Raw genomic sequence first — 257,875 nt, forward strand, 5'->3', positions numbered from 1 at the left:
TATAAACGCTTTCTGAGAAATAATCTGCCTCTCTCTGACCTGAGATTGGTAGAATGGTCGGCCTATAAATTCTTTAAGGAAGCCAAGCAAAAATAAATTAATGAGCCATATGGTCTCTGTAGTAGATTTTCATCTTTTTGTTTTTGGAAAATTGGAAAAAAAAATTGTATTTTGTCACGTCACGCCGATTAATGTATATTCAAAGTGACAATAAAGTTATTCTCAGAGAGAGAGAGAGAGAGAGAGAGAAATAATGAAAACAGCCTTGCACCTACAATCTCTGCTTGTTTTGTGCACGAATCACAGTGTCACAATGTAAGAAACAGCATCTGCTGAATTAAGTGCAGTTTTGCAATTAATTTTATCAAATTTTGCAAGATGTCAATAGACTGATAACCCCAACAATCTTCCATAGCTGCCCATTCCTCTCCCACTGACTCAAACTGCTTATTCCATGCGGTGCTCTTTTCCACACCTCACTTAGAACATCCCAGAGGTGGGATTCAGCATGTTCTGACCAGTTCTGGAGAACGTGAAATGGAAATGTTGAGTAGTTCGGAGAATGGGTAAATACCACCTCTGACTGGCCCCGCCCCCATCTAGTCTCTGCCTCCCGAGTCCCAGCTGATTGGGCGGGAATGGGGATTCTGCAGTAACCTTCCCCTGGAGTGAAGTGGGAATGGGGATTTTACAGTATCCTTCCCCTGTCACACCCACCAAGCCATGCCATGCCCACCAAGCCACAGAATCCGCAGTCAAAAATTTTGAATCCCACCTGGAACACCCTAACCTATGACACACATGCCAGAGGTGGCACGCAGAGCCTTCTTTGTCGGCACATGTGCCATCGCCAGCTGCTCTTTTGATTTCCGGCTCATGCGTGCCTGCCAGCTAGCTGACCTTTGCATGCGCTGAAGGGCTGGAAACCTGACGATCAGCTGGCCGGTGTTCATGCACTCCAGCCGGTTGGTCTTCAGGTTTCAGTTTGGGCAAAAAAAGTTCACCATCACTGTCCTAACCTGTGTTTATCAATAGTTATTACAAGGTTAATTTGCATGTGTGTGTGAAATTCATAGTATTGGTTCTAAGCCTTTTTTTTAAAGCATCTTGGTAGATTAACTCCTAGCCCAAACAAACTTCACCCCCCCCTCCTACTCTTAGTTTGTTTGTCCTAAACCCCAGAAGATCTTCATGAAGGAAAATTGCAAATTTGCAAAGCCTTGCACTGCAAACTCAGGAAAGGATTCCACCCATGGCTGGGCTGCTGCTGAATGGGAATTCTCCCTGAGCTCTGGATTACCTGGAAATTAAGTATCCATCCCAAATAAGCATCCATCCCTTCTTCTGGATAATGTTTTATTTTTCTAAACTGGGAGATTTTTTTGCATAATCAGTGTTGTGCTTAAAAACTTGAGAATATTTAAACTCCAAATTGATCACCCTGGGTTATCCATGGGCAAAGTTGCTTGGTCAGTAGAATCTGTGATTGGCAGAAGGAAGAGCTCAGACAAATTTAGTTATAAATGAAGCTTTCTCACGCTATGCGAATGTGTGCCTTTTTCCAGTGGCTGCCACAGATGCCTACGCTGGTTTAAGTCCAAATATCCTATTTTAGGTGAATACCTGCTTTGTTTAACAAGGGCTGTCAAATGTGGTCTGCAACAATACAGGGGACCATCAGAGGGCAGCAAAGTGACATTAGAAAAGTGAAATATTGTGCCCTCTAATGGTGGTCCAGATTTTTTCAGCTTAGAACAGCCCACTCTAGTTTGACATAACAATATGGCGAGTTTGACAAAACCTTCCAAAACCTGACAGTTTAACAATTGTTTGCTACACAATTTAAAACAATTTAACAACTGAACCAAGAGTGATGAAGATGCCCAGCACATTATTATATAAAAGCCACAACTCAGTTTTCTTTTTACTGAAAAAAGACATTTTAGCTAAGGAAATGAATACATGGGTGACTATGATTGGGTGTGTAAATATGCATGTAATGAAATTATCTATAATGGATTAATTCAAATCATTGATGGAAGACATACTCTGTTATGAAGATCAAGCTTGCAGATTTCTTTGAGGAATTGCAAACCCCATCTTTCTTTCTTGCCGTCCAGCAAAGGAGAGAAAACTTATTCATGTGAAGTATTAGTACTGCTTTACAAAGACTTAGTAAGACCACTCCAGCATCCAATTTTGGTCACCACATTACAAAAACGATGTTGAGACTTTGAAAAAAGTACAGAGAAGAGCAACTAAGATGATTAAGGGTTTGGTGACACAAACATATGAAGAATGGTTGCCAAATTTGGATATGGCTAATCTAGAGAAAAGAAGGACTAACAATATTCCAGTATTCCAGAAGAGAATAGTAAACCTATTCTCCAAAGCACCAGAAGACAAGAAACAATGGATGGAAACAGATCAAGGAGAGAAGCAATCTGGAATGAAGGAGAAACTTCCTAACAGTGAGGACAATCAACCGGTGGAACAGAAGTTGTCTTCAGAAGTTGTTTGAAGAAGAGACTGGACAGCCACTTGTCTGATATGGTATAGGGCAGTGTTGGGACCGCTCTCCAGAAAAGCTGAACTTCTGGATTCTGGCATTCATGCGCACCCAACATTCAGCTGGCCAGTGCACATATGCACACAGGTTTTCTGCACTGCCGCGCACATGAAGGACAGCAAATCACCACGCGCGCATGCACGCCAGAAACCCGGAAGACAAACAGGCAAGGCCGTGTGTGCCAGGCGACATGGCTTCGTGTGCCACTTTGGGTACACCACAGGTACATGACCACAAAGTACATCATAGGTATAGGGTCTCCTGCCTATCTCCTTGATAGTCCCTTCCAGCTCTACTCTGATTGATCAATAGTTATTGGACAAATTCCCCCTTGAAGGATTACAAAAACAACTGGAATCAATTGGAACAGGCACCCCCAGCTGTCTTATTTTCAAATTTGTGTTTGAAATCCAGCAGTAAGTAAAAACAGCAGTTTTTAAGAAACACCACGACTTGTCTCTATGAGGACTGACGGAAGGTAACCTTGGTATGTGTATAAATGTTAACTGTCAGTGCAATAAAATGTCACTGTGGAAGGTCTGTGTTCAGAAAAATAAACAGTTGCCTGTTCCCTTTTCAGGAGCCTGAAGGATTTCAAACCCTTGGAGTTCAGTTTCCCACCCCAATGGTTTTTTTTTTTTTTTAATTTAAATTGTGTTTATATTTCTGCAAATCTCAAGTTTCTCTGAACGTTCCTGTGGTCTGGTGCAGGGGTGCTATTCACTTACCTTCACTACTGGTTCGCAAATATGAGGGTGCTTGCATTCACAGGGTGTCAAAAATGGGATGTGGTGACGTCCGGGCGGGTGGGCGGAGCCTCCCACCACCGCTACTGCTACCGGTCCCCCCGAACCTGATAGAACTGGCTGAATAGCAACACTGGTCTGGTGGGATTTGAAACGAACTTGTTGCAGCCTTCAGACCAGTGGTGAAATGGATTGTTTTTACTACCGGTTCTGTGGGCGTGGCTTGGTGGGCATGGCTTGGTGGGTGTGGCTTGGTGGAGAATATTTTAAAATCTCCATTCCTATCCCACTCTGGGGCCAGCCGGTTCTCTGAACTACTCAAAATTTCCTTCCACTACCGGTTCTCCAGAACCTGTCAGAACCTGCTGGATTTCACCCCTGCTTCAGACGCTCTGAATATCAGCATCCACAGATCAACTCAGCTGACCTCCCATTCAGCAACGATTTGCATCGGAAGCTTTTTTTTTCAAATTACCCAGGTGGTCCTTGACTTATGACCACAAACTAGCCCCAAAATTTCTGTGGCTAAATGAGTCCGTTGTTAACTGAATGTTGCCCCTTTTATGACCTTTCTTCCCATCATTTTTAATTGAGTCCCGGTGCTTGTTAAGTAACACGGTTGTTAAGTGTTGAATCTGGCTTCCTCATTGACTTTGCTTGTCAGAAGGTTGCAAAAAAGTGATCCCGTAACCCGGGAATAAGGCAACGGTCATAAGTATGAGCCAGTTGCCAAGCGTCTGAATTTGGATTGTGACCACAAGGCTGCTGCTATGGTTGTAAGTGTGAAAAACAGTCGTAAGTCACTCTTTTTCAGTGCTGTTGTAAGTGAACTATTCGAGGATTACCTGTGTAAGATACACTTTTGGTAAAGCAATATTAAGTGCGAGAAAATGGAGAAAATGGACTGCCGTTTGTCAGAATGGTATAGAGTCTCCTGTTTGAGGAGGGGGTTGGACTAGATGACCTATAAGGTCCCTTCCAACTCTGTTAATCTGTTATGTGCTAAAATCATCAGAAATCCTAGGGACATTTTATATTCACTTTATTGGATTTAGTTAGTGCAAAACACAGTGGATTCTGCTACGTTAACTAAACATTTTCCTTGGTTCTAAACCATGAATGACCAATTCTGCTTCTTTCCGTCCCTTGCTTGAGTGCTGGGAAATAAGGATGATAAAACCCCAAAAAATCAATTTTTGCAATGTCTATTTTAAAAAAAATCAGCGCAACGTAGTTTCGGAAATCACAAAGCAATTCAACACTTTAAACAATGGTTGCTGTTGCATGCAAAGCCACAGGAAACCGAGCTGGGCTTCTCTTGCAATTAATTGCTTCCGCTGTATATAAAATTGAAAGTATTGGATATTCTGGCCCGGAAAAAGGATATCCTCAAAACTTGTTCCCACTTCCTGAGCAAACTCTATTGCAGAAACTTTCACCCTGAATACATTTATAATAAATTATCCGGTGATGACAAAGAAGGCAGCGAAGCAAAACCTGAGCTTACTGGAGTTTGTGTAATTCTTTCTTGTCGTGTGTGGATTGTTTACGTATTTTGACCTTGCTACTAGAAAATTTAACATTTAATTCTCTGCAGACTTCTGAACTGTCCCTGCCAGCATGAATCTCTTGTAATATGTAAAGCTTCTGAAGATATGAAGTGCTCGGGCCAACAATCTCAAGAAATCACTTTATGGAAGGTAGGTAAATTGTAATTTGCCCGTATTATAATATGGTTTTGCTTTCATCCGTGCAATTACAGGTAGTCCTCAATTTATAACTAATGTCGCTTGGCTTTCAAAGTTGGTGGTTCCTTGATTAGGCTGTTGCTTATTGTTTGTTGGTTTGCCTGAGTTGGTAGTTCCTTGATTTGAGGTGTTGTTTACAACTTGGTTCTAGGTCTAATGCAAGGGTGTCAAACTCGATTTCCTTGAGACAGTGGTGGGATTCAAAGATTTTAACTGCCAGTTCTGTGGGCATGGCTTGGTGTACGTGGTGTGGCTTGGTGGGCGTGGTAGGGGAAGGATACTGCCAATCCCTCCCCACTCCTGGGGGAAGGTTACTGCAAAATCCCCATTCCCTCCCAACCCCACTAACCTGCTTTCCAGCTCCGTTCTCCTGTTCAGGGCAACAAAAGAAGATCAGCTGGGAGGCAGTGGGGGCAGGGCCAGCCTATTTGCTGGTTCTCCAAACTACTCAAAATTTCCGCTACTGGTTCTTCAGAACCTGTCAGAATACCATCTCTGCATTGATGGCCGCATCAGGATTGTGTTTGACCTCGGGGGTGGGGTGGGGATGGCCAAAGTGGACGTGGCCAGCTTGACGTCACTCATGTTGCGGTTGCCTGGGAGGGCCCTCTTGAGCTCCATTTTCACTAGCAGAGGGTTGCAGGAGACTGTAATAGCCGAAAACGGAGATTGGGAGCCCGTTTTCGCTGGCAGAAGCACCGCAGTCCAGTCTTTTGCTATTTCCAAGTCGGCCCCACTGGCCAGATCTAAGCACCCCATGGGCCAGCTCCGGCCCCCGGGCCTTGAGTTTGACACCCCTGGTCTAGTATTATCCCTGATGTTAATCTCTGCTTAGGAACCACCAAGACCCCTCCCACCTCCCACCAACACTGACAGAGCAAGCTCACTACCTTCTAGCACTGATGATGTTACCTAGTTGGTAACATCATCATGAAATGTCTGCAAGAAAACCACCAAGATCAGAGAGCGCTAAAGTCCCCACAGGTCTCCTCCCCCTCCCCCTCCTCCCCTTCTTCCTCTCAATAGACCCCACTCCCTTCTGCATTTCATTCTAAGATCACCATAGAATTAGATTTCAAACATAGCTTTCCTTCCTTGTACGAAATTCCACACATTTGTTCACACACACACACACACACACCCTCCCTGCAAGCATTGGTAATAGAACAAGATCAGAGAGAAGACCTAATCGACCTGAAAAACATCAGACAAGAAAGGACTACTTCAGAAAGGGTACAAATTCGACTTTTGATGGCTCAGTTTCCAAAGAAGATGTTTATTCGGCAAAAGCATTTCTGGTTGTTGAACATTCCTTCTTCTCTCACATAAATTCATGAGAGAAAAAAAAAGGTCATACTTTTAAAAAATACTTTATTAGTGTCAGCACCGATAATCCATGCAAGATATATCAAGTCACACTTCATGAATCAACACACTGTATGCTGAGCAATTGGAAAAAAATACCCCAGGATGATCTGCTTCCCAACCTTATTTCAAAGTAAGGTCACTTGTGGTATCGTATCAATATTTCCGTACAGGTTTTTTAAAAAAAAGAATCAAACAAAAGCTTCACGTGACTGCAGTAGGAAGCAAATCACTCAAGCACAGAGGTTAATAACTTCATTTAAAAAAATAGCATCTATTAGAGGGACATCGTATCTCACCTGAGTCCCAGCATAATTTTTATTTTGTGTTTTAGCACTGAATACAAAGAAAGCTTTAAATAGAGTGTATTACCCAAGCTACTGACTCATGAAGGACCAAAGGAATTTCATGGATGGATAGAGAGATGATAGGTAAATGACAGATAGGTAGGTAGGTAGGTAGGTAGGTAGGTAGGTAGGTAGGTAGATAGATAGATAGATAGATAGATAGATAGATAGATAGATAGATAGATAGATAGATAGATAGATAGATAGATCAGTGATTAATTGGTTGTGGTAGACTTCCTTTCAGAATTAGGATTTAAGCAAAATGCATTGTTCTAAGACTAAATGGAAGATGGAAGGCCAGCCACAAATTAATCAGAGTTTTCTCACAAAATTCAACAGAATCTGAATTATGCCCCCAAAATTTCAAATCGTTTTCTGCCCATTTCACCTAGAGCGAAAATATTAGCTGCAAAAAAAAGTAGGATCATGCTTCAGTAGTTCTGTTAGAATAAAACTCTCTTGATTTCAATGGATTTGCTTCTTCTTAAGGTGATTAAAAATCTAATCATCTTTGAATCGGATGTTACTGATATAACCTATCAAGTCTTCTGAATAGGTTAATAGGCAAATTGTATTATTTGGTCATTCACAGGTACAGTATTAGGAAGAACAAGGCAAAAGGCAGAGAAAAAAAAGTGGAACCAAAGGATAACAAGTTTAGTTTAGCATAAACAATGGTAATTGTTATATCTGTCATAAAGATAAATTTGGTATGTCGTCCCCCAGTGTTTCTCCTGCTGTAGACCAGTGAATTTACGACTTGTCTAGGACTACTGTTCTATACAATTTTTTAAAAAAGTTTGTTAAGGATAGATGGATGTGATTCTACTCAAATAAAATTTGATCATAAGGAAATATACTAAGCAGCCCCATGTTAAATATCAACAGCCTTCCTGAATGGAGTAGAGACCTAATCTGGAGCAATTAGTTTGCTGTAACAACTTCTCTTTACGTATAAGTTGGTTTGACAAAATCAGAAATGAGGAAGTGATAAGCCTCCTGGGAAAGTCAAGGGAAATCATCAAAACTTTTAAAAAGCGACAGAATATTTTGGATATGTGATGCGACACCCAGAAAAATACAGCATACTTCACTTAATCGTCCAAGGAAAGATTGAAGGCAAACAAGGTCCAGTCAGAAGAAGAACATCATGGCTTCAAAATCTAAGGGACTGGTTTGGACAAAACTGAGCAGCACTTTTTCATGCGGCTGTTGACAAAAATAGGATTGCCAACCTGATTATGAACATTCGATGATGGATATGGCACAAGAAGAAGAAGAAGCAACTTCTTTCATTTTGAGAATAAGAATGCACTTTTTGAAAATACACTGGCAGGGAAAATATATCAGATAAAATCTTTAAATCATGGATTCCTTTCTTTAGAATGGTGCTTCAAAACGGTCCAAAGTAATAGAATACCATTTTGGGGTGCTTGCTCCTTAAAGAGGGTTGAACGACTACCCAGTTCCATATCTACTTTCTCTTCTTGCAGGTTGAATGGTATTAGCAATAGGTCTATCCCAAAGGAGATAATAAACATACCCTATGTACAGCATCAGAATCCCTAAAAATCCCTAAAATTTGTTGATGGACTGATCCAATGCTGTGCTATGCCCATTGCTCTTTAACTATGGCTTAGCGAATAAATCAGAATGGAATAACCACAATGAGTTAGGCTCCCACCATGAGATGTATTAAACTAAAGCAAATCCCTTTTATGGCTTAATGCCATGCATGAATGTTTTCAATGAATAATGTTGTGCTATCTTTGTGCACGAAGCTCACCATCCACAGCGAAATCTGATCATCCTTCTACTAAGATGCCATAAATGGAATTCCCTCTTGGAGTTAGGTGGACTTAACCAGCTGAAGATAAATTGAATTAGAATCTATCTCTGTACTTTGTTGACTCCTCGGATTATACTGGTTATTGCATTTTGTACTAAGTTACTAGTTTGGAAATGTAAGAAAACGAAAGCGTGTCTTTCAGAAAAATAAGTTTGACCAAAATACTGCAGATTCTTTTAAGAATAATTCTGAATGAGATGTTGGTGCCTTCCTTGTTATATGGGCAAGATATGCAAGAATTAAAGTGCTACAGATGTGGGTAAACAAGACTTAAAATTTGCTCAACTATCCAAGGCAAAAATGTTACATACAGAAAAAGAAATATTGTACGGTGTGTTCCATTCTTTGCAGAAGACAAGAGATGAGGGACCGGACTCAGTCCTGGTTAAGCATTTTAAAATCCAATTAAGCCAGTTCCTCGACAAAGCATCTTTTATTCTTCCACAGGATCCAAAAGGGATCTTAAAATAAAGCATAGGATTTTGAGAAGAAGAAGCCATTGGTTATAATGCAGCTTTTATTTTAGCTTTTAGCCTGATTGAGGTCGGGATTCCAGTCAGACAGCAAACATTATGAAAATCAAACTGCATTCTTTTTCCCTCTTGTTTTTTTTCCCCAAACGAATAATAAATATTGTACATTGTTTTAAATAAGAAATCATAAGCTTCCATGCTGGAACATGTTCTACTGGAGTACATGGCTTTTATCTTTATGACAGTGTTGCCCATTCAAATCAGCGTCTAACAATGTTGACATAGAACGAGTCCTTCTGTGTCTAAATTTAGAATGCTTATCTGAGCAGATATAAGCCAGTGGCTTCACTGTATATAAACAATTACCTGATGCTAAAGAATGAAATACCCAAATGCTATCCAGAATGAATACAGTCTGCCCAACACAAGGGGACAAAAGCTTCAAAAAGTAAATAATGGCAGAAATCCTAAATAGCATTTGTTCAAAAACTTTTTTAACAAGGGAAAGGAAAACTACTCAAGGTTCTGCAGGCTTCTTTTTCTTGTAGCAGCAAACACAACCACACTTTAGAGACAACCGTCTCTCGTTCAAGGTCTGTCCGGTGAATGGCACCGGCTTTAACCAAACAAAATGTCACATTCTTGAAAACAAAGAAATTAAAAAATAATAATAATAATAATCTGGATATCCCCCTGTCTCTATATCTTTTTGTACGTAGCTGCAATTATAATGTAGCTTTTCCTAACCATCAACAAAAAAGAAATGACCGCCTTCCTCATTACTGCTATTACGAGTAAGAGTTTTCAAGAACTCAGTGTTCTTGACCAAGCCAAATGCTCGTCCATCAGTTGGCAAAGTGTCTCAACTGGAAAACAAAGTGTTGACTTCCAGCTATCCAAAGACTACAGCTTCTACTACCCATTGCAAGTAATCTCAACCAAGTTGGGAAATTTCTTATGTAAGTGTTATCCCCATGGTCAGTTAGCTTGATAGTGACAATGGCATGGTGAACATACAATCCAACACTTTCTCCTTCCTTCCCCAATGGCAGATGGAAGACAACTGGTCCTCTAAGTTAACTCTTCTCTCTTCCATGCAACCCTTCTCATCATTTTGCTCAACTTTCCTACCAATGATCAGAAGCTCAAGGTCTCCAAACACATACAGAGTCCTTTGAAAATCATTTTCTAACAGTTCTACTCCAGGGAGATATATTCCAATATAGGAATGAGACTTAGGAAGAGCCATTCACAATTACTGGGGGTCGGATATTATCCCCAAAGTTTACCAGCTTGGAAAAAGCACATTTTTAAAAAAAATCCAGGAAAACCACACCTATATACAAGAAAACCTGGTAATCAAGGAGAATTACCAGAGGGTTTTTTAGTTGTGTTTGGATTCAAGCTTTGATTGGGTCAGTTCATGGCATGTTTTTTTGTTAATTCTATCTGGCCTCCCATTTTTCTTTAACCTCAAAGTTATGCCACATCTAAGTAGTGTGAAGAAGAGTCGCGGCATAGAACAATGGAATATCTCTCCGTTGGCTTGGTAAGGAATACTTAATTGACTCATCATCACAATGGACTATGACTTTAAGTTACTTTGTGTAATATGGCACTTTTGAGCTGTATTATAATACTAAGAAAGGATTATATTTAAATTTTTTTAACAGTAACGGGTTCTACTAGGGTAAGCCTATCCTAAATATGCTTCCATAGAAACTGCCCCCTTATTTTGTTCATTTTGCTCAAGCAATTGCAGCCCAAGTTGGCTGCCAAACTATGACTATTCATTCCCTCTTTTGTGCACCAGAAACAGATCTGCACACACAAAAGCATAATTCAAAGTGTCCGTAATTTGTGACCTCCCCTTCCCCTCCCCTATCCTCAGAAATCCATAGTGATCTATATTTAATCTGTTGAATCAACCTCCACCCTTTTTTTGCTTCGTTATTCCTTTCCGGATCTTCCTTTAGACGTTGATGGCATGGGCGTGTTTCTTGCACAAAGGCTTGTCTTTCTTCGAATAAAACGGTTGACCTTCCAAATTGACATGGCAGACCTGCGAACGAGAGATACAGGAAGTTGGAATTGCATCGAAGCCGATGCGATTTTGAGTCCCTCCATTTCAGTCAGGGGTGTCCAAACTTGGGAACTTTAAGACCTGTGGACTTCAAGTCCCAGAATTCTGGGAGTTGAAGTCCACAAGTCTTTAAGTTCCCAAGTTTGGACACCCCTGATTTCAGTCCATTCTGCAAAACCAGCCAAGTTAGAGCAAGCTAAGCATAAGATGTGCTGAGCCCCAATTCCTGAGTCAAACAATGAGAAAAAGGGAAAGATTGGTGGTGCCCATGGTTGATAGGCAGGGGGTTGGACTAGAAGACCTCCAAGGTCCCTTCCAACTCTACTATTGTATTGTATTGATATGATTCATTCATTCACTTCCTTTAGAAAAGCACTGACTTGCCTCCAGAAACATCCTTGAATGCGTTGACATTGCAGTCAACCATTTCTTTCCAAAAATGATCTACCAAACTGAGCACAGATGAAGATGATCCAGATCTACCTCCAAGAAGAACCAGAATATGGTTTCTTCTCAGGGGGTGCTCAGTGGTGAAATCTAATTTTTTTTTACTACCGGTTCTGTGGGCATGGCTTGGTGGGGCGTGGCTTGGTGGGGCCATGTGTCTGGGTGGGCGTGGTTATGTAGTCATGTAACTGGGGGATCAAAAGACAGAAACTCACTTTAACAATGTCGTGCTGGAGCAGGGTTGGACTAGATGACCTCCAGGTCCCTTCCAGCCCTGGATTATCCTCTGAAACTATTAGTGCCAGATTTGTAGTCCTTCCTTCCCCTCCTTTTTCCCTCCCTCCCTCCTTCCTTCCTTCCTTCCTTCCTTCCTTCCTTCCTTCCTTCCTTCCTTTCTCAGCACCCACAGCCCCCATTTTTGGCCTAGCAGGCTTCAGGGAAGCCTGATGGGAACAAAAACAGACCCCTCCACCCCCGTGTTTCTGGAAAACCTGTAGTAAAAAAAATCTTTTAAAAGTTTTTTTTAAAAAGTTCCAAATATCAGCTGTGTAACATGCGATCGTTGGAACTTTTCTTAAAAAACTTTTTTTTAGTATTTTTTATTGCCGGTTCTGCAAACCAGTAGCATTTTTTTTACTACCGGTAGCAGTTCACCCCTGGGTGGGCTTCAAAAATTTCAGCCACGGGTCCTCAGCTAGGTTGCTGGGTGGGCGTGGCCATGGTGGGAGTGGCCTAGTCGGTTTCCTACACCACGGCAGGGGGGTGGGTTTCACCTTCCCCAGGCTCCGGAGGCTTTCCTCAAGTCTCTGGGAGGGTGAAAACTGCCTCCCCCGGGCTCCGGAGGCCCTCAGGAGATCAGAAACGGGCACGTTTCCGGCCTTCTGGAACTTCCGGGAGACCCATTTTTCCCCCCTCCCCAAGCCTCCGCCCTGTACTTACCTTGCATGCGAAACGAGCCCTGTGGAGAAAACATGTAGGAGAAACAGGGATGGGATTTGGAGGTTTTCTGAACCGGCCATAACGTTAGATATGGGTTCTCCCAAGCCCGGGAAAATGTGTAGCAGTCCACCCCTGTTTCTCCTACATGTTTTGAAGAACATATCATATGAACTTTTATCCTGAGCAGGTTGGCTATACCTACAAGGTGTTTGTTTCATTGTGAAGCATTTAGAAGACTCCTGGACCCTCTCTTGGGTATCTATGTTTGTGTGTTACGTGTTGTGACCCACCCACCAGTCTTGGGGAGATACCTACAGCACAAATGAAGCATGTATCATGCCAGGTGTGACCAAGGGCTTCGATGAATTTGTCTCCAGCCTCAACAGGGAAGTCGCATCCGTGACATTTGGTGCTGAATAAGGCAACATAGTCTAGAAGAATACATATCAAAGAGAAAAAATGAGGTTTACAACATAAAGAGTACCACAATAAATATATTAAAGTCTTCTCTTGATTTACAGTGATGTCATAGACACGCCTATGTAGTGTTGGGACAAAAAGACAGCAGTGGATTTTTAATGCCTTCTTTGATGCAAAACTGTGGGTTTATTTTTGCTTGCCTTCCTCCTCAACTTTGCGGAAGTTCCTGGAACGGTGTTTGAAATGGGTTGACTACTTGCCTGGTGTGGCACAATATTTGGAGCGTTAGACTAGGAGCAGGAAGAACTAGTTTCGAATCCTGATTTGTTACAGACGAAAAGGGGGAGGGAGGGAGATCAGCCAGCTGATCTCTCTCTTAGCCTGACCAGCGTTAGAGCATTTCGCAGTTGTGAAAGCAAATAAGGATGCATGGGGAACTCGTGGGAAGGAAGGCAAGACTAAACATGATCGGTGAGGCATTCCGACATGAAGCAATGCCAGAGCCCAGACTGCAAATGCAACCATTTATAGAATGAATATTGTGCATTATAAGCTTCTTCCTCTGCACCAAATATTAGTGATGCTAGAGCAATAATTACCTTTTTTAAATCTCTAGATTTGGGACACTTTAATTTTTTACTGAAGGACCTTTTTTCCTTACCTAAATGTGTGCTTTTTTTTTAAAAAAAAAATCTCTTTATCCCTTTAGGAATGCTCAATCAGATGGAAGCCATTCGGCTGTTTGCAAAAACGAATCATTTGCAAATGAATGTTTGCAAAAATGAAAAACAAATGAACAAAAAAAAAAACCCCAAACAAGATTGAGTCTTGAAGGAAATGTCAAGACTAAATCTACAGAAGTTGGAAAAAAATTGCAGGAGTAAGAGAGTGACATATTGCTGTCAAGAAAATGGTACGACCTTGTCAAAATAGTTCCTGGGAATCAAATTTTCCTCAACTTCACACTGTTCCTTGAAAGTAACTGAATAAGGACTGTGAAGTCAAATAGCAGTTGCTTTTCAAAGTCACTGCGAACAAAAGTAAAAGTAAAGGTTCCCCTCGCACATATGTGCTAGTCGTTCCTGACTCTAGGGGGCGGAGCTCATCTCTGTTTCAAAGCCGAAGAGCCAGTGCTGTCCGAAGACGTCTCCATGGTCATGTGGCCGGCATGACTAAACGCCGAAGGTGCACGGAGCGCTGTTCCCTTCCCACCAAAGGTGGTTCCTATTTTTCTACTTGCATTTTTTTTTACATGCTTTCGAACTGCTAGGTTGGCAGAGGCTGGACAAGTAATGGGAGCTCACTCTGTTATGCAGCACTAGGGATTCAAACTGCCGAACTGCCGACCTTTCTGATTGACAAGCTTAGCATCTGAGCCACCATATCCCACCTGCGAACAAAAGAGGACCTCAAAAAGTCCAATGTCTGCAAATTTGGGAAAGGGGAAAAGCAAAAGAAGGAAAATAGGAGATTAAAGCATGATGCAGATTTGCATTTTAGGAGTCATCCCTAAGAGAACATGGCTGAACATGAAGACCGTCTGGCAAAGAGTTGCAAGAAGCAAGCATGAAAGAAAGCGGTAGAGAAGAAGGGGATTTCGAAGCTGAGGGTGTTTTCTTTGGAAAGATCCAAGATTATCAACTGATTGAGGAACTCTGTAGCACCTTTCTCGCAGTAGGGTTCTCCATCCTCCATGTGGAAGAGGCTGTTTCCAAATGGCTTCCGACAGGCGGCACAAACAAAGCAAGTGGTGTGCCAGGTTTGCCTCAAAGCATGCATCACTTCCTGGAAGAGAAAAGAGAAGTGGTTTTCCAGAAGTGTCCTCCTTTTGGGGGGAAAGGAACATGGGGAAGGCCAGCTCTTATCTTATCTTAATTAGGGCATCTTTCGGAAACCTGACGAACTAACTAATTCAGTGATCAACGATTAATTCCGCTCGTCCAGGAGAAATAATGTCCGAGCAACTCATGTGGAATTCCTGTAGATCAGGGGTGTCCAAACTTGGCAACTTTAAGACTTGTGGACTTAGCAGAGCTGGCTGGGGAATTCTGGGAGTTGAAGTCCACAAGTCTTAAAGTTCCCAAGTTTGGACACCCCTGCTGTAGATCATGGTGGGGTATCACAAGATGTTCTTCAGATGCAGGGGTGGGATTAAACTGGTTGGACCGGTTCATGTGAACCAGTAGTTCTGGCAATTAGTTGGCTCTGCCCACTCGCCCTTGCGCGACCTGCGCTAATCTGCCCTATATTTCTTTTGCTTGAAGCCCAGCTGATAGGCGTGGCAGAGCGGATTGCTGTGCCTCAGCTGTTTTACTCACCGGGGTGCAGAGCAAAGCGTACACTCAGCAAGCTGGTTGTTACACCGGTTGAATCCCACCACTGTTCAGACGTGGTGGTGCACCTCAACTTTGTTGCGAAGCGAGACAATTGTTAAGTGACCTTTCTTGCCACACTTATTAAGTGAATTTCTGCTTTTGTTAAGTTAGTGACAAGGTTGTTAAGTGAACCTGGCTTCCCCGTTGACTTTGTTGGTCAGAAGGTCACAAAAGGGCACCACATGACCCCGGGATACTGCAACCATCATAAATATGAACCAGTTGCCAAGCATTTGAATTTTGATCACATGATCATGGGGATACCGCAATGGTCATAAATATGAAAAACAGTTACTTTTTTTTCAGTGCCATTGTCATGCCGCAGCATATAACTTTTATATACTGCTGTTGCTCTCTAGCCCCATCTAGTGTCATGCCCCAGCATATAACTTTTATATACTGGTGTTGCTCTCTAGCCCCATCTAGTGTCATGCCCCAGCATATAACTTTTATATACTGCTGTTGCTCTCTAGCCCCATCTAGTGTCATGCCCCAGCATATAACTTTTATATACTGGTGTTGCTCTCTAGCCCCATCTAGTGTCATGCCCCAGCATATAACTTTCATGTACTGGTGTTGCTCTCTAGCCCCATCTAGTGTCATGCCCCAGCATATAACTTTTATGTACTGGTGTTGCTCTCTAGCCCCATCTAGTGTCATGCCCCAGCATATAACTTTTATATACTGGTGTTGGTCTCTAGCCCCATCTAGTGTCATGCCCCAGCATATAACTTTTATGTACTGGTGTTGCTCTCTAGCCCCATCTAGTGTCATGCCCCAGCATATAACTTTTATGTACTGGTGTTGCTCTCTAGCCCCATCTAGTGTCATGCCCCAGCATATAACTTTTATATACTGGTGTTGGTCTCTAGCCCCATCTAGTGTCATGCCCCAGCATATACCTTTTATATACTGGTGTTGCTTTCTAGTCCCATCTAGTGTCATGCCCCAGCATATAACTTTTATGTACTGGTGTTGCTCTCTAGCCCCATCTAGTGTCATGCCCCAGCATATAACTTTTATATACTGGTGTTGGTCTCTAGCCCCATCTAGTGTCATGCCCCAGCATATACCTTTTATATACTGGTGTTGCTTTCTAGCCCCATCTAGTGTCATGCCCCGGCATATAACTTTTATATACTGGTGTTGCTCCCTAGCCCCATCTAGTGTCATGCCCCAGCATATAACTTTTATATACTGCTGTTGCTCTCTAGCCCCATCTAGTGTCATGCCCCAGCATATAACTTTTATATACTGGTGTTGCTCCCTAGCCCCATCTAGTGTCATGCCCCAGCATATAACTTTTATATACTGGTGTTGCTCCCTAGCCCCATCTAGTGTCATGCCCCAGCATATAATTTTTATATACTGGTGTTGCTCCCTAGCCCCATCTAGTGTCATGCCCCAGCATATAACTTTTATATACTGCTGTTGCTCTCTAGCCCCATCTAGTGTCATGCCCCAGCATATAACTTTTATATACTGGTGTTGCTCCCTAGCCCCATCTAGTGTCATGCCCCAGCATATAATTTTTATATACTGGTGTTGCTTTCTAGCCCCATCGAGTGTCTGGACAGACAAATATGCCCCAACATGCAATCTTTATTATACTGTTGTTGCTCATCAAGTGGCCAGAGCGACAAATACCAGGTGTATTGTGTGAAGCTGACCCCACCCCTTTACCCATCAGCCTGCATTCTCAAAACAAGTGCACTCTGGGAAGCAAGACTCAATTTCCTTCAGCGTTTGGAGAAGGCAGAAGCACAAAAAAGTTTTCTTTGTCTCTTTAGTGCTCCCCGAGGGTCATTCAAATTCTTGCAGCCCATATCTGGTAGCTAGACACTCCCCCTAGGCATGATTTGGCCAGGATTCCTCCCAGCTGGCTTGTGGACTTACCCCCATGATCTTGGTATGGCATCTGGCACAGGTCGGGGCAAAGAACTGTTCATAGCAATGCTCACAGTAGACACTGTTTTGTTCTTCCACAAAGCCCACATCAGCCAGAGAAGCCTTGCAATAAGCACAGTAGAATTCCTCAGGGTGCCAAGAGCGACCCATGGCTACCAAGAAGGGCCCTCTGTAAGAATGAATCAAACACATTCAAAAATATATTGCTTTTCTATCCCTTGCACATATGGGTCTGCTCCAACGACTCCTAGGAATTAGCTTAATAAAGCCCAGAAAAACTTCCTTAAAGACTAACCAATTGAAAGTTTATTGAGTTAAATTCCACGATCAAAAGTATAAAATACCACTTCATTTATACTAATGTGTATAGGGGGAGAGCAGGCAGAGCTGGGAAAGGGGAGTTAAATGTGTCATCAGCTTAGAGTCATTACGTTCCCACAAACGTCCAAGTCCAACCACTCCTGAATCCCATTCTTATCTGGCACCAATTTAATGTTGAATTTTAGCTGTTTAGATTCTTATGTATAGGCTTAAATAGCTCTTCTGGGCTGCAACCTAACGGATAGTCCCAATTCTTAGCACATGACATAGAGGAGAAGCAATTCAGTTTGCATTTGGGGTGAAAAGAAGGGGTCAAAAGTAGAGAGTGGGTCAGCCAAATTGAGCCAGCTGGACACAATAAATTTATTAATCACTATTGTTTTGAATGGCCATTGCAGGGTTTCAGAAGGAGGATTCTAGCACAATCAATCACAAGTGTTCCTTAACAAATTTTATTTTATTTTTTCAGGAAAAAAAAACCCTGATATGTAGTGGGAAAAAATAGTGGAGTACAAAAGATAAAGGAAAGGTTCCCCTTGCACATACACTATATTGCCAAAAGTATTCGCTCACCTGCCTTTACTCGCATATGAACTTACTGTAAGTGACATCCCATTCCTAATCCATAGGGTTCAATATGACGTCGGTCCACCCTTTGCAGCTATAGCAGCTTCAACTCTTCTGGGAAGGCTGTCCACAAGGTTCAGGAGTGTGTTTATGGGAATTTTTGACCATTCTTCCAGAAGCGCATTTGTGAGGTCACACACTGATGTTGGACAGGTTTACGTGGCCTATCACTTCGTGGCTGAGTTGCTGTCATTCCCAAACACTTCCACGTTCTTATAATACAGCTGACAATTGACTGTGGAATATTTAGGAGCGAGGAAATTTCACGACTGGATTTGTTGCACAGGTGGCATCCTATCACAGTTCCACACTGGAATTCACTGAGCTCCTGAGAGGGACCCATTCTTTCACAAATGTCTGTAAAAACAGTCTGCATGCCTAGGTACTTGATTTTATACACCTGTGGCCATGGAAGTGATTGGAACATCTGATTCTGATTATTTGGATGGGTGAGCGAATACTTTTGGCAATATAATGTATGTGCTAGTCACTCCCGATTCTAAGGGGTGGAGCTCCAGAGGTGGGTTACTGCTGGTTTGGACTGGTTCGGCTGAATAGGTAATAACTTGGCTGGACAAGTGACCGTATCATGTATGCACAAAATTTTTTGGGCACCAAACTGGTAGTAATGTCGGCAGGAACCCACCCCTGCGGTGCTCATCTCCGTTTCAAAGGGGAAGAGCCAGCGATGTCCAAAGACCTCTCTGTGGTCATGTAGCCGGCATGACTCAATGCCAAAGGCGGACGGAACACTGTTACCTTCCCACCAAAAGTGGTTCCTATTTTTCTACTTGCATTTTTACATGCTTTCGAACGGCTAGGATGGCAGAAGCTGGCACAAGTAATGGGAACTCACTCCGTTACGTGGCACTAGGGATTCAAACCGCCAAACCGCCAACCTTTCTGACTGACAAGCTCAGCATCTTAGCCACTGAGCCACTGCATCTCTATAGTATAAAAGGAGATAATATCAAATAATTCCTTTATAAAATTAATAAGGTGGAGGCACTGCATAAGAAAAGCCCTCTCTGGAACTACCCACTGGGTTTATTTTACATCTATACATAGATATGTTGTCTCTATTTTAGCATAGCTGTCCCCATTTACAATTGTCCCCTTTACAGATCTCATGCCTTCGGGAACAGGTGTCTAATCCATACATGCTTCTGATGGATTCGCTTCTCTAAAATAGCTCAGGGAAAAGCACTCTCATGAACCATGGTTTCTTGAAAGAGAAAAGGTGCCTTTTAAATTAGCGATCGAGGGGTATCGACACACTGATGTGCTGACCTTGAGTTCTTGTGCACGAAAGTTAGATCCAAGCTCCATTAAAGAGGCTGACCATCTATCAGGCTAACCAACTCAGGAGAAATTACGCCACGAAGAGACGAAAGTCCTTCCCAACATATATTTTAACGAGTCATTGATTCCATTAGGACTTAAGCAGAGAGATATCCTCAAATATTTACCAGCCTCAAAGTGTGGAGAAAAAGCAGACACTCCTATAGGGACTTTAATACTTTGTCCGGAATCAAACACGTCTGTTTTGGAGATTGTGTTGCAACTATGCTGCAAAATGTGCGATGGCAGGAAACATGGCTGCATTAAGGAGTATCCAGAGGAGCTATTCAGCCGGTCCGGATAGGTTTGCTCAAACTGGTAGCGGAAATCACTGTCCTATTTAGGCACATTTTTTTAGGCTGGTTGCATGTATGGAAGATGCGAGAGAGAGCAAAGCGCATGCGTATAAGGCTGGGTGCATGCTCAGCGAACTAGTGATAGCAAAATGTGAAACCCACTGCTGGGATACCCAGAGGGATCATCTGATCTGTTCTGAAACTTCCTTTTGTTTTGGATGCAAACTGTGACATGCTTCTCCCAAATGGCAAAGAGGCAGCCAAGGGGATTGTACAAGAAGTTGCCTGTGATGCTTGGTTCTTAGACTGATGCAGATCCAGGAGATGGTTCTGCAGACAGCCAGGAGATGATGAAAACACCCACCGCCTCCCCACCTCAGGAGTCTGTTAGGAAGAGATTTAGAAAATACACATGGGGATATATTGGTTGCAAACAGGAAATAGTTCAGTGGCTGAAATTCTTGGAATTCCACCCATTTCTTCTCAACAAATCTTGCTAAAAGGAACTCTATGAGAAGGGAATCTGGAAGAAAAATCTTGGTTTTAAGTCTCAGTCAAGGGAGAGGAGACAAGACGAGACAAGGAAGAGAACAGAGGAGAGGAGAGGAGAAGAGGAAAAGAAGAGTGGAGAAGAGGCAGAGAAGAGAAGGGAAGGGAAGAGAGCGGAAGAGAGGAGGGAAAAGAGAGGAGGGAAAGGAGAGAAGGAAGATAGGAGGGGAGGGGAGGGAAGAAGAGAAGAGAGAATAGGATAGGATATGATACGATAGGATAGGATAAGAGAGGATAGGATAGGATAAGATAAGTAGAGAATAGGATAGGATAAGAGAGGATAGGATAAGAAAGGATAGGATAGGATAAGAGAAGAAGAGAGAATGTAAAACCAATAAAAAACTTTTTTTCAAAAAAAAAGAGAAGAAGAGAGAATAGGATAGGATAAGAGAATAGAGAATATGATAGGATAGGAGAAGAGAAGAGAGGATAGGAGAAAAGAGAATAGGATAGAATAAGAGAAGAGAGGATAGGATAGGATAGGAGAAGAGAAGAAAAAAGAGAATAGGATAGGCTACGAGAAGAGAAGAAGAGAAGAAAAACCAGATGCTAACAATTAGGATGGAGTTTAGTAGTTTTTATATGGTATAGATTTAATAAGTTTTAACAACTGAATTAACTATTTTGATGTCATATAGATCCTTTTTTCATTTTCCCTTACTTTTCTCCCCTTTATGTTTTATTTATTTCAGTTGCTATATAGTTTCTGTTTCTCCAAACTGGATCCCACCAGCTGTGTTGCATGTCATTAGCCCTACTGGTTGGAGATAATGGAATTTGTAGGCCAGCATCTTAGGAGCGATCAGATTTGGAAAAAAATGTGTTAGCCATTTTCAGTATCTATATGCATTTGGATATGATCTGAATGGAATTTCTGCTTTCCAAGGGCTGAATGGTGAAGATAGACATAACAGGCAAGATTTTCTTTTGGGAAGCTAATGTCAGGTGGAAAAAAAATCAGGGTCATAGGTTAAGACGCAGTGCAGAAAGTTTTATTGCTCAAGCCTATACACAAGACAACTAATGGTCACCACTAAAATTGGTCCCAATGGAATTCAAGGAACATGTTTTGACTTAAGCTTCCTGAGACAGTAAAAAACACGTGCTTAGTCCCAAAAACCCTCTTTTTATTTCAATGGCTGTGATTATGTTCATTCACAGCCCATAATGAGCCAGAAATAGTTTGTAAAGAGTCCGACAGAAGTCTGCCACAGTCCTTCGGGATAAGGCTGATAAGCACCCACCTTTATCTCCCTTGAAACACTGCCAAAGACCTAATTGGCAATTAGCTTTGCAAGGCCGCACAAAGGACAGAGTTAAAACAGAGCTTCAGAATTTAAACTGACCAGAACAAACAAAGTTGCTTCCTGCAAAGGTTCACATGCCTTTGCTCCTCCTTTATGTCTTAAGGGAGGGGCTAATCATCTCCAAGTCTTACTCCCAAGTTGTCCCTTTTGCCTTAACTGTTTTTGCCTTCTGGCAGCTCTGTGCATGAGCACACTTGGAACAGGCTCCCCCTGTTCCTCTGCCTCACTGATGTCTGACTCTGGAGGCAGCACATAATTCCCAGATGACCCTGGCCCCCTCTCTGCCTCCAACACAGAGCCCTCGTCCGAGCCTTCCCCAGACTCCAGGACTGGCCCATGTTTTTCTCCAACCACCTCACTGTTTGACTCTGCTGCCAGCTCTGCAGGCCACTGGCAGACTACAACAGAAACTGGACTTTGATCTCTTGTGGCAACACAAGGACTCTAAACTGATGATGCACTTAACTCTACCCTCCCAACTCTGCCTGCTTTTCTCCTTCAGATGGTGCACCATCTTAAGTCTCTGGCATAAATGTAACTGGACCCTACTAGGATTTCTTCCATGGAAGGATGCAATGGACATACCTGATAATGCTGTTACAATGTCCACAGAGCGGAGTTCGGCTACTAGCGGGGAAGCGTTCTGCTCTTTGGATTGTCCCCCGTGCGATAGCAGGAGCCTGGATGGATGCAGGAATTGGGGGAGTTGCGGCAGAAGATGGAGTCACCGGAGCACCCTTGGGCAGAATGTGCTTGGTGACAGTAGTTGTACTTTTCCCAGGAGCAAACTTTTGGGAGAAGGAGTCATCTGTCACCCAGGGGGGACGACTTGAAGGCTCAACTTGGCTTGGAATATAGGCATGTGTGGACACCGATGGTGGGGCAGGTGCTGGAGCTGCTGTAAATGAGAAATTTGCATTTAATAATCCTGTTTCTGCAAACCATAATATTTATTTATTTATTTATTTTATTTTATTTTATTTTATTTTATTTAGTTTGTCAAACATGTACGAGATAACAGGTATAAGTATAAACATGGACATGAACACAGGAAATGGGTACGAATAAATGGGGACAGTAGGATAGGGACGGTAGGTATGCTGGTGCGCTTATGTACGACCCCTTACAGACCTCTTAAGAAAGGGTGAGGTCCACGGTAGACAGTCTAAGGTTAAAGTTATGGGGGTTTGAGGATGTAACAACAGAGTCAGGTAGAACATTCCAGACATCGACCACTCTGTTGCTGTAGTTGTATTTTCTACAATCGAGTTTGGAGTGGTTCACCTTGAGTTTGTATTGATTGTTTGCCTGTGTATTATTGCAGTTGAAGCTGAAGTAGTCATTAAGAAGTAGGACGTTGTAGCAGACAATTTTGTGTACTATGCATAGGTCAGGCTGTAAGCGGCATAGTTCTAAGTTGTCTAAGCCCAAAATTTCAAGTCTGGTGGCATAAGGGATTCTATTGTGAGCAGAAGAGTGGAGGACTCTTCTCGTCAAAACATCTCTGGACTCTCTCAATTGTATTATTATCCAATATACAGTGCGGATTCCAGGCAGACAAGCTGTATTTGAGAATTGGTCTGGCAAAGGTTTTGGATGCCCTAGTTAGCAGTACAATACTACCAGAGAAGAAGCTTCACAAAATTAGGTTAACAATTCTTAATGCCTTTTTGGCAATGCTGTTTCAGTGAGCTCTGGGGTTTAGATCATTTGAGATGAGTACTCCAAGGTCCTTGACAGAGTGAGGGTCATCTACATACATCATTTATCAGGATGTTGTCCTTCGTACCAGAGCAGCCTCAGATAATTTTTTTAAAATATATTTTTATTATTTTTACATTTAAAACAATGCAATACCGCGGAGTCGGAGTAACCATACATTCACATTATGTACAGCTAGTTTCAACCATTAACAATTAATCTACTTAATACATTGTCTATCCTTCTGTCCAATCACAATATATACATTTGTTCCAGTCTTGTCATCTTGTCTTATACCAATCATAAAATCTGTTCCATACTTCAAAATATTCTGATTCTCCTTTATTTTTAAGTTTAAGAGTGAGCCTATCTGCTTCTGCACAGGCCAACACTTTTCTGATTATATCAAGCTCTGATGGTGTATTTTCTTATTTCCAATACTGTGCATAGGTTATGCGCGCTGCAGTTAGTATATGTATAATTAGATAAAGTGTGTCTTTCTTAAACCCCTCCGGTATTATGCCTAGGAGAAAAGTTTCTGGTTTAAACATAATTTGTTCTCCCACCATTTCTTCTAACCATGATTGAATCATTTTCCAATATTTTTTTGCCTCATTGCACGTCCACCACATATGATAGAAAGTGCCTGGTGTTTTTTTACACTTCCAACAGTTTGGGGCCATATTTTTGAACATTTTGGAAAGCCGTGCTGTGGGGAGATGCCATCTGTAGAACATCTTATAAAGATTTTCTTTATATGCCGTAGCCAATGTTAGTTTCTGATTGGGAACTCTATTATACTGCGGCCATACTAACATGGCTAAGGGAATGGATAATGCTGAGAAATAAAAGATTACTCAAATTGGAAGGCCATGACCTCCAAGCAGGCTGGCATGCCTTCCTCTGGTATGAAAAAGGATCTGCACACAAATATTTTAGTAGACATTACATCAGACAATCTCTGTTACTAATATGGAACAAAATTAAACATGACCACTATACCAAAATACCTATTTGGCTATCTACGATGGAAGCATACATACACCCAAATTTAATCAACATGGAAAATATAGTCACATATAAAGAGTTATTGAACAGGCAGGGGGAGATCAAAACCAGATCAGAACTGACATCACAAGGAGTACAAGTAGAATGGTGGTCTTATTTACAGATACAATCAAGGACAGGATAGGAAGAACGAAGGTATTGCCAAAGACTACACAATATTAGATAAACTTTTGATACAGACAGAAAACAGACTGATCAAAGTGCTGTACAGATTCTTGTTGGAATATAAACTAGAGAAGGAACATGTCAAAGAAACTATGGTCGCCTGGGCGAAAAATTTCGGTTACAATGTGGAATTGGCTAAGGAAAGGGAAAAACTTTGGATACAGCCTCAGATAATCTTAACGCTAATGCTTAGTCTGCTTTCAAAATCCGATGCTGCAGCAGACCTCAGATGTTGGATAATCCTCTATCTTTAGAGACAAATAAATTGCAAGAATCATTATTTAGTTTGTTTTGGCTTCTTCAAGCAGGTTATCTAGCTCAACTCTGCAGTCCAGGATAAAATAACCATCAACAATTGCATAATATTAGCAATCCTTTCCTTCCGTGGCTCCCTTCATTGTTGTTGTTGTTCACTTCTAGTTTGCACATCTTTCACTCTATTTTTGCCACTAATTTCAGTGTTTAACATTGCACTTTTGTTTACCCTGAGAGAATGCAGTCCACAACTTACAACAGTTTGTTTAGTGATTGTTTGAAGCTACGACGGTACCAGTGGTGGGTTACGACCAGTACATCCCGGTACGGGTTTACCGGTGCCTGCCGGAAGCACTAGGTGTTGTTCCGGTACGGTGCTCCAGAGGGCTCACCCATCTGCCCGTGCTCCGTACCAGTATTTGAGGTTTTTGGGGCTTCCGTGCATATGCATGGAGCATACGGTGCCTGCGCAATGCTCTGCCGAGCAGCTGGAGCATTGCGGAGGCATCACAGAGCATCGCGGACTGTAAGTACGCCTGCGTGCGCTGCGTGTGTGTGCACGTGCACTGCACACGTTCATGTGGTGGATGCCCAGCCCCATTGCACCGTAAAGAACCCACCACTGAGTTGACTGAAAAAAGTGACTTGGAACCGTTTTTCACACTTAAGATCACTGCAGCATCCCCACGGTCATGTGATCCAATTCAGATGCTTGGCCACCGATTCATATTTATGACGGTCACAGTGTCCCAGGGTTATGTGATCACCTTTTGTGACCTCCCAACAAGCATAATCAATGGGGAAACTAGATTCACTTAACAACTGTGGCAAGAAAGGTCATAAAGGGGGCAAACCCCACTTAACAAATATCTCACTTAGCAGCAAAAAAGTTGAGCTCAGTTGTGGTCGTAAGTCAAGGACTACCTGTATGCAAAAAAGGTGCCCTAATGTAATGGGCAAAATAAATAATCTCAAGGTACAGGGGGAAGAACCACAACAAAGACAACAGATAATTTGAGTTTGGCCTGGAACCAGTAGTGGGATTCATAATTTTTACTACTGGTTCTGTGGGTGTGGCTTGGTGGGTGTGGCACAGAAAGGATACCGTAAAATCCCCATTCCCTCCTGATCAGCTGTGACTGAGAATAGATGGGGGCGAGGCCAGCCAGAGGTGGTATTTACCGGTTCTCCAAATTACTCAAACTTTCCGCTACCACTTCTCCAGAACTGGTCAGAACCACCTCTGGAATGCCACCTCTGGAATTCTGTTATTAGCGGAAAGTTGGATATAACATAGCCTCTGAACATGGTGGCTCCATTTGACTGGTGGTTAAGGGGACCAGAGGTTTCTTACCAGTTGGGACTGGTTTGGCCAAGTAGGTAGTAACTTGGCCGGACACATGCCCAAACCAGTTCTATCCTCGGCGGTGCCATCTTGATTTTTGGTTCTGCGCATGCGCAGAACAATCTTCATTGCAAAAATGTATTTTTTTCCCTTTTCTAACTTTGTGCACATGCGCAGACCTTTTTAGGTACAAATGCGCACGCATGCAGAACGTGTGCCTGGCATGTGTGCATGCAAAGCAAGGACGGTCGCACGCAAAAAAAATTGCACACCAAACTGGCAGTAATTCCGACAGCCACCCACACCTGAAGGGCACCCATGTTTTATGAAAGTGTCTAATTTTGTAGGTCCCAGAATTCAGTGGACTTCCTTTCACCGATGGCATCAAGTAGAGAATGCATAGCAAATTCAGTACTCAAGAAGCTGAACTTGAAAATCTTCTAAGATGTTTTTCAGGCTTAACTTTCAAGACTTCATCAGCTTCAAAAGATAGAGAATTTGCAAATTAATCCTGGACTGCATGTTATAGCTTTCAGTTATAAATTTCGGAACATTGTCTTTTTCTATTCCTCCTTCTGTTCCATGTTTAAGAGAAAGCTTTATTTTAATTTCCTGTTTAGCTTTGTTTCATTCCTTCATACCAGCTCCATTGGTTCATTCCATTCCCACCTTAGCCCAAGGCCTCATTCCTTCATACAAATATATTTTTAAAAAACCTTAAAAATCTATCAACGGAGGCCTTTTCTTGCTCCCAAGCTCCTGATGTCTTTATGATATTAAGTCACTTAAATTTTTGAAGGCAAATGTCGCTTAACCAGAACTCTGGCGTAAATGTTCAGATTGCTTTGGTATCATTTTTTTAGCACAATCAATCACAGCTATTCCTTAACAAATTTTGTTTTATTTTTTTCAGGGAAAAAACCCTGCTACGTAGCGGGAAAAAATAGGGGAGTACAAAAGATAAAGGTTCTCCTCGCACATATGTGCTAGTGGTTCCCGACTCTAGGTGGCAGTGCTCATCCCCGTTTCAAAACTGAAGAGCCAGTGCTGTCCGAAGACGTCTCTGTGGTCATGTGGCCAGCATGACTAAATGCTGAAGGCGCATGGAACGCTGTTACCTTCCCACCAAAGGTGGTTCCTATTTTTCTACTTGCATTTTTACATGCTTTTGAACTGCTATATTGGCAGAAGCTGGGGCAAGTAACAGGAGCTCACTCCATTACACGGCGCTAGGGATTCGAACTACTGAACCATCAACCTTTCTGATTGACAAACTTAGCGTCTTAGCCACTGAGCCACCGTGTCCCTCGAAAAATATATAGAAATAACTAATCTTGAGCATCTCAAGAAGAAAGATTGCAGATGGATCTGTTCTTTGCTGGGCGAGTTGCTGAATTTCAGACAAGGGGAAAACAATGAAGAACTAAAAGAATACTGTATTCAAAAAAGTAACTGTCGAATCCTTAAGTGAAGCTCATCCCACTGTATCTGGATTCTGCTGTTTTATTCTGGTGAGGACTTCGATAAAACATGGAAAGGCTTAATTCTTTTTCTGGGATGCTACCCTAATGAAAGGAATGTACCACACAGATGCCTGTAGACATCTGAATTGCTAGGAGCAGAAGAAGCATATTCTCAAGACGCAGAGGTGATCATGCAGTTGAAACCTAGAATGTCATGCCATCTGCTGACAATTTTGGGGAACTGGCACCCTGCGAACAAGGACTATACTTCTGGATGCTGAAGTTCATCTCCAGAAAAAGGAGGATGTTGAAGTTGTTTTCAGCAACTGCTAAGCAGCGTCCTTATGTCAACGGCGGAATGCAGAATTTCCCTAACCTTGTTTATACATCAAGGCAGCTGGATAGATGAATGAGAAATGAACGAATGCCTGTGGCTTTTGTTTTATAAAGCCCTATGATCTTCAGAGGTGAAGAGTCCTTCCGTGGTGGCCAGGAAATGCTGGCAAACAGAACTGTGTGCTTGTCACATTCTCCCTCATTCCAGAGCAGGAGTGTCAGGCCTGGGGGCCAGATCCAGCCCACAGGGTGCTTAGATCTGGTCCGCAGGGCTGCCCTGGAAACAGTGAAAGACCATCCCGTGGTGCCTCTGCCAGCGAAAATGGGCTCCCAATGGGCTCCGTTTTTGGCTGCGATGGCCTCCTGCAGCCCTCCGCCAGTTAAAGCAGAGCTTGGTTTGAGGTGGAATTGTGTAGGACAGGGGTCTCAAACTCAAGGCCTGGAGGCCAGTTCTGGTGCATGGGGTGCTTAGATCTGGCCCGCAGGGCTGTCCTGGCAACAGCAAAGAACCAGCCCTCAGTGCCTCTGCCAACAAAAATGGAGGGGCTGCAGACAGCCTTTCTAAACTCCGTTTTTGCTGGCAGAGGGTTGCAGGAGGCTGTCACAGCCAAAAACGGAACTCAGGGGCCCGTTTTCGCTGGCAGAGTGCTCGGGCCACCACAGACGCCCACAACACGAATGATGTAGAGCTAGCTACACCCACCCCAGCCACACCCACCCCAGCCCCCCAAGGTCAAACACAACCTTGATGCAATCGAGTTTGACACCCCTGTTCCAGAGCAAGGTTGCACCCAATTCCAGAATCTTTTTCTGCTTGGTACCCCAGCTGAATTTTAGTGATAAATCAGGTGGAGGTTGATCTTGGCTGACTGAAGAAAAAGCTAGCATGCTACCACCAGAAAAAACGAGATATGTATGCCTGACTGGGATGTTAAAAAGACTTTCTAGATGAAGGCAATAGCAAAAATTCCTGCATTGTTCCCATGGAAACTACAAGCACGTTTACGAAGTTATCAGAAGTGGATCTTAACTCCAAGGAAACGTTAACTTTATAATATGCATAAATGTATATCTGAAAATACCCTTTCTGTGGTTTATTCAAAAAACAATGAAAAGATCCACCATCCATTCAACAAGAGGGGGACAAATTAACTACAGATAGACCCGGATTTACAACTACAATAAGTACTGGAAAATTCATTGCTAAGTAGCCCAGTTGTTAAGTGAGTCACCATATGACCGCACCCAATTTTATGACCCATTTGCAGGGGTGGGTTGCTGGGGTTCGGGCGATCCTCTAGCGAAGATTCTTATGGTTTGGTGAACCCCCCAAATCCCATTCCTGGCTGGCCCTGCTCACCCTGCCCCTCCCAGGAGTCTCCACATGGCCCGTTCATCATGTTAGGTAAGTGCAGGGCCTATGCAGAGGCTCGTGGAGGGGGAAAAGGGTCTACCAGAGGTTCCGGAAGTCCAGAAAGGGGCCTGTTTCCGGCCTCCAGAGGACCCTGGGAGAAGCCTTTTCCACTCTCCTGAGGCTCGCTGAAAGCCTCCGGAGCCCAGGGAGGGTGAAAAATGCTGCCCTGCCCCCATGGTGCAGGAAGCTGACTAGGCCACACCCACCAGGGCCACGCCCACCAAGCAACCAGGCAGAGAACCCATTGCTGCAATTTTTGAAGCCCACCCCAGCCCATTTGTCATGGTTCTTACGTGAGTCTCTTGCTGTTACTTAGCGAGAGATCACATGATGCTAACTTGCAACTTTCTAATGGCTTTCCAATTGACCTTGCTTGTCAGAAGCTGGCTGGGAAGGTGGCAGATGCTCCAAGCATCATAACTGAGCAATGGTTGCCAATGATTGCATGGCAGGGAGATGTTGCAACGGTTGTAAATTCAAGGACTGTTCAGAAGTCACTGTTAAGCAAGTACTACCTGTGGTTTCTTCTTCCTACAGTTTGTGTTGTTGCTAATGAACATTACTGGATGCAGTCAAGGATACCTTCAAAATCCCCTTACCTGGCTGATAGACCGAGGGCTTTATGCTTGCAGTGGTCACAACTCTTGGTTTCGGAGCAGGCACTGGGGCTTCACTGTAGCATGCGTAAGGAGCTGGTCCATGGGGAGCTGGTCCATGGGGAGCTGGTCCATGGGGAGCTGGTCCATGGGGAGCCGGTCCATGAGGAGCCAGTCCATGGGGAGCTGGGCCATAGGGAGCTGGGCCATGGGGAGCTGGGGCAGAAGTGTAGCCTTGGCCTCTAAAAACAAAGCAGATCATGTGTTCGTCAGAAGGTACAGCAAACAGCTGGAGAATGATGGTCCCCTACAAGGTAACAACTCTTCCTTGGAAGCTCCAGAAGAAAGCAAGAAGATGCTGCCACCTAGAAGCCTCACACAGTTAATACACACTTTCCATATTTATATCGGAAAGAAGAGAGAAACCTTTCATAAAAGGAGGACTCAAATGCTTAGGGCACTGTTAGCACATTCGTAGCATGTACATCCGAAAGCCAGCTCCATGGTTATTTGGTTAAGATGGCGAGATGTTGAAGATACCAGAGAAGACAACCCTGGTTGTCTTTCTTTCCTTGCAAGAAAGGGAACAAGAACTTTGAGGAGCAGAACTAAAACAGGAAGGGCAGATTAGAATTTTTCACAGTGAAAAAGCTGGAGCTCCTGAAAGAGAGAAAACAAGCGTAGTCCTTCATTAATAAAAGATCTGAGCCGAGCTGTAAAAAGAGATCCGTCTAAATTTCCACGGGAGAAAAAGGAAAGTTTTGGAAGGAGCTGACGGTGGTTTGCCAGGACAGCTTGGAAAGACTACACAAGCCAGGCAACGTGTCTGCGGGGCAAGCAAGAATTAAGTTTGGAAACTATTAGTTGCCAGAGAAATGAAGCCGCTGCAGATAAGGAGTGCATTAATGCTGTACTAATGATCAGCTGTCAAATGAAAAGCGAGAAGCTTTGAGTGGGATACCTCTTTTGGGACTGGTAAGAGATGGAAGTCGAAGCTTGATGGTGGAAGCTAAAAAAAAAAAAGACAGGTTTTTTTAAATGCAGAAAAATAAAATCAGTGCGATGGAGACATAGCATTTCCAATGAAAAACAAACTTTGTGAAGAGGGGAAGATGCACAGAAGAGGTGAAATCCATTATTTTTATTACACCATGGGACATGTAACATGTGCTCCATAAAACATAAGAGTTAGTAAAAGAATTAGAAAGGATCTTGGATGTCATCTAGTTCAACCCCTTGCTCAAGCAGGAGACTATTTCAGACAAGCAACTCTCCAGTCTCTTCTTAAAGACCTCCAATGATGAAGCACCCACAACTTCTGAAGGCAAGCTGTTCCACTGGTTAATTGTTCTCACTGTTAAGAAGTTTCTCCTTAGTTCTAGGTTGCTTCTCTCCTTGATGAGTTTCCATCCTTTGTATCTTGTCTTGCCTGCTGGTTCTTCGATAAATAAGTTGGCTCCTTCTTCTTTGTGGCAGCCCTTGAAGTATTGGAAGACTGCTATCATGTCACCCCTGGTCCTTCTTTTCACCAGGCTAGAAATACCCAGTTCCTGCAATGCTTATACCTCCTAATCATCTTTGCTGCTCTTCTCTGAACTCTTTCCAATATATCAACATCTTTTTTTTTTGTATTGGATAACCAAAACTGGATGCACTATTCCAAGTGGGGTCTTATCAAGGCTTTATAAAGTGGTGCTATTACTTCACGTGACCTTGATTCTATCCATCTGTTAATGCAATCTAGGATTGCATCGGCTTTTTATTTTACTGCTGCCATGCACTGTTGGCTCATGTTTAGAGGTTGGCACTAAAACTCCAAGATCCCTCTCCTAGTCCTCGACTTACAACAATGGGGACCGGCATTTTCATGGCTAAGCAAGATGGTTGTTCAGTGGCTTGCACCTGATTTTACAACCTTTTAAAGCCACTTGCCATGTGCACACGGCCATTAAGCAACTCCAACTTCTCCTGTTGACTTTGCTTGTTAGAAACTACTGGAAAGAGATCACCAAAGGTGATCTCACAATCCCAGGATGCTGCAACTCTTCTAAATATGTATCACTTGCCAAGCACCCCAAATTTGATCAGGTGACTGCAGGGATGCTGAAACAGTCATAAATGCGAGTAGTCTCACAAGTCTCTTTTTTTCAGTGCCATTGTCATTTCCAACAGTAGTTAAATGAATAGTTGCTAAGATGAGGATTACCTGTACGTTCTTAAAGGATGGAACAGAATAACAGAATCAGAAAAGACCTTAGAGGTCTTCTAGTCCAGTCCCTGCTTAGGCAGGAAACCCTACACCACTTCAGACAAATGATTATGCAGCATCTTCTTAAAAACTTCCAGCATTGGAGCATTCACAACTTCTGGAGGCAAGCTGTTCCACTGATTGATTGTTCTAACTGTCAGGAAATTTCTCCTTAGTTCTAAGTTGCTTTTCTCCTTGATTAGTTTCCACCCATTGCTTCTTGTCCTACCCTCAGATGCTTTGGAGAATAGTTTGACTCCCTCTTCTTTGTGGCAGCCCCTGAGATATCGGAACACTGCTATCATGTCTCCCCTAGTCCTTCTTTTCATCAAACTAGTTCCTGCAACTGTTCTTCATATGTTTTAGTCTCCAGTCCCCTAATCATCTTTGTTGCTCTTCTCTGCACTCTTTCTATAGTCTCCACATCCTTTTTTACATCATGGTGACCAAAACTGAATGCAGTATTCCAAGTGTGGCCTTACCAAGGCATTATAAAGTGGTATTAACACTTCACGTGATCTTGATTCTATCCCTCTGTTGATGCAGCCTAGAACTGTGTTGGCTTTTTTGGCAGCTGCTGCACACTGCACACTGTTGTCCTAAGAACAGGGTTCTTAGCTCTGGGCTTGCCAAAAACTCTTGAGAGTGACATGTTGAGGCTACAAAATCTGATTTAATAAATAATTAAACCACACAGCTTTGTAACCCATGAACATGATGGATGACAGACATACTACAATTAAGACAATGGCCCTTTGTTGCCTTCCACGATTCAAATTCATTCGTTCATTCGTTCATTCATTCGTTCATTCATTCATTCATTCATTCATTCATTCATTCATTCATGACATTTATATAGTCATGCATCTTATAGCCATCTCTGGGTGGGTATAGAAATAAATTTCAGATAAAATACAGGAAAGGAATTATTCCAAATTCTCATGGCTGTGTTGAAGGAGAAGACAAAGAAGGGATAGAAATGCTCATTTTAGGTTATAATTTAAAAATATATATAACAACATCTTCATGATTGTAACCGTGGCTGAACAGGTGATAAGGAATTAAGAGCTGCAACTTAACCATTAGATGTAGGATGGATGTGAGACAGCAGGAAGTCTCCAGACCAAATCTGTGTTTCCTTGTGATGCTCTTAAGTGGTTTCACAAAACTTTTTATAGCTCAAAATATGAGATCAGCTCCGTGCTTGTAGGTTAGAAGGAGAATTCATATTTTAAAAAGTTAAAGTCAAACAGCTATTTACAAAGTCATCGACACAGCATCAGAAACAACATAAGAACAACAACAACAAAATTAAAAACCACACAAACAAGGAAAAAAACATAATTTGGAGAATAACTTGTATTAATGAAATTATGAACTTTAGGAGAGATTAAAAAATGTTAAATATCCCGATGCAACGTTTTCAGCTGGCATGCATTTGGATAGATAGACCAAAGCACTATAATGACAGTTTTTCTGTTGAAAAACTTTTTCATTTAGTACAGGCTAAATGGGGTCCTGAAGTATCCACAATGGAAGAATGGCTGGTGAAGATGACAGAGCTAGCAGAAATAGCAAATTAACCTGTTTGATTAGAGAAAGATTAACAGCTACATTTATTAGTGAGTGGAAACACCTTACAGACTTTTTGCTGAAAAAGAAAAAGAGAAAACGAACTTGTGAATTATGATGTTTGAAGATTAGAAAAGATCATTTATGAAACATTGTGACTTTAGACAGCAAAATATAAATGAACAGCAGTTCTTTATGATTTCTCTCTCTTTTTCCTATTTCTATTTTCTTTTTGCCCTATTTTCTATTCTTCTTTGTTAACCTTATTTCCTCTTACTGCTTTTACTTTTTTAAAAAAATTCCTTAATAAATAATTATGTGTGTGTGTGTGTGTGTTTGTGTGTGTGTAAAACGATACTCTAAGCTACTTTGCTTTTTGCATTAAATTTTTGAACTGATGTGGTTTCCCATTCTTTTATAAATAACACTGATTTTTAAAAGCCGCACTCTAGTTTTTTGACACTCTGGCGCAATAAATCTGGCAGCTAACAAATGAATTAATTTCTCCCGGTGCGCCGTTTTATATCTCCTTGGGAACAATCAAGCCACACTAGTGTTATTTATGAAGGACTATTGTGCAATCTTTCTAATTTCCCGAAAAGATTCCATCAAAGGGAGTAGCTTAAATGGCACTGCTCCAGAGATGGTAATATATATATCAGTACGAGTACAAACATGGTCTAGACATGGGAGGGTTAAAGTTACCATGTTTGGGAAGCAACGAGCCTGAGAGAAGGCTGCCATCAAAATAGATGGTCACCAAGTATAAACAGGGGAATGAGACCTAGATCTATCTAGACCTAACGAAGGGTTGAGTTATGTGAAGTTACACTAGGTAGCTTTCTTCCTGAACTAGAACAGTGTTTCCCAACCTTGGCGACTTTAAGTCCTGTGGACTTCAACTCCACAGTTGAAGTCCACAGGACTTAAAGTCGCCAAGGTTGGGAAACACTGAACTAGAAGACCGCTGAGGTTCCTTCCAGCCAGAGGTGGGTTTCACGTAATTTTACCACCGGTTCACCGCACACCAAAACTGTGAGCATGCACACCCTCCACACATGTGCTTTGCTAGCATGTGTGGCTTAGAAAATGTGGCTAAATAGGATGACATAGGCAGGTGAGCCAACCACTACCAGTTTGCCCGAACCAATCTGAACTGGCTGAATACCACTACTGCTTCCAGCCCATAGGTGGTATTCAGCAGGTTCTGACCAGTTCTCAGAACCGGTAGTGGAAATTTTAAGTAGTTCAGAGAATCGTTCATACTGCCTCTGACTAGCCCCGCCCCTATCTATTTTATTCCTCCCAAGTCCCAGCTGATCGGGAGGAAATGGGGATTTTGCAGTATCCTTCCCCTTCAGTGGTGGGTTCCGGATTGTACTGCAACCTGTACAGTTGCAACGGGGCCCAGCGTCCACTACATTAATGCGTGCAGCACGTGCATGCGTTCTTACTTCTTGCGACGCTACCGCAAGCCTTTGTGATGCTCCAGCTGCTTGGCGGAGCGTCGCAGAGGCACCATGTGCTCTGTGTGCAGGAGCACCAAAGAGCTCAAATACAGGTAAGGAGCTTAGGCGGGCGGGCGGGCGGGTCCTCCAGAGCACCATACCGGAACGGTACCTGGTGCTCCGGGCAGGCACCGGTACGCCTGTACCAGGGCGTACCTCTTGCAACCCACCACTGTTCCCCTTCCCTGCCCACTAAGCCACACCCACAGAACCAGTAGTAATTCTTTTTTTGAATCCTACCACTGTTCCAGCCCTACGATTCTATATTCTTTATGAGTAGGTCTTCTTAGATCTGCCATAAAAGCAGCTAACCTATCCATATCCAAGTCATGTCATTGTCTCTTTGCTGCTCGCTCCCAGCATGAGGGAGCTTTTAGAGAAAGATGTATTGCTGAACATTGGGTGAAGCTTACAGAAGAGAGAGTTGGATGTCACCATTGTCTCTTTCAGGAGAAATCACTTCTGATCCTACTTGAATGACAATAGGCCATTCCACTCTTGAAATGTGCCAGCAGGGGAAAAAATTATTTTGCACACTTCTAATTCCTAGATGATTTGTTGAACCCAGTTTTAAAAGCAAACAGATACCACCAGAAGTTGTAAGTTGGCTTTAAGAAAATATTGGAATGTGCAGAAATAGATTAACACTTGCAATTAACGGAAAGGAAGAATCTGATTATTATAATATATGGGAGTTATTTCATCAATGGTTAGAGAATAAATATGAAAGTAATGTATTATAAAGTTAAGTAAGTTAAGAAGAGAAATGTATCAGCCTTAAGTAGCAGTATTAAAATAAGAATAGACATAATTAAGGAATATGGTGGTTAAAAATTGTACCCAGATGACACACTGTTTAATAAACAATGAAATGTTTGTATTAAAAGAAAATTTTAAAAATTGAAAGAAAAAGAAGTTGTAAGTTGGATAATCAAATTCCAACCTCTAGTCCTTTTCCTGTTGTTCTTAAAGATTATGAATAGACCCTTTGCATATAACATAAAAGTTTATGTAGTACCACAGAGACATCTTTGATTTTAAATTATGTGCATAACTAGTATTCTGATGTGCTCTTTCTGTCTCTGATATGAGTAGCTGATACTGAGAATCACTGTTAATTGCTGAATCCAAGAACTAGAATAACATCACAGATACAATAATAGGCTTAATAGCAGTGACTGTGAGAAGGATCCTGGAATCTTAGTAGACAGCCAGCTAAATATGAGCCAGAAGTGGGCAGCGTCAGCCAAAAAATCCAATGCAGTCCTAAATTGCATTAACATAGGGATACAATCAACATCAAGTGAGGTACTAATGCTACTCTATAAAGCTCCAGTGAGACCACACCTAGAGCACTGCATCCAGTTTTGGTCACCACACTATATAAAGATGTTGAGACTCTAGAAAGAGTGTAGAGAAGAGTAACCAGGATGATGAGGGTATTAAAGGCTAATGCATATGAAGAACGGTTACAGGAACTGGGCATGGCTAGTCTAGTGAAGAGAAGGACCAGGGAAGACATGATAGCAGCCTTCCAATATTTGAGGGGCTGCCACAGAGAGGAGGGGGTCAAGCTATTTTCCAAGGCACCCGAAGGCCAGACAAGGAATAATGGATGGAAACTGACCAAGGAGAGATTCACCCTAGAAATAAGGAGGAACTTTCTGACAGTGAAGAACAATCAACCCATGGAACAGAAGTTGCCTTCAGAAATTGTGTGAGCTTCATCACTTGAGACTTTCAAGAAGAGATTGGACTGCCATTTGTCAGAAATGGTGTAGGGTCTCCTGCTTGAGCAGGGGGTTGGATTAGATGACCTATAAGGTCCCTTCCAACTCTGTTAATCTGTTAATCTGAGAAACTCAAGAGTCTGAGAGACTTGGAAAGATGAACATGCTACCAACTTTCCTGATTCTCCACGATTTGGAAAGAGCTGAAACAGGAGCACATTTTGTTATCTCTGAAGTAGATGCCATTAAAAAAATCTGACTTCAACTGCAGTATTTTGAAGGTTAGAATTCTATGTGGTCTGAGCACCTGTTTTTGATTGTCTCTGAATTCCTGGGACTCATTCAGCTTTAGATTTTGGGAATGTTTCCAAACTCCTTTTGTGCCAAATGTCTGAATTTAAGACTTTTCAAGTTCTTTGGTCCGACTAACAATTCCTGACTCAAGCTACCACTCTCTCTTCCTCATTTCAAGCAGCACGACTTCTGGCCCAAAGCCAGGTTTCGTAATTAATTTCTGAACATCTCCGAGTGAAAGTCTTGCCATTCTAATTTGAAACCAAGTTGGAACTTGTGACTCATTTTCTGCAGAATATATTCGGAGGGGAAAAAAAAACATTTTCCCATTGATTAATAAATCTCTAATTGAATAAAGTGCTCTCTCTTCCCACTCCCGGAAAAGTTCTTATTTATTTGGGTGCATCACACATGCCTGATAATGAAATTGAAGATGATGTAAAGGAACAAGACTAGAATTTATGTTCACTTTGTGCACATATCAATGTTGAATTTTAAGTATGGATTGATTGTAGTTAGATCTCTCTCTGAGTTACTGTTTTCACTTGCCTGTTCAAAAGGTCAACAAAGCTGTTAGAAAAAGGCTTTCCTGTCCAATTAGATACATCTACCACTCTAGGGGATGTGGTGCTCAGTGGTTAATATGCTGTGCTTCTCGATGAGAAGGTCGGCAGTTCAGCGATTCGAATCCCTAGCGCCGTGTAACGAGGTGATCTCCCGTTACTTGTCCCAACTTCTGCCAACTTAGCAGTTCAAAAGCATGTAAAAAATGCAAGTAGAAAAATAGGAACCACCTTTGGTGGGAAGGTAACAGCATTCCATGCGCATTCAGCTTTTAGGCATGCTGGCCACATGACTATAGAGACAACCTCAGACAGTGCTGGCTCTTCGGCTTAGAAACAGAGATGAGCACCACCCCCTAGAGCGAGAAACAACTCGCTCGCATGGGCGGGGGAACTTTTACCTTTACCTTTTACCACTCTCCGTCTCTAGTAGGTTGCAACTGAGTCCTGATTAATATTGCAAAAAAGAACTATTGGCGAGTAACCAAAGTAGAAAGCTGGTGCATATCCACAAAGTTTGTGATAAAATGGTATGCCATGAACACCTGTTGTACAGACTGCAACTGCTTATATCTGCCAGTTCCTTGGGACAATCAAGGTTCCTTTTCAAGTTCTATGAAATGCAAACTCCTGCAAATGCACAGCACATCTTTTGATAAGAAGGAATGGAAAGGTCTAACCACGTTCATCATGTGGTTGCTCAACACAGGGGTGCCTGTTGAGACTCTATGTTCTTTATGTGCATGACTGCATTCCAACTCACGCTAGTAATACTATCACTAAATTTGCAGATGATACAACAGTGGTGGGACTCATCTCTGGTGGGGCGGGGATGAGTCTGCCTATCGAGATGGACCGGTTGCTTTCATGGTGTGGAGACAATAATTTGGCCCTTAACACCAATAAGACCAAGGAGCTTATAGTGGACTACAGAAGGAATAGATCAGGCATCCAGCCCTTGCTTATCAATGGAGACCGAGTGGAGCAAGTGGCCAGTTTTCTGGATGTTGTCATAAAAGAGGACCTGACCTGGGGCAACTCACATTGCAGCACTGGTCAAAAGGATCCAGCAGAGATGATACTACCTGAGACTTCTTAGGAAACAACAACTGAATGACCTTCTACTGCTGCACCATAGAGAATATTTTAACTCACTGCACCTGTGTATGGTTTGCCAATTGCTCAGGGGCAGATAGGAGAGCACTCCAGAGGGTCAACATCATTGCCAGAGGGTCATTGGTTGCCCTCTCCCCTCTTGGAAGAGCTTTATAGCTCCCATTGCCTTGAGAAAGTTCAAAATGTTCTTAAAGATCCATCTCATCCTGGGCACCCTTTTTTGAACTATTACCATCTGGCAGACGGTACAGGATAACAAAAACAGGGACAAATGGATTGAATAACAGTTTCAATCCCAGGGCAGTAACAATATTGAATTCAACTGTATAATGAAATATTAGTGCAATATCAGGGGTTTTCAATTCAATTGCATAGAATGTGAAGGATGTGTGTTTTATTTTTATAATTATAATGTACACTGAAGATGGCATTTGATTTCATTGTATGAGGTACAATCACAATAAAGTAAAGTAAACTAAACATTCCCACAAGACCTCAGAAAAGCATTTGGACGTTTAGTCCATGGTTTAACTCAAGTGAGATTTTAAAATATAGATTGGCTTTTGAATTATGTGACCAGCAAATGCCTGTTTGAAAACAAGTTTTTGTCTTCCTCTCTCTTCTCTCCTCCCCTTTCATCTCTTTCTTTCAGATGAGCCTGTCCTTTTCCGGATCTCAAATGAATCGGATGCGGGGATCGCAAGTATCACAAAAGTTGCTTACAAAGCAATGGCTACTACAGCTATTTCATGGCCCAAGAATGAAGTTTTGCTTTGCTGGGAAAAACTCCATAATAAATAATAATAATAAATTTGAATTTATTAGCCGCTCCCTTTCCAGACAGGACTCGGGGCGGCGTACAGTAGAGCATAAAAAACATAAAACATATGTACAGACACATAAACATACACATATACAAAGACATACATGCACGGAGGAGGTAACAAATTACATCACATTTAGACAATTAAAAATCACCATTAAAATATCCCATTTACAATAACACAATTTAAACATTTAAAAATTTAAAACAACTGTCAGGAGGAATAAGGAAAAAATTTACGGTTGAGCCAGGCCAGATAATTGAAAGAGGTGGGTCTTCAGCTGTACACGGAAGGAGCGGAGATCGGAAATAATCCTGATGTCACGGGGGAGGTCATTCCACAGGGCTGGGCCCATCACAGAGAAGGCTCTGCTCCTGGGTGCCGCCCCCCGACACTGTTTAGCGGACGGCACCCGAAGAAGTCCTTCTCTGTGTGAGCGGATTGGTCGTAGGGATGTATGGGGCAGGATGCGATCCTGCATGTAACTAGGTCCTGTGCCATGAAGCGCTTTAAAGATCATAATCAAAACCTTGAAACGCACTCGGTAGAGCACAGGAAGCCAGTGCAGCTCGCGCAGGAGAGGTGTTACAGGGGAGTATCTAGTCCTCCCCATAATCACCCGCGCGGCCGCGTTCTGGACCAACTGCAGTCTCCGAGTGCATCTCAAGGGAAGCCCCATGTAGAGAGCATTGCAGTAGTCCAGGCGAGACGTCACTAGCGCATGGGTGACTGTGCGTAGGGCATCCCAGTCCAATAAGGGGCGCAATTGGCGCATCAGGTGAACCTGATGGAACGCCCCCCTTGCCACGGCTGTTACATGGTCATCCATGGACAGCCAGGCATCCAGGAGGACGCCCAAATTGCGCACCTGTTCCATGGGGGCCAGTTGCACGCCCCCAATGGCCAGAGATGGAAGCCACTGGTTGAACCGGGAGGCCGGAAGCCACAGCCACTCCGTCTTGGAAGGGTTGAGTTTTAGTCGGTTGCCATCCATCCAGACCCGTACAGCCTCCAAACACCGGGACATCATTTCAACGGCCTCATTGGGGTGGTTTGGGGTGGAAATGTATAGCTGAGTATCATCAGCATACAGATGATATCCCACCCCAAAACCACGGATGATCTCGCCCAGCGGTTTCATGTATGTGTTGAACAGGAGAGGCGAGAGCACCGACCCCTGTGGCACCCCACATGTGAGGGGGCTCCGGGTCGATCTCTGCTCCCCTGCCAACACACGTTGCGTCTGGCCAGAGAGGTAGGAGCCAAACCACCGTAAAACAGTGCCCCTGACTCCCAGCCCCTCTAGCCGGTGCAACAGGATACCATGGTCGATGGTATTGAACGCCGCCGAGAGATCTAATAGGACCAGGATAGAGGAACAACCCCTATCTCTGGCCCTCCAGAGATCATCAACCAACGCGACCAAGGCCGTCTCCGTGCTGTGCCCGGGTCAGAAGCCGGACTGGCGCGGGTCTAGATAATCATTCTCCTCCAGGTGACGTGGAAACTGTTGTGCCACCACACTCTCTACAACCTTCGCTAAAAAAGGAAGGTTGGAGACTGGACGATAATTGACTAGATCCGTTGGGTCCAGGGAAGGCTTCTTGAGCAGGGGCCTCACAACCGCCTCTTTCAAGGCGGCCGGCAGAAACCCCTCACCCAACGAAGCGTTCACTAGGCCCAGGAGCCAGTCGCGCGTAACCTCCCAGGATGCCAGTACAAGCCAGGAGGGACACGGGTCCAATAAACATGTGGTGGGTCGCAGACGTCCACGCAACCTGTCCAAATCCTCGATGGCAACCGAGTCAAACTCCTCCCAAAGCGGTCCCTCAAGACTCGCCACGGGCGTCTCAACTGGACCACTGAAAGGGGCCCATCCCATCCGGATTTGAGCGACTTTGTCCTGTAGATATTTCCCAAACTCCTCTGCTCTGCCCTGTAAAGGGGCTTCCCGCGGTCTCTCAAACAAGAGGGAGCGAGTCACCCGAAACAGGGCGGCAGGGCGGTTATCTGCGGATGCAATAAGAACGGCGCAATATTGACGTTTGGCCGCTCTTAATGCCACAAGGTACGTCCTCAAATAGGCTCGTGCCTGTGCTCGGTCAAATTCGGAACGGGAGGATCTCCAACGACTCTCTAGGCGTCTCTTGTGGCGTTTCATCACCCTTAGCTCCTCGGTAAACCAAGGGGCCAGGGTGGTTCGTCGCCGCAGGAGAGGCCGCAAAGGTGCCACTCGGTCTAGGGCCCCGGTAGTCGCACTATTCCATGCGTCTACCAGGTCCTCCACTCGGTGGCGGGTCAGGTCCACAGGAGGTGGCCCAAGCTCCGTCTGGAACCTATCTGGTTCCATCAGGCGCTTGGGGCGGAACCATCTAATACCTTCCGGTTCCGCCTCCCCGCAGCGGGGAGTAGCACCGGGGAAGTCAAGCCGGAGAAGTGAGTGATCTGACCATGACAGGGGAATAATAGTTGGATCCCCTATTCCCAGATCACTCGTCCACTGGCCAGAGACAAAGACAAGGTCCGGCATGTGGCCTCCCTCGTGAGTAGGGCCCTGAATTAATTGGGTCAGGTCCATGGCTGTCATGGAAGCCATGAACTCCCGAACCCCCTCAGACGCTTCTCCCATCGACGGCAGATTAAAATCCCCCATCACTAAGAGTTTGGGGGTTTCAACCGCCACCGATGAGATCAGCTCGAGGAGTTCAGGCAGGGCCGCTGATGTATAGCGAGGAGCCAGGTATACTATCAGCAGGCCCAACTGCCTCCCTGGGCCCCATCTCACGACATAAAGGTGAGTCAACATTGAACCACTCCGTTATCAGAGTTCTGCCAACTATTTTTTTGGCAGCCTATCTCAAGCCAACAATAATAAAAAAAAATGCTTGACTTTTAAGTAATGATTTACACACACGATTTCTAGAGTTTAAACCGCAGGTCGCCAGGCTACCCTGCAGGCGAAAACAGGGGAAAGAGCAGTTTGCCTAAGGCTACCTGCAGCGGAGGGATTTAAATAATTTAACAACTGGTTCTCTGGCTGGGTAGGCGTGGCTGTGTGGTCATGTGAGTGGGTGGGTGTGGCCAACTCAATGTCACTCATCACACCCAGCCCCACCTCCTGGCCACTACCTTCAAAGGCAGAGGTGGAATTCAGCAATTTTGACCAGTTCGGACTAATCCCACCAATGGCTAGCCCTGCCATTTTTGGCACATTTTTGGCCATTTTCTAGGCTGTTTTCAGGCCCCTTTTCAGTCCTTTTTTGGTCTGTTATTCAGCCACTTTTTGGGCTGTTTTCCAGGCCATATTTGTGGCCATTTTGGGACCAAAAACAGCTTGAAAACAGCCCAAAACGCCCCCAAATGTCCCAAAACTGGGTGGGGGTGGGGCCAGCCAGTGGTGGGATTAGCCAGTTCGACAAACTGGGCAGAATTTTAACAACCCGTTCACCCGAAGTGATCTGGACCGGCTGAATTATACCTCTGGCTACCTGGAGAATTTCTGGACTGAGATGAGATTGAGATCACAGATACTCAGCACATGGCTAACAGAATTCTTTATTAATATTTATTAATATTTCATGTAGTAACAAAGTACTACCAAACTCTCTGGAATATTCCAGGAACCTGGTTTTTTTTTTTAATTAATTCATTACATAACAATTTCAAGTATTTTTCTGGGAAAAAATCCAGCTGTCATAAGAGGGGATTTGGTGTACCTTGAAAGAATGAAAGAACATAGGTGCATTTTTCTGGCTTTCTGTGCTCTAATAATGAAGCTTTGATTTGCACTGGCAACAGATCACACTGGCACCTTCCCAAGGAAATACGATCCATTGGAATTCATTGTCCTAGTTTAGATTATTATTCCGGTGAAGTTTTATAAATTATGAGCAGAAAAAAAAAACCCTCTGGACTTGTGCAAAGATGGGGCCTGATACGAGATGATCCGAGTGATAATATTAACCATAAAAGGTAAATGTAAAGGTTCCCATCGCACATATGTGCTAGTCGTTCCTGACTCTAGGGGGTGGTACTCATTTCCATTTCAAAGCCGAAGAGCTAGCACTGTCCGAAGATATCTCCGTGGTCATGTGGCCAGCATAACTAAACGCAGGAGGCACATGGAATGCTGTTACTTGCATTTTGAGCTCACTCAATTATGCAGCGCTAGTGATTCAAACCGCTGAACTGCCGACCTTTCTGATCAACAGGCTCAGCATCTTAGCCACTGAGCCAACACATCCCTCGAATATTAACCATACAGTGATGCAATTTTGCAGCTGTTTTATGAGTGGTGAGTTTGCAGACTTGCCTTCTCCAATCTGAGCTCTTCTGAAAACAGAAATCAATTCTCCGGGAAGCATAGTTTCAGTTGCCAAACTAAGACAATCACCCAGAAGAAGACAATACAATGGCAGAGGTTTTAAAACAGCCCCAACAAAAGTGGATTTATTACCCTGATTTTCTTTTTCTTTTTACAGAAGTTTGCATTCCTGGTTATTGCCTGCATGTTTTCAAGGGCTCCCTAGAAGATGTCTAAGCTTGTGGAGAACAACTTATTGTACGGTACTAAAGCTTCCAAGATATGTGGAAGCTCCCCCCACCTTCCCACATCCCCTTGAATTGAATTAATCCATTGTCCTAGTGGAGGGCTCACATCAAAGCAACTGGATGGAGCAAACAAGCACAACATTTTACCTTTGGCAGGAGGACGAGATGGAGTCATAAGCCCCAGATGAAGCGGAAGCTGGCAGCATCATCATCCGATGGACACCACCATGAGAAGCAGTAGCAACAGCAGCAGACGACGGACTGGCCGAAGCAGCAGGCATAGCAGAGGGAGTGCAGCTGATAGACACAGGCTCATGCTCAACAGGGGTACTAATTAAAGTTAAATTGGATAAAAGAAGATATATTTTTAAATGCCAGACCTTGACAGTTCCACCAAGGGGATGGACCAACAAAGATACACACAAAGAGACAGGTGAACTTGCTTCAGAGTTTTGGAAGCACAGCTCAAAAGGACAATGGAGACCAGGGGTTATTGGTTAGGGCTTTGGCACATTGGGTGGAGGGGGGCGGGAAGAGACTAAGAGAGTCCCCTCACCAACTCTCTGCATCCCAACTGTGGGAAGATGCATCAGTTGGTCAATCCAGGCAGGAGATATGAGATAGGATCTAGATCAGGGGTGTCAAACCCACGTCGTCACATCATTGTCACATCACGTATCCAGAGGTGACTTGCTCCCGGTTTGGCCCAGTTCGGCTGAACCGGTAGTTGTATTTTTGCCTTGGTTGCAGAATTGGCAGCGTCCCAGGCTTGCCACGCCCCTGAACCGGTTCCCTCACCGCCCTCATGTCGTTTTCTAGTGACTGCGCGTGTGAAGTTCACTGTAAATTGTTCTGCACATGTGGGAAGAACAATTTACATTGTACTGTGCACACGTTTGCTTCGCTCGAGAAGCGAACTGGTAGTAAAGCTGGCAGAAACCCACCACTGGACATATCATGACTTTTCCCCCCCTTTGCTAAACTGGGCGTGGCCAGCGCATGACATATCTGGCCTGCGTGCCCCAAGTTTGACACCCCTGATCTAGGTCATACATGTGGGGAAAGGATTGCTCCCCCCTTTTTTTGCTGTTGGATCCACAAATTTTCAGCCTTCTCTGAGCTGTTGCTTTAAAAAAATGCAAAAGTTGCATGTGATAATAAACAGAGTGGCAAATGGGAAGTGGAAGGAAGGAATGATAATATTTGGAGGCCTCTTGATACTGACAATGAGTTATGGCAGAGAATATTCATAGACTGGAATAGGGAACAAGATCAGCCAATGAAAAGACATGGCAACTGAGTCAACCAATGAGGACTGTTTGGAAACTGAAACAGTATTTGCTGGAGACAGCTAGGAGCCTGGGCATGGCTTAGGTTAACTTCTGTACTATATCTCTGAGTCTGTGCGGAGAACTAAAACTAGTCTGAGCTCTGAACTAAACTGGGAACCAATCTCTTCTCTCTAACACGTTGGAAGAACCACTCTTGGAATTGCATATATGTCTTAGTAGTAGCTTGCCAATTTTTTTACTACTGGTTCGGGCACGCACACCTGCAATGCTTCTGTGCATATGCAGAAGCATCTGGGCAGGTGGGTGGAGTCTCCCGCCACCGCTACTACCGGTTTGCCTGATGTGGGCCAAACTGGGAGCAACCCTCCTCTGATATGTCTCCTGTGCTATATTATATATAAAAAGAAGTTAATGAACCCTGCTGAATCAGTTACCTGTGTGTGCTTTCTGGATTTGATTGCTGCAACAAACTCCGACAAGTTAGTGCTTGAGCATATTCCTTAGCATTTTCTTACTTTACCCAACTTGGTTGCTGTTAGAGCCCCTCCCCTATCTCTCTCTTGCATATGCTAAGTTGAAGGGCGGTCCTGTCAATTTTTGACTCAGTCATCAGTTCTCAGATTGTTGCAGGTTTAATTCATGCCTCACCTCGTTCACCCTCTTCTTTCTCTACTGATTTCTGTATAATTCCTTCGGGGAAAGTATTTCTGGGATCCAGCCTGGGTGAAAGGAACCTGAAGGCCTCATCTCAACTTTATCATCTGAACATGTTGTCTTTTAGGGGCTAAACTTCCTCAAAACAGGGGTGAAATGCTACAGTTCGGGCCAGTTTCCCCAAATTGATAGTATTAAAAAAATGCTAAAAAAGGTTTTAAAAAGTTCCGACCATCGCTTGGCACAGCTGATTGTCACACAGCTAACCATCAGAACTTTTAAAAAAACTTCTTAAAGCATTTTTTTACTGGTGGTTTGGGCAGATAGGTAGTAAAAATGCTTTTAAAAAGTTTTTAAAAAGTTATGATATGTGTTTGGTGCGCATGTGCACGCAAAGCAAACCAACAGCAGACTTCAGAGCATTTCACAGGTGAAAAAGGGGAAAGAGTGATTTGCCTAAGGCTACCTGCAGCGGTGGGATTTAAATAATTTAACAGCCGGTTCTCTGGCTGGGTAGGCGTGGTTGTGTGGTCATGTGAGTGGGTGGGTGTGGCCAACTCAATGTCACTCATCACACCCAGCCCCACCTCCTGGCCACTACCTTCAAAGGCAGAGGTGGAATTCAGCAATTCTGACCGGTTCGGACTAATCCCACCACTGGCTAGCCCTGCCTCTGCCCATTTTTCGGCCCATTTTTCAGCCATTTTCCAGGCTGTTTTCAGACCGCCTTGGGCCCTTTTTTCAGGCTGTTTTTCAGCCACTTTTTGGGCCAAGTTTTAAAAAAGGTTCTGATATGCGTTTGGCACGCATGGACGTGCAAAGCAAACCAGTAGCAGACTTCAGAGCATTTCACCCCTGCCTCAAAACCAAATGCTTGCACATCTTATTTCTACAACCGTAGGGAACATTTCATCTCTTTGGGGGTCCTTTTCTGATGGGAACAAAGCCATGAAGGTGAAATTTAGTTATGTGGAAGACCATTCAAATGTGGTCTACTTGTTAGTTGTGCTACTCAAAACGGTTGGCCTAGGCAATTTTCATGATCATCCACATTAGTTCTTGGAGCCCATGATATCATGCTACATCTACTGCATCGAAGCCTATAACTAGAACCCCTGGGCCTTGTCAAGCACATGACACCATCTACAACATGGCATAGCAAATCGATTATGAGACTCATCAAGAGCAAGCCAACACTTCCCTGGCCTTCAGGAGAAAATTAGAGGAACGGAAGACTCAAGAAATGGCAGTCAGCATCCTACAGCAGGGATCTCCAACCTTGGTAAATTTAAGACTTCTAGACTTCAAGTCCCAGAATTCCCCCGCTAGCCATGCTATGGAATTCTGGGAGTTGAAGTCTAGAAGTCTTAAATTTACCAAGGTTGGAGTCCACAAGTGTTAAAGTTGCCAAGATTGGAGACCTGTGTCCTACAGCATGAAGTTATTCTCCAGCACCATCCCAAGGACACACTCAAGACATCATTAATGACTGGAGCAAAACACAGGTAGCCACATCTAACTTGACCTTATGGTTTCTTCAGGAGTATTTTAAGTGTACAGCATGACTTAGCTGCCAAGAATTGTAAGTGAGATCCTTCAAACACCATTTCCATCATTTATATGAGCACCAGACATTCAGCAGAACTCCTTGATCTAATTTAATATCTCAGTGGATTTGGCCTTTATTAACTATTACCTCAGTGACAGTACTATCTGGTTTCCCAGTTACCAGTTCAAGGGAAGAGAGAGTGGCAAGTGGAGAGTGGAATTGGACAGTGACATGAATTGGACAGTGACAGGAAGTGGATCATTGCCAGATTCTTTCGCTGGTCCATTACTATAAAATCCTTAACAAGATTTTGCCTTCCGGCAAAAATTGAAGACCCACCTGTTCTGATTAGCAGGCCTGGCATAATCACAACTGTCCCTCCTGGCAAATGTATTATATCTGGTTATTTTAGGGGTTTTTTAATTTACTGTGTTTATTTTAGGGGTTTAAAACTTATATTTATATTAGCTTTGTACAGTTCTTTTAATTGCATTTTAACCTCCTCCATGCCAACTGTACATATTTAACTTTTTTATTGTATTTTGTTATATTCTGTATGGACTGTACACCGCCCCGAGTCCCTTTTGGGAGAGGGGGCGGTCTAGAAGCATCAAATATAAATAAAATAAATAAATTTGATATCCTGCAGAGTTGATCTGTTATTTTCTAACTGTTATTTATGAGTTATCCTAATACAGAGGTTGGTTCCTACCTGTATGGTAGAGTTCAGCCAAATAGGTAGTAACTCCAGCAGACACATGACCGTACCGGTTCTATCCTTAGCGCTGCCATCTTTATTTTATTTTTCTTCATTGAAAAAATGTCATTTCCCCCCCCCACCTTTTTAAAAATGGTGTGCACATGCCAGTCCCAGAAAGGTCCCAGAGATGGGCCATTTTTCGAAAAAACAGAGACGTTTTTGCCTTCCCCCAGACTCCAGAAGCACTCTGCAGGCTTCAGCAGGGCTGGGGGAAGGGAAAAATGCCTCCATTTATTTTGCAAAAAATGACCAGTTTTCCTCTCATTTTTTGCAAAAACAGGGGCATTTTTCCCTTCCTCCAGCCCTGTTGAAGTCTGCAGAGTGTTCCTGGGGGCTGGGGAGGACAAAACCTTTTTTCTTACTGGTTAGTTTGCAGGTGCTCCCTTAGCTCTTGCGAGGCTGGAGACCACCAACCCCGGTCAAAACTTTTCGCCACCGTTTCGGTGGGCATGGCTTGGTGAGGGGGTCATGTGACTGAGTATGTATGAGTGATGTCAATTTGGCCATGCCCATTCAGTTACATGCCCCCCCCCATCTAGCCACGTCTACCAAGCCGGCAGTAAAAAATGTTGAAACCCATCCCTGCCCTAAATAGGTGTTAAAATCTAGAGCCCAGCTGCTTCAGGCAAGCTTTTTCCACAGACGTTTTTCTTCACAGACCCAACCATAGCATATCCTGTTGATATGGCAGGGAGTATTTAGGGTGTGTTTGGGTTCAACTCTGAGGTTCTTTTGGGGCTGATAATTTGGATTGGTTGATCTCAGAGCTGGATCTGGTTTCAGATGTAATTTTATAAGAGTTTGTGCTTTACGATGGAGTGCAAGATCAGTGATACTGGGAAAGCTGCCTTTCAGGTTCTCTTCTCTGACTATTTTAGCTCTTGAAAATTATGTTATTACACATTCTGTGACAAAAAAAAATATATATCTCTTGATCTGAATCATCAGAATGTGCTCAGGTCTCTTTCCAAATATTTCAAGTCTGTAGCTAGTTATTCCACTAAAAGAACAACATGTTTAAAGTTCAATGTATCTTATTTTTAAATGTTCCAATATCCCCCAGAAAAAATGTAAAAGGTAATGTTTGATCATTCTTTTGCACACAAAACCGCCCCCTCCCCAATGTTCTACAGATGGGTCTTGAGCAATTAAAAAAAAAAGATTGCAATTCCCTTTTTGAAAGATCAGGGAAGGTGGAAGTGCTTTATCTGGACAAGCTCAGGTTTGTTACTATCAACTACTACTCTACCTGCCCTGTTTCCCTAAAAATAGGATCCAACCAGAAAATAAGCCCTAGCACAGAAGTGGGTTCCTACTGGTTTGGCCTGGTTTGACCGAATAGGTAGTAACTTGGTGGCCTGGGTCGCTGGAACTGGCAGCGATCCGGGTCTGTCATGCCCCCAAACTGGTTCTCATCTTGTTTTTTGCTTCTGCACATGCGCAGAAGCTTTTTTTTAGTACTGTGCATGTGTGCGCAGTGTACATCAAGCAAGTGCGCAGGGCGCATCCCTGAGCAAACCAGCAGTAGCAGCAGCCGGAACCCACCCCCTGCACTGGCATGATTTGCCAGGGTGCTCATAATATAAGCTGTATCCAAAAAATAAGCTCAAGTTAAGATCATCATGCAGATGGATGCATTTAGTACTGCGTTTTCCTGAAAATAAGACCTAAGCAAAAAATATGCCCTCGTGCGTATTTTGGAGCAAAAATTAATATAAGAACTGGTCTTATTTTGGGGGAAACACTGCACTTCGTTCATGTCCCCTGTGGACAACTGTGATCCTCAAAAGTCTGAGAATCTCTAATGTAGTACAGTTTCATACAAAGCATTAAATACCCCACAGTCATCCATTATGTATATTTTCCTTTTTCCCCCTTCCCTGGATTTTGTTCAAGTCCCCTGTGGACAACTGCCATCCTGCAAAATTTGAGAATCTGTAACGTTGCATAGTTACATACAAAAAAAATATCTTTAAGTACAGTACAGTCATCCATTACGTATAATTTCCTTTTTTCCTATTTTATACTCAGTTTTCTGAAACTCTCTGTAGGAGTCCCAAACAGCTTCAAGCTTGTGGAAATCAAAAGAAGGCCAACAATGATTTATAACAGCAAGTCATAAATAGTTGTATGCTAATAACAATGTGACAGCAACTGAGATGAGTATCAAACAGTTAATAAAAATCAGGAACGAAATCAGAAAAAATGAAGCGGAGAAAAAAGAAAAAAACGAATGGGAAAAGAACAAAAAATTTAAAAGTATCGAGGTAATAGTCTAAGCTAGGGGTGTCCAAACTTGGGAACTTTAAGACTTGTGGACTTCAATTCCCAGAATTCCCCAGCCAGCACTGGGGAACCTTTTTTCACACTTATGACCATTGCAGCATCCTTATAGTTGAATAATGAAAATTAAGACACTTGGCAACTCATATTTATGAGGGTTGGAGTGTCCTGGGGTCGTGTGATCCCTTTTTGCGACCTTCTGACAAGCAAAGTCAATGGGGAATTCACCTAACCACCATGTTACTAACTTAACAACTGCAGTGATTCACTCATTAACTTTGGCAAGAAAGGTCATAAAATGGGGCAAAATTCACTTAACAACTGGCTCGTTTAGCAGCAGAAATTTTGGGCTCAGTTGCAGTTGTAAGTTGAGGAATACCTGTGTTCCTTACTTGCAAGGAACCCTCCACAGGTAACAAAAGTTATATATAGGCTCAAATTATATATTCACTAAGGCTGCACTACTGTTACTATTAGTCTTCTCATCCTTCCTCTCACCCATCTCCTCCTACTTATGACTGCAGGATTGTAACTTTATTGCTTGTATCCTTATGATCTATATTAATTGTTTCCTGATTGCTTGTTTGTACCCTATGACTATCATTCAGTTGTGGAGAAATCATCTGATAAAGGGTCTACATGATCTTTAAGAGTCAACACCAACTTGATGCCATATAATGAAGTCAATTGATCAATCAACAAAAGTTACCCTGTTTACAGTCAGGTGGCATAGCTGTCTTCTAAATAAAGTACCCATAGAAATGTTTTTGAAAAGAGGAATTCTAACTCTGTAATTTGGAGTGCATTGGTGTCAGCTTTAATCAGCGTTAAGATGTAGGACGCAACTGCCTCAGCTCGATATAAATGAGATAAGCTTCTCAATGATGTGTGCATTAAGAATTCACACAAGGCATTATAGGCACCATATAAGTTTTTGGGGCAGTGTTTCTCAACCATAACAGCTTGAAGATGTGTGGACTTCAACTCCCAGAATTCCCTGTGCTGGCTGGAGAATTCTGGGAATTGAAGTCCACCCATCTTCAATTTGTTAAGGTTGAGAAACACTGCTCTATGGAATAATTTATGTGAGAGCTAGACATTTGTAACTCTCCTTCAACAGGTTTGTTGTAGGAATTGGCATTTGCATCTTTAGACTTTTTAGAATAGAAAAGAGCTGGAAGGGACTTTGGAGGCCTTCTAGTCCAGCCCTCTGCTCAAGCAGGAGAAACTACATTATTTCAGATAAGTAACCATCTAGTCTTTTCTTAAGAGCCTCCAGTGATGGGAGCACCCATGATTTCTGAAGACAAGCTGTTCCACTGGTTAATTGTCCTTTTGGTAGGCCATATATAGTACACAGAGACCAATCCAATACTTTGGACAATTGTCCTCATTGATGGATTGAATTTTGTATTGATTAGGGAAATGACAACTTTTTAAAACCTGCGAAGCAGATGAGATATTACAGACATATACTCTCTATGGCACTTTCTCACCAGAGACTTTCTCATAATTTTAACACAGTGTTAAAATTGCAGGAAAGCTCCACAACCACACAACAGCTTTTTGACAACGATGAGTAAGAGAGCACCTGGCTCAGGTGAAAGAAAACAAATTCCTTATCATGACAAGACTACAGGACGTGGCACAAGGCTCCTACTATTGGCGCTGGCTCTTTAAGAAAAAGTCTGAGATATGCTGATTGGTAGCTAACGTGAAAACATGTTTGATCTTTATGGCTCAATTTTATTACGGTTTGCTTGGAACTTTTAGTTCCTCCCCCTCCCCCCCAGTTTTTTTGAAATTGGGGAAGTAGAATGAATGAGCAAAATGATTGCCTTACGTCTTGTAGGGATTCGCGACATCCGAAGAACACTTTGAATGTCTCCCTTAAATAGTCTATATTTAAATTCATTCTGGGAGATTTCTTCCCCTTCACACTCTTCCCCTAGTGAAGAAAAAGGGGGTCTAAACATGTCACCCTGTGACATTGCAACATTTACCCTTTCAGCCCCCCAAACTATCCACAGGATGTTTAAAACAAAACCTACACCTGAACATCAGCAAGACCGAGAAGATGGTGTTGGACTTCTGGAGGAAGAGAGAGGAATCTGCCCCACTCTACATCGAGGGGGGCTGTGTAGAGAGAGTCTCCTCCTTTAAATTCCTGGGAGTCCATCTCAGCGAAGACCTCACCTGGAAAAACAACACGATCCAGGTGGCCAGGAAGGCCCAACAGAGACTCAATTTTCTTAGGGTCTTGTGTAAAAACAACAACAACTGATGACTTCCTTTTACCGGTCCACAATAGAAAGCGTCCTCACTTATGGCATCACTGTATGGTATGCTGGTCTGACAGCCGCGGATAGAAAAACATTACAGAGGGTGATGAGCATAGCACAAAACATTGTGGGCTGTTCCCTGATACCAGTAGATGAGATTGCAAGGGCTCGCTGCCTTAGAAGAGTGAGGGAAATCCTCAGGGACCACTCACTCCCTGGACAGCACTTCTTTACCCTCCTACCATCAGGAAGGAGATATAGAAGCATAGCCAGCTGCACAAACAGGCTGAAGAACAGTTTCTATCCGTGGGCTGTCAGACTCCTGAATGCAAAATAACATCATAACTACGTAGTACGATGGACTTGCAGGCCAGGGCAACATGTAACATGTTCACACTGGTGCAATAGGACTGGGTCAGGGGTGAAATCCAGCAGGTTCTGGAGAACCGGTAGTGGAAATTTTGAGTAGTTTGGAAAACCGGCAAATGCCACCTCTGGCTGGCCCCAGAGTGGGGTGGGAATGGAGATTTTGCAATATCCTTCCCCTGCCATGCCCACCAAGCCACACCATGACAACCAAGCCACAGCCACAGAACCGGTAGTAAAAAAAAATGAATTTCACCACTGGATTGGGTGTTTGTTAACATGACTTATTGGGTTCGGGACTTTTTGTCTTCACTATGAGTTGTATTGTGTTGGGGGGGGGGAGTGCACTGAGGGAGCTCAACCAATCTCATTGTACATATGTTGTGCATTGACACATAAAGTATTATTATCATGCAAAGAAGATCCAGTAAGCCCAATCCCCAGTGCGAAAGAGCCCCTCCTTGAGGTCATAAGTGCTCAAAACTTCTATTATTTTTTTTAAAAAAATGTACACACCATATTCTTCGGAGTATAAGACACACCTTTTTCCCTGAAAAAAGAGGGTGAAAATCTGGGTGCGTCTTATACACTGAATACAGCTTTTTTTGCATCCCGAAACCCCACCCACTTTGCAAAAATGGCCGTGCAGAGCCTTTAGGAGGCATTCAGAGAGCTCCTGGGGGCTGGGAGGACAGAAATGAGCACTCTATAAGCCTCCTAAAGGGCCATTTTGGGGAGGTTCTGCAGAGTGCAAACACTTTTTTTTTAATTTGCCTCTTCAAAATATTGGTGCGTTTTATACTTCGGTCTGTCTTATACTCCAAAAAATACGGTACTTAAAATTGGAAAGGTGTACTATATCTCAAGCAGAACTCAAGCTGGTTTATATTCAAAATTTAATACCCACCTTGACTGAAATGGAACTCAATCTCAAAAGAAGGTTTCATGGCTGCACGCGCACGCACACACTTACAAATATAAAATGAAGTATCAAGTGAATTAAAGAAATCTTATAGCTGAAATGCATAGTCTACCCAAGGACCTCATTGACCCAATAGCCACAAATCCAGGATGAGGTTAGGAGGGTTTAAAAGCCTACTATTAGTGAGGTGCATGTAAAAGTCCATTACGCACTGGATCTGGGAGGAAGCAAGGCAACAAACAGAAATGCACATTACCTGTTTTCAGTCGCCACAGCAACATGTTTCTTGCCACTGTGGAAGGAGGGGAATAGTATGAATAAATGTAGTGGACAAAACCCCAGTGAGGTAGGAGGGTGTTAATTGAAAGGAGGCAGAAAGCGTTTCCAGCTTGCTTGGTTACAGCCAGCCAGTAGGAAAGTCACTTGAATATTAAGGGAAGCAAGTTGATCACAATGGTTGACACAAAAAGACAGTTTCAGTTCTTGTTGGGATATGATATACCTCTTTCTGTGCATCTGAAGCATGGCCCTATATCTCCCCTTTCCATCCATCCCTCCATCCCTCTGTCCCATCCCATCCATCCATTCATCCATCCATCCATCCATCCATCCATCCATCCATCCATCCATCCATCCAATCAGCTTGCCCAGATGTCCCCCTAATTTCTACATTTCTAGCCTGGAGAATTATTTTCCATAACAAAAGATAAGAGCATACAATTCAATGCATACATTTAGAAAGTTAGCTTGCCTGCTTGACATCTAGGTTTATAACATGGAGAGTTTAAAGTCCTTTACTTAGTACAAAAAGGCAATTAGACCTCACAGTTCCTGTCCAGAACCTTGAGTGAGGATACTGGAGAACAATTATGTATTATTTCAGTGCACTCACTTCCTTGACAATTGAAAGAACTCATGGATATTCTCTAGCCAGAACTCATAAATGTCGTGAAACAGAGTTGCAGATGCAATCCTATGACTCTTGGCTGAAAAGACCTTGTGTTTAACACAGCTTCCTCCCAGAAGATATATATGAACCTGGAATCCCAACAAATGATTATATTGGAAATTACATAATATTGGAAATTGCACCTAACGAGCCCTTAAACCAGTTGAGCAAAGGGCAAGAATAGATAAGAGGAAAGTTCTTCAAATTTTGCCACTATATATTTCTTTCCCCTGGCCAATATTTCCCTCCCTCCCTCCTCCCTCTCCCCTCCCTCTCCTTTCCTTGACAAATTGTGAGACCACCCATCAAACACACAGAGCAACTCTGGGCAGTATATAATTAAAAGCATAAAATCATATAAATAGCATATTTGAACTGGAGGCAGATTAAAAAAATGGAATGGAATAATTAAACTTTTTTTTCTTTAACAACTTTGTGTTTATGAGACAAGGGGACTTCATTTTCCTCTATCTTGTTACTCTTCCTTCAAGATATAAACTAGGCAGAAATGACAGCTTTCCCCCCAAAAATAGCTCAATTAATTACGATATTTTTCTTTAACACAGCTTATTTGGGATGAATATAACATCATTGCAATACAAATGACTAATACCTTTTGAGAGAGAACTTAAACAAAACAAATCCCTGAAGTTTCTGACATACATATGTATCATCCAAACACAACCCAGCTTTTCCCTTTCAGTTCAACCATTTCATTTATATGCAAAGAGATTTTAATTGAGGAATCGTAGGAACGTTAACTGATGAATGATGGCAATTTCTGAAATCTGGAGACAGCTGCAGTAAGAATATCTCAGTGATCCATACAGAGTTATATTTCCCCCTAGCAGATGTGTAAGGACTGAACGAACCATCCAGCATCAACGCTAATCTGTCAATTAATAAAACGTTGGATCACAAAGAGCACAAGGGCACTTTTATCTCTTGTTGATCATCTGCTTCTGTTCTTGTCAAAGAGAAGCATCTGTTATTAGGCCCTTCCCTTAGCATATGGCTTATTCTCTGCTCTGTCTCTCAATTAAACCCTTAGTTTCAACACGTGTGTTTTTGAATCAGTAGAATCAAAGAATTCATTTCTTTTTTCACAAACTCTAGGCCAGCGTTTCTTAATCTTGGCAGCTTGAAGATGTAAGGGCTTCAACTTTCGGAATAATGGAATAACAGAGTTGGAAGGGACTGTGGGGGGGGGGGGTCTTCCAGTCCAGCCCCCTGGTCTGGCATGAAACACTATGCTATTTTAGACAAATGCTTGTCCAATCTCTTATTAAAAACTTCCAGGGATGGAGGAGCACCCACAACTTCTGAAGGCAAATCATTTCCCTGATCAATTGTTCTAACTATGAGGAAAATTCTCCTTAGTTCTAGGTTGCTTCTCTCCTTGATTTGTTTCCATCCATGGCTTCTTGACCTGCCTTCAGGTGCTTTGGAAAGCAGGTTGAACCTCTCTTTTGTGGCAGCCCCTCAAATATTGGAAAACTGCTATCATGTCTCCCCTAGTCCTTCTTTTCATTAAAATAGACATACCCAGGTCCAGGAATCGTTCTTTATATGTTTTAGCCTCCAGTCCCCTAATTGCTCTTCCCCAGAATTCCCCACCCTGCAAGGAAAGCATCTAGGTGTTCTCAAACATGCTCCCTCCCCCAAAAGGCAACTGAACTTACTTTTTTTTTCTTTGAAGAAGTTTTGCTTCCCATCCAAGAACTTCTTCGATCAACTGAAGGACTGAAGAAGCTTCTTGGATGAGACCCAAATGCCTTCAAGGCAAAACAAAGAAAGCCCAGTTGCCTTTTGAAAAAAAAGCACCTTTGGGTCAACCATAACTTGGATGACTGACAATCTCCATAGACCAGGGATCAGCAACCTGTGGCTCTAGAGCCGCATGTGGCTCTTTCATCCCTCTGTTGCAGTTCCCTGTTGCTGGTCAATAAAAGGGAAAAGGATGCTGCGCTAGGAGGAGACTCTATGGTGGGGGAACTGGACTTCCGGTCAGCTTCAGAATTGAACAGGGGGGCTTCCGGTTAGGACCTTTGTGGCTCTTTGAGTGTTTAAGGTTGCCGACCCCTACCTTAGACATTCACATTGACTGGTTGACGAACATGGCTTACAAAGCGCAGGTTATAGTTGACCCAAAGGTGCTTTTTGGAGGGCAAATAAATGGGAAATAGTTCAGTTGCCAGGTTTCTTGTGATGCTTTGCCTTTGATTTTAACAAATCTTGCTAAAGAAGGCTCTGCTTAAGGCACGCTGGGTAAAAGTCACTGGGCAGAGGTCCAGCTGCTTGACAACCATGCTCGACTGAATTCTCTTCAGCAAAGTGAAATAATTAAGCAGATCAGCAGATTACCAATTGCAATTAACTCAAGGGTGAAATCCAGCAGATTCTGACAGGTTCTGGCGAACCGGTAGTGAAATTTTGAGTAGTTTGGAGAACCGGCAAATACCATCTCTGGCTGGCCCCAGAGTGGGGAGGGAATGGGGATTTTGCAGTATCCTTCCCCTGCCATGCCCATCAAGCCACGCCCACAGAACCAATAGTAAAAAAAAAATTGAATTTCACCACTGAATTAACTGTTTTGCTGTACTCTTCTATCAGTTTGCACCTGGCACAAAAGGCTACACAAATCTTACCTATTTTATATTTTATTTGAACACTTATATCGAAAGAACTACTCTGCAGTGGTGGCAGGGGCATTGTGAAATAAAGAGATGAAATAGGATGATATGAAAGGATGAATAAGATAGTTTCCTTGTAGCAGAAAGGAAGCCAATTCAAAGGAAATAGAAAACACAAATCTCAACAAGCACGACTTTGTTTTAAATTGGTTAATACTTTGGATGTCAGCTGTTAAGATTCAAATAATTCTTCTTACTGCCCCAAAAAGCTACACTGTATAGTATAATAGCTGATGTAGAAGAATCACACTAGTGATTACTCTCCGTTTTTGCACCAAAATCGAATGCAATTCTGAGGTACATGCCTCAGGCCAATTCCCACATGCCTGTTTATCATCTGATGATTTAAATATCAAGCAAAAACTTGTGTGAGCAAGCAAACCATGAGTACACAAGGCCAAGCTTCTGCAGGAGCAACTCCATTCAAGGGAATTGACTCTGAAATGAAGCAGGGAGAGACTTTCGATGATCTGCAATAAAAAAAATATGTGTGTGTAAGGGTGAACTTCCACGTCTTTTGGGGGTGCTGTATTTAACTGTTGATGTGCTAATAATTGCTTTTCTCTTTTACTCCACATTGACTGTGCTTTTTCAAAAGGCAACTGAACTTTGGTTTTCCTAGGAAAGACAAAGTCCAGTTGCCCTTTGAAAGAGCACCTGTGTTGCGGCCTGCCAGTGGCCAGCAGAGCTGGCACAGAGTCGGACAATGAGGAGGTTGGGGATACACTTGGGCCAGTCCTGGAGGCTGGGGAAGGCTCGGACGAGAGATGGGGCCGAGGTTGTCTGGCAGTGATCAGGTGCCTACGGAGCTAGACAGCAGTGAGGCAGAGGAACAGCTGGAGCTTGTTCCCAGTGTGCACATGCACAGAGCTGCCAGAAGAAAAGAACAGCTCAGAAATCAGGGTCGACTTGGGAGTAAAGTCACAGGTGGAAGGTGATTGGCCCCTCCCATAGGAAATAAAAGAGGAGTGAAAGGGGAAAGGGCTTTTGCAGGAAACAAGTCATTCATTCATTCGTTTGTTCGTTTCAGGAATGTGAAGATCTGTCCATGAATCTCAGGGACTCTGTGTCAAGTCTTTCCTTGCACAGCCCTGCGTTTGGAAAATATTTACATGGCAGTTTTCCAAGCTAGATAAGGTCTGTGGTCATAAATTCACCTTTGAAAGACTGTTTACCAGGTCATTGCGGAATGTGAATGAGAGGAATCCACGTTCATTTAATAAAAGGGGTTTTGTTGTGACCAGGAATCTGCTTCATACTTTTTGGGGAAGCCTAAGTCAGAACAACCTTTGGGACAACCATGACCTGATGACTGACAATCTCCATAGACATCCACATTGACTGGTTGACCAACATTGCTTACAAAGCCAAGACAAAGTGGCTGCAGAAACTCCCTTTCAACGTCCCACAGAATCGGTCATTACGCTCAGCCACCCTTCCTGACATTAGCAAGTCCTAGATTGTGTGCCTTGCAGTCTCTGGAGGGATGATGAGGGGACAACCACCCTGCCAGAGGGGAGGACCTAAAGCCACCCTCTGGCTGCCTCAGCTGGGGGGAGATGATGAAAAACAGATGTCCGTGGGGACAGGTCTTCTGGAATCAATTAAGGAGACCTTCTCTCACACCAGGGCGAAAAGATGGTGCAGATTTATCCGCAGGACAAAGGGTGCTGGGAGCGGAACACTTTTTAGTGCAAAAACTAATGTGAGAGATGGCCAGGACAAAACGCAATGCAGAGTCTTGCATGTTTAACTTCAGTGTAAGCAGTAAAGAGTTTAGGTTGTGCCAACCAGTTATTTGAATAGGGAAAAAAAGAGAGATCCTGTATAAAACTATTTAATAACTTGGATTCTGCCCCTTCCTGATTTAAGCAGGACACACCTAATTTGTGTGTGCATTCCCTCAAACATTGAAGGCCACAAATGTGAACAAATGGACGTTAGTTTGCATAAACCAGGGGTGTCCAAACTTGAGAACTTTAAGACTTGTGGACTTCAATTCCCAGAATTCCCCAGCCAGGCTGGCTGGGGAATTCTGGGAATTGAAGTCCACAAGTCTTAAAGTTCTCAAGTTTGGACACCCCTGGCATAAACCCACAATGCTTTAGCTGCAACTGAGAATAAATCTCTCTGTTTAAACTGAGTATTAACCCAAGTATTTTCTGCCTGTCCTGATTTCTCTTGCATTCAAATTTTTCAGTTCACAGTGTGCAATTTAAAGAAGCAGCAGATTTTTCCATTGCAAATCAAAGAGAACAATAAATTAAGGGACTTAAGGTAAAAAGGCAAATACGATAATCTGTTTTGAGATTCTTTATTTCAGATAAAACCACGCTGCTATATACAAGAAAAGTAACTTTCAAAGCAACTGCAATACACAAAAAGCAAATGTCATCTAAATGTTACACCATGCTGTCAACAACTCAGTGTATAAATTATCTTATATATATTTCTTTCTGGCCAACTTGCCTTTTGCTTCTGAACTTCCAACGCTGTTACTCACAGTGATGTTATAACGTAATAAACCCTGCCTCTTCAACATACCCAACACACAAGGGGGAAAAATGTGAATTAACCCAGAATACAGGTAGTCCTCAACTTACAACAGTTCATTTAGTGACCATTCAAAGTTACAACGGCAATGAAAAAAGTATCTTATGATTGTTTTTCACACTTACGGCCGTTGAGGCGTCCTCATGGTCACGTAATCAACATTCAGACATTTGGCGAATTGACTCATATTTGTGACGGTTGCAGTGTCCTAGGGTCAAGTGATCACCTGTTGCTATTTTCTGACAAGCAAAGTCAATGGGGAAGCCAGATTCACTTAACAACCGGATTACTACCTTAACAACTGCAGTGATTGATGTAACCACTGTGGCAAGAAAGGTTGTGAAATGAGCCAAAACTCACTTAGCAAATGTCTCCCTTAGCAACGTTAAATTCTGGGTTCAATTGTGGTCGTAAGTTGAGGACTATCTGTACCAAGTGACTTTATCAATATGACCTAAATGAACTCTGCCAACTATGAGACCTGGAGTGTTGATCCCAAGTCCTAGATACGGTACATTTCTCTTCCAACTTCTGAATTCCAATGTTCTTTCATCTATATTCTATAGCAGTGATGGCGAACCTTTTCGGCATCGAGTGCCCAAATTGGAACATGTATGCATGTGCACGCATGTATGTGCGATGGAGCGTCTAAAACCCAAAGACCAGTTGGCGGCATGCACCTGCCTGTTTTTTGGCCATTTTCAAGCCATTTCTTGGGCCAAACACAGCCTGAAAATGGCCTGAAAAACACCCTGAAAATGGCTGAAAAACATGCCCCCAAATGGCCTCAAAATAGCCCAGAAAATGGCCTGTTTTCTGGTCGTTTTTTGGGTGCATTATCAGGCCGTTTTGAGGGCCATTTTGGGGCCATTTTTCAGACTAAAAACAGTCTGGAAACGGCCCAGAAACCAGTCCAAAAATGGTGCAAAAACTGATCATTTTCCAGGTTGTTTTTCAGCACTCTGGAACCTGCAGATCTGCATGCCGGAAACCGGAAGAGCAGCTGGCGACGGTGCATGTGCTCACAGAGAAGGTTCTGTGTGCCACCTCTGTCACGCATGCCATAGGTTCGCCATCATGGTTCTATAGCAATAGAGATTTAATCTGGCTATAAATATATATACCCACTTCCCCATTCAATATACATCGGTTAAAAGCCAGAAATCGTAACAGCCCACTCACATTGTCTCTTAATGACTCAGGATCTACGAATTGGCCAACCAAATCAAGCCACTTTACAATTGAGAGAACTTACAGGCTGGATGAAAGAAACCATAATAACAAAGGCAAGCACTTAAGAGGAAAAAATGAAATAATTCGGAAAACAAATAACAGTTATGTTTTTAGCTTCTCAAGGTTTGTGGAGGCTGCTCTTATGCTAAACTCAGGAAAGGTGTTTATATTATATTCCTCTTCCAGCTGGGCACTTTAGCCACAGGACAGTTAACCCTTGACATTAAGGATTTGCGCAGAGAGGCCGTGATGCCAGTTGCGCAGTTTGGCAAAACGTGGGCCGTTACGCTCCGTTTCAAACCTCTCCCTGTGGCATGGAAAGACAAAGGGGTGGGGAAGAGGGAGGGAGGGAGAGAAAGAGAGAGAGAGAGAGACAGAAAGAGAGTGGGAGAGAGAGATAAAGGATGGAGAGATAGGGTTTAAGTTGCCTCCAAATGCTGTGTTAAAATAAAATAAAATAAAAAGGACAAAGCGAAATCTTTTTGTGGGGGAAGGGGGCAACAATCAGAATTGCTCTAAAATTTGGAAGCACCCAATTCTCCTTTCTTGGCCACATTTGGCTGGGCTTGACAGGGCTGCTTTTGCTAGAAATCCATCCTATGGCCAGCAAATTTCCATTTGCTCCAGCAAACAAAAGTTTAACAGCGCACACAAACAAATGCGAAGGCTTTCTGCATCTAGGTTAGCTTCTCATTCTACAGCAAGTAGTGATTTGAGTAGCAGTAGAGAGGTTATCTTTCTGTTATTATGGAATAATGCAGTTGTGGGATTCACATTTTTTTACTACCGTTTCTGTGGGTGTGTCTTGGTGGGCGTGGCAGGGGAAGGTTACTGCAAAATCCCCATTCCCTCCCAATCAGCTGGGACTCGAGAGGCAGAGAATAGATAAGGGTGAGGCCAGTCAGAGGTGGTATTTACCGGTTCTCCAAACTACTCAAAATTTCCGCTACAGGTTCTCCAGAACTGGTCAGAACCTGCTGAATGCCACCTCTGGAACAATGGATACTCCCTGGAAGTGATGTCATAGATTAGGGCATAAATAATGCCCATCTATTTGGGGTTTTGAATGACAAAATTTGAGTGGCGTCAGTGTTGTGGTAAGAAAGAGGGTACTCCCTTAAGTAACTATACGACACCTGCAATTCATTCAAATTAATTGAATTTGGGTCAACAGAAGTCTATTCTTTTTTTAAAAAAAGACTTTTGAGTGGGTAAAAAAAATAAAAGGTTTGTTGAAAAAAAACTGATTCTGTTTGGAGGGTTTGTTAGGCTAGTAAACTCCCCCCTCCACTCTTTTTAAGCACACGACTTCAAAAATTTAAATTTGTTTAGATGCCGTTCTAGAGAATGAATCAAATCAGATGGAAAAGAAAGTATTGCATTCTCATCCACAGATTCTGTTTTCCTCCAACTCGATTTCACTGAGGGCCACATCAGGGCTGTGTTTGACCTTGAGGGGGGAGCAGGGGGGGCATGGCCAGCTAAACATCACTCATGTCAGGGGTGACTGCGGCGGCCCAAGCACTCTGCCAGGGAAAAGAGAGTCCCAAGCTCCATTTTTGTCTGCAACGGCCTCATGCAACCCTCTGCCAGCGAAAATGGAGGACTGTATGCAGCCTTCCCCAGCTCCATTTTGTTGTCAGAGGCACCAAAGGCCAGTTTTTTGCTGTTTCCAGGGCGGCCCTGTAGGTCAGATTTAAGCACCGTGGGCCAGATCCGGCCCCCGGGCCTTGAGTTTGACACCCCTGTCCTCCACAATTCCATCTCAAACTGATTTGTGAAATTCATTTGGAGATGGGTTTTCTTTCCTCTGAAAATGTCTACAGGAAGTCTGATCACCTTGACTAAGTCCCACGGTCAACACTCAGTGGTGCACGGAAGCAAGAGGCTGTACCACTGAGAAGGGAGTGAATGACTCCTATTTTTCTAAAAAAAAACAACAACCTCAGATCAAATCAGACCTCTGGTTGGAGTTTCCAAAACAGTTCGCATGCATGCTTGTAAAAACAAGAGGGTGAACTTTCTAAATTACTGTAGCGACCCAAAGAATTCAGGAAGATGGTCTGATATCTATGCTGGACGCTCTACTGCAGGGGTGTCAAACTCAATTTCATTGAGGGCCGCATCAGGGTTGTGTTTGACCTTGAGGGGCCAAGATGGGCGCGGCCAGCTTGACATCACTCGTGTCAGGGGTGCCTGTGGTCGCCTGAGTGCCTTGACAGCAAAAACTGGCTTCCAATCTCCATTTTCAGCTGGGCTGGCATCCTGCAACCCTCTGCAAGTGACAACAGAGCTCAGGAGGGCCATGTGTGCCCCTCCCAAGCTCCGGTTTTTGCTGGCAGAGGGTTGCAGGAGGCCATCCCAGCCAAAAAATGAGTTTGGGAGTCTGTTTTCACTGGCAGAGGCACTGCGGGCTGATCCTTTGCTGTTTCCTGGGTGGCCCTGCGGGCCAGATCTAAGCACCCCATAGCCTTGATGCGGCCCACAGGCCTTGAGTTTGACACCCCTGCTCTACTGTATTAGTTGCATTGATAAAAATTAGAAGCAGAAGCAGCTCCAGGGATGGAGACAGAGAGTCAAATTCTCCTTCCCTAAAAGATCATTTCAGCCCAGCAGGAGAAGGAACCGAAGGACTTTCTTCCTGCTGTCTGCAGTTCCAGTTCTCCTTGGAACTGTTTTTAGCTGCAAATTGCATTTTTTAAAAAGCGGGTCTTAATTTAAATCACATCGTCAGTGAAGTCTCATTAATTTGGCCTTCACCCTGTTTTCTCAGAACTTTTGTTAGCCTAATTACTTCAAGAACATCTCTACTGCTTCCCAAACATGACTGGGGTTGAGAGAAAGATAAATTAGATTACAGACAGAAGCTTTTCCAGGGCATGCTACTTTTTGCGTTACAGGTATACTTGCCTTTGATTTAATATGGCTTCCTTCCTTCCTTCCCTCCTTCATCCTACCTTCCTTCCCCCACCTTCCTCCCTCCCTCCCTTCTCTTTCCCCCCTCCCTTTTTTCCTTCCTTCCCCTCACTTTCCTTCTTCCCTTCTCCTTTCCTTCCTTTTTTCTTCCTTCCCCTTCTCCTTCCTTCCTTCCTCCCTTCCCTCCTCAACCCAGCTTGCTATCATGTACCTAGTAACCAAGCAACAGTAGGGCAGCAGAGGCTATGGATTCTACCACATTTGTTAGCAAGTGAAATCCAACAATCTTATGAATTACAACTTGTTCACTCATTCTTTCTTTCATTTACTCATTCATAGATACCCTTAATTACCATCAAAAGAAGAGAAGCACATTCGGCATACAGTTAAAGCAGTTGTGCTTCCTTTTTCTGGTTATTTGGCTATAAATTTTCATAGAATAGAGATAATTGAACAAACTTTGTTGCATCAAATGCTTGATTAAATGATCTTTCCGTATATATGCTCCAATATCCCAAAAGGTTTCCAGAATTTTGGCCACCACTGTAGGTCAGCTTGATAGGTTATAAAAGAAAGTCAGTTTGTCTGATGGTCAAAGCATTAGGCTAGAATCTGGAAGACTGTGACTTTTAGCCCTATCTTAGGCACAAAATCAGCTGGGTGACATTGGGCTGGTCACAATCAGCCCTGAGAAGAAGAGGAAGACAAGGGCAAACCACTTCAAAAATGTTGCTTAGAAAATTGCAGGGGTCAGTTAGCAACTCTAACTCAAAGTCATCACAAACACACACACACACACACACACACACACACACCAATCTTCCGTGAAGGCCCCTAAATACAGTCCCACCCTGGTTCCCCAAAAGCCTAAAGCTATCTCTGTTCCTTGAATAGCATCCAATTCCTTCGGGTTTCACTAAAGAGAAATGTTTATATCCATTGCTGGCTCTTGGAGCCACCCAAATACTGTTGGTAGCCAACTCTACCATCAGCAGTGATAGCATTTCTAAGGCAGAGATATGAAAAGAAAATATCTATGGTTGGTTCTTCCAGCTGCTATAATTACCCAGATGTTTCTCATCACCCAGAAGCTTAATTTAAATCTCAAAACAGAATTTGAGTAATCGCAGCTATTACCGAACTCTGTCAAATCTCTGAGAGATGGGTACATTTTCCCGAGATGGTTCAGTACATATACGGCAGGTGTACATGCAACTAAAATTTCACTCAGGACAACTGAGATGCTGAGACTGCATCACAATTCTTACACAGAAATGTCTTCCATGTACAAATTTGGCAACCTATGCAATTTAGATCTCTGTTCCATAAAAATTCTGCTACATGCAGTGAAGATCTTGGTCTGTAGATCTTCTAAGGCCAAAGAGAGAAGGACAATTCCAACTAGGTCAACAACTGTCATCCCTCACGGAAAGCAGCTAAATTTAGTTGCAAATATACTTCAACAATTACAGACAACGGGGAGCATGGGCACCAAAATCTCAGGGTTCAAAACTCAACAAAAGCCAACCTGGGTTAGCACAATGGGAACTTTGGCAGGACAAATAAGCCAGATCAAAAAACCAAAGGCCCTGTTTCTAAGAAGGCATTGAGGAAGGCAGGGATATGACAACAAGAGAAGAGGTTTATCTTCTCCAGACCATCACAACTAAACTAGAGGAAAACAAAAGGGAAGCCGGTAGCCAATTCCAAGAACACAATTGCAACCGCCTTAAGATAGGTTAAAAAAAAAACCCTGAGCTTCTAAATATTTGCAAATGGACAAACATTTCACTCTAGTAGCAAAAGCAGTCCTGTGTGCTCACACTGCAGTATTTTGAGAAGATTGATCCAAATAAATTTATTGGGAATGGATTAAACTTCCCACTTTGATTTAGTTTCTGCAAAGACACTCTTTGGTAGTCTTGTTCATAACATTGGAATAACAACATTTGTGCACCTCCATTGAAACAAATGCTAATCCCAGCATCATCCCAATAAATGCTTGTTAAAACTGCAATCCAAGAGTAGGGCAAAGCACATGCAGGCTGGTTCGCTGAGTCTTTCTGGCAAAGTTAGCCCATCACAACCCTTGGGAGATCCTTCTACCAAAACTTCTCATCAAGTGCTCCCTGGAATTACAGTAAGTTCTGATCTGGTCTGCTTTGGATGTCTGGTTAAACCAAAAGCATGGTTGTATTTTAGTGATTTGAGTAGAAGTAGTAGGTTTTTTTTTAAGGGTGAAAAATATCTAATGGGCATAAAAAATTCAATTAATGCTAGTTCTTGTTATCAGTAAACAGAAGGCCAGAAGGTAGGTAATTGCCTACCTTGATCTTCTCAAGGCATCCTCATCTGGATCTTGCACTGCAGATGAAAAATTGGTAACGTTAGAAGGAGAAGCATCAGGCAAGACGTTTGAATGGAGAATGAAACCTTACTACAGTTTGTGGGGAAGAACTACATCTTACTCTCACCAGAAAAGGTCATCTCTAAAGAGGAAATCTACTAGAATCTCTCAACATCAGTTATTTTATCTAGAAAGTATCCATACCTTCCAGTTTAGATCATCGTCATATTTCCCAATGGTACTTATTTGAAGAATGGGGGACAAGGTAGGTGTCCAATTCATTCTGTAGCTAAGGGCATTGCATCCCAGTTTCCAAAGTTTTGAAACTTTGAAAACTGGGATACGAGAAGTTTTAATTTGAATCCTCTCTGAAATGCCTGTCTGCTTTCTCAATCTCAAAAGTCTCCCCCAAATAAGCTTTTAGGAAAATGGATTTATGCTGGCATTATTGACAGATTACCTGATATTTGATCTAGCCAATCCCAAAGCAGGGAGTGTTTAATAATTGTGAAAAGAATAAAGTGAATGTCAGAAGGGTTGTTTGGCTTTTCGTTAATGCGGGTTGGAGATAGATTCATTCTTTACAAACAGATGGTTGATTGACAACACTGTTCATCTGGTATGCAAAACAATGTTTAATCCAGATAGCCCTATGGGAGGTGGATTACTTGGGGGGCTTGGCTGTGAGATTTCAGACCAGAGTCTGGCATGGATATTGCATTGGTCTTAAAAATGTCTGCAACTTATTGTAACCACTGCTAATATCATGACTTAGTTTGAAATTTGGAATCTTCTTGTTGTAGAAGAACATGCTTCAGTCTGTATGAACTGCTATTGTTTTGATTTGAAGACTTTCTTTCTGATCTAGTTTCAGCATAGAGTTTTACCCCCTGCACAGTATAGACACAAAGGTCAAAATGACGCTGCCTAGCTCTTCTTAGTTCGGCTGAGAAGCTGCCTTCAGCCAGTTCTCCTGAATTCTTCAGAACATTAGGCCATGACTTTCTGAAATGTTATGTATCTGGCCCAGCAGGAACTATAAAGCTTTCAGTCATTTTTCAATAGACTTCAGTGTTAGAAGAAGGCAGAGGGACCAGTTATCTACGCTTCTGAAAATGATGTCATCAAATACGGGTAAAACCAAACTATATCCTGAAATTTTAAGAAGCTCAAAAAGGAGATCTTTCTATCCTTTCTGGTCTTCACCCACTCCCAAGCTTTTTCCAAGAGTCAGGTGACTTATTGACCAAGGAGAATCACACCAAATCTGGTAGATCACTTCTTAGTTTGAGGCAATTCCCTTATCTTACAAGACTTTTCTATATCTGGGCCAGGAATCTACAATGGTTTACGGGGACTATTCAAGTGAAAACACAGAATGTTGTAGAAAAGAGGCAGAATGAGAAACACAACTATTGCAAAGTTCCTTCACATATGCCTTAATTTAGGAGGCTGGGCTAAATAATCAATTCAGATGCTTTGGCTCTGCTGATGTAGAAGCAAACTTCTCAATGTCTATGGATTAAGGTGGTGGACTTCCTTCTGACTAGAGGTAGTCCTTGACTTAGGACCACAATTGAGCCCAATATTTATGTTGCCAAGTGAGAATTTTTTAAACTGAGTTTTGCCCCATTTTATGACATTTTTTGGCCATATTTGTTAAGTGAATCGCTGCAGTTGTTAAATTAGAAACACGGTTGTTAAGTGCATCTGGCTTCCCCATTGATTTTTCTTGTCAGAAGTTCTTAAAGGCTTCCCCATTGATTTTGCTCATCAGTGACCCCAGGACACTGCAACCGTCATAAATATGAAGCAGTTGCCAAGCATCTGAATTTTGATCACACGACCATGGGGATGCTTCAATGGTCATAAGTGTGAAAATGGTCGTAAGTCACTTTTTGAAGTGCCGTTGTAATGGTCACTAAATGAACTGTTGCAAGTCAAGAATTACCTGTGATGTATCAACCCTAATCACTGTTTTTAGAAACTATACCTGAGTTAAACAGATCAGAAGGTTATTGAGGTAGGTCAAAAGTGACCTCGATGGGAATTCATTGTGATCAGGTAGACAAGGAATTGATTGAAGGAACTGATTGCTGAGAATCAATACAGTTGTTTTCACATGAGACTAGAGCCTCATTTTAAATCTTGTTTTGCCGTGTTTGTTTACAAGGAGGTTGGCATGATCTATAGAGCAGATCAAGTCAAGTCAAATCATATCAAAGGTTTAATATGGTCATAGACCAGCACAGTTCTATTGATAGGTTTTTCTGCCCAAATTGTGGTATGTAGTTGTGTACCATCTTGCAGAACATAGATTTTCCTCTTCCGATGATCACTATTATAAACTCTAGGCTGGATATTGTGATATTTTCAAGGACCTGCATTTGAAACTGATTATCAGAATGCCACAAAATGGAATGCAAAAATGCTTTAAAACAAAGATAGCAAAACCTTGGGTTTACAGTTCCCCACTTAAATGCAGCAACTAATTTTTAATTAGGGCTTTATCCTCAAATAACAACATGGATTGTATCCAATGCAGTCTGGACAATTGACTTAATTTACATCGTTTTCCTCAGTCGAGGCAAATGATATAAATTAATGCAAATAACATAATTGCATCAATTATGTCACTCCATGGTGACAATGTACCTCAATTATGCAAATGCTGTAAATTACACCGAGTTGCCTTTGGAAAGAAAATCAATGTATCTCAGAAACATTCTATCTCTACCTCCTAAAAATCTGCCTATTTCAATCTACCCTCCATTCTCATCTCTTCATGAATGTATGGCATTTTCATGGCCATAAACTACGTTCTTACAAAATATGTCTAGCATTCCACTGCTAACTTAATCAAAACTCCTTGGTAGTTTTGTTGCAATCACAATAATTGTTTCTAAGTTGTCTTTGGGCATTAAAGATCACTGCCTCCTTTCTCCGTGGGTCGAGATGACCCCAACAGACTTCGGACTGAAGTCACTTAGTGTCCGAAGGTGTGTTCTCCACCTGCAATTTCTCTAACAGAAGATCTTCTCCATCTCTTTTCTTGGAGGAATAGATAGGCAAGATGGATTTTGATGGTATTTTCACAACAGAGTTTATGATGGTTGTAGTCTGGACAAAACTGGGACATTTGTGATTCTAACCTTCTGGGAGGATTAAGTGATTAGATCAATGCTACTTTTGATGTTTTCACAATATTCTCATGTTCCATTGACCCAATTAAGTATATTGTGTGAACAGGACAACTATCTGCAATTTCACCAAGACTTGGAAGTATTACAGAGAAAGTAAGATGGTGGGATGGGGTTCTTTGAGCTTGGTTGTTTTCTTGCAGATGTTTCATTACCAGACTGGGTAATATCATCAGTGCTAGAAAGGTGTTAACACTGAAGATGTTACCTATGCTGATAATGAAATGACTGCAAGGAATGAACCAAACTCGGAGAGTACCAAGGATCCCACAGTTCAATCCTGAGCTACACATTTTGTCTTCTGTAATAGGGGTCTCCAACCTTGGCAACTTTAAGGCTTGTGGACTTCAACTTCCAGAATTCCTCAGCCAGCTGGCTGAGGAACTCTGGAAGTTGAAGTCCACAAGTCTTAAAGTTGCCAAGGTTGGAGACCCCTGTTCCCTAAGGTGGTTTTTAATCCAACAGTTCTTGCTTCCCCTCAACCTGGCACCACTACTTCTTCTCTACCTTCTTGCGTTGACTTCTGCCTGCCTTTGCTTCTCTACCTGAGCCTGGCATTGGTCTTCTGTGGGAGGGCTGATGTTGGTTGATGGTGCCAATGAAAAACAACCCCAAACAATGCCCTTTCAAATCTGGTAGTGGTTTTCAGTGAATTACAAACAAAGGTTCCTTTAAAAAAAACATATTTTAGCTTTTCTTGGAAACTGAGGATTTGCCTGCTTCCTCCTTTTCTTTATGGTAAGAAACCCTTCCCCCTTCCCACCCCTCCCCCAAGTGGGGCTCCAATAGCACTTCTGACTGACATCTTCAGGAACTTCTTGAAATGTTGTATTGTCTTCATATTCTGTGATAGTGGTCCATTTCTCTTATGAAATCCCTAAATAAATTCCTGGTTGTGAGACAAGATATAAATATTACAGAGGACAGCCTGAAAAAGTATAATAAATTGGAGGGACAAAAAGGCTCCCCTAAGATTATTGCCCCTTAGAGTTAAGGATTCAGCCAAAGGATTTTTTACTTTATAACAGAGACCTGGAGGCCTACCCTAAAGAAGACATCTGTCTGTATGCCTGTCTATCTCTCTATCTCTCATCTATCTCTCTATTTCTCTCTCTCTCTCTCTCTGTATCATCTGTCTATCCCTCTATCCCTCTACCCCTCTATCCATTCATATCTCTCTCTCTCTCATCTATCTATCCTGTCTATCATCTGTCTATCCCTCCATTCCTATCTATCTATCTATCTATCTATCTATCTATCTATCTATCTATCTATCTATCTATCATCTATCTATCATCTATCTCTCATCTGTATCATCTGTCTATCCCTATCCCTCTATCTATCATCTCTCATCTGCCTATCCCTCCATCCCTCTATCATCCATCCATCCATCCATCCATCCATCCATCCATCCATCTATCTATCTATCTATCTATCTATCTATCATTTATCTATCCTGACTATCATGTCTATCCCTTCATCCCTCCATATCTATCATCTATCTATCTATCTATCTATCTATCTATCTATCTATCTATCTATCTATCTATCTATCTATCTATCATTTATCTATCCTGACTATCATGTCTATCCCTTCATCCCTCCATATCTATCATCTATCTATCTATCTATCTATCTATCTATCTATCTATCTATCTATCTATCATCTATCTATCTATCTATCTATCTATCTATCTATCATCTATCTATCTATCTATCTATCTATCTATCTATATCTCTCTCTTTGTGTTTATCTATTTGTCTGTCCATCTGTCTATCTTTCTCTCTGTGTGTGTGTGTGTGTGTGTGTGTGTAAGCAAGCACCAACTGATACCCAACAGAGTGAGGAGAAAGGAGGTTTTCCATGAAAGAGGTGAACTGGGCATCCCAGCTGGACTTACTGTACTCAGTTCCTGTCATCTGAGCAAGGACTCGGAAGGACTTTGACTGCAAGTTTGAAGATCGGCGGCTCCAATCATCCAGCTCATCTTCAGACTTGTTTTGGGTTTTAAGCACAGCCTGATAGACTGGAGAGGCACTGTCTACATGAGGGTCTTTAACAGGAAGGTTACTGCAATGCAGAAAGTAACAGGCACTGTAACATGGCTTATGAGATCTGGCCCACCCTTCCCCAACATCCTTGCTGACATTTAGCCTCAGCTCCACAATTGCTGCTTCTTAGCCACAGAAATGAAGGAGTTACTTGTGAAACAAGCAGATATACAAGGAAGCCATGATGCAAAGTTGCCTTTCTCTTCACAGGAAGCAGGGAGAATATTGTTTTCTAGAACACACGTCACACAAAGAGAAGTAATCTGACATTTTCTTCATCACATCAGACAAGTAAAATTTACCAGTTTATTCGTTTGCCTGGCTTGCAACTTTCTGAAATATCTCAACCACCATAGCAGTTCAGAGAATGGCATAGGATTACTCATAATTCCAGGAAGCTGCTGACCTGTTTCCACTACTTAGAACAAGGACAGAGTTAAACATTGAACCTTTGGGAATACGGAATCCACACTTACATTTTCCAGGAAAAAAAACAGATCTTCCCCAATCCTTTTCACCAAGAGAATGCTGCCAAGACTGTACAACCTCATCAGTTCCCTCCTCATTGGCATGGTTTGAAGTAGGAAGTGTGATTTGAATATTGCATCTGATTGGCATTTGGGAGGCCTTGACAATGAGTTCTCTAATGAAAAGGCTTTCTTCTCTTCTACTCTACTACCCTTCTCTTCTTCTGATTGGTTTGTGAAGTCCCCATAACATGCTTGCCCCATCATTGATCCAATTAGGTGTGTTGTGTGGTTCGGACTTACATGTGACTGTTTATGATGTTGCAGGATTTGCAGACCAGCAGAGATCACAGTGGGAAGCCACATCTATGTGAAACTATCACTAGCACTGGGTCCTAAGAAGCTGAATGAAATTATATTGAATGGACTTTCTAGGGCTACGTCTTTGTGGTGGTTTCATGGGCTGGGTATGGAGATTCAATGCCACATATCATTTCTTAATTCCCACTGTCCTTCATGATTTTTGTTCTCCAGGGACAGTTACTGTCAGCCTCTAGCTTGCTTGCTTGCTATCGGCTGCCATAGTAATGGGGAGGGAGGGGGCGCATGGTATTTGGGAGGGGAAGCACGCTGATAGAGACATCTTGAAAAAGGGAGTTTTGTTCTCACCATCTTCTACACATGCTGAAGGTCCGTGTTTGGGTTTGGTCAAGGCCAACCATCTCTGCATACCAGCTGAATGAGGCCACCCGAAAATGCACCCCACATGACACCCTTGGGGGTTGGAGATTGGACATTGGGCCGGGGTAATTGGGGGGACAGATTTGAGTAATTTTTGATATATACAAATTCACACCTTTTTGCCTCAGATCTTGCTTCACGTTCATTGTTTTCATTTCATATCTAGTAAAAATACCTTTTCTCTAACTAATTGGAGTTGGGGGTTTCCTTTCTTGGATGTTGAATGAAGCATGCTTGACAGTTATACTCTTCTTCTGCCACCTCCTCAATATATAGTAGTCTACCATTACAACTGAACAACCGATCAGATGTACCCCAACACTCAGTCAGCTACTTCTGACATTCATAACAAAAGCCAAAGGAGGCTGGCCAATATGGATGTTGGCTAGAGATCATAGCAGCTTAAATGTAACTCTTAGAAATCACAGAGGTAGGGGAACAATTGATCAATTTGAAAAACTGTTCTCATCAAAACAGTGCAATGTTCACAAGAAAAAGTTTAGTTGAATGAAAAAAAAATGTCATCAAGCACATCCGGTGGAATAAAGAAAGTTGGGGAAGCCTACAGATGTTGGTGAAACCCAATCAACTGCAGTCAAATTAGTTGACGGGAATCATAGTTCATAGTTCAACACCATCCAGAAAGCCAGAGGTCCTTTCATCACATGCCTTGCTGGAGCTATCGTACATGTCTCATCTAGCATTCTGTTTATAACAATGACAAAGCCAAACGCCTGTTGAAGCTCCCGAGCAGATAATGATTATGACAGAATTTGCCGTATCATTTGTCAGCATCACAAAGTCTTGTGAAATATTGGCTCTGAACAATGATCATTCTTTGCTCCATGCATTTATCTAATCTGCCTTTAAACATCTCATCCCCTTGTGTTAACAAATATCTCAATTGTGTTCTCCCCAAGAGAACTTTGCTTTGTTTATTGTTGGCTTTTATTTTCTTAAAAGGATAATATCCAACAATAGATGTCAGATAGTTCCCCATATTAACTATATCTTTGACAGTTATTACTTAAACAAGAGAGTTAGTAATATCAGATGTTACATAAGTCCATATACTTGATCCAAATAATAGAATACATTTTAGAATTCTGGTCTGAGTATTGACTTTGTGCAGAAAATAATTCAACTTACTCCATTAAAGCAAAAAACTATTAAGATTGACAGAAAATGACAAAAGCCTGAATGGAATTGGAATCAACTGAATCAACTGGAATCAATCTGTTTATATCAGGGGTGTCCAAACTTGGGAACTTTAAGACTTGTAGACTTCAACTCCCAGAATTCCCCAGCCAGCATAGCTGGCTGGGGAATTCTGGGAGTTGAAGTCCACAAGTCTTAAAGTTCCCAAGTTTGGACACCCCTGGTTTATATCAATCTTTCATGAGATATAGACACTACATTGCCCAAACAGGCCTGCAAGGGAAACTCTGAATTTAGAAGGGAAAAAGGAAAAAAAAGGGGATTTCTTGCGAAGCACAAACGAAAGGAGAATGCTAATAAAAACAAAAAAACACCCAGCTCACCAAATAAAAAAAAAAGCACACAAAAGAAAAGCAAACTGTGTCAAAGGCTGGGATGGAGGACACAATAAGTTTAGTAATATCCATGAAAATTCACACAAATGTTGTATTTGCCCAGAGAGAGATCTTTGGTGAAATACTTGGGAAACTCATGGGACAAAAAAGTAATTCTTGAATACAATCCAAGGTGCGAGAAAACACAATGAATGTGTGTGTATCTCTAAGAACTGACTGTGCTATAAAAATGCCTCCTAAACACAAATAAGATTTGGTCCAGAGATGTCCTTAAGGAAGTCTGATGTGGGAATTGCCCTTGGAATTGTGGATTTTTACTTTTCCATTCTCCATTAACTCCCTTTCGTTTCTTTTGATCAGGATTAAATGCAGACCTCAATCGTATTTAAAATAGATCCACCGAAATTAGAGGGGAACAAGGGGATTCATCAGTACATTTAAGATTTGTGGACTTCAGAGAATCTTTTCTGAAGCAGATCTGATTCTACTACATGGATGTTACTTCCGTTACTAATATGTCATCCTACACGGATCTCCAAAATGCATTTATTGACTTACTCCAATTTATATGCCATGCCAGTCCAAAGACTAGGAATAGCTTTCGACCACATGCAAAATATGGAGAAATACGGTAAGAACCAAGTACAGAAATAATTTAAAGCATAATGTTATGTAACTGCAAGACTAATTTCCAGGATCTACAGTATATATCATGTCTGGCCACCAAGGGAGAATCAATTGGCTAACGCTATCTAAGAGGACAATTTTTGAACGCCAGGACCCCAAATCTTTCTGGCAAGAGAGGAACTTATTGAACACCAAAACATTTTGGTCTACAGTCTACACATCAGGTCTAAGGAGAAATTTCTCAAAAAGTTGCTCTATATGATTCTACTAGTAATGCAAATCAGAGGTGGCTTCCAACAACCACGTGCAGATAAATCCTATAATAATGAGGTAAAGGTTCCTCCGCATATATGTGTTAGTGGTTCCCAACTCTAGGGGGCGATGCTCATCTCCGTTTCAAAGCCAAAGAGCCAGCGCTGTCCAAAGACGTCTCTGTGGTCATGTGGCTGGCATGACTAGACGCCGAAGGGGCACGGAACACTGTTACCTTCCAACCAAAGGTGGTCCCTATTTTTCTACTTGCATTTTTACATGCTTTCGAACTGCTAGGTTGGCAGAAGCTGGGACAAGTAACAGGAGTTCATCCCATTATGCAGCTCTAGGGATTCGAACTGGCAAACTGCCGACCATCTGATCGACAAGCTCAGTGTCTTAGCCACTGAGCCACTGCATCCCATAATACACAAAGCTTAAACCAGCGAACCAACTCTCTATGCCCGTTGGGTGGAATTTCACTGAAGCTACTGGAGTTTTGTGAAATATGTTTTCTTTTTTGGAATCCATTATCCCAGTGGACCGATATTTTAATCTAGTGTGATTAGCTCTCTGAGAAATCACTCTGAAGCATTGCTGCCAAATATGGGCCCATTCAGATTTATGTAAGTGACTGAAGACTGTTACAACAACCTCAGAAAAGGTGCTTTATCACTTGTAAAGCACTTGCAGGCATCATAAAATATCTCTGTCTGTCTGTCTCTCTCTCTCTCACACACACACAGAAGCACTTGCAGGCATTGTAAAATCTCTCTCACTCACTCACACACACACAGAGGGGTGTGTGTGAGAGAAAGGCGGGAGGAGGGAGGGGAGAGAGAGAAAGATAGACAGACACATTCATATCATTGCATGGTAGGCACTTGACAATCAGCTCACATTTACAACTGGTTGCAGCATCCTTTGGTCATGTGACCATGATTTGCATCTTTTTAGCTAGTTTCCAATAGTTTGGTTTTTTTTTTTTTTTGCCAATTTCTGGGGGAAAAATATATCCATTCTGGAGAAAGGATTTGGATTTACAACCTTGTAATTTACTTAATGATCACTGTAAAAAATGGTCCTGAAATTGGATCCAGACATGTGACTATCTCAACTTATAACTGTTATGACTCAGACTGAAATTCTGGTCCCAACTGCAGTTCAAAATTGAGGATTATTTGTAGTCCCTCTTCTCCCCAGGGTAGAGTGGATTAACTCAGAATGTACAGATGCTAAATTTATATAATACTTTCCCCACCATAGATGGAAAATGGGCTGGTTGGACTTTGTTACAGTATTACTGGAATTTAATGCAAGGGGGAGGGGGCAGTTGCGGTCTTATCCAAACAGTGAAGGAGTAAGACTATTTCCTCAAACCCAAAGTGACAAAAATAGGATGTGGTGTTGTTTTAAACTCTGATGAAATTATTTTGAACATTTAGCCTAGTGTTGGGAGTTTGCATGCTTAATAATCCTCTAAAATAAACAAGCATTGAGAGAAGTGGGTGATAAACAACGAGAGGAGAAATAATCTTGAGTGTTTCAGTTGTTTTTCTCATTTTTACAGAGGTGGGAAAATGCATCTATTTATGCCAGTGAAAATTCAGGGTGACTCATGTGTTCCAAAACTCAGGAGAAAAGAAAATGAGTGATTGGGATCTATAATTACATGATGTTGGGAGAAGCAATACGAATTAGTATGAGAAATCAGTGAAAACCCAAAGGAATGTGTCAGAAAGGAGAAAAAAGAAGACATGGTGCTGTTGTGGTGCAGTGGTTAAAGTGTAGTACTGCAGGCTACTTCTGCTGATCACCAGCTGCCAGCAGTTTGCCAGATCGAATCTCACCAGGCTCAAGGTTGACTCAGCCTTCCATCCTTCCGAGGTGGGTAAAATGAGGACCCAGATTGTTGGGGGCAAGAGGCTGCCTCTGTAAACTGCTTAGAGAGGGTTGTAAAGCACTATGAAGTGGTATATAAGCCTAAATTCTATTGCTATTTCTATTATCAGTAAAAAGAAGAATAAGGGAGTAAATTAACACTTTGAAATAAGCTGGCTAGACATATTATTATAGGTACAAGAGCCACATTGACTCTGGAGTCTCATTTTTTTTAAATTTATGCATAAAATAAAGACAAGAGAGGTTGTGTATGCAAAAATAATATACATTAGGAGGCTTTTTTTTTCAAAAGGCAACTGGAGTTTGCTTTTCCTTGAAAACATTTTGCTTCTCATCCAAGAAGTTTCTTCAATTCTCTATTTCAGCAGAACTGAAAAAACCTCTTGGATGAGAAGCGAAATGTCTTCAAGGAAAACCAAAGTCCAATTGCCTTTTGGAAAAGTACCTTTGGATCAACCATGACATGGATGACTTTGAGAGTCCCCATAGACATTTATGCCAATTAGGACTTTATAGTATAGCCTTTATTGTCATTGTATAATCATGTATACAACGAAATTGGTTTTAGCCTCACTGGTGCAATCCATGACAAAAAAAATTACAAACAACATAAAGAATATAAAGAATAATCACTATGCAAGTAATTAGGGAATTTTTTTTTTGCTTTCGGTACCAGAATTATACAATTAAGAACAATAAACCCAACCCATTCAAAGAACATTTCAATTTCTTTTGCAGAAACACCAATGATGTCACATATTAACCCAGGATTAATTGATATTAGCAATATTAATATTGATATTAACAATATCGTGGATAGGAAGCCATGAATGCTTCATGAGGCACTGCCATCCAAGTTTGGTCCTCATGATTTGCCTTGGATTGCACTCCAGTTCTGAGATACAAATGGTCCCATCCCTGATTTGAATAATTTTGCTATCTAGGACAACAGCAAATCTGCCGATAGCTGTTTGCACACAAATGCTGCTCCTGAGGAATACATGGCAGGAATGGAACACAGTTCCATCGCTCAGAAAGATGTTCCTTTTCCATGCAAGTTAAGAGATAGATTATCTTTGTACTACAGAGGAGGAGCCCTGGAGAATAAGCTTCTAAATTCATGCACAGTCAATGTGCATTTCCATCTATATATACAGGCAGATATCTTTCTTTGACTCCAGTGTCGTGAAATCTTGAGCAAAACTAATTACAATGTTCTGCTTGGAATAAAGCTCTAAATATATACATATCCTTTCTCCCAAATTACAGCGATTGCTACAGTTCCCCCACTCCCCCCAAACTCTCACTTGGAGAAATATTCATGCTTCTGATTGTCCTTGAAATAAAAATGTTCACAGAAGCAACATTAGCATTTGGTAATAAAATCGTTTCCCCAGGGCTGCATAATATCAACATTTTTGCTAAAACAGGACAAAAGGAAATAGAGGCTAGGAAGTTTCTCGGCCTCAAAGGCACCAGAGGCAATTCTTCGTATTCCACATTGGTTGCAAGATGCACACATGTTTAAAATTGAAAGGAATAGTAAAGTTATACCATTGCGTATTTGTTGGTACTGGTTATCCTCCTTTCTCCGTGTCAAAAGTGAGGAGGAGGAGGACACAAGAAAGGGAAGCTACAAAAGGGAAACCGCTCAAAAATACATAAAGTAGCTGCGGAGAAGAATGGATGTGTGTGTGTGTGTGTGTATGGATGGATGGATGGATGGATGGGTGGGTGGGTGGATGGATGAATGGATAGAAGGAAGAATAGAAGAATGGGTGGGAGGATGAATGGATGGAAGAATGAATGGGAGGATGAAAGGATGTATGGATGAAAGGATGGGTGGATGGGTGGATGGATGGATGGATGGATGGAAGGATAGATGGATAAATGGATAGATGAATGGATGGATAAATGAAAGTTTGGATGAATTGATGGAGACAAATGGTGGCAATTTCCTTTCCATGGGTACTAGACGGAAAGGTATTAGATAACCATCCCAAATAGAAAATAAATCTCAAGATAAGCTGCTAAGAAAGCTACCAAAGACAGCACATGTACATAATGGGTCCAAAATGTAAAATAAGCAGATCTCTTCATTTCATCGGAATACCACAAAAACATTCTTTGCTTTCCCATAAAACTTAACTGTCAATAATGTTAGGTTTTCTCTAGCTTTAAACATTAGATGCACACAAGCGTTGGTTTAAATGAATGAGATTGTTAATAGACTGAGAAAATAAAGAAACGGATATGATAGCCTTGGCAGTTACAGCCTACAAAAGGAATGGTTTTTTTTTAAAGCTTTTAGTATAACGATTGTATTAGAACATTAGAGGAGATTTTATGGTTGGTTCTTGGCTGTTTTACTCTTACTTTACTTATGGGGACATTTTTATGGCTTCATATTTTAGGTTGTATAGCAGATGTTTAGTTTACATTACCCTGGGGAAATTTTAATTGTTCCCACAATGCCACTGTATGTCTGCTCAGATTTGGCTGCGTACAAATCCAGTAAACGAAAAAAACATGTTATCAGAAAATGGGAGGGAGGAGCAATTTGTAACACGGGAAGACAAAGGAAGTAGAACATCATTTTTATGTCGTAGCTCAGTCCCATCTTTTTAACTATTTCTCCAACTTTATTGAACATATAATATTATATTATGGGTGGGAGAGTCCTTGGAAATCATCTAGTTCAGCCCCTTCCCATGGCAGGAAACCCTATGCCAATGATGGCGAACCTTTTCAGCACTGAGTGCCCAAACTGGAATGAGTGTGCATGCATGCGTGTGTGCGCACGCCCGAGTCCTGTAAACTCAAAGACCAGCTGGCTGGTGTGCATGCACACTCTGGTCACCTGGTCTTCTGGTTTCCAGCACGCGCATACATGCCGGACAGCTGGTCTTTGCTACCCCAGAGTTCTAGAAATCTGAAGACCAGCTGGCCGGTGTGCATGTACGGGCCGGAAACCAGAAGAGCAGCAAGTGTGCCACAGGTTCACCATCACGGCCCTAAATCATTCTGGACAAATGGTTTCCACATCTCTTCTTGAAAACCTCCATTGAGGGAATACCTTCATCTTCTGAAGGCAAACCATTCCACTGGTTAATTGTTCTTCCTATTAGAAAATCCCTCCTTAGTTCTAGGTTGCTTCTCTCTTTGATAGGTTGGAAGCCTATCCATCTGTTACTTCTCGCCCAGTCCTCAAGGACTTTGCAGAATAGACCGATCCACCCTCTTCTCGGTGACAGCCCTTCAAATAGTGTAAAACTGTTCTCGGGTCACCCTTGATCCTTCTCTGTTGCATAGCTTTAGAAACACTGAGTGAACACTACCAACATTGCCCCGTTGGTGTGGCTTTGGCAGAATATTTCAGAAGGTTAGAGAAAGGAATGAAACTAGTAGAGTATCTTGCAAAATATCTGGCGATGCTTTCAAAGAATTTTCTGCCCCATGATGGTAGTAGCCAACTTGCTCCATCAAATTATACCACCTCTGTTGCTTGGGATAAGAGGAGGGAAGAGTTGTAACACACACAGCAGGTACATACAGAAAAAAAAGGGATCTTACCCAGCAAGTTCACCACCCTGGGCCTGAGCTTGGCCTGCAATGGCATCCATGATAGCATCTTGAGAATACATGCTGATGGGGGTGTTATATTGGGCATGAATGATGGTGGCTTTTCCCCCCGGGCCTTTCACCTCAATGGGTTTGTGCGTGGACAGGGCAGAATCCTTCAGGACGTTGGGGTTGAAACGTTCCACATACTCCGTGCTGGGATGGAGGAAGTGAGGAATCAGGAAGTGCAGAGGGGAAAAAAAAGAAGGAACCATGAAAAGATTAAGGAGGGGGAAGGAAAAGATTTAGGAGCACAATGGAATGTTTTCACACACACACACACACACAGACAGACACACTCTTTGCATTTGATCACAGGTCAGCAGAGTAGAATTCAACAAGCAGCAAAGAGCAAGAAGGCAACTTTTCTCAGAGATGCGTCTGATGGTCTTCTAACCGAAGCATAAAAAAATAATGAGTAACCGATGTAGCCAGTAAGCAGCTTTGTGAATGATCTGCCTTAATTTAATTCAGGGGTGAAATGCTCTGAAGTCTCCTACCGGTTTGCTTCGCGTGCACATGTGCGCTTCATGCTCATGTGCGCCAAACATGCACTTCATGCACACCACAGGTGCTAAGAAGCCTTTTCTGAGTCTTCAAAGGTAAGTAGAACAGCGAGGCGGGGGGAGGACAGCTGTGCCCCATGATTTAGATTCGCTAGAAAGCAGGATTTCCTGGTTGAAATCATGTGGTACAGCTGATTGTTGCACAGCTGACTGGTAGCATTTGTTTACAACCGGTTTGGACGAACCAGCCCGAACCGGTAGCATTTCACCCCGATTTAATTCATGTTAGAAGGCGAGTCTCTGCTGGCTCAGGAATAGCTAGATGCTTCTTCTGTCCTCAAAGGTAGACTTGGGCATCTCTAGTTTTGACGGCTGAAGTTCAGCCCTGGATAGTAGTGTCAGCCCCTTGACTCAGGAAACAAACACCGCAAACAATGCTAGAATCTACTTTATGGATCTGGGCTACAAGAAAATCTTGTGAGTTTTTCTTTTCTTCACTCTTAGGCCAAAGAGAGCTGAGTGAGTCAATTTGGAATTCCTTCTACAAGCTTTTCTTGGATGTAGTGGATATTTTTGGAGCACCTTCTTATTTTCTTCAAAGGTATCTCAAGACTCCGGCGCAAGCAGTAAAGTCAGTGTGCGGTCATTAAATGGCCCTCTATATAATGTATCTGGCCTGAGATTCAGTAGATGGCAGCAGAGAGAAGCAGAAAACTCTTTGTGGCCAACTAGTGATCATTGTGGGGCTTTGCATCTGACATTCGTACTTATGGATTATAGCGGATTGACTTTTCTTCATGTGACTTTGCAAAAATTAGAAGTTTTTTCTTACCAGATTGGCATTTAGCAAAATCCTCTGAGGCCCGACATTCAGAAATATTCAAATACAAATTGCAGCAATGTGCATAAATAAATAAAACCATTCTGGGTTTTTATGGATTTAGAGCAGTTGTTGTGGCCCCAGCCAACGGAGCTGGCAGCAGATTTGGACAGTGAGAAGGTTGGGGAGGAGCATCGGCTAGTCCTGGAGACTGGGGAGGCTCTGATGAGGGCTCTGTGTCAGAGGCAGAGATGGGCCCAGAGCCGTATGCCAGTTATCAGCTATCTTCAGAGTCAGACATCAGTGGGGCAGAAGAACAGTTGGAGCCTGTTCCCAGTCTACACATGCGCAGAGTTGCCAGTCGAAGGGAACAGCTAAAGAACAGGGGTTGACTTGGGAGTAAGGCCACAGGTGGACGATGCATGGCCCCTCCCAGAGGAAATAAAAGAGGATCATAAGGGGAGTGGAGTTTGCAGGAGACAATGAGTTTGCTTAATTGGTTTGTGACTCTCCAACACTCCTTGCCAATTTTTGCAGATATCGGCCTGGCAGCTCTCCAAGCCAGATAAGGTCTGCGACTGTAAATCCTCTCTTGAAAGACTTTGCTAGATGTGAATAGCAGAATTCACAGTCAATAAATAAAGGGAGTTTTTGATGGGGCAGTGAGTTTTCTTTATGCTCTTGGGAAGCCTCGGTCAGAACAGCCATAGGATAAGAGAAACAGTACCGATGTTTGCTCTCTTCAGAGTTGCCAAAGGGTGAGAAGTCTTTAAGGATACCCCTTTGCTCAGCAGGATGAGGTCTCTATAAGGGGAGTACCATGACACCAAAAACAATACATGCACTTCAGGAGAACGACACCCAAGGCAAGCAGCTCAACATGCATTGAAGTCTAAAGCAACACGTTTACAGAAACACCTTGATTGGAGCCAAAGCAGGCCAGCCTCCTCACAATGCACCTCACAAACTGAAGCACCACACACTTTGCCATGGACACTGATTTTTGCAGCCGTTATAAACTCCTTTGATTAAAAGGTTCCCCTTGCACATATGTGCTAGTCGTTCCTGACTCTAGGGAGCGGTGCTCATCTACATTTCAAAACCGAAGAGCCAGCGCTGTCTGAAGACATTTCTGTGGTCATGTGGCCGGCATGATTAAATGTTGAAGGCGCACGGAATGCTGTTACCTTCCCACCAAAAGTGGTTCCTATTTTTCTACTTGCATTGTTTACATGCTTTCGAACTGCTAGGTTGGCAGAAGGTGGGACAAGTAATGCGAGCTCACTCCGTTACACGGCGCTAGGGATTTGAACCGCTGAACTGCCAACCTTTCTGATTGACAAGCTCAGCGTCTTAGCCACCAAGCCACCACGTCCCTATATTGATTTGATCCCCTTTGATTAATTGGACCCTTTTTTTCCTTCCCGGACACATAGGAGGAATGGAAGCCATTGACTCCCACAGAGGTAGGATGGCAATCTATGACCATCCAGTTCTGATTTTTGTAGTCTTCTGAGTCCCTTCTACTAAAAATTGACCACAGAGCTTCCCTCCCTTTTAGGGGGAAAGAAAACCTATGACATTTACCTTGAAGTTCTATAAAAACTCCACATCATACCAAAAAAACACAATGAAATTTCCCCATGCCCCTCTCCACACCAGCTTTACTCCCTACTGTGGGTTCTGGAGTCCTTAGTGAGGGTTTTGGTCATGAAAGTTTCACAGGATTTGCATAGGAAGATTCCATCTATAGATTATTGTTTCAACCTTGCAGCCCATGGAGACACCCAAGGACCTTTTAGAAATCATTTTCAGAAGAATGTTCTTCTAGAAACATGCTTTGGATGAAAAAGGCCCTTCCAGACACAGGAATATATTGGCAATGGATTCTGGCCAAAATGCCTCCTAAGTTAGTTTTATTCTTGGAACGGACCCCGGGGGAATGGCCTTTTGAGATGATGCCGGACACCCCAATAAGCTGTTAAAAGAACATTCCATTTGCAAGCAGATGGAACAGGAGCACAAAGGACCAGAACATGCTGTTCCAAGAAAATGGACATCGCCACTTAACACTGACACACTCTTGAATACTAACTTGGTCACAGGGTTGGTTACGACCTAGAGGAAAGAAAGGAAAAAAAGAAGATCAGATTTCCACAGCTTTCTTTAACAGGAAGAGATAAAGAGGTATTAAGCAGGCATCTAAATCTTTTGGAAAGAAAGAAAGAAAGAAAAAGAAAGAGAGAGAAAGAAAGAAAAAAGAAAGAAAGAGAGAGAGAGAGAGAGGAAGGAAGGAAGAATTGAAGGAATGAAAATAAAGGAGAGAGAAAGAAAGAAAGAAAGAAAGAAAGAAAGAAAGAAAAAGAAAGAAAGAAAGAAAGAAAGAAAGAAAGAAAGAAAGAAAGAAAGAAAGAAAGATGTGACGAAGAGAAGGAAATATAGGGACCAGAACGTAACCTCCTGAATTTGTAGAGTTGCAATAATGTTTGGCCAAACCTGTGCATTGCTACATAGATTGCTGTCTCTGATATGAAATGGTCTATGAAAACAATGCATGATTCAAAGCAAGGAAAAGCCCCTGACCCCGTGCTGGTGAACCTTTTCGGGACTGAGTGCCGAAATGGGAGCACGTGTGTGCATGTGGAGGAGCATTGGAAACCGGAAGAGCAGCTCCCTAGCACGCATGCACGTGCTGTGAAACTGATCTTCCGGTTTCCGGCATGCACACGCGTGCCATTCATATGGTCTTCCGGTTTGTAGTGCACATGCACACGCTAAGGCCAGCTGGTGGGCACGCATGCACACGCCAGAAACCATAAGCTCAGCTTCCCAGAGCGCGCATGTGCACCTGGGAGATAGATGCTCTTCCAGTTTCTGGTGCTTCCCCACCAGTGGTGGGTTCCAGATCCTGTTGCAACCGGTATGCTGCAACAGGGCCGGGTGTCCACCATGGGCACGTGCGCTGTGCATGCATGCGCACCCATGGCCCTGCAATGCTCCAGCTGCTCGGCAGAGGTTGCGCAGGTGCCATACATTGCATGTGTATGTGCAAATGGCCTGGTTGGCTTAAATACAGATAAGGAACAAGGGTGGGTGGGTGGCCTCTCCAAAGCACTATTCTGGTATGGTGGCTGCTGCTCCAGCTGCCACCAGTATGCTCATACCGGGGCATACCTGCTGGAACCCATCACCATTCCCCATGCACGAAGGCCAGCTGGCCAGCGGGCATCTGCACACAGGAACCCAGAAGAGCAACGGGCAATGGCTGATGTGCCTGGAGAGATGGCTCTGTGTGCCACTTCTGGCACGTGTGCCATAGGTTGGCCATCACGGCCCTAACCTTTCCTCTAGATGGACTACAACTAGCTGAACATACAACTTGTTTGCACAAGAGCAACACTTTAGTCAAAACCCCAGAGATCTGCCCCACAATATAGCGAATCCTGGAGGAAGCTATGGAGTTAGTAGAGACCCAAGTCTCCTATTGATCTCCATGGTTGAAATGAATGGAATACAGCTGGGAGGGAGTGAAATTTGTTCTTCCTTCCAGACTCAAACAATAGACCCCAATCCTGGGAGGGGGGGTATAGATATGTGCTATCATGTGCAAAGTTTCAGAACCACCTGTTAGATTGCAGCCCAGATTTATTCTATACACAAGAATTTGTTCAATTAAAGCTCAATACTGAACTGGTACAGATAAAGGTCAATGGAATTCAGGAGGGGTTGGATCGGGACTGTTTGTGGCAACAAAATGACTCTAAGCTTATAACATGCTTAACTCAGCTCCCTAGTTCTGCCTACTCTTTGGTGTCCCTTCAAGTTTCAAAATAGAAATTAGGTGTGCCCTTCTCTCCTTGGGAGTGGGAGAGTTGGTCTCGTTGTGGCCCGCAAGTGGCCAGCGGAGCTGGTGGCAGACTCAGACAGTGAGGAGGTTGGGGAGGAACATTGGCCAGTCCTGGAGTCTGGGGAAGGCTCTGATGAGGGCTCTGTGTCGGAGGCAGAGAGAGGGCCAGGGCTGTCTGACAGTTATCAGCTGCCTTCGGAGTCAGGGATCAGTGGGGCAGAAGAACAGCTGGAGCCTGTTCCCAGTGTGTGCATGCACAGAGCTGCCAGGAGAAGGGAACAGCTAACGAACAAGAGTCACCTCGGGAGTAAAGCCACAGGTGGACAGTGAATGGCTCCTCCCATAGGGAATAAAGCGGAGGGGGGTTTGCAGGAGAGAATTAGTTCCATTCATTAGAGTGAAGATCTGTTCCTGACTTCTTGCCAAGTATTGTCTGCTACATATTGGCATTTGGAAGATATTGGCTGGCAACTCTCCAAGCCTGATCAAGGTCTGTAGTTGTGAAATCTCATGAAAGACTGTTGGCCAGGACTTTGCTGGAGAGGAATTCCCTTTAACCAGAATAAAATAGGTTTTATCAGGACGAGGAGTCGGTTTCATGCTCTTGGGAAGCTTAGGCCAGAACAGTCTCCTGATAGAAGAGTTTAAGGCTCTCCTGGAGTTAAGATCAACTTCTTGTGACTTCATGGAGACATCTAACCTTGGCAACAACATACCAACAGCATACATTGTACAACATGCACGACATACATTGCTGTGGCTTTCCATCCAAATTTATCTTTTTAACCTCCCAATACAATCCTACGTTTCCCATCCAAGTGCTGATCAAGACTGACCCTGCTTAGCTTCATCAAGCTCCACCAAGGTTGACGGGGTGCTGCATTCACTGTGACAGATGCATATGCTAAATTGATGTCTACAATCTTTGGCTGGAGAAATGTGAAAATAAATTTCTGTTCTCCAAACATCTCTCACTTTCAACTCTACTGATAACACTTTTTTGGGGTGGGGGGGATATCAAAAATCACCATTGCTGAAAGATTTCAAACCTCCAGTTTAATCTTCTGATTCTTGAGACCCCACAATGCCTTTAAACGTTAAATAATCACTATAATTTTAATATATAGCTTTTAGAGCAGTGGCTCCCAACTTCTTGGGCACCAGAGACAGATTCCATGGAGAAAGGGTTTTTGGGTGGATCGGAGGCAGGGGTAGGTTCCTGCCAATTGTAACCTCTTCTATAGAAGAGGTTCCACAAATCTACAGTGTCATTTAGAACTGGTTCCAGCTCCCTCCCCCCCCCACCCGCCCGTCCACACATCACCAAGATAAAGAGCGAGAGGAGGAATTCTGGGAGTTGAAGTCCACAAGTCTTAAAGCTGTCAAGTTTGAGCACCCTTGGGGATTTTTTTCTGAAGGGTTAGGGGTGCAAGGGTCTTGTAACTTGAGCGCTTTAAGACTGGCGTGCTTCAAATGCCAGAGTTTCTGAGCCAACATTTTGGTTGCTAAGCAAGACCATTGTTAAGTGAGTTTCACCACATTTTACAAGTTGGCCACGCCCACCCAGTCACATGGCTGGCAAGCCACTCCCACCCAGTCACATGGCCAGCAAGCCACTCCCACAAAGCAGGCCACACCTACAGAAGAGGTTCTAAAAAATTTTGAAACCCACCACTGATTGGAGGGGACGTGGTTTTGCATGCTGCCTGCATCCCGCAGATGGAGCTTCACTTGTTTGCGCGTTCTGGTTGGTGGTATGCCGTGGACCAGTGCTGGTGCATGGATCGGGGGTTGGGGACCCCTGATTTAGAGGACTTTATATCAATGCTAAGTCAATACAACCAGAAAACGCGTTGGTGTAAATTATCGGTCACCAACTGGTGGTCCGTGAGAAAATTTTGGTGGTCCGCAGCAAAATTATTTTCATTTTTTTATATTGCACTAAATCAGGGGTCCTCAAACTACGGCCCCTGGGATGGATACGTGCAATGAACGCTTGTGTTGCTGCAGAGAGTCTCCCTCTTCGGGGTCTTTGTGTGCTGGTCAGAGGGTGGCAGAAATTCTGACTTGGGCTCTTCTTCAGCCTCCTGGTATGGGGCTTTGGACGAAGGCTGGAGAAAAGTGCCGCTGGTGGCAAAGAGCCAGAGGACCCTGTTCCAGTGGGACTGCATCGTGGCCTGGAACTAGCTGACCATCTCAGCCCACTGAGCCTCCAGGCGTTGGTACCTGGCCTTGCACTCCCACAGATCTTCCCTTTACTTGGAAAGCCTATGTTCGTAGTCCTCAGTGAGGTGCTTCAGCTGAGCCTCCTTCTTGGTCAGATCCAATTTGAATTGAGCTGTTTTGCCAACTCTTTCTCATGGTATCTGCTTAGCTCCAGCAACTGCTTCCTGTTGGGGCCCTAAGGAGCCCAGGCTCACAGGCAAGGAGTGGCGAGTAAACGCTGGCAAGGCGTCCCTCAACATGAGTGACATTGAGTTGGCCACACCCACCCAGTCACATGACCACCTTGCCACGCCCACCCAGCCAGTCATTAGGCAGATCATATGAGTGGTCCACGGGATTTAAAATTATGGATTTAGTGGTCCCTAACGTCCAAAAGGTTGGTGACCTCTGGTCTAAGCAACCATCAGTGTAAGAACAGATTTAAAATAAAATGCATGATTTTAAAATTTGTTGAAATAAACTTCTACACTTCTTCTGTCTACCTAGCTTAAGGAAAACAAGAACAAGACTATCTTGAGGCTTTACAAGATAAGAGAGGTTTTTCAAAGCGAACTTTGAAATGAATATACAGTCAGTTCAATGGAAACAAGATCAGAGCTGAATGCCGTTTGCTAATCTAAAGTATTTTTGACTATGTCAAGGTTTATAAGTTATTTTTAATTGCCAGTCTACAAGAGAACATTGGGAGAAATTCTGACACATTTGTGTTTGCTCTATCTTCTTTAAGCATTAAGCTACAGGGATCTTAAGGTCTGGGATGGGTTAAAAGAAATATTAATATATGCTAAAGAAATATTAACAGACATTCAAAGAGACACTTAACTCTTTGGTGTCAGGCCTGCAGCCATCTTTTCTTTTGGATCTTTGGCCTGCCACACTTTCTATTATTCTATTATGCCTTTTCTATTGTGGGAAAATGGGAGCGGGGATTGTACGAAGTTAGATGCTATGTAACCAAAACAAAATTCCTTGTAGAAAGCCAAGGTCAGTTCCCGTCATCCTTTGTCTTTGCATCTCTGCACCTGACCGGAACTGGATGGGTGGAACTGCCAGCATGGCAGTGGGAGATTGGACCATGTGATGGACTTGTGGGTGTGGGGGCAAGATCATGAACTTTCAACTGAGTGGGAAAAATTGGGAAGCTTTCAGATTCGGGTTTTCCCAGATGTGCCAACATGGCTCTCTTAATAAATTGGAACCTTGAGGAATGCTTTGTCTCGGACTCTGATTTATTTTTGGATGCTATTTGGAACCCTGACATTTGGTTCTTCACGTCAAATGTGCATATCCACAACCCAGATCAAGCTAAGTAGCAGTGAGACCATAAGATTAAATATCCCCCCCTCAATTTCTTGCTGCTTAATTTCTGCCAGTGGCTCTTCCTTTACATGCACGGGGGATTCTATTCTATTTTATCTGTAGAGGTTAAAGACCCACCACAGATGAATGATATATAAATTAGAGTTGACAAATGTGCAAATCCAGTAAGAGATTATGAAAAAAATACTTCTGGAAACTGTCCAATTCTACTTTGGATACAGTATATTATGTGAAGATTTAACATTCCGAAAAAGAGATGAACGCTGGGAAAAGTGGAAGCAAAGAGGGGAAGAGGAGGATGAAGATAGTGGTTTCTAGTACTATGACAATGATTGAACCATTGGGCATCCTGCTAGAACAGCTTATGTAGAATCTGATTGCTACGAATTAAAAAAATAACTTGATGGTGCTTAATCAGTCAATATGACAACTGTCACCACTTGGCGTCCAGAAGAATCTCAAGCTCTACAACCAGTGGTGGGATTCAAATAATTTAACAATCGGTTCTCTGCCCTAATGACCGGCTGAGTGGGTGTGACCATGGTGGGCATGGCCAGGGGGTGTGACAGGCAGCACTCGGCCTCCTGCACAGCCCAGGAGCAAAAATGAGCCACTGAGGGGGAGGGGGTGCATCACACATCCCATGCCCCATTTTGGGCCTAGTATTCCTCCCTGAAGCCTTCTGGGAGCAAAAATGGGCCAAGGGGGGGGGTGCGCTGCAACTCCCCGTGCCCCATTTTGGGCCTAGCAGGCCTCCCTGCACTTATCTGGGAGTCAAAATGAGGACTCCTGGAAGGGACGGGACCAGCCAGCAATTTAACAACTGGTTTGCCTGAATCGGCCCAAACCAGCTGAATCCCACCACTGTCTACAACCATTCTTCAGAGTGCCTGTAATCCCACCTACAATATGCTGTATGGACAGATCTTCTCTATCCTGAGTGGATTCAGATTTAGTTTGCTCTTTTCCAAGCTGCACTTGATACCAGGCTCAAGATCCATGACATCTCCTGCATCCACTGAAGAGCAAGGCTGGATCTGATCCACGAATCTATGACGTCCCCCTGCAAACTTCCAGGTGACCTTTCCCAGGAGTTTTATTTAGCAGCCAAATGCAAACGCGAGAAGGTGGTGCCCCTCGGGTCAAAAGTCCCTGCAGATACCCAGAGCTACCTTTTCATACCAACTGACTGAAAGAGGATCCTGGAGACCAGATCCTATAACCCAGGTCTGCCAGGGGTAGCAGAAGGATGCCACGATTAATGGATCAAGCCACCCTGAGAAGTTTGACAAGAATCCATGTCCCTCTTCCAACGTAGACGCATCCAAGAAACCATGGTAGATAATTCAGTTCCCACACTTGGCTGAAACCCCAGTGAGAATCAGCCTAATTAATGATCACCTTTTGAAACTTGACCACCGCTGACCAGGGGATTTGGATGATGGATGGCTAAAACTCAATGAGCTGTCTGCTCTCCAGTCCCATGGAACAGGCCTAGGTGAGCACCCGAAGCCTACGGTCTGACCTAAGCATAGTACACAAAATTGTCTGCTGCAATGTCCTAGGGTACACAAAACCTTTGACAGACCAATTTTTGAATACAGCTCATCTGCCTGGAATCTACAATGTATATTGGACATTAATACAATTGAACGAGTCCAAAGGTATTTCACAAGAAGAGTCCTCCACTCCTCTGTTCACTATAGAATAACTTATGCCACCAGGCTTGAAATTTTGGGCTTGGACAACCTAGAACTACACCACCTATTGTCTGACCTAAGCATAGTACACAAAATTGTCTGCTAAATTGTCCTACCTGTCAATGACTACTTCGGCTTCAACCACAATAATACTCAGGCAAACAATTGATGCAAACTCAAAGTCAACCGCTCCAAACTCGATTGCAGAAAATGCGTTTTCAGCAATGGAGTGGTAAATGCCTGGAATGCTCTACCTGACTCCGTTGTTACTTCCCAAACCCCCACAGCTTCAACCTCAAACGGTCTACCTGTGGACCTCACACCATTCCTAAGAGGTCCAGAAAAGGGGGCGTGCATAAGCACACCAGCATGCCTACCATCCCTGTCCTACTGTCCCCATTTACTTGTACTCATTTCCTGTGCTCATGCCCATGTTTATACTTATATCTGTTATCTCGTACATGTTTGACAAACTAAGTAAAATAATTAAATTGGTGACCTCTTGAACCACTTCTAAGGAGCATTTCACACCTCAAATGAATTTTTCCACCAGGTCACACTGAGAAGGAAAGTGTAACCACCCAGTTCTCTGGGTTTCTGAGTTTCTACTAACCCAGTTTTGAGCTACCTGCTTCTCAAAGGTGTTGGTGCCCATATCATTGGCCAAGTAGCCCTAAATAAAACCTGGGTTAGTAGAAATCAGCCATAGCTTTATTTTCAGCCAGCTGCAATGAACATCCTGGCTGAACTCAAAGTTATCTTATCAACCCACAGGGAACAGGACATTCTGCTACAGAGAGGCAAATATCTGCAGACTAATGTTAAAAGGTAAAGTTTCCCCTCGCACATATGTGCTAATCATTCCTGACTCTAGGGGGTGATGCTCATCTCTGTTTCAAAGCCAAAGAGCCAATGCTGTCCGAAGACGTCTCCATGGTCATGTGACCAGCATGACTAGACACCAAAGGCGCACGGAACGTTGTTACCTTCCCACCAAAGGTGGTCCTTATTTTTCTACTTGCATTTTTTATGTGCTTTTGAACTGCTAGGCTGGCAGAATCTGGGACAAGTAACGGGAACTCACTCTGTTAAGTGGCACTAGGGATTCAAACTGCTGAACTCCTGACCTTTCTGATCGACAAGCTCAGCATCTTAGCCACTGAGCCACCGCGTCCCTCTAATGGACTAATGTTATACAAACTTTATTTAAGAGTTTTTTGTAAGCCTGCCTTGATCACATGATAGGACAGATCAATGCACAGAAATGCTGCTTTCTCTCAACTTCCTTGGCCTAGCCTAGCTCTAATGGGAAATCCAGGATTGGGGCCTGGGGGGGGGGGGTAGGGGAACTTGTAATGCAGCAAGCCAGGTTTTCTTGCAACTTCGTCAGGGAAGCAATGTTCCCCCTTGCTTTGCATCCAAATATATCTCCCTGTTACAGAAACTCAGAAAGATATATTAGGAACACGTTGTACAGTAGTCAGTAAGGAGATGAGCGGTTCTATATCCATATTTAGGAATGCAGAGGACAGCTGGGTGTCTGCTTACTGTGAAAACAGTCAATGCAATGAGTATCATTTTCTGTAGCCCTTGCTATTGGCTGATTTATGCCTCTGAGCAATGTTTATGCAGGTAGAACAGTGCTTGCCAAGGAAGCCTTTAATGAGCTATCCTTGCATCCAGAGGGGAAGCCCAACCTCCATGATATCTGGCTGGGGTTTCAGTAAACCCCACGGAGAAAATGTAGATGCTGTTTGTAACTGACCAGAGGGTCTTTGTGGTCATTTAAAAGTAGCCATGCCAGGTTCAGATCTCAAGACGATAGGAAATATGTACTGGAAAATATGAGGAAGTTGAGATCTTGTGCCCAAGTTTTCCAATCTTTCTTTTGTTTCTACTGAAGTTCAGTTACTCCATGCAATTTATACTCTAGGAAAAGCTAATTCTCCCTCATTTGTCAGAACTTAGCACAACCAACACAACACAACACTGCCAACAAAAGTGTGTATAGTCAAGGCTATGGTTTTCCCAGTTGCAATGTAAGGCTGTGAAAGTTGGACCACAAGAAAGGCTGAGCGCCAAAGCATTGAGGCCTTTGAACTCTGGTGCTGGAGAAGACTCCTGCAAGTCCCTTGGACTACAAGGTGATCCAACCGGTCAGTCCTAGAGGAGATCAACCCTGACTGCTCTTTAGAAGGCCAGATCCTGAAGATGAAGCCCAAGTACTTTGGCCACCTAATGAGAAGGAAGGACTCACTGGAGAAGAGCCGAAGGCTGGGAAAGATTGAGGGCAAAAGAAGAAGGGGATGACAGAGAATGAGGTGGCTGGATGGAGTCACTGAAGCAGTTGGTGTGAGCTTAAACAGACTTCAGAGGATGGTAGAGGACAGGAAGGCCTGGAGGAACATTGTCCATGGGGTCGTGATGGGTCGGCCATGACTTCGTAACTAACAACAACAAGCATAACCAAGAAATTTATCTCTGGACCTGATCCTGCGAAGCAACCATCTCCTCTGCCATACCATGCCATGCCACCAAGCATCTTCTTTGATGAAATCCTGGTAGAACATAGGAGCCACCAAGTTTCTCAAACATTGGAAATGAAAATTTTCAACTAGTCCATCAACTCCAGTAGTAATGGGAACCAAAAACAAGAAAGAGAAGGAAATTCCTGAAAGATTACTCATCAATATACAAAGTACCAAAGGTGGTTCCTATTTTTCTACTTCCATTTTTACATGCTTTCAAACTGCTAGATTGGCAGAAGCTGGGACAAGTAATGGGAGCTCACTCTGCTACGCGGCGCTAGTTATTCGAACCACTGAACTGCTGACCTTTCTGATCGATAAGCTCAGCGTCTTAGCCACTGTGTCCAAATAGTATCAATTTTGCACAGTTTAGAATGCCAACATGTTTTTAAGCTGCCAGTGGCCTTCAAGTATGGTGAACCTTACCACCCCCTCCAATTCCCCAAAGCTGGAGGACACCAGATTGGAGAAACTCTCGCAGCTTTTCATACTTGGGGCCATAGGCAGCCTATCTTCCAAGGTGATTTCTCTAGGGCTAATCTCAACACCTTCTCATGTTGTCATTCTGAGAAGATGCCAAGCCCACCCATGCAGATGGCTTTTGCATCAGAGTCTTCGACTCATTATTCTTCAGTATTTAAAGTACTCATAAATCAGTCATGGTAAATGGGCATGAATGTGTATTCAATTGCTCTACACCAGGGATCAGCAACCTGCAGCTTTGGAGCCCCATGTGGCTCTTTCATCCCTCTGTTGTGGCTCCCTGTCACCAGTTGGCTCCACAATTGATAGGGCTTTAGATTAGGACGAGTAGAGGAAAAAGGACGCCATGCTAGGAGGAGACTCTATGGTGGGGGAACTGGACTTCTGGTCAGCTCGAGAATTAAATGGGGGGCTTCCGGTTAGGACCTTTGTGGCTCTTTGAGTGTTTAAGGTTGCTGACCCTGCTCAACACTATATTTAGGAAATATATAACAGCCTTCTCCAAGGTGGCATCTCCAGAGGTATTGGGAGTTCAGCTCCCCAATTGCCTAGCTAGCATATCTTCAACATTTTAGAGCAGTGATGGCGAACCTTTTTTGGCTCGCGTGCCATAAGTGGGGGGAGCGCAGGGAGGTCGTGTGCGGGCATGCCGCACCCATAATGCAATGCACAACTCCCCCAGTGCACTACAGGCACAACCCCCCCCCCCCATTTTTGCATGTTTTTTTCGCCCACCCCAGGCTCCAGAACCTTTATAGGAGCATGGGGAGGGCGAAAACAGCCTCCTCCGCTCCCCGGAAGCCCTCCGGAGGCTTCAGGGACCTTCAGGAGGCTTCCCTGAAACCTCTGAAGCAGTCAAAACGACCCTCCGAGCAAACCAGACTTCTGGGGAGGGCGAAAAATGGCTTTAAAAAAGGGTGAACTCAGCTGGCCAGCGCGCGCATGCATGCTGGCCAGCTGACAGGGCAGCGGCTCGCGTGCCCTGACAAATGGCTCCGTGTGCCAATGCATTTGGAGAGCTGTGGAGAGCCCAGGCCAACTTATTATTCAAAAGACTAGTGATTATTTCTGGAATGCCAACTCAGGGGAATCTGTTTTCTTTGCCAATGTTCAGAATTGGGGTCTTTTTTTGAACCCCAGATGCTTCCAATGAAGAGAAAGGAACAACTGTTTTGGCTGTATGTGCTTGGCAAGCTTTTCAAAGGCACCTAATTGGCCACGGTTGATCTAGAATGGCTTCAGCAAGGCAACTTCTTCAGATCTTCTTAATGATGGATGAAAACGCCCACCTCTGCGGCGAACATTTCCAGGGAACTAGGGGTGAGATTTAGCTGGTTCGGACCGGTTCAAGCAAACCAGATGCTAATTTTGCATCCGGTTCGCTGAACTGGTTGTTGCAATGACTTGCTGGCCCCACCCACCCCTCCCCTCTCCTCCTAGGAGTCTCCATGTGACCCGTTCATTATGCCAGATAAGAATAGGACCCGTACGGAGACTCTCAGAGGGCAAAAAATGGGCCTACCGGATGTTCCAGAAGTTCAGAAACGGGCCCATTTCCAGCTTCCAGAGGGCCCCTGCAGCCCGGGAGAGGCTGTTTTCGCCCTCCTGGAGACTCAAGGAAAATCTCTGGAGCTTGGGGAGGGTGAACCCCCCTTGCCGTGAGGAGGCATAGGATTCCACGCCCCCCATGGCCATGCCCACCCAGCAACCGGGCAGCTAACTGGTTGCTAAAATTTTGCAGGGAACCCCGTGTGACAGTTACTTATTCACCCAACACTTCCGACTGCATCGTTGCAAAACAAGTTGATGATGTTTACCTACCCTCTAAGAAGTCCACCTTCGGAAACTCGCCGGGTGAGACTTAACTTATGCAAATCAGCCATTTCTTTGAGCGTCTCTGCTGAATAAAGACCAATGGGGTTGTTATACTGCCGGGCGGGGCTCAGCTGGGGCTTCGCTTTATTGCCGTCAGTAAAGACTGTGCCAGTTTTCGAACCTAAGTCAGATTTTGCTGGTGAGAGCTCAGGGGTCCCAGACTGAGAGGAGGACACGGAAGACCTAAAGCTGGCACTCATTAAGAAGGAAGAGTTCTGGGACAGACTGGTCTCTTGTCTGCTGAGGTAGCCTGAATGTGCACCATTGCTGGCTAACATGCTATTCTTGGGCCACACAGAGCTGCTATTTAGAGGACTGAAGCTCCCTCGGTTGCCACTGATTCCTGAGACTGAATCCTGTAGAAGCAAATAGGCAGGCAAAGGAAGGAAAGGGGGAAGGGGGAAAAAGGAAGGAAGAAAGGAAAACAATAATAACATTCATGCAGAAAGGAAAAATTCCCAGCTCTGGCATTCTACATTAAGCAGTAAGGTTGCCAACTATTTATTTAAGCAAAAAAATGCAGGTATTGTATTTTTCAGACTATAAGATGCACCGGAGTATAAGACGCACCAAGATTTTGAAGAGGTAAATTTTAAAAAAAGTTTTTGCACTCTGCAGGCCTTCCAAACCCTCTGCATGCCTCATTTTTTGTGAAAAACTGGGCATGCAGAGAGTTTGAGAGACCTGCAAAGTGCTAATGGGGCTGGTTAAAAACCAGCAAAAATTGGCCTTTTTTTTGCCAAAAAACAGGGCATGCATAGGCTTTAGGAAGCTTGTAAAGAGCTCCTGGGGGCTGAGGGAGGCAAAAATGAGCAAAAAATAATCAGTTTTTCCACTAGTTTTTGCAGTCCCCAGGAGCACTTTGCAGGCCTCCCAAACGCTCTGCACATCCATTTTTGTGAAGGGGGGGTGTTCAGGAGGCCAAAAATGCTGCATTCAGTGTATAAGACGCACCCAGACTTTCTCCCTCTTTTGGGGGGGGGGGGAAGGTACGTCTAATACTCCAAAAAATACAGTATGTTATATTCTGAGCTGTCAGGGTAGAATCGGTTGGCTCAGAAATCCAAACAGGGTAAAAATGAGTGAGAACCGTTTATAGACAAGCAGAGGCAATCACTCGACATGGATATATTGTTTTACTGGTAGCTCAGTTGGCAACTTTACATACAGGTAGTCCTCGACTTACAGCAGTTCATTCGAAGTTACTACAGCATTGGAAAAAAGTGATTTCTGGTCCTTTTTTCACAAGTATGACCATTGTAGCATTGCCACAGTCATGTGATCCAAAATTCAGATGCTTGGCACCTGACTCACATTCATGACAATGGCAAGGTTCCTGGGTCACAGAATCCCCTTTTGCGGAGTTCTCACAAGCAAAGTCAATGGAAAAGCCAGATTGACTTAACCATTGCAGTGATTCACTTAATGACGGTGGCAGGAAAGGTCGTAAGCTGGGACAAAGCTCAACCAATGTCTCGCTTAGCAACAGAAATTTGGGGCTCAGTGGTGGTCGTAAGTCGAAGGCTCCCTGTATTAGTCATTGGCTCCCTGTATTAAGTAAAGATATAGGTCCCCCTCGCACATATGTGCTAGTCGTTCCCGACTCTAGGGGACGGTGCTCATCTCCATTTCAAAGCCGAAGAGCCAGCGCTGTCTGAAGATGTTCTCCATGGTCATGTGGCCGGCATGACTCAATGCCAAAGGCGCACGGAATGCTGTTACCTTCCCACCAAAGGTGGTTCCAATTTTTCTACATGCATTTTTATGTGATTTCGAACTGCTAGGTTGGCAGAAGCTGGGACAAGTAGCGGGAGCTCATTCCGTTATGCGGCACTAGGAATTTGAACCGTCAAACTACCGACCTCTCTGATCGACAAGCTCAGCGTCTTAGTCACTGAGCCACCGCATCCTTGCATTAGTCAACCAAAAATATGAACTCCGCCTCTTCCCGAAGAGGAACGTCAATAAACCTTCTCCAAACAGATGCTCTTATTAATTGCTTATGTAACAGGTCATCTGTCCAGCATGATTGCCAATTTGTTTGACTGGATAGGAGAGTAGATGCTTTAAGAAATAGGGATGGCTGAGCAGCATTTGCATACACGACAATGCAATAAACGAGAAAGGAAAGGGCGAACATGTTTGTAGCCACTCTCTGCATAATTAGTTTAGGCGATAAAGGCCGCTGGGAAAGTTCATGCTGGCCAAGGCCATGAAATACGGTGAGCAGAACATGCTGCAGAGAAGAAGCTATTAATAGATCCTGCCTGGGACATAGCTTTGGCTTGAGCCAACAAGAGAGGGTCATCTACACCGCAGGAATTTTGGGTCCGAGTCAGTAATTCTACCCTGGTTGCTCTCAATCTTTCGTTACCCCTTGGCCAAAGAGATAGAAATTATAATCAGATGGCCTCTTCATCCAAGATGTGGGAATTGAAAATACGCCCAATGAGAATAACTAACTGAAGTACTAATGAGAGAGCTAAAAATTTGGGGTGCTTAACGATATATAACTATGTAAAATTAGTATGAGTTTAGCGGGAAATCTGAATCCGGCTCACACTTTGTTAAAAAAATAGGCTTTTTTTTGGGGGGGGGGGGAGGAAACCAAGTAATGGAATTTTGAAATAGGTATACCACTAAAAAGAGGATGTATGTAAAATCATAAACATGAAAGATGTTTATTGGAATGTAATGATCAATACCAGCAAATATGAAATGAAGTGCGCTCAGATGCTGAAATACACCATGTAAATTAATTGGAGAGAGTGGAAAGAAAGGAGAAAGGTAGAGGTAAGGAGAAAGAGAAGAGACAGGAGAGAGGGAAATAGAAGGGAGAGGAGAAGTAGGAGAGGAAGAAGGAGTGGAAAGAGGAGAGGGGAGAAGGAGAGAGGAAGGGGAAGTAAAGAAGAGAGGGATGGTTAGAGGGAAGAAAGGAGGTAGGGAGAAGGAGAGTGGGAGAGAATTGGATTGGATTGGATTTATTAGATTTATATGCCGCCCTTCTCCCAAGGACTCAGGAGATAGGACGGTGGTGAAATAGGGTATAATATGGTGTAATTGAAAGCAGAAGAGCAAACGACAGCTGTTTTAGGTTGAGGGCATGATATAATAATGGACAATACAAAAAAAATCTGTTCAGATGTAATGCATACTTGTGGTTATATGTATGAAATTAAAATAAAATTAAAACCTTTTTTTTTAAAGAAAGAAGGTCATCTACAATGCAGGAATTTTGGGTCCGAGTCAGTATGGTAATTCTACTCTGGTTGCCCCCAATCTTTCTTTACCCCTTGGCCAAAGAGATAGAAATGATGGCCTCTTCATTTGGTCCCTGTCTGTGATGAAAAGGTTTCGAAGGGTGAATTCCAAGCTGCCAACTTCCACACTGCACGAAGAATTCACGTCCATAGCATCCGCAGCATCAGCAGAGTTGGAAGAGACCTTGAAGACCTTCTAGTCCAACCCCTGCTCAAGTAGGAGAAACCTATACCATTTCAGAGGAATGGATGTCCAAGCTCTTCTTAAAAACCTCCAATGATGAAGCACCTATGACTTCTGGTGGCAAGCCGTTCCACTGGTTAACTGTTCTCACTGTCAGGAAATTTGTCTTTAGTTTTAGGTTGGTTCTTTCCTTGGTTAGTTTCCATCCCTTCTTTCTTGCTTTGCCTTCTGGTGATTTGGAAAAGAAATGGACCCCCCTCTTCTTTGGGGCAGCCCTTCAAATATTGGAATACAGGTGGCTCCATCAACCTAACTATTTTTATTTAGATTCATGGAGAATTCAGAATGCTGGAATTAAGTTTCTCTCTGAAGAAACTTTTCTAAAGAAAAGAAGAAGAAGAAGACAACACGAGACATCCTTTTAGCCTCCTGTCTCATCTTTAGTCTTTTACAAGCCTTTAAACAACGGTAGACCTTCCTTTTATCTCACTTGCTTGTATCTCCGAGCCAGAGACTTATTTATTTAATTGCTCACTCTGAGGGCCTTTTATAGAAGAAGAAACTCTGAGGATCTTGCCGAGATAAGTTGAAGGTTATCTTGTCTCTGAAAATAGTCAGAAGTGTGAGCTATCCCACCGTGGGATTTCATCCTGATTATTTGTGCAAATGCCTATATCTAATGAGCCACAGTGGCACAGTGGTTGGAGTGCAGTACTGGAGGCTACTTCTGCTGGCTGCAAGTTCAAATCTCACCAGGCTCAAGGTTGATTCATCCTTCTGAGGGGGGTAAAATGAGAACCCAGATAGTTGGGGGCCGTATGCTGGTTCTGTAAATCACTTAGAGGGGGTTGTAAAGCAGTGTAAAGTGGTTTATAAGTCTAAGTGCTATTGCTATCTTCTTCCCTCCCTCCCCTCCCTCCCAGTGGTTAAAATGCAGCATTGCAGACTAATTCTGCCACTGCCAGCAGTTTGATCCTGACCGGCTCAAGGTTTACTCAGCCTTCCATCCTTCTGAGGTGGGTAAAATGAGGACCTAGATTGTTTGGGGTAATAAGCTAGCTCTGCAAACCACTTAGAGAGGGCTGTAAAAGCACTGTAAAGCAGTATATAAGTGCTTATTACTATCTTCCTTCTTTCCTTCCCAGTGGTTAAAATGTAGCATTGCAGGCTAATTCTGCCACTGCCAGCAGTTCGATCCTGACCGGCTCAAGGTTTACTCAGCCTTCTATCCTTCTGAGGTGGGTAAAATGAGGACCTAGATTGTTTGGGGTAATAAGCTGGCTCTGTAAACCACTTAGAGAGGACTGTAAAAGCACTGTAAATCAGTATATAAGTGCTATTACTATCTTCCTTCCTTCCTTCCTTCCTTCCTTCCTTCCTTCCTTCCTTCCTTCCTTCCTTCCTTCCTTCCTTCCTTCCTTCCTTCCTTCCCAGTGGTTAAAATGCAGCATTGCAGGCTAATTCTGCCACTGCCAGCAGTTCAATCCTGACCGGCTCAAGGTTGACTCAGACGTCCATCCTTTCAAAGTGGGTCAAATGAGGGACAAGAGGCTGACTCTGTAAACCACTTAGAGAGGGCTGTAGAAACCCTGTGGAGTGGTGTATAAGTCTAAGTGCTGTTGCTATTGCTACCCTTCATGGTTCACCCTTAGGCTTTTCCAAATTTGAAAGCTCATCACTTTAGGATAAAGATTTGAAGCACAAGGAAGAGAAAAGGATTCCTTCTTTTTCTTCCCTTCTGCTAGTTTTGAAAGTCAGAAGTGAACACAAGGAAAAGTTTCATCGACTCTTTTCTAGAGTTTTCATTAGAAATGCTGGTGTTAAATATAATCCCTATTCTATTCACATTATGCATTTTAATAATAAGATGGCTCTCTTCTTTTGCTTGGCCTTGTTCTTACATCTTATTTACTGAATTTCTTCAGTTATTTACTGAAGGATTTTTACCCCAATGATCAAGCAAAAAGATTCCCAGAACTGCCTAGCTAAGGGGCCAATATCAAATAAACGGATCCTCTTCAGGATTTAGATGAGAAAGGAAGAATCACATGATCCAAAACTCAAACAGAGATTGAGAATATACATTTCTCCATGCTCAATCTACATAGAGAGGACCGGTTAATTTATCATGCAAAATCAGTCCACGTTGCCAACATTCAATGGATCAGATTAAGATCAGATAAACAGAGTTGGAAGGGACATTATAGGTCATCTATTCCAATCCCCCACTCAAGCAGGAGACCCTACACCATTTCTGACCGATGGCAGTCCAGTCTCTTCTTGAAAGCTTCCAGTGATGAAGCTCCCACAACTTCCGAATGCAACTTCTGTTCCATGGGTTGATTGTTCTCACTGTCAGAAAGTTCCTCCTTATTTCTAGGTTGAATCTCTCCTTGGTCAGTTTCCATCCATTGTTCCTTGTCTGGCCTTCAGGTGCTTTAGAAAATAGCTTGATCCCTTCCTCTCCGTGGCAGTCCCTCAAATATTGGAAGGCTGCTATCCTGTCTACCTTGGTCCTTCTCTTCACTAAACTAGCCATGCCCAGTTCCTGGCACCGTTCATCGTATGTTTTAGTCTCCAGTCCCCTTACTCATCCTGGCTGCTCTTCTCTGTGCTTTTTCTAGAGTCCCAACATCTTGGGTATCAGATTAACTTAGACAGAGTTGAAAGGACTGTATTAATTTCAACTTTCTCGCAAGTTCCATCTGAGGGGTCCTTGGTGTTTTCTGAGCTTGCTTGTTTTTCTTGCAGATGTTTCATTACCCAAACTAGGTAATATCATTCCATCTTTTCTTCGCTTTGTATAATAGAAACAATCTGAGATATATTCTCATGGTTATTCCTCATGCCTATTCTACTTACTCAAGGCAATCCTCCCGTTAAATGAACATTTGTTCGGGTAGAGTTTGGCAAAAGGTCCCAAAGATGCTTTTTCCCCCAAAAGGCAACTGGACTTTTGTATGTGTGTGTGTGTGTGTGTGTGTGTGTGTATGTGTGTGTTACTTCGAAAATGTTTTCCTTCTCATCCAAGAAGGCTCTTCAAATCTAGGTTTCTTCTGTTCTTCTATTAGAACTGAAGAAGCTTCTCGGATGAGAAGCAAAAAGTTTTCAAAGAAAAAAACCCCAAGAAAGTCCAGTTGCTTTTTGGAAACAGCACCTTTGGGGCATCCATGACCTGAATGACAGAGAATCTCCATATATAGTTTGCCAAAATGCTGTGAATGGACATTGCAAGCTGTAAAGTTTCAGAGATACCTTTAAAGAGAATTCACTCTCTTAAAGCCAGAGAACATAGGGTTTACAACTTCTCCAATTTTGGTCCTTTACCCAGAAATGTATGGAAACAAGAAAAAGTTCAGCAATTCAACAGTCCTGGTGGTCCAATTGAAAAGCTGAAGTCTCCTCCCCACGTTATAACCGAAAGCATGAGTGTTTCCATCATTGACTTCTCTCTCTTTTTCTCCTTGAACTCCTCCTCCTCCAAATATTAGAAGAAATACAGCAGATACAACAACTAACAAAGAAGATCCAGAACTTGTAGACAATGTGTGTATCTCTCAAAGATGGGGATTCTTTTGAAGTTTGAGGACACGTTATTGCAAATTAGGAGGAGGAGGAGAGATAGATGGCAATTCTGTTCATTTAGAAGGGCAGAGTAATTTTTGCCATGTGATCCATTACAATATTGTGGCTATAATTTTCTCCTGCTCAAAGTCAGTCTTCCTGGAGAAGATTTTTACATCCAGAAATGCAACAGAAACAAAGGAAGCTGTTAGACGCCTACCTTTTGATGAGGAATCACGGGCATGGGAGAATCAATCCTCGGGGTGCTTGTTGACATCGAAACTGGACGTTTTGATCTGGGAAGAATACAAGAAAAAAGTGGTTATTGAGTAGCTGATGATTTTCTACATCTTTTAACCAATTTATTATAAAGCATTGCCAATATTGGCTTTAATCTTTGCATCACCCTTCTAGTTTTATTAATGCATCATCCATTTTTTTCCTCCTTTTCAAATCTGGGCATGTGTCCTTAGATCCTTCATTCCATTTATCTCCTTCCAATAACACAGGAATTTCAAAATTGCAACTAAGAAGAAAGAGTTTCATATAAGTACAAACAAACACATGGAAGTCAGAGCCTTAAGTTGCAAGGAAACAAGGAGAAGAGAAGGGGAGGTCTAAGGAACGACATTTCTTTACATTCAATTGTCCTCAAGGCCATGGAGGACACAGAACTTCATTGGTTGAAAAAAATAACACACAGGCCAATGTCCATCATTATCTACTACTTCTTTCCTTCTACTGGGACATGATTGGGTTGCTCACCCAACAATTACCGGTATCTGCTTAATTTTACATTTAGACCTTCTAACTATACTAAGCCAAACAGGCTGGGGCAGAGAGAGGAACTGGACAATGCTACTCCGCAGAGGCTTCTGAATTCAAAATAAAATAATAAAAGAAAAGAAAATAATAGAGAAACTAGAGACGAAGCATATATTAAGGTTGAATGAACATTGCAATATTTATCTTTCTTGGTTCATAGTCAGGATGTTCACAGGAGAGAGTCTAAATGTTTCTTTGTACCATTGCGGCTGCTATTTTGACTGGTTTGCCCATTAATCTGTGGATACTCCTAGTTGGAGTTAAGGAATGAGCCTCTTCTGATCTTGGGTTTTGAGCTGTAGAAACAGGTAGCTACAGAGGTCATGACATCAACATGGCTTGTAGCACATGTCAATGTCTGTAAACTCTCTCAACTACACTGGTTTTTAGAAAGCCAGATCCTGAAGATGAAACTCAAATACTTTGGCCACCTAATGAGAAGGAAGGACTCACTGGAGAAGACCCTCATGCTGGAGAAGGTGGCGAGCAAAAGAAGAAGGGGACGACAGAGAATGAGGTTGCTGAATGGACTCACTGAAGTTGTAGGCATTAGCTCAGTGCTTCTCAAATAGTGGGGCGCGCCCCCAGGGGGGGCGCGAGGCTCTGTAAAGGGAGGCTCGAAGCTGGGTCAGGATCGGAGCGGGCGCTCCGGTGCATCTCCTCTGCCCGCTTTTGTTCCGCCCTGGCGGCAGGGATTGCCCGTCAGGATCGCTGAGCCCGCCCGCGTCTCTCTTCCCTCAGCCGCCCCTTCTCTTTCTCCTTCTTCTGACCGGATGCGTCTCTGTCTGGAGAGTTTCCAAGGCTCCGTGGTAAGGAAAGGCGAGAGTTTCCAAAGCTTAGAGCGCTCCGGTGTTTTATCCCGCTCTCCTTCCCTTTGAGCCCCGCCTCTGCGGCTCCCTCCCTCCCTAAGTCGGCGGTCATTTTAAGGACCACTTGGACAGTCTTCGCATCTGGGATGCGTGGGTCTTTCCCACTGAGACGAGCAGGTGTTGTTTCTAGAAATCACTGCGTGCAGGATATATATGTGTGAGTTTGTGTGTGTATACATGCACATACAAGTGTCATTTCTTCAGTGTTATCACAGAAGTGAGTACACCCCTTAACATTTTGTAAATATTTAAGTATACTTAAATATTTACAAAATGTTAAGGGGTGCACTCACTTCTGTGATACTCTCTATATAAATATATGTATGTATATGTTCTAGCTGTGCTCCTTTAAATCTTTTCTGCTACAGTTAATAAAGCTATTCTTTGTTGTAAATTGATCCACATTTCTTTCTTTTTTTATTCTCTTATACGTTAATAAGGATACAGTGTTATGCAGAGGTGTACTTATAACAATTTTATAGACAAATGATACTATTTACAGTCGCGCAGGGCGCGCGAAATGTTTTCTTCTTCCTAGGGGGGGCATGACAGAAAATAATTGAGAAGCACTGGCTTAAATGGACTACGGGGGATGGTAGAGGGCAGGAAGGCTTGGAGGAATGTTGTCCATGGATTGTGATGGGTCGTACATGACTTCGCAACTAACAGCAACAACTACACAGATGTTAAAATTAGTTGTCAAGGTTCAGAGAGTTCAGAAAGGAAAATGTAAATTGTAGCTTCTTGGCAAAGCCTTACTCCATTCCTCCTTTATTTCAAATGCTGATGTCAATTAACCCGAAGAGGCAATTAATATTGTCCTCATATTCCTAGATGGAATGAGGGAGAACAACTTGCTTGCTAATGCTTTGATATCTGATTCCAGGGTTGTGCAATGTTCTCTCCGCTTGCAAATAAAGAGGCTCACTTTAGAATTAAATTTGCACCTCCCATGTTACATCTATTGCATCTTCTTTCAGGGTCCATTAAGACAAATTCACCCTTTGTCATGATGTCATGAAGCAGATGCTAAGGTTCCCTTAACCTGCTGTGTATGTCATGCTAATCCAGGAGGTGTCAAACTCACTTTCATTGAGGGACGCATCATGATTGTGTTTGGCCTTTGGGGTTTGGGGTGGGCATGGCCAGGGTGGACATGGCCAGCTTGATGTCACTCATATCAGGGGTGCCGGTGGTGCCCAAGCGCTCTGCCAGTGAAAACAGGCTCCCGAGCTCCATTTGCAGCTACCACGGCCTCCTGCAACCCTCTGCCAATCAAAACAGAGCTCGGGAGGGCCGCATGCAGTCCTCCTGAGCTCCATTTTCTCTGGCAGAGAGTTGCAGAAGGCCATGGCGACTGAAAACAGAGCTCGGGAGCCTGTTTTCGCTTGCAGAAATGCTGTGGGCCAGTCCTTCGCTATTTCCAGGGTGGCCCTGCGGGCCAGATCTAAGCACCCTGTCGGCCGGATCTGGCCCCTGGGCCTTCAGTTTGACACCCCTGTGCTAAACCATGGTTTGCTTAAGCATAACTTTGTGAATGGCTGGTTTCTGAAACCATGGTTCTACGAAGAGTATAAGATAGATTGTAATAAGATGGGTGTATTTGCATATATCTTTGAACATGTACACAGGCCTAACCAAGCTCCAGGCTGACTAGAACCATCAAATCAATATGATAACATTGAACTTCGGGTTCAATATTCAGCCAAGCCCAGGTGTGGGATTCAGCCGGTTCGCACCGGTTCGCCAAATTGGTTGTTGCAAGGACCCGCTGGCCTTGCCCACCCTGCCCCACCCTCCCAGGAGTCTCCATGTGGCCTGTTCATCATCCCAGGTGAGTGCAGGACCCACGTGGAGGGTCTGGGAGGTCAAAAAACAGGTCTACCAGAAGTCTGGAAAGGGCCCTGTTTCCGGCCTCCGGAGGGCCTCTGGAGCCCGGGGGAGGCCATTTTCACCCTCCTGGAGGCTCCTGGAAAGCCTCCAAAGCCTGGGGAGGGTGAAAAATGGACCTACAAGAAGTACTAAAAGTCCAAAAATGGGCCTGTTTCTGATCTCCAGAGCCCGGGGGAGACTATTTTTGCCCACCCAGATGCTCAAGGAAAGCCTCTGGAGCCTAGGGAGGGCAAAAATACCCCTCACCATGGTGCAGGAGGCTGAGTAGGCCATGCCCACCATGACCACGCCCATCCAGCAACTGGGCAGAGAACCAGTTGCTAACATTTTTGAACCCACCCCTGGCCAAGCCATGTTTGAACTGAATCTTCGAATTGAATGTCTGATTTGTCCATGCTGACCCAGGAAGTGATCTCACCACATGTCTGGTCAAATGCTTTTGAGAACCTCCCTGGGGTACAGAAGTGACACCTCGCACACTTTAACCTGCATTCTGTTCAACAAGAAGACCTCACTGTGCTGGCAAATCCAGAGCAATGCAAAGGAAAGTTACACAGACAGTATCCTTCACTGCAATTTAATCTCTATAGGTTACCAATCGTGAATTTATTGACTGCATCAAGATTCCTCCACTGAACAAACCTACTTAAAGTTTGCAAAGAAAGATATCCTGCCTGCCAATGGTTTTGAATCAATTCCAGCATGCTAGAATTAAAAATAAATTATTTCCTACTCACTTCTCAGCTGACTTGAAGCATTTTTTTTCCACTCATCAAATTTTTACATTTATTCACTAACATTTGAATGATTTACAAGGTTCACTATTGCAACAAGGAAGATAACCTTTCAAAACCGTTAAATCAAGATCTTCTTCATTTGCCCATTCGTAAAGTGGTAAAGGTGGGATAAAAAACTTCTAACAAATAAACAAGTCTTTCTTTCATTTATATTCTGGATGCCATAATAGATCATAATTTATATTTTAGAAAGATGTGCTGAGCAAATGCATTTGATCTGAAAGAGCAGGGAGATTATCAGATGCTGAATGTGTTGTTAAGTCAATCCGTTCAACACAGTCAATCTTTGTTGTTGGTAATGGTTTGTTTCCTACATTAATGGTGGACCATGGAGGAAATTTTCCATGGCTTGAAAGCAGAACTGGGATTATTGCAGTTTTGCTGTAGCTATTTCATCTTTTACAACTTCTTTAACATAAAAGTTGATCCGTGGTTGTGATGGAAACATCTCTCATGCTTAATTGACCATTCCTTGACATTTCAAACAAACAAAAAACTGTATTCGCTCCAACAGGCTGTTGGAGCACCCACCCTTCTCCTAGAGGAATGAAATATTCTAGGAAATATTAAAAAGACAGAATATTATTTTTCCCTGGATGAGAAATGGAGAAACATGTTTTTTAGGCAGGAAGCAGACTCACTCTTAATAGCCCCCAGCCTCCTCAATAGCCAACAGCGGCTGTCAGCACTTAAGAGATAAAGAGATAGCTAGGTCTATTCATAAACAAGTGCCCTCACCCAAGATCCAACAAAGGTAGGATTACCCCTCTACCCATCTAGCAACAGAACTCACTACATGGCACCTGGGGAGATTACATCACCTAGTAAGGCTCAATGAAGCTTGGGACTAAAGACACTACAAACTCAAGACAACCAATCAAAATACATTTTGTACTCAGCAACAGGAAGCTCCAAGGCAAGGGTCCAAGAGAGGGTATAAATCTATCTATCTCCCTCCCAATGTGCTTTTTCTTTACCCAGGACTCAAAAATCCATCTGGTCCTGTCTACCATTAAACCATATTTCCAAGCAATCTCCATGTTTCCAGTGTCTTTCTTCCCACTTGCAACTGAACTCAGAGGCACATTTCTTCCAACAAGGCTATGCAAAACAGAAGACATTCATGCTCATCCTTCTGTATTGATGTACTAACCACCAAAGAGAATCGTTCTCACAATCCAATAGGGCCACTTATGCAGTGGTGGGTTCCTAACTGGTTTACTACCAGTTTGCTGAGAGAGGGTGTTTTGCATGCATGCAAAATTTTTGCATGCACGCTGCTTGCTTTGTTGCTGCACATGCACAGTTTACTGAAAATTGTTTTGGGCATGTGCAGAAACATGCTGGCGATTGGAGAAGAGACCAGGGAATTGGTTCAGGGTGTGACAGGCTTGGGTTGCTGCCGGTTCCAGCGACCCAAGATGGAAAACCACTACTGGTTTGGCTGAACCGATCCAAACTAGTAGGAACCCGCCTCTGCACTTATGTCAAGGCAGTTCTAGTATTTTTGTCCCAGCGTCTTTAAAAGACTTATAAGATGGATAAGACAATTGATCAGCTATAGGCAGAATTGGCAAATCATATGATAAAGGGTGAAGGTAAAGGTTCCCCTCGCACATGTGTGCTAGTCGTTCCCGACTCTAAGGGATGGTGCTCATCTCTGTTTCAAAGCCGAAGAGCCAGTGCTGTCCGAAGACATGGTCATGTGGCCGGCATGGCTAAACTCCAAAGGCGCATGGAGAGCTGTTACCTTCCCACCAAAGGTGGTTCCTATTTTTGTACTTGCATTTTTACATGCTTTCGAATCGCTAGGCAGAAGATGGGACAAGTAACAGGAGCTCACTCCATTATGCGGCGCTAGGGATTCAAACCACCGAACTGCCGACCTTTCTGATTGACAAGCTCAACATTTTAGCCACTCAGCTACCGCGTCCCTAATCGTATGATACTTATCTTCTATTTAGGGCAGCCTGATAGCTAAATCAGAAGATCTCCATCACTTCAGTATCTTCAGTATAAATCCTATGGGTGATTGTTCTTGCATCTATTGTCATTATTTGATCTTTTTTTATACTTAATTTTAGTCCCATTTTTTCACTTTAACTACCAGCCCCACGAAACACTCTCCATCTAGCTTTGTAATTTTGGAGAGAAGGAAGACCGAAGTCTAAACAAAGCACGACTTATTATTTCTATTTTCTATGCTGAGAAGCATTATTGTAAAGCAAGCAGGCCTGTAATAACTTAGGCAACCACTAGATGGCAGGAAAGGAACATGTAAAAACTGGCTTTGTTGCCTTCTAGTGGTGGTTTGGGATTTTGCAGCCCTAATCATTGGAAATGATTCTGCTTGAGGGTCTCAATTAACTATGCAGCTTTTCTTACTTTTAATCCATATTTATTTCTATATAAATTAGTGTAAAAAAAACCTCTCTCCCCATGCAAACAGTACAGCAAAAGCTTTCAAAAAGCAAGATCTGCCAGCCTATTGAGTTTTCAATTCAGCAAATTTGAGAAGCAAGGGTAGGCCAATAAAAAGCCATTCCAAATCCTATAGAAGCTACCATATTGTAAATAACCCCCATGAAACTGTCAGAGTCAGAATTGATAAAGGAAATGTCATTGCTGCAAGGAGCAATCTGGGAAAAAAGCATTTCTCTCTGGCAATAACAGAAGTCTACATTTCAGATCTCATAAAAGTGGACCTCGTATTTCTCCATGTCGTCCCCCCCTCCCCAATTCGGGGTAAAGGAGACCTTGTTGCAAAATACCTTTCACTGAATTTTTATGTGCTTTTTTTAATAGGGTCACCTCAATCTTCCTAAACTGGAAAAAAAAAAAAACCCAACCTAACATAGTTGTATCTGATCTTCATTTGAACTGCTCTAGCTCTGTATTTACAAGTCAGTTCTGCCCAGAACTTTTCTATTACCAGAGAATCTTGCTCAGGAATTTACCTTAAAGGTAAAGGTTCCCCTTGCACATATGTGCTAGCTGTTCCCAACTCTAGGGGGTGGTGCTCATCTCCGTTTCAAAGTTGAAGAGCCAGCACTGTCCAGTCTCCGTGGTCATGTGGCTGGCATGACTCAACACCGAAGGTTACCTTCCCACCAAAGGTGGTTCCTATTTTTCTACTTGCATTTTTACATGCTTTCGAACTGCTAGGTTGGCAGAAGTTGGAACAAGTAATGGGAGTTCACTCTGTTACGCGGTGCTAGGGATTCGAACTGCCAAACTGCCAACCTTTCTGATCAACAAGCTCAGCATTTTAGCCACTGAGCCGCGGCGCCCTCTATACTGCATAATGGGGCCCAAAATATCACATGTGGAACAGAGGTGGGTTGCTAATTTTTTCACTACTGATTTGGGTGCGCTTGTGCATGCATGCAACCATTTTGCGCATGCGCAGAAGTGTCTGGGTGGGTGGGCGGAGCCTCCCGCCACCGCTACTACCAGTTCAACTAATCTGGGCTGAACCGGCAACAACCCACCTCTGATGTGGAACCTTTAAGCTATCTTGAAGTAGGAAGGCAAACAAGCATTGATTTTTCATTTTTTTGGCTAGTAACTTATCTCTGCATACTTTTGAAGAGTAAGATTCAGGTTGTAGTTTGCTGATTTGATCAGATTCTGGGCCTCTAGGTGGGTCATGCCATCTGTGTTGACGCCGTCAATGGCTACCACCATATCCCCCTGGCTCATCTGTGACTGGGCTGCCTTGCTGCCAGGGGTGATCTGTAAAAGAAAGAAGAAGAAGAGAAGGTCAAGAATATATACCACCCATCTCTGGATTCAGGTCATCTAGAGAGTCGCCTTACTGTATATAATTGACAAGATCAGGTTTAAACCACACTTGGTGCACTGAGAGTGAGGTTCTCTTGTTCCATTTTTTGCAAACCAGAAGGCACAAAATCAAAAGAAGACAAAATAGGAGTCAAAATAAAACATAAGCACCAAGCAGGGGGTGAAAGTCACAATGCTCCATGACTAATCTCCCTTTGCAAAGACAAGGTAGGACTTAGCTTCCACAGGGCGGGAAAAGAGTGGACAATTTGGAATAAGCCAGACTCAAAAATGCAAGAGAATTCACTCTGGCCAGGTGGCCCTTCAGCCAACACATAAACGTATTTATGGATCTATCAAAAGGTGTAACCAATGATGTCATTCACATGGAGATCTCTAACTCCCTGAGCATAACCGATTGAATACAAAGATCTATCTTGTCATTTGCCCACCAATTAAACTCACTTCTCTACATCTCCTGCATGCATGGCATTACCTACTGTGATAATAAAATATTTGGAATAAAAACCTACCACAGGAACCGCAAAACAGCACCGCACGCCAACCCCTGAGCTGCACTTCTCTACCGTCATAACTTATTTCGGAATGGTAGATGAATTCAAGAAATCAGTGCCTGTTACAGTGAAAACCCATTTCACAATCCTACTTTTCCCAGTTCCTGCTAATCGTGATGCTTTTTGTAACCCTTAAACTGTATTAAACTGATGGTTATTCAAAACTGAATGGAACGGTAAGAATTTGCCTATTCCATATGTTATTCACATTCATCGCTTGTCTAGTTTTTTGAAAGAGGTGCGCAAAGGAGGTATTTTTACACAGGTGCAGTGATGGCTAACCTTTTTGCCATCAGGTGCCAAAAGTGGGGCGAGTGCGGGGGTTGTAAATGTGCATGCCCACACCTAAAATTCTATGTGCCCTCCCCCCACGCATGCGCGTGTGACCCCCCGCGCTTCCCCTGCTTTTGCCCCCTGATGGCACGGTGGACTTGTTTTTCACCCTTCCCAGGTTCCAGACTCTTTCTAGGAACCTAGGGAGGGTGAAAACGGCCTTCTCTGTCCCGCCCCCCAGGCTGAAAACGGCCCATTTGCTGACTTCCGGTTGGACCAGAAAGCCCGTTTTTTGGTCTCCCCAGGCTCCAGAGGCTTTCTCGAAACCTGGGGAGGGTGAAAATGGCCTTCCTCGACCCCACCCCCCTGGAGGCCCTCCGGAGGCCAGAAATCGTCCATTTTCGGACTTCCAGGTTGCCCATTGGGTGGTTTTTCTCCCTCTGGAGGCTTCAGGAGGCCTCCCTGAAACCCCAGGAGAGCGAAAAACGGCACAACACACAAACCGGAAGTCCATTCCCGAACATCCGGTTTGCACATTGGGCAGTTTTTCACCCTCTGGAGATTTCAGGGAAGCCTCTAGAGGGCAAAAACAGCTGGAAATCAGCTGGCCAGCACGCTCATGCACACTGGAGCTGACAGGGCAACGCCTCGCATGCCTTCAGAAATGGTTCCATGTTTCACCTGTGGTAAGCATGCAATAGATTTGCCATCACAGCACTAGTGCATATATTACAATGTGCATCACTAAGAGCTTCTGAAAACAAACAGGATCTGAGGTAGCAAGTGCAGATTTGTGGACAAAATCTATTTTGATGTCAGAGAACCACAAATCGTAAGAGGGACTTTGGTCCACCCTGACCAGGATGTTTGGAGTAGCTTATGCGCGATAGACTACCATGTAAACTGACTTCAATAAACGTCCATGCATCCATTGATAATTGCAGAGAAGAATTTCTGGGTGGATTGTGCTTTGAAGAAAACTCATATTTCTATCAACAAAGGTTCCCTGAGAACGTGGTCCTGAAGCCCTACCTAAGTAGCCAATCTCAGCTCATTTAGTGACTCTCTGCCTGGACAAACATAGGTGCACATAACTGAAGACATGGAGGCTACACCTCATTTTCAGTGTTTCTTTACATGTCACCAGTATCATCCCTGAATTCGGTGACAGACCAAGTCACCTTGTATCTATTATACCTTCAGTTTCAAAGCTTTCATTCTTAAATATCCATCTCATCCTGGGCACCATTTTTTCTGAACTATTACCATCTAGCAGACGGTACAGGATAATAAAAACAAGGACAAATAGACTGAAAAACAGCTTCTATCCCAGGGCAGTAATTATACTGACTGTATAGTGCAATATTAATGCAATATCTGTTGTGGCCCGCCAATGGCCAGCAGAGCTGGCAGCAGATTCAGACAGTGAGGAGGTTGGGGAGGAACATGAGCCAGTCCTGGAGTCTGGGGAAGGCTCTGATGAGGGCTCTGTGTTGGAGGCAGAGATGGGGCCAGGCCCGTCTGACAGTTATCAGCTGCCTTCAGAGTCAGACATCAGTGAGGCAGACGAACAGCTGAAGCCTGTTCCCAGTGTGCGCATGCGCAGAATTGCCAGACGAAGGGAACAACTAAGGAGCACGGTATAACTTGGGAGGCCAGATGATTAATGGCCCCTCCCAGAGAAAATAAAAGAGGAGCGAAAGGGGAGTGGAGTTTGCAGGACACAATTAGTTTGCTTAATTGGTTCGTGACTCTCCAAGGCTCCTTGCCAAGTTCTGTAGATATGGGCCTGGCAGCTCTCCAAGCCAGATAAGGTCTGTGACTGTAAACCCTCCTTTGAAAGACTTTTCCAGCTGTGAATGAGCAGAATTCACAGCAAATTAATAAAAAGGGTTTTTTGTCAGGACAAGCAGTTTGTTTCATGCTCTTAGGAAGCCTCGGTCAGGACAATATCAGGTTTTCAATTTCAATTATACATCATGTGTTTGTGTTTGTGCTTTTATAGTTACAATTTACACTGAAGATGGCATTTAATTTTGTTGTATGATGTACAATGACAATAAAGCAAATTAAACTTTGCTCTCCCTTGCACACATTTCTGTACATTTGGAGAAACTTGTGATGAATGGCGGGGTCTCTGCACCAGTCGTGGGTTCCTACCAGTTTGGCCCGGTTCAGCCGAACTGGTAGTGGTTTGGTGGCATGGGTCGCTGGAACCAGCAGTGACCCAGGCCTGCCACGCCCCCAAACTGGTTCCCTGTAAGCAGCGCCATCTTGTTTTTCAATTTTAATTGCACTGCGCATGCATGTGCAGTGCACATCAAGTGTGCGTGCAGCGCACACACAAGCAAACCATCAGTAGTGCCTGCCAGAACCCACCCCTGCTCTGCACCCAAAAGATTTTGTGGTGGTGGTGGGGGGACAAGGATGGTGACTGTGATCAAAGACTCTTCTCTTTTTTAGGTGTGCCTCATATGTGATGCATGTGAAAAGAGGCAGGACTTCACAATCAAGTGAGCCAGTAAATAAAATCTTACCCCTTTGACATGCCTCTTGGCATATGTAAAAAGGAGGTGGGGTTGGGATCACATGTTTGTGGCTTCTAATTTAACATTTTTGATCGCCTTCTGTCTGTGGCAATCCCTGAATATGCCTTAGTTGCATTGAAGGAGCCAACAGACGAAGCCAATTTTTCTAACAATGCAGATCTGTTCCTGTTGAAATATGTTCCTCTGTTTAAACAAACAAACACACCATGCATAACGCAGTTGGTTCTTGATACTTAACGAAAAGCTATGCAAATACTTCATCCGGATCACCCAACTTTGAGATGGGGATGAAAAGAAAAACAAGACCAGCATTAAATGGAGACAAATGGCAACTTCAGAATATTGCTGGAAGGAGCAATCTAATTAGGGTTTAGCAGCTGTTTTGGTTTCTGGCAGAGAGAAACCCACACAGTCTTCTCAGCAATGGTACAAGAGTGGTTTTCCATCACCTTCAGTTTCATGTTGTGTCTTAACTTCTCCGTCTAACTTACAGCCCTTAGTGTCTGCGGAAGTTCATCAATCTAACCAGAAATGGCATTCAGGAACCATATTTTCTGTGGTCAAAATTGGGCTCATGTAACATAACTCCTCAGACATAAAAGATTCTGCTGGTTTCATAGCTGTAGTTACTTATCAAGCAGAAGCAATGATGTTTGAGCACACAGGCTCTTTGAAAAAATGGAGAGAGAGACCCTCTCCCTCTAAATATACATTGCGCCCATCTTGGGAACATTGCTGTCTATCTTGTGAGAATAATGTTAACTATGTTAACTTGCTGATGGATTCAAATTCAGGAAAGCCAATGGTGGCTCATTCACACCTGCTCGTATTTATCAAGGATGAAGTCTCATTGCTGAATCTTTTGAGAGGAGGAAGAGGAAGAGAAGGAAGAAGAAGAGGAGGAGGAGGAGGAGGAGAGAAGGAGGAGGGGAAGAAGAAGAGGAGGAGGAGGGGAAGAAGAAGAGGAGAAGGAGAAAGAGGAGAAGGAGAAAGAAGAAAACAGGGAGGAGGAGAAAGAAGAAGAGGAGGAGGAGGAGAGGAGGAGGAGAAAGAGGAGGAGGAGGAGGAGGAGGAGGAGGAGGAGGAGGAGGAGGAGAGAAGGGGGACAAGGGGAAGGAGGAGGAGAAAGAAGAAGACAAGGAGAAGAGGGAGGAGGAGGAAGAAGAAGAGGAGAGCAGGAGGAGAAAGAGGAGGAGGAGGAAGAAGAGGGAGGAGGAGAAGGAAGAGAAATAAGAAGATGAGGAGGAGGAAGAAGAAAAAGAATCATCTCATGGACTTCAATATAAGTAATTGACTAATCAAAGTTATGACAGACCACCTGAAAGCTACTTCCAACCTGGTTCCAAAGTTCCAACAACTCCCTCCCCCATTCATACCACCACACACATGTAGAACTAATACAGTCAAGCTGAAAAATTGTGTCTTTTCATTCACCTAATTTTTGTGATGATTCCTCCTATGAAACTGGAAGAAGACCAAGTCAAGCTGCTCTATCCTTGACCTTACCCATGAATCAACCCTAAAGGATGCAAAATATGACTATTTTTCAGGCGTATCTGCAGAACAGGTATTGTATTGTAATTGTGGTGAGTTACCAATCTCTTTTCAGAGGAACCTCTGCAAATCTCTGTTTTGCAATCACTGCCCCTCCCCTTTCCTTCTGTAGGGAGATCTAAGTTCCTTATATGCACATTCTAAATATAGATTTCCAAACCCTTAAGGGAAAAAAAAACATCTTGCAGTACAGCAATTTTCATGCCTTTATCTTTTCCTTTGCTGCTGTAGATTCTGAAACTATTGGTGTAAGAAGTATCTGACACATATCACACTCAACAGCTCCTGAATGGAATTAGTCATCATAATCCCTGCTTGTGCAGGAGGTTTCATTAAAAGTGCAACAGATTAACAGAGTTGGAGGGGACCTTGAAGGCAGAGATGGGATTGAAAATGTCTCTGCCCGGTTGATGAGTGGACGTGGCCATGGTGGGCGTGGCCTACCCAGCCTTCTGCACCACGGCGGAGGTTGTTGTTTTTGCCCTCTCCAGACTTCGTAGGCTTTTCTTGAGTCTCCAAGAGGGCAAAAATGGCCTCCCCGGGGCTCTGGAGGCCCTCTGGAGGCCCTCTGGAGGCTGGAAATGTGTCCATTTTCAGACTTCTGGTACTTCCAGTAGGCTTGTTTTTTGCCCTCCCCAGGCTCCGGAAGCTTTTCCTGAGCCTCCAGGAGGGCGAAAATGTCTTCACCCAGGTTTCAGAGGGCCTCTGGAGGCCAGAAATGGGCCCGTTTCTGGATGGCCCATTTTTCAGCCTCCCCAAGCCTCTGTGTGGGCCCTGCATCTACCTGGCATGATGAATGGGCTGCGTGGAGACTCCTGGGAATGGCAGGGAGGAAGGGGCAGGGGCAGACAGTCCTTGAAACAACCAGTTTGGCAAACCGGATGCAAAATTAACATCTGGTTCGCCCAAATTGGTCCGAACCGGCTGAATCCCACCCCTGCTTGTAGGCCATCTAGTCCAACTCAGATGGTGCTCAGATGGGTTATTCTTCAATCTAGATTGTAAAATTCTCTGATCAGTAATGGTATCCTCTTTTCTTCACTACCAGTTCAGTAGTGAGAGCGCATGCAGAGATGTCTGGGCATCCTTGATGATGCCTGGGTGGGTGGGCAGAGCCTTGCGCTGCCACCACTACCTGTCCGCCTGAACCGGTGTGAACCGGCAGAATTCCCCCTCTGTCCCTGATGGTCACTACATGGCAGAAAAGCATTAGAGAGTCTTGAGGTCCAAACATGATAGCCGTATAGGCAAACAACAATTATTTTACAAGTCACAGACAATCATCTATGATGATGCACAACATGGGGCAAAGAGGATGGTGGTCAAAATGACAATGGATGGGCATTGTGCTATCCAATGTGGCATTATTGTGCAGTGTGCAACATCGACAAATAGCCTAGGACTCATCTTCATTGTTGCCCTAAACTGCAGCCAAAAACAAATTTGTGAAACTAAAAAAAACTTGGCTTGGTTCAAAGATGAAAACATCATCTCATCTATTCCAACTTTCATGCTGGAAGGACATCAAGTTAGAAACAAATCCTATTAAAGATAGATGCGAATCCCTTGGACTGCAAGGCAATCCAACAGGTCAGTCCTAGAGGAGATCAACCCTGACTGCTCTTTAGAAGACCAAATCCTGAAGAGGAAACTCAAATCCTTTGGCCACCTAATGAGAAGGAAGGACTCCCTAGAGTCCCTCTGGGAGAGATGGAGGGCAAAAGAAGAAGGGAACAACAGAGAATGAGGTGGCTGGATGGAGTCACTGAAGCAATCAGCGTGAACTTAAATGGACTCCAGAGGATGGTAGAGGACACCATCCAGGACACCACGTTCCTGGAGGAACGTCCATGGGGTCACGATGGGTCGGACACGACTTTGCAACTAACAACAACACAGATAGATGAATTTCAACTGGTTGGTAGGTGAGAGATCTGGGAAAATTCCTTTGAGATTCAGCAAGACAATCTCCAAGTAAATAATAGTCTTTCCCTTCTCCCTTCCCTTAAATTTTTTTCAGGGTCCCTGAGACATTGCAGTGACTTCTCAGTATTTTGACAAAGTCCACGAGAACTGAAACATCCAGAAAAGAGATTAATGCTGGACAGAAAAGCAAACTGAAGGGTGACTGAAGAGAACCCACTTTAAGCAAAGGGTATGCTTCCAGAATAGACCCTCCTCTTCAACACTGAAGAATAGCTTACTAAAATTAGACCCTAATTGATTTCTACTATCTGTTTCCAAGGAAGCCCTAAGCACATGATTGGGACCTGCAGAAAGAATACTTGGATAATCAACAGTAAGCAACCTTCCAAAGAACTGTGATTAGTGCCAGTTCAGTTGTATTGGGGGGATTGTGGAGGATGGGACAACACACTCTTCTTCCAATCTAGAAGCAAGACCTTCTAGAAATCCTCTACTCACAATAGAATCCCTTACAACACCAGACTTGAAATTTTGGGCTTGGACAATCTGGAATTGCGCTGCCTGCGGTATGATGTAAGCACAGTACACAAAATTGTCTGCTACAACGTCTTACCTGTCAACGGCTTCTTCAGCTTCAACCTCAATAATACACGGGCAAACAGTCAATACAAACACAAAGTAAACCGCTCAAAGTTCAATTGCAGAAAATGCGACTTCAGCAACAGAGTGGTCAATGCCTGGAATGCTTTACCTGACTCCATTGTTACAGCCTCAAACCCCCACAGCTTCAACCTCAAACTGTCTACTATGGACCTCACCCCATTCCTAAGAGGTCCATAAAGGGGGTGTGCATAAGCACACCAGTGTGCCTAATGTCCTGCTGTCCCTGTCCTGTCCTACTGTCCCCATTTATTTGTATTCATTTCTTTCATTCATATCCATGTTTATAATTATACCTGCTATCTTATACAAGTTTGACAAACTAATAAATACAAATACTCTCTATCAGCTGATCTGCAATCTACCATCTTAGAATGGAATACCCGGATGGTTCCTAAAATGAATTACTTTCCTTGCATTTTGCTGCTATCAAATGAAATGTGTGCAGGTAAGCTGAACCATTTCCGACTGCAGATGTGAGTTTGTGGAGTTGGATGCTCCCCTATATGGAAACCATTTGGAGTATTTGCAAAATGGGCACTCCTAAAATGGAAATTGCTGGCTGGTTACTACATATTGTGATATTGGATTCCTCTGGCAACTCAGTTAAAATAAATCAAAGCTGGTTGCAAGTTCATTAGCAAATATGGAGTATCTACTCATCAGATACTTTGAACCTCATAACAAAGAGCTCTGTAGCTGGAGAAGGAATTGCTCCTGGTTTTCCTTTCATATCATGTATGTGAAAGTGTAAGACTTTCAACATCTCATTTTGTTGTTTATGAAATGTTCCAAAATGCCATCATTTATCATGACAGTCAACTGTCTGTTGACAACTGGAAAACACTTCAATCAAATTCCGTTAGAGATCAGTTGCCAATATATTTATTGAATATGCACTGAGATTTTTTTGCAGTGATTACATTCAGCATTCAATTACATTTAGTTCACTGGAGAAAGCAATTATGGTTTGGAAGAGTTAGTGTTAAAAGGAAACCAGGCCACCAAAGAACAGGAGGGCTGGGCACCATCAAAGCTGACACCAGCCAAAGTTTAGAACTCAACTCAAAGAAGCTGTGCAAGACTGGAAGATGTGCAGAGACCTGGGTCATAGAATCACTTGATCAGGTTGGACACAATGGAATGGATAACCTAATCATTAACCTTAGCAGAAGCCCGGTGAAGTCCAGCAAACTTAGCAGAAGTCCATTTTCATGTCAGTACTTATCAGTCAGTTTATGTAATACCAGCTGGATACCCATGCTTTGCTGTGAAACTATGTGATCGGGCTTGATAAATTGACACTTAAAGCTTGAAAATTAAGGAGTAGTTTTTAAAAAGGCACTGTATTATTTCGTTACCAGTGTGTTAACATAAGGCAACTGGCAGTTGGAACAGAGTTCTTTCCAGGTGGGGAGGGTGAGTAGAATGTCTAACTCCTAAGCATCAGAGCATGTTAATACTATATAAGAAATACTAATGATCTGATGGTCATTTTGAGAAATCCTTTCTTAGCGAGCACCTAGAAGCCAAGAGGAACATATGTGCCAAATTTCAAGTGTAGGCTTTATGGTTTTGGAGATTTCGTGATGAGTGAGTAGTATTTGGCTTTTATATAGAGAAATGTTAAACTCTATTATGGTTTGCTTAAACTTGGCTTAGTATGTTGTGTGAAGCTAAGCCATTGTTGCAGGCTTTAGTTTATGGCTCAGTTTAAACAAACCTTTGTGACTTATTAGGCAAATAATGGCTTAAAGCCATGTTGGATCTGGCTGATGGCCATAAATAACAGTTTACCAAAGTATTCCAGACAGAACTGAGTTTCTATACTTTCTAGTGAGAAATGTTCACTCACAGCCAACAAAATCTGAATATTTACTAAGCTTCTTTTGTCTTCCATTTTCTGCCAATTCCATTGGAATTATTTTTTAAAAAATCTCTTCTTCTTTTCAAAACCACGTTTCAAAGAGACATGTAAATCAGGATTGTAGGAGCTACCCAAGATAAACACTGCACAAACCTCTATCTTTTCCTTGGCAAAACTATTGTATTTCCGATCACTGTGTAGCCCAACTGGTTAAGCTGAAGTTTTCATTGTTCTAATTTCTTCCCTTTGAGGATTGTGCTGGATAGAATTAAATAGGTTCCCTTTCCTTAGCTTATTTGGTATAAAACAGATTACGGAAAAGAACTTTGGGTCTCCATATATTCACGCAGCTGTAAAATAGATAACCTGACTGAATTGATGGTTGAAATAATAAACAATGAGAAGGTTTCCTTCTCATTGTACACTTATACATGCTGCATGAGGACATTGCATGCTGTTCCATGCATCCCTGCAGGTGCATGCCATGCAGAAATAAGAATGTTCCCCAATGTTGTGGTTGATCATCTCCTTTGTCCTTGGTGTAGTTATCTTCTCTGCTGGCCCTTTGGCCAAAACACCGTGCTGTGGCTTGCCAGCTGGAAGCAACAGACTCGGATAAGGACAAGGCTGGGGAAGAACTTGGGCCAGTTCTGGAGCCTGGGGAAGGTTCTGATGGATGTTCAGCACAGAGGGCCATCTGGCGTTCCCCAGCCAGAGAGGCAGCTGCCTTTGGAGTCAGAGATGAGTGAGGAGGAGGACCATCTGGGGCCTGTTCCAGATGCACATATCAGTGATGGGTTCTGGATCCCGGTGCAACCAGTATGGTGCAACGGGGCCAGGTGCCCACCACATGAACATGTACAGTGCGTGCATGCGTACTTACCATGTGCAAATGCTCTGCAACACTCCAGCTGCTTGGTGGAGCGGCGCACAGGCACCGTACGCTCCGTCCAATTGCGCAGAAGCCCCTAAAACTTCAAATACCAGTAAGGAGTGCCCGGGGGCGGGGGCGGGTAGGCCATCTAGAGCACGATACCAGAATTGTACTTGGTGCTCCTGGCAGGCACCGGTACACTCGTACCGGGGCATACCGGTCGTAACCCACCACTGGCAAGTATGCATAGAGCAGATAGGAGAGGTGAAGAGTGGAGGACAAGGAGTCAGCTCGGGAAACAAAACAAAGGTGGACACTGAATTTCCCCTCCCTGGCTGGGGAATAAATAGAAGGAAAGGGAAGTGGTTATTATAGAAGGCAACAGTTCATATTTCTGAAGATTTTGCTCATTGTGTTTCATGCCACAAAGACTGCTTGCCAGAACTTAATTTGCAGCATTTTGGCTGGGAGCTCAACCTGTCTGCTATTTGTTGCTTCCCACAATAGATGTTGAATGCAACACAAGCATCTGCTGTGGGAACAGACGCATGCACACAGTTCAGAGAGTCCTCAACTTATGATCACCATGGATATCTGTTGCTAAGTGAGACATTTGTTAAGTGAATTTTGCGACCTTTCTTGCCACGGTTGTTAAGTGAATCGCTGCAGGTATTAGTAACATGGTTGTTAAGTGAATCGGCTGCCCCGTTGACTTTGCTTGTCAGAAGTTTGTGCAAGGAGATTGCATGACCCTCAAGAGACTGCAACCGTCATAAACGTGAACCAGTTGCTGAATTTTGATCACGTGACTGCGGGGAAGCTGCAATGCTCATAAATGTGAAAAATGGTCACAAGTCAGGACTGTTGTAACGTGAATGGTCACTAAATGAACTGCCGAGGATTACCTGTAGTGGTTGAAAATTGTAGTTAGGAATAGCTATCTCTCTATCTGCTAGCTTGGCCATAAACCCATGATGGCGAACCTGTGGCATGTGTGCCTGAAGTGGCACATAGAGCTATGTCGATGGCACGCGTGGCCTTGCCCATTGCTCTTCCAGGCAGCGGTGGGATTCAAATTTTTTTACTACTGGTTTTGTGGACATGGCTTGGTGGGCGTGGTGTGATTGGTGAGAGTGGCTTGGTGGGCATGGCAGAGGAAAGATACTGCAAAATCCCCATTCCCTCCCCACCTCACTAGCCTGCTTTCCAGCTCCGTTCTCCTGTTCAGGGCAACAGAAGAAGATCAGCTGGGAGGCAGTGGGGGCGGGGCCAGCCTATTTCCCGGTTCTCCAAAGTACTCAAAATCTCCGCTACCGGTTCTCCAGAACCTATCAGAACTGGCTAAAAACCACCTCTGCTTCCGGGTTTCTGGCACACATGCACACACAACGATCGGCTGGCCTTCGTGCATGGTCTTCCAGTTTCTTCATGTGTATTCACGCCAGCCAGCTGATCGCCATGTGTGCATGAGCACACCGGAAACCAGAAACTCCTCTTCTAGATCATGTCTCCGACGAACACGCATGTGTGTGCTGAACAGTTTCATCATCACTGCCATGAAGCTTTCCTAATGCAGAAACATCTGGCTAACAACTTAGACTAGGAATAAATCATTCTTGTCCCCATTTGGTCCCGCTCAGAAAAATGAAGGAAACCATCCATGGTCCTAGACCAGGCATGAAGGATAGTGGTTCCTGTCCCCCTCTTTTTCTTCCATCCAAGGAAGCCACCTCACTCCATTCATCTTCAGCCTGAGAGAGATTTTCTGCAATGCTTCTGCTCTGATCATCCAGTCAAAGTGTGGTATTCAGTCAAGAAAGGAAAACAACATTCTTCACCTGGAAGAGGACAAAGCTGATGGTCTCTTGACTGGAGACTTTTTAGTGCCAATAAAAGAGTATATTTGTAGCCCGGGGCTAAAATGAGAGGTCCTTGGAGGTCTCTGAGGTTGATTGCGCACCTTTCAACACTGCTGCCTTCCCATCATCTTAGAACAATCGGCAATGAGGCTTCCCCAAAAAGTATGAAGCAGATTCCTGGTCATGACAAAACCCCTTTTATTAAATGAATGTGAATTCCTCTCATTCATATTCAGCAAACGCCTGTAAATAGTCTTTCAAAGGAATATTTATGACTACAGATCTTATCTATCTTGAAAAGCTGCCATGTAAATATTTTCCCAAATGAGGTGCTGTGCAAGGAAAGACTTGGCACAGAGTCTCTGAGATTCATGGACAGATCTTCACACTCCTGAAATGAACTAACGAATGAATGGTTTCCTGCAAAAGCCCACTCCCCTTTCGCTCCTCTTTTATTTCCTATGGGAGGGGTCAATCACCTTCCACCTGTGGCTTTACTCCCAAGTATACCCTGATTTCTGAGCTGTTCTTTTCTTCTGGCAGCTCTGTGCATGTGCACACTGAAACAGGCTCCAATTGTTTCGCTGCCTCACCGCTGTCTAGCTCTGAAGGCAGCTGATCACTGCCAGATGCCTCAGCCCCATCTCTGCCTTTGATGCAGAGCCCCCGTCTGAGCCTTCCCCAGACTCCAGCACTAGCCCATGTTCCTCCCCAACTTCCTCACTGTCTGACTCTGCTGCCAGCTCTGCTGGCCGCTGGCGGGCCATAACAGAAAGAGATGGGTGAGGTCCACCAATAGCAACTGTCCTCCAGAAAACGTCTTCACGTTTCTTGAAGCCCATTTTAAGGCATACCCTGATGCTACATCATTTCCTATCCAGAACGGAAAATCCAGAAGGTGCAATCAAGGCAGCCTAAATTAAAGGGTTTGGTTGGGTTTTGTAGTCCCCAGCTACAGGATGGCTTAACAACAAACCCCGTGCCAACTTTAAATGGATGTTCCCCCAGACACATCTCGGAGGCTGTTAGCAAAGATAGTCTTAAAGTTTCTTGATTGCTAACGACTCTTCTGGACATTCATATTAGAGGCATTGCTGCTGTTTAGGTGTAATCACAATTCTGGGATGAACCTGGTAATTGCCAAGAATTGTCTTCTTTCTTTTATTAGCCCCAGTAAAGAAGCTAAGGAGACAGCTGGCATTTGGAAATGGTGAAATGCAACAATTGAGGTGTACATTGTTATTCAAAGTGCAATTCAAGAGATAGACTCCAGTAATAACCATGTCAGAGATTCCCCCTCTTTAATATAAAAGCTTTTTAATTTGCAAGTGCTGTTCTTTAAAACCTGGCTGCACGCCTATATTTAAAGAAGCCTGAATTTTTGGAGACAAACTCTAGCCAATCTTTATAATGCAAGAGAAAGAGACGTGCATTAGAATCCGCTTAAGAGCAGAGGAAACAATAGAAATGGATAGCCCTAATTCTTTTAAATTAGATTAATGGAGGGTTGTTTTTTTTATAAATTATATGGCAGATTTTATTCTTTGCTATAAAACTCACAACAGGAGAAAAGGAATGGAAGTTAGACTGCAGTTCCCTGGGAAAAATAATCATTATCTTTCAGTAAAGGTAAAGGTCCCCCTCGCACATATGTCCTAGTCATTCCCGACTCTAGGGGGCGTTGCTCATCTCCGTTTCAAAGCCAAAGAGCCAGCACTGTCTGAAGATGTCTCCATGATCATGTGGCCTGCATGACTCAATGCCGAAGGCGCACAGAATGCTGTTCCCTTCCCACCAAAGGTGGTTCCTATTTTTTCTACTTGCATTTTTAGATGCTTTCAAACTGCTAGGTTGGCAGAATCTGGGACAAGTTACCGGAGCTCACTCCATTATGCGGCGCGAGGGATTCGAATCACTGAACTGCCGACCTTTCTGATCAACAAGCTCAGCGTCTTAGCCACTGAGCCACCTTATCTTTCAGTAAGGTGCTTCAAAAAGATGGCTAACTTCTGGCAGTCATGAGAGGTTATAAAATTATAATTGGGGGTTTGTATCCCCAAATCTAACTGGTGGATGTCAACTCCCACAATTCCCCAACCGGCATGTCTGGCTGGAGAATTCTGGGAGTTAAACTTCACAGGTCCTAAAATTGCCAAGGTTGGAGACTCCGTTTTAGAGATTGTCCCAGATGCCAACTGAACAAACCATGTGGTTTTGTCTACCGTAAGATATTGTCTTTCTGAACATTTAATTTATGTAATGCACCACAAATATTTGCAATTCTTTAGTTTTTGAATGCAAACAAGTAGGAGCAAAAAATAAAGGAAAAAAAGAACAGGCTTCAGTAATAGATAAAGTCTTAAGAAATAGCTTTTGATGCCCTTAAAATAGAGGGGCCTTTCTAGGGACTTGGAGAATTATGGGAAACAAACTTGCTCAAAAAAATAAAATACTTTCACTTGCCAAAGCATTACATGCCAGATCGTGTGTTGCAGTGAAAGTGACTGCATTCTTTCATCTCCCTTCAGAGATCTTTAGTCTGATTTGTTGAGTGACATAAGGGAAAACTTTGTCATCAGATTTGTGTGACAATAACTATCAGCAATCTGCTTGGGACAGCACTCTTATCCATGTCCTCTTTTTTCATCATCAGTGACTCTGGAGGAATGTGTAACGTGATCGCTTGTGAAGTGGGAGAGAGAAGGCGCAAAAGGCTATCTCACTTTGTTGGGCTGTTCTTCAAATAAGATAGGCAGCCCTGCCTTATGTAAAAGCTAAGGTACTAAGCATGGTGCCATTTGGACTATGACTGGAGACAACACGTGCCTACAGGAGGCAGATAGAAAGACAATCACATCTCTCCTGACAAAATTCATCTTTGAAGGTCAGTGAGGATGTGAGTCAGTGGTGGGTTGCAGGCGGTATGCCCTGGTATGGGTGTACTGGAGCCTGCCCGGACCACCGGGTACCGCTCCGGTATGGTGTTCTGGAGGGCTCACCCTCCCGCGCTGCTCATTTGTCTTTAAAGTCTTGGGTGCTTCCGCGCACGCACACAATGCATACAGTGCCTGCGCAATGCTCCGCCGAGCAGTTGGAGCATAGCAGAGGCTCGCGGAGGCATCGCTGGATGGCAAGATGCATGCGAGCTCTCCGTGCATCCATGTGGACAACGCTGGACCCTTTCCAACCATACCAGTTGGAACGGGATCCGGAACCCACCACTGATGTGATTGCTTCTCTCTGCCACTGAGATGGATGGATGGATGGATGGACATATGGAGGTACAGATAGATAGGTGATAGGAGAGAGAGAAGGAGGGAGGGATATATATATATATATCCCTCTGTGTGTGTGTGTGTATATATTAGTGTTGTGTTACATATTAGGCAGATTTGTTATCAGCTGAGCCAGGGAAACAGGTATGTATTTGTGTTACAACCCCTGGTATGCCCAAATATGTGAGGGATATAAGGAGGAGAGCCTGTGGCTTAGTGGCTAACAAATCTGCCTAATATGTAACACAGCCCAGGTTCAAATCCCAGTAAGGGTATGGCTAGCTGATGAGAGCTAAATAGCTTGAAATAGATCTATACTAGTCTCCCTTTATTTATTTATCAGCACAAATACAACACAAATATAAAAAGGCAACATTTAAAATAAAAATATGGTTTTCTGCCTGGATGGTCCTCTGTAATGAGCCAAAGGACAGAAAGGGGGAGTAGTGAGCTCCCTCCCATATTTGGGCATACCAGGGGTTGTAACACAAATACATACCTATTTCCCTGGCTCAGCTGATAATGAGGAGAGCCTGTGGCTTAGTGGCTAACAAATCTGCCTAATATGTAACACAGCCCAGGTTCAAATCCCAGTAAGGGTATGGCTAGCTGATGAGAGCTAAATAGCTTGAAATAGATCTATACTAGTCTCCCTTTATTTATTTATCAGCACAAATGCAACACACACACACACACACACACACACACACACACACACACACACTGTGTATATATATGATAGGATGGATGATAGATAGATAGATAGATAGATAGATAGATAGATAGATAGATGACAGACAGACAGACAGACAGACAGACAGACAGACAGACAGCATCGTTCCTTGAAAATAAGACCCACCCAGAAAATAAGCCCTAGCATGATTTTTCAGGATGCTTGTAATATGAGCCCTTCCCCCCAAATAAGCCCCAGTTAAGATAGTCAGCCAGATGGACACATTTCTACTGCATTTCCCCCAAAACAAGACCTAAGCAGAAAATAACCCCTAATGCATCTTTTGGAGCAAAAAATAATATAAAACCCAGTCTTATTTTTAGGGAAACATGGGTAAATACGGATGGAGAGAGAGGGGGGGGAGTGAGGCTGGGAGGGAGGGAGGGAGGTAGAATGGATGGATGTATGGTTACATATAGTAAGTAGCTAGCTAGAAACTAATTAATTCTAAATTCTGCCTTAGGCATGAAAACAGTTGGGTGGGTGGATTGGGTGGATAAGGTACCAGGATTGAAACTGGGAGACCATATGTTCTACTTCTGCCTTAACCCTGAACCTAGTTGAGTGACCATGGGCCAATCAATCTCTCTGAGATCTAGGAAGAACAAAATGGCAAACTATTTCTGAAAATCTTACTAAGAAAATGGCAGCGACTAGTCCAGGCCATCACCAGCAGTCAAGAGGCTCTCAAAGGCACAATGCACCTACACACACAATCATCTTTCACCAGTCTTCTTGTGAACCCAGTCAAGGCATTCCAGGGAGGATAAGGTGCTGAAATGCCAATAATGTTCTTTACTGAGATTGATAGACCCTGCCATTACCAGCAATACTATTCCCCACCACCAGTGGTGGGATTCAGCTAGTTTGAGCCGGTTCAGGCGAACTGGTTGTTAAATCGCTGACAGGCCCTGCCCCTTCTTGCCGTGCCCCTTACAGGAGTACCCATGGGCCCCATTTTGGCTCCCAGGTAAGTTCAGGAAGGCCTTCTAGGCACACCTACTAGGTGTGTGTACAGTCTGACCCCACCCCCCAGCCCATTTTTGCTCCCACAAGGCTGCAGAGAGGCTACTAGGCCCAAAATGGGATGTGGGGGGGCAAGTGCATCCCCCTGCAGCCATTTTTGCTTCCGGGGGGGGGGGGTGCAAGAGGCCAAGTGCTGCCTGTCACACCCCCTGGCCTCACCCATCATGGCCACGCCCACCCGGCCGGTCATTAGGGCAGAGAACCGGTTGTTAAATTATTTGAATCCCACCACTGCCCACCACTGCTTGTTTTTCAAATTTGCTAGATTTGCTGAGAAGAAAAATAGTTCATGGCACCTATATGGAGAATGATTTTAAGTGGCAGGGCCTCACACAGGAACTGTACCTATAAAATATGCAGTAGGTCTCACATGGAGAAGTCTGCCAATACATAGCAACCTTTCAAACAAGGATCGACCGGTTTAAACCAGAGTGGCAAACATGCCCAACTATATCATAAGCCTTCTGACCACCCCAGAAATTGTTTGAGGTGCAAAGATCTTTCAGTGCGAAATTTTTCAACATGTTGGACAGGAAGAACTAATATTTCAAACCAAGAGTGTTCGGAATTTGACAAGGAAATCTTTGAGTGCCACTTTTTCAAATGGAGAGTTCTCCATTCGAAAAGCTTTAGCATATTATTCCCACCTGGTCTACTTTATTCACTATAATTCTGTTGCCCCACAGATTTAACAAAGTCTAAGGATAACATTGTGCAGAGGAATCATGTATTTAAAAAAGTATTGAAGCAGGCATTACTTCAAACACACTGCAAACCCAAACACACAGAGAGAAGTATAAGTATGGATTATAAATTTAAATAAGAGGAAAAATCAAGATTTAAAAGAAGCACCTGAAACCAGTTAACTCCAGTTTAAAATTGGAAAGTTTTTGTACGCCAAAATATTTTATCCCTTCTGACTGGGAGGATAAAGTTGCTGCAACAGTGTATAACTTTAATAAATAAAATAATGTGACCTCATTTAACACCTCATTTCTGATTGGCAAGCTCAGCGTCTTAGCCACTGAGCCATCCCGCCCCTTTTATAAATAGAAGGGAATAAAAAAGGTCTTCCAGGAACAATTCGTGCCATTTTGCTTATCCACAGTTTAGTTTAGCTGGATTTCATTATGTATGTATGTATGTGTGTATGTGTGTATGTGTGTGTATGTATGTATGTATGTATACACATACACATATGTATGTATGTATGTGTGTGTGTGTGTATGTGTGTGTGTGTGTGTGTGTGTGTGTGTGTTATGTCAAAGCACCTGGCATGCCCAAATATGGGAGGGAGCATACTGCTTCCCTTTTGCCTTTCAGCTCCACCCTAGGAGCCTTCCAGGCAGAAAACATTTTTTGTGTTGCATTTTTGTTGATAAATAAATGAAGGGAGACTGGTATAGATCTATTTCAAGGTATTTAGCTCTCATCAGCTAGCCATACCCTTACTGGGATTCGAACCTGGGCTGTTTTTACATATTAGGCAGTTATATTAACCTCTAAGCCACAAGCTCTCCTCCCTTATCAGCTGAGCCAAGAAAATGATTAAGTGTTATATCAAAGCACCTGGTCCTAGGGTGGAGCTGAAAGGCAAAAGGGAAGCAATATGCTCCCTCCCATATTTGGGCATACCAGGTGCTTTGACATAACAATCATTTTCTTGGCTCAGCTGATAAGGGAGGAGAGCTTGTGGCTTAGAGGTTAATATAACTGCCTAATATGTAAAAACACCCAGGTTCGAATCCCAGTAAGGGTATGGCTAGCTGATGAAAGCTAAGTACCTTGAAATAGACTAGACTCCCTTCATTTATTTACCAGCAAAAATGCAACACACACACACACACACACACACACACACACACACACACACACACGAAACATCTCTTTCTTTATTTACAGTGGGGAAAATGTTATCTCAGAAGCTCCCAGCATCTTTGACTGACAACCACCAATGGGAGATGACTTCAAACAATATTTGGGGGTAGAGGTGCCCCAAGTTGCTTCACAGACAGGATTTCCTTTAGAGAAAATTCATGTCTTTAATTCAGTAGATCAGGCTTCATGAATGAATTATGACATCAGTTTCTTTGGAACAGAGTCTATTCCATCACACTTCTCTCATCGCTTTTATCTCTCGGTGACATCTACCCACTGGGGGACCCTTTTCAAACTGCACCTCCAAAGTTGTAGTTGTCCACAACAAACTTGTGCAACATCAGGTACACACCTCTGTGCAAGGCACACCGATCATGTAAGGAAAATCTTTGTTTTCTTATCAATGGACCTTTCAGCTTGATGAAGCATTCAACAAGAAACCAAGAACGTATTTAAGGAAAATTCAGCCTTTGTGAAACATTTAGCATCATGGCACTTTGTTAGTTGATCTGATGTATGATTTGATGCATACTGTCAGCCAAGATTTTTTTTAAAAAAAAGAGAAATGCTTTTGTTTATTTGAGGTTGTGGGCATCTAAGAAGCAGGGGAAATTTGAAAGGACAAGGGATATAACCTCTTCACTCATGGACGGCAACTTTCAGATGAGAGTATGCTTAGGGGAGGACTGAAAAGCAGAAACTGACTAGCCCAGCAGTGAAAAAGCCATAGTGATATTTGATTATAGAAATATATAAAGAAATTAGTTTGAATTTCTGGAGGGAATCCTAGCACATTAACTGTTAAATCGGGTGAGTGAAGGCACATGTGTTCTGAGGTGGTTTCTTCTGCAGCCGGCGCAAGGTGGGAAACGGGTTCAAATTTTCGCGCCGGCTTGGTGCGATCACTGCGCATGTGATAGCTCTCATCTTCGCTCTCCAAGCCTTCAGGCTCTATGGCCTTGCGATGCACGCCTGCGCTTTTCCGCACGCTCTTTGGACTATTTTGGCGCTGCAGGGTTTCCGTTGATTTAATTGAAGACTCAGTAGCCCTGGCTTCATCTAGGGCAATTTGGAGAGTCAGATTAGTTTTTGCTAATAACCTCCTCTGCAGGCCAATGCCCCTAACACCGCATATGATGCGGTCAAGTAGTAGTTCATCAAGATCTCTAAACTCGCAGTACGCTGCGGCCTTTCTGAGCGCCGCAACGTATTCGTTGATGGATTCCCCTTCTTTTTGGGTATGGATGTTGAATTCGTGCCTCCGGACACATCCTTCACCATCTCGAACACCTGTGGTCCGCAGTAGCTCAGGAACATATTCTTTTTCCAGCCTTCAGAAAGGCCCATGAGGTCATTGGCTTCGAGGAAGCAATTGGACCTCATCATGTAAGATTCCCAGTGTTCAGTGTCTGGGTTGTACAGAGTTGGTGGGGCTTGTGTTGTCATCTTGTGTTCCTGAGTGCGTTTGAATTTGCTGCTCAAAGATGGCTGCTTGATGCCGCGCTGTGCTCCAGACTGGATTGACTTGCTGGATTGTCGTGCTCTTTTTGTCTGCCTAGTTGCCTTCCAATCCCATCCTCGTCGCCAGTGTTAGATCGGGTGATTGAAGGCACACTCAGGCTTCAGAGTAACAAACAGCTCTTTATTAGTACAAGTCAACTATGTACAATCCAGCTAAGGTTCAGTCTGACAGCAGCGCTTTTATAGGGAGCTGTCAGACCCTTCGACCAATCATATTGAATCTCTGTTCCTGCCGGAACAGAGGACTTTAGTGTAAACAATTACCAATGTTTCTGGTATCTAACATTAACCAATATCAGTTTTGGGAATTGACCTTCTCTATCCTACTTTTAGGCAGAGAAAGATACTCTTACTGTATATCTACCTACCCCATGGGTGGGATTCAGCTGGGTTGGACCAGTTTAGGCAAACCGGATCTTAATTTTACATCTGGTTCACCGAACCGTAGTTGCAAAGACTGGCTGGCCCTGCCCATCCTGCCCGTCCCCTACCAGGAATCTCCATACAGCCCGTTCATCATGCCAGGAAAATGCAGGGCCTGCGTGGAGGCTCAGGGAGGGTGCAAAATGGGCATCCCGGAAGTTCCAGAAGTCTAGAAATGGGCCCATTTCCAGCCTCCGGAGGGCCTCCAAAGCCGAGGAGAGGCCGTTTTCTCCCTCCTGGAGGCTTGAGGGAAGCCTCTGGAGCCTGGGGAGGGCGAAAACACCACCATCACCATCCCCGCTGTGGTGCAGGAGGCTGAATAGGCCATGTCCACCATTACCACGCCCATCCAGCAACTGGGCAGAGAACCGGTTGCTAACATTTTTTAATCCCACCCGTGACCTACACGATGACTCTTTCCTGCTCTTTCACTGTCTCCGTCATATAAAATAAAGCCAAACTTTACTTCTGGTCACATGTAATTTGATTGGCAGTTGTATGGAAGTACTTTGCAATTGCTTTCTTCTGTCCTGCTGTGATTTAAACGATTCAGTCTACGGGACTGGAGTTTCATGACTGCCTTCTCTCTTAATTAGGTAGTCACCAGTTAAGCTCCTCTTAGATAACTTCTCAAGATCATCCAGCTAAGTCTAGAAGGCAGAGTGGAGGAGCTAGAACGAAGCTACTTCAACAGTCCCAGTTCTAGGTAACTACATCTAGATCCAGCCCTTGGCATTTTAGAGTTGGAAGATGCCTCCAATGTAAGGCGAAGCCACATCATCTTTGGTTGATTCTTTTAAGTTATGCAACATCAGAAGATGTGGAGAGACCTGCCCATAGAATTACCAAGAGTCAGACATGACTGAATAGATAATAACACCTTTTTCTTTCTTTCTTTCCTTCCTTCCTTCTTTCCCTCTCTTTCTTCCTTTCCTTTCCTCCTCTCTCTCTTTCTTTTTCTCTCTCTCTTTTCTTCCTCCCCCCTCCTTGTATTCCAGTGGGGAACCTGACATCTCTGAAGGCCATCTCTTCCTCATCAATCCATATCTTTTAAGACCATTTCCCAAATGTTTATGCAAAAACTATTTCTGTGTAGTTTCTGGGAATAAACAGATCCTGATATTTGGAACAAGAAGAGCAAACAGAAACACAGGCCATTTCGCTAACCTGCAAATAGTGAGGGCACTCACATTCTCACAAGGTTGCAATCCTGCCCCCATTTATTTGGAAGCAAAGTCCATTTAGCACAGAACAAAAGTTTTGAATTTTCTTTGCATAAGACCAGAATATCAACTGACAGTGTTGCACATCCAGAGAATCCATGGCAATAATCACAGTGTGTGTGTGTGTGTGTGTGTGTGTGTGTGACCTGAAGAGAAGAAGTGAGATCCTAAATTCCCAACATGAGCAGAAATCGGGCTCCTTCCTCAAAATAAAACTTTCCTTCCATCCCTGATTTTTTAAGGAACCAAATTTTAATGAAGAGAAAAGCAAACGTTTACATTTTGGCAGGAAAAATCAAAGGTAGAAGTATAGATTAGGGGAGACCTGGCTCAAAAACAGTAACTGTGAGAGGGACCTTGGAGTCCTAGAGGATGATCACTTGAATATCAGCCATCAGGGTGTAGCAGCTGCCAAAAAAAGCTAATACAATCCTCAGTTGTATAGACAGAGGCATAGAATCAGGATTACATGAAGGATTAGTGCCGCTTTATAAAACCCGAGTAAGACCATACCTGGAATACTCATAACCAATTTTGGTCACCATGCTACAAAAAAAGGTGTAGAGACTTTGGAAAAAGTTCAGAGAAGAGCAACTAGGATGATCAAAGGTCTGGAGACAAACATATGAAGAATGGCTGCAGGTTTTGGGTTTGGCTAGTCTAGAGAAAAGAAGAATTAGGGGTGACATGATAGCAGTATTCCAGCATTTGAAAGGGTAACACAAAGAAGAGGCAAAGCATCAGAGGGCAGGACAAGAAACAATGAATGGAAACTAATCAAAGAGTAGAAGAAACCTGGATACATCCCCAAACCCCCACAGCTTCAACCTTAAATTGTCTACTGTGGACCTTACCCCATTCCTAAGGGGTCCGTAAAGGGGCCGTGCATAAGCGCACCAGCGTCCCTACCCTCCCTGTCCTATTGTCCCCATTTATTCGTACCCATTTCCTGTGTTCATGTCCATGTTTATACTTATATCTGTTATCTCATACATGTTCGACTAAACAAACAAACAAACAAACAAACAAACTTCCTAACAATAAGGACAATTAACCAATGGAACAGCTTGCCTTCAGAAATCGTGGGCGCTCCATTACTGGATATTTTAAAGAAGAGACTAGACAGTCACTTGTCTGAAATGGTAGAGGTTCTCTTACTTGAGCAGGGATTTGGACTAGAAGACCTCCAAGGTTGCTTCCAATTCCATTCTAATTCTAATTCAGTTCTATTCTACTCTACTCTACTCTAAATTTGCTCTGCTTTGCTTCCCCAGAGGCTAGAAGTATCCTACAGTTTTGGTCTCCCTGCTGTTTTCGGAAAATAGTTATCTGACCTTTCCAGGCTTGCTATAAACAGATCAGGCCTGTCAGCACCCGCCAGTGAGATCTCCCAAAAAGCAGAAATGGGTGGTCCTGCAAAGAGATTCCAGGAGAATCTATCTGAGTGTTGCCAACAATAGCAGCATCTTCTAACTCTAAGGAGGAGGCTTTTGATAAGGGAGGGGGTATGTCAGGTACTGTATGTTGGATAGAAAATTCTGATTTGATAGGTCAAGAAGATTCGGACAAGGGCACTGAAATAGTTCTTGTAAATGCTGGTCTGGAAAAGGCACCCCATTCCCCGAGCCTGCCGCCTTTTCTCTCCAGCAGACACCCCTGTCTTTCTCTCTCTGCTTTGCCAGCAGATTACTCTTGTCAGCTGTCTGAATTCATCACCTGGAGAGCCTCTTCTGAAATGAGACAGTGGTGGGCCATGTGAATTTATATCAAGGAGGCAGGGCAGTAGCCACATGCATTGGTGTGTTGAAGAATCAACCCATCCAGTGCCCATCAGGACCTCACATGTGTTTGAAAAATAAAATTGGAAAGCCAATCTGTTCAAAAGTGAGAGGCTGGGCTTTAGCATCAACTGGATTTGCAAGAAATCCTCTCTGTTGGCTGCCTAAACATTCATACTCACTTTTTTTATTTTTTTTCCTGAAAAGGTGGATTTGTGGCAGCAGTCCAAAAGTGAAGGTGATGAGCATCATGGTTTGGGAAGCTCTTTCTCTAGATTTCCTTCTGGCAAATGGGGATTAATCTTTTGCCCCATGGCAGCTATACATACATAAATACATACATACATACATACATACATACATACATACATACATACATACATACATACATACATACACTGTATATGAGATAGGGACATGGTGGCTTAGTGACTAAGACACTGAGCTTGTTGATCAGAAAGGTCGGCAGTTTGGCGGTTCGAATCCCTAGCGCTGCGCAATGGAGTGAGCTCCCCTTACTTGTGCCACTTTCCTCCAACCTAGAAGTTCAAAAGCATGTAAAAATGCAAGTAGAAAAATAGGAACCCCCTTTGGTGGGAAGGTAACAGCGTTCCATGCGCCTTCGGCGTTTAGTCATGCCGGCCACATGACCACTGAGACATCTTCAGACAGCGCTGGCTCTTTGGCTTTGAAACCGAGGTGAGCACCGGCCCCTAGAGTCAGGAATGACTAGCACATATGTGCAAGGGGAACCTTTACCCATGGCAGCTATGTTGAAAAGAAGGATTTTACCAAGGTTGCCATTTAGGGTGACAAAGATACCTGTTGCAAAGGGAGAACTATGAGTTATGTCAACTTAACTACAAAACAGCTCCAGTAAGTACTTTGGTTTGCAAGGATCAAAATTAGATAACAAAATATGCTTTTAGAGGAGAGCAACTGGGATTTCATAGGTAGCAAGCATGTTAATGTAAGCAGCATGAACAACTTAAGGGAAATTCTAATCACAGACACACACACACACACACACACACACACACACACATGTTTTCAGTTTATTCAGAAATGGAAAAGGAATGGAACTGGCCATAGAATTTTACCACATTGACTGCTTTTATCCAAATGGAACAAATATATTAAGGAGGAGGAGAATATGAGGAGAAGGAGAAGGAGAAGGAGGAGGAAAGGAAGGAGAAGAGGAGGAGGAGGAGGAGAGAAAGTTGAAAAGGAGGAGGAGGAGGAAGAAGAGGAAGAAGAAAAGAAGAAGAAGAATCACATGAACTTCAATATAGATAATTGACTAATCAATTATTTTTAGGAGGAAGATCGGGAGGGGGAGGAAGAAGAAAAAAGAAGATGAGAAGGAGGAGGAGGGGAGGAGAGGGGAGGGGAAGATAGGGAGGAAGAGGAAGATGGGGGGAGGAGGAAAAAGAGGAAGAGGAGAAGTAGTAGGAGTGATAAGATAGCTGGTTATTAGCCTGCAGCTAAACCCTAATTTACTGGACGTTTCTGTGCTCAGAAAGAGCCCACAATGATTTTTTTGAACATTGTTCTAGTACCATCCTACCTTCTGAAAAGAACTGAATGGCCAAAACAATCAAGAAAACTATCAGAAAGGTTTGAAAATAGAAAGATATTGCAAGCCATCTCATTGGAACCCGAGAAGCAGAGTGTCACATTTCCTTTCTTGGGGTATATTGAACCTCTAATTTTTTCTGAGCCTCATAAAATCCTGCCATTTTTTTCTTCTCTTGGAGCTCAGCTCTGAATCCCATTCTTTCACCATTTAAAAAAAAATCTCACCTAGCTGACATTCTCAGCTGCATTGTTCCCACCATCAAAAGATTTAAGCTGAAGTTTCACCAAGAGATAAAACAATAGATACGGCAGAGCTTAGCCATGGACAGGTGAGCTCATATCCTATCTACCTTTCCTACACAGAATCTTTGAGATGTTATGAGGTTTGCATAAAAACCCATGAGATCATTAACAAAGGCAATATAAAATGTGGTAAAGAAAGAAATAAAGTCATTGTCCAAGATAACTTTATACAAAATAAGCTTCCCTTTTTATGACCTTGTATATCCCTTAATTCAGGGTAGAGTCTGGGCGACTGGTTGGAGCTGAGCATTTACTAGCTGGATGCCCTTCCTGATGCCACATGTAGTTCACAGCAGATATTTTTTCTTTGCGCCCTGGGAGAGAAATATCTCTCGCTACCTATGTAAAATATTTTGCACTACTACATCCAATTACACGCAGTACACAAAAGAGAATTGCTTTTCCAGCTTCATGAGTCCTACAAATTGATGCTCAGTGAGAACACACGACCTTAGATTAAAAAAAAAAACAAAGATAGGAAAGCCAACTCACAGACAAGAAACCACTTTCTTAGAAGCTTCTTTAAAGCTTTTGGTATCCCAGTAATATTCCCAGGACAATTTGCAGACAGAGAATTCCAATCAGTGCACAATGCCATTCAAACAATTCTGTTTCTATAAAGGTAGTCTATTCTTCTGTGAAAATCTAACACCAAATTTGATCAGCCCAACTTAAATTGAAATGATTGTGTGAAAGTCTGACTGACTGACTGGCTGACTGACTGATTGACAGATTGACAGAAAACTTTGTTGTTGTTGCTAGTTGCGAAGTCAGGTACGGTGCATCATGACCCCATGGACAACGTTCCTCTAGGCCTTCCTGACTTCTACCATCCCCCGGAATCCATTTAAGCTCACACCTACTACTTCGGTGACTCCATCCAGCCACCACATTCTCTATAGTCCCCTTCTTCTTTTGCCCTCAATCTTTCCCAGCATGAGGCTCTTCTCCAGTGACTCCTGCCTTCTCATCAGGTAGCCAAAGTATTTGAGTTTCATCTTCAGGATCTGTCCTTCTAAAGAGCAGTCAGGGTGGATCTCATCTAGGACTGACCGGTTGGATTGTCTTGCAGTCCAAGGGACTCGCAGGAGTCTTCTCCAGCACCAGAGTTCAAAGGCCTCCATTGGCACTCAGCCTTCCTTATGGTCCACCTTTCACAGCCATACATTGCAACTGGCAAGACCATAACCATTGACAGAAAACTAGGCTATCCATAATAATTATAATGTGCAGCTTTGCTTTGAGGCATTGATTTATAATACAGGTTAATCACTCGATTGCTGCAATACTAAAAGGTTCAAACAAAAGTTAGTGAGACATCTTCACTGAATTATACAGCCTTGTGGGTTGTTCCTTGAAAATGTGTCTGCAATCAAGCAAACAAAAACATTTTATTTTCATGCAGTTGCGCAGTCACAGCTTTGTGGAAACCACACGTTTCCTTACGTATACTGAAAAGGCAGCCAGTTACTTCTCGTTTTATCCTCACTTTGCAGCGAACTGAAAAAATGTGACGATTCGGGACTACTTTCCATAGCAACAATTCATTTGGATTTGGAAATTTTCGTTCTAGCTGTCTTGTTGTTGCTGTATCATATTGTATATCCTGCCCAATTTGTGATCTCCTTTTAAAAGCCCTCCACTTTATGAACTATTATGAAGATTATGAGGCAGCTAAATAAGAAACATTTTATGGATTTTCTCTGGGGCAATGCTATTTTGAAATGTTTAGATAAGTGCCCTCGGCTCTGGAGAACTACATGGACAAACAGTGACCATTACAGTCTCTAATAATAATTCACTGTAGGTCATAGGTGGGTTCCGGTTCCCATCGGAACCAGTACGCTTCAGCGGGGTTGGGCGTCCTCGTCGGGCACGCGTGCGCACGCCATTGCCCTATGATGCCCCAGCTGATCGGCAGAGGTCGCGCAGGCTCTGTACGCTGTGCATGGGAGCACAATTGGCCCACTTCCCTCAAAAAGCGGTAAGGAACGTGGGTGGGTGGGTGGGCCCAATGAGCCACCATTCTGGTACAGTGGCCCCTACTCCCAGCTACCACTAGTACGCCCGTACCGGGGCATACCACCCGGAACCCACCACTGCTGTAGCTCCTTCAAAGACCTCCTGATGACCTGCTTCAGTTCTCTTCCCCAATGTGTCTTCTTCTAATTCCTTCCATAATACTAAGGACAGTCATTTTACTAGTCCAGGGATTGGCAACCCGCAGCTCTGGAGCTGCATGTGGCTATTTCATCCCTCTGCTGCGGCTCCCTATTGCTCAAAATATGTCTCACAACCGCCAATGTGCGACACCTGCCAGCACGAAATTTATTGAGCATTTCAACCCCCGGTAGGCCAACCATGGATAAATCCAAGAAAATGAAAGTTTCAGAAGAAAACAGAACATTTAACGGTACGTGGGCAGATTCATTGGCTTTCACTGCTGATGAGACTGGTTTACCAGTATGCTTAATATGTAGATTATTTGAAAGTAACCTTCAACCCAGCGTCTTTTTTTTTCAGAGTTCAAAATGTTTTTGTTACATGCAGAAATAAAAATTTGTTTTCTCTGTAGCAATTCATTGATTTCATAAATGCAACAGACTGTAGTGTGTGTGTATGTATGTATGTATGTACACACACACACACACACACACACACACACCACCTCTGACTGGCCCTGCCCCCATCTTTTCTTTGCCTCCGAGTCCCAGGTGATCAGGAGGAAATTGAGATTTTCCAGTATCCTTCCCCTGGAGTGCAGAGGGAATGGGGATTTTGCAGTATCCTTCCCCTGGAGTGGGGAGAGAATGGGGATTTTGCAGTATCCTTCCTCTGGAGTGGGGAGGGAATGGGGATTTTGCATTATCCTTCCCCTGGAGTGGGGAGGGAATGGAGATTTTGCATTATCCTTCCCCTGGAGTGTGGAGAGAATGGGGATTTTGCAGTATCCTTCCCCTGGAGTGGGGAGGGAATGGAGATTTTACAGTATCCTTCCCCTGGAGTGGGGAGGGAATGGGGATTTTGCAGTATCCTTCCCCTGGAGTGGGGAGGGAATGGAGATTTTACAGTATCCTTCCCCTGGAGTGGGGAGGGAATGGAGATTTTGCAGTATCCTGCCACACCCACCAAGCCATGCCCACCAAGCCATGCCCACAGAACCAGTAGTAAAAAAAAGTTGAATCCCACCACTGTAAAAAAAACAACAATATATGCAGTGTTATCTTCATTTTAGATGTCAAAAGGGTTTTGTGGCTCCCGGTGTTTTCTTTCTGTGGGAAATGGGTCCAAGTGACTCTTTGAGTGACCCTATACTAGTCCATCATCCACTGGCATTACACTCCCAGAGTATATGAGCTTCTGCTTGCTGATCGTTTGGGAGCATTCAAACTTTGCTCAGTCTAGGGTCAACGTATCCATGGCACTCTTAGTCATCTTATCCTGTCCCAGAATTCAAAGGGGCCTCTCTTCTTTCTCTCATTCTTTCTCAGTCCAGCTTTCACAGAGACTCATTACTTTATGCCACCAAACGGAGTAAAGGAAGGAAGAGAAGTCACACAGATGAGTCACGGGATGACCTGCTTTTTGTGGCCCACCAGTGGCCAGTGAAGCTGGTGACAGACTCAGACAGTGAGGAGGTTGGGGAGGAACCTGGGCCAGTCCTGGAGTTTGGGGAAGGCTCTGATGAGGGCTCTGTGTCGGAGGCAGAGATGGGGCCAGAGCCGTATGCCAGTTATTAGCTGCTTTCAGAGTCAGACATCAACGAAGCAGACGAACCGCTGGAGGCTGTTCCCAGTGTGCGCATGCACAGAGCTGTCAGTGGAAGGGAACAGCTAAGGAACAAGGATTGACTCAGGAGTAAAGCCACAGGAGGAATAAAAGAAGGGCAAAAGGGGAGGAGAGTTTGCAGGAAACAATTCATTCAATTCATTCGGGTGAAGATCTGTTCCTGACTTCTTGCCAAGTAATTGCTGCTACAGCATGGCATTTGGAAGATATCGGCCTGTCAACCCTCCAAGCCCAATAAAGGTCTGTAGATGTGAAATCTCTTGAAAGACTATTGGCTGGGACTTTGCTGCAGAGGAATTGACTTTAAACTAAATAAAAGGGGTTTTATCAGGATGAGGAGTTGGCTTCATGCTTTTGGGAAGCCTGGGTCAGAACATGCTTTTACCACTGTCATGACTTATGACCATAATTGCTAGGCTCAATTACGGTCATAAGTCAAGGACTACCAGTAAGGAGTTTTAAAGCAAGAATTAGGGCTAAGACACAGAAACTTCAGGCTTGTGGTAAGAAACACACTTCTTTCATTAGTGAGGTCATTAGAATAGAATCTCTTCAAATATTTTTAATCCCTTCTTAGATTAAAGAAGTAGCGTAGGTGATAAGCTACTAAAAATAACCCCTCTTCTATTTGTTGGCTGTTTAGCTCTATCTCTACCTCATGTTATTTTCTTAGCTTCCTCACAATCTGTCAAACATTTTTACATGAAAGTCAAATTGACTGACAAAGAAATCCAAATTCTTCATGTCCCAAGGGTGCTTTTTCAAAAGGCAATTGGACTTTGTTTTTCCTTGAAGACGTTTTTTGCTTCTCATCCAAGAAGGTTCTTTAGTTCTAGCAAATCCAGTTGCCTTTTGAACAAGCTTTTTTGGGACAACCATGACCTGGATGGCTCAGAATGTCCATATAACATATCCTTCATGTTTTCACCTAGGTTTGTTTGTTTGTTTGTTTGTTTGTTATTTAGTTTGGCACTCTTGTACAAGATAACAAGAATATGAATAAACATGAATAAGAACACAGGAAATGAGTACAAATAAATAGGGACAGTAGGACAGGCATAGTCGGCACACTGGGGCACTTATGCACACCCCTACTGACCTCTTAGGAATGGGGTGAGGTCAACAGTAGACAGTCTAAGATTAAAGTTATGGAGGTTTGAGGATGTAACAATAGAGTCAGGTAGAGCATTCCAGGCATTGACCATTCTGTTGTTGAAGTCGTATTTTCTGCAATCGAGTTTGGGGCGGTTTACCTTAAGTTTGTATCTATTGCGTGTTTTCTTCCTTAGCATTTTAATTTTCACTTCTCCAGAGTCTTCTTCTTTTCAGTTCTCCATAACAGTCCCCTCTTTATCCTTTCCGGAGTCCAAAAAAACAAAATTATATACTATTTGACTACTTCGTTGTCAACTCTATATTTATTAAATGCACTAGTTGGCATTACCTTTACCTTCTTAATATTTCAATTTGACTTTCATGATGAGCTGTCTCTCTCTATTTTCAGCTACCAAAATGGCCTTATCTGCATATTTCAAAATGTTAAAATATTTTGGACTCCGAGTTTGATTGCAGCTATTATCTCTTCTAATCAATGCTGTTCTTAGAATAGAGTTATCATGTCAGTTAATCATTCTTGAATATATATGAAGTCCTATTGCGATAGTGTACTGGTAAGAAAATGTAAGTCTGAGCTTCTATTATCAGTAAGATATTATCGATATTCTAACAGTGAGAATCTGCTATGGTGGCTATAATTAGAAGAGATTTTGTTAACCAAACTGGTACAAAGTGCCATTAAGAATGGAACTTGAAGGGAAATGATTCATCGGTCTACATTCTTTGCATAAGAAATTGAATGTTAATCAAAAACTTCCCTTAAACATCTCTGACTTTTTTCTTTGACTTGAATTCTCAACTTTTTCAGTGGTCTGGAATTCTCTTCCTTTTTGTTTTCAATAAGTCTTAGCGTATAAATCTGAGAGATGAATCCCCCAACTCTGTCTGTCTGTTCTTCTCCTACATTTTACATCTGCAGTGTTTCACTTAACAACCATGGCAAAAAAAGTCATACAATCAGGTCGTTCAATAACCATCCCCACTTAGCAATGAAAATTCTGGTCCCAATTAATTTGAGGACAACCTGGATGCAAGTGACACTGGGCAGCTAAAGTTTACAGAATGTGGAATAGAATACAGAATAGCAGAGTTGGAAGGGACTTTTGGAGATCTTCTGTCTAACACCCTGCCCGAACAGGAGACCCTGTACCAGGGGTGTCAAACTCAATTTCATTGAGAGCCTAATCAGGGCTTTGGTTGACCTGGGTGTGTGTGTGACTGGGTGGGCGTGGCCAGCTTGATGCTACACTGGCCCAATCTTTTCTCTTCGCACTAAGTAGACTGGGCTGAAGCTACTTTGGCCTGAACTTTCCTCTTCGCATTGTATAGACCAGGATGGCTCCACAGGCTGGATCCAACCACATCCAGCCCCCAGGTCTTGAGTTTGACACCCCTGCCCTATATCATTTCAAGCAAATGGCTGTCTAATCTCTTAAGAACCTCCAGTGGTGGAGCACCCACAAATGGCTTGAAGGCAAGCCATTCCATTGATTATGTGTTCCCACTGTCATGAAGTTTCCAGCCATTGCTTCTTGTTCTACCCTCAAGTGCCTAGTTTGACTCCCTCTTCTTTGTGGCAACCCCTGACATATTGGAACACTGCTATCATGTCTCCCCTAGTCCTTCTTTTCATTAAACTAGACATACCCAGTTCCTGCTGTTCTTCATATGTTTCAGCCTCCAGACCCCTAATCATCTTTGTGGCTCTTCTCTGCACTCTTTCTAGAGTCTCCACATCCTTTTTTTGTATCATGGTGACCAAAACTGTCACTAAAACTAAAACCAGTTTAAAGAAATTATTTCCTAAACTGTTGCACAGATTAAATAGTTGGCTGAGCACCAGAGAGCCACAGACATTAGAATTCTTGAGCCAATCGCCTTTCAGTAAAAGCAATTGGGCTATCTTAAGTTCAGCAATCAAGAAAGATCAATTGCATTGAATGAATGAAGCTAAACTGGAAACAATCGCTATTTCCCCATTTACCATGGAAGGCAAGTCAACAATGACCCCTAATTATGAAAAGCAACACTGAGTCCAAATTTGTCAGCTGCCCTTCCCCAAATCGACACCTCTGGATGGCGTCCAAGAATCAAATTACACCCCTCTACACAAATTTGGACACAGATTATTTCGGATGCTGTGTCCCGAAAGCTGAGTCATGAACGAATCAGAGGAAAATTCCGCCAGCATCTCATCAGGATTTATGTAAGCGCTTACTTGCTTGGGAGCCCAAGAGTAGGAATTTACACTCACGGTATATTTGGTGCCCTTGCTTTTTAGCTCCTCCTGGTCCTTTAGAACAAAATTGCTTCTCATTGTGCTTTCTAAGGGCCATTTCACACATTAGGCTTCTAAGCCTTGAGACTTTTCTCACCTAAGGGCTGAAGTTTGAAGACTCATTCAAAAGCAATAGCTGTTAAGGTTTTATTCTCATAATTGCCAGCCGCATCTGGGTAGGTGCTGTTGGGAACATTTCGATTGAATGGCCGTTTCAGCCTTAGACCAACTCCAAAAAGCTGGGGACGTTGCCTTTTAGGCTTTCCTGTTTATTCATTCACCAAGTGTGTGTTTGGGTGGGAAAGACAGAATGAATTGAAAAGCCTAAAGGCAGAGCACCGGTGGTAAGCCTGTAATGGATAATTTGTCCATCAGATAGTTCAGTAATATATACTTTTACAGGGTAATCCTATTTAGGGCTGGCTGGGGCTGAAGACTCAATCTTTTAAAGGTGCATCAAAGAACACCCGAATGCAAAATCAGCAGCTCTCTGCCGAAGCTTACATTAAAAGGTAAAGGTTCCCCTTGCACAAATGTGCTAGTCATTCCTGACTCTAGGGGGTGGTGCTCATCTCTGTTTCAAAGCCGAAGAGCCAGCGCTGTCCGAAGATGTCTCTGTGGTCATGTGGCCGGCATGACTCAATGCGGAAGGTGCATGGAACGCTGCTACCTTCCCACCAAAAGTGGTTCCTATTTTTTCTACTTGCATTTTCACATGCTTTCGAACTGCTAGGTTGGCAGAAGTTGGGACAAGTAATGGGAGCTCACTCCGTTACGGAGCGCTAGGGATTCAAACCGCCGAACTGTCGACCTATTTGATTGACAAGCTCAGTGTCTTAGCCACTGAGCCACCGCATCCCTGATCATATTAATTTATATTTGCTCTTGAGGCATAGAATTATATTGTGTACATCCATGCCGAAAGAGAGAATGGGTGCAGGAAAATCTATTATTTGCAATTTAAACAAACAAAAATCTCAGGTCTTTGTACGAGATGATGTACTAGAGGTACTTTCATTAAAAGTTGACAAATTATTTTGAGGATCGGGTATTTTAGCTCAAAGTTTCGTGGTATTCTTGAGCATTGACATATTTGGATAACAGTTAGGATTTCACTTGGCTTCCATCAATTAAAGAAAGTCTGTATTGATGGATTTAATCTCTGTGATGCGGCGTGTGCAATTTGAAGTGTGTAACACTCTGTATAATTCGAACCGCTGAACTGCCGACCTTTCTGATCAACAAGCTCAGTGTCTTAGCCACTGAGCCACCCCGTCCCTAGTATAGACAGTCCTCGACATATAACAGTTCATTTAGTGACCTCTCGAAGTGGCAACGACATGGATAAAAGTGACTGTTTTTCACACTTATGACCTTTGCAGAATCCCATGGCCATGTGATCAAAATTCAGATGCCTGACTCATATTTATGATGGCTGCGGGGTCTTGGGGCCACGTGAAAACCTTTTGCGACCTTTTGACAAGCAAAGCCAATGGGGAAGCCAAATTCACTTAACAACCGTATTACTAACTTAACAGCTGCAGTCCACCAAACTAACCCATGGAACTTGAGACGTTTGCTTCCACATAAGCAGAGGCAGAACTGCAATGTTAATCTTCCATCTGCTTTGGAAATCAACTGATCTCACCATCTCAAACACTGAAAACCACGAAGCTGCGTCATGACATCTGCAGGCCACATTTGAGATGCAATGCCACCTTTGAAAACAAATGCATATTCTCTGGATTAGGCATGATTTGGATTAGGGGGCAGGTGCTGTTACCGGTTTTCAAATCTCTCTTTGAATAACGTGTGTGTGTCAAAGAGAGAGAGGCGGAAAGAGAAAGAGTAAGAAAGAAAGAAAGAGAAAGAAAGGAAGGGAGGGAGGGAGGGAGAGAGAAAAAGAGAGAGAGAAAGATAGAAAGAGAGAGAGAGAAAAAAAAAAAGAAAGAGAAAGGGAGGGAGGGAGAGCGTAAAAAGAGAGAGACAAATATAGAAAGAGAGAGAGAGAGAGGAAGGAAGGGGGAGAGAGAGAGAGAAAGAGGGAGACAAAGTTCGAAAGAGAAAGAAAGAGGAAGGAAGGAAGGAAGGAAGGAAGGAAGGGAGGGAGAGAGAAAAAGAGAGAGACAAAGATAGAAAGATAAAGAGAGAGAGAGAAAGAAAGAAAGAAAGAAAGAAAGAAAGAAAAAGGAAGGGAGGGAGGGAGAGCGTAAAAAGAGAGAGACAAAGAGAAAGAGAGAAAGAGGAAGGAAGGAAAGGAGAAAAGAGAGAGACAAAGATAGAAAGAGAAAGAGAGAGAAAGAAAGAAAGAAAGAGAAAGGAAGGAAGGAAGGGAGAGAAAAAAGAGAGAAAGATAGAAAGAGAAAGAGAGAGAAAGAGAAAGAAAGAAAGAGAAAGGAAGGGAGAGAAAAGAGAGAGAGACAAAGCTAGAAAGAGAAAGAGAGAGAAAGGAAGGAAGGGAGAGAAAAAAAGAGACAGACAAAGATAGAAAAAGAGAGCGACAAAGATAGAAACAGAAAGAGAGAGAAAGAAAGAGAAAGGAAGGGAGAGAGAAAAGAGTGAGACAAAGATAGAAAGAGAAAGAAAAATAGAAAGAGAAAGAAAGAAAAAGAAGGAAAGAGAAAGAAAGTGGGAGAGCGACACAAGAAAAAAAGAAAGAAAGAAAGAAAGAAAGAGAAAGAGAACAAATTTTGTAGGGGTTCTAAAATTTTGTAGGGGTTCTGGGGTGGGGGGGTTGGAGGGTCAGGTCAGGAGCGAGGACAGAGCCAGGTCGCCAGGTGTGGTCGCGAGCAGAAGGAGCGGAAGGAAGGAGGAGGGGGAGGATGTCGTTCCGGTGCAGGGCCTCTTGATTCCAACGGTCGTAGGGAGGGGCAGATACGAGGACAGATCAAAAACTCGCAGTCGGTTGGGAGACCGTGGGTGCTGGTTACACCCGGTCGTTTGTACCAACCCCCGCGTTCTAGGTGGTCAGGAGCTCCAGGCCCAGGGCCTGAGGCTGTTGTTATGCAATGCGAGGTCCGTCGTTAATAAGGCCCCCCTCATTCACGATCTAATTTTGGAGGGGGAGCCGGACCTCGCGGGAATAACGGAGACCTGGCTGGGCCACGAGGGAGGTTTACCCCTCGTGGAAATGTGCCCGCCAGGTTATCGAGCATTTCACCAGCCCCGGGCCCAGGGAAGGGGCGGTGGGGTAGCAGTGATTATTCGGGAGGACTTAGAGCCGAGGGAGTCCACTGTGCCACAGACGTCCGGATGTGAATCCCTTGTGGTGAAATGGGGCCCTGGGAGACAGTTGGGCCTGCTGATAGTATACCTGGCTCCTCGCTATACATCAGCGGCCCTGCCCGAACTCCTCGAGCTGGTCGCATCGGTGGCGGTTGAGACCCCCAAACTTTTAGTGATGGGGGACTTTAACCTGCCATCGGTGGGAGGAGCATCTGAGGGGGTTCGGGAGTTCATGGCCTCCATGACAGCCATGGACCTGACTCAATTGATTCAGGGCCCGACACACGAGGGAGGTCACACCTTGGACCTTGTTTTTGTCTCTGGCCAGTGGCTGAATGATCTGGGAGGAGGAGACTTAACCATCACTCCGCTGTCATGGTCAGACCACTCACTCCTCCGACTTGACTTCCCTGGAGCTACCCCCCGCTGCGGGGAGGCGGAACCAGAAAATACTAGATGGTTCCGCCCCAGGCGCCTGATGGAACCAGATAGGTTCCAGATGGAGCTTGGGCCACCTCCTGTAGCCCTGACCCGCCTTCGGGTAGAGGACCTGGTGGTCGCGTGGAACAACGCGACTACCGGGGCCTTGAACCGGGTGGCGCCTTTGTGGCCTCTCCGGCGGCAACGATCCACCCTGGCCCCTTGGTTCACCGAGGAGCTAAGGGTGATGAAGCGCTGCAAGAGATGCCTAGAGAGTCGTTGGAGATCCTCCCGTTCCGAATTTGACCGAACACAGGTACGAGCCCATTTAAGGACGTACCTTGTGGCATTGAGAGCGGCCAAACGTCAATATTGTGCCGCTCTCATTGCATCCACGGAGAACCGCCCTGCCGCCCTGTTTCGGGTGTCCCGCTCCCTTCTGTTTCAGAGGCCGTGGGAGGCCCCTTTACAGGGTAGGGCAGAGGAATTTGGGAAATACCTGCAGGATAAAATCGCTCAAATCCGGAAGGATTGGGTCCCTTTCAGTGGCCCAGTGGAGATGTCCGTGGCGAGTCTTGAGAAACCAACCTGGGAGGAGTTTGATTTGGTTGCCATCGAGAATTTGGACAGAGTGCGTGGATGACTGTGACCTACCACATGTTTGCTGGACCCGTGTCCCTCCTGGCTTGTACTGGCATCCTGGGAGGTTACACGCGACTGGCTCCAGGGCCTAGTGAACGCTTTGCTGGGCGAGGGGTCTCTTCCAGCCGCCTTGAAAGAGGCGGTGGTGAGACCCTTGCTCAAGAAGCCTTCCCTGGACCCTATGGAGCTGGCCAATTACTGTCCTGTCTCCAACCTTCCCTTTTTGGCGAAGGTTGTAGAGAGTGTGGTGGCTTATCAGTTTCCACGACATCTGGAGGAAAATGATTATCTAGACCCGCGCCAGTCCGGCTTTCGCCCCGGACACAGCACGGAGACGGCCTTGGTCGCGTTGGTGGATGATCTCTGGAGGGCCAGAGATAGGGGTTGTTCCTCTATCCTGGTCCTATTAGATCTCTCGGCGGCTTTTGATACCATCGACCATGGTATCCTGTTGCACCGACTGGAGGGGTTGGGGGTCGGAGGCACCGTTCTACGGTGGTTCGGCTCCTACCTTTCCGGCCGGACGCAACGTGTGTTGACAGGGGAGCAGAGGTCGACTCTAAGCCCCCTTATTTGTGGGGTGCCGCAGGGGTCAGTCCTCTCGCCGCTCCTGTTCAACACATATATGAAGCCGCTGGGTGAGATCATCCGTGGTTTTGGGGTGGGATACCATCTGTACGCTGATGAAACTCAGCTGTACATTTCCACCCCGAACCACCCCAACGAAGCCGTCGAAGTGATGTCCCGGTGTGTGGAAGCCGTACGGGTCTGGATGGATGACAACCGACTCAGGCTCAACCCTTCCAAGACAGAGTGGCTGTGGCTTCCGGCCCCCCGGTTCAACCAGTTAATTCCATCTCTGGCCATCGGGGGCGTACAACTTGCCCCGGTGGAGCGGGCGCGCAATTTGGGCGTCCTCCTGGATGCCCGGCTGTCCATGGATGACCATGTGACGGCCGTGGCAAGGGGGGCATTCCACCAGGTTCGCCTGGTGCGCCAATTGCGCCCCCTATTGGACCGGGATGCCTTGCGCACAGTCACTCATGCACTGGTGACGTCTCGCCTGGACTACTGCAATGCTCTCTACATGGGGCTTCCCTCGAAATGCACTCGGAGACTACAGTTGGTCCAGAACGCGGCCGCGCGGGTAATTATGGGGAGTACAAGGTACTCCCATGTCACACCTTTCCTGCGCGAGCTGCACTGGCTCCCTGTGGTCTACCGGGTGCGTTTCAAGGTCTTGATAACGATCTTTAAAGCGCTCCATGGCTCAGGACCTAGATACCTGCGGGATCGTATCCTGCCCCATACATCCCTGCGACCAATCCGCTCGCACAGAGAGGGACTCCTCCAGGTGCCGTCCGCCAGACAATGTCGGGGGGCGGTGTCTAGGAGTAGAGCCTTCTCTGTAGCGGGCCCAGCCCTGTGGAATGACCTTCCCCCGGATATTAGGACTACCTCTGACCTCCGCGCCTTTCGGATAAAGCTCAAGACCCACCTATTCCAAATAGCTGGCCTGGCTCAACCATAGTTCGTTCACTCTGCTCCTGACGGGTTTTTTAATTTTAATTATGGGGTTTTTAGATTTTACTGTGTTTTAATTGTCTCTATTTATCTGCCTCCCTTCTCCATGTCCATGTACATGTATTTGTTTATTGTGTATGTGTTGTCTATTTTATATTTTATGTGTTTTCTTGTATGCCGCCCCGAGTCCTTCGGGAGAGGGTGCGGCTAAGAAATAAATTTTATTATTTATTATTATTATTAACAAGCAAGAGTGTTGTTAAGTGAATTTCACCACATTTTACAAATTGGCCACACCCACCCAGTCACATGACCGCCAAGCCACACCCATAAAATAGCCACGCCTACAGAATACATAGTAAAAAAATTTGAAACCCGCCCCTGACCTGTGAGTTTCCCAGAATGCAACAGGAAAGATGCTTCTCCCCTTTTCCCATGTATGGAAAAGCAAAAAAGGTTTTATTAAGTCACGGAAAAATGACTTTGTTCCGAGGCTGTTGGCTTTGTGATTTTTTTTCTTTTAAAATTAAAAGCTAGGCAAAAGAATCAGTTTGAATAGCTGCGCTATATCAGCAATATCAGGGCAAGTCACTGTATATGGATAGCGAGTAAACCCTATTCCCTTCTAGCCCGGATGATGTTACGTAGTTGGGTCATGAGAAGTCTGCAAGAAAACAACTAAGCTCAGAGAGAGCACCAAGGACCCCACAGTACAATGTTGAGGCATAGATATTGTCCTCTAATTTTCAGACAGATAAGCTGTTTTATGGTAGAAAACTCTGCAGACTGCAGAACACAGGAATCAAGACATCTCTGTTTGTCTATCCTATCCTATCCTATCCTATCCCATCCTTCTTTCCCTCCTCCCTCCCTCCCTCCCTACCTACCTACCTACCTATCTATCATCTATCCATCCATCCATCCATCCACCCACCCATCCATCCACCCACCCATCTCTCTATTATCTCTCTATCTCTCTATCTCTCTATCTCTCTATCTCTCTATCTCTCTATCTCTCTATCTCTCTATCTCTCTATCTCTCTATCTCTCTATCTATATCATATATCATATATCTATCTATCAATTATCTATCTATCTATCTATCTATCTATCTATCTATCTATCTATCTATCCCTATCTATCTTAGCCACTGAGCCACCACATCCCTTATTTACAATGCAATGCTTAATAAATACCTAATAAATATGTTTATTTAGTACCAGAGGTAATAAGTAGCCTATTTTCATTCTTGTATCTTAAATACATCAGGCACAGCCTGGACTTTTTCAAAAACAATTGTATTCACATAAATTGAAACTATTTCCTTCCTATAACAGAATACCTCTCAGTTGCCACTCTGCACTACTGTTAAAAAGGCAAATATTTCATTTTATCCTCACAAAGGTCGGGGCCCTCGGAGACACACAATCAGAACTGTAGAAGGAGAATCACAGAAGATCAAGCTGTCAGGTCTTTACCCTGGCATGAAGTTACAACAAATGCTTCCTCGGTCCAACATAATTTCCCCTAGTCCTTCAGACCTCTTCGCCTCACAGAAGAAGGGAACAATCTGTGCTAGATCAAATATCAGCAAAGACTCTGCATGATAATTTAGGGGGCCTGATCAGCTGGTTAATTTTGCATCCCTCTCTAGTTCAAGGCTATTGCTGTAACCAGAGCCTGCACTCAGAGGTCTGGGGTCAGCTCTCGGGATGTCTAGTTCGAAAAATTCCCCTTGCAAGGGGAAAGTGCTTCTTTGTTCTGAGTCTGTCTGAATCTGCTTTGTAAATAATTGAATGTGACTGGGAAACGGGGACCCAGAAGATCTGATCATGAATGTTAGCAACAGTCGAAACACCCAGCATTTTCTCCTGCTTTGAATTGGGATAACTTATCACTTGCCCTAGCCTAGGTAAGGTAAAGGTTCCATTCGCACATACAGTATGTGCTAGTTGTTCCCCACTCTAGGGGACGGTGCTCATCTCCGTTTCAAAGGCGAAGAGCCAGCACTGTCCGAAGACGTCTCCGTGGTCATGTGGCCAGCATGACTACTGTAAATGCCAAAGGTCCACAGAATGCTGTTACCTTCCCACCAAAGTTAGTCCCTATAGTTCTACTTGCATTTTTAATGTGCTTTCGAACTGCCAGGTTGGCAGAAGCTGGGACAAGTAACTGGAACTCACTCTGTTACGCAGCGCTAGGGATTCAAATCGCCAAACTGCTGACCTTTCTGATTGACAAGCTCAGCATCTTAGCCACTGAGCCACTGCATCCCACTGTCCTACCCTAGATGTATTGTAAGGATAAAATGAATGTAATCAGGCCTGTGCGGATTATCCAGTCCTGAGCCTATCCGAAAAAGACAGTGGGGAATATAATACAGGCACAGATGCTGCTATAAAGATATAAGTCTCTTGGGTCAGACAATTCCTGAGGATTAGGTCAGCATATGAACCAACATAAGGATTACTGATATGGGCAGGGTAGGGGGGTTGGCTAGAAGTCCTCCAAGGTCCATTCCAGGCTTATGATATCCCTGTTGTTTTTCTTGCAACAATATCAAACTGGGTTGACATTGCCTTCTTCAGAGAGAAGGAAACTTCCCCCAGGGTTTAGAAAAGAAAAGAAAAATAATGTCAGCTTAGGACATATTGTTGTGGTCCACCAGCAGCCAGCAGAGCTGGCAGCAGGTTGAAACAATGACGAGGTTGGGGAGGAACATGGGCCAGTCCTGGGGTCTGGGGAAGGCTCTGATGAGGGCTCTGTGTCAGAGGCAGAGATGGGGCCAGAGCCGTATGCCAGTTATCAGCTGCCTTCAGAGTCAGACATCAGTGAGACAGACGAACAGCTGGAGTCTGTTCCCAGTGTGCACATGCGCAGAGTTGTCAGGAGAAGGGAACAGCTAAAGAACAAGAGCTGACTTGGGAGTAAGGCCACAGGTGGACGATGAATGGCCCCTCCCAGAGGAAATGAAAGAGGAACGAAAGGGGAGTGGAGTTTGCAGGAGACAATTAGTTGGCTTAATTGGTTCGTGACTCTCTGAGACTCCTTGCCAAGTTTTGCAGATATCAGCCTGGCAGCTCTCCAAGCCAGATAAGGTCTATGACTGTAAACCCTCCTTTGAAAGACTTTGCTGGATGTGAATGAGCAGAATTCACAGTCAATTAATTCTTTTTGTCGGGACAAGGAGTCTGCTTCATGCTCTTGAGAAGCCTTGGTCAAAATACATATCTCCCACTAGCTCCCCTGGCTAAGGGGTAAATCCCCAGTCCGCACTGTCGGGAAATGGAAAGTTTTGAATTCTGTGAGATGTATTTGAGAAGGATCAGGAGTTTCCTAATCCTCAGTTAAGTTTATAACAGCTGAAAAGTCTGTCCAGTGTCAAGTGGAACATCAAGAAGCCAGCTTCTAGGTAAGGAGAAGATCTGTTCATACATAACAGCAAATTTAAGCTCAGGAGAAACATAAAGATTAGAGTATATTAAACGGTTCTTTGCTTGCAAGTGGTTATTTTAAAGATTGCATCATTGTGATGACTTACTGCATTTTTCAGAGTAAAGACGCACCTTTCCTCCCCACCCACCCCCCGCCGAAAAGAGGGTGAAAATAAGGGTGCTTCTTATAAATTGAATACAGCCTTTTTGGCTTTCCAAAAGCCCACCCCCTTCACAAAAATGAACGTGCAGAGGGTTTGGGAGATCTGCAAAGTGCTTCTGGGAGCTGGGAGGGCAAAGACGAGAGGAAAACAGACCATTTTTTGCTCGCTGCCCCCACCCCAGCCCCCAGGAGCACTTTGCAGACCTCTCAAACTCTCTGCATGCCACATTTTCCACAAAAAATGAAGTGTGCAGAGGTTTTGGGAGGCCTGGAGAGTGAAAAAAAAACTTTTTTAAAAAAATGTACCTCTTCAAAATCTTGGTGCATCTTATACTCCGGTGCATCTTATACTCCAAAAAATATGGTACTTCTAAGGCCAATACCCATCTCAGAATCATCTTCTCCATCCAACAGATCTTCAAAAGCCCTACCTGAGCAGCTTGCAACACAACTACACCATGTTAAACCACCACAAAATCTGAAAAAGGGGGAGAGATAAACCTCATAGGCAGTGGTGGGATTCCAAATGTTTTCCTATCGGTTCTGTGAAAGCATGCTTCACGCACAGCACTCAAAGACCGCCCTTGGTGTCAGCGCTGGTGAGATGAGCTGTGGAATGTAGGGCAGAGAAGAACGGGGCGGGAGGGCGGGGCCAACCAAAAATGATATTTGCCAGTTCTCCGAACTACTGAAAATTTCCGCTACCAGTTTCCCTGAACCAGTCCGAACCGGCTGAATACCACCTCTGTTCATAGGTCAGCATGATATCCATCTTTCCCTCTTTCCCCCAAAGGTATCTCAAAGTCCTTACTAAATAATTGCAATAAGGTAAGAATGAAGGAAGAAATACCAGGCTGAAGAACAATCTTGTTACCAAGTTTAATTTTTAAAAAGGCCGGGTGGAAGATGAATGCTGTGCTTGGGGCCATGTATGAAGCCCTGGACAAAAGCAAGCATCAAAACTATTTTTCACACCTGCTGGCCATCAGAAAATCCAGAATTCCAGACGTAGGAAACTGAAGCGTGACCTTAAAAACTTACCCGGCTGCTAACTTTCCTTACAGCCTTTGCTGGCCACTTATTTTTAGATAAATGACGGGGATCTAAGCGCGATGTACAGTTCTATGGGAACTGGCAGCTATGCCTTCACCTGTCACCCTCTTGATTGACAGGGGCTCCTGCACTGGACTTTCTTGACACTCAACCCAGAGGTGAATCACCTGGAGCTTCAGGGAAGGTTTTCCAGGCTTCTTAAACAACGCTAAAAAGCTCATTGTTCTTAACTTGCTGTGTACTTATCACAAACATGATTTATTGAATTTGTCGGTGGTGATTCTCAATCATCTAGGTTTGTGATGGTGAACCTATGGCACGTGTGGCAAACTGTGCCACAGTTGGCACACAGAGCCCTCTCTGCGGGCATGCCAGCTGTTGCCACAGTCCAGCTCCAGCACACATATGTACTTTCCTCTCATCAGCCAGTTGATCTTTGGGTCTCTGCTGCGCATGTATAGGGGGTGGGGCATGCACCGGAGGTGCTCCCATTGCATTTTGGGGGCTCGTGCAGCGCCCCTGTACCCCATTTTGGCTTCCAGGTTGGTGCAGGAGGTCCTCCGGGCCCAAAATGGGGGCGCGGGAGTGCCACACAAGCCCCCCTCCCATGTCTGGTTTTGGGCCTGGAAAGGCTCCTGCACCAACCTGGAAGTCAAAAATGGGCAAGGGGGGGCAGGGTGCATGCACCCCGGGGTTGGGGAGCATAAGGGAGCATGTGCATGCATGTGGGGTCATGTGCACATGCATGGAGTGCACGGGGGTTGCATGCACATTGCATTATGGGTGTGAGCGCCGGGCGCATGTGCGCACTTTTGGTACTTGACAACAAAAAGGTTAGCCATCTCTGATCTAGGTTATGATTGTCCCAAAAGGCAACTGGACTTTCTTGTTTTTTTTTTCCCTTGAAAATTTTTCGCATCTCATCCAAGAAGCTTCTACAGGTCTTCAGTTTGTCAGAACAGAAGAAGCTTCTTGGATGTGAAGCAAAAGGTTTTCAAGGAGAAAAAACAAGAAAGACCAGTTGCCTTTTGGAAAAGCATCTTTGTCTTCATATTAATTTTAAAATATTATATAGAAATATGCATAACATTATTTTCCCCCTCTATTTTCCCACCTTAATATGAAGATGTAAAAATTAGAAGTTGAAAGATGATTTTATTATGTATACTTAAATAATATTTCTATGGTTATTAGTATTGTGTATTAAAATATGGAATAATTGAATGAGGAAGGATTATATACATGGTAGAGCAAACACTAACATGTTAATAACTTCAATTTTAATATTTTAATATTATTATAATTATGTGAGTATGATTCATGTGTAACTAATATTATCAATATTATCACCATTATTTTGTATCAAAACTAATGACACCCAGATGGACAATGTTCCTCCAGGCCTTCTTGTCCTCTACCATCCTCCAGAGTCCATTTAAGCTCACGCTGACTGCTTCTGTGACTCCATTGAGCCACCTCATTCTCTGTCGTCCCATTTTTCTTTTGCCCTCAGTCTTTCCCAGCATGAGGCTCTTCTCCAGTGAGTCTTTCCTCCTCATTAGGTGGCCAAAGGATTTGAGTTTCCTCTTCAGGATCTGGCCTTCTAAAGAGCAGTCAAGGTTGATCTCCTCTAGGACTGACAGGTTGGATCGCCTTGCAGTCCAAGGGACTCGCAGGAGTCTTCTCCAGCACCAGAGTTCAAAGGCCTCAACTCTTTGGCACGCAGCCTTTCTTATGGTCCAACTTTCCCAGTCGTACATTGCAACTGGGAAAACCATAGCCTTGACTATACGCACTTTGGTTGGCAGGGTGATGTCTCTGCTTTTTCGTATGCTGTCTAGATTTGCCATAGCTTTCCTCCCCAGGAGCAAGCGTCTTTTAATTTCTTGGCTGCAGTCCCCATCTGCATTCAATATTCGGGGGACAGAAGTGGATCATATATATCCTCCCTTCCCTTTCTCTCTTTCTTTCTCACTCTCTCTCTCCTATTCAATCTTTGCCCTTCAATAGCTGGCTGAAGAGGGTCTTAAATGTGATGCTACTTAAAGTGAGAGAGATTGTATTGCTGTCTGAGAGTGCAGATTAAGTTTCATCTCTTTCTCCACCTCTGAACTTAAAACCTTGGCTTTTTAGAAAAAAAGAAAATAAGAAGATTAAAGGTAAATGGATAAGCAGCATTTCTCTGGCCCGTGCAGAAGAAGAGGCCAAGTGTGGTGGTTACATATTGATTGGCTAATGTTTGCAACCGTGTTCAGATTCCAGAGCTAGCAAGGGAACCAGGTTAATACCCAGAGTGAAAAACGCAGCCCTGGAGTCTATTTCAGCAATGCTTATACCTCTCATTTCATTGTTCCATAGTTTGGGGAGATTAAAAGCAACAGGCAGCAAGAAGATTTTCCATTCTCATCTTTTGTTGGTTTGCCCATTTGACTGGGATTCACAGTTGTACAACTGGAACGGTTTCATTCAGCCCTCTTTCTAGAACCAGTCTTCGCATTCCTTGTTTGAAGGCCAGAAGGAAGAATTGACTTTACGTCATCCAAAGAAGAAGGAACTCAGCTGCAATTCAAGGAGGTAGTCCATCAACGATACTTGAGTAAAAAGGGGAGCTATGATGCACTTTTGACTCATGATTCGCTTTCAGATGACATGCCAGGGCTTATCAAGATTGGATAGTTTATTGCACAAAGGAGGCAGTGATTAAAAGCCTTGCTTGGATGCAGCATAATGGCAATGATATCTAAGCAAAGCTGGACTCATTTCTTCCTCCTTGTTTGCTCCTCTAGCCTATAAGCGTAGAACATAGAATAATAGAGTTGGAAGGAACCTTGGAGGTCTTCTAATACAACCATCCTGCTGGAGCAAGAGACCCTAAAGCCGTGATGGCGAACCTGTGGCACGTGTGCCGGAAATGGCACACAGAACCATCTCTCCAGCACGCGAGCCATCACCCATTGCTGCTCAGGGTTCCGGAGTAGTGGCCAGCTGATCTTCATGCACGCAGGAGTGCCAGAAACAGGAAGAGCAGCTGCCCGGTGCGCATGCGCATGCTGGGAAGATGATCTTCCAGTTTCCAGCACTTTCATGCACACCAACCACCTGGTCTTTGCATGCATGCATGCACCAGAAACCGGAAGATCATCTTCCTGGCATGCACCTGCAGATTAGGTGGCTGCTCTTCTGGTTTCTGGCACACACATACACTGGTATAGAGCAATGTTGGTGAACCTTTTCGGCACTGAGTGCCAAAAAGGGAGCGCACATGCGCAGGGAGCACCAGAAACCAGAAAAGCAACTCCCCAGCATGCACACGCTGGGAAGCTGAGCTTCCGGTTTCCTGTGTGCATGGGTCACTTGGTCTTCCGGGTTCTGGCATGCATGTGTGCACGAAGACCAACTGGCTGGCGTGCATGCACGCACTGGAAACTGGAAGCTCAACTTCCGGATGCACACATGCGTGCCAGGGAGCTGCTCTTCCGGTTTCCATGCGTCCGCATGCAAGAAGGCCAGCTGTGCACGTCAGAACCCAGAAGAGCAGGGGGTGATGGTTGACGTGCCCGGAGAGATGGCTCTATGTGCCACTTCTGGCACGCGTGCCATAGGTTCGCCATCATGGTCCTAGGACAATGTGATTCTTGTCTAGATCAGGAGTAAGTAACCTGGTAGTCCCCAAACATTTTAGGATTCAGCCGTCATCATCCCTGAAGATTGACCTTGTTTGCTAAGGCTAAAGAGAAATTTAGTACACCCACAGGACTCTGTATGTTACATATTTCTGATTTAGATAGTGTCTTTATTGAGTGTCATATAATAAGCAGTTCGTAAAACCTCATTCCCTATAAAATTGATGCTGTTTTATGACTGTTGTGCAGGGAAGATAGCATTAGAGTGAGATTTTATAAGACTGAAAATTATAGCTCTCTCTGGTATCCCCTATTCAAAGACAGTAGTTTCCGAACATCTTGCTTCCCCTGTGAGGCATGTTAGCAACTTCAGCCCTTCTTCTGACAAAGTGACTCTGCTCACTGTCACTCATCCTCTTGTACTTCTCATTTGGACTACTGCAACGCGCTCTACATGGGACTGCCCTTGAAGAGCCTTCGGAAGCTTCAGCTTGTGCAGAATGGAATTCACTGATAGTTACTCAAAAAGAATAGAATAGAAATAGAATAGAATAGAAATAGAATAGAATAGAAATAGAATAGAATAGAATGAAAGAAGAGAAGAGAATGAATAAAAGAAGGGAAGAGTGTGAAAGAATAGAATAGAATGAAAGAATAGAATAGAATAGAATAAAATGAAAGAAAGAAGAGAAGAGAAGGGAATGAAAGAATAGAATAGAAAGAATAGAATAGAATGAATGAAAGAAAGAAGAGAAGAGAATGAAAGAATAGAAGAGAATAACAGAGTTGGAAGGGACCTTGGAGGTCTTCTAGACCAACCTCCTGTCTATGCAGGAGACCCTGTACCATTTCAGACAAATAGTTATCCATTCTCTTCTTAAAAACTTCCAGTGTTGGAGCATTCACAGCTTCTGGAGGCAAGCTGTTCCATTGATTAATTGTTCTAACTGTCAGGAAATTTCTCCTCAGTTCTAAGTTGCTTCTCTCCTTGATTAGTTTCCACCCATTGCTTCTTGTTCTACCCTCAGGTGCCTTGGAGAATAGTTTGACTCTCTCTTCCCCTGAGATATTGGAACACTGCTATCATGTCTCCCCTAGTCTACTTTTCATCAAACTAGACATATCCAGTTTATTATTAGTTAATGGTGTTGGACATTCAACCCATGGAACATCCCTGATCCATGAGTTGGAATGGTTGCCAGTGTGTTTCTGGGTGCAATTCAAGGTGCTGGTTGTCACCTTTAAAGCTCTTCATGGCTTGGGGCCACATTATTTGAGGGGCCCTCCTGTGCCAGTTGTTTCTACCTGTCAAAATTGGGTCAACTGGTTGGGTATATTACAGGTCCTGTCAGCCAAAAACTCTTGGCTGGTGGAGATCAGGATACATGTCTTCTCTGCCTTAACACCTGCCCTATGGAATATCCACCCTCCTAAAAGTAGGATGGTCCCAATCCTGTTGGCCTTTCAGAAGGCCTTGAAGTCCTGGCTATGTGCCCAGACCTGGCATCCCCAGTGTGTGAAGGGCCCCGATTCCTAGTTATGTTGACACTGGCGGATTATAATATCTCTTGGCTGCTATTTGTATTCAATTTCTTTTGTTTTTAATTAACTGTTTTAATTTGTTTTTATTGTGCACCACCCAGAGACACTTGTTGGAGATAAGTGGCCATAGAAATTGACTACCGTATTTTTCAGAGTATAAGACGCACCTTCCCCCCCCCAAAAAAAGAAGGTGAAAATCTGGGTGCGGCTTATGCACTAAATACAGCATTTTTGGCCTCCCAAAACCCCACTTGCAAAGTGCTCCTGGGGGCTGGGGAGGGCAAAAAAGAGCAAAAAAGGGGCTGTTTTTGCTCGTTTTTGCCCAGCCCCCAGAAGCACTCTACAAGCCTCCCAAAGCCTCTACACGCCCTCCCTTTTTTTTGCAAATACGGCCTGTTTTTGCAAAAAAATGGGCCGTTTTTTACTCATGTTGGGGGACCCTAGCCCCCAGGAGCACTCAACAAGCCTCCCAAAGCTTTGCATGCCCTTTTTTTGTGTATGCAAAAAATGAGGCATGCAAGAGGGTTTAGGATGCCTGCAGAATGCAAAAACTTTTTTTTTCATTTACCTCTTCAAAATCATGGTGCATCTTATCCTCCAGTGCGTCTTATAGTCCGAAAAATACAGTAAATAAAGAAAGATGCTCCTACTATTTATTTCAACCTTATCTTATCTTGATATGATTATTAACATTAGCTTCTAGTACATTTTTGTCCTGGTATCAGTACAGCACATTTTCAAATTCTGTCAAGGATTATCACAAAGCTTCAAGGCGGGTTTATAGAAGTTTATTACTTTGCTTTCTATCTTGCATATGCCCTGTCATTGAAGGCCTGTTTATAGAGTAAGTAGCCACATACTCTGTTAAATATTTGCTCTTGTGGGAGAGTTTGCCTGTCTCATTCTTAGTACTGCCATGGCAACATATATTAATGATGAATGCTTGATGTATCAAGAATAGATGCCTGACGAATCTGCAAATTACAACTTCCTAGGAAGAAATTCACAGGGTTTTTGACAGCTAAGTATTTCACACAGACACTTGTGGGTTAGACACACTAGTACAACTTTGAGCTGCAGAAAGATTAGATGGATGACCAGCCTGTGTCATTCCAAGCAGACATGAAAAGAAGGTGTTTTAATGCTCTTCTATTGTTGATGTTTATGTTACTCTCTAAAAGGGACTCAGTGGCTCAGTGGGATCAAGCTTCTTGATAAGAAAGGTCAGCAGTTCAGCCGTTCGAATCCCTAGCACCGCATAATGGAGTGAGCTCCCATTACTTGTCCCAGCTTCTGACAACCTAGCAATTAGAAAGCACGTAAAAAATGCATGTAGAAAAATAGGGACGATTTCGGTGGGAAGGTAACAGCGTTCCGTGCGCCTTCAGCGTTGAGTCATGCCAGCCACATGACCATAGAGACGCCTTCATACAGCGCTGGCTCTTTGGCTTAGAAATTGAGATGAGCACCGCCCCCTAGAGTCGGAAATGACTAGCACGAATATGCGGGGTAACCTTTACCTTATGTTACTCTCTAATAAATAAAAAATGTAGTCTATCAAAAAGAAACACCCTAAGATAGCTTGCTTCATGATATAACAGCTATGAGCAGGAACTACCCTTATCCCCTCCTCCTCATTTAAATATATTAAAATGCCTCTTTCCGATTTCTGATTTTGCTTATTTGTCCTGCATCTTCATTTTGCAGCAACTACTTCAAGGATCTCAATAGGAGAACCCATAGTCTGAACTCCAGATAGATGGACTTCAACTCCCTGAATTCCCCAGTCAGCATATCGATTGGGAGAATCCTGGGAGTTGAAGTCCACACATCTTAAAGTTGCAGAGACTGAGGAATACTAATCTGGGTTAGAAATGGAGGCTACATCCTTAATATGACACACACACACCCATAATTTTCCCCACATAAATCAATTCCTTCATTTTTCCACCCCCTCAAAGGAATAAAACCAGTAAAGGAATGCGGTGCAGAAGTAATCATCTTAGTTTGGAATGAAATTTCTGTTGTGAGCCCAGCAAAGGAAAGTCATTGGCATGTTCGGAATTTAAGCCCTTGCTTTTAGATCTTCTCCAAACTGAGCTGGCAGGTTTGAAATTCCACTATGAAGTTCCTTGGGCACATTTCTTCATGGGTATCCATCAACGTCATAAGGCAAATCAGCATAAGCATTTGAAGCACTCAGAATTAGCACAAAGGAAGAATGTGATGGGTGAAAACATAGATGGGAAGACTGAAAATGTTACTAAGTATATAAGAAGAGAAGATTTAAGAAGATGTCCTCCTAGGATGGACATTACATGACTTTGGCCTGTTTGACTCGATCTTTTGCATTCGGAATGACTGGACATCTTTTGTGACTTCTTTAAGAACAATCTGTTGTTTCTTTGTTTTTTGCCAATTCACGCTTTTGTTGAAGACATTTAAAGTTCCATGCAGCTGCAGTAACTCAAATTATATTGCCTTTTCTCTTTTAACCTTCATTTCCCCCATCTTTACAAAAACCCAGCTCGCCATACACACAACAGAAAGATCAGCGAGCAAGGCAACCTTAAGATGTAATGAGATTGAGAACATTTTTTTAAAAAAAAATGGAAAAGTGGAGGAAAATGACCTTGTAAAAAACTCCATGGCAGAGAAAATTGCACTCTGGGGGAGGAAAAAATGAAGAAAAGGAAAATCCAGAGAGAAGTTAGGAGGTGTATCCACAGAATATGGTGAAAAAAACATCAAGATGATAGCTATTCATGAAGTAATCAAAGCGTCACCAGCTTTTTATTTGGGTTGTGCAAAATGAACATTAAAAATAAGCACAACATTGATGGGACCATCGTGGTTATCATCCTGAGATTTTTCAACATAACTTGCAGGCACTCAAGAAGTTGGAATTGGAAGCTGGAAAAAGAGGCGTAGACCCAACAATATGCAAAGATATATATACACCATCTGATTGCCCAGATAGTCCTGTCCTGGTTCATTCTCCAAAGCTGATTTAAAATTGAGGTATCAATTTAGTGGCTCAGTGGCTAAGACGCTGAGCTTGTTAATCAGAAAGATCAGCAGTTTGGCAGTTCGAATCCCTAGGGCCACGTAATGGAGTGAGCTCCCGTTACTTGTCCCAGCTTCTGTCAACCTAGCCGTTCGCAAGCAGGTAAAAATGCAAGTAGAAAAATAGGAACCACCTTTGGTGGGAAGGTAACAGCATTCTGTGCGCCTTTGGTTTTAGTCATGCTGGCTGCATGACCACAGAGATGTTTTCAGACAGCACTGGCTCTTCGGCTTTGAAAAGGAGATGAGCACTGCCCCCTAGAGTCAGGAACGACTTGCACATATGTGTGAGGGGAACCTTTACCTTTATCCTTGGAGTTCTCTGAACTTCATTGCTTTCTTGCAGACATTTCATTACCCAAACTAGGTAACGCATTAGTGTTAAATAATGAAACGCCTACGAGAAACGAACCAATCTCAGGGAGCTCCAAGAACCCCTCATTTTAACCTTGAGCTACAAATATTCTCCTTTATTCATGATTTAAACTTTCAGTCCAAGGACTGAGAAAACAGTTGCTGACAGACTGAGACTGAATGCAGCGGGACAATCTCAGATGCCAAAGGTGGGGGAGAAGAGGTTCCCCCCAAAAAAATTTCCTGTGCAAGGTTAGATTTTATTCTGGATCTCTAACGTGCAGGAGAAAGAAAGCTCAGCATCTATTCTAGGGCTTCAGAACAAGATAGAGGAGGAAGAATAGATATAAGTTTGAAGCACACTGCCAATCACAGATGTCTGTCTAGAAACTCAGCTTGTTACGCCCAAAGGTGTTTTTCAAAAGGCAACTAGACTTTCTTTCTCCTTGAAGACGTTTTGCTTCTCATCCAAGAAGCTTCTTCAGTTCTCCACTTCTTCATTTCAGCAGAACTGAAGAAGCTTCTTGGATGAGAAGCGAAATGTCTTCAAGGGGGGAAAAAAGTCCAGTTGCTGTTTGAAAAAGCACGTTTGGGACAACCCTGGACCTGGATGACTGAGAATCTCCATAGACATTCAGCTTACAACTCACTCTTGATTACAGATAAAGAGTTCTCAGCGCTTCTCATCCTGCACTCTGTAATCTATTTTCACTTCTCCCTGATATAGCAACAGTATCCCAAGTCCCAATCCCAAAACCAGAAAAGGAGAAAATAAACCTGTGAGTTGTAGGGATAAAAGTTTTGAGGTTGATATTTACAACACACTTACGCAGGGTCTTGCAATATCTTCCTTTTAGAAATTCCAGGAAGAAATGACCGACAGACAGTGGCAAAATGGAAAAAGCAATAAAGGAATCCATGCTAATCGCATGCATTAATTCTTACGTGACAAACTATTTGAGGTTCAATACAAACATTTTCCAAAATCCAGTCCATTTGTTGGAAGGCACCTCTTAGGGATGTTGAGAGCTCATTGATCAAATATGGGCAAATATCCTGTGCTTTATGGTGAGATGCGTATAAATATGATTTATAAATACATAATAAAAAAACCATGAAAGATCATGACCATCCTGCCCCAGGCAACCATCTCCTTTCATTTTTATTCTAGGTAAGGCAGCGCTAAAATGAAATTAAGTTTGAAGACGGAGAGGGAGAAGGAGGAAGGGGAGAGGGGGGAGAAGGAGAAGGAAGTGAAGGTGAAAAAGAGACGATACACAGACCACCAAAACGCATGTAGATTTGAGTCACTTTCATCCGCTTAATTGATGGGAGAATTGTTGGGAGAATAAGCCAGAGAAACCCTTTCAACCAGCTGTCATAAAGATGACCCCCACTGTCACAACTTACATATGTGAGCTATTCTTGTTGTGTATGAATTAGACAAGGCAGAAGAGCAGCATGTAAAGTCCATTTCTTTGTCATTGTAGTACTTTTCACTCTGCAAGGCTCTGCCATTATTTTTTTGCCCGGGATCTTATCACCCCTGCCTGCTCCGGCCAGTTCCCCCTGGCAAGCCCACAAGTCCAAACCCTCAAATCTCAAGAAAAAAAAAATACTTTTGAGTATCTTGTCCTTACCCTGGAGATGGTCAACGGCATGTTGAAGTCCTTCCCTCCTTGCAGGCGGAAACCCCATGGTCCAGATCCGTTGAGAGTCACACTGAAGGACATTTTATCTCTCCTTTACGCCAGGAAAAACCCGGGGCTCTGCGAAACAGAGGAGTGGGATACAGGTGGGTATGTCTTGTTTTTTAAAAGGAGTACTCTTTTTTCCACCCCCTTCTATCTGATTAAAGCACAAAATAATACTCTTTTTTGTCTCTTGCCTGGTCAGTCCAGCCGAAGTGTCATCTAAGAATAGATAGCACTTATAATACAGATACTGATATCCCTGACGAGGAGGCCATACATGGTTGGTAACCCAACACCAGCTATGCAAAACCTCTGTGACTCAGAAGTCTAATATAGAGCCCGGGGAGGTTAAGAGATCTTTCTGAAGCACCTCGGTTCCCTTGTTCAGGCTCAAAGCCACTTTTCTAAGATAAAAGAGCAGCTTATTTTAAGGACGAGTTAAAAATAAGAGTTTAAAGGAGCTCTCAGTGTAAGATTCTGGTTTGTTCATTGCCTGATTCTCTCAGGATGCACCAATGAGTTTTATGTCTGTCAGTATATATATATCTTGTCCATTTGACAGTTTTAAGCACACATACAGTGTATATATGTGTGTGTGTATGTATGTGTCATATATATCTATATCTACATCTACGTCTACGTCTACGTCTACGTCTACGTCTACGTCTACATCTACATCTATCCATATCCATATCCATATCCATATCCATATCCATATCCATATCCATATCCATATCCATATCCATCCATCCATCCATCCATCATCCATCCATCCATCCATCCATCCATCCATCTATCTATCTATCTATCCATAACCATGGTTCCCCTCGCACATATGCGCTAGTCGTTCTCGACTCTAGGGGGCGGTGCTCATCTCCATTTCAAAGCCAAAGAGTCAGCGCTGTCCAAAGAAGTCTCCGTGGTCATGTGGCCGGCATGACTAAATGCCAAAGGCGCACAGAGTGCTGTTACCTTCCCACCAAAGGTGGTCCCTATTTTTCTACTTGCATTTTTACGTGCTTTCGAACTGCTAAGTTGGCAGTTGGAGCTCACTCCGTTACATGGCGCTAGGGAGTTGAACTGCCGACCTTTCTGATTGACAAGCTCAGCATCTTAGCCACTGAACCACCGCTCAGTGCAATTTTATGCAAATTGGTTTGGTGTTAGTAAGTTTTTCTTGTCTTTAGTTTTTCTAAGGAATAATAGATAAAGAAGAAATATTTGCCAGCTTAAAACATAACTAGCCTGAATTAGTAATTTATATCACTTTTGCAATGCAATTAACTATTGATTCTTCTTCTTCCTCCTGCTCTTCTTCTTCCTCCTCTTCCTCTTTTTCTTCTACTCCTACTCCCATGTTTGCAAAGAGGATAAGTAGGCCCTTAGACTTCTAGAGAATCAGAGAAAACATCTGTCTTTTCAGATTTAAAGCTCTCCACACCAAATGGGTAGGTATCCACAATGATTTCTTTGATACTGTAAAATATGAGTTCATTTTTTCCAAATAACTACTAAGAATGCCTTTTAATTTAATAGAGGCATATATGTGCACATTTCTCTCCCAACACCCTTAACTGTGCCTTAACAGTGCCAACTGAGGTGGAGTGGGGTTATATTTAGCCTTAACAGATCCAGTTTTGCAAAGGTTAAACTAATTCCTTTGGTCAACTGTATTTTAAGCTTGGATGATTGTTAACAAACCCTCTCACATCCAGAGATTAAATGACTCCATAGGGATAGCTCTGTGGTGGTTTTAGCTTTCACATTCAAAAAATTGGAGACAGACAACAATATGGGATCCCTCCCGCTGTAAAGAGAGAGGGGGGGAGGAAGGAAGGAAGGAAGGAAGGAAGGAAGGAAGGAAGGAAGGAAGGAAAGAAGAACACCCCTGAGAAGACTAGAAAGCACGAAGAAACTCTGCCTCATTCATCCCAAATGAAATTTTGGTCACAGACCACTCAATGAAGGATAATATTATATTCCAAAATACAGCTGAATATTGTTATTTATCATCGGCTGAAATATTATCTGTATTAGCTCATAGTCAGCAGGATGGCTACTAAGAAAACCAAAATGGCAGTTCAACGTCTTATAAACTTGTATACAGAAAAAAAAAGTTTATTATTATTATTTGGTCGCCACAATATAAAAAAGATGTTTAAACTCTAGAAAGAGTGCAAAGAAGAACAACAATGTTGATTAGAGGACTGGAGGCTAGAACATACAAAGAATGGTTGCAAGAATTGGGTATGTCTAGTTTAATGAAACCGGTTGGTCCTAGAGGAAATCAACCCTGACTGCTCTTTAGAAGGCCAGATCCTGAAGAGGAAACTCAAATCCTTTGGCCACCTAATGAGAAGGAAGGACTCCCTGGAGTCCCTCTGGGAACGATGGAGGGCAAAAGAAGAAGGGGACTCAGAGAATGAGGTGGCTGGATGAAGTCGCTGAAGCAGTCGACCTGAGCTTAAATGGACTCCAGAGGATGGAGGGCCTGGAGGAACGTTGTCCATGGGGTCGCGATGGGTCGGACACAACTTGGCAACTAACAACAACAGGTTTAATGAAAAGAAGGACTAGGGGTGAACATGATAGAGTGTTCCAATATTTGAAGGGCCAAGAAGAGGGAGTCAAGCTATTCTCCAAAGCACCTGAAGGCAGCACAAGAAGCAATGGATGGAAACTAATAAAAGAGAGAACCAATTTCCTGACAATTAGAACAATTAACCAACTGACCTTCATAAGTTGTGAGTACTCCCTCACTGGAGGCTTTTAAGAAGAGATTGGACAGCCATTTGCCTGGAATAGTATAGGATCCCCTGCTAGAGCAGGGGGTTGGACTAGAAGACCTCCAAGGTCCCTTCCAATTGTTATTCTGTCTCTATTATTATTGCTATTACTGTTATCTCTTGTGTTATTCTGTTACTGAATTCAGTATTTTACTTACTTGTTCTAGTTGTATTACTATATTTTCCTACGTTTGTAATTAAAGCTGAATTCTTACCAGTCTGATAATTGTAGAACATCAGTTGGATATGATCCAACCATTCTTTTGTATATTTTATATCACAATTTTGGGTTTCTAAAATGACATTGTGATTGCAAATTGGGAAAAAACGTAAAGTATACTTTAAAAAAACAACCACGTTTTTTTTTAAAAAATCCAGCTATTTTCCTCAAAAGTGTCAGTCTGTTTCTGCTTGTTGTTTTTAAGGAACATAATTTTTCCTAATGGTTTCGAATCCAAACTGTTGAAATGATTTGGTTCCTTTGGCACAGACTAATTAAAATGTTAAAACAAAACAGTTTTACACTGTGTGCATTGCGAATGGACTTTTATTTCCTGCAGAAATTAAACAGATCCAGCAACAGACAAAAGCATTCAATAACTCTGGCTGCTTAGTGATGCAAAGTATATAATCTCAGAAAATGTACATGAACTCATGAACAGTCATTAAGAATATAAATGTTTGATGGAGCAGAGTTAGAACTTGTCATTTGAGAATTAGAATTGTGGCTAGATACAGGAAATATAAAATGAGAAGGAGGCATCCAAATGGCAAAATAAAATAAAATAAAATAAAAATTGGCAGGAACATTTTATATTTGTTTTAGTGTGCCTTTTGAAACTCACAACGACGTTCAATGCTGAAGCATTCAAAATTATAATAAAATTATGAAGAAGTGTTTGTTTTTTTAAAAAAGTCACTGGAATCATCCACAGTATTCGAAGCTTGAGAAATGATTCCAGAAAGCATATCCTTCAGTGGTTTCATAAAGATGTCAGGAGAAAAGGAATATTTCTCTTTCTCAATTCAATGAGGCAACTTAAAAAGATAAGGCCATGACTGATGCTATCGAGAATGGTTAAGAGGTCTGTGGGAAGTCCTATGGAGAGGACGCAGTGGCTCAGGGGCTAAGATGCTGAGCTTGTCGATCAGAAGGTCGGCAGTTTGGCAGTTCGAATCCCTACCACCACGTAACGGAGTGAGCTCCCATTACTTGTCCCACCTTCTGCCACCCTAGCAGTTCGAAAGCACGTAAAAAATGCAAGTAGAAAAAATAGGGACCACCTTTGGTGGGAAGGTAACAGTGTTCTGTGCGCTTTCGATGTTTACTCATGCCGGCCACATGACCATGGAGATGCCTTCGGACAGCCCTGGCTCTTCGGCTTTGAAACAGAGATAAGCATCGCCCCCTAGAGTTGGGAACGACTAGCATATATGTGTAGGGGAACCTTTATCTTTACCTTTATGGAGAGGATAACAATAATAAATTCAAAATAATAATAGCACTACACCACTTAAATGTCTCCAGCAAAATCTCCATAATCAATTGCAAACACTTTACTTGGAGGTGGATGACTTTACTAAGCCTTCTTATTTCAACAAAGATTAAAAACTTGGCATTTATCCCATCAGGAAGCACTATTTCTATCTTCTCCAGAACATCCAATCAAATCCAAATGGGTCCAAACACAATAAAGTAGAAATTCACCAGCCCATCACTTCCAAAACTACGCAGGTACCCCTTGACTTACGACCACATTTGAGCCCAAAAGTTCCATGGCTAAAGTGAGACAATCATTAAGTGAGGTTTACCCTGTCTTGCTACCGTTGTTAAGTGTATGACAGCAGTTGTTATGTTAGCAATCCGGTTGTTAAGTGACCTGGCTTCCCCATTGACTTAGATCATCAGAAAGTTGCAAAAGGAGGTCACATGATCCCGGGACACTGCAACCATCATAAGTACATGCCAGTTGCCAAGCATTCTGAATTTTTTTATCACATGACCATAGGGATGCTGCAGTAGTCACACGCATGAAAAACAGTCGTAAGTCCCTTTTTTCCAATTCCGTAGTGACTTTGAATGGTCATAAAATACCGGAGGAGGCAGCTGGGCCCCTGGGGGAATCCATGGATTGCTGCCCCTGCAAGGGGGGGGAGGCGGGGAGAGCAGAGGGACAGAAAGAGAAAGAGAGGATGTCCTGTAGGCGTTCTTTTTAAGCAGGGAGGAATTGAAGATATATGTGGAACATCATCCTTGCAGAAATAATAAGCCCCCCCCCCGACATTCTTTCAAAAAGCATGAAGACATGGTTTTGCCAGCAGGCCAGAGACCCCAGGGCACTACAGAGCCCACCCAGTGTTTAGTCCGATTGTTGTCATCAGGGGTATCATTATGCTTTGTCAACCATGAAAGACAGGGAAGGGCTTTTGACTATGCAGGTAGTCCTCACTTAGTGACTTCTTGTTCAGCAACCATTGGAAGTTACAACAAGGCTCAACAAGAAGACTTATGGCCGGTCCTTGAAGTTGTGACTGTCGCAGTGTCCCCACAGTCACAGGATTGTGATTGGGGCACTTGGCAACCGACACACAGTTACAAGGGTCACAGCTTTCCACAGTCACATCATCACCACTTGGGATCTTCACTGCCAGTTTCCAATAAGTCAAGTCAATGAGGAAACCAGCCATCACCTGATGCTGTGCTTAACGACTGCTCATGATTCCTTAACAACCACAATCTGAATTGTCATTGTATACTGAAGATCGCATTAATTTCGTTGTACAAGGTGCAATGATAATAAAGTAAAGTAAACTTAAATGAACTGTCATAAGTGGAGGTCTGCCTGTACCTTTCTTAACCATAAATGTAGCAACAGCTTATTTATTTCAGTTTTAGCTTCTGATAGTTCGTACTGCAATAGACCTCAATGTTTATGATGCTGGATAAGGATAATATTACAGTTATGGCCCTGAATTTTGCCCAAGAACCTACATTTATAGCCCTGATCTTTCATCATGTGTGAAAAGCCATCAGAAGACACTGGGGGTAAAATTCTAGTTCTTCCATAATTACTACTCTCTTCACAGTTTCAGATTTTCCTGGTCTCTCCCTTTTCAAGCCAAGGAAAAAAGAATTTGTAGAATAATCACAGAATAATAGAGTCGGAAGGGACCTAGAAGATCTTCTAGTCCAACCCCCTGCTTGAGCAGGAGACCCTATACCATTTCAGAGAAATGATTGTGTAATCTCTTCTTAAAAGCCTCTAGTGATGGAGCACCCATAACTTCTGAAGGCAAGGCATTCCACTGGTTGATTGCTCTCACTGTTAGAACATTTCTCCTTACTTCCAGGTTGCTTCTCTCCTTGGTTAAAGGTAAAGGTTCTCCTCGCACATATGTGCTAGTTGTTCCCAATTCTAGAGGGCAGTGCTCATCTCCTTTCAAAGCTGAAGAGCCAGCGCTGTCCGAAGACGTCTCCATGGTCATGTAGCCGGCATGACTAAACACCAAAGGCGCATGGAACGCTGTTAGCTTCTCCAAAGTTGGTCCCTATTTTTCTACTTGCATTTTTCCATGCCTTCGAACTGCTAGGTTGGCAAAAGCTGGGACAAATAACAGGAGCTCACTCCATTATGGGGTGCTAGGGATTCGAATCACTGAACTGCCAACCTTTCTGATGACGCTGAGAAGCTCAGCGTCTCTGAGTCACCGCATCTCCTTGGTTAGTTTTCATCTATTGTTTCTTGTCTTGCCTTTTGAAGCTTTGGAAAATAGTTTGATTCTCTCGTCTTTGTAGGCTCCCCTGAAATATTGGAAGACTGCTATCATGTCTCCCCTAGTCCTTCTTTTCATTAGACTGGATATAACCAGTTCCTGCAAACATTCTTTGTGTGTTTTAGCCTCCAGCCTTCTAATCGTTTTTGTTGCTCTTCTCTGCACTCTTTCCAGAGTGTCAACATCTTTTTTATATTGTGGTGGCCAGAACTGGATGCAATATTCCAAGTGGGGTCTTCCTAAGGCGTTGTAAAGTGGTATAAGCACTTCACATGATCTTGATTCTATCCCTCGGTTATGGCAGCCTAGGATTGAATTGGCTTCTAAAATTTAAATTCAAAACAGTGGAAGCAGCATCTGTTGAAACAATTTCAGGAAACGGGGATGAGATTCTCTCTGCCAAGCAGACATCGAAATGACTGACATCCCAGTGATTTTTACTCTTTGAGTTGTGACTAAAAATGGTCCAAGGAAGAAAAAGGTTTCTGGAATGTTGATAGCAGTCTTTCCCCAGGGTCAGGACTGGAATGTCCAGGAAGGAATGATTGGCTCAAGGTAACATCTTAGAATAGAAACATCATCATCCTCTATAAACCAGCACCGACTTTGTCCCACACTGGAAACAGTTCACAGCTGAGGGCGTCTGGAGTGGTAGCCTTGCTTAGGTTACAGATTAACAGAGTTGGGAGGGACCTTGTAGGTCATCTAGTCCAACCCCCCGCCCAACATACCCTACATTTTTGACAGATGGCAGTCCAGTCTCTTCTTGAAAGCTTCCATTGATGCAGCTCCAGCAATTTCGGAAGGCAACTTCTGTTCCATGGGTTGATTCTTCTCAGTGTCAGAAAGTTCCTCCTTATTTCTAGGCTGAATCTCTCCTTGGTCAGTTTCCATCCATTATTCCTTCTCTGGCCATCGGGTGCTTTGGAAAATAGCTTAATCCCCTCCTCTCTGTGGCAGCCCCTCAAATACTGGAAGAATGCTATCTTGTCTCCCCCGGTCCTTCTCTTCACTAGACTAGCCATGCCCAGTTCCTACTGTTCATCATATATTTTAGTCTCCAGTTCCCTAACCATCCTGGTTGCTCTTCTCTCCACCTTTTCTAGAGTCTCAACATCTTTTTATAGTGTGGTAGCCAAAACTGGATGCAGTATTCTAGGTGTGGTCTTACTAAGGCTTTATCAAGTGGTATTAGTACCTCCCTTGATCTTGACTGTATCACTCTGTTAATGCAACTTAGGAATGCATTGGCTTTTTTGACTGCCACTGCACACTCCTGGCTCATATTTAGCTGGTTGTCCACTAAGACTCCAAGATCCTTCTCACAGTCACTGCTATTAAGCCTGGTTGCACCCTGTCTATATGTGTCCTTTTGGTTTATCTTGCCTAAGTGTAAGACTTTACTTTTCTCTACATTGAATTTCATTTTGTTAGATAGGGCCCAGTGTTCAAATCTGTCAAGATCCAGATGGATCTTGAGCCTATCATCTAGGGCAGGGGTGTCAAACACAAGGCCCATGGGTTGGATCTGGCCCGCAGGGACATCCTGGAAAATGTATGGGGCCAACCCATGTCACTTCAGCCCAGTCCACCCAATGTGAAGAAGAAACATTGAGCCAGTGTGGCTTTGGCCTGACTACCCAGTGTGAAGATAATACATGCCAACAGTTTGGGGAGTGCATCAAACTGGCCATGCCCAGCCAATTGCTCATACCCACCCAGTCGGCCACTCCCCAACCCCCCTCCCGAGGTCAACCACAGCCCTGATGCAGCCCTCAATGAAATTTTGACATCTCTGATCTAGGGTGTTAGCTATTCCTGCCAATTTAGTATCATCTGCAAATTTGGTAAATTCCCCTTCTATTCTTTCATCTAAGTTGTTTATGAAGATATTGAACTAGCCTAAGATGGAACCTTGTGGTACTCCACTACATACTTCCCTCCATGTAGACTTAGACCCATTAAGGACTACTCATTGAGTGCAGTTTGTTAGCTAGAACTTCCTCAGAGCAAGTCAGTGCTGAATTAAGGGAAGTGGGAGCCTTGTTGTAAGTCTAAGTGCTACTCCTTGAAGTGGCAGAGGTTAAAAACCTTACATTACAGACTCACGTCCGTGCCATTGATGTGTTATTGAGTGCTGTTGATCTCACTGGTGTAATTGTGCAACAAAGGGCAGAGGTTGGACTTCTCTATGCACATGGTTTGCTCTTAAGGGTGTTCTTTCCTTAGCCCCAGGCAGTGCGTGCACCAGTGGTGGGATTCAAATTTTTTTACTACCAGTTCCATGGGGGTGGCTTGGTGGGCGTGGCATGGCTTGGAGGCATGGCTTGGGGGCTTGGTGGGCATGGACAGGAGAAGGATACTGTAAAATCCCCATTCCCTCCCCACTCCAGGGGAAGGATATTGCAAAATCCCCATTTCCTCCTGATCAGCTGGGACTCGGAAGGCAGGGAATAGATGAGGGCGTGGCCAGTCAAAGGTGGTATTTACTGGTTCCCCGAACTACTCAAAATCTCCGCTACCAGTTCTCCAGAACTGTTCAGAACCTGCTGAATACCACCTCCGGGGTGCATTAACTCTAGGCATGGCCTTTTAGGGCTACAGGATCCTGTTTTATTTGCAAGAAAATCCAGTGATAAATTTCCACTAAAACCTATTTTATTCTTTCTAGGTTGTAATCAGTGGTGGGTTCCTACCGATTTGGACCGGTGTGGCCAAACTGGTAGTGGTTTGGCACCCTTGGTTGCTGGGTTCTCCAGGTGGCGCCATAGGTGCTGCCATCTTGTTTTTGCATTCTGTGTATGTGCAGAACAATTTTTGTTGCACTACGCACACACGCATGGTGCACCTACAAGTGCACCGACAGTAGTGACTGCCGGAACCCACCCCTGGTTGAAATCGGTCAGGTTTTCCAGATGTGGCTGCCCTTGCCCAGCAGTTCAGTGGTGATGAACATGGGAAGGTGTTCTTTATCAACCTCTGCATGGTTGATGCACCCTGGACCCATGTGTTGGTGGACTACAGCTCCCAGGATTACTGAGCAACTGCAGCCACATCTGGAAAAATGTTTTTTTTCTAATCCTGAAAGGGTGCATGAAGATTTCTCCAGGTTTCAAAACCTTTGGACAGCCACTTGTCTGACATGGTTGAGGGTCTCCTGCTTGAGTAGAGGGTTGGACTAGATTTTATTTATTTATTTATTCTTCGCATTTCTAAACCGCCCCCTCTCCCAAAAAGGGACTAGATGATCTCCAAGGTCCCTTAACTCTGTATTCTGCGATTCTTTCTTACACATAATTATGGGGAGGGAATGTGCATGGAGAAAGTGTGGTGTGGGATAATAAGAGGAGCAAAGGAGGGTTGAGTAAACGAAGTGTTGAATTCTATATTTTTCTCATCCTTTCTGCCAAACTTAGATCTTTCTGCCAAACTTAGATCTTTTCTGCCAAACTTAGATCTTTTCCTGCACTATAATACAAACAGCTCTAACTGAGGTAACAGCACAAAATGGAAGTTAGATGAAGCTTGCAAAGCCCAAGCTATCTCATTAAAAATATAAATATTTATTGCTTAGGATAGGGGTGTCAAACTCAATTTCATTGAGGGCCAAATCAGGGCTGTGGTTGACCTCAGGGGGCTGGGTGGGCATGGCCGACTGGCTGGGTGTGGCCAACTGGGTGGGTTTGGCCAACTGGGTGGGCATGGCTAGTTTGACGCTACTCCCCAAACTGCTGGCATGTTTCCTCTTCACATTGGTAGACTGGGCTGAAGGCACATTGGCCTGATCTTTCCTCTTCACATTGGATAGACCAGGATGGCCCCACGGGCCAGATCCAACCACATCGCGGTCCGGATCCAGCCCATGAGCCTTGAGTTTGACACACCTGGTTTAGGAAAACAAGTTGATTTCTTCCTCAGAATGAAACATTTCCATGACCTGATATGATACCTCTGACTTGAACACTGCCTGGAGGGTTTCTGGTTTATTACTGGGAGCAGGGGAGTTCTAGATTAGTTGGAGTGATAACTCACAGCTTTTCATTATCTTGGCTAACTGAAATCCAATACTTCTAGAAGCCCTTCGTTAGAGAGGATTGGGAATAAGTACAATCCATTTAACTGGTGGCTGACTGTGGAGTTTGTATTGTGGGGAAACAAGCCCCTTTATGGCCTCCGGAGGGCCTCCAGAACTTGGGAGAGACAGTTTTTTCCTCCCAGAGTCTTGAGGAAAGTCTCCGGAGCCTAGGGAAGGTGAAAATGCCCCCCTCATGATGTAAGAGGCCAACTAGGCCACGCCCACCCAGCAACCTGGCAGAGAACCCATTGCTGAAATTTTTGAGGCCCAGCCCTGCATCAAGGTGATGTCAAATCAAAATAACATACATATCATAGGGCAAACGATAACAACTCCATAAAACATGGAGCTTCTGACAACCATTTAAGAGTCCAGATTAAAATGCACGATGTGAACTTTTCTCAAAAGTGAGAAAGCATAAATCAAACACAACTATGAAAGTAGAACAGCACAGACTTCTCATGTTCCTCTCTCATGCGCTGGTGCTCCTATAAAAATGAATGAAAGTTGGACAACTCTTGAAAATCTTTTCTTAGAGAAATAGAGAAAATTTAAACTCCAGAACTGTAAAATTTGGACGAGAGCGAAGAACAGAAACAAAACTCACACTTAACATAGGCATGAAGGCAACCTGTATTGTCCACATTTCTCCACATCTGCATTAAAGTAGGACCTCTACTAGTTGAAATAACATGCTTCATTCTAGAGATTCATTGGAATTGTACTAAAACCATAAATCCAAGAAGGTTCTAGATGAGATTATTCATCCTATTCCTGCAAAATAACAGTTCCAAGATTCCTTAAGAGAAGAAAAATGTTTATAGCCGTGTGTAAAGTGTTGGCTGTCTGTGATATATTCCAATTAGGAGGCTCAGCATAACCCAAAGGAAAACTCAGCATGAAGAGTCATAAATTTCCCTACTTTAAGGCAGAATTTTGCTATCCTTTTCTCAATATACTCCCGAAGGGGACTAAACTCTTTCTTCAGATCCTAAGACTGCAACCTCAGTTTCTGCTGTCCCACAGACATGCCACAGGTGGAACGCAGAGCCCTCTCTGCCGGCACATTAGCCGTTGCCCCAGCTCAGCTCCACTGGGCATGCACGCGTGCCTTCCACCAGCCAGCTGATTTTTGGCTTGCACGCACACTCGCAGGCAGCGGGGGGGGGGGTCATATGCACATGCATGGAGGGGAGTGTGGGGAGTTACACGCCCACCTCCCACAGCTCATGTTTGGTCCCAGGAGGCTGTAGGGAGGCCAACTATGCCCAAAAATGGAGCACAGGGGGAGTCACATGCACATGTGCAGGGGGAATGGGGAGCATGGAGGGGATTCATGTGTGCATGCGCAGGGGGCGGGGTGTGTGTCACACAAGCATTGCATTATGGGCATGCAACACTTTCAGCACGCAATGACAAAAAGGTTATCCCTCACTGGTCTAGAAACAGCCATAGATCATTCAAGAACACTATCAACACTTTCAATTGTCCTCTACTGTGGTTCTTTGTTGGCTTCATAGTTAGTTTATGCAAGGTAAGAGGCTTCTTGGTCATTGTCCAGGGTCCTGAAAGTGCTGAGTGGGACACAGCTTTACCAGATGTGGCACGGAATACCAGAGATCATTTGTCACATATTTCCTCTCAAAGAAGCTAAAAATGTCCAGAGAAAAATCGGAAATTAAATTTACCAAATCAGATCATTGTTCTGGTGTAGCTTGGGGATCCAAAACACTTAAGGGGACCAGATTAAGAGATAGGACTCAACGAATGTAACTTCTTTGGGATCAATGCAATCCTATCTCCCATTGACTGTACTGAGCAAGGAACAGAAGTATCCCAGATAGGAAACCCAAAACAAGTTTAATACTTTGAAATGCTGAGTCCATTTTTACAGGGTAGTATTTTAAGGGGCAAAATAGATTTCTGTCCCTAAAGGCCTTCAGATCACTTCTTAATAGTTTAAGAATGCAGACAGTAATTTGGCTTTGATTTAATAATTAGGTCACTTTTTCAGAGTTGAGTTTTATTACAATGTTGAAAACAGAGAGGAAAATAGGGATTGGAAAGAGATTTAAATATGAAATAAATCATAGTCTTTGATTTCCGTTATCTATAAATAAGGAACTTCAGCCCCACACATCAAATGGCCCATTATAATTCATTATCTTTCATTCTCTGGCTAGGACTATTTTGAGGAAGAAAATCTACATAATTGATGCCATCATTAGGAAACCATCCTAGAAAGATATATTGGGATCCAGCCTATTTTAATTACTGTTAGATATAACTGGTGTTATTATTTCTTTACATTTATTTGTACCCCACCTAATTATTTTATAAATAACTCATAGTGGAGAATCTATCCAACATACCTCCTTCTTCCTATTTTCCACAGAACAACAATGCTGTGAGGTGGGTGGGGAGAGCGTGAGGGAGGGTGACCTGAACAAGCTTACCCAAATGCAATGATGAAATTCAATTTTTTTTACTACCAGTTCTGTGGGGGTAGCTTGGTGGGTGTGGCAGGGGAAGGATACTGCAAAATCCTCATTCCCTCCACACTCCTGGGGGAAGGATACTGCAAAATCTCCATTCCTTTCACACCCCTGGGGGAAGGATACTACAAAATCCCCATTCTCTCCCCACTCCTGGGGGAAGGATACTGCAAAATCTCCATTCCCACCCCATGCTGGGGGCAGCCAGAGGTGGTATTTGCCGATTCTCCGAACTACTCAGAATTTCCGCCAGCGGTTCTCCAGAACCTGTCAGAACCTGCTGAATTTTACCCCTGCCTAGATGGCTTTCGTGTCTAAGGCAGGACCAGAACTTACCATCTCCTGGTAATCAGCCCAAAGTCACCCAGCTGGCTTTCATTTATTTATTTATTTTATTTTACCGTGCTTCTAGACCGCCCCTTCTCCCAAAAGGGACTCTAAAGTAGGACTAAGAATTCAGTCTCCTGTTTTCTAGCTTGGTGCCTTCACCATTAGACCAAAGTGTTCAAAGTGGTAGAGAAGGTGACGGCTCTCAGATGAAATCATTGATTTTCACCCTTCTAACTGGATTCAGATCTAGATTTAGTAGAGAAAGTCTTTGATCATGAAGACGGATGATCTACCTCGGGTGAATGATAGGGAGAGAACTAGCCTGATGATGCTTCTGGATTCCTTGATACCTTACTAATGGTCAACTTGCTGGACCACATGGTACAGCTTTGAGATGGAAGCATGGTGTTGTGATGGCTCAACTCCTACCTTTCCAAATACTAATAAAAGACTTCTGTTTGAGACTTCTTGGGAATTATTTGGGTCAATTATTCTACTTCCCCATGTTAATCCATAGGAAATGATAATTCACACATTCAAGGTTATAAGTCACTAGACTTCTGATCATACTTATCTATATTTCTCCTTCCCTATGTTTCCAAGATTGGCTATTTCCCAGATTTGCATCTATTTCCTGATCATAAGATGGCAGAGGTATGAAGAATAAACCAAGAATAACCTCACAACTCTACAAATGCCCTGTTCAGGGGATGGACAGTAAAAATGGTCCAGAAATAATCCTGTCCAGGAACCAGAACTGCTGAATAAGGCACCTCTGACTTTCTATTTAACCTTTGTGCTAAAATTGCTTCAGGAAAAATGTAGAGGATACATATTTATCCAGTTCTTTTACTGTTACATCTGTAGATTTGTGATTTTTTTTAAAAAAATGGTTTTAATGTATATTTTAAAGCATTGTAGTTAGCTATCCAAGTCACAAAGAGAGTGAGGGGAATGTAAAACCTTTACATAAAATATAAATAACCTGCCAACTCTCTTATATGAAACACATTTTTAAATATTGCATCTTTCCTCAAAGAAACGTAGTTTGGAGACGCTGATGAGAATATCATGAATTATTTTTTAAAATATGCAGGAAATGGATTGTGTAGATAAATAACTACCTAGCAAGTTTCAGAATAACTTGGACAATAGTCATCCTACCTTGAAAAGCAGTTTCACTTTTTCAGCTGGATTATGAGTTTTAGAGGAAAGCTGCCAAATTAAAAATGTAATGCTCCGTGTGTGTGTGTGTGTGTGTGTGTGTATGTGTGTCTCTGTGTGTGAAAATCCAACAGCAGCTGCTTATAGGGTCAGAAATTCTGAGATTGCTAAATTGAGACTTGCATTACAATAATGGAAAAAATTTCTCCATGATGCCAGCAAGTCACTTAAATGACTAAAGAGACAAGGTTTAGTTGGATCTGATCCGTTGGCTTTAGCATATGGAAGTGTTCTTAGTTAAAAAGACAAATAAAAATAGTACGTGACTTAATCACAGCCAATAATTTCCCTCTTCCTCTTTGTCTTTTACACTCTATAGTAAGGCTACCCCATGTATATTGGGAGTTAGGGCAATACGTCTATGAGAGAGTCCAGAGTGAAGTTGGCAGTATTAAAACCATCGCATGAATTAAATGTGCTCTCGGGGATATTAGCTCTTTATAAACCTACATTTGCTCTTGAGGCATGAAATTATATTATGTACATGCATGCCAAAAGAGAAATGGAGCCAGAAAAATCTATTATTTGCAATTTAAACAAACAAAAATCTCAGATCTTTGTGCGAGATGATGCACTTGAAGTTATTTTTTATTAAAAGTTGACAAATTATTTTGAGGATCGGGTATTTTGGCTCAAAGTTTAGGAATGTTCTTGAGGATTGACATAGTTGGATAACAATTGGGATTTCACTTGGCTTCCGTCAATTAAAGAAAGTCTGTATTGATTGATTTAATCTCTGTGATCCGGTGTGTGCAATGTAAAGTGTGTAACACTCTGGTATAATGATAAAACATAATCCTTGTTTTTGAATTTGGCCTGGATGGTTACAAATAAATGGAATTAAAACTATTTGCTTATTAGCCAAAAGTATTATTGAACTACCATATCTAGACTCCAACTCTTTCTACTATTGGGAATTTGTGATTTAACCTAAATAAACTGTGATTCTATCATGGTGAAGCAAGTTCTAAGCATCTATTTTGGACTAAAGATGGAGAGAACTGGCACTGGGCAGGGAGCAGCCACACTGTCTAATCGCAAAGATGCCTGCAAACCATCCGTTCTGGGACGCTTCTGGCCATGAATATTTTATCACTTATTTCCAGCTGAACAAAAGCAGTGCTGGGATACGGGCTGATTCATTGAGAGGGGGGAAATGATGAAAAAGGTGCCGAGGGTGGGCCCAAATCATTCCCCTTCATCCTCTCTTAACCAACCAGTAGGTGTGGGGAAGGTTGTGAGGAAGGGTGCTGTAAATATAAAAGCAGTTTTAGGTGTATGGCAGAGGCAGGGGGCCCATACTCTGGGAGATGGGGGAAAAAAAGAGGATAAAGAGCTAAACTGGGAGAATTTGTCAGCCAATGGTCTGCTGTCAACTCCACAACGGGCTGAATCTGTTCTCCTCAAGCCAGTCAGAAACCTGAGCAAGCTTTGTAAGAAGAAAACACAACAAGCAGCCAGAAACGAGTAAGCAAGCAGGAGGGGGAGTAGAGAGAGAAGCACCAGCAGAGCACTTATCATGCAGAGAGTGTGAATCAGTCAGATGAAGAGAGAAACTGAGGTCTGTTAGGAGGAGGAGGAAGAGGGTTAGTAGTAGTATAGCAGACAGCAAGGAAAGACGGTCACCGTGGTCCTCTACCTGGGAGAAGCTGGGGAGATGCACTGCACGCCTTCAGCTCTGCTTCCTTTTGAGCGTCCCCTGTACATTGACTTGACCTCTGCTGTCTCAGTGACGCTGCCTTTTCAGGGCAAGGGAGGGGAAGGGCAGGCGTTTCCTTAAGGTGGATCCCTTAAAGCCACAGCTGCCCTCCCCCTTGCCTTTCCTCCCTCCACAGCCACTGCCCTGCAGGAGAATAATTGTCCCTCCCCAGTCAAGAGCAATGAGAAGGAAGAACTGCTGGGAGGCCAAAATCTTCAGCTAGCAATGCTGGGGGGAAAGGGGGGCAAGGGTCCATGAAGGCTGCCCAATTATGCCTTCCTTGCAAGACAAGCCCAAGGAATGTTCAACTCAAGCAGCTGTGAGGGAACACACCTGTGTTTTTCTCCAAGGCCTACAAATGCTCTTCGCCTCAAATGCAAAGAAATGACTTGGGAGAAGAATTCCCTCATATTAACCCTCATATTAATTAAAGATCAAGTGAGGTACTAATACCACTCTATAAAGCCCTAGTAAGACCACACCTAGAGTACTGCATCCAGTTTTGGTCACCATACTATTTAAAAGATGTTGAGACTTTAGAAAGAGTGCAGAGAAGAGCAACCAGGATGATTAGGGGACTGAAGGCTAAAAGATACGATGAATGGTTGCAGGAATTGGGCATGGCTAGTCTAGTGAAGAGAAGGACAAGGGGCGACATGATAGCAGCCTTCCAATATTTGAGGGGCTGCCACAGAGAGGAGGGGGTCAAGCTATTTTCCAAAGCAGCTGAAGGCCAGATAAGGAATAATGGATGGAAACTGACCAAGGAGAGATTCAACCTAGAAATAAGGAGGAATTTTCTGACAGTGAGAGCAATCAACCAATGGAACAGAAGTTGCCTTCGGAGGTTGTGGGAGCTTCATCATTTGAGACTTTCAAGAAGAGATTGGACTGCCATTTGTCAGAAAGGGTGTAGGGTCTCCTGCTTGGGGGGGGGGGTTGGACTGGATGACCTATAAGGTCCCTTCCACCTCTGTTAATCTGTTAAACTGTGTTGAATTTTAATTGGGAATCACCCCACAGAAAGCAAGGGAGGGATTTTGAGCTATATGTTTTACTCACCATTTGGAAGCGAAAGTTATTCGCTAGTTAATGCCCCCATTTCAGTCCTCTTGGAAGCAGACGTGGTCTAACAGCTGCCTTCTTTTTATAGTATCAGGATATTAGCCAGTACACACCGAACATTTCACGCTGGAAACAGAGGCATCTCCAGTGGGGGAAGCATTTTCTTGCTACCCATGGCAAGAAACATGGTAAGAAAATTGAATGTGTCAAAAAGTTAGAGGCAGCAACAAAATGTCTAAGCAGGAAGTAGCTACTCCATATCCAGTGAGGCAACTCAGAAGCTACTTCTCCCTTGGTGCAAAAGATAGATTGGATTAACCAGCTTCCTTGACAGAAATACACATTTTTACTTCGCCTTGTGTCTAATCTTCAGAGGACTGTATGAGCTCTCGGTGGGAACGAGGGGAATCTTTAGATATTTCATTCAGCTGTTTTAATTTTGTTACAAGAACCCATCCAGACATTTGAACAATGAGTTGCCTCCATTCTTTGTTGACCTTGCAGTTTTCAGTGTTGAAAGTATTTACAATTTTGTGTAAATTGCCCTGTTAAAATCTTGTTTCTAAGTATTGTTAGCTGCTCAGAGTCATGAACTTGAGATGGGTGACTAATGAATTAATGTCCTTCTGGGTTCAGTTCCAAGTGGGGGGAAAACACTGGAAACATGGAGGCTGCTTGGAAACATGGTTTAATGGTGGTCAGGACCACATGGCTTGAGCTCCTGAACAGAAAAGGAGGATATGCTTCCAGATGTTGGGTGAAGAAGAAAAGAGAGAGATGGGGTTTGCTGAGTTTTTTATACTCTCTGTTCAGCCCCACCTCTCTGTTTCCTGTTCCTGTGTAAGAAATGTATTTTGATTGGTTGTCAGACTCCCATGGGGTCATGCAGGGGCAACTCTCTAAGCTGTGTTTTGAGTCCAGGTTTGGTTGAGTTCCCAGATGCCATGTGGTGAGTTTCTGTAGGTTAAGCCTATCTTTGTTATGTAGAATAAACTAGCTCAGGGCCCCTAATGGCCCATTGCCAAAGGTGGCAGCTATTAAGAGTGAGTCTGTTTCCTGCCTAAAAACATGTTTTCTCCATTTTTGATCCAGGGAAATATAATATTCTGCCTTTTCAATATTTCCCAGGATATTTCATTTTTCTAGGAGAGGGATGGGTGCTAACTTCCTACAGAATGAATGAATGAATGAATGAATGAATGAATGAATGAATGAATGAATGAATGAATGAATACTAAGACAGCAGTTGTGTTAGAAATAAACCAACAAAGAGGTTTGGCCACCTATACTCCATAGAGGAGTTCGCCAGGTAAAACATTGCTGCTTTGTAAGATTACTATCCTGATAAATGGAATACAAGTATCTATTGCATTAAACCTATGTGGAACAGATTAAATATACAATAGGTCTCCCCCCCCACCCCCCATTTTCTTTCTTTATTTGAAGAACTGTGTAGTAGAAAGTTACAATTTCTTTGGGTCATAAGGCTGTCAGTTTGATTAAAGTGCTGGCCTAGGAACCAGGAGATTATGAGTTCTAGTTCCACATTACGCATAAAGCCTAATGGATGCCCATGGGACAACCCCTCCCTCCCCCCCTCGCTCCCTCCTCCTCCTCCTCCTCCATCTCCATCTCCATCACCATCTCCATCATGCCACCTAGTCAACTGTTGTTGCAAGGTGCTTTTCTTTCTTCTCTCTCTCTCTCTCTCTCTCTCTCTCTCTCTCTCTCTCTCTTCTTCCCTTTCTTCCCTTCTTCTTCCTCCTCCTCCTCCTCCTCCTTTCTCTTCCCCTCCCCCCTCCTTCTTCCACTTCTTCTTCTTCTTCCTCCTCCTCCTTCACTCCTCCTCCTTCTTCCTCCTCCTCCTTCTTCCTCCTCCTCCTCCTTCCTCTCCCCCTTCTCTGCCACTTCCTCCTTCTTCCTCTTTTTCTTCTTCTTCCTCCTTCCTCTCCCCCTCTTCCCTCTCTTCCCTCTTCTTCTTCTTCCTCTTCTTCCTCCTCCTCCCCTTCTTCTTCTTCTTCTTCTTCTTCTTCTTCTTCTTCTTCTTCTTCTTCTTCTTCTTCTTCTTCTTCTTCTTCCTCCTCCTCCTCCTCCTCCTCCTCCTCCTCCTCCTCCTCCTCGTAAATATAACATTCTGTGTATAAATCATTAAACACAAAGGAGACAAACAGGGCTAATTTCCAAAACTGCTCTAGGAATTTGGAATGGGTTTTCCCATGTGCTGTATGTGGCAAAATACAAGAAGGATTTGATTCTGCATCTGGCATGTTGCAAATTAAGATCAATCATGGTGCAATGCCTGCCAGTTTTCCCAATGAACTGAATCCCAGCTGAGAGGAGAACTAATGATGGGAGCAGACTGCTATGCCTCATAAAACTCTCATTAATCCAAAAGCAAGAAAAGAGTATAACTCTCTCCAAAAGTACAGGAGAACCAGAAAACCATGGATCTACCAAGTCAACCACCACCTACTGAACAAACTCTATTATGGCACTACCCACTTGAGACTTGTCCTTCAATGTCATCTCACTAAAGCAAGAGAACAAGAGGTCACAAATTACCATATGTGCCACTTTAAATGAAGGGATTGTTGTGGCCCGCCAGCAGCCATTGGAGCTGCTGGCAACTCAGACAGTGAGGAGGTTGGGGAGGAAGATGGGCCAGTCCTGGAGTCTGGGGAAGGCTCTGATGTGGGCTCTGCGTCGGAGGCAGAGAGTGGGCCAGGGCTGTCTGACAGTTATCAACTGCCTTTGGAGTCGGAGATCAGTGGGGCAGAAGAACAGCTGGAGCCTGTTCCTGATGTGTGCATGGGCAGAGCTGCTAGGAGAAGGGAACAGCTAACGAACAAGGGTCGACTTGGGAGTAAAGGCACAGGTGGACTGTGAATGGCTCCTCCCATAGGGAATAAAGAGGAGCAAAAGGGGAGTGGAGTCTGCAGGAGACATTTAGTTCCATTCATTAGGGTTCATGACTCTCAGAGACTCCTTGCCAAGTATTTTCTTGTACAGCATGGCATTTGGAAGATATCAGCCTGGCAGCTCTCCAAGACTGATGAGGTCTGTGGTTGTAAATTCACCCTTGAAAGACTGTTTGTCAGCACTTTGCTGGATGCGAAGGAGAGGAATTCACATTAGCTTAATAAAAGGGGTTTTTGTCATGACAAGGAATCCGCTTCATGATTTGGTGAATCCTATGTCAGAACAGGGATGAACAGTATGAAAATTATAGAATATCTCACCATAAGGTAGTCTATATTTCTACTGAATCTGCAGTTTAGAGTCATGTTCAATTCTATTGATGGGGAAAACTCTTTCTTTTTTATAATTCATAATTTTAAAGCGAGAGTTGAATTAAGTCATTCTTTCAACAAGGATACCTTCACTTAGACCTAGTCCTAGTCAGCTAACCCCAAAATTGACATTCTAACACTCCCCAAATCTGTAGCATCTCTTCCATTCTGGGGAACCTGTCTCCTGCTGCTCAAGACTTCACCCATTTAAGGGATAAAAAACTGTTAAGCCAGATCAACCTATCCTTTCCAGATGACCATAACAGCTGTTGTGGTCGGCTGGTGGCCTGCAGAGCTGGCAGCAGAGTTGGACAGTGAGGAGGTTGGGAAGGAACAGGTCAGTCCTGGTCTGGGGAAGGCTCGGACGAGGGCTCTGCGTCAGAGACAGAGAGGGGGCCAGGGCCATCTGGGAGTTATGTGTTGCCTCCGGAGCCTCCAGAGTCAGACATCAGCGAGGCAGAGGAACAGGGGGAGCCTGTTCCCAGTATGCACATGTGCAGAGTTGCCAGAAGGCAAGAGCAGTTAAGACAAAAGGGGCGACTCGGGAGTAAGGCTTGGAGATGATTGGCCCCTGCCATAAGATATAAAGGAGGAGCAAAGGCACATGAGCCTTTGTTCCTTCCGGTCAGTTTAAATTCTGAAGCTCCATTTTGATTCTGTGCTCCATGTGGCCTTGCAAAGCTAATTGGCAATTAAGTCTTTTCCAGTGTTTCAAGGGAGTAAAGGTGGGTGCTTATCAGCCTTATCCCGAAAGACTTTGGCAGACTTCTGTCGGACTCTTTACAAACTATTTGTGACTCATTACGGGCTGGGAATGAACATAATTCATAGCCGTTGAAATAAAAAGAGGGCTTTTGGGACTAAGCGTGTGCTTTTTACTGTCTCAGGAAGCCTAGGTCACAACACTGGCTGGAGAGTTTTCATTCAGTGTAGCAGGATGATGAAGGCCCCTTGGGGGTATCTAAGCTAATTCTGAGCTCCTTGCCTTTCCAACTGTCATTTATGCTTGACAGTTGTGCTCTGCGGGTGGTAGACAAAACCCAACAGCAGAGACTGTCCTCATAAATATCACACAGGAATCAACTTTCAGGGGGAAAAAAATATCTGGTAACTGTCTAACTTGTGCCTGTTGAGAAGAAATGTGATGGAAAACATTGTTTTAAGTGTGGACCATTAAAATAAGGACAGCCACTGGTGAATATCAACAACTAGAGAGTAGAAATGTTCTTCTATCTGCTCATTTCTTCAGTTTATTTTAGAGCTACCCCAGCAGTCAAAACAGCAGGAATAGAATTAATCAATGCTTCTTTTGACAGAAATAAGAAGGCTCTTCTACACACAAACCTGCCTGCCACAAACTCTTCTGTTTGCCAACTTATTTTTACAGGATGTATCTGTCACCTCTTTCTCTCTTATTTCAGGAAAAGTTGTTTGTCCCCAAGGATTTTAGTCTCCTCTTTCTCAGCATGAAACTAAATGGGAGCTTGTAAATTTCTTTGACTCTCCTATTTGAATGATAGACGTTTGGTTCCTGCAGAAATCCTCTTGATAGGTTTGAATAGGGCAGAGTTAGGTGGTCTCTTCAGGTGGTAGATAGCAAGAAGCAACAGTAACTGAAATACTGAACTCTTTTCCATGTCATGTACATTTTTTGTACTTGACATGGCATAGCTAGATGACTCAGAAGTTGGAATTAAGATTGCCGAGAGAAATATCAACAACCTCAGATACACAGATGATACCAATCTAATGGCAGAAAGTGAAGAGGAACTAAAGAGCCTCTTGATGCGGGTGAAGGAGAGTGCAAAAGTTGGCTTGAAACTCAACATTAAGAAAACTAAGATCATGGCATCCAGCCCTCTCAATTCCTGGCAAATAGATGGGGAAGAAATGGAGGTAGTGACACTTCCATCTTGCAGGGCTCTCCCTCTATGCGCACAGTCAGGTATATCTTATGGGTAGGCTTGGTCAGGGACACATGGCTGATAGCCCAATCAGGGTGCTGCTAGTCACCTGCGATGGCAAAGCAGTCTTCGCGGTGTTTGGGAAGTATTTTTGCGAATTGTCTAGACAAAGCACGCTCCGGGGGTGGCTCAGCGATTGGCATGGCCGCTCTGCAGGCCTTGGCTAAATGTCCTTTCCTGTCACACTGACGGCATATTGTGGCTTTGAACCTGCAGACTGACCTTACATGGTTCCCGCCACAACTCAGGCAACCCGCCTGAGGTAAAAAATCAGCCTGAGTCCATTTTTTTTCTGGTGGCCAGTTTGAGGCGGCTAATCTCTGCTTCCTCATCAGAGAAGTCTTCTTTGTCGTCTTCTTCGTGGTGGACAGCATGGCCACTGCTGGCATGGGTGGCCGGTGGCAGAAATCTCTGAATTTCTGCGGTGGATTTGTCTGACATTTCATATGCCGTGGCTTCATCCATGGCTGCCTGAAGGCTCAGCTCTTTTTGTGCCAGCAAGCGTCGTTGAAGTCTGAGGTCTTTGATACCACAGACCAGCTGTTCTAACAGGGCATCATCCAGCACAGGAAAGTCACAGTGCAGGGCCGCTGTTCTGAGGGAAGCCATGTAGTCGCTCACAGATTCCCCTTCTCTCTGGGTCTCTCCAAAAGAGTCTCCCAAGGCATCAAATGGATGGACTGAAGGGCTGCTAAAGCCCTAGCTGTTCCAAACATCTTGTGGCCACATCCGCTGAGAAAATATCCTCTTTTATGGCCACTGGACAACCCGGTGAAGTTGTTTGCCTCCAGGAAGCACTCGAACCGCTCGAGATAGGTGTCCCATGTTTCAGTGGCCAGGATGAATGCCGTGAATGCCAGTAGATTAGCCATCCATAGAAGGACGGAACTGAGGAATTAGCCTTGGAGCGACGTCTCGTCGCCTGTGACTTGAGGCAGCTCTTATTAGTGACTTCGCTTTTCCAGTCCTGATCCCACCTTCGTTGCCAGTGTTCTGTAGGGAGAATGAGGCAGGCAGGAACTGAGGCAAGGCAGGTTGAAGCTAACACAACCTTTATTAACAGTTTAACACGACAAAATGTAAGGCAAAACTCGAACCAGCAAACAGCAATATTTGACAGCTGACAGTCCTTTTTATACTAGAGCTGTCAGATGCTGTACCAATAGAATGGTTGCATTCTCCCGCCAGCTGGCTGCTCGCGTCTCAACCAATCAGGGGCCGGCAATGATAGTCAATGGCGTCGTAGCCTTGAGGACTTAACAGAAGATGACTGTCCTTGCCAGTTTTTAGTATCAGTGACTCCAATGAATGGCCTGCAAAAGAAGAGACACAGAAGTGAACTCTTATATTACAGGCACTGCATTAGGATGAAACCAGCACATAAAACAATAAAGACAGCTACTTACAGAGGAAGGATGACTGACCTAGGGGTCATACTCTGTTGCCTCTTCATCCTGTTAAATAATACTAACTGCAGAAGAAATAAAATAATATTGGACTCGATTGTGGTTATAAGCTGAGGACTACACTACAGGTAACAGAAGGGACCTCTGTTTTCACCCAACAGTGTATAGTCTTTTCAAGAAGGATGTCCCCCAACAAACAGGAAAGATATAGTTTTTCATCTAAGAAGTTAGATCAAGAATGAATGTCATAAGTAGTTTCACAGAGCAATACAGTTTTCTTTTTTTGAAATTTATTCCTCAGTTCAAAAAACAGGAATATATGAATTAGGTTGAGTACTTAGGACAGACCAAGTAGCTATTCAATAGTTAGTGGTGTCATGGTTAGAAGCAATGGTAAAGCAAGATATGGATTAAAAACCAGTAATATTTTATTGTGTATTTCAAAGGGAATACAATACATATTTAATTTTACACATGTTAACAGCTGCTGGAATTGTGTTTGCACAACAGTGGAAAAACAAAGATATGAAAATGAATAAATATTAGAATATGCAGGAATGAATAAACTGACAATTAAAATCAAGAAGGCTTCGAATACTTTTTCACGTGGGATTTGTTTTATCAATTGCTAACTAACAGAAACAGAAATTAGAAATCTAAAAGTATGAAAGAAAACACCAATTATGTAAGGAAAGGTCACTAAAATGTATAAGGAAATATTATTAGTTCTTGATCATTATTAATGTGTAGATAACTGCGGGACATTACACACCCACACACACAAACTATGCCAGGAAAACATCAAAAAATAACAATCCCCCCCCCCCAAAAGACTGCAGATGAAACCAGTTTTTTTTCCCTAACCCTAAGGACAGGAAAGACAAAGCAACTGGAATAAAAACCATCAAGGCATTGTGGGAAATTATAAAGGACAGTGCCAGGAAGCTCACAGAACCAGCAACCACCTCACAATTACCTAAACAACCAGGTATCACACAGAAACACATAAAATCTGGCAAATCTGCCTTGCACCAACCTGGCCTGTCCATAGAAAAGCAGCCACTTTGAAACACATAAACCATGCACCAACCTGCACACTTAAAAGCAACATATTGCATCACAAATAAACCATTTGCAAAAAGGAATAACATTTCTTGCAATAAACATATTCTAAAAACAATAAATAAATAATTCCCTAAAAATAATTTTTAAAAAGATATTCTATAAATAATAAAAAAAATCCTTAAAAACCATTAAAAATATTCTATACACAATAAATTGAAATTTAAAAAAAACATTAAAAGCATAAAGGAAAAAAAAAACATGTCACTTACCAGCAGGCAGAATCAGCAGCTCTCTTAGCCAGCCAGGCGAGGCTGGAGACTGGGAGGGGGGGAGGAAGAAAGGGCTCAGCTGGCGATTCTGAGGCCCTTTCTCCACTGCAGGGCTCTGAGGCTCTGGAGGCTTGGTTGGTGTTCCGGCGGCCATGTTTTTAAGCCGGCAGCCACGTGGAGCCCTTCTTTGCTGGCGCAGCAGCTTTGGGGGCTAATGGGTTTGGATTTCCAGCCTGACAGCCCCAAAAGCCTCTTCTGGACATCTATTGCAATAGCGAGGAGCCAAGGAGAGCGAGAAGAAGAGCGCGAAGGTTCTCGGCACTCTGGGAAGCCGCAAAAGCGGCTGGGAGAGGCACACGACTTGGTTTAGCCTCCCTGGACGTCGCAGCAGCCCCAAGTGCGCCGATCTTGGCATTTTTCGCATCTGGGTTTGCTGCAAGAGGTCTTCACTGCCTCTTGCAGCATGCTCTGATGTGAAAAACATTGAGATCGGCGCACTTGAGGCTGCTGCGATGTCCAGGGAGGCTAAGCAAAGCTGCATTCCTCTCCTAGCTGCTTTCACGGCTTCCCGGAGTGCCAAGAACCTTCGCGCTCTCCTCCACGCTCTCCTCCACGCTCTCCTCTGCTCCTTGTGACTGCAATAGACATCCAGAAGCGGCAGGGCTGTCGGGATGGAAACCCAAGCCCCATTAGCCCCAAAAGCCGCTGAGCCAGCAAAGAGATTACTTACTCCTCGGCAGGCAGCTCTTAGAGGCGTGGTGCAGATGGGCAGGGGGACTGAGTGGAGACCAGATGGGCGGGGCCCAGGGTTGAGCGAGCGAGGGGGCGGGGGCGGTTCCACCGGTGGAACCGGTTCTAAGCAGCACACTAGATTTGTGGAACCTCTTCTAGCGAACCAGTTAGCACTGGCAGGAACCCACCCCTGCTATAGGGTCACCTGTTTTCTCAGGTAGCTTTATTGGTAATTTTGTGGTTGATTACCCAATTGGTCATATCAAAATACAGAATACGAAACATAGAATGTTATTAAGCATAAAGGTGGAATAAAAGAAACAGGTTAAATAAAAAGAATAAAAAAGAATACAAATCAGATTTTTGTATCACCCCCATAAAATTCCCCAACTAGACCCATGTATTCAGATGACAACTATACTATTTGACTCAAATAAAGGGCTGTGTTATGTGTCAATTCTGCGCACATGTGAAATATGTTGTTTTAAGGTAAGGATACCAATAGGTCATTCGTCTAATGTACGTTCCAAGATATTGACTTCTCTCTTTCTTATAAAATTGACATTCAAATCATGTATGGGTAATACCGTATTTTTCAGAGTATAAGACGCACCTTTTTCCCTCAAAAAAGAGGCGGAAAATCTGGGTGCGTTTTATACATCAAATACAGGATTTTTTGCCTCCCAAAACCCAGCCTCCTTCACCAAAATGGCCATGCATAGCCTTTAGGAATCTTTTAGAGAGCTCCGGGGGCTGGGAGGGCAGAAATTAGAAAAGAACAGCCATTTTGGCTCAATTTTACCCCCCCCCACCCTCCAGAAGCACTCAATAAGCTTCTAGAGGCTATCCATACCCTTTTTTTTAACGAAAAATGGGCCTGTTTTCACGAAAAATGGGCCATTTTTTGCTTGTTTTTGGACCCCCACCTCCCCAGGAGCACTCTGCAAGCTCCCTAAAGGCTATTCATGCCTTTTTTGGGGGGGGGAATGGGCCCGTTTTTGTGAAATATGGGCCATTTTGGGAGGTTTGCAGAGTGCAAAATTTTTTAAAAAAGATTTTCCTCTTCAAAACCTTGCTGCGTCTTATACTCCGGTGCGTCTTATACTACAAAAAATACAGTATTTTCTAACTCTGGAGCTCCAGAAATACGGATTCATTCCTTATAAGGGACATCTTCCTGGAGGATCATTGAAAATGCCACATCGTCAGTCTGAGTTAAAGTAAAACCAATGGTTGCCAAAGGCATTGGATTCTCTATGCAGAATTGGTATACGTGAAAAATAACAAATAGGAAAATGTTGATTATCTTTCATTTCAGACAGTCAAATATATTGGCCTGAGACTGGATCTGATGCTCTGATAAATGATCCATAGATCAGACTGCTGCCAATGCTTGGTAATCTGATTTTGAAATTAAGATTATAGAACTCCATAAAAAGATAATGATCTTTGAGCTCCATAATTCATACCTGGAGCTCCTTCGTGGTTACTTCAATCCATACATACAGACTGTTAGGGTTCCAGATAGCATCCAAAAGTAAATCAGAATCCAAGGAAAAAGATTCTTCAAAGTTCCAATTTATTAAGAGAGCCATGTTGGCACATCTGGAAAAACCCAAAACTGAAAACTTCTAGGTTTTCCCACCCACTTGAAAGTTCAAGATCCTGCCCCCACACCCACAAGTCCATCACATGGTCCAATCTTCCACTGCCACACTGGCATCTTTCACCCATCCAGTTCCGGTCAGGTCCAGAGACAAAGGATGACCTTGGCTCTCTAGAATGAATGTTATTATGGCTACATATCACTCAACTTTGTATAATCCCCCCTCCCATTTTCCCACAATAGAAAATGAATAGTAGAAAGTGTGGCCGGCCTGAAGTCCAAAAGAAAAGATGGCTTGCAGCTCGGACACAGACAAACACTGTGATGAATTGCCACCAAATCAAGTTGTTGCATCAACAATTTCCATCCACGACTATTATTAAGAGCAGCCAATTAAGGTAATCCAGGAAGAACAATCTATGCACATGTATAACTAAACAGCTGGACTGGGATGCTCATCTGAGTGAAACTGAAATGTTTCAATTGCTTTGAATACAAAGAGAAACAGATGTCTGAATCCACTATCAGCTCCCCTAAGAACAGTACCATCTTGAACTTATGTTGGATGGTCCCAGTGGTGGGATACAACCGGTACGCTCCTGTACGGGCGTACCGGTGCGTGCTGGGAGCACCAGGTACCATTCTGGAATGGTGCTCCAGAGGGCCACCTGCCTGCTCTCCTTACTGCTATTTGAGCCAATCAGGGCATTTGCACATGCGCACAGAGTGTACGGTGCCAGGGCGATGCTCCGCCGAGCAGCTGGAACGTCGCAGGGGGTGGGTACATACTGTATGCTCGTGCTGCATGCATGCACATGGTGGGTGCCCAGCCCCGTTGCACTATACTGGTTGCAATGGAATCCGGAACCCGTCACTGGGTGGTCCACTTTGTTTTCATATTCCACCCATTGTCTTTGGTTCTTTGAGCTGAATATTGAATATCCATACTACCAGCTTTGGCCAAGAGGAGTTGAAAGACTCCATAATATGATGGGTTGTCTTCCACCATACAAACACCAAAGGGTAAGTCAGATATAGAACATAAACACAATAATTACATGACTGTCAGTGGAACATGTTCCTCCATTGATCTTGAGTTTACTAAAAGGAGCAGTTATTTTAATCAGATATTTGTAAAACAAAAGGCAGCATGGTGTATTGGTTAAGGTGCTGGACTAGAAGCCAGGATATCGGGTTCTAGTCTTCTCTCAGCCACAAAAGCTCCCTGCATGAATTGGGCCAGTTCCTCCTCTTGGCCCCTAAAACTATCGTGATGTAGTAGTGAAAGGGGTGGATTTGGCCTGGAAGACCCAAGTGCAAAAGAAGACATAGCTGTTGTTGCCTCCAAATGTTATCAAAACTGTGGCTGACCTGTAAGTATAACTATTCTTATTTTATAGGACACTAGCAGGATACGTGTGCTTCATGACGAAACTATGTGATCAAGCTATGGAGGGTAAATTTGGTTCACAATCCATTGGCTCAGTGGTAGTCGGTGATTGAAATACATAAGGGAATATCGCTCCCACTGCCTTAAGTCCAGAAGCAGTTCCATAGGGGAAGGCATAGATATTTTGGTGAGGTACTGATGTTTAGTACTGTAAGGAGCCCCAGACTGCTCTTGAGTGAAGGAGTGTAACGTCTTGCCAGTTTGAACTGAGGTAGCGGAATGTGAGGCAACTGGCAGTTGAAACATAATTCTTTTCAGGTGGGGAGGGGGAGTAGAATGTCTAACTCCTTAGCATCAGAGTGTGTTATTATAAAGCAACTAGCAGTTGGAACAGAGTTCTTTTCTGGTAGGGAGTAGAACTCCTTAACATCAGAGCATCTTAATTACTGTATAAGAAATACTAATGAGCTGATGGTCATTTCGAAAAATCCTTTAATAGCGAGCACTTAGAAGCCAAGAGGAACATACATGCCAAATTTCAAATTTGTAGGCTTTACGGTTCTGAAGATTTCATGATGAGTAAGTGGTGTTTGGCTTTTATATATACATATACGTAGATGAACATTGTCTGGGGAAGAGCAGATTCTGGTAAGCTTGTAACTTTGCACCAGCAACGCAGCAATGCAGAATGGAAACCAACAATCAAGAAAGACAGCGAGCCATGAAAGTTAACAAAGCAAGAAAGCTAGTGATACTCATTTATGACAAAACAAAAAGTCAACTTCCCATGCTTCTGTTGTTGCTAAAATATAAAGAATGGCACAACCTATGCAGGATTTTTATTTTACACCCAGAGCAAAATTCCGAGCCATGAGTCAAAGCAACATATGGTAATGTACTATGACGTGGCCCTGTATAAGAATCCAGTCTGATGTTTGATCTGTTGGATAGTCTGACCTACAAGCATCGATTGGTATTTCATTTATGTGTGTGTACTGGGAGAAGTTACTCTAGTTAGGAAATTCTTTCAAGGTCATCTCATTCCTCAAAATATCACAGGAAAATTTCATTCCACGGAATGAGAATTCTCTTCTGCAGAACTGTCATCTCTATCCAATGAAGCTGGTAAAAAGGAAGGGAATCAAATTTGTTTGTCCTTCTCCTTCACAGCATGAGAATAACGGCTCTCTAAGGGCAGGATGCTGAGCTTGACGATCAGAAAGGTTGGCAGTTCAGCGGTTCGAATCCCTAGCATTGCGTAACGGAGTGCACTCCCATTACTGGTCCCAGCTTTTGTCAACTTAGCAGTTCGAAGGCATGTAAAAAATGTAAGTAGAAAAATAAGAGACCACCTTTGGTGGGAAGGTAACAGCATTCTGTGTGCCTTCGGCATTGAGTCATACCAGCCACAGGATCACGGAGACGTCTTCAGACAACGCTGGCTCTTTGGCTTTGAAACAGAGAAGAGCACCACCTGCTAGAGTCGGGAACGACTAACACATATGTGCAAGGGGAACCTTTACCATTAAGGGCAGGATAGGGCATTATATAGACAGCCAGGTAGTACTGCGCATATGTCAACCGTTGGCACTTCCAGATCAGGGATTAGATCTTACAAAACATGCTGACATTCTCCCAGCGATACAGTTGATTCTACAGTGGCTCCTATAGGTATGAGCAAGCTAGCTTATGGCTTCTTAACAGACACAAATGGTTTTTTTTTTTTGGTTTTTTTTTGCAAGCTTAGAGGGAATATTGCTACTGAAACATTGAGAGTTTGTGTTGGCTTCCATTACAAGGTGATAGCTGAGCCCAGTTTGGCTGCAACATTTGTTATTATTATTATTATTAATAATAATAATAATAATAATAATAATAATAATAATAATAATTATTATTATTATTATTATTATTATTATTATTATTATTATTATTATTATTATTATTATTATTATTATTTTATTTGATTAGCCGCAACCCTCTCCCGAAGGACTCGGGGCGGCGTACAATCAAAACAGATAAAATACAGATAAAGACAAACATATATACATAAAGAACAAAGACATATACATGTGCATGGAGGAGGTAGACTCATAAGTGAAAGACAATTAAAAAACACAATTTAAAATCCCATTAAATAAAATTACTGAATTAAAAAACCCATCAGGAGCGTTATGAAGTTATGATTGAGCCAGGCCGGCTATTTGGAATAGGTGGGTCTTGAGCTTTATACGGAAGGAGCGGAGGTCAGTAGTGGTCCTAATATCCGGGGGGAGGTCATTCCACAGGGCTGGGCCCACCACAGAGAAGGCTCTGCTCCTAGGCGCCGCCCCTTGGCACTGTGTGGTGGACGGCACCTGGAGAAGTCCCTCTCTGTGCGAGCGGATGGGTCGTAGGGATGTATGGGGCAGAATACGATCCCGCAGGTAACTAGGTCCTGAGCCATGGAGCGCTTTAAAGATCGTAATCAAGACCTTGAAACGCACCCGATAGACCACAGGAAGCCAGTGCAGCTCGTGCAGGAGAGGTGTCACATGGGAGTACTTAGTACTCCCCATAATCACCCGCGCGGCCGCATTCTGGACCAACTGCAGTCTCCGAGTGCATTTCAAGGGAAGCCCCATGTAGAGAGCGTTACAGTAGTCCAGGCGAGACGTCACCAGTGCATGGGTGACTGTGCGTAGGGCGTCCCGGTCCAATAGGGGGCGCAATTGGCGCACCAGGCGAACCTGGTGGAACGCCCCCCTGGCCACGGCTGTCACATGGTCATCCATGGACAGCCTGGCATCCAGGAGGACACCCAAATTGCACGCCCGCTCCACGGGGGCGAGTTGAATGCCCCCAATGGCCAGAGATGGAATTAACTGGTTGAACCGGGGGGCCGGAACCCACAGCCACTCCATCTTGGAAGGGTTGAGCTTGAGTCGGTTGTCATCCATCCAGACCCGTACGGCTTCCACACACCGGGACATCACTTCGACGTTTACATGTTACCTCTATCTCTATGTCTCTATCTCTCTCCCCATCTATGTATGTATCTTTGTTTTTCTCCCCCACCCTCTCTCTTTCCATTCATCCACCTATCCATATCTATCTATCTATCTATCTATCTATCTATCTATCTATCTATCTATCTATCTATCTATCATCTATCTATCTATCATCTATCTATCTATCCATCCATCCATCCATCTATATCCATCCATCCATCATCTATCAATCTAGGGTTCTCTGCCTGTCTATCTACCTGCCTGCCTGCCTCCATCCCACCATCCATCCATCCATCCATCCATCCATCCATCCATCCATCCATCATCTATCAATCTAGGGTTGTCTGTCTCTCTATCTGTCAGCCTGCCTGCCTGTCTATCTATCCTTTCCTTCCTTCCTTCCATCCATCCATCCTCTCATCTACTGTATCTATGCCTCTAGCCATCTATTCCTATCCCCCACCCCACCCAGCACATGGACACCCCTCCACCAGAGAGTTCTTCGAGCGGCTCATCATGGAGCACACCTGTTAAGGTGAAGAAGAATCAGCATTCAGAAGACACATCACAAAGGCCCCATCACTCAGCTCCACCATCTCTCCATGCTCAGCTTGCAAAGGAGAAAGTCGCCGAACTGGCAATCGGGATAGGAGGCCAAAAGAGCTCAAAGCAGCTGCATAAAAAGAAGGACTTGGTTTTTCAGGGTGTGTGGGGAGGGAGGGATGGTGGTGGTGGAAGGAGAATAAGACATGTATTTTGTATAGGGGGTAAGTGGGCAGGCTGGAGTAGCAAAGCCTTGGCTGGCTCACAAGGTCTGCTTTGTCCCCATTTATAGCCATGCATTATTTATGGCAGCCAACTGCAGTGACAGGCAAGCGAGAAACAGCGCTGTGGATTTTCCAAAACAAAAGGCCCCTGTGTGAAAGGAAAGCGCCAAAGGGACATTGGAAAAATATACCCAGTTTAAACAAAATGGGAAAAAAAACAAATAACCCCCACACACGTATTCTGAGGAAGCTGCCCTTGTGGAAAGCACCAGGGGGAACAGCTATGGAATTGGAGGGGGGTGAGGGAGAAAGAAAGAAAGAAAAAGCGGATTTATCTCAGTTGTCATCTTTTCTCCATGTTTTTTGACCTGCAATAATAAGGAGAGAGATGAGTAAATGGTAGAAAGAGTTAGCAAATGTCAGGCTACTATTCAAGGCAGAGGGCTTTCTAATAGATGGCCTCCAAAACATTGGTTAACCCTAATTCCAGGGGTGAAATCCAGCAGGTTCTGACAGGTTCTGGAGAATTGGTAGCGGAAATTTTGAGTAGTTTGGAGAACCGGTAAATACCAACTCTGGCTGGCCCCAGAGTGGGGAGGGAATGGAGATTTTGCAGTTTCCTTCCCCTGGAGTGGGAAGGGAATGGGGATTTTACAGTATCCTTCCCCTGGAGTGGGGAGGGAATGGAGATTTTACAGTATCCTTCCCCTGGAGTGGGGAGAGAATGGGGATTTTGCAGTTTCCTTCCCCTGGAATAGGGAGGGAATGGAGATTTTATAGTATCCTTCCCCTAGAGTGGGGAGGGAATGGAGATTTTGCAGTATCCTTCCCCTGGAGTGGGGAGAGAATGGGGATTTTGCAGTTTCCTTCCCCTGGAGTGGGGAGGGAATGGAGATTTTGCAGTTTCCTTCCCCTGGAGTGGGAAGGGAATGGGGATTTTACAGTATCCTTCCCCTGGAGTGGGGAGGGAATGGAGATTTTACAGTATCCTTCCCCTGGAGTGGGGGGGGGAATGGAGATTTTGCAGTTTCCTTCCCCTGGAATAGGGAGGGAATGGAGATTTTATAGTATCCTTCCCCTAGAGTGGGGAGGGAATGGAGATTTTATAGTATCCTTCCCCTGCCATGCCCACCAAGCCGCACCCACAGAACCAGTGGTAAAAAAAATTAAATTTCACCACTGCCTAATTTCACATTAATTTATATAGAAAGATGAAAATACAGTAGTCCTCATAGATCTATAAGCTTGGATTCCAAATTTAACATAATAACAGAAGGGCTCTTGAAGGTCTTCTACTCCAACCCCCTCAAGCAGGGGACCCTATACCATTTCAGACAATTGGTGTCCAATCTACCGATAAAGGAGACTATTTGTAGCTCAGGGTTGAAGTGAGGAGTCCTTGGTACTCTCTGATCTCGCTTGTTTTCTTTCAGACATTTCATTACCCTAACTAGGTAATGCGAGTTAGGAGTGCCAGTTTATATTCTACTGCAGGGATCAGCAACCCACAGCTCTGGAGCCCCATGTGGCGGGCTTTCAGTTAGGACAGGTAGAGGAAAAAGGACGCTCTGCTATGAGAAGACTCTGTGGTTGGGGAACCGGACTTCCAGTCAACTCCAGAATTGAACTGAGGGCTTCCAGTTAGGACCTTTGTAGCTCTTTGAGTGTTTAAGGTTGCCGACCCCTGCTCTACTGGGTTGCCTTGCCAGTGTCCAGTCTCTTCTTAAAAACCTCCAATGGTGGAGCACCCACAATGCCTGAAGGCAAGTCGTTTCACTGGTTAATTGTTCTAACATTTTCCATCACTAAAGATACTGTATGTATATACAGATCTTCTTATTTTGTGTTCCTTCTACTTGATTCCACAGATAAGCCACTTGGTTAATAAAGAATACTCAGCCCAATAGGAATTGGTAAGAAAATAATGTAGAAGGACTCCTGAAAAGCATCATCGTGTTCTGAGATGCGAGAGCTAATTCCTGTCAAATTGCAGAGGCATAAATACTCCGATCAACAATTAGTTCCTTACCCTTCTTGTCTGCTTCTCTAGTCCATCAATTTCTTTATAATTAATGCCACGGTAAACCCTACATTAACAGGACAGGAAAAGTGATCTCTTGGTCTATCAAACAGAGCAGTGACGTGCGGTGAGGTTTATAGCTGGTGAGGCAGCAATTTTTTTAGACTTGTGGACTTCAACTCCCAGAATTCCACAGTCAGGCATGCTCAGTTGCGACCTGCCACCCTCCGCCCTGGGATTCGGCCATGGCACCGCCTGCCAGAGCTGTGCGGAATCCGGGGCACGCTTGTCGGGCGAGGGCAGCGCAGATGGGGAGCGGACGGAGTGGAGGAAGCCTCTCCCCCCCCCCTGCTTCCCGCACCCGAAAGAACAAAGGGAACCTCTGCCACCGCCCGGGCAATCTGGCCGGCTTCTCTTGCAGCAGCTCTCTGGTGCCAAGCTTGGGAGTCCCTGGAGGAGCTGGCGGGGGCTGCAAGTACCGCAGGCTGGACTGGAACCTGGAGTCTAGGGCAGCGAGTCATTCGATAGGAAACTTGCCTCTTGGAAGGAATGACTCGGCTTGGCTCCTGCTTTGTCTCTCCTGCCTCTTCGCTTCTCCGTTCGGTCGTTGGGCGGCAGATCGAAAGCGGGAGCCAAGCTGGGTCATTCCTCCCAAAAGGCAAGTTTCCCATCGAATGACTCGCTAACCTGATGATGAGAGGTTAGGCTGTGCCTCACTTGCCTCACCTGACTGCACGTCACTGAAACAGAGTAGATGTAAAAATGTTAAATCACACTCTTCTCCAACGGATGTCCCATCTTTGAAGCATGGGCAACTCTACTCTGTAGTCCTGTCTCTTTCCTCCAAGTTCTACTTTGTGGGAATTTCAGAGCCTTAACTGGATCCAACATCATATACACAGATTTTCCATACTAGTGTTACTTGGAAGTCCAACAGTGCACAAAGCCCCTGGAAACTTTAGTTTCTGTGGATTCTAGATTGAAAACAATTTCACATGTTCATGGTCTGAGGTTTACACTGGCTGTTGTGTTCTAAGCTCCTTTTTCTAAGTTATGGGTGCCAAACTCAATGCCCACGGGCTGGACGCGGCCTGTGGAGTGCTTAGATCTGGTCCGCAAGGTTGCCTTAGATACAGCAAAGGAACAGCCCGCAGTACCTCTGCCAGTGAAAGCGGAATTTGGAAAGGCCTTGCATCAGTGGTGGGTTCCAGATCCCGGTGCAACTGGTACGGTGCAATGGGGCCCAGCGTCCACCACATGAACGCGCACAGCACGTGCGCACATGTGCACCATGTGTGCATGCATCCTTACCTCATGTGACACCTCCGTGAGCCTCTGTGATGCTCCAGCTGCTCAGCGGAGTGTCGCACAGGAGGCGTGCGCTCCATGCGCATGCACGGAAGCCCCGAAAACCTCAACTACAGGTAAGGAACTCAGGTGGGTGGGTAGGCCCTCCGGAGCACCATACCGGAACAGTACCCAGTGCTCTGGGCAGCACCGAAACGCCCGTACCGAGGCGTACCGTCTGCAACCCACCACTTCCGTGCATGGTCCTCGAGCTCAATTTACAATGGCAGAGGGCTGCAGGAGACCGTCGCAGCCAAAAGCAGAGCGTGGGAAGACCAAACACAATCCACCCCCCCCCCCCCCGAGATCTGTTTTTGAGGGCTGCAGGAGACCATCGCAGCTGAAAACAGAGCTCAGGAACTGGCAGAGCACTTGGGTCACCACAGGCACCTCCGACATGAGTGACCCCAAGCTGGCCATGCCTACCCTGGGCAGGCCTCCCTCCCACCCGCTCCCTGGGGTTAAATGCAACCCTGATGTGGCCCTCAATGAAATTGAGTTTGATACCCCTGTTCTAAGTCTATATTTCTGTACCAGTAACCAGGTTTGATTGGAAGAAAAGAAAAGACCAGCTGAAGGGTGGATTGGCTCATTTGCAGTGGACACAGGGCTCCATGGGAAAACCTGAAGAATCAGGTGGGGGACAGGCAGTCTTGAAGAGAATGTCCTGATGTACTTGCTGTATAGACATCAACTCAATGGCTCATGATCAGTCATAACTACAGGCTTTAAACCAGGATCACAGCACCTTCCTTTCAAGGAGGACACTGGGAAAAGGGATTGTACATAGCTGCAGCATTTTAGCTCTCTATTATTTATTTTTATTGATTGATCAAATTTAGAGTCTTTTGATTTAATTAATTAATTAATTAATTAATTAAATCTATTTGCCACCCACCTCGCTGCAAGGTGACTTCAGTGGTTTTCCTGATTTCTGTGGGACCAAATAAGTTGTTCTGACCGAGGCTTCCCAAGAGCATGAAGCTAAATCCTTGTCCCAACAAAAACCTCTTTTATTAATTGACTGTGAATTCTGCTCATTCACATCCAACCAAGTCTTTTGAGGGAGGATTTAGAGTCACAGACCTTATCTGGCTTGGAGAGCTGCCAGGCCAATATCTGCAAAACTTGGCTAGGAGTCTCGGAGAGTCACAAACCAATTAAGCGAATTAATTATTTCCTGCAAACTCCACTCCCCTTTCACTCCTCTTTTATTTCCTCTGGGAAGGGCCATTCACCCTCCACCTGTGGCCTTACTCCCTAGTCAACCCCTGTTCTTTAGCTGTTCCCTTCGTCTGGCAACTCTGCATATGTACACACTGGGAACAGGCTCCAGCTGTTCTTCTGCCTCACTGATGTCTGACTCCGAAGGCAGCTGATAACTGTCGGACAGCCCTGGCCCTCTCTCTGCCTCCAACACAGAGCCCTCATCAGAGCCTTCCCCAGACTCCAAGACCATGTTCCTCCCCAACCTCCTCACTGTCCAAGTCTGCTGCCAGCTCCGTTGGCCGCTAGCAGGCCACAACATACATGTCCTATGGAGTCCACAAGTTCTTACTTCTCCATTTCTCCCCTGAATCTTAATTGCTATTTCAACCAGGTTAGTTCAGAAGGAGATGTTACTAATGTGTTTTTTAGTCGTATGGTTGCAGTTCAGTCCTAATGAGTGAAGGAAGGCCATAGTATTTGAAGGGGTGTGGGTAAAAATGGGGAAAACACCCATTCCGAGAGTGAGCTCTCCAAGCTGATTTCTTTTAACTTGATCCGCTTGGGTTGGATTATAAATCGGGGATATAAAACATACAGCATTCCGAACCCCTCGCAGCCGAAAGCACCCATAAGAATTTAAAGAATTCTTAAAAGAATTTAATGCTAGCCTTCCCTGTGAGTACATCAGCTGAAAAGCAAGCGGTTTAGAGAACAATAGCATTGCAGAGTGTTTAAACCTTCTCTTTTAAAAAGTTGGAAAACTCCCACATAAGCGTGTCTGAATTGCTCAAATGAACAATCTCAGAGTCCAAAGAGTAGAACAAGCCTTCTGCAGAAGAAGCATTTGCCAGCACTTAGCAAGAAACAGGCATCTGATCAACACTTTGATAGATTTTTCAATTTGTCTAAAATTGCCAGCAAATCCTCACCTAAAGGCTCCCTGTTTTATCTGCCTTCCCTTCTGAACTTGGGTTGAGCTGAACTTCTAAATGTCTATGGAGATTCTTAGTCATCCAGGTCATGGCTGTCCCAAAGATGCTTTTTCAAGAAGCAACTGAACTTTCTGGTTTTGTCTTTGAAGACATTTTGCTTCTCATTCAAGAAGCTTCTTCAGCTCTGACTGGATGGTGGGGAATAGATTAATTTATATTCCTTGCAGACAGCTGGTCATTTGCATTCTTTTAGAGCAGAGGTCTGCAAAGAGCCATTTGGACCCGTTTCCCACAGAAAAGAAAACACAGAGCCATAAAACCTGGGTGGGTGTAGCCAACTGGATGTCACCCACTCCCACCCAGCCACATGACCCACCCAGCCACATCTATCCAGGTTTTGTGGCTCCTGGTATTTTCTTTTCGGTGGGAAACAGGTATGTCTGTCTGTGTGTTTCTCATCTCTCTTTCTCTGTCTCTGTCTCTGATTCTCTCTCTCTTTCTCTCTCTCTCTCTGTTTCTCATGTGTGTGTGTGTGTGTGTGTGTTCTCATCTCTCTTTCTCTTTCTCTGTCTCTGATTCTCTCTCTCTTTCTCTCTCTCTTTCTCTCTCTCTCTGTTTCTCATCTGTGTGTGTGTTTTTTTTTTCTTCTCATCTCTCTCTCTTTCTCTTTCTCTGTCTCTGTCTCTCTCTTGGGTGGGTGGGTGGGTGTGTCTGGGTGTGCATGTGTTCCCTCTTGAACCATTTCGAAAAACTAGTGAGAGTTAGGGGTTGTTGTTGGTTTTTTTGCTGATATTGTTATTTCTTCCTCTTTGGGTGCCGTTTTACCATATGATTTAAATCAAGAGTACAGGGTGCTCCCACTGTGGAATATGGAGCGAGTCTCCATTCCCTGCCATTGCCTTTACCTTCTCAAACCAGACAAGGACTGACTGGGAGGGGAGGGCAAGGGGCAGGGCCAGTCAGTGGTGGATTCAGCTGATAGGGAGCCATAGCCGTGGGATGAAAGAGCCACAGGTTGCCGGCATCCATTTTAGAGAGTTGTTGAGTCCACTTGGAGGTTTGTCCTCAGAGTCAGCTGAGTACTGCAAATGTAGGTGGAGCCTTCTTGGTACTGTTGAAAGGACTATGTTGTAGACTGGAGATAGAAGATGTTGTATCCCTCTTAATTAAAAAACAAAGGCCACTCTTTTGAAGATAGCAAAGTCCATATTTTCGACAGAGAGGATGCTGGTTTGATAGAGGGGTCAAACAGGCCATCAATGCCAAAACTGAACAGCCCTCTCTCAAGAGAGGTAAAGGATATGGCATTATCTATCTCCAGTCTACAACACAGTCCTTTCAACAGTTCCAAGAAGGCTCTACATCCATTTGCACCACTCAGGTGACCCTGAGGACAGAGATAAACCTCCAGGTGGCCTCAATGACTCGCTAAAAGAATTCAAATGGCCAGCTGTCCGCAACAAGTATAAATCCTTTCATTCCCCACCATCCAGTCAGGGCTGAACTTCTAAACTAAACTTGGCTTAAGCTGAACCTCTAACCTAAACTTCTAAACTTGGTGTGAGGTACACACCACAGCCCTACCGAAGTTAAGAGATGTGCTACTCAATGGACCACCATCCTACAAACATCCAAAAATGAAACTGTGAATTAGAATGATAAATCTTATAGGGAAAGGGTCCTGAGAAGGACTTCCAGAGCTGAACTAAAACAGTCCACTGTTAGATGGTGGGGAAGAGTGAGAAATTCCTATTCCTTTGCTCCCATCTGATGCCCATCCAATTCAGCAGCCATACAAGATACAGGAACTACTACTATTCCAATGTTATGTCCAGATTTTTGAAATCAACACATTTCAACTATTGTTGGTAATAGAGTAGAATAGAATAACAGAGTTGGGAGGGACCTTGAAGGTCTAGACCAACCCCCTGCTTAGGCAGGAATCCCTACACCACTTCTGACAAATGGTTATCCAACGTCTTCTTAAAAACACCCTAACTGATAGGAAATTTCTCCTTAGTTCTAAGTTGCTTCTCTCCTTGATTAATTTCCACCCATTGCTTCTTGTCCTGCCCTTAGGTGCTTTGGAGAATAGTTTGACTCCCTCTTCTTTGTAGCAGTCCCTGAGATATTGGAACACTGCTATCATTGACTGATGATACCCCTAGTCCTTCTTTTCATTAAACTAGACATACCCAGTTCCTGCAACTGTTCTTCATATGGTTTAGCCTCTTGATTCTATCCCTCTGTTTATGCAGCCTAGAACTGTGTTGGCTTTTTTGGCAGCTGCTGCACACGGCTGGCTCATATTTAAATGGTTGTCCACTAGGACTCCAAGATCCCTCTCATAGTTACTACTATTGAGCAAGGTACCACCTATACTGTACCTGTGCATTTTGTTTTTCTTGCCTAAATGTAGAACCTTACTCTTTTCACCATTGAATTTCATTTTATTCAATGTCCAATGTCCAATGTTCAAGTTTGTCAAGATCCTTCTGTATCTTTAGCCTATCTTCTGGAGTGTTGGCTATTCCTGCCAGCTTGGTGTCATCTGCAAATTTGATGAGTTCCCCATTTATCCCCTCGTCCAAATAATTAGGCTTTAGACAGAGAGCCTAATAATTAGGCTTTAGAAGCATAGATATGATTCTAAACTATGATTAAAAGCTGGTTTGACTGAGGAGGAGGATGTTTTCTCAACTTGGCCATTATGTTCCTCATTGATCTGGTTTACATCTATTACAAGTGAACATTCTTTTGTAAATGGAAATGTATTTTTTGAGGTTTTCACAGTGCTAAATATGTAAAAAAGCAGTAATTTAAACATTTAATCCCTTTATATATAAAGACAGCACACTTGGGTTATTTTTCTTCACTTCTTGGCTTTGTAAATGAAATGTATCATTTCACAGTTATCACCTGAACACCCATTTCAGTCAAAAATATCTCACTTCAAATATGGCAAGATTCTTCAGAAATTCAGAGCCTGATTCTTTAGCGCTTCCTTAACTGTTTTTCCCCTGAAAGAAATGTAGCTTCAAAGTGTTCCTAAGAACTTATGATGCATAACAGTTTAATAAAATACAATAAAAGCCAAGTACAGCCTAGAGAGCGAGATTATGTTGACTTAACAAAACGCGTGCATAAAACACAAAATACTTTGCAAAGCCTTTGAAACAAGGATGGTTCTTTCCAGTGCAGTTAGTGTGGAAAATGTGTCCTTAGGAACGTCTGTAATGGGCATTTGAAGTTTCAGCCAAAGGAGGACTAAATAAAGCCACTTCAAAGTATTGACCTAGAAAGACACACTTGTGTGGCTTGCTTAACAATAGTGAAAGTGCTTTTGACTTTGGGATTCTTTTTTTTTCTTTTTAACTTTCTACTCTAGTCCAAGATCTGGGATTTCTGGTAAATGTTTAGGTAAGCACTATCTTGTCAAGCTTTTGGGAGTTAGACAAGGTTACTTGGATGCTAACGTCTAGCCAGGCCACAATAACCGAAGAAATGCACAGCCATTAAAAGAAGGCACTACATGGCATAGATCTCCAACAATAATAGAATAATAAAGTTGGACCTTGGAGGTCTGTCAGAATTTGTTGCAGCAATCACATCCAGAAAGCACACACAGGTAACTGATTCAGCAGGCTTCATTAACTTCTCTTTATATATAATATAACACATGAAGTAAATATACAATACCAAAAGCAGGTTTTCCGACATGGCAGAAAGGAAAGATTGTAAGTAGGTACAAACACAGACAGAGGAGAGAACAGTTTCAGTCTCAGATTAGAGCAGCAGACTAGTTTAGAGCTCAGCACAGACTCAGAGCTACAGAGCTAAGCCATGCCCAGGCTCCAAACTGTTTCAGCTCCCATTGGCTGACCTTATTACTCTGCCCTATTCCAGTTCATGAATACACTTGACAAGGTCTTCTAGTCCAACCCCCTGCTCAAGCAGGAAATGGCTGTTCCATCTCTTCTTAAAAACTTCCAGTGATGCAACGCCCACATCTTCTGGAGGCAAGCTATTCCACTGATTAATTAATTATTCTCACTGTCTGGAAAATTATCCTTAGTTCTCCCCTTGTTTAGTTTCCACCCATCCATTTTTTCTTCTTCTGCCTTCAGGTGCTTTAGAAAATATGTTGACCTCTTCTTCTTTGTGGCAGCCCCTTAGACATTGGAACACTGAAATCATATCACCCTTAGTCCTTCTCTTCACTAGACCAGACAGACATTCCCAGTAACCGTTCTTCATATATTTTAGCCTCCAGTCTCCTAATCATCTTTGTTGCTCTTCTCTGCACTCTTCCCAGTGATGGTGAACCTTTTTGTAAAGGCATGCCAAAATTGTGTGTGTGTGTGTGATAATGCCACGTGCCCCACATCCACAATGCAATGCACCCCTCCCATCTGTGTATGGGAGGGTGAAAATGGCTTTTTACTGGCCCGCCGGAAGGCCAAAAATCATCTGGCCGGCGGCACGCTCATGCGCGCTGGTGCTGATGGCTCATGTGCTGGCAGATATGGCTCCGCGTGCCACCTGTGGTACGTGTGCCACAGGTTCACCATCACGGTTCCAGAGTTTCAGCATCAAATGTTCTCATGCTAATTCCTATGCTTAGAGACTGATGTTGGAACCATGGCTCCAATTTAAAAAGAATGTCACTTTAGTTGGAATAGTTGTGATAAGCTGCGATATTGCCCTACAGATCTGAAGTAGGGAGGCGGATTCTTGAGCCTTCAGTCAAACGTAACATGCTTCTGGATATTAGGCTCCATTAGAAGACAGAGCTACACGCAACCCAGGGCCGATCCTTTGCACCAAGCTGTGAAAAGCACTGCTTCATCCCCAGGATTGGTTTTAAATTTCATTCAATTATCCTTCACGCTGCCCTTTCCTTGCCTCCTGCTTAGTTGAGATCTGGTTTGTAATTGCAACAACAAATGAATGAATGAAGTTGCAAAACACAGTAGTTTAGCTGTGAGGAGTAAGCCACATGCCAAGTTTTTTCTTCCTCCAAGCATCCTATTTTCTAGAGAAGAGACCAAAATGAAGAGAGGCATGCATTATGACAGAACTGCTATATTTTAGCCTTTAACTAACTTCTGCTGATCTGAAAATGCTAAGGAGGGTTAGACCTGGCTAATACTGGACGGAGGACAAGTCAGAAATATTGTGAGTCTAGGGCCATGATGGCGAAACTATGACATGCATGCCACAGGTGGCACACAGAACTCTCTCTGCGGGCATGTGAGCCATCGCCCAGCTCAGCTCCACTGCGCATGCACACGCGCCGGCCAGCTGATTTGTGGGTCTCTGCCATGCATGTGCAGGGGGCAGGGCGTATGCCGGAGGCGGGACTGCATGCACAGGGGGTCATGGGGTCATGTGTATATGCACAAGGCAGGGGGGAGTGTGTGGGGGTGCACTCCCCCGTGGCCTGTTTTTGCTCCCAGGAGCCCTACTAGGCCCAAAACGGGGAGATCGTGCAGGCATGCACAGGGGAAGAGAGATTGTGTGCATGTGCATGGGGCGGGGGAGGGGAAGTGTGTGTGGGGGGTCGTGTGCATGTGTGCAGGGGGCAGGAAATGGCAAACCACTTCTGTATTATAGTCTTTGACTTGCAACCATTTGTTTAGTGGCCATTCGAAGTTCCAACAGAACTGAAAAATGTGACTCATAACAGTTTTCCACAACACTGCCTCCATATCTGTGGTGAAATTCAATTTTTTTTACTACCGTTTCTGTGCGTGTGGCTTGGTGGGCGTGGCAAGGGAAGGATACTGCAAAATCCCAATTCCCTCCCCACTCCTGGGGGAAGGATACTGCAAAATCTCCATTCTCTCCCTACTCCCGGGAGAAGGATAGTGTAAAATCTCCATTCCCTCCCCATTCCTGAGGGAAGGATACTGCAAAATCTCCATTCCCACCCCACTCTGGGGCCAGCCAGAGGTGGCATTTGCCGGTTCTCCGAACTACTCAAAATTTCCGCTACCGGTTCTCCAGAACCTGTCACAACTGCTGAATCTCACCCCTGCTCCGTATATCCCCATGATCAGGTGATCAGAAGTTTGATCACCTTTTCAACTGGCACGTATTCCTAACAATTGCACACCTCCCGGGGTCATATGACCCCCCCCCATTTGTAAGCTTCCCAGCTGACCTCTTGCTCAGCATGAAGGTCAATGAATTTAAACAACAAACAAAATTTGCAAAATAAATAAACCGATCTGCATCAGACTTTTCAGCCACTTGGTGCCAGTATAGCTTCACTGCACCGATCAAAGCTTAGAGAAATCCAGATTCACCTTTTGCTGTCACAGAAAGCAAATGAATATGTTTTTCTGTTCAAAAACGATGGCATCTTTCAAAAGACTCGTGACAAGCAGGAGAAAAATGTGGATGGGTTCCTTTTTTTTTTCCTACTAGAGGTGGCATCCAAGAATGGTTTTGAGACAGAGATTCTTGCGGGAAGGAGATTTCTTTTCTTTTTTTTAATCGAGACAGAAATCTTTTTGCTGAATTCCCAGGCAGGCAGGCAGAGAAGCACCTTAGCAGATCACCCTTTCTCTAAAGAGACATTCAGGCAGGAATCAGATGACAGAAAAATCATCTCAGATTTCCTCTCTTCTTTAATTAGTCTCCTATGGGAAATGATCAGCAATGTAGGTACAAGCAAGTATTTTGTCTTGTGTACAAAAAGCATAGATAGAGGTCCTATGTCCTTTACATAGAATAAAATAGAATAGAATAGAATAGAGAATTAGAATTAGAATACAATACAATAGATAGAATAGAATAGAGAATTAGAATTAGAGTAGAATATAAAGTAGAATAGAATAGAATAGAATAGAATAGAATAGAATAGAATAGAATAGAATAGAATAGAATAGAATTCTTTATTGGCCAAGTGTGATTGGACACACAAGGAATTTGTCTTTGGTGCATATGCTCTCAGTGTACATAAAGAAAAATAAAATACAATACATTCATCAGGAATCATAAGATACAACACTTAGTGATAGTTATAGGTTACTAATAAGCAATCAAATTATACTAGCAAACAAATAAAACAATATAAAATTTAAAGATATGGTACAAGCAACATGGTTAAAGTCATAAGTGAGAAGAGATGGGTACTAGGAAGGAAGAGAAGAATAACAGTAATACAGGCTTAGTAGATAATTTGACAGTGTTGTGGGGATTAGTTGTTTAGCAGAGTGAGGGCATTCAGGCATTTCTGATCATCTCATTGACTTCCAACAGTATGAAAGTGTACTGCTCCTTCTTCCCAGTTTAGCCTCCTGTTTTGGAGTCTCATCTGAAGATTAATCAATATTTGAAAAGCTGTTGCAGAGAAGAAGGGGTCAAGCTATTCTCCAAAGCACCTGAGGGCAGGAAAGAAGTAATAGATGGAAACTTATCAAGGAGACAAGCAACCAAGAACTAAGGAGAAATTTCCCGACAGTGAGAACTATTAATCTGTGGAACGGCTTGCATTCAGAAGTTGTGGGTAGTCCATTACTGGAAGTTTTTAAGAAGAGATTGGACAGCCATTTGTCTGGAATAATATAAAGATTCCTGTTTGTGCAGGGGGTTGGAGTAAAAGACCTCCAAGGTTCCTTCCAACTCTGTTATTCAAAGTTTAACTTCAAAGCCGTTATGGTCATTGTACATCATGTATATAACGAAATTGGTTTAGCCTCTACTGGTGCAGTCCATACAAGAATACAAGACAATATGAATAATAGAAAGAATAATCCTTATACAAGTAGTTAGGGGGGAAAAACCTAGTCATATGTTTCCATTTGTATGTCATACTCTGTGCAACATGTATATTACTCTGTATGTATATGTGTACAGTGTATGTATATTACACTGGTATAACATGGTATATACCAGTGATGGAGAACCTTTTTGGCACCGACTGCCGAAAATGGAATGTGTGTGCATGCACATGCACACACGTGCGCCAGAGTGCTGGAAATCTGAGGGCCAGCTGGCCTGTGCACATGGACGCGTTGATCACCTGTTCCTCAAGTTTCCGGAAGGTGCATGGGCGCCGGCCAGCTGGTCTTTGCATGCGCCAGAGTGCTGGAAACCAAAAGACCAGCTGGGCGGTACACATGCGTGCACCAGTAACCAGAAGATCAGCTGGTGATGACGCATGTGCCAACAGAGAAAATTCTGTGTGCCACCTATGGCACACGGGCCATAGGTTCTCCATCACGGGTATATAGAGTACTTATTACACACTACACTGGCACCTTCTGAAATTCTTCATATTAATCTGTTTGTGGTGCTATATTGTGTTTAAGAGTCTGCCAGCCCATGGGTAGAAGCTGTTTTTGAACTGTTTGTCCGGCTGGCTACACTTCTATATATTCTGTATTCTGTAAGATGGATCCCCCTTAGCTTCCTGGGATTGATAAAGGTCAGATGCTTCTATAAAGAAATGTTCCAATCTCCTTGATCAACACAAACAGAAAAGACTTCTAACTAAGCAGAAAACTCCACTGAAACCAGTAGGCCTTATTTTTAAGTAGGCATGGGGGCCACTCTACCTTTTTATCCTGATGTAGAGATATTTGGCTCAGTCACACAGCCCACCTGTTCCTCACTCAATTTTTTTTTTAAAAAAATTAAACACAAATAATACAAACAGTACATATACAACTGAATACAAAAAAAAGAAAAAAAGAAAGACAAAAGAAAAAGGGGGGAGACCCACATACTGTACGTATTACAGTGTACCCCACCTGTACCCCCTGGAGACCTTTTTTCCCCTCCCCCTTATATTTCTTAGATATACAATATATTGTGCCCTTATCCCTTCCAAAACGACATATATTCTTGAGTAGTTTTATTCCCTTGGCCTTCCACCAACACTGATTTTATAAAATCCCCCCATATTTCATTATAATTATTGACTTTAATCATCCTTTTTTAAAGTTTAATTTCTGTTGGTAATTTATCATTTGTTGACATATTCCAAATTTCATTATACCACTCATTTCGTTGAATATCCCAATTCCGTCCCCAATATTTAGCCATCCCTAATCTAGCTGCCATTATCAAATTTACAATCAATTCCTTTTTTGTTTCCTTTATATCCCGTTTTTCCACCAGCAACAATAATGCAATCCTCCATGACATCTCTAGATTTACATTCAACAGTGCTCTAATTTCTCTAAGCACATGTGTATCTTTTGTGCACTATCACAATCCCACCACTTCCACATCACTTTATCCTCAGTCAATTCTTCAAACGCTATTTCTTGTTCAACGTTGTTTTGCACAGATTGCGGGTGGTTGTTCACAGATTGCCACGGTTGTTAAGTGAATCACTAAAGTTGCTAGGTTAGTAACATGGTTGTTAAGTGAATCTGGCTTTCGCCATTAACTATGTCACAAAAGGTGATCATGTGACTCAGGACACCGCAGCCGTCATAAATATGAGCTGGATGCCAAGTATCTGAATTTTGATCACATGATCACATGGATGGTGGTCATAAGTGTGGAAAAGCAGTCATAAGTCACTTTTTTCAGTGCTGTTGTAACTTTGAATGGTCACTAAATGAACTGTTGTAAATCGAGGACTACCTGTGCTTTTATGTCTTTCTTTTTAAGGATTATTCCATCCAAGGACACCAAATATGTATATATTTAGCAAGAACCCCTAAGTCTCTCTTTTTATTTTCTGAGTCCAATAGGGATTTTCCTTCAAAAAACCTGGGCATCTTTGTTCCATTAAATCCTCTTTCTGTCTGTAAGGTCAGCAAAAGACAGCAGCCGTAAAACAATTTCATACTTAAATACACTAGCCTGTCAATTTTGCACAATCCATGAGGTGCCTTAATCTCTTGTATTGCTGGCTACTGCTTTCCTCCCATCAAAGATTCTAATGGCAAGGGAATCCTCTCAAAACAAGCATGGCATTAAAGAAAAGTGCATTGGAAAATCCTAACACCTGTACGCATATTATCCCCCCTATTTGAATATGGATTAATACACTGGCTTTCTTTGTTTTATAATGCACTTTTTAATACCTTGCTTGTTTTGTCTTGGTTTGTTTTTTCATTTCAATATTTTTGGACTTTTGTATTTTAACCTGTTTTTAAAATCTAATAACAACAACAACAACAACAACAACAACAACAAAAATCACGGTTGTAGAGGGCTGTGGTTGGTTGTAAAGGTACTTGGTTGATACCTAGGACGCTGGCAGCAAACTGTATCAACCATTAGCACCAGTCACTGGTATTTGTGATGCATTTTTGAATGATCAGTTGGCTAAGTTTCATGTTTAATGAATAATGTATATAATAATAATCAACATCATCGTCATCCTGAAAGTGTTGTGCAGCAATTCTGTCTTCTTTTCCTGAATTGTGTTTTGTTTTATGTGTGAGGTTGGGAGGAAGGTAGAAGACATAGAAGAAAAACATGGTGGGTTGATTAAAAGGGGAAGCCAATATTAGACAGGTAAACAGTGGTACCTCGGTACTTGTGCTTAATTTATTCTGGCGACAAATGCTAAAAACTACAAGTGCCAAATAAATCATGTGACTTACCGCATGACCAGGAAGGATTTGGCCAGGAAGGATTTCCTGTCTGTCCTTTTTCCTATGTCAACAACCTTCCCAGCATGCCTGACTTCTTGTCCATCTTCTATGGCGGTTCCCCACTTCCTTTTGCAGCAGCCTTCCCAACATGGCTTCTTCCTATCCGGTCTCTGTAGCCATCCCCCTCTTCCTACAGCAGCCTTCCCAACATGGCTTCTTCCTATCCGGTCTCTGTAGCCATCCCCCTCTTCCTACATCAGCAATCTTCCCATCATGGCTGACGTCCTGTCTACCCTCCGTGGTCGTCTCCCTTTTCCTATGTTAGCAACCTTCCAATCATGGCTGACTTCCTGTCCACCCTCTGTGGTCGTCTCCCTTTTCCTATGTTAGCAACCTTCCCATCATGGCTGACTTCCTGTCTACCCTCTGTGGTCGTCTCCCTTTTCCTATGTTAGCAACCTTCCAATCATGGCTGACTTCCTGTCCACCCTCTGAGGCCATCCCCCTGTTCTTATCACAGCACAAGTAACAAACAAATGAGGAATTCTAGGAATTCTTGCAGGTGATCGGCCGACATCCCCCATAATTTCACCCTCCATGCTGCGGTGGTCCAAATTCTTAGCTGGCTATTCATATAGGTTGGAACAGCGGCCCAGAAGCCAGGTGGGGCATGTGGATGCATTAAGCTGCTGCCTGGTGCCCCTGCCTGTACAAGACCCAGCGCCGACTTCACTTGTCCTAGCAGTAGAGGATTTGGAGTTGCCACTCAATGCCACTGATATAGCAATACACACGTGCAAGGATAAGGTACTCTTCCAAGTCTTAGAATGGGTTCTTAGGGGGTGGCCAGTGGGGCCACTATCAGAGGATTTTTGTGCCTTATAACCGGTGGAGAACGGAGTTGTCTGCTCTACAGGGCTGTGTGCTCTGGGGCAGCTGAGTCGTGGTGCCTACAACTCTCCGTTATCAGATATTGCAAAGGTTGCATGAGGGCCATCCAGGCATATGCCACATGAAGGCCCTTGGGCGCAGCTGCATTTGGTGGCCAGGGTTGGATGAGGCTATCAAACAATGGATGGGACAATGTGAAGCTTGTCAATCGCCTAGACCAGCCCCACCCACAGCATTACCTAGGGAATGGGACAAACCGTCGGCTCCTTGATCGAGGTTGCACCTCGATTTTGCTGGGCCTATGCAAGGGACTTATATTACGATTGTGGTGGACGCCTTTTCTAAATGGGTTGAACTTGTACCCATGGCAACCACCACTGCTGAGGCCTCCATTAGAGCCCTGTAGAGATTATTTGCTTGCCATGGCTTGCCTGATGTAGTTGTGTCAGACAACGGCCCGCAGTGGGCAACAGCCGTTTTCCAAACATTCCTCACTGCTTTGGGTATCCACCAGGCTCTAACAGCCCCCTACCATCCTGCGAGTAATGTCCAAGTGGAACGGGCCATCTGCTCAGCCAAAGAGGCCCTGGGAAAAATGGGCTCAGGGACTTTGCAGGACAAGATAACTCGGTATTTGTTGTTCCAGCATTCTACCCCCTGCCCAATAACCAACCAGAGCCCTGCCGAGTTATTAATGGGCAGGAAGCTCCGGACCACATTAGACAGACTCCATCCGAACTATGGCATTTCCCAAGGTCCATTAGGGTCTCCCAACACTAGAATATTAAAGAGGGATGAACGTGTTTTTGCACACAACTTTGTTGGAGCACCTAAATGGATTGCATGCACTATACCTGAAATAACAGGACCCTGTTCTTACAGGGTCCTTTTGAATGACAGCCATATGTGGCAGCGCCACATTGATCATCTATGCCGCCACAACACATCCGAAGACCGGGTCGATGGGGAGAACCAGCCTGACAATGAAAGAACCACCGCCGCCTGCCGGCCAAACCATCCTACGGCACCCATCCTTCCCCAAGCACCGCCCGACGTGCTCTCACCAGCTGACCTACCTGTGGAGCTACGGTAGCACCCGGGGCGGAGTCTCCAGGACCATCCGATGACTGACATACCACTGCAGTGGGGAAACCCACACTTCTTCCTTGTCTGACAGTGCTGGCGCAAGAACTGCGATGTTCAGAAATGATCAGGCGCCGACCCGCCTATCTCTCCAACTACGCTTGCACAAACTTGGGAGAAAGAGATGTTGTGTACTCGAGTTACGAACAGCCGCTGTCCATCAAGCTGGCAGGTGATTGCTATTGGTTCCTGCATGGAGGCATTCCGGCGGGAGAATGGCAAGGTTCTAATTGGTCGATGGGTTGACAGCTACCATATAAATAGCTGTCAACCCAAGCATTACTGTTCTGTTGAGTTAGTGTTGTTACTGAATAAACTACTGTTGAATGCAGAATCGCCTCAGTCTTTACTCACAGCCACAGAGTATTTAATACTGTCTTATATAGTAATGGATATTTTGGGCTCAATTGTGATCGTAAGTCGAAGACTACCAGTATATTGAACCCCATGTTTTCCCTTCATGGTTTTAACATTTTCCCTAATCTTGATGGGAGCAGAATAATTATGTAAGCAGAGACTAATGTGCTCATGTCAAATATTACAGTAGAGTAGACTATAGACCGGGGTGTCAAACTCAAGGCCCGGGGGACAGATCCGGCCCACAGTGTACTTAGATCTGGCCCGCAGGGTGGCCCTGGAAACAATGAAGGACTGGCCTGCAGAAGCCAGCAAAAACTGGCTCCTGAGCTCCATTTTAAGCTGCCACGACCTCCTGCAACCATCTGCTAGCGAAAACAGCCTCATGGACTCCATTTTTGGCTGCCATGGCCTCCTGCAACCATCTGCCAGAAAAAACGGGCTTCTGAACTCCATTTTTGGCTGCCATGACCTCCTGCAACCCTCTTTCACTGGCAGAGGGTTGCAGGAGACCGTGGCAGCCAAAAACAGAGCTCAGGAGCCTGTTTTCACTGGCAGAGCACTCGGGCCACCACAGGCACCCCCCAACAGGAGTGACATCGACCTGCCACACCCACCGTTGCCATGCCCCCCAATCCCCCTAGAGGTTAAACACAAACTTGATGCAGTCCTCAATGAGATCGAGTTTGACATCCCTGCTATAGACGTATTGTAAAAGAGGATCTTGCCAATTTGTATTAGAGACTGCACCCCCAGGTTAAAAAATGAAACAGACATAAAGAGGCTTTCCGTGGTGCTAATGAATCCAGCAGTAACTGTGCAAATGAACAAGAAATAGTCAAAAGCAGCACCAGGAGGAAACTACAGAAGATGATATTGGAAGAAAGGAAGAATTGCAAGGGGAAAATAGCTGGTTGAAAGGTTTGAAATGCACGCTATGTTCTAATCTTAAAAGAGAATTTTTACAAAATAATACACCACTGGCATACGACATCAGAAACACTGCCCAGACTGGAGAAAGACACTTCAAATTTATGCTGGAAATATGTGAACAAGAAGTATTTTTTTATTAGGGACCTATAAAACATCTGGAAAATTTGGACTTTGAATAAATACACTTATTCAGAGGATTTTTAAAGCTAAACATATCTTTAAATGGAGGTGAGCCCAAAGATCCAACATCTAAGAAACTTCCTCTGGTAAGTCTCTTGGGTTCACTAAGCTCAAGGAAATGTGGGAAATCAAGAGACAAGATGCTGGTTTTAAAATTGTTTCAGTCCAAGGAGACCAACAATTATCAGAGAAAAGAAATGAGATCAACCCAACTGGAGAATACTGACATTTTAGTCACTACTTGCAAATTAATAATCTGGCTGTTACCTCAATCCTCGCCTGAAAGAGACAGACTGTCAGCCCTGCAGCCATCTTTTCTTTTGGATTTCTGGCTTGCCACACTTTCTATTATTCTACTATGTGGGAAAATGGGAGGGGGGGACTGTACAGAGTTAGATGGTATGTAGCCATAACAAAATTCTTTCTAGAAAGCCAAGGTCATCCTTTGTCTCTGCCCCTGAGTGGAACTGGATGGGTGGATTGGCCAGCATGGCAGTGGGAGATTGGACCATGTGATGGACTTGTGGGTGTGGCCGCAAGATCTTGAACTTTCAATTGGGTGGGGAAAATGAGGAAGCCTTCAGATTCTGGTTTTCCCAGATGTGCCAACGTGGCTCTCTTAATAAATTGGAACTTTGAGCAATACTTTGCCTAGGACTCTGATTTACTTTTGGATGCTATTTGGAACCCTGACATTGAAAATATTATTATGAGCTAAACGTGTAGTAGAGGGAAATGTGGTAATCCTGAAGAGGGATTTTTCCATCTTTGAATGGGGCTCTTCTGATGTTATTTAAGTTCAGAAGAAGAAACCATTGCTTGGAACACCTTGGATGATGCATTTCGAGGTCAGAATGTATGGTTATGGGCATAGAGATGGAAACGACTTTAGGGGTCTTCTAGTCCAACCCCCTCTCAAACAGGAGACCTTATGCCAGTGTTGGCAAACCTTTTCAGCATCGAGTCCTGAAACGGGCACGCATGTGTGCGTGTGCATGCATGCACATGCCAGAAACTGGAAGAGCAACTGCCCTGTGCAGATGAACTTCCGGTTTCCAGCTCTTCCCATTTCTGGCATGCGTGCTTGCGAATGTGCGCGCTGGGAAGATGATCTTCAGGTTTCCGGCCCACACATGTGCACTGACCAGCTGGTCTTCGCATGTGCATGCATGTGGCGGAAACCGGAAGATCATCTTCCCAGTGCGCAAATGCACATTGGGTGGCTGGTCTGCTGGTTTCTGGTGCTTCTGCATGCATGAAGACCAGCTGACCGGCGCGCCGGAACCCAGAAGAAGAACAGGTGATGGCTCGTGTGCCTGGAGAGATGGCTCTGCATGCCACTTCCAGCATGCGTGCCATAGGTGCGCCATCACGGCCTTATACCATTCAGACAAATGGTTGCCCAATCTCTTCTTAAAAGCTTCCAGTGATGGATTATCCACCATTTCTGAAGACAAATCATTCCACTGATTAAATGCTCTAACTATGAGGAAATTTCTCCTTAATTCTAGGTTCCTTCTCTCCTTGATTAATTTCCATCCATTGTTTCATGTCCTGCCTTCTGATACTTTGGAGAATAGGATGACCCTCTCTTCTTTGTGGCAGCCCTTCAAGTATTGGTCCTTCTTTTCACTAGACCTACCCAATTCCTGCAACATGTTTTAGTCTCCATGCCGCTAATCATCTTTGTTGCCCTTCTAATGCACAATCAACTTAAGTCTTGAGTTGACTTTAAGTTGATTGTGCATTAGTCTAAGAGTCTAACGGAGATTCTCGGTCATCCAGGTCATGGTTGTCCCAAAGGTGCTTTTTCAAGAGGCAACTGGACTTTCTGGTTTTGCTTTGAAGATGTTTCGCTTCTCACCCAAGAAGCTTCTTCAGCTCTGATTAAGTAAGAGCATTTACTTTTACTTTTCTCCAACTGCTTGCTAGAAGGCAGATTACTCAAAAGCACTTGGTCAAAATTAGACTGGAAAGTAAAAAACTTCAATAGCAAAAATTGGGAGGCCAAAATTGAATGTCCAGCATGTGGATGGAATTTCCTTTCTTGCTATTTAATTTAAGCTTTCTCTTCATTTGGTGCCTTGCCTTCAGTTTGATTTGATGGGTGCTCTGTTGATATGATTCTGTTTAGTCCAGCATTCTGTTTTAAAGTGCATTGGGAATTAAGCTAAAAGGTGGGAGCGGATTCAATAAAATAGGGGCTTTTGAGGATATAGGATGGAGGTGTGTAGAACTGGAAAAAATGCATTGCTATATGATGTGATGTTCGTCCATCGTATTTGAATAGGGCCTTGACATCTAGACTTGCGCGTGAATTGGATTAAAATGAGGGAAAGGTGTGCAGAGTCCATGTCAGGAGTGCCTCATTCAGTATCCAAGAAAGAAACCCCCCAACTCCATTTAATTAGAGAAAAGGTACTTTTACTGGACATGAAATGAAAACAGCGAAAGTGAAGCAAGATCTGAAGCAAAAAAGCGTGAACATATACATATCAAACGTTTACCCAAATCCCTCCCCCCAGGTACCCCAACCCAATGTCCAATCTCTAACTCCCAAATGTGTCATGTGGGGCACATCTTCAGGTGGCCTCATTCAGTTGATATGCAAAGACAGTTGGCCTTGACCAAACCCAAACAAGAGCTATCAGCATGAACAGAAGATGGTGAGAACAAAACTCCCTTCTTTGAGATATCTCCACCAGCACATTTCCCCTCCCAAATACCATGAGCCCCCACCCTCCCTGTTACTATGGCAGCCAATAGCAAGCATGCAAGATAGAGGCTGACAGTCAGCCTCACTCACTCTTCCCAGATTCCATTTTGCTTTGTTAGCAGGACAAGAGTCAAGACAGTTGGAGATGGGCACAGTGGTTGACCAGGGCATCTCTCATGTCTTGCCGTGCTCTTAGCATACCACATGGCTTGCAGAGACCGCCTTCACGACCGTTGTCCTATTCTAATAGGTTTCATTCGCTCAATCCTCCAGAATCTGTCTTCACATGCTCGGGATAGACAATCTCACCGAAGGTCAATGACCCAACGGCTACTCTCAACCTGGTTTGGCCAGCCTGTCGAAGCTGCTGTGGCTGCTGTGCATGCTACAGCTACTAGGAGCCACAGGTGAGAGCAGAGTGACAGGTGGGGACCAAAGGTGGATGAGCTGCCCCAAAAGCTGTGCTAAAATGGAGCTGCCCTAAAAGGACACGACATGCTACGTCTCCCTGAACACCCCATGTTTGTACATATACAAATGTATATTGCTATATGCATTTCGTTTCAATGCTTTTTTTAAAGATAAGAAAATTACCTGGAGAAAATAATTCCAGAAAGTCTTATGGACAACTAATGCTGGATTCCCTCCCCTCCAATATTGATGAATTAATAACTTTTGGACAATTTATTTGAAAACTGATGTGCCAAATAGTGTTGCTGGAGTTGTTGTTCTTACTGAATTGCTGCAGAGATACACAAGAAAAATAATATTGGTTCAGTGCCAAACCTTAATCAGGGCAAACTGATTACTGCCCAGAAAACCATTAACCTGCTTCCATCTCTGATAGAACAACCCATTAATAGATCAAAGGCTGTCTAAACCACAACGGCTCCAAGCAAATTAGCAAGAAGAGACCGTAATTATTCTGTTCACAAAGGTTGCAGCTATTTTTATTAAGTGGGACCCTTTTTAAAACCTACATCTTTCAGTTGCCAAAAATTGTAGCAGGATGATAGCCAACTAAAACACCTTCTGACATTTGGAGATGGGCTGCCCGCCCCAGATACTTCAAACCCCCATTTCCCCAATATTAGAGGATTGAACATGCTTTCTGTAAAATTTGGAGGCAAAACATTAATAACCTTTCTTATAATATATATAAAGAGATGTCAGAATGCTGTAAGTTGCTTGTTGTGCAACGTTTCCAGAATAGAATAAATCAGTGAAAAATATATTGGACGGTCCTCACTTCACAAGTTCAGTGGGAAAACGTTTTGGTATCCACAGAGTCAAGAAATCCTTTTTGTCTGATACTAAAATAAATTGTTGGCATTCATAATTTAATTATAGAACTTGCATTCGATGTATACAAGGTTTGTTTTCTACCTAAGGGATATGAATTGTGAGCTCTTCTGGTAGCAAAGCTCCGCCCTGCCCTTAAATTAATATACTATACTTTCACCCACTTATAGTAAAAAATAAACAAACTGGGTGATGTTTATGAAATTTCTTTTTAAAAAATCCAGTTGCAGTCTTTCCAGGATTGCATTCCCATTTTTTCTGAAGTGTGGCTGAGTAATAAAGGCATTGGTCTCCGGGCATAATTTGAACATAATCCTCTGCAGAATAAGATCTATTGGTGTAACTTCAGTAGGTAACTAGAATTGGGAGGAACCTTGGAGGTCTTCTAGTCCAACCTCCTGCTCAAGCAGGAGACCCTGTACTATTTCAGACAAGTGGCTGCCCAGTTTCTCCTTTAAAATCTCCAGTGTTGGAGCACTCACAACTTCCAAAGGCAAATTGTTCCACTGGTTAATTGTTTTCACTGTCAGGGAATTTCTTAGTTCTAGGTTGCTTCTCTCTTTGATTAGTTTCCATCCATTGTTTCTTGTCCTGCCTTCGGGTGCTTTGGAGGATAGATTGACTCCCTCTTCTTTGGGGCAGCCCCTCAAATAATGGAACACTGCTATTATGTCATCAACTAGTCTAGAGATCTGCAACCTTAAACACTCAAAGAGCCATTTTCCACAGAAAAGAAAACATAGGGAACCACAAAACTTGGGTGGGTGTGGCCAACTCGATGTCACCAACTCCCATCCAGTCACATAACCCATCCAGCCACACCTATCCAGGTTTTGTGGCTCCCATTGTTTTCCTTTCTATGGGAAACAGGTATCTCTGTGTGTGTGTGTGTCTTTCTCTCTCTCTCTCTCTCTCACACACACACACACACACATAGACACATCTCGCTCTTTGTCTCTCTCTCTCTCTCTCTTTCTCTTTCTGTCTCTCTCTTTATCTCTTTGTCTCTCTGTGTCTCTCTCTGTCTCTCTCTCTGTCTCTTTCTCTGTCTCTCTCTCTCTCTCTGTCTCTTGTGTGTGTGCTCCCTCTTGAACCATTTCCAAAAAACAGCTGAGGGATGTTGCACAGGGGCACTTTGCTCCCGCTCTAGAATATGGAGCGAGTCTCCATCCCCCACCTTTACATTTACCTTCTCAGGCCAGCCTGGGAGGGTGAGGGGCAGGGCCAGCCAGTGGTGGATTCAACTGACAGGGAGCCACAGCAGGGGGACAAAAGAGCCACATGCGGCTCCAAAGCTGCAGATTGCCGACACCCATCCTAGTCCCTATACAATCCTCTTCTATTCCTCCCCTCATAGGATGGCCCTGGTCCTCAGTTTTGCATGGTCAGCAGTTACCGCATTCATGCTCCATCTTTGGGCTAGGTCAAAGGTGACCATTCTCTCGCTTCGCTCACACATGCCACCTCCATCCATGCACAGTACCTTCCACGTATGCACAGAGCGTCAAAATGACATTTGGTGGGTGGGCGGAGCCTACTACCAAGCACGCCTGGCAAGTGATTAAGCGAACAGCGAGGTAAGTGAGGAGGGAGGGGGATCCATTGTGCCACGTGATTTAGATTAGTTAGAAAAAGGAAATCCTTGCTACTGGTTCGGGCAAACCGGTCCGAACCAGTAGCATTTCACTCCTCCCTGTTTGACTGTTAAAAACCTCTTTTCTTGAAACTGCCTATGCCTCTAAATTCCCCAGGATTTCTGTCTGCTTTTCTCAGAGTGCCTAATTAATCTTTTAATTAGGACAGTGTTGTTCAAACTTGGCAACTTTAAGATATGTGTGGACTCCAACTCCCAGAATTCCCCAGCTGACTGAGAAGTTAAGAGTCTACTGCAAAGCCTTGAATGGACATTAGATGGCAGCAAACTCTTATCAATATCTTTTAGCTGGCCTCTGTTAGCCATACAAGGGATTGCAGCCCTGCCCTTGGGCTGCAGCTTAAACAGAACAAGTAATTATTCTATTGCACAAGGATTTGACATTCTTACAATGAAAATATGAAGTTTAGCGACCAAGAAGCCAACCCAGTATGCTAAAGATAATAACTAGATTGTGGGTGTGGATGTTATGTCAAAGCACCTGGTATGCCCAAATATGGGAGGGAGCACACAAAAATGGTTTTCTGCCTGGCTCCTAGAGTGGAGCTGAAAGGCAAAAGGGAAGCAGTATGCTCCCTCCCATATTTGGGCATACCAGGTGCTTTGACATAACCCTTAATCATTTCCTTGGCTCAGCTGATAAGGGAGGAGAGTTTATGGCTTAGAGGCTAATACAACTGCCTAGAATGTAAAAACAGCACAGGTTCAAATCCCAGTAAGGGTATGGCTAGCTGATGAGAGCTTAATAGCTTGAAATAGATCTACACTAGTCTCCCTTTATTTATCAGCACAAATGCAATATGTGTGTGTGTGTGTGTGTGTGTGTGTGTGTGTCAGGGGTGGGTTCCTGCCAGTTCTTACCTCTTCTATAGAAGAGGTTCCACAAATCTACAGTGCCGTTTAGAACCATTTCCAGCTCCCTCTCCCCGCCTGTCCGCACATCATCAAGATGAAGAGTGAGAGGAGGAATACTGGGGGTCCACAAGTCTTAAAGCTGTCAAGTTTGAACACCCCTGGGGATTTTTTTTCTAAAGGGTTAGGGGTGCAAGGGTAACTTGTAACTTGACTGGCATGCTTCAAATGCCAGAGTTTCTGAGCCAACATTTTGGTTGCTAAGCGCCAAGCCACTCCCACTCAGTCACATGGCTGGCAAGCCACTCCCACAAAGCAGGCCACACCTACAGAAGAGGTTCTAAAAAATATAATGTGCACATGTGCGTTATATTTCCTTTCCTAAGTCAAGAACACTGTGAAATGAGGCTGAAGAGATTTGGCTAATAAATTGTTCAATGACTTATTTTAAAAATACTTTTATTTGTTGAGTTTATCTGTGCTTCTCCAGAGATGTGAGCACACTTTAAACACACACACACACACACTTGGGGGGGGGGGGTTGTATCTTCAATCAGTTTTATCCACAATAAGAAGGCACCAATAAGTGAAGATTGTTCAAAGACTGGTTTTTAAATCACAAAGAGGAGAAGACAAGAACATTATGTTCCTATCAGAATGTCAATATTTCCTTTCCCCACGAATGAACATTTCAAATCATTAAGTTGTACAAAAATGTTCCTCTCTTCAGAAGGAGAAGACGCACACTGAAAATGGAAACTCCAAGCAAGGCAGGCAAACCACTGTGTCCAGTGGTGGGTTTCAAAATTTTTTAGGACCTCTTCTGTAGGTGTGGCCTGCTTTGTGGGAGTGGCTTGCCGGCCATGTGACTGGGTGGGAGCGGCTTGACACTCATGTGACTGGGTGGGTGTGGCCAACTTGTAAAATGTGATGAAACTCACTTAACAACACTGTTGCGTAGCAACCAAAATGTTGGCTCAGAAACTCTGGCATTTGAAGCACGCAAGTCTTAAAGCTGTCAAGTTACAAGACCCTTGCACCCCTAACCCTTTAGAAAAAAACCCCCAGGGATGTTCAAACTTGACAGCTTTAAGACTTTAAGGCTTAGATAGGACTCTTAGAGGCAGGCGGGGCAATTGGTGAGCCAGCCAATCAGTAAGCGGTGGGCGGGGCAAGCGTGGTGCGGACGGGCGGGGGGAGGGAGCTGGAACCGGTTCTAAACGGCACGGTAGATTTGTGGAACCTCTTCTATAGAAGAGGTGAGAACTGGCAGGAACCCAGCCGACTGTGTCCCATCCAGTCTCGATGATTTAGTTTCTGCAAATCCATTAAAATTCAGCTTCCATAAATAAATAACCATTTGGAAAAGGAATTCAGATTTTCCCAAAGAAAAACAGACAATGTTTCCAGCTTGTATCAGATAAATGGGGGGGGGGGGGGAGGCATCTCCAGTTACTACCTTGTTCTGTTTTATTTCCCTATAATTGTCAGAACAGTAAAGTGGAGAAAGAGTAAAGTGATCTAAAATTATAGATTTTTCATAAAACGTCTCTGCAAACAAAGAGCTTATCAACAACCCTAGCTTGCCAGTTTGATTTTTAAGATACACACACATGCACACCTAGGTTCAGTAGATTAACTCCAGGTAAATAATATGTTGCATCCAATTTTCTACCTTGCTAGAATTCAACGTTCCGTCAGTGACAAAAGTTGGTATAAACTTTTACGTGGGAATGGAATTCAGAGGCAGCCGTTGAAAATTGAGCCGTGATGGCACAGTGGTTAGAGTGCAGTCCTGCAGGCTACTTCTGCTGCCTGCCAGCTGCCTGCAATTTGGCAGATCAAATCTCACAAAGCTCAAAGCTGACTCAGCCTTCCATCCTTCCGAGGTGGGTAAAATGAGGACCCAGATTATTGGGGGCAATAGGTTGACTCTGTAAACTGCTTAGAGAAGGCTGTAAAAACACTGCAAAGCGGTAAATAAGTGCTATTGCTATTGTGAATTGAAGTACAGGTAGTCCTCGACCTACGACCACAATTGAGCCCAACATTTCTGTTGCTAAGTGAGACATTGGTTAAATGAGTTTGGTCCCATTTTTATGACTTTCCTTGCCACAGTTGTTAAGTGAATCACTGCAGTTCTAAAGTTGGTAACCTGGTTTTTAAGTAAATCAGGGTTCTCCTATTGACTTGGCTTAACAGAAGGTCACCAATGGTGTTCAACTGACCATGGACACTGCAACCGTCATAAATATGAGTCAGTGGCCAATATTGGTCACAACCATGGAGATGTTATGCAAGATCATAATGGTCACACATTATTTTTTCGTGCCAATGTCAGTGTCCCTAGTAACACCCCAACTAATGGAGTAATGGAGGGGCTCAGTCCAAATTACACTACAGAATGCCATTCTCCAATTCTCTTTTGAACTGGTCTAAAAATGCCACCGTAAGTGAAGGATTTTAAGGGGATTCTGAAGCTTGCAATCCAAGGTACTTCAAAGTGTATGAAGTCCCTGTCAGTAATTTATAAAAGAAGAATTACATTCATTGTATATGTGGGTGGGTCACACATCTCTCCTTTATTTGCATAAATCCAGGGTGAAAGAATGCTGCTTGGCTTGTCCTTGGATCTCAAAGCCTTTGAATAGATTCCTTTTGCATCCCTGCCCTACTGAATAGAAAACGATTTATCCTTTCTAGGGCTCAGTCCAAATATTTATTCCACAGTGTTCTTCCTGTATGTACAGAAATTATCTATCTATCTATCTATCTATCTATCTATCTATCTATCTATCTATCTATCTATCTATCTATCATCTATCTATCTATCTATCTATCATCTATCTATCTATCTATCTATCTATCTATCTATCTATCTATCTATCTATCATCTTTCTTTCTTTCTGTCATCTATCTTTCTTTCTATCATCTATCTATCTATCTTTCTTTTCTATCTCTATCTATCTATCTATCTATCTATCTATCTATCTATCTATCTATCATCTATCTATCATCTATCTATCTATCTATCTATCTATCTATCTATCTATCTATCTATCTATCTATCTATCTATCTATCTATATTTTTCTTTCTTTCTATCATGTATATATCTATCTATCTATCATCTATCTATCTATCTATCTATTTTTCTTTCTTTCTATCATATGTCTATTTATCTGTCTGTCTGTCTACCTACCTACCTACCTACCTACCTACCTCCATCCATCCATCCATCCATCCATCCATCCAAGAATGTGGAGCAACAACTAATGTCAGGATGTTAGCACATGCGCTAGATCATGGTCATAGAACATAGAATAACAAAGTTAGAAGAGTCCTAGGAGGTCTTCTAGTCCAACCTCCTGTGATACAACTGGAATGGTTTCATTCAGCCCTCTTTCTAGATCCAGTCTTTGTATTTCTTGTCTGAAGGCCGGAAGGAAGAATTGACTTTAAGTCATCCAAAGAAGAAGGAACTCAACTGCAATTCAACGAGGTAGTCCATCAACAATATTTGAGTAAAAAGGGGAGCTATGATGCATTTTTGACTCACAATTTACTTTCAGATGACATGCCATGGCTTATCAATACTGGACAGTATATTGCACAAAGGAGGCAATGATTAAAAGCCTTGCCTGGATACAGCATAATGGCAATGATATGTAAACAAAGCTGGACTCATTTCTTCCTCCTTGTTTGCTCCTGTAACCTAGAAATACAGAACATAGAATAACAGAGTTGAAAGGAATCTAGGAGGTTTCTACTCCAACCTCCTGCTCATGGAGGAGACCTCATACCAGGGGAGAAATCAACTTACCTTTGCTACCGGTTCGCAAATATGAGCACGCGCAGGCGCACTTCACTTGCATGCACCACCTCCATGCGTGCACAGGACCTTCCATGCATGCGCAGAGGATCAAAAATGGGATGTGATGATATCCGGATGGGTGGCCAGAGCCTCCCGCCACCACCGCTACCAGTTCGCCCGAGCCTAATAGAACCGGCTGAATTGCACCACTGCCCTATACCATTCTAGATAAATGGTTGTCCAGTCTCTTCTTGAAAACTTCCAGTGATGGAGCTCCCACTACTTCTGAAGGCAAGCTGTCCCATTGGCTGATTGCTCTCACCATTAGGAAATTTCTCCTTAGTTCTAGGTTCCTTCTCTCCTAGTTTCCATCCATTGTTTCTCATCCATGGGTCGCCGCTACCGGTTCGCCTGAACCGATCCGAACTGCCTGAATACCACCACTGACTCTCAACCTTCCGAGTGTGAAGCGAGTGTCTTCACTATTAGGCCACCACGCCACTAGCATCCAAGTCCCACTTTGTATTTCCGGAAATCAGTAGCCAAAAATGTAATGTCTTTTCTTGCTGTTTTGAAAGACTGTCTTAAGAAACCTCGATGGGGAGAAACGTGTTTGTTTTGCTATACCCAGTAATAAGGGAAATTTGAAAATACCTTGTCTTTGGTAGACCAGCTTGGGTGGTCATTTTAATGAAAGGAAGAGAGAATAAGAACCCTGCTTTGCATTTTGCTTTTCATATTTTTTTAAAAAAAAACTCTTACAAGCATTCAGTGACTGCAGTCAAAGCATCCTGATTTGCCAACATTTTTGTAATCTTTTACCTTTTGTGAGTCAAGGTGGTGACCTAGAGGTGAAGGGTTTATGTGAGAAAAATCTATTACAGAGATGAGAAACTGCCAATATCCAGAGGGGATTTTCCTTAATGCCTGATATGTATCTATTTCATGTCAGGCCTGCAGCCATCTTTTCTTTGGGATCTTTGGCCTGCTACACTTTCTATTATTCTACATGCATTTTCTATTGTGGGAAAATGGGAGGGGGGGTTGTATGGAGTTAGATGATATGTAGTCATAACAAAATTCTTTCTAGAAAGTCAAGGTCATCCTTTGTCTCTGCACCTGATGGGAATTGGATGGGTGGAACTGCCAGCACGCCAGTGGGAGATTGGACCATGTGTTGGACTTGTGGGTGTGGGGGCAAGATCTTGAACTTTCAACTAGGTGGGGGAAACCTGGAAGCTTTCAGATTCAGGCTTTCTCAGATGTGCCAAAATGGCTCTCTTAATTAATTAATTGGAACTTTGAGGAATGCTCTGATTTACTTTTGGATGCTATTTGAAACCCTGGCATTTCACCTATGTAAGGCCATGTGTTTATCAATCTCAGGCAAGGTGTCAAAAGGTTTAAGCCATGGTGTCCAACTTTGGCAAATTGTAAGACTTGTAATCTTCACACTGGTTGGAGAATTCTGGGAATTGAAGTCCCAAAGTCTTAAAGTTGCCAAGGTTGGACACCCCTGGCTTAAATGGTCTTTTATTCTAGTGTCTTGGGTTTGCTAGGAGGTCAGGAAGTAAAACTAATGAATACAGAATAATAGAGTTGGAAGGGACTGCAGGAAGTTAGCACCCACCCCTCCCCTAGAAAAATGAAATATCCTGGGAAATATTGAAAAGGTAGAACATTATATTTCCCTGACTCAGAAATGGAGAAACATGTTTTTAGACAGGAAACATGATTCACTCTTAATAGCCCCCATCTTTGTCAATGGGCCATTAGGGCCCCTGTGCTAGTTTACTCTACATAACAAAGATAGGATTAGGTTTCTACAGTAACTCACCACATGGCATCTGGAAACTCAACTAAACTTGGACTAAAAACACAGCCCAGAGAGTTGCCCCTGCATGGCCGCATGGGAGTCTGACAACCAATCAGAGTACATTTCTTACACAGGAACAGGAAACAGAGAGGTGGGACCGAACAGAGAGTATATAAAATCAAGGAACTCTTAGCATCTCACTCTCTTTTTCTTCTTCACCCAACATCTGGAAGCATGGGATCCCCCTTTTCTGTTCAGGAGCTCAAGCCACGTGATCCTGTCCACCATTAAACCATCTTTCCAAGCAGCCTCCATATTTCCAGTGTCTTTTTCCCCCACTTGGAGCTGAACCCAGAAAGACATTTCTTCCTAAAGGATCTTGGAGATCTTCTAGTCCAACCTCCTGCTCAAGCAGAAGAACCTATACCATTTCGGACAAATGGCTGTCCTGTCTCTTCTTAAAAGCCTCCACTGATGAAGCACCCACAACGTCTGAAGGCAAGCTTGGTTCATCTTCAATCTCCACTAGAGATGGCTAAGCCCATTCCAGTCATTCTAGCCACCAAGCATCCCATCCGTTTCACATCAACCTCCTGGATGTTCTAAAATTTTGTTGCCTCCATATCTACTGCTTCTCCTCTTATGAGCACCAGGTCCTAGAGCAGTGATGGCAAACCTTTTTCTTACAGCATGCCAAAATTGACACCTGCGCCTGCCAACACTAATTAAATCCTCCCCGTCCACCTGTGCATGTACGTGTGAGACACCCCTACCCCGTGCAAGCAGTCACAACCCCTCCTCAGGCTCCGGAGGCTTTCCTGAACCCTGGGAAGGGCGAAAAACAGCCCCAATGGTCCATCCGGAAGTTCAGAAAGGATCCATTCCCGGCTTCCGGAGGGCCTCCGTCGGGCTATGGGGAGGCTGTTTTTCACCCTCCCCGGGCCTCAGGAAATCCTCCAGACCTGGGGAGGGCAAAAAACAGGCACAAGGAACTCCCGCTTGTCTCCAGAGATACCTCCTCCCTGCACATGCGCTAATGACCCCGTCCCAGGCTCCAGAGGCTTCCCTGAAGCCTGGGGAGGGCAAAAAACAGCCCTAATGGCCCAACCGGAAGTTCAGGAATGATCCATTTCTGGCTTCAGGAGGGTCTCCGGGGGAGCGGGGGAGGCTATTTATGCATGTTCACGACCCTCCAGAAGGGCAAAAAATTAGCGAGCTGGCGCAGGCACACATGCCGGAACTGACAGCTGGTATACCAGCAAATATGCCTCTGCATGTCACCTGTGTCAGGTGTGCCATAGGTTCGCCATCACAATCCTAGAGGAATTTAAACTACTTTCTGTTTTCAACTCCTTATCAGCACATATTTGCACAGAGTTAGTATGGCGGGGGGGGGGGGGGAGGTTGCTTAGGTGTCTTCATATATTTGTGAAGAACCAAGACGACGGCTTGTTGTCAGCTGCTTTTCTTGTTTTCAAATACTGCAATGCGCCAGGATCAATACCATCTTCTAAAGAAAAAGCATACGGTGACCCTTTCTTCCATCTTCCGTCATCGGACTTGGCTCCAGCTGGTTAAAAGTGACCCTTGTGCAGTTTCTACATATTCCCTTCATCTTGGGAGTTCGTGAAGGCTCCTGAAGTCTAGCCTCTCCTGTTTGCCTTAAGCAATCTAGGCTTCACATCCGTTGGCTGCTTTCCCTTTTAAGGAGGTTGTAAGACAAGAGGAAAGGAAATTAGCATTTCTGTGAGCTGCATTCCATCCCCTGGATCTTCAGTGCTGATTCCTTGGGGCGGAATCAAAATGCATCTGGGAGCTGAGAATGGTAGGAATACAGGAGAATCCTTTTATAAAAGCTCAGCGTGAAAGACAGGTATAGGTAACATATTACGCACAATTTTAGTAGAGCAGGTGAAATAAAGCAAAGCAAAACACCCAGATTTTTTCAAGCAATGAAACGTCAGTTGTCATTGACTGACCGACAGCTGCAGGATTCAGTTGGCCACCAGATGGCAACACAGAGGTTCTTCTTTATCTCCGAGCTGCCATCTACATCTCTCACTACTGTGGGTAACATTAATAGCATTAATAGAAATACAGGACTGGTGATGTTACCTCTTGTTGTTGCTGTTGTTGTTGTTGGTTGCAAAGTCGTGTCTGACCCATCACAATCCGTGACCCCATGAGGACCCCAATGTTCCTCCAGGCCTTCCTGTCCTTTATCATCTCCCAGTCCACTTAAGCTCACACTGACTGCTCCACCCAGCCACCTCCTTCTCTGCCGTCCCTTTCTTCTTTTGCCCTCCATCGTTCCCAGCATGAGGCTCTTCTCCAGGGAGTCCTTCCTCCTCATTAGGTGGCCAAAGTATTTGAGTTTCCTCTTCAGGATCTGGCCTTCTAAAGAGCAGTCAGGGTTGATCTCCTCTAGGACTGACCAGTTTGATCGCCTTGTAGTCCAAGTGATGTTACCTAGTTGGGTAATGAAACACCTGCAAACAAACAACCAAGTTCAGGGACCCACCAAAGGCTCCACAATTCAACCTTGAGCTACAAATATTTTCTGGATGTATAGATTTTTGAGGCTAAGATATGATAGAAAAAGAAAGTAGTTTAGTTTTTAGGATCTGGTGTTCATAGGAGAAGAAGCAACAGATATGGAAATGATAATGGAACATGTTTTAGAACATCTAGAAGGTTGATGTGAAGAGGGTGTGATGCAGGGGTGAAATTCAACAGGTTCTGGAGAACTGGTAGGGGAAACTTTGATTGGTTCGGAGAACTGGCAAATACCACCTCTGGCTGGGCCCAGAGTAGGGTGGGAATGGAGATTTTGCAATATTCCTCCCTTGGAGTGAGGTGGGAATGGAGATTTTGCAGTGTCCTTCCCCTGCTATGCCCACCATGCCACGCCCACAGAACTGGTAGTAAAAAAAAAATTGAATTTCACCACTGGTGTGTGATGTGATATCAATGGCTGAAATGGACTGAGACATCTCTAGTGGCTTTTGAAGAAGGATCATTCGTTTCACTGCTGAGAAAGGATGGGTAGTGGTTGTAGAATGGAGTGGTGTTTCTACCGTGGGAAGGCCAAAGGCCCCAGGCCATCTTTGCCTTCTTTCCCTCTGGACCTCGTAGTGAACCTCAGACAATAGAACAAAAGACCATTTAAGCCTGGAGTGTTCAACCTTGGAACATGTTTATCGGTAGAGTGGTGAGTTAGCAGCAGGGGTGGGATTGAAAAATTTGTGTCCTCTCTGTTGGGTGAATGTGGCCTCCTCACAGCAGGGGGGGGGGTGTTTTCACCCTCCCCTGGTCTCTGAAGGCCCTCTGGAAGACAGAAATGGGGTTGTTTCCAGACTTCCAGAACTTCCTGTAGGCCTGTTTTAGCAACTGGTTCGCCTCTGCATGGGCCCTATATTTACCTGGCTGGCATGATGAATGGGCCACATGGAGACTGCTGGGAGGAGTGGATTGGGGTGAGGAAGGGGCAGTTGGTCCTTGCAATAACTGTTTCGGCAAACTGGATACAAAATTAGCATCTGGTTTTCCAGAACTGTCGGAACCGGCTGAATCTCACCCCTGGCTAGCAACTAATATGGTGCTGCTAAGCTGTTGCAGAGAGGCTAGCAAGCCACAGGAGGAGTCAAGTGGGGAATTAGCCTGGATTCTCTACATGAGCACACTGTTATAATTAAAGCTATGGTAATTTAAATAATTATTTAGGAAATCTGAACATACAAACAGTGTCACAGAACATTAAATCACACGCCTGTATTATTGACATTTGGAGCAATGCCAATTTATCATGCCAAACCTAACTTTTCCAGATCTCAGAACTAGCTACTTAAGTTATGTGTAAGCAGCAAAACTATTTTCTTGCAAAGTTTCTGAGACTGCCATTTGCCGCAAGTTGAATTATTCTGGGTTTTTTTACACACGTGATTATATGGAACAGACTTCAATTAGCATACACATAATCCCAGTTCGTACGTATCCGAAATTCATGCCAAATTTGGATCCTGTCTCGGTGGAGCTGCTGCAACAGTCGTAAGTGCAAGGACTGGTTGTAAGTCGCTTGTTTCAGTGTTGTCGTAGCTTTGAATGATTGTCAATTGAAGGCTACATTTATTGCCAGAAACAATCCACAATGTTCCCCTTCTCTTCATTAGCAATAGCACTTAGACTTAGCATATACCACTCCACAGTGCTTTACAGTCCTCTCTAAGTGGTGTACAGAGTCAGCCTCTTACCTCCATCAATCTGGGTCCTCATTTGACCTACCTCAGAAGGATGGAAGGCTGAGTCAACCTTGAACCTGCTGGGATCTGAACTGCCAAACTGCAGGCAGCAGAAGTGGCTTGCAGTACTGCCCTCTAACCACTGTGCCACCAAGGCTCATTAGCCCAGAAATCAGCACTTACAGCGGGGGTGTCAAACTCAATTTAATTGAGGGCCTCATCAGGGTTGTGTTCAGGGGTGGGTTCCTGCCAGTTCTAACCTCTTCTACCGAAGAGGTTCCACAAATCTACCGTGCCATTTAGAACCGGTTCCAACTCACTCCCCCCGCCCATCCGCACCACGCTTGCATCACCTGCCAGTCACTGATTGGCTGGCTCACCCATCGCCCCGCCCGCCTCTAAGAGTCCTATCTAAACCTTAAAGTCTTAAAACTGTCAAGTTTGAAAATCCCTGGGGTTTTGTTTCTAAAGGATTAGGGGTGCAAGGGTCATGTAACTTGACAGCTTTAAGACTTGCACACTTCAATGCCACAGTTCCTGAGCCAACATGACTGGAGGAAGAATTCTGGGAGTTGGAAGTCCACAGGTTTTAAAGCTGTCAAGTTTGAACAACCCTGAGGGTATTTTTCTAAAGGGTTAGGGGTGCAAGGGTCTTGTAACTTGATAGCTTTAAGACTTGCGTGCTTCAAATGCCAGAGTTTCTGAGCCAACATTTTGGTTGCTACGCAACAGCGTTGTTAAGTGAGTTTCATCACATTTTACAAGTTGGTGACGCACACCCAGTCACATGACTGCCAAGCCACTCCCACTCAGTCACATGGCTGGCAAGCCACTCCCACCCGGTCACATGGCCAGCAAGCCACTCCCACAAAGCAGGCCACACCTACAGAAGAAGTTCTAAAAAGTTTTGAAACCCACCACTGGTTGTGTTTGACCTGGAGCGGGGGGGGGGGGGGTTGGCGAGCTTGCCCAGGGTGGGTGTGGCCCAGTGGTGCGATTCAAATTTTTTTACTACTGGTTCTGTGGGTGTGGCTTGGTGGGCATGGCATGGCATGGCATGGCTTGGTGGGTGTGGCTTGGTGGGCATGGCAGCGGAAAGGGGCTCACAACTGCAAAATTCCCATTTCTTCCCGATCAGCTGGGACTCAAGAGGCAGAGAATAGATGGGGGAGGGGCCAGTTAGCCCCAATCCTACCCCACTCCAGGGGAAGGATACTGTAAAATCTCCATTCCCTTCCGATTCTAGAGAAAGGATACTGCAAAATCCCCATTCCCTCCCCACTCCAGGGGAAAGATACTGCAAAATCCCCATTTCCTCCCAATCAGCTGTGACTCGGGAGGCAGAGAATAGATGGGGGTGGGGCCAGTCAAAGGTGGTATTTGCCGGTTCTCTGAACTACTCAAAATTTCCACTACCGGTTCTCTAGAACTGGTCAGAACCTGCTGAATCCCATCTCTGGTGTGGCCAGCTCGACATCACTCATGTCGGGGGCACCTGTGGGAGCTCGAGTGCTCTGCCAGCGGAAAGGGGCTCACAAGCTGTTTTCGGGCTGCGACGACCCCCTGCAACCCTCTGCCAGCAAAAACGGAGCACGAAAACATTTCCGCTGGCAGAGGTACTATGGGCTGGTCTTTCACTGTTTCCAGGGCAGCTCCGCAGGGCAGATCTAAGCACTGCAGGCCGGATCTGCCTCCCGGGCCTTGAGTTTGATACCCCTGACTTACAGGATCCCAGATCTTAACAAGTGGTTTTGCCTTGTATAAACAGGAAACATTTCCTAGAGACCTTTAAAAGTTTTCAAAATCAATGTGTGTCCATCTGTTTTATTCATGTTTCAAAGGCGGCCATTTGTCTAATCCTTGTCCTTGACGTTTTGTCATTTTGGACCGATGAAAGACTCATTATGCAGATCAGAAATCCGCAGCCCCCTTCATGGAGGTGGACTCTGTCAAGTTAACGGATGGGTGGCTTCCAAAAGCGAAGATCTGAGGGTCACAGAAAGTTTCCATGGATGACGTTCATCTGAATCCAATCTTGGAGGACAGAAAAGAAAAGATGTTTTGTCAACAGGAGATTCCCAAGAGAATCCACGGCCTCTAATTTTCCTGTGATGGATTAGATGGGATTAGCATTCCCATACCTCAAACCACAACCATGCTGGTTGGGGATTATGGAGACTGTCATCCAACTGTACTGGGAAAACCATGGATGCTCAAACTTGCCTTAAAGATCTCAAATTGCTGGTGATTGGGGTTGGGTGGGTGACGTAAAGACTTTTGCCTGCAATTTCTAGAACTAGCATGGGGCAGATCAAACAGAGATTGAATTGCTTTATGGGAGGCTGTTTTCACTCTCCCTAGGCTCCTATAAAGCCTCTGGAGCCTGGGGAGGGTGAAAAATGGCCTCAAAAAAAAAAGGCTAAAGTCAGCTGACAGGGCAATGCCTCGCGTGCCCTGACAAATGGCTCTGCGTGCCACCTGGCCATCTTCTTCAGCCAACATCTGGAAGCACGTGATCCCTCTTTTCTGTTCAGGAGCTCAAGCCACGTGGTCCTGTCCACCATTAAACTATCTTTCCAAGCAGCCTCCATGTTTCCAGTGTCTTTTCCCCCACTTGGAACTGAACCTAAAAGGACATTTCTTCCAACACTCTTCTTGGAAGTCTCAAGTGATGAAGCTCCCACAAGTTCCGAGGGAAAGCTGATCGATTGGTTGATCGTTCTCACTGTCAGAAAGTTTCTCCTTATTTCTAAGTTGAATCTCTCCTTGATAAATTATTCCATCCATGATTCCTTGTCTGCCCTTCAGGTGCCTTAGAACCAGTGATGTGCAGTCAGGGGAGGCAGGGGAGGCGGAGCCTCACCACTCTCATTATGAAAATAAAAAAGAATTACTCCAGGAAGCCGTGAAAGTGGCTGGGAGAGGCGCACGGCTTGGTTTAGCCTCCCTGGACATCTCAGCAGCAGCCACAAGTGTGCCGATCTCGCCATTTTTTACATCGGGCGAGCCCAGGATCCTTGCAAGGGGAATGGGACGTGTGCAGGAGGCTCCTCAGCTCCAGCCTCAATCAGCACAGCCGCGGTCCCCTTCATCTTGCCTCAGGAAGGAGGAGAATGGGACCATGTGTGCAGGGGAAGGGGATCGGGGCTCTGCTAATCTGAGACTGTGTGCTGAGGAGCCGCCTGCACACATCGTCCCATTCCCCTTGCAAGGATCCCGGGCTCGCCCGATGCAAAAAATGCCTAGGTACCGTGTTTCCCCGAAAATACAACCTGTACCGCGCTCACTGACCTAGCATTATCCCGAAAGCGCCAAGTTACAAGAGCCAGGGGTGGGGGGAGCGCTCACGTTGCTTGCCGCCTTCAGTATACCGCTAGGTTGGGGAGTGGCGTTCTGTCTGGCCAGAGGGGAGAGTTGCCGGGTGGCTGCTCTCTTGTGAACTGGCTCCCGAAGAGCCGGGCACAGCCTCAGGGGCGAAGCAGCCATGAGGTAACCATGCTCACGAGCAGCCGCCCGGCAAATCCCCTCTCCAGCCGGGAAAAGCGCCATTCACTGACCTGAGCAGCCGCCCGGCAAATCCCCTCTCCAGCCGGGAAAAGCGCCATTCACTGACCTAGGGGGTATCCCTAAGGTGCCAAGCCATGTGGTGCTCTGCCCGCCCCACCAGCTCCCGCGGCTTGGCACCAAGCCCTTGCGCAGCTCTCCCAGGCCACCGTCGCTGGCTGCTGCTGCCCGCCGCCGCCCGCCGCCGCCCCGCTCCGCGCATAACTTCCAAACTCCAAAACCTCCAGCATCGGCTGCTCTAGGAGTGCTCTCTATGGTGGGCCGGCTGCTGGAAGACTCTGTCTGGAAAACTTTCTGTTGGGCAGCAATTTGCCGGGCGGCTGCTCAGGTCAGTGAATGGCGCTTTTCCCGGCTGGAGAGGGGATTTGCCGGGCGGCTGCTCAGGTCAGTGAATGGCGCTTTTCCCGGCTGGAGAGGGGATTTGCCGGGCGGCTGCTCGTGAGCATGGTTACCTCATGGCTGCTTCGCCCCTGAGGCTGTGCCCGGCTCTTCGGGAGCCAGTTCACAAGAGAGCAGCTGCCCGGCAACTCTCCCCTCTGGCCGGACAGAACGCCACTCCCCAACCTAGCGGTATACAACCTAGCGTGTGCAGGCAGCTCCTCAGCACACAGCCTCAGATTAGCAGAGCCGTGATCCCCTTCCCCTGCACACGTGGTCCCATTCCCCTCCTTCCTGAGGCAAGATGAAGGGGACTGCGGCTGAGCTGATTGAGGCTGGAGCTGAAGAAACTTCTCCGTTTGGGCTGCGCCCGTGTGATCGGAGCAACCACATGGTTTGATGACGTCACCAGCCTCACCAGTCATAAACCTCACTGCACGTCACTGCTTAGAACATAGCTTGACCCCCTCCTCTCTGTGGCAGCCCCTCAGATATTGGAACAGTGCAATACCCACAAGCCCCCTAGAGATATGAGCAAAGAGTGGCACTCAGATATTCCAAACAAAGACAGAAAGATAATTTATTTGTCAAATGCTGCCATTATTTTAGCAGGCTCCAAATCCTGTCCTATTATTGTATTACTTTCTCATATATTAAATTAATATTGACATGGCCAGTGGAGAGTTGCAGGATTTCCCATTACATCATATTATGTCCTATGCTACTCTGTGATGCCTCAAATGTCTCAACTACACAAGGCCTTTTATAGGGTTCATAACAAGAAGGGACGCAGTGGCTCAGTGGCTAAAATGCTGAGCTTGTCGATCAGAAAGGTCGCAGCTCAGCGGTTCAAAACCCTAGCGCCCGTAACGGAGTGTGCTCCCGTTACTTGTCCCAGCTTCTGTCAACCAAGCAGTTCGAAAGCATGTAAAAATGCAAGTAGAAAAATAGGAACCACTTTGGTGGGAAGGTAACAGCATTCCCTGCGCCTTCAGCGTTTAGTCATGACCACAGGGACATCTTCGGACAGCGTTGGCTCTTCGGCTTTGAAATGGAGATGAGCACCGCCCCCAAGAGTCGCGAACGACTAGCACATATGTGCGAGGGGAACCTTTACCTTTACCTTTAAAAAGAAGGGAAATGTCCTTTGACGATTTCTGCAAAAACAGAACAAAATTCAGATCCTTTTCTTAGAAATTTAGAGTTGTGGGATCCCCTATGATGTCTAATTAAGCAAAAGCCTAATTCACGCACTGCTTTTGGTTGCTAAACTGTGTTATGGATTTGTAATTGGCTTTTACTGCGCAGTCTGGTGGCTATTGATTTTTTTTTAACCGCTGCCTTGAAAGAAAGAAATAGAGTTGGAAAGACATGAATTTTAAAACTCAGATCCAGGATGGAAGGCAAAGATTTGGAGAAATTGAAGGCTCTGGATTAGCGACTGAGAAAATTGGCTGCATGACTAAGAATTGGGTGGATGGATCCTGGGGCAGTTACTATATATAAACAGGGGTGGGATTCAAAAATTTTAGCAATCAGTTCTCTACCCGGTTGAGGGTGGGTGTGGCCATGGTGGGTGTGGCCTACTTGGCTTCCTGCACCATAGCGAGGGGGGTGTTTTCATCCTCCCTAGGCTCCGGAGGCTTTCCTCAAGCCTCTGGGAGAGCGAAAATGGCCTCCCCTGGCTCTGGAGGCCCTCTGGAGGGTGGAAACAAACAGGCCCATTTCTGGACTTCCAGAACTTTTGGGGGACCTGTTTTTTACCCTCCCAGAGCCTCCAAGCAGACCCTACACTTACCTGACATCCAAAACAGGCCGCATGGGGACTCTTGGGAAGGGCGGGGTGGGTGGGGCCAGCTAGATCTTGCAAGTACTGGTTCGGCGAACCAGATGTAAAATTAGCATCTGGTTCTCCCGAAACACTCCAAACCAACTGAATCCGACCCCTGTATGTATGTGTATTTTTGTTGTCTTTTGCTCCAAATCAAACTATAATACATTTGCATAAGTATATGCCTAAATTGTGAGACAAGGTCATATGCCATATTTTTCGGAGTATAAGGCGCTCCCAAGTATAAGATGCACCTAGCTTTTGGGGAAGAAACAAGGGGGGGGGAATCTGCTTCTCCCTCTCAGCAATATGCCTCCTTGCACCAAGTAAACAGTACAGAAGATATACACTGTTTGTGGTGTTACATTTCAGACTATACTTGTACAGATGCTGTTAAAATTGATGTGGCTTTCTGGAAGTTTACATTATTCTCTGCTATTTAAAAGAAGATACAATAGCACTGAGCCTCTTCAGATCAAGCATTTATTTTAAAAAGCTTCTTCATTTTGTTAAGCTGTCTAGAACAATAATAAAGCAGTCTTTTTTTAAAAAGTCGAATAATTTGAACATTCTATAGGCATTTATAGTTATTGACTTACCTCCTTGCAGCAAACAGACTGTTTCAGTTTAGCCTGATTAGAAGAAAAAAATCTGCCTCTGCCTCCCAGCAATTTGCCTCATTCCGGCAAACAGCAAGTTTCACTTTCACTTTCAGTTTAAGCATGGAGGTTCCCAATCATCAGCTGTTTCAGGCTGCAGGGATTGCCATAGCCTTTTGCAGCCGCAAGTCCCATTTTCCCGGTTTGCTGCAAGGAGGTCAATTGCTGGGAGGCAGAGGCCAAAGGCTGATGGGTCAGTGGGTGGGGCTACATTCGGTGTATAAGACGCACCCACATTTTCACCCTCTTTGGGGGGGAAGGTGCATCTTATACTCCGAAAAATACGGTATTTCTGCCAATGTACAGCACTTTATTTCAATGTTGGGTTTATTATATTTGATTTGTAGTATATTTAGCCCTAACGTAGAAATAAAAATAGGAGGAGGAAGGAGTATTAGATATCTTCACCGCCTTGAGTTATTTATAAAAATAAATATATAAGGATATAAATAAACAAATGCCATCTTTGCTCCATGCAATTTCAGCTGTTAGGTAATTACATCTTGACTGACATAATTTAATGAGGTTTTTTTGATACCCATGAGCAAAATGCAACCATCGCCTTTTTAACAGCAAACTTACAGTGTTGCCTTCAGTCCTGTTCAGGCATAGGGATCAAGGCGTCACTCTATATTAGCATAATTCCCTTGCTAACTAGCCAACTAGCCAAAATATATAGCCTTTATTGTCATTGTACATCATGTATACAACAAAATTGGTTTTAGCCTCATTGGTGCAATCCATGACAACAAACACAAATAACATAAATAGTATAAAGAATAATCCCTATGCCAGTAATTAGGGGGGGGGAGCAAAGAAAAAGAAAAACTAGACATACGTTTCCACATCTGCGTGGAGTGATTGTGGTTTTGTTTAAGAGTCCAACAGCCCAAAGATAGAAACTATTTTTAAACCTACGTGTCCGGCTGGCTGTGCTTTGATGTCTTCTTCCCAATGGTAGAAGTGCGAAGAGACACTGACCAAGGTGTGAATCATCTCTGAGTATCTTCCTTACTCTGCTAAAGCAGCGAGACCTGGCAATGTCACCCAGTGGTGTTAGAGGGCCCACCAATGGTTTCTTGTGCCGAATTTATCACTCTTTGTAGTGTCTTCCTTTCCGCAGCTGTTAAACCAGCATACCATACACAGTATGTCAGGACATTTTCTATCATGGACCGATAGAAAGAGGTCATCAGCTGTTGTTTCACCTGACTTTTTCGCAGGACTCTAAGGAAATGAAGGGCCTTGCCAATCACCAGGGACGTGTTGTTTTGTCCAGGTGAGATCTTGACTATTGAGCACTCCCAAGAATTTAAAAGTGGAAACCCCTCTCCACACGCCCCCCTCCCTCGAGATACAGTGGGGCAGGTTCCTCTCTGTGTTTCCAGAAATCCAGCACCATCTCCTTTGTCTTGCTAGTATTTAGATTGTGATTGATTTTTGAGCACCATGCGGATACCTTCTGAACTTCTTCCCTATATGCTGATTCAAGCTCACCTCCCAGCCTTTCTGGACAAGATTGCCATGCTCCCTTGCTCCCATTAGATGTCAGTGAAGCTTTACACAGTAGGAGCAAAAGAAATGTGATCCCAGCCTATTCTATGAACACCACACAACCAAGTGTGCTGCATGGCGAGCCGAGCCTATAGAATGCAAATTAGAGCAAACTACTGTAGGAAGTTAGCACCCACCCCTCTCCTAGAAAAATGAAATAAAAGACTCTTCATCCAGGCTTAAGTCTTATTTTTAAGGGTCCAATTTATCTAATTACAGATTAATAGAGTTGGAAGGGACTTTGTAGGTCATCTAGTCCAACCCTCTGCTCAAGCAGAATACCCTACACCATTTCTGACAAATAGCAGTCCAATCTCTTGTAGGAAGTTTGCACTCACCCCTCTCCTAAAAAAATGAAATATCCTGGGAAATATTGAAAAGGCAGAATATCATATTTCCCTGGATCAGAAATGGAGAAACATGTTTTCAGTAGGAAACAGACTCACTCTTAATAGCCCCCACCTTTGTCAATGGGCCATTAAAAGGCCTGAGCCAGTCGGTTCTACATAACAAAGATCTCCCCCTTCATCTCCAGGGTGATGGGATTAAGGCCTGATAGTATTAGCCCTTGACCTATCTCACCACAGGGCACCTGGGAAGAAGCAAGGCTAAACCAAACTTGGACTCAAAACACAGCCTAGAGAGTTGCCCCTGCATGGCCCCATGGGAGTCTGAATATAAGATCAAGATCAAAGGCCAGAGTGGGCATAAAACCAAGGACTTTCAGCATCTCTGTCTCTTTTCTTCTCCACCCAACATCTGGAAGCCTGTGATCCCCCTTCTCTGTTCAGGATCTCAAGCCATGTGGTCCTGCCCACCATTAAACCATCTTTCTAAGCAGCCTCCATGTTTCCAGTGTCTTTTTCCCCACTTGGAGCTGAACCCAGAAGGACATTTCTTCCAACACTACAATTTCTCTTTGCTGGAAAAGATTCTTGAGAAATGGGTGAGCAAGGACAAGATTTTAGCCTTCTGAACTTGGGGTGCGTGTGTGTGTACGTGTGTGTGTGTGTGTGTGTGTGTGCTTGTCTACTTTTATTATGTTTCTGAAATTACCAACATGTGTTTGGTGATATTACTAAGGTGAGAATAAAACAGGACATTTCCTCAATTACGTTACTTCTCAAAAATCCATTTATTTTGACTGAAGAGGGAACGCAACATGCTGGTTTTCCTTTTTTCACTCTTGGGTAATTGGCACCTTGGCTTGAACAGGTAGAGCAGCTGAGAATGAAATCTGTAGCTTGTAAAAGAGGAAAGAAACAATTAGTGAAGGGCGAGTCCAGTTGTTGACCTGTGGTTGTTTTTGTTGCTAAGAACAAACAAGGCAAACACACTGTGTGAGTCAGCTTCCTTTGACGAAGAGGTAAACCCCAATTAACCTATACGAAGCCAAGATGAGAACAAAGCCAATAAATCATGAGTGTAAGAAGGATAACTATTCTGAATGGTCCATCTTCTACAGCAGCAATCACCAACTGGTAGTCCATGAGAAAATGTTGATGGTCTGCAGAAAAATTATTTGCATTTTTTATATTGCACTAAATCAGGGGTCCTCAAACTACGTCCCCTGGGCCGGATACATGCAATGAACGTTTGTGTTCCTGCAGAGAGTCTCCCCCTTTGGGGTCTTTTTGTGTGGATTGGAGGGGGGCAGAAATTCCAACATGGAGTCTGCTTCAGCCTCTCGTGTGGGGCTTTGGCTGAAGGTTGGAGGGAAGCGCTGCTGGTGGCAAAGAGCCGGAGGGCCTTGTTCCAGTGGGACTGAGTTATGGTCTGGAACTGGCTGACCCTCTCAGCCCGCTGAGCCTCCAGGCACTGGCACCTGGCCTTGCACTCCCGCAGGTCTTCCATCAGCTTGGAAAGCCTATGCTTGTAGTCCTCAGTGAGGTGCTTCTACTGAGCCTCCTTCTCAGTCAGATCTAATTTGAACTGAGCCAGCTGTTACGCCAACTCTTTCATTTGGTGGCTGCTTAGCTCCAACAACTGCTTCCTATTGGGGCCCTAAGGAGCCTGGGGAGGCAGTCGAGGAGTGGCTGGGAGGGGATGGGAGAGTAGAAGCCGGTGAGACACCCCTCGATGTGAATAACATCAAGCTGACCACAGCCACCCAGTCACATGACCACTTAGTCATGCCCACCCAGCCAGTCATTAGGCAGGTCATATTAGTGGTCCACAAGATTTAAAATTATGACTTTAGCGGTCTGTCAGGGTTCCAAATAGCATCCAAAATCAGAGTCCAAGGCAAAGTATTGCTCAAAGTTCCAATTTACTAAGAGAGCCATGTTGGTACATCTGGGAAAACCCGAATCTGAAAGCTTCCCAGTTTTCCCCACCCAGTTGAAAGTTCAAGACCTTGCCCCACACCCACAAGTCCATCACATGGTCCAATCTCCCACTGCCATGCTGACAATTCCACCCATCCAATTCCAGTCAGGTGCAGAGGTGCAGAGACAAAGGATGACCTTGGCTTTCTAGAAAGAATTTTGTTATGGCTACATATCATCTAACTCCGTACAATCCCCCCTTTTATATAGCAGAATAATAGAAAGTATGGCAGGCCAAAGACAGAAAAGAAAAGATGGCTGCAGGCCTGACAAGGTCCATGAGGTCCAAAAGATTGGGGATCCCTGTTCTAGAGTACCTTTCTCAAGAAAGTGAAAAGGAACTTTAAGCTTTCTGGATAGTTCCCCAGCTGATCTGGAACATGGGTTGGGCCACATGGTTGAAGGTTCTTATTCCCTCAAAGAGCGTTACAGTTTTTCATTGCTCTACAATCGTGTGGGTTTTGACTCTCCAAACCGACACACGTTTGACCTTTTTGTGGTGATTCCCCTCAAAGGTCAACCAGATCTTTAAGCTTCAAGATGAACCAATCTTTGAACAATTGTGCAATTTTGGAGTGATGATGACTTCCATGTATGGAAATATGAATAGGATTCATGAGTCAGGAACAGAGGTGGGTGGCTGCCAATTCGGCTCAGTTCAGGTGTACCGGTAGTGGCGGTGGCGGGAGGCTCCGCCCATCTACCTGGGCACTTCTGCGCAAGTGCAGAAGCGTTGCGCGCGCATGAGCACGACCGAACCAGTAGTAAACTGGTTAGCAACCCACCACTGGTCAGGAAGGCATTTAAACAATGCCTTTTCTGAAATCCAGACTAAGCTCAAAATATGATAAGCGGGAGCAAAAGAGAGCAGAAAATTAGAAACAAGGGAAGAAAACCAGATAAGTCTGGCTTAGTTCCAGATATGTGTATCCAGACTTTGAGATTTCTCCTCTGTGATTTGTGGTTTCACATGTATTATGAGTTCAGGGAACTCATTAAAATTATGATCGCACCAGCCACAGATGTAAGTAAGATACCTTAGAATTATTGTCTCGAAACAATCTCTAGGTCTTAAAATAACAGTCTTCTGTAGGAAGCTAGCACCCACCCCTCTCCTAGAAAAATGAACAATTTTAGGAAATATTATAAGGACAGAATATTCCCCCTAAAAGGGAGGCAGAAACTCATCCACACCCCCACACACCCCCACACACCTTTGTCAAGGAAAAAAATTACTTATTGCCATTCAAAAGAGGGAACTGTTGGAAGAAATGTCCTTCTGGGCTAGTCTATTCTACATAACATGAGATCTACCTCCTTCAGGCAGAGCCATAATAAGAATCCCAAACTCCTTTCATTACCTCACCACCCAGCAAGAGTCAACCAAGCTTGGGACTCAAAAGACAGACAGCCTACAAAGCTAATTAGTCTATTCTACATAATAGTCTATTATATATAACAAAGACTGACCTTCTTCAGGAAGAGTCATAATAGGAACTCCAAAGCCCTTTCATTACATCATCACCCAGCAACAGCTCAACCAAGCTTGGAACTCAAAAGACAGCCTACAAAGTTACCTAAGACCCCGCCCCTGGGAGTCTGACCACCAATCAAAATACATTTCTTACACAGGAACAGGAAGTTCCAAGGTGGAGGCCAGATAGGGCATAAAACCAGGGCACTCTCAGCACCTCTTCCCTTTTCCCCCCAGGACTTCAAACCATGTGGTCCTGTCCATCATCAATAAACTTTCTTTCTAAGCAACTTCCATGAATCCAGTGTCTTTTTCCCCACTTGGAATTGAGCCCAGAAGGACATTTCTTCCAACAGTTCCCTCTTTTGAATGGCAATAAGTAATTTTTTCCCTTGTTGTCTGGTTGGTGAACTCTTTGTTTCAAATGCCCTGATGGTTAATCAATAGTCTTATTATTTCACTGAGCTTGTCAACTTTTTACTGTCCTTTTCAAAATGAAGGCTTGGTATTGAGAGTTTTTTTTTTTAATGGACATTGATCGGATGTATAGAATTATCTTTGATTGCTTAGTCAGCTACCGGAATCTTCTTAGATTCAAAGTGACCCTCCATTTAAAAGTCAGGGGAATGAAACCTGAGTTGCAAAGAGAATATACAACCACTAGGTAGCGGCAGAGAGGATTTTGTATCTGTGCTGCTCCCTCGTGATCCTATGAATTCTTGCACGCTTGACTAGGTCCCTGGGATTTAAGATGCAATGTTCAGCATTCATCTTTCTGGCAATATAATAGAACTGCCTCAGGCTGGGTGACCTTGGGCCAGTCCTCTCTCTCAGCCCTCAGAAGCAGGTAATGGCAAAAAGGTTTCTGAAATTTTGCCCAGAAAACTGCAAGGACTTTTCAGGTGCTTGTGCCAATGGGCCATTTGGGAGGCGTGCACACACCCACACCTTGTGAGTCAGACATAATTTATCTCAAGCTCTGATGAATGGATGGATATTTTGGCAATGTTTTGTTGTGTCTTGGTGATAAAATCATGGGAACCTTTATCCCAAGATATACACTAGCTGGTTCATTATTTCAGCCATTTGCTAGAGGGAAATAGGAGTTATTTACCCTGAAACGGTTGTAAGCAAGCATAGGGGGATGATCAATTGTCCTGTAGGAAGTTATCACCCAGCCCTCTCCCAGAAAAATGAAATATCCTAGGAAATATTGAAAAGGCAGAATATTATATTTTCCTGGATGTGAAAAAGGGAGAAACACATTTTAAACACAAAGTAAATTTCTGCAGCTTCCTGCCCATCCCCACTTTGTCAATGGGCCGTTAAGAAGGCCAAGCTAGTCCACTTTACATAATAAAGAGTTCTCCTCTTCAACTCCAGAGTGATGGGATTAAGGCAGGATAATATAAGCCTTTATTCAACTGACCACATGGCATCTGAGAATTCAAAGGAACCTGGATTCAAAACTCAGCCTAGAGGGTTGCCCTTGCATGGGCCCATGTGAGTCTGACAGCCAATCAGAATACATTTCTTACACAGGAACAGGAAACAGATAGGTGGGGCCGAACAGATTATAAAAATCCCTGCAAGCCCTTCTTCAGCCTTCTTCTCTTCTCTTCTCTTCTCTTCTCTTCCCTTCTCTTCTTCTCCACCAACATTGAAGCATGTGATCACCTTTTCTGTTCAGGACTCAAGCCATGTGGTCCCGTCCACCATTAAACTATCTTTCCAAGCAGCCTCCATGTCTCCAGTGTCTTTTTCCCCACTTGGAGCCGAACCCAGAAGGACATTTCTTTCAACAGTATGAAATAAGGTTACTGCATTCTGATTCACAAACCATAGTTTTAATGGTTTTGTGTTCCTAGAGGCGGGTTGCTACCAGTTTCCACAATAGTGGAAATTGCAATTGGGTCATCAAACTGGTACAGACCGCAGGCTGAGCATGCCCCCGAACCGGTTCCCTGGTCATCCTTGCTGTTGCCCGCATGTTTTTTAGTCGTTTTTAATGTTCTGCGCATGTGCAGAACAATATACAGGCAACTGTGCATGCGCATGCGAAGCACAGTTGCAAAGCACACATAAAGCAAGCTGGGAGTAACACCGGCTGAATCCCACCCCTGGTTTTAGCTAACTTTGTAGGCTGTCTGTGTCCCAGGGTTGGTTGAGCCTTGCTGGGTGATGTAATTTTCCCAGATGCCATGTGGTGAAATGGGCAGATGGTTAATCCTATCATGTCTTGAGAGCCATGTCTTAATCCCATCACCCTGGATCTGAAGGGGGGGGCAGGGGGCTGCAGGAAGCTGCTTTGTCTTTAAAAACATGTTTCTCCTTTTCTCATCTGGGGAAACATCTGTTGGAAGAAATGTCCTTCTGGGTTCAGTTCCAAGTGGGGGGAAAAGACACTGGAAACATGGAGGCTGCTTGGAAAGATGGCTTAATGGTGGATAGGACTACATGGCTTGAGCTCCTGAACAGAATGACCGTTGTCTTACCTGAACGGTCGTTCTCAGGGCGCTGCGGGAGAGTCCAAGGAAGGGTTAACACAGCCTATCTGCCCAAGGACTGAGTTGATTTTTTCCCCTGGTCACGCCTCCTTTGCCTCCACAGGGTCAGTTTTAAAAACGAAGTCTTGACTGTCGAGGAAGTTCAATGCTTCAGCAAGTTTACGGAAATTGTCACTTATTCAGTTATGAACCCTGGGTGGGTCTTGGACTCTCCCGCAGCGCCCCGAGAACGACCGTTCAGGTAAGACAACGGTCATTCTCCATGGCGCTGCTTGGAGAGTCCAAGGAAGGGACATGCCCAAGCTATTTTGTCCCAGGGAGGGAAATGTCACCACTGGCCGGAGCCTCGACCACTTGTTGCAATACTCTCCTCCCAAATGAGGCTTCGGCGGAGGCAAAGGAATCCACTTTGTAATTTCTGATGAAGGCCGTTGGAGATGCCCACGTAGCAGCTCTGCAAATGTCCAGGATGGACACCTGGGTCGCCCATGCTGCAGTCGTGGCCGCGCTTCTCGTGGAGTGGGCCGTCACACGGGCTGGAACTGTCTTGCCTTGGTGTTCATAAGACATTTTAATGCAGGCCCGGAGCCAACGCCCAATAGTTGATGAGGAAACCTTGCGCCCCAACGACCCCGGTTGAAAGGATACAAAGAAGGCCTCAGAACGTCTGAGGTCTTTAGTTCTCTTCAGATAGATTCGAACAGCACGCCTCACATCCAGTTTGTGCCAGCCGCGCTCCCTGGGGTGCTGAGGTTTGGGACAGAAGTTCGGGAGTATCACCTCCTGCGCTCTGTGGAAAGGAGAATTTACCTTTGGCAAAAAGGTGGGGTCCAGACGTAAGATGACACAGTCTGGGTGGATGATACAAAGTTCTTCTCTGACAGAGAAGGCCGCAATCTCCGACACCCGTCTGGCCGAGGTGATAGCTATCAGGAAGGCAGTTTTTAAAGACAGGTGCTGAAGGGAAACCTTTCTTAACGGTTCAAAGGGCGCAGAGGTTAATGCCTGCAAAACAAATGGTAGGTTCCAGGTTGGGTATCTATGCACCACCTGGGGTCGCAAATTGGAGGCCCCCTTTAGGAAGCTCCTGATCTGGGGGTGATGACTCAATGTCTGAGGCTGGTGCCTCGCCAGAATGGTAGACAGGGCCGCGACCTGCCTCCGAAGAGTAGCTGGTGCCAAACCTTTGTCCAGCCCAGTTTGAAGAAAGTCCAGTAACTGAGGCACAGAGGCCTCAGCGCTCACAATGTTCCGCTGTTCGCACCAAGTGGAGAACGCAGACCAAGTTGCTTCGTAAATTCGAGTCGTGGCCGGTCGTCTGGAAGCTTGTATGGTCTGAATGACCTTGTCCGAGAGGTGTAGGTCCCTCAGGAGCTGCCCTTCAAGCGCCAGACGGCTAGCTGGATCCACTGGGGCTCTGGGTGAGTGATTGCCCCCTGTGTCAGTACCACCTTCTGTGGGGGGATTCTCCATGGTCTCTCCACTGAGAGGTCGGTCAGATCCGCAAACCAGGATCTCCTGGGCCAATATGGAGCTACCAGGATGAGCTCCGCCCTCTCCCTCAGGAGTTTGGAGATTACCTGTGGAATCAGAGGTAGAGGCGGGAACGCATATAACAGCCCGGGAGGCCATTGGGACCTCAGGGCGTCCGTCCCCTCCGCCTGATGAGACCGGTACCGAGAGAAGAATCTCTGCAGGTAAGTGTTCTTTGCCGTGGCGAAGAGGTCGACTTGTGGCGGGCCAAACCGTTGCACAATCTGGTCGAACAGGTCCGGATGCAACCTCCACTCGGAGCTGTCGAGTGTTTGACGACTCAGCCAATCTGCACTTACGTTGCTGGTGCCTGAGATGTGATCTGCTCTCAGCGACGCTAAGTGAAGCTCTGCCCAACGACCCAGGGCCTCTGCTTCCGCCATGAGTCTCTTGGAGTGAGTGCCACCCTGTCTGTTCACGTGTGCTTTTGGGGCAATATTGTCCGTCAGCAGAAGCACGTGGTGGCCCCGGAGTTGTTTCCAAAACCGTCGCAGAGCGAGTCTGGCAGCTCTCAGCTCCAGCCAGTTGATGTTTCGAACCGCTTCCGCGCGAGACCACTTGCCCTGTGCCAGCTGACCTTGACAATGCGCTCCCCAACCGAAGAGGCTTGCATCTGTAGTGACAACAATCCTGTCGGGCTCTTTGAACAGACAGCCCTTCTCCACTGCTCGTGACTGCCACCATTTCAGGGAGCGGGACACCTTCAATGGGAGTCGAACTTTCCTGGGCGAGTTGCTTGCCTTCGCCCTCTGCATCGGCAGGAGAAACCATTGCAATTCCCTGGCATGAAGACACGCCCAGGGAACCACATTGATGCAAGATATCATTATCCCCAGTAACTGGGATAGATGGACGATTGGCATTGTGGTAGTCTTGCGACACTGACGGATTTTGGCTCTGAGATTGCGCAGTCTGTCTGGAGACAGGAAAACATGGCACGAGGCCGAGTCTATGATGGTGCCCAGGTGCTGTATGCGAGTGGCAGGGACTAGGTGGCTCTTCTCTAAGTTCACAGAGAACCCGTGGTCCTGCAAGGTGCGAATGGTGACACTTACGTCCCTTGCTGCTTGTGATTGGCTCCTCGAGTGAATGATGATGTCGTCGAGATAGCAGTCCAGACGGATGGGAAGCTTGCGCAGGTGGGCCGCCACAGCTGCAAGCAGCTTCGTAAACGTTCGTGGAGCTGAAGAGAGTCCGAACGGCAGTGCCTTGTATTGATAATGCTTGCCGTTGTAGAACAGCTGAAGGAACTTCCTGTGAGCCGGGTGAATGGGCACATGCAGATACGCCTCCTTGAGATCGATGGAGGTGAGCAGGTCGTCTCGCTGAATGCAGCTGAGAATGGACTGGAGGGACTGCATTTTGAAGCGCTTGTAGGCCAGATGCCGGTTCAGGCGCTTTAGGTCTAATATGGCCCTCCACCCCCCCGAGCTCTTGGGGACCAGGAATAGAATAGAGTAAAATCCCTGCCCTTCCTGCTCTGGGGGAACGGGCTCTATTGCCCTTATCAAGAGAAGATGATCGATCTCTGCTTGCATGAGGGATCTTTTTATGGGATTTCTGGCTACAGGACAACGAATGAATGTCCGGGGCGGGAATGATAGAAATTCTAGAGTCAGCCCCTTCCTGACAGTGTTTAGGATCCACGAATCCGTGGTAATCTCCTCCCACCGATCTGCATAAAGTTGCAGGCGGCCGCCGATGGGAGCAGTCCCGTGGTGGTCACTTGCCACGCCTGAACTGACGGTTGTTGCCTCCCTCTCGAAAGGGCTTACGAAAGGAGCCCTGGTTTTGCTGCCTACCCCTGGGGTTGAAACTACCCCTGTCCTGTGCCCTGTCAGTGGACTGGTTGTAGGGCCTCTGATAGGAATAGGAAGAGGTGGAGGCCTGAGCGGAGTCCTGATTACGAAAAGGCTGCTTCCTGAAGGATCCAGAACCTTTTCTGTCATTCTTTTTGAAAGTAGACGGAAGGATTTTGCGTTTGTCCTTCGTCTCTATTACGAATTTGTCTAAAGCATCCCCGAAGAGGAACCCCCCCTTGAAGGGAGCTGAGGCCAGCTTCCATTTGGCTTTCATGTCAGCTTGCCAGTGCCGGAGCCATAGCAAGCAACGTGAGGTCACGTTGGAGGCGAGCGCCCTGGATGCGAATTTTGCCGCTGTTAGGGAAGCGTCGGCAGAATATTCTACAGCTGTAATTATTTTGTCCAGATCATGACGCCAGCGAGATGCCTCGGAGGGAGGCTTGGATCTCAATTGGCGCAGCCATAACAAGGAAGCCCTCGTGAAGAAGGAAGAGGAGGTGGAGGCCTTGATCGCCCAGGCAGCCGCCTGGTGCGTCTTAAGGCAGGCCTTCTCAGACCTCTTACCCTCTGCCTTCAAGCCCTCCAGCAGGTCAGCTGGGAGGGAAGAAGGGGAGGTCAGAGAAACCACTGGAGCATCCACTTCAGGCGTTTTAAGTACATCCTCCAACTTTTGTTCCAGGGGGAACAGAGTTTTGTCTGCGCCACTGGGGTTGGCCAGGGTCCCCGGCTGCGCCCATTGACGCTGCACCACGTCCATAAACATGTCAGGAACTGGAATGAGTTCCGGATCTGGAGTGGTCTCACTGAATAGGCCCGCTTTAAGATCCTGAGGAATGGGGATAGAGGCCTTATCCTTAGGCTTAGTCCCTAACTCTGTGGATGTTCTAGCCTTGTGCAGAATGGCCTTAAACAGAGAAGGCTTGAACAAACCAGTGAAGGAAGGTTTGTCCGGGGGCATATCCTCATCCTCCGAAAGCTGGAATTCATCTGCAGTGTCATCTTCCCATGTGGACACCTCTGTGGTGACAGAGGTGCCTGGGGAACCAGATTCACGGCTCCTGCCCGCTGCTAGAGAGGAGGTAGGCCTTGAGGCCTTACCCTTTTTGCTCTCCATGTGGCGCAAGGCCTCTACCACGCCCTGAGAGATGGCCTGAGTAATTATTTCCTGCATTTCTGGCGAAATAGCTGGGCCCTTGTCCTCAACAGGCCTGGGCCTAGAAGAGCCTGAACCCCTTGCATAGTGAGTGGGAAAAGCCCCAAATCGTCCCTTACAGAGGAACTGGGGGAATCTGGGTAACCCAGAGATGCAGCAGGAGAAACAGATCTGGAATCCCTACCACTAATGGAGGGAGATTGATCCCCTTGGTTAGAGAGAGTCCTCTCTCTCACGTCTGCTCAGGACAGGGCCAAGCTCAGCCTCACAGGATTGAGGAAGATGAGGGGCCTGGGCCTTGTCAGGTTGCTCTCTGGAACCCTCAAGTCTCCTATCTCCTAGGTGCTTGGGGCCCTTGTTTGCTGAGGAGTTATGGAGGGGTTTTCCCCCAGCCCCTTTTCCACCCTTTCTCCCCTGGCCCGAGGGATCTGGCCTACTGCGCTTAGCGGATGGCCCAGCCAGCTCGTCCCTCTGCTCCAAACCTTCGTCTGCCATGGCTGCACGGGTGTTGGATCAATTCAAATTGCAGGAGAAGGGTAGATGACGCTGGCCAGCCGGCTCCAAAGCGTCTGCAGATCTTCAAATTTTCTGGAGGCTGGAAGAAGGCACCAGGAACTCCACAGCCGCTCCTTCAGCCGAAGGGACACTCAAGAGGCTCCGGTACTGCTGGAGACCCAAGCAGGACACTCCAAGCTCTCCGCGGCGATCTGCTGAGAGGCAGAGAGGTGCGGAGAATCCAAGCTCTTTCCCTGCTGCTAGTAGTTAAAGTGAGCAGGGAAAATGGCCGCCGCTAGTTTCGCACGCTTTAAAAGCGCGCCCAGAATGCAGCCAGACGTCTAAAACGGCCGTTGAAAAGCGCGCCAACACGCAGCTTCCAAAATGGCCGCCGCAACCTCCGGAGCCAGCCAGGACGCCGCCGAGGGCGAAATTCAGCCGAAAATTCGCCTTAGCAAGCGGCCGGGGGCGAGCCAACTCCAGGATCGTCCCCGCACTCGCCGGCAGACGCCGGACTAGTGGCCACAGCTGAGTACGTTGCTAGGGCAACAGGTGGGCTCCTCCAATGCCTCTGTTTTAATTTAGTCCATTTTAAGCAAAGCCAATAGTAAAAAGGTCGAATTGGTAAGGGAAAAAAATCCTGATAAGTATTATGCTAGCTAAAAAATAAGTCTTCTTTTTGGGAAACCCAGCCTATTTGTCCAAAGACCGGGAACTCCCCAGAGTACGTCCTATAGGGCGGACTGAGTTTTTAAAACTGACCCTGTGGAGGCAAAGGAGGCGTGACCAGGGGAAAAAATCAACTCAGTCCTTGGGCAGATAGGCTGTGTTAACCCTTCCTTGGACTCTCCAAGCAGCGCCATGGAGAAAAGGGGCATCACGTGCTTCCAGATGTTGGGTGAAGAAGAAAAAGAGAGAGAGATGCTGAAAGTCCCTGGTTTTATGCCCTCTCTGGCCTTTGATCTTGATCTTGTATTCTGATTGGTTGTCAGACTCCCATGGGGCCATGCAGGGGCAACTCTTCAGGCTGTGTTTTGAATCCAAGTTTGGTTTAACCTTGCTTCTTCCGAGGTGCCCTGTGGTGAGATGGGTAGAGGGCTAGTACTATCAGGCCTTAATCCCATCACCTTGGAGATGAAGGGGGAGATCTTTGTTATGTAGAACAGACTGACTCAGGCCTTTTAATGGCCTATTGACAAAGGTGAGGGCTATTAAGAATGAGTCTGTTTCCTGCTTAAAAACATGTTTCTCCATTTCTGATCCAGGGAAATGTAATATTCTGCCTTTTAAATATTTCCTAGTGTTGGAAAAAATGTCCTTCTGGGTTCAGCTCCAAGTGGGGAAAAAGACACTGGAAACATGGAGGTTGCTTGGAAAGATAGTTTAATGGTGGACAGGACCACATGGCTTGAGTCCTGAACCAAAAAGTTGATCACATGCTTCAACGTTGGGTGAAGAAGAAGAGAAGAGAGTGAAGGGCTGAAAGTTTTTGGCTTTATACTCTCTGTTCAGCCCCACCTCTCTATTTCCTGTTCCTCTGTAAGAAATGTATTCTGATTGGTTGTCAGACTCCCTTGGGGCCAAGTTTGAGTTTCCAGATGCCATGTAGTGAGTTTTTCTGGAAGGCTAATCCTTCCTTTATTATGTAAAATACATTAGCACAGACTTTAATGGCTCATTGACAAGGGGGGGGGCAGGAAGCTGCAGGGAGCTACTCTGTCCTTAAAAACATGTTTCTCCCTTTTCACATCCAGGGAAATATAATATTCTTCCTTTTCAATATTTTCTAGGACATTTCATTTTTCTGGGAGATAAGTTGGTTTTAACTTCCTACAACATACTATTCTGCCTTTTTAATATTTCCTAAAATATTTCTTTCTTCTAGGGTAGGGGTGGGTGCTAACTTCCTACCCCATCAGCCGTCTGATGAGCCTTGATTTAGCTGAATTTGCTCAAGGAGGAGTTTGCTTGAGATCAGGGGGGCTTGGCTTGCTCCAAATCACCTCTGGTGCAGAGTGGGTAGCTGGCAAGCAATGCTCTACCCGGCTGTTTGCTGGGGCACTTTCTCCTTCCACTTCCCCTTTCCTCATCTCAGAGAAAGGTGACCTAATCTTTTTCCTGCAGAGGCAACCCACATATTTGCATACAACATGCGGATTGGAGAAATAGGGTATTTTCTGCACCTCTGATCAGATTCCCCATCCAGCATTGGATGGAAATGTTATGAAATGTCTACCCACCCAGGAGACCTCTTACTTGCAAATTTGGTTCCTCTTCTTTTAGCTTTTCTTACGAAGGGGGTTCCCAGCCTTGGCCACTTTATGGAATTCTGGGAGTTGAAGTCCAGGCCTCTTAAAGTGTCTATGGTTGGGAATCCCTTGCTTAAGACTTTCCCCTGAGAATTTGGGCTGGAAAGAAAGTGCCCCTTTGCATCTGCCCTGCTCCTCATTCAGGCCAGACTGTTGGGCAACATCCCTGAGAATCTTGGTTGCTTCATCCTGCACAACTCAATTTTCCAGTCCTGCCACTTGCAGCGGGAGGTCTGTGGGCCGGCTTCTTCTGAGTCAGCGCAGAGAGAGAGAGAGAGAGAGAGAGAGAGAGAGAGAGAGAGAGAGAGAGAGGGAGGGAGAGGGAGAGAGAGAGAAAGAATGAAAAAGAGGGGGAAAGAGATGGTGATGGAGAGGGAAGAAAGAAAGAGGGAAGGAGAAAGAGGGAGAGAAAGAAAGAGAAGGAGAGGGAAAGAAAGAGAAGAAGAGGGAAAGAAAGAGACAGAGAAGGAGAGGGAGAAAGAGAGGGAGATGGAGAGGAAAGAAAGCGAGAGAGAGGGAGAAAGAGAGAGAGAAGGAGAAAGGGAGAGGGAGAAAGAGAGGGAGATGGAGAGGAAAGAAAGAGAGAGAATCAGAAAGAGATAAGAGGAGAAAGGGAGAGGGAGAAAGGGAGAGGAAAAAGAGAGAGAAGGAGAAAGGGAAAGGGAGAAAGAGGAGGAGAAGGGGAGAGGGAGAAAGAGAGAGAGATGGAGAGGAAAGAAAAAGAGAGAAAGAGAAAGGAAAAGGGAGAAAGAGAGAGAAGGAGAAAAGAAAGGGAGAAAGAGGGAGATGGAGAAGGAAGAAAGAGAGAGAAGGAGAGGGGAAGAAAGAGAGAGAGAAGAAGAAAGAGGGAGAGGGAGAAAGAGGAGAAAGGATGAGGGAGAGGAAAGAAAGAGAGAAGGAGAGGGAGAGCGAGAGAGAAGGAGAAAGAGAGGGAGAGGGAGAAAGAGAAAAGGAGAAAGGGAGATGGAGAGGGAAGAAAGAGAAAGAAGCGGGGGGGGGGAGAGGGAGAAAGAGAGAGAAGGAGAAAGAGAGGGAGGGGGAAAGAGATGAAGAGATTCTCTGTGCTTATCCAGGCCATTAAGTTGCTAGTTGCAATGGATGAAATCATCTTCCCTCCAGCGACAATTTTGTACCACCACCACCCTGTGTGCTTAGCTTTATGAAGCTTGATGCTTTGACGGTATCAAAGTCCAGCTGGCAGGACCGGTTGGAGAAGGTTTGCAGATGGCTAGTGAAAAGGTGGGCTCCCACAGTAGATTTTGAAGAAGCCACCTATTTCTCAAGCAAGCGAGTGGGCTGCAGGTCAGATTTGGCTCCCAGTTGTTCTCTGGATCAGGGCTGACCTGCATTAAGGAGGTCGTGGATCTCTTCAAAGGAAACACAGGGCAAAAATGCCAGATTTTATAGCTAGTCCTCGACTTACAATCACAACTGGGACCAC

The 257,875-nt window shown here is 44.2% G+C and overlaps 1 protein-coding gene across 6 annotated transcripts; it reads right to left on the reverse strand.

The window, feature by feature from the left end:
* Window positions 1–6,319: 6,319 nt before the first annotated feature.
* LDB3 (LIM domain binding 3) lies at window positions 6,320–182,440 on the reverse strand. 6 transcript variants are annotated; one of them, XM_081956515.1, is made up of 16 exons: window positions 182,275–182,412; window positions 165,898–166,026; window positions 111,954–112,105; window positions 104,207–104,282; window positions 85,095–85,117; window positions 81,626–81,829; window positions 72,360–72,529; window positions 67,239–67,275; window positions 54,824–54,859; window positions 44,607–44,789; window positions 30,057–30,295; window positions 22,296–22,608; window positions 17,258–17,438; window positions 14,651–14,771; window positions 12,882–12,997; window positions 6,320–11,159 (listed from the first exon to the last, which is right to left on the reverse strand). In XM_081956515.1, the coding sequence occupies exons 2-16, from the start codon at window positions 165,988–165,990 to the stop codon at window positions 11,070–11,072; spliced, it is 2,034 nt and encodes a 677-aa protein (XP_081812641.1). In that variant the 5' UTR covers window positions 165,991–166,026; window positions 182,275–182,412; the 3' UTR covers window positions 6,320–11,069. The 6 variants fall into 6 exon arrangements, with proteins under 6 accessions (XP_081812641.1, XP_081812639.1, XP_081812640.1 ...); XM_081956513.1 differs by lacking the exons at window positions 81,626–81,829; window positions 85,095–85,117 and adding an exon at window positions 96,925–97,334 and having other exon boundaries at window positions 182,275–182,440; XM_081956514.1 differs by lacking the exons at window positions 81,626–81,829; window positions 85,095–85,117; window positions 182,275–182,412 and adding exons at window positions 96,925–97,334; window positions 166,146–166,263.
* Window positions 182,441–257,875: the final 75,435 nt, after the last annotated feature.

The sequence above is a fragment of the Natrix helvetica genome, assembly GCF_964273705.1.
Source record: "Natrix helvetica genome assembly, chromosome: 5".
NCBI classification, from domain to species: Eukaryota; Metazoa; Chordata; class Lepidosauria; order Squamata; family Natricidae; genus Natrix; species Natrix helvetica.

Excerpts from the sequence above, each read along its gene's own strand:
- LDB3 (XM_081956513.1), bottom strand. The coding sequence starts at position 165,990 with ATGTCCTTCAGTGTGACTCTCAACGGATCTGGACCATGGGGTTTCCGC. Across the intron at positions 44,790-54,823 it reads GCTGTGGCGACTGAAAACAG|TACCCCTGTTGAGCATGAGC; the intron begins GTAATGTGCATT and ends AACTTTAATTAG. Across the intron at positions 11,160-12,881 it reads ATACATGCTTCATTTGTGCT|GTCTGCCATGTCAATTTGGA; the intron begins GTAGGTATCTCC and ends TCTCGTTCGCAG.